The sequence below is a fragment of the Oryctolagus cuniculus genome, chromosome 13 (assembly GCF_051225735.1).
Source record: "Oryctolagus cuniculus isolate XC-2025 breed Fujian yellow rabbit chromosome 13, ASM5122573v1, whole genome shotgun sequence".
In the NCBI taxonomy this organism is placed as follows: domain Eukaryota; kingdom Metazoa; phylum Chordata; class Mammalia; order Lagomorpha; family Leporidae; genus Oryctolagus; species Oryctolagus cuniculus.
Genome location: NC_142879.1, coordinates 48,805,003 through 49,093,360, shown reverse-complemented (window position 1 = coordinate 49,093,360; position 288,358 = coordinate 48,805,003). Strand labels below are relative to the sequence as shown.

The following is a 288,358-nucleotide window of genomic DNA, read 5'->3' as shown; positions in this document are numbered from 1 at the left end:
CACCTTGGGGAGCAGCAGGTGACGGCTTACGTGGCTGGGTCCCTGGCAGCCACCTGGGATACCCAGACTGAGTTTCCAGCTCCTAGCTCCAGCTTGGACATTTGGGGAGTAAAGCAGCAGGTGGGAGATCTCTCCCTTTCTTTCTCTGCCTTTCAAATAAATCAAACAAACAGATAAAAACATTTTAACAATAAAACACAAAGGAGGAGTGTGGAGAGGTTGTATTGATCCCAAAATACAGTCTGACTGCCATGGTCCTCAGACACAATTTTAACCTACCTACTGCCAGGTGAGTGAGGTGCTGTTGGTCACTTGCCCAAACCTGTGTCCAGAGGGATGGGCCTTTCGAAGGAGGTGGAGAGATAAGAGGCTTAGGCATAGCCTGGGGTAGGCTCATGAGCTGGGGAATCACCTGTCTCCATCACCTGATACCCAAATGTTGCAAATTGTTCAAGTTCCCTGAGCTCATTTTAGCATCTACCCTTGCTTGGTGGGAAGGTGTAGCTGTCTTGGTTGTTAATAGCATTTTGTAATAATTAATGGATCAGGCTCTTCCTGCCAGGATTAGTTTTAACTACAAACAGCTGGTCAGGAGGAAAACACAAACCTCTCAGCACTAGGTTAAAGGCGGTGCGTCACCTGACAAGACCATTGGTGGACACACCGGAAAACGTCATTTTAAAATATGATGTAAAATCTATTAAGCGTTCCACAAACTGGAGTCAGCCAGTTTCGACGGAACAGCTACTCAGATGTAAATGAAACCACGTCCCCAAGAGATCAGGCAGGAGCTATGAATCCTAATTAAAAACAGATTGGAAACTGGTACCACCATGATCAGTTTCTCCTGGCCAACAGGGTTACCTTTCAAATCCTGCTGTCACACGAGACCTAAGCTAAAAACAAAGCGGGTTTGGCTTAGTTTCTGACAAAGGTGACAGGTACTCTTCAAATTCAGGCTTGGTGACTGACTTCACACACTGCAAAGTGTTTATTTCAAATTGTTCTGAAAGACTGCAGATAAAATGTGATCATACGAATGGCATCTGATCCAGGCTACGGAATCCCTGTTATTTATCACCAACCCTCATAACCCGAACGAATCTCACCTACCTTAACCTGTGGTTGAAGAAACAAAAACCTTGCCTTTGGGAGCCCGCATTGCAGTGCAGTGGATTAAGCCACCACCTGCCATGCTGGCATCCCATATGGGTGCCGGTTTGAGTCCCGGCTGCTCCATTTCCAATCCAGCTCCCTGCTAATGCGGAGAGTAGAAGATGGCTGAAGTACTTAGCCCCTGCACCCATGTGGGAGACCGGATGGAGCTCCTGATTCCCGGCTTTGGCTTGACTCAGCCCCTGCCACTGCAGCCATTTTGGCAATAAGCCAGCAGATGAAAGTGTATACACGCTCTCTCTCTCTCTCTCTCTCTCTCTGTAACTCTGCCTTTCAAATGAATAAATAAAATCTTTATTAAAAAGTATATTAAAAGAACTCGCCTTTTACTAGTTCTCAGCAATTTTTATCTAAAACTAATCACAGTAGAAGAATCTGATCCATTAACCTGCACTAAATGTTATTAACAACGGAGATGGCTCAACCTGTTGACACACCCAGACTGTTAGTATTTTTTTAAAGATTTATTTATTTATTTGTAAGTCAGAGTTACACAGAGAGAAAGAGTAAATGTTAATGAGTGAAATTTCAGGTATCTGAGAGACAAGAGAGGAGAGAAGTGGGCCTGATGCAGCAGCCCAGCTTCACGGCCTAATAGGACAAAGAACACGCTTTGCACGCACTCAGACCTCAGCAAGTCCTGCTCTGATCTTCCCATCAGTGTGACTTCAGACAAGTCAGTTACTTAACTCTGATTCTGTTTTCTTACCCATGAAGCCTGAGTAAAAACAGTGCCTGATTCATAGGACTGTCATGAAATAATGCATGAAAAATGCTTAGGATAGCGCATAGCTTATAAAAATGTCACCATAAAATGGAAGTTGTTATATACAAGGTATTGCTAACCTACCTCAAAATCACAAAGGCCTGTTCTACAATAAACTTCCACATTTCACTCTTCCAATCACATTTAAAGAATATTTTACAGTTTCTAAGTCTACAAATCTAGTAACTTTGCATGGTCAATAGAAGTGGTTTGTTATTTGGGAATTAAAAGAAGGTGTTAAAAAGGGAGGTGGGTGGGGCCAGTACTGTGGTGTAGCAGGTAAAGCCACCACCTACCGCCTGCCCTGCCAGCATCCCATATGGACACCAGTTCAAGACCCTGTTGCTCCACCTCTGATCCAGCTCTCTGCTACAGCCTGGGAAAGCAGTAAAGATGGCTCAAGTGCTTGGGCCCCTGCACCCACATGGGAGACCCAGAGGAAGCTCCTGGCTTCCCCTGTTGCAGCCATTTGGGGAGTGAGTCTCAAATGGAAGACCTCTCTGCTTCTCTGTAACTCTGACTTTCAAATAAATAAATCTTTTAAAAAAAAAAAAATGGTGGGCTTTTGGCCCAGCAGTTAAACTGCCAGTAGAGACCCCTGCATCCCATACCAGAGTGCCTAGGTTCAAGTCCAGGCCCTGCTCCTCATCTCCCCATTCCAGCTTCCTGCTCAATGTGCATCCTGGGAGGAAGTGGCGATTGGCTCAGGGGGTTGGGACCCTGCCACCCCTGCAGAAACCTGGTTTGAGTCCTCAGCTCCTGGCTTCAGCCTTGCCCAGCCTCAGCTGCTGCTGAAATTTGTGGGATGAACCAGCAGATGAGAGCTCACTCACTCTCTCCCTCTCTCTCTCTCTCTCCCTCTCTCTCTCTGCCTCTCAATTAATAAATCAATAAATTCTTAAAAGATAAATAAAACTATGAGGGCGCTGGTGAACCCTGTCTACCAACTAGTTGCTAGAGGGTTCTATTCCTCTAAAGGTAAGTACAGAAGAACCTAGAGCTTTCTTACATTGAACTTTCATTCTCTGTCCTTCGACAAATATCATACGCAATAGCTGGACCTTGTTGCTCAAGAGCCAAGGCTGGGGGAAAGTTACAGAACTGGTACAACCACAAGGAGCATCTGGGGAACATCTTCAAAGCCAAACTGAAACATGGGGGAAATTATTTGTCTCTTTTCTAAAAGAAAAAAAAAATGGCATAGCTGGATCCATTCTTTTGTTTGTTAAAAAATCTGTATTGTGTGGTCCCGAGTCTGTGAGTACTAGAATACCTATGGAGGGAGACCTAGCAGAAAAAAAGCAGAACCAACACAGATGAAAAGATTTTAGAGGGGCAGCAGTGACAGCAGCAGTGTTCACATCTTACAGTTTGTGGCAAACAACTAACAAACCACTTTCACCACCACCCCAGCCTATACCCAAAGTTATCTAACCATGTTCTGTACATCTAAAAGGAGCAGGAATCTAAAGCTCTCTTTTGAAGTGTTACACCAAAATCAAGTTCTAAACTACAGGGAATTTGGCTAACTATCTTGAAAAACAGTAAAAATGTATCATTCAGCTTAAGAGTTTAATCAAGTGGTAACCATGCCAACTGTAATACATAACAATGCTATCTAGCCTCAAATCTATGAGACTTAATTCTTCGAGGATACAATATGAAATTTATTATTATAGAACAGTCATTGGAACTTAAGGAAGCAGGGTAGAGTGTTGTGGAACAGTGGATTAAGCCGCCGCTCAGACACACCCGTCCATATCAGAGTGCCTGCAATCAAGTCCTACCTCCCCTTGCAACCCAACTTGCTGTTACCACACTGGGAGGCAGTGGATAAGGGCCAGACACACAGGAGACCAGACTGGAGTTCCTGACTCCTGGTTTTACCAACTTGGCTCAGTCCCAGCTATTATGAGGAATGAATCAGCAGCTGAAAGATCTCTCTCCCTCTCTTTTTCTTTCTCTCTCTGTCACTCTGCCTTTCAAATAAATAAAACAAGGAAAAAAAAAAGAAAAGAATTAAATGAAACAAAGAGCCTTTCAGTTACTCTTGATTTTGATTTATTGCTTAAAATAATATTAAACATCTATAAATACTGCAGCACTATCTCCATTGTGTGTGTGTGTGTGCGTGTGTGTGTGTGTTTTAATTTATTTATTGGGGCCGGTGCTGTGGCATAGCAGGTAAAGTTGCTGCCTGCAGGGCCGGCATCCCAAAAGGGCGCTAGTTCAAGTTCTAGCTGCTCCACTTCCAATGCAACTTTCTGCTACAGCCTGGTAAAGCAATAGAGGACAGCCCAAGTCCTTGGGCCCCTGCACCTGCATGGGAGACCCAGAAGAAGCTCCTGGATCCTGGCTTCAGATTGGCCTACCTCTGGCCATAGCAGCCAAATGGGGAGTGAACCAGCAGATGGAAGACCTCTCTCTCTCTCTCTCTCTCTCTCTCTCTCTCCTTCTCTCTCTGTGTAACTCTGACTTTCAAATAAATAAATAAATCTTTAAAAAAATAAATAAATAACAGATTTATTTATTTGAAAGTCAGAGTTACACAGAGAGAGAAGGAGAGGCAGACAGAGAGAGAAAGGCCCTCCATCCATGGTTCACTCCCCAGTTGACCGAAATGGCTGGAGCTGCACCGATCTGGAGCCAGGAACCAAGAGCCAGGAGTCTCCTTTGGGTCTCCCACATGGGTGCAGGGGCCCAAGGACTTGGACCATCCTCTACTGCTTTCCCAGGCCATAGCAGAGAGCTGGATTGGAAGTGGAGCAGCCAGGACTCGAACAAGCGCCCATATGAGAAGCTGGTGCTACAGACAGTGGCTTTACCCGCCACGCCACAGCGCCTCTTCTACTTCTTACCCAGCTTCCTGCTAATGCATCCTGGGAATCAGCAAATGATAGTTCAAGTGCTTAGGTCCCTGTCACCCATATGGGGACCCAGATGGAGTCCCATACTCCTAGCTTCTGGCTGGCCCAGCCCTGGCTGTTGTAAGCATTTGGAGAGTAAACCCGCAGAGGGAAGGCCTCTCTCCTGTCTCTCTATTTCTCCTTCCTGCCCCCCCACTCCTCTCTCTTTCTCACTCTCTTCCTCTGTGCGTGTGTGTTTGTGTGTGTATTGGTCTGCCTTTCAAGTAAATGAAAGTAAATGAATGGATTTGAAAAACAAACAAAAAACACAAACAGGATGGCAATTCTGCTTGTTTCAGTCATCGAATCTTATGTGAATATATCAATTACTAAGGTAATTCAAGCAGACATTTGATATAATTAAATTCCAGAAGTGTGACTCTACCTTGGTTTCAATGCAATTACCTTCTAACTGAAAATATCCACTGCACTGTCGGATAAGCTTTCTGATTTCATCAGAGAAAAAGTTTTCCGGTTGCCTCATCACATGTTCAGAGACAACAGATCCTGGAGATTTAGATAACTTCTGAACTCACAGGCCGGCATTGCCTCTAAAACTGATCCAAATAAAACACTATCAGAAAGACAAAGAGCAGGAAGATGTTTGTATGAAATGCACACCCTGAGCGCCTTCCATTTGCTCTGACCTGTAAGATCGTAGAACTGATAGAATCTCCAGTATTCTTCAGCGGTGTCATCTGAAAAGGACATCCTGTCTGAACTCTCTGCACGATAGTTTCCATCCCATATCACAGCACTCGTGAACGGCCACCACTATCTCTCGCTCATTTCGGTAAACTGTACCAGCATCCTCTGAATAACCAGAAGGAACCCACAGTGTTGTGTGTTCTCCCTCCTGGGCCTGCATTCACTGTGCCATCCCCTGGAACTCTCCACCTGATTAACTGTCCACATTCTATGCATAGTCAATGGCCGATGGCCTGCTCAAATGTCAAATCCCCTTCTCTGAAATTTTAGTGCACTTGGTGTGTCTTTATCCCTCTCTACACTTACGACTACACTTGTTTTCTTTTCACTAGTGACTGTGGGAAACCTCCCTGCAGGATGGAGGAGCAAGTGAGATGGCACCTCCTCCAGGCAGTCCCAGGCAGACCCGGGAGGAGGGACAGCCTACAGTGCACTGCAGTCCACTGCTGGTGCTCCATATGCACTGTGCTTCTAGCACCGTGGTAGCATGGACAAACAGACTGTGCTGCCTTCCCCTCCCGGCCCCGAGTTAGAACCTGACCTGAACAAACCAGATTGACTTCTTGCTGTCAAAGATAAGAAAAAAGAAATGTTATGGACCAGAAAAGTTAGAAGTTGTTGACTGAAAATAGTAAAAAGTCAACAAGACACTGTGATCTCCTAGAAAAAAGATGTGGAAGGATATACACTAAGAATTTCATAGTGATAGTCAGTGGGTGATGGAAGGGGGACTTTCCACTACCTTGTTGTTGGCTTCTCTTCATTTTATAGTTCTCTACGATGCATGTATTCTGCTTTAGTTGTAACAGAAGGTTATGTTTTATGAGAGAGGAATCTCCCTATATTCATATTTCCTCTACCTCTGACACATATCTGCTCCCGCCCCCATAGGATGTGTTAACTTGCACCAAGAGCCATTCAGAAGGGCAGCCAGAGACCCAGAAGAAATCCCAGGTCTTGCACCTCCCCTGGTCCACCATGGAGTTGACCTCCTAAATATTTCTCCCATCCGGCCTCTCGCCCCTTCTTCTGTACCGCTGCTCTCCATCTGTGTCTTCTTCTGAGACAAAAGCGATTTCTTCCCAGCTCATCTTCTGTACCACCTCCAGAGCAAGCCATCTAACACACCCCTGTGGCCACGTCACCCTGCTGCACAGTCCCTCAGTGGCTTTGCACCTCCTGGGGTAGGATGAGTGGCGAGCTCTGCAGGACTGCCCCTCGGGGACGCCTCTCGTCACCCCTTGCTCACACCACCCTAAGCTCCCGCTTTCCCAAACCGCACAGTAAGCAATACGCTTTATGCCCCATTCTTTTTCGCAAGTGCTTTTCTCTGTGTGGAAAATCCTCCTCTCTCTCTCTCTCTCTCTCTCTCTCTCTCTCTCTCAAGGTTCCTCTCTTCACAGGAAACTCTTGCAATTCTTCACACACTGTTTCTCCTGCAGCCTTTCCCTGAGAGGCGCTGGCACTGAAGCTGACTTTGCATGCAGGGTGCTGTGCAGACTTGTGTTCTTGCTCTTGTCACCTACTCTGCGGTACAGAAATCATCTGGGGTGTCTGTGTCTCCCGCTGGAGGCACTGGGAACGTCTGGCTCACAGGCACCGCACATGCTCGGTACACAGCAGCTCACCAGCTGACCTGAATGGTGTGACTGTGAGCTCCGTCAGCAGAGGCTTGCTAGGGCTCCTGCTGGCACCGCCCCCCCCCCCCCCCCCGGAGCATACCCTAGCAGCAGCACCAGGATGGCAACGAGGAAGCCTGTCCTCAGAAAGGACTGTGCCCACTGTAGGACCTTCATGGTCACCTGTGTCACTCACTAGGTTGGGAAGCGACTGAAAGGCCACCAGTCACTGGGTCCCGCACACCTGCCTCAGCCAACCGTGGGATGTGGCGGTTTCCACCAGGCCTGCTCCCTGTGTCCTTCCTTTTGTTGTCCGTCCCACAGCTAGACACACATTCTCCATAGGTTCTCTTCTCCAGAAGTCAATCTACTTTATTCCTACTCCCTATGCTCTGGTTGCATCGCTAAAGGTGGGTTCCTGGGCAGGACAGAGCCCGCTGGCCAGCTGCTTTCCTTGTAGTTGTCTCAGCCTCACCAGGAGAGTAAGCCTTGTCTTTCCAGCCCCATCATGAGCTCCAGGGACTGAGCCCACGCTTTCCTGTGTCCTTGTCTTCCTCGTCACGCCTAACTCAGTACGTCACAGGTGGTAACCTCTCAGACCATCTTTGTACAGTCCCTTCCTTCCACTCATGATGTCACGCTCAATCTGTTAACACAACTTGTAACCTCTTAGGAAGAATCCTTATCCTAATCATTAGCATCAAACTATTGGGATGGTTTTAAAGTCCACTCCCAGTCCTTTTTGTCCACACAATCTCCATTAACCCATTGTTTTCCAACGATTACTCTCCTAGTGGTTGAAGCACATTTTAAAGCAATTTTTACAAAAATGACCCCAAGATCATCTGTATGCTGCAGATATGCATATCTGACTTTTTAAAATTGCCTTTCACTAGGTTATTAAAAGCTTTTTTTTTTTCCTGGCAAACCCTCTAGATGTTGCTCTGTTATCTCTTATGCTCCACTACTGGTGAGAAGAAGTCTTCAGTTAAGCTGGCTTTAGTTTTGTGTAAGATCCTCCTAAGCTTTTCCTCTCTCACCCTGTCTTAGCTTGTCTTCTGTTAGTATAAGAAAACACTGGAGGCCAGGTACTTTATAAAGAAAAGAGGATTATGTAGCTTGCCGTTTTGGAGGCTAAAAGTTCAGGCAGCCACATCTATTCATCCTCTGGGGAGGGAGCCCTTGACTGCATCGCAACATGGTAGACAGTATCAGAGCGGGAGCACATGTCAGAGGGACAGATCACCACCTGCTGTAGGAGAAGGCCAGAGGGATTCGGGGTCCAGGCTCCTTAGTTTAATGACAACGTCCTTTCATGAGAACTAACTCATAGTGAGAGCAGCACTAATCCCCCCACCCACCCAGGGCCATGCTCCCATATGGCAATGCCCTCCCAAAAGGCCCCACCTCTTAAAAGTTCCACCATCTTTCAGGATGTTCACAGTGGGGACCAAGCCTCCGGCACCTGAACCCTTGAGGAACACATACCAATCATGTCCAACCGTAACACATCCTGCAGAGGATGGGCTGAGGATCAGCCTCAGGGCCTGGATTTCTCAGGCTTGAGTCCTCGGAGGCCTGGGAGATCATTCCAGTGCTAGATAGAGACAGTGTGAGCACCTGGAGATGAAAGCAAGGGCCAAGGTCAGATTCAGGGAGCCAGACATCTCAGGGTCCAGAACAGGGGAAGTAGCCAAGCCGGGCAGAATCCGGTAGGGTCATGAAGGCACCTGAGTCCTTCCTTTCGGGAACCAGAAGGTGTGGGGCAGAGTGGATGAATCAGCTTAGACTCCGTCTGTCCAGATGCAATCCTTCCTAAACGTCAGCATTTGACTCCCATGTGCACTTTGCGTCTTCACTGCCTTTGAAACTTCATGCTGTGTTTTCTCTTTCTCTGCCCTACCTGCGATTACCCATCTCGTTCAAGCCTTCGTTCTTAGATTTGTTTTAGATTTAAAATTTCAACGTTTTAGATTTGTAAAAGGCTTTTCTCTCTGTTCATTTTTTAAATCTATTTGCTCTATTTACATTTTTTGATTATAATGGTTTATAGGCTGATAGCTTTCCATAATAAATTTTCAATATCTGCCTCTTTATTCAAAGAGTTTGCTACAGAAGGAAACATAAGAAAGTATCCTGTGGCTTTTGTTTGAGCAAAGATTTCTTAAATTGGGCTTACAAAGCACAAACCATAAAAGCAAGAAACTGAACTCCATTGAAATTAATGTTTGCTTCTTTAAAAACACCATTAAAAATGAAAAGGCAAACCACAGACTAGAAAAAATATATACACATAAACTATATCTGACAGGACTTGTATTCCAAATATAAAAGAATGCCTAAAACTCAATAAGAAAAAGACAAATAACCCAATTGGAAAAAATGAACAAAAAACATTTTGACAAGACATTTACAAAAAAAGACAACAAGTAGATGGAATTAATGCTTCATATCATTAGTCAACAGGGAGGTACAATGTAAATCCATAAAGCAATACCACCACATATTCACCAGAATGGCTAACGTGAACATGATGGGGTAGGTGTTTATCCTAGCAGTTAGATGCCAGTTAAGATACCCATATCCATACTGGAGTAGCTGGGTTCAATACCTGACTCTGCTTCCTAACTCCTGCTTCCTGCTAATGCAGATCCTAGGAAGCCACAGGTGATGGCTCAAGTTTTTGGATTCCTGCAACCCAGGTTAGAGACCTGGGTTGAGTTTCCAGCTCCCAGTTTCAGCCAGGCCAGACCTGTCCATTGCCAGTATTTGAGAAGTGAACCAGGAGGTGAGAGTGTATATGCTTACACACTCTCTCTCTGTCTCTCAAATAAATATTTAGAAAAGGAGTAAATAAATAAAATTCAAATGACTGACAATGCCAAGTATACATGAGGACTTGGTGCAGCTGGGACCCTAGTGCTGCGAGGACAGAGAACACTGCAGATCTTTTGAGAACACGGTTTGAGAGTGTCTTTAAAAGTTATAATATTCGAATGTTTTGTGTTTCATTTCTTCTTAGAACAGAAATGAAAGAAATTATAAATTAGTGTAGAAATTATATCTGTCTTATAAAGCCCAAAATATGCTTACTTTCAAAAAAAGGTTTCCTGTTTTAAACATTCAGTAAGAAAAAACACTATCATGGCTCTTTGCTTTGATCACCTGTACATAACTTGGATTAACTTGAATCCTGCTCATTTATGTAGTTTTAAATTGCAATGAAATAAAGTAAAAAAAAAAAAAGCTAAACATGCATTTATTCTGGGTATGTGCCAACATATTAATACAGCAACATTTTCTCCCCTGGGCTCTTCTGCAAAGGACATGAAAACATACGTCCCTGTGAAGATTCGCATGTGAATGCTCACAGCAGGAGCAGTCACAATAACCCCTAAATGGGAACAACCCAGATGTTCATCTGTGGATAAGGAAGATATGATCTATCCATAAAACGCACCCAGCAACATAAAGAAATGAACTACCGAAATGCTCAGCCCTCGAACGAATCTCAAAAACACCATATTAGGTTCAGGAAGCCAGACACAAAAGGGCACATTCTACTGAACATTTCTGCAAAAGCGAAACTATGGTGACACAGAGCAGGTCAGTGGTTTCCAAGGGCTGAGGGCTGCAGTGGGGGTGGGGATGGATTTTTACACACAGGGGAAGGCCTTGGGATAATGCAAGTGTTACAAAGCTTGCTGTGATTTGTGACTGCACAATGGTGTTCATTGACCAAAACTCATCAAATGGAATCCCTAAAACTGCCAACTGTCATTAAATTATACCATTAATGAAATTGCAAAAAAAAAATTTTTTTAAATCCTTCACATTGTAAATCATTCCCCTTACATGGTTCACTTTTCTACAGTGTTAGATCTGCTTCTTATTGTTTTCAATTAAAGTTTTATTTCAGTTTGTGTGCCTGTTATTCCAAGTATGTTCTTTTGTTGAGAACCGAGGAAATATTAACTACATTATTCTTCTGTTTTGGGAGCAGATCTCCTTCATCGGGGTGGGGGGAGGAATTTTCTCTATGCATTTCTAAATTTGCCAGTGAATATTTTCAGAGTCCCATTTGTTATCTTTTTTCTCATTCTGAGCATGATTTGCTGCTCTTTGATGACAGCTATTGTTTGAACAGGATTTGGTTCCTGAAATCATGAACTTTAAATTCCAAAGTCAAAAATGAATGGCATGAAGAGGGTGGAAATTGAATCCAATTACAGTGATCAGAGGTAGGGCCGAGTGAGACATCCTTAGGTTGCTGGTGGTGAGCCCAGTGTGGCTGGAATGCAGTTCTCGAGAGGGTAGGTTATTACAAAAGTCTGCGCCAGTCACAGCGGTTCTTTCCGCTTCCTGCCTCACCGTGTGATATACTTCCTCCACACATGCTCTGCCCCACGTCAGGACTCTGACAGCAAGAATGCACCACCAGATGGTAAACTAAAGGGGCTGCTTGATCATGGGCTGTGAAGTTTTAAAGTGGTGAGAAAAAAAAAAACACCTCTTTGCTTTGTAAGTAGCTTCTCTCCGGTATTTTGTTACAGTAACAAAAGCTGACTAATACCATGGCTATGTTGAGAGACTCTTTCCACAATCTCAAAGGCTGGCAAGGAAAACTCAGGGTGTGGGAAAGAGGGTTTGTGGAGTGAGAGATTAAGGGGCACAAAGCAAAAAGCAGGCTTAGGCTCCAGGTTTTGTTCCCCACTCCTCTGAACACGGACAGGATTCCAGAGGTTGGCCCAAGAGAAGCAAGGGAGTGCAGTGCTGCCCAAGCTCTGTCATCAGGCACAGAACAAAGATTGGAAGCTGGCTGAGGGGAGCTGGGGCCAGAGCGGAGAGAGAAAGAAAGAAGCCAGCTGCGGTGCCCAGGTGGAAGGAGCCACCTCTGATCTTCCCAGGTAGACACACAACTGGAGAAATGCATCTGGGGATGGTTTCAGTTCTTCTGATTCTTACAGTGGCTCTTGGACATTCTCTTCTTTGCAGATGCACATGTCTGGGAGGCTGGGAGAGGAGACTACAACAGCTTCTCTCTCCTCACCCCCCCACTAATCCAGACTTCCTGTTGGGGCTCCAGGAAGCCCTAATTAGGCAGGATGTGTCGCTTGATGAGTTTTCAAGGTGTACAATGAACTTACAGAGGTGTTTTTTTTTTGTTTTTTGTTTTTTGTTTTTGTTTTTTGACAGGCAGAGTGGACAGTGAGAGAGAGAGACAGAGAGAAAGGTCTTCCTTTACCGTTGGTTCACCCTCCAATGGCTGCCACAGCCGGCGCACTGTGGCTGGCACACTGCGCTGATCCGAAGCCAGGAGCCAGGTGCTTATCCTGGTCTCCCATGGGGTGCAGGGCCCAAGCACTTGGACCATCCTCCACTGCACTCCCGGGCCACAGCAGAGAGCTGGACTGGAAAAGGAGCAACCGGGACAGAATCCGGCCCCCCGAATGGGACTAGAACCCTGTGTGTGGCGATTTTTGTTTTATTTCTCCAAAGATGATTTATCCAAAAGGAAGAACAACAGAGAGATACAGACAGACAGAGACAGAGAGACAAACATTTTTCACTGATTCACTTCCCAAATGGCCACAACAGCCAGATTGGGCCAGGATGAAGCCAGGAGCCAGGAATTCCATCTGTGTCTTCCACATGGGTGGGAAGGAGCCCAGCCCTTGGACCACTTTCCCAGGCACATTGAGCAGGGAGATGGATCGGAAGCAGAATAGCTGGGACTCGGACCAGCACTCCGATATGGGATGCAGGTGTCACAAGCAACAGCTTAGCTCACTGTGCCGCACCACCCTCAGTGAGATTGGTTTTTCAAAGAAAAAAGAAACAAAACAAAGGAACAATGTGCCAGCTTCTTCAAGTCTCTGAAGAAGATTTTCCTTTGGTTCTCTTCGGGGAGGAAATATGTCCCTAACCAACAGGTAATGACATCACTGATTTTCTGAGTTGTGCTTCAGGTATATCTGCTAATAGTAAAGACTTGTTAAAATCGTATCCTCTCCCCTGCCTCCTTATTTCTTATATCAAGGACTTGCATGGTGCATCTCAGTGCATTCTACGGTTGAGATGCTCCTTCTCTGGAGGACAGGAACCCATTCAAAAGCATCGTTGTCTTTCCCAGCATTCTAGGAGTGAACAGGCTCCTGGTGATTGCTGCTGAGCTACTGGTTAGTTTCATGCGGTTGAGCTGAGCAGGGGCGTCAGTGAGACTGCGCAAGCCTCTCAAATGTAGGTGGAAAGGGAGAAAGTGGGAATGCATTGGAAGGTAATTCCAGAGAGTAGAGGGGAACAAAGGCCTTGAAGAACAAATAGGCTGTGAAGGGCCTTGGGAAATAAGCAGCATCCGCTGATGACTACAGAAAGGAAGAGGCGGTTATTATCTGAAGACTCCAAAAGTCTGGCACATTGTTCTGGCTCGGGGCCAGGCACACATGATGATCTGGCTAGGGTTACCAGCCCTCTGCTGTCAAAGCCCAGATCACACGTGTGCCGAAAATGTGTTCTTTCTGTGGTTTGAGGTGACAGACAGCCGTATCACGAGCCATACCCTTTTCCATCCTGGCCCCAGCTAAGCAATAAAGCAAATCATCACCCAGTCTGTCTCAACCATGTGGTTTTCCTAGCCAGCTGAACAAAATATTTTCAGAATGTGGAATGTAAACAAGGCTCCTACTGTTAGTAATTCTCTGTCATTTACTCGTGGTTTATTTTCTTTTACTTTAAGTCACATTTGAATTCTAAAGATTGCCAGCCTGCATGATGCATGTAAACAAATCAGAAATATGGATTAGAATTGCAACTGATTAGTTAGCTGTGAAAGTGTGTAAATGGAAGAAGGGGAGAAAAATCTATTATGCTCCTGGGATATTGCTTCTCCACAGGAAATTCAATTGTGCAAAGGGCTTTCAAAGCAACGACTTGAGTCATTTGTGTTTTCTACACACTGGTTATGGTAAATGCTAATAGAATACCTAGGCAGAGCCTCTGCCAGGGCCCACGTGATACAGCTTCACAGGGAGAAACTGGGAGTGATTCTGAGAGCAGAAAGTCCTACCCATACATGTTAGCGGACGATGATCACAAAATGTGTGCTTTTCAGGCTATTGAAGATGTCTTTCAAGAGAACACAATTTTCCAGGCCCATTATTTCCTTTTGTTTAAGTTTAGGTCTAAAGTACACAGAGCTAAGTGATAAAGGTTGTGTGAACCATCTGGGATTCACTGAGAATCCAAACCAAGACTCGCTTCCATTTATCAATTTCCTCTGAAACATGTTCTGCCTTCCCAATCAATAGGAAGCCAAATGAGGTATAACAATTTCATTATTTACCAATGAGCCTACATGGTAATATTTTCCCAGCACAAGTGCCATAAACTACATATTTTCTAAAATTTTGTTGGCAGCGTGGTTACACTGTCCATCTTTTTACTACTGTTTGGAAGATGGTGAGGTAATATTAAAATAAGCTAAATTGTGCATTTTTTAAAAGTTGTCCTGGTGTCTTCTGATTTATGGCTAAGCAGCACCCGAGACCCCGGAAGAATCCACAGCTGCAGGGGCACACCCACCTTCTGTTGCTACTTCCTCCTTCACTCAAAGGTGATTGGTTTCCTGCTCACCCAATTTGTCTCATCGTACCTTCTCAAGTGACACCACCTGTATCCAGAGTCACAGAAGAATCTTCCTTAGAAGAAAGCCTGCGGAATAAAGCTGTGTGCCTCACAAGGTTAGGCACCTGGGGGATCAGAAGAACAATCACCTTGAACCACAAGTTATTTGGATCATTCGGCGAAAGATGAAGCCACTTTCTCTCACAGGCGCGGTCTGAAAAGGTTTTCGCCTGAGAAGGAGAAATGGATAGCCTAAGAACTGAGACCAAAGGCGTGCTGGGAGATGCGGAAGGGGATAATCTGCATTGTGATTTGAGTGGCTCTAGGGATGGATTTTGGTTCCACACCTGAGCATTCTGACAAGGACGAGGGAAACTTCATCCTCAAGTAAAGCCCTGAAACCAAAGAGAACACTTGTCCAACAGAACAAATAGACACCTAGTCTGCCTATACGCTTCAGGTTTCTTTTACAAATGTAAACTTCAACTCAAACTCTCATTAACTTGTTTTGAGTACAAATCCCTTATGATCAGCCATGAAATACATTTATTATCAGTCTTGTCCGATCTTCATGCTACCTTTTGCTGTTTTCTGTGTCTGGAATTACCTCTTTTTCTATTGTATCTCCCTTTTGATTCCTTGCATGAAAATCTGACTCTATGGAGATCTGACTCTAATTAGGCAACCACTTGCAAACCACATCTTGAGCATTTCAGTGAGAATTGTTTTCACTGTGAATAATTCTTCCCAAGAAAAGAGGCTTTCGCAGATCTAGCTTGAGTCTCCTTGATCTAAATCAAAACCATACTTGCCTGTTTTACCATGAGGAAAAATATTTATACTTTCTACTCACAATTCCAGTCTGGCCCATGGAGGAAAGAGTGATCTACCTGCACCCCATCGAGGAGTGTTGGGGAGAAACATTGAGGAACTTCACGTCCTCCAGGCCACATTGCACACAAGGGAAACATCACTGCATTCTGTCTTGCCCAAATCCTCCATTCCTTGATGGATGAGAAGGAACAGTGTGCTTTACTGAATCCTGTCCCCAGAGCACTGTGAGATGTTTTAAAACCCACCCAGCACCCCTCTCCCCAGGGGCGTCCAAGGTCCTAGGGAATCTTCAAAGACAGGAGCCAGGAACCCTTCTTTGGTCCAAAGTTGAAATTACATTCTCTAACGGATTTCCTGCAGTTGTGGGGAGCTGTGAGAGAGGAGGGTCACTTACCAGGCAATTGTTAAAGGTTTGCCTATTGGATCCTACGAGACAGGCCTTCACTGAGAAGCACCTGCCCCAGGTTGGAGGCCATACAGCTCTCAAGCCCCAACACCTAACATCTCTACATTCTTAGAGAGATGATTGTTCTCATAATTGTTCCACTTGCCAGATAAGGCTGTCTGTAGTCACTGATCCTCCATGAAATCGTGCCTGTGTGTCCTCAGTGCTAGGTAAGGCGAAGGATCCAAAAGACAACAAGCCCTGCTTTCTCTCCTTGGGAGATGTTCAAGTTTATCTCTATTGGTTCCAGTGATTCAAGTAACCCTACTTTTCTTTGCAGCCTTATTTTTACAAGATATTCATAATTTTACAACTTCCCTTCTGGATGGTTCTAGTCTCTAAAATGTGATTCTGAGCCTGCAGAGAGTGTTTACTAGGGTCTCCTCAGAATGAAATACCACTTCCTGATCTTGCACAGGCAAAGCTTTCCATTTGTGTTAAACTTTAAAAATAGCTTCTTTGTCTAAACAACAGGCACCGCGTCGGCTGTTCATGCAGCATCTGCGAGTGCATCACACTTTCTGCACCCTCACACTTCTCGAGGAATCCAGCTGGAAGCCGGTTTCACTGGTTCAGGCCCATATGTGCTACGCATTTCACCCCCAGCGCCTTCTTCCTCAAAGAGCAGCATCGCTGGTCAGGGAGCCGAGCCCTGAGCAAGCTTAGATCAAACGTCATTGGCTGCTCAAATCTCAGCGCCACAAAGAATCTGGGGTGTTACCATATCTTGGATATCCCCAAAATCTTGGGATTTTTGTTCAATTTTTGGTAAAAAGGACTTGAAGCTGTACTGAACATGCATTGGGATGCTATCTTGTCTCCAAAATCCTGAAGCCTTTTTGTTTTTGCTTTTTTATTTCTTCTGTTAGTTCATCATTAGTGTTCTCTCAGTCTGAACTAATAGAGTATTTAGGATGGAATTGAGAAAAGCCTATTTTTCTCTCTCAAAGGCAATTGGAATTCCCCCAAGAAAACCTACCTAAAAGTCCATGTTTGATTTGAAAGAGACACATACTGTTCATAAAGTATTTAGAAAAAGGCAAGAGAATATAAAATTCTGTTCAATAAAAGCAATAATTAATAACAACATATAAGTTGGTTCTGTGTCATGGACTAACTTTAAGACCGATTGAATGAGGAAGATAGAAAGGGGAAACTACAGGGCTGGCATTGTGGCGTGGAGGATAAAGCTGCCGACTGGGACACCGACCGTGGGCACTGGTTTGTATCCCAGCTACTTCACTTCCAATCCAGCTGCTAGCTAATGGCCTGGGAAAAGCAGAAGATGACCCAGTTGTCTGGGCCCCTACCACCCACATGGGAGACCCAGATGAAGCTCCTGGCTCCTGGCTTTAGCCTGGCTATTGAGGCCATATAGGGAGTGAACCAGCAGATGGAAGATATTTCTCTCTCTCTCTCTCTCTCTGCTCCCATAATTCTGACTTTCAAATAAATAAATCTAAAAAAAATAAAGAAAAGAAAGGGAAAAATACAAGGGGTGATGAGAGGGAGACAGAGAAAAGCCGAGAGGGTAAACAGTAGGGTGGCAGCACCAGAGTGTGGCTCTTCAAGATGTTGTCACCAAGCAGGGAAACAGTCATCACAACGGAGGCACAGTGAAGAGTCATCCTTGGAGACTTTACTCTCAGGGAGATGGTTAAGGCAGAACGTGAGCAACAATGTCCTCCTGCTTCAAAGGAGGAAACAGTAGGAAAGAGAGCCACTGACTGTGCTGTATTGTGAGGGTGCTCATTTTAGGCACAGTGTCCAGTAGAAGTCTGGAAGGGAAAAGCATCAATCACAAGAAACAAAAAGGCACTGCCCGGAGCTGGTTTCCATATACCATGCAGGGAATCTTCAAAAAATCCAGGCAAAATGCATATTATGAAAATACTATAGGGGCCGGCGCTGTGGCACAGTGCCGGTTCGAGACCCGGCTTTTCCAATTCTGATCCAGCTCTCTGCTATGGCCTGGGAAAGCAGTAGAAGATGGCCCGAGTCCTTGGGCCCCTGCACTCGCGTGAGAGACCCAGAGGAAGCTCCTGGCTCCTGGCTTTGGATCAGCACAGCTCCGGTCGTTGCAGCCAGTTGGGGAGTGAACCATCAGATAGAAGACTCCTCCTCCCCCACCTCTCCTCTCTCTGTGTAATTCTGACTTTCAAATAAATAAATAAATCTTTAAAAAAAGAAAATACTATGCAAGGATTTCAATGGTTTTTGCACCTAATATAAACTTAACCTTTAATTCTATTTTTACAAACTTTTTCAAGTACAATCTGCATTTCCCATACCTGAACATACACAATCTATAAGAGGCAGGAAACCCTGCAATAAAAACCTGACTGTGACTCTAGTTGACCAGAGCCCTCCTGGTCCTGCCAGCTTGCTGCTGCCTTCACTCCGACCAGCAGCCCCAAGCCCTCATCGCTGTCCTTATGGCAAAGTGAGGTTTAGAAGGTGCTGGAGCCAATCCATCCTGAATTGTGATAACCAATCATTAAATTGACAGGAACTCTCTGAGCTAGCCATTATTAAACAGTAAATTATATAAACACGCAATTCAATGAATTATACTTACACCAGAGCTAACATATACTTAAACCCATCATTTCCTAGTTATTTTCCAGCCTTTAGTGGTCGCCTATGCTTCTGTGGTTGTTCATGTTATTGTTATTGGTTCAGTGCAAATATTATATAATGATAATTTTCCAACTCTGCATTGAGTGATATCACTCAAGAAGCTTGAAATCAGCCAAAGAGAAGTCCTTACGCCACCAAAATCAGCAAATGCGGTAAATCAGAGCTTTTTACTTTTCCAGAGAACTAGTTGTTAAACACTAAGCAACACACCACAGGCTGCAGAGGGGAAGGCACTGCCAGGGACAGATTTCCCAGAGAAAACTTAAGTTCTGCAACCAAGGGGATGCGATGGAATGGTACAAAGTACATTAAAATTGCCACGGACTGACGAGCACAGACGAGTTTCATTTGTTTTGTCACAAATGTAAAAGATAGAAAATAAAGAACCCAGAGGGAAAGAGGCAAGTTGCAGGCGTCCCTGGCATGCATTCGTGGTTCTCCCTCTTGGCACTGCATATTTGCCACCACCCAGTTCGTCCCCACCAGCCCAAAGTGAACAGAGGGACTTGTGCATACCCGGAGACCACTCCTGAAATCGACATGCGGCCTAACCAAACCAGAAGTACGAACATCTCAGTGTTTCCTCAATAACATTTCTGAACTCTCCTCCCATCTGTGGAATGGCACAGCTCTGAACTTGGAACAGGAAACCAACAATAAAAATCACTGCGGCGTGCATGTGTGTTTAGAGATAGTTTCTGAAAATAGGGGACTGCATGCACAACTAATTAACAATGTGTCCTACAGAATCAACAGGCCCGTTTGCCCAATTACACACATCAGCCGTTCCTTCTGGACGCACGCCACCCTAGCCTCCCACTTTCCCCCCTTATCAGTTATTCAGCACCTAATTACGTCTCTGTAAAGCTGCACTCAGCCAGATACACAGAGGTACCAAATACTTTCACTTCGTTCATCCAAATACAGTCTAAGCTCCAAAGGAGTATGTTCCTCTTTCTTTTTGCTCTCTCTTTAATAAAGTTCCATTTTAAAAAATAATTATTTTATTTATTTGAAAGGAAGAGTGACAGAGACCACCTGCTGGTTCATTTCTCAAATGGCTACAACCAGGGCTGCGCCAGGCCAAAGTCAGGAGCCTGAACTCCATCTGGGTCTCCCACGTGGATGGCAGGGTCCCAAGGTCTTGGGCCATCTTCTGCTGCTTTCCCAGGCGCATTAGAAGGGAGCTGGATTGGAAACAGAGGAGCCAGGACTTGAACCAGTGCTCCAATGTGGGATTCTAGTGTTGTAAGAGGCTTAACTCCCTGTACCCCAGTGCCAGTGCCCATTTCTCCTTTCTTAAAAACCCTGTGTCCAGATGTTCAGGTCCACATGCACCTCGTCAGCACTGGGCCTGTGAGAAACACAGGGTATGTTCTGAGAGCCACCAGAGAGACCCCTTAACTACCTGAATACTTCTTCATTTCTCCGAAGCAAGAATACAAGCTAATCATACTAATTGAACATTCGATCAAAGGGAGTTGTAGTAAATAATGTTTATCCTGGCTGACTTCAGGCCTAACAAAATACAATCTAGGTGCATAGGATGGCGGTGGGTGGGCGGTGGGAGACAGGAAGAGGATGAGGAGAGAGAAACATCAGTGAAAAGGGATGGGAAGAGGGTCTTTTTTCATGATAAACTTTGATCATTGAAAAATTCAGCTGAAGTTCATTTACAAATTAACGGAGAGTCTATTGACTGCTACACAGTTTCCTGGGGTGTACCTTGAGGTATCATGTTGGGGGTACCCTGCATGATGGGGCCCAGGCCTGTGTCTGGGCTCCCAGGCAGCTAAGTCAGCAGACACCGTTCTCACTTCTAACAGTCTCTTTGCACCCAGTTTGCACCCCGGCACCCAGTTCAAAATTCAGTAACAACGTGAGAACTAAATGAAGTTTTCCCCTTTTATAAATCTGCAGAATCTTGAATTTTCTTCTCATTTTTCAAAATGTGAAGTTAATGGCCCTACCCTATGCTTAGTGAATTTCCCAAATATCTATGGTTTAAAGGAAGCTAATCCCACTTCCTGCCCCACCACAAGAGAGAATGTAAACCCAGGTTTGAGATGCAAATAGCCTTTGTTTTTAAAGACTGGGGCTATAAAATCCCTCCTTTAAGACTGTCATCAACATCTTCCCATCCCCTAAGAAAAGAAAGAATACAATTTTCTGCGTCTTTTTTTTTTTTTACCACATTACTTCTGAATTCAAACTTAAGTAAAAAGTGAGCAGGAGTACAAAGACACATGGCTTAGCTAAGATAAGACTTGTCAGCAACTTTGAGACACTACGCTTGCTTACAATTAACGTAAAAATCATAAATACAACATTGATGGGAATATAAAATGATCTGGCCACTTTGGAAATAGTTTGGCAGTTTCTTAAAAAGTTCCACAGGATGTGGCCATTCAGCCTAGCAGTTAGGGTGCCTGCATCCCACATCAGAGTACCTGAGTTCCTTCCCCAGCTCTGGCTCCCGACTCCACTTTCCCGCTAATGCCGACCTTGGGAGGTGGCAGTGATGGCTCAAGTAATTGGGTGCCTGCCACTCTCCCAAGGAGACCTGGATTGCATTCCTGATTCATTGCTCTGGTCCCAGGAAGGCCCCAGCTGTTGTAGGCATTTGGGGAGTAACCAGCAGACAGGGAGATCTCATTCTGTGTGTGTGTGTGTGTCTGTGTGTGTTTGTGTGTGTATGCCTGTGTGTCTCGCTCTGCCTCTCAAATAAATAATTATTTCTTAAAAAGAATTTAACATACACTTACCATACGATGCAGCAATTCTACTCCTATGTATCTACCCCCAAAGAAATGAAAATATATGTCTATACAAAGACTTGCACACAAATGTTCATAGCAGCACTACACACGATCACAGAAAAACTGAAAACAATCCGCAACTCTCACACTGGTGAATGTTAAACAAATGGTGGTTTACCCATAAAAGCTATTCAGCAAGAGAATGAAGAAAACCACTGATGTACCCCACTTAAATGCATTATGCTACGTGAAAGAGGAAAAGCACTGTGCTACATGGAAGAACCAAATATCCAAGACCCCATATGGTATAATCCTATTTAAATGAAATTTCTAGAAAAAGTGTAGAGACAGTGACTGACTAAGGCGAGAGTTGAGATTGGAAGCATCTGCAAATGGGCATAAGGGAAGTTGCGGGGGGAACACGATTGTGTAAAACTGGATGGCGGTGAAGGTTGCACAACTATGCTACTTCACTAACATGTCTAGCTACACACTCACAACCAGTCAGTTTCATGCTATGTGAACTATACATCAAAAAGCTGTTTTTAAAAGAGCATGTATGGGGACCAGCGCAGTGACACAGAAGGTTAATCCTCCACCTGCGGTGCCAGCATCCCATATGGGTGCCGGTTCTAGTCCAGGTTGCTGCTCTTCCAATCCAGCTCTCTGCTATGGCCTGGGAAAGCAGTAGAACATAGTCCAAGTGCTTGGGCCCCTGCACCCACATGGGAGACCAGGAATAAGCTCCTGGCTCCTGGCTTTGGATCGGTGTAGATCCAGCTGTTGTGGCCATTTGGGGAGTGAACCAACAGAAGAAAGGCCTTTCTCTCTGTTTCTTCCTCTCACTGTCTGTAACTCTATGTCTCAAATAAAAAAATAAAAATCTTTTTTTTAAAGATTTATTTATTTATTTGAAAGTCAGAGTTACAGAGAGAGGAGAGGCAGAGAGAGAGAGAGAGAGAGAGAGAGAGAGAGAGAGATGTTCCATCCGATGGTTCATTCCCCAGATGGCCACAACGGCCGGAGCTGTGCCAATCCAAAGCCAGGAGCCAGGAACTTCTTCCAGGTCTCCCACATGGGTGCAGGGGCCCAAGGACTTGGGCCATCTTCTACTGCTTTCCCAGGCCATAGCAGAGAGCTGGGTTGAAAGAGGAGCAACCGGGACTAGAACCGGCGCCCATGTGGGATGCTGGTGCTTTAGGCCAGGGAGTTAACCCGCTGTGCCACAGTGCTGACCCCGAGTATGTATGGTATTCTACCTTTCCAGGAAGCAGAAGGAAAAATTAAAACCATGAATATCTAGGGATGTTTACAAAAAAGCACAGGAAGGATAAACCAGAACCATGAAGTTGGTGAGCTACAAGGGGAATGTGGCAGAAGGGACTGTGTACGGAATGGCATTTGTGTGGCTATAACTCTCCAGATTTTCTTTTGAAAATATTACGACTTTCTACACATACAAAGGATTAATCGAATTAGTAAGAATAGCATAAAAGAAATGAAATGGAAAAAAATACGAAAAAGTCAACCCAATTAGATTTTAAATAAACAGCATAACCACACAGAGAGAAAATGCAGAAAAATTAACCCTAGCAATGTCTGAATACAGTATTTAACTGTTCTCTCCAGTGGTTTTCATTACATTAACTAAAATACCTCAGAGGAGTCATTTAGCAAGGAAGGTTTATTTCCCCTTAACTTTTTTTTAAGATTTATTTATTTATTTATTTATTTGAAAGTCAGAATTACACAGAGAGACAAAGAGAGGGCTTCCATCTGCTGGTTTACTTCCCAACTGGCTGCAACGGCCAGAGCTGTGCCGATCCAAACCCAGGATCCAGAAGCTTCTTCCTGGTCTCCCACGTGGGTGCAGGGGCCCAAGGACTTGGGCCATCTTCTCCTGCTTTCCCAGGCCATAGCAGAGAGCTGGATTGGAAGTAGAGCAGCCGGGTCTTGAACCGGCACCCATATGGGATGCTGGTGCTTCAGGCCAGGGCGTTAATGCGCTGTGCCACAGTGCTGGCCCCTCCCTTTAACTTTTGTTAGCTCACAGTCCAAGATTAGGCAGTCAACTGCTAGAGCCATCTGGGGAGGCTGTAATTCACATGGTGATCTAGGAAGCAGGAAGCAGGAAAAGAAGTCCAAACTCAGCTCATGTAACCAACCTTCCCATGAGAACAACCCTCAGAGAGCAGGCTTCCATGACCCAGAGACCTCCCACTAGGCCCACCTCCCAGATGTGGGAACTGGATCAAGCCTCCACCCTTATTCTATCAACTATTAACATTAATCCATTAGGCATCAGCTAAGACTTTGGTGCTTAGATGACTACATGATTGTGAACACCCAAATTCTGTTCAAACCATAACAGGGTATGGTTTGAAAAGCTGAGGGTATCCTCAGCTCATGGTCAAGTAGTTGGGCAGGGAGAAACTTAAAAATAATTCCTGAACTCTTTTTGTTTGTTTCACATATGGAAAAATGATGTGATTCTGAAAATATTTTAGATATATTATACCACTGGGCAAATAAAAAATGGTTGTTTCAGGATCCCAGAGTTCTCACTGAAATAAAAAATAAAACATACAAACATGAAGGAGAAGGCAAGAAAAGACCTGTGCAGATGGGGAAAAAATTGAGATTTTGATTTTTTAAAAAAGATGTATTCATTTATTTGAAAGGCAGAGTTAGAGAGAGAGAGAGAGAGAGAGAGAAGGAAAGACAAAGAGATCTTCCATCCACTGGCTCATTTCCCAAATGACAACAACAGATGGGTCAGACCAAAGCCAGAAGCCAGAAGCTTCTTCTGAATCTCCCACTTGAGTCCAGGGGCCCAAGCACTTGGGCCATCCTCTGTTGTTTCCCCAGGTGCATTAGCAGGGAGCAGGATCAGAAGTGGACCAGACAGGACTTGAACAGCACCCATATGGGATGCTGGCATTGCATGTGGCAGCTTTAACCCACTGCACCACAACACTTGCCCCAAAGATGTAATTCTTGTTTTCACATATTTTCCACTGAAGGTTGGGTTAATCTAAGGATGTAGAACCTGCAGATAGAGAGGGTCAACTTCAGCTGAGGTACTGGAGCTAGGAGATACTGGTTTTGGAAGATCTATGTTTGCTGCTTAAAGTAAACATAAAAGATAGACTTGAAAAATATCCAAGTTATTTTTGAGACCTAAAAGCTTAGAAGCAAAGCTTTACATTTTCAGAATTCTATGGTAAGTTTAGTTTAAAAAGATAAAGTTGGTTTCTTTACGGCATTTAAGATGAACTCTTAATATTTCTCATTTCAGGCCTAAAATATAAAGAAAGAATTTCTCCTACAATAAAAAGACAGAAGAGAAGCTTTACAACATCTGAGTAGGAAAAGAATGTTCTTTTCTTTTCTTTTCTTTTTTTTTTTTTTTTTTTTTTTTGACAGACAGAGTTAGTGAGAGAGAGACAGAGAGAAAGGTCTTCCTTCCATTGGTTCACCCCCAAATGGCCGCCACAGCCACACACTGTGCCGATCCGAAGCCAGGAGCCAGGAGCTTCTCCTGGTCTCCCATGCGGGTGCAGGGTCCAAGCACTTGGTCCACCCTCCACTGCCTTCCCAGGCCACAGCAGAGAGCTGGACTGGAAGAGGAGCAACCAGGACAGAATCCGGCTCCCCAGCCAGGACAAGAACCCGGAGTGCCAGTGCCGCAAGCAGTAGATTAGCCAAGTGAGCCTCAGCACCGGCCAAAAAATGTTCTTTCAACACAATAAAGCTCCAAATAAAATACAATAAGTCCTTTATTCATTCAATATAAAAAAGTTCCAAATCAAATACAAAGACAAAAAAATAAAGATGTGAGAAGAGCTGCTATTTTTGAAAATACACCACCAGAAGGACCTTACTAAGAAATCTACAGGGGTGTTATTGAGGTGTAAAGCCCTCAATAACAATAAATAAAGCCACCACCTAGGATGCCAGTATCCAATATGGGCACAGGTTCATATCCCAGCTACTCCACTTCCAATCTAGTTCCCAGCTAATTTTGTGGGAAAAACAGTGGAAGATGGCCCCAGTGTTTTGGCTCCTGACACCCATGTGGGAGACCTGGATGAAGCTCCTGGCCCCTGGCTTCAGCCTGGCCCAGTGCTGACTCAGTGCTGGCCATTGCATCCATCTGGGGAGTGAACCAGCAAATGGAAGATCTCTCTCTCCTGTGTATGTGTGTGTGTCTTTACTTATATATAACTCTGACTTTCAAAATAAATAAATAAATCTTAAAAAAAGAAACCCAGAGATGTTTGCGTATCACATGTCCAATAAAGAACAGAACACCTAAATACAAAACAAATTCTAACAAATTTTAAGAAGCACTAGGGGCCAGTGCTGTGGTATAGTGGGTAAAGCTGCTGCCTGCAGTGCCGGCATCCCACATGGGCGCCGATTCTAGTCCTGGCTGCTCCTCTTCTGATCCAGCTCTCTACTATGCCTGGGAAAGCAGTAGAAGATGGCCCAAGTGCTTGGGCCCTGCACCCGCATGGGAGACCTGGTGGAAGCTCCTGGCTCCTGACTTTGGATCAGCTCAGCTCCAGCTGTTACAGCCATTTGGGGAGTAAACCAGCAGATGGAAGACTTCTCTCTCTCCTCCTCTCTCTCTCTCTCTCTGCTTCTGCCTCTTAGTAACTCTGCCTTTCAAATAAATAATCTTAAAAAAAAAAAAAAACCACTAAAAATCCATTGGAAGAATGAGTGAAAACCTTGAATGAGGATATCCAAATGGTCAATAAAAATATGAGAAGATGCTTACTCTCTTCCTTTCTATGAAGATAGTAATGAAAACCATGATGAAACACCATCCTACACTCTAAATGAAGAACCAATCTACAGTAAAAGAAAGAAGTGAAAAAGAAAGCAGTATCAAGTCCTGGCAAATCCATCAGATCATTCATATATGTATGGTGGAGTCTGAATTAGTCTAACCACTTTGGAGAAGAGTTTGGCAGAATTTACTAAAGCTGTAAATATAGTTACACTGTTCCCATCCAAACATACATCTACAACAGATATGTGCTCAGATGTCCTTGGCACTAGGAGTCATAATAACCCTGGGCAGGAAACCACCGAAATGCCTGTCAACAGGAAAACGGATAAACACTGTGGTATCCATACCCACTGACACACTACGCAGCAATAAGAATTCACAAGCCACAGCTGACACAATAATAACAAGGAACCACACCCACATAATGCCAAGCCACAGCCAAGGGAATCCATATTATGTGGTTCTATTTATACAAGACAAAACTGTTAAATGAATTTGTGGGGCTATGAAATAGTGGGTGCCCTTTTGAAAGGAAAACCTGAATGGCAACAAAAGCTACCCCTGGCATGTAGCTGACATTCTGTTTGTTGATTTCAGTGCTGGGCACAGGAGTGCACTCAACCTGTGAAAGTTCTTGGAGATGAGCATGTATGGGTTTTTCATTTTCTCTGTGTATGTGTTACTTCAATAACAATTTGGGAAGAAAAAGGAAAGAAGTAAAAATATAAACTTTGACATGCAAAAAGTATGAGTAAGCAGAAAGGATTATCAGAAAAATATAATATCATTTTTGTTAAAAACTGCATTTTGCATATTAAAAGAAAAGGTTACATACAAAAGCTAATTAAAATGTGGAAGGAAGTAGTGATGACAGATAAATAAAAAGATGATTTTTTATTCTATTTGCTTTTGTGAAATATAAGACTATATATATACAAATGTAAATGAACAAAATGTAGCAAAAATCTATATAATGTGCTGTCTCAAGTTAGTAAAATCTGAAATGCAGAAAGACAAAGTTCCAGATTGAAGGAGGTTAAAGGGACGTGACACTTAAATTTCATGTCTGGCCAAACCCTAGATCCTTTACATGACAGAGGGTTGTCATTAGGTCAACTGATAAAATTGACAGATAAATGGCAGATTAGACGGAAGTTTTATGTTACTATTAAATGTACTAATTGGGTAGTAGAGAAGAAATGAATAAATTCTTGGACACATATAACCTACCAAGGCTAAATTATGAAGAAATAGAAAATGTAAACAGACTAATAATTAGTAAGGGGACTGAATCAGTAGTAAAAATGTCCTATTAAAGGGCAGGCACGGTGGCACAGCGGGGATAAAGCCCTAGCCTGAAGCACCGGCATCCCATATGGGAGCTGATTCTATTCCTGACTGCTCCTCTTCCAATCCAGCTCTCTGCTGATGGCCTGGAAAAGCAGTAGAAGATGGCCCAAGTTCTTGGGCCCCTGCACCCATGTGGGAGACCCAGAAGAAGCTCCTGGCTCCTGGCTTCAGATTGGCGCAGCTCCAACTGTTGCAGCCATTTGGGGAGTGAACCAGCAGATGGAAGACCTCTTTCTCTGTCTCTGCCTCTCTCTATAACTCTGTTTTTCAAACAAATAAAATAATTCTTAAAAAAAAAAAAAAAAAAGCCCCATCAAAGAAAAACCCAAGAAGTGATGGCTTTCCTGCTGAATGCCATCAAACATTTAAACAGCTAATACTAACCTTCAAACTCTTCTAAAAAATTGAGAAGATGGAAACATTAACAAAAGAAATTGAAGAAGATACAAATAAATGAGGGGATATTCCATATTCGTGGATTAGAAGAACTAACATTTTAAACTGTCCATACCCAAAATGACCTACAAATTCAAAGTAACTGCTATCAAAAATCCAATGATATTTTTCAGAAACAAGAGATTACCCTAAAATTCATATGGAATTACAGATAAAATCAATAAATCAATAACCAAGACAATCTTCAACAGAAAAAACAAAGCTGAGACTGGCACCGCGGCTCACTAGGCTAATCCTCCGCCTTGCAGCGCTGGCACACCGGGTTCTAGTCCCGGTCAGGGCACTGGATTCTGTCCCAGTTGCTCCTCTTCCAGGCCAGCTCTCTGCTCTGGCCCGGGAGTGCAGTGGAGGATGACCCAAGTCCTTGGGCCCTGCACCCGCATGGGAGACCAGGAGAAGCACCTGGCTCCTGCCATCGGATCAGTGTGGTGCGCCGGCCACAGTGCGCTGACCACGGAGGCCATTGGAGGGTGAACCAATGGTAAAGGAAGACCTTTCTCTCTGCCTATCTCTCTCACTATCTATTCTGCCTGTCAAAAAAAAAAAAAAAAAAAAAAAAAAAAAAAAAAAAAAAAAGAACAAAGCTTGAGGCATCAGATAGCTATGTAGTAGGAGTAATAAACAAACGAATGAACAAACATATACACCAGTAGAACAAAACAGCCCATAAATAAACCCAAGCATTTATGGTCAATTCATTTTTTTAACCAAGTGAGAATTTTGAAAAATAAAGCTAAAAAACCCCAAAGTCACCCTGCACCCCCAGTGCCTCTTCCCAGGAGTAAATTCAGTCTGACTGCATTTATAATGAGGGAATATACACATTTACCATTGCACAAAATGGACTGGCATGACCCTTGCACAGGGATAACACACAAATTCCAGAAGAGATCCACATTTTTTGTACTTAATGCTCTGACTTGGGCATTTAGAGATGGTTAAAATTATAAAAAGTTATGTGTTTTTTGTCACAATAAGAGAAAGAAGGCCTAGGAATAAATTTAGAAATACACACAGAATGCTTAACATAAAAGGAGAAAAAGAAGGAGTGAAAAGACGACACTCCAAGAAACAAAAACAAAACTTTTGTCACCCATGGAACTGCGGATATGTCAAAGGAATCCTCTTCAGGCAGAAAGAAAATAACAGATGGAGATTTCAACTTCATGAGAAAATGACAAACTTTTCCAAAATGGCAGTACTATTTTTCTTTGCTGTCATTGGTGCTGAGAGTTCCATCAGCTTCACATCCTAGGCAATAGTTAATATTTACAGCTTAAAACATTTTATCCATTGTAGAGGCCATTACGGCCTTACTTGCATTTCCCTAATGACAGAGTTTTCTTATGTGTTTTTTTCGGCCATTATCATATCTTTGGTGAAATGTCTGCTCAAATCTTTTTCCCATTTAAAAATCAGGTTGTGTGTCTGCTTATTGAATTTTGAGAATCATTTACAAATTCTGGAAACAAGTCCTTTATCAGTTATGAGAATATATGTTGCAAATATTTTATCCCAATCTGTTTTACATTTTTGCTTTCTTAAAATGTGTTTTGAGGAGAAGGTTTAAATTTTGATGATTTCTTCAATGTATTAATTTTTTATTTGTGTCTTGTTGCATCCTAAGAAGTCTTTGTTACTCCAAAATCACAAAGAATTTTCCTCCTACTTTGCTATAGAAGTTTTATAGCTATTGATTTTCCATTTAGGTCCATAACACACTTTAAGTTAGCTTTCTTAGGTTGTATGAGATAAGGGATAAGAGTTTTTATGGGCTCTCAGCTCCATGGATCTATTTGTCTATCCTTAGGGTAAAGCCACACTGTCTGATTTTAGCTGTATAATAAGTTTGAAATCAAGTAGTAGTTGTTCTCTCGCAAGACTGTTTTGGCTACATAGGACTTCACATGTCTATGTGATCTCTATGCAAATATCCTGCCTGGATATTGATGATATTGATTGGGATTACATTAAATCAGTAGGTCAGTTTAGGGGAGATTTGACATCTTAACAACAATCAAGTCAAATGAACTCTGAATATGGCACTTTGCAGTATTTATTTTGATTTTTTTAAATATTGCTAAAGAAATCCTAAGAGTTTTCTAAGGGCATACCATCATTGCCTTGCAAAAAAAAATTTTAAGATTTATTTCTTTTATTTATTTGAAAGGCAGAACAATAGAGAGAGAGGGAAAGACAGAGAGAGAAGATTTTTCTATCTGCTGGTTCATTCCCCAAAAGGCTTCAACAGCCAGGTTTGGACCGGGCTGAAGCCAGGGGCCTAGAAGTTCATCCAGGTCTCCCACATGGGAAGCCAGCACCCATGCACTTGAGTCACCTTTCACTGCCTTCCCAGGCACAGCAGCAGGAAGCTGGGTTGGAAGTGGAGCATTGCTCTAAAATCCGGTGCGTGCTTTGCAGGCAGTGGATTGACTAGCTGTGCCACAAGGCAAGTTGCACTGTTTTGTTAAATTTTAAACCTAAGTAATTAATGTTTTGTGATGCCATTGTAAATTATGTATTTTAAAAATTTTACTTCCAATTGTTTGTTCCTTGCATACAGAAATACAATTGATTTCTGTTCGTTGACTTCATATTCTGTCACCTTGTTAAATTTGCTGCTGTTGTGGTTGCTTTTTAATAGATTCCTTAGGACTCCACATGTCACTATTACATAGTGACCATTTTATATATTGCTCTCCAAAATACATGATTGTTTTTTGGTTTCTTGACTTGTACCCTGAACTAAGAACTCTCATGTAACAGTAATGGCAGGAAAGGACATCATTGTCTTCCCAATCTGAGGGTAAAATAATTCAGTTTTGAATTATGATGTAGGTTTTTTGAAAATGTTCTCTTCTATTTCTAGTTTGTCAAGAGTTTACTTTTGAAATTGCAAATGCATATTGAAACCTGTTGAATGCTTTTCTGTACCATTTTTTTTAAAGATTTATTTTATTTACTTGAAACACAGTATGAGAGAGAGAGAGAGAGAGAGAGAGAGAGAGAGGAGAGACAGAGACAGCAATATCTTCCATCTGCGAGTTCATTCCCCGAATGGCCATGATGGCTAGGGCAGGGCCAGGTTGAAACCAGAAGCCAGGAGCCTGGAATCACATCTTGGTCTCCCATGTAGGCAGCAAGGGCCCACGTGCTTGGGCCATCATCCGTTGCCTTCCCAGGCACATTAGCAGAAAGCTGGATTAGAAGTAGAGTATCCAGAACTCAAACAGGTGCCCCAATGTAGGATGCTGGTGTCCTAAATGATGGCTTAACCCACTGTGATGCAGGCGCTCATGAGGTTCTTGTTTATGCCAAATCAGCTTGCATATGCTTGCGTGTCGGTGAGCCTTAGGAGAACACTGCCTGGGAGGAGCAACTTCAGGGCAAGGAGCTATAGACACATATTCCCCCACAGCACAGAGGTAAACGCCAGCATCAGTCCCCTCGGCGAGAAGAGACAGAGCAAGACCACAGGCGCTGAGGGGCCATTTGTAATGACCATCTCAGAAAGCAGCCAAGCACTCAGGGGCACTGGCAGAGCAGACGACATGGGGAGAGTTTCAGGATTCTGGTGTTTTTGCTGGTAGCGTGTAGAGCCGACACAGTTTTTGATTCTCACTGAGAATGTCAACCACTCTGCTAACTGGCTTTGATCTGTACAAGTTTGCTTACACCCAGCCAGTGCTGAAAGAAACATCTTTTTCCAAATACAAAAAAATATTTTACATATATGGGAACTGCCCTCTGCCCCGGGAGAGGCTCATTCATTTTTCAAAGTTGATTTTCCTAAGAGGTAAATTCCCACTGATTGTGAAAGACTACCACACAGCGACTTGGCAAACCAGGGAACTCCACTGTCGTTAAGGAGAGTACTCAGGGCACTCCAGTGTCTCAAGTACTCCACAGGAGAGCAGACAGAAACCCTGGCCCTAGAAGCTTTGGGACCTCACCACAGGCTCTCAGAGATGTCTCTGAAGTCTCTTGGTGCATTTTAAAATGTTATACTAAGCATGCATTGATTTTGGAAGCTATTGGAGATTGTTTTAACATGAAACCGTCTATTGCTTCTAAATCTTTGAATAGGTAAATTCCAGAAAAGTAAACAGGTTGCACACTCCAGATTGAGAAAACCCTTCTCACTGCTTGTCATGACACATTGTTATTTTTCAAACTATGAAAATAACCAACAAGTACATTATATTTATAGTAAAATAATTTTAAAAGCATTCTATAATTCAACAATTTTAAGGGAGTGAATAGTTATCCCAAATCTGAACCAGAAACCTATCTGGATGTCTTTGGATCTTTGCTTTTGCTTTATCTTAATCTGTAAAATGGTGATAGCAACATTTTCCATGTAAGGATACTATAAGGAATGAATTTAATTAATTATTTAAACTACTAGGCAATAGCAGATACTCCATAAGAATCTGTTCCCTTCCCATAGGTGCATTTCAGTGTGATTAAGACAAATGTGAAAGAAAATAGTCTTGTGAATCAAGAAAGAATTCTTCATAGAATTATCTGAAAGTCAAAGTAATTAAAATCAGTAATCAGGGTTGTAGAAGTTTATCTTCTTTCTTTTTTAAAAAAGATTTATTTATATATGTATTTGAAAGGCAGAGTTACAGAACAGAGAGAGAGAGAGACAGAAAGAGAGATCTTCCATCTGGTAGTTCACACCCTTAGTGGCTACAATGACCAGGGTTGGGCCAGGCCAAAGCCAGGATACTGGAACTGCATCCCAGTCTCCCATGTGGGTGCAGAGACTCAAGTACTTGGGCCAGCTTCTGCTGCTTTTCCAGGTGCATTAGTAGGTAGCTGGACTGGAAGTAGAGTAGCTGGGACTTGACCTGGTACCCATATGGGATGCACACTGTAGCCGCAGCTTAACCAGCTCCAGCACACCAGCAGCTCCTTAACTTAAACTTTCAACTCCCCTGCTTACTTTAGAAAATCACTTATTCTTTATGCTCAGAAGTTGAAAATAAATGAGATGGAAAGAAGATACTTTAAACATACATCAACTGGGGCCGGCATTGTGGCTTAGAAGGCTTCATCCCATATTGGTTCTGGTGCATGTCCCTGAGTGCTCCTCTTGTGATTCGGCTCTCTGCTCTAGTCTGAGAGAGCAGTGGAAGATGGCCCAAGTCCTTGGGCCCCTGCACCCATGTGGGAGATCTGAAAGAAGCTCCTGGCTCCGGGTCCTGGCTTCGGATTGGCCCAGCTCTGGTCATTGTGGCCATTTGGGGAGTGAACCAGCAGATGGAACACCCTTCTCTCTATCTCTCCCTCTCTGTAACTCTACCTCTCAAATAAATAAATAAAATCTTCTTAAAAATAAAAAATACATCAGCGATGTTCCGAGTGCCATCCTTGACCATGGGTTTCTAAGTGCATTTTTGAAGTGTGGTGAGCACCATTGTGTAGTATGAAAATTTCTCCCCTTATAGGAACAGATGATGGAAAGAGAAAAGCAGGCTTGCCCAAGGTGACCAGGTGATTAAAGAGCTGGCACATTTATGAATGCCAGTGTACCTGATGTCCACTCTTTGCAGACATGGCACACTTCAAAAGTCACCACACGGGTCCCATGTTAAGCGTGCCAGTTGTGAATGTATGATCAAAGACTTCCTGAATTTCTTCTTCATCGTGGCACAAGAAGACCACAGAAAGGGAAAGAGAAAATGCCTTGAAATCCATAACTCATTTTTTAAAAATCACAATGTGGAACTCTGTATCAACAAATGAAACTTAAATGGAGACTCATTGGTCATGTGCTGTTAAAATAGATAAATATTTATTCTATTTTTAAAACAGCAAAATGGGAACTAAAATAAGCTGTGTAATACAAATAAATGAATTCATTAGGAACACAAATGAAATAAATTGTCATGTTTTTGTGCAGTAAATTATAATTTGTCACTTTTTTTATACAACAGAAGAATTTTTAAATATTTGGTTATAAGCTACTAAGAATTGTTTTTGTAGCCAGATTCCTTTTAAAGTAAATTTGCTGGAAGAAAATAACACCCAATTACTAATGCAAAAAATGTTTTCTTTTTGTCTTGATAAAAAATACTACATAAATTACTATAATACCCTGAAGAGTTACTAAATTTCTTTGATAAACATGATGGATGGAAATGGCATAGGAAACAATAAGCTAGACAGAAAGGGTGGCATTTCACTATTCACATAGGCTTCTCATTAGTTATTTATTAGATGTGTTTATATGTTACAACTATCACTGACATTTTTCTTAATCTGCATTGTTCATCTACTGCCTCCATAATAACCCTGGTGCCCTGCAAGTAGGGTCTCATAAATTTAATCTTTTACCATGAGATTGCATTTTCATATTTACTAGGCTATTTGGAAAAAAGACCAGAGGAAAACCTGGATGCCAGATTGTCGCATGAAATTAAATCTATGTCCTTAAAAATGAAATGGTACACTTAGCACATGGCCATGCTCTTGCAGAATTAGATCTAGCATTGTTTCTGGTTTTTCATGTTGCTAAGAACTATTCCTACTCTCTGGAAAATTCCTTTCTGAAATTATCCGTGCAATATTTCATTTAAATTGCAAGACAGAATAACCTCCTGCATTTCACTGCCATTTCTAGAACTACTATGTAAATAGGCCCATCAGCCTAAAGACAGAACAGTAGCTTGTATCTGTGGTAAGAGAAACACAAAATTAAAAAAAAAACATATTTATGTTTAGTCGTCTGTTGCTGATGCTAATTATCGAGTATAATCTTTTGCCTGATTTGAGTCAACACTTGAAAATCTATTTCCTGAAGTTGGTTCTTTGCCATGAATATCAAAGCATGTGAATTTCAAATAAACCAGGAAGAAGCAAAACCATGTTAATTCCCTAAGAGTTATAATCAGATCTTTTCCAGAGATGTGTGTGTCTGTGTCTTGTTTGCTAACATTGATATAGAGGAATGTTGGTAATAACAATGACATCAATTTGTTGAGTGCCCTCCCTGTGCCAGGTAATATGCTAACACTTTACATGACTTCCCTCATTGGATCATCACAAAACTCTGTGAAGTAAAATCAGTTATCCTGTTTTGCAGGAGAGGAAACTGACATTAAATAATTTGTCCAAGGTTGGACAGTCAGTAATTAGTCAAACAGGGATGTGAAATAAGACTTTTTGACTCCGGATCTCACACTCTATTATTCTACTTCCAAGAGATTTGAGGTGACTCTGAAAGACTGTACTTTGTACCCAAAGAAAATAAACTAGGAGCCCACGAGAAAAAGAACAGAGAATAAGAATGTAAGTGGGGGCCAGGAATTAACTCAGTTTATGAAATGCACAGTAGTTGCTTAGGTTGATCTACAAGTATACTCTAAGCTTTCCAGGGGTCTTCACAGAGACCAGAACGTGGTGCCTATGTTGCCAAACTGAACCATTTAGTCAGGTGAAGCACAGCTCTTCCTTATCGCAGTCTCCTAAGAAACCTCATTAACACAACACCATGCAGAGTAGTGAAGCCCATTTTCAACAACATCCTTCCAGGTAATGCAACAGTGAATTTCACTGGGCTGTTTCTTACCGATCTGCGGACGCAGGCCAACAGCACAATTCAGTGCAAATCGCAGCACAGCAAGAAGCAGTTAGAGCACCTCTCCAGGAGGCAGCCACGACATGGTCAGACACACAAGCGTCATCAGCAAGAGCGAAGACATGCAGGAAGCACCGACGATCGCTTCAGAAATAGAAAGCCAGTCCAAAAACGAAATAAATTTGCTCCATGGTTTTCCCTCACTGGAGATAATGGATGACTTTTGCCTGCAGTCATGATCCATGCACAATATTTTTCTTTTTTTTAAAGATTTATTTATTTATTGGAAAGGCAGAATTACAGAGAGGCAGAGGCAGAGGCAGAGAGAGAGAGAGAGAGAGAGAGAGAGGTCTTCCATCTGCTGGTTCACTCCCCAAGTGGCCGCAATAGCCAGAGCTGGGCCAATCTGAAGCCAGGAGCCAGGAGCTTCATCCGGGACTCCCATGTGGGTGCAAAGGCCCAAACACTTGGACCATCTTCTACTGCTTTCCCAGGCCACAGCAGAGAGCTGGATCGGAAGTAGAGCAGCCAGGACTCAAACCGGCGCCCATATGGGATCCTGGCCCTGCAGGCGGCGGTCCCATCTACTATGCCACAGCGCCAGCCCCCAACAGAATATTTTTTTAAGAAGTAAAAGTAAGGAAACATTGAATTGTACTTCAAGAGTGTACATCTAAATAATGGATCATCCTGTGCTGTGGGTGGTTCACTGAAAGAGATACTATTTTACAGGTGACAGAATTGAAGGATTGACTCGCCCAAGGTCACACAGAGAGTAAGGGCCATCATCAACTTTCAAAGCTAGGTGGCAGGTTCTGAGTCCTGGCAGGCAGCTCCTGCACTTTTCTGCGTCCAATTCCTACCACTGGCACCTGCTACTTGTTTCTATTCTTTCTCATCCCTTTCTTCCAAAGGAAGTGTTGCCCTTCCCAGCCTTCTCCACTTCTCCATCTCCCATTCACTCCTCTACCAATCAGGACCTGGCCCTCGCCCCTGCACTCCACTGAAACTACATTCATAATAGTCACCAATGACCTCAGTTCTCAACTCAGATGTCTTTCTGTCTTTACTGTCTTCTCATTTGGAAAATTGTAGAAGCAATCCCTTCCCTTTGCTTTCCGGACCCTTCTGTTTGTGTGTGTGTGTGTGTGTCATTTTGGTTTGTTTTTCTGCATTGACTGCTGCTCCTTCCTAGTCTCTTTGGTTCATCCTTTGCTACCTATTCTTGCATGTTCATCCCCACCAAAATACCTCACTCCCAGTTTAATTCCTCACATCATTCCTTTGCCCTCAATACACTCTTCCATCCACCATTCCCAAGCCTTTCTTTTCGCCCAGAGCTTCCTCTTGAGCTCAACATCCCTTTGGCGAGTGCTCCCCCTCCCCTCAAATGCTTTGTTATGGAGACCTGTATCATGCACTGAACATCGCTTTCCTTGCTCTCTGCTTAGCACCTGGAACAGAGCAAATGCTCAATAAATTAAAAACAAACAAACAAACAAACAAAAAAAAACCAGAATGGGGCTGGTGCTGTGGCGCAGCAGGTTAAAGCCCTGGCATGAAGCACCAGCATCTCATATGGGAGCCGGTTCTATGCCCGGCTGCTCCACTTCTGATCTAGCTCTCTGCTATGGCCTAGGACAGCAGAAGATGGCCCAACTCCTTGGGCCCCTGCACCCACGTGGGAGACCCAGAAGAAGCTCCTGGCTTCGGATTGGCACAGTTCCGGCTGTTGCAGCCAACTGGGGAGTGAACCAGTGGATGGAAGACCTCTCTCTCTGTCTCTGCCTCTCCTCTCTTTGTGTAACTCTGATTTTCAAATAAATAAATAAATCTTAAAAAATAAAAAAAAAAAATAACAAAATGTAGGTAAACTGGATTAGAGGGTGCTGCAGTAAATCAGGTCAAACAGATGATGCGAGGATCTATAAAACCCTTGGGAGCAGAAAGTGAACTCAAGAGACAGCACAAGGGGCCGGTGCTGCGGCTCACTTGGCTAATCCTCCGCCTGTGGCGCTGGCACCCTGGGTTCTAGTCCCGGTCGGGGCACCGGATTCTGTCTCGGTTACTCCTCTTCCAGTCCAGCTCTCTGCTGTGGCCCGGGGAAAGCAGTGGAGGATGGCCCAGCTGCTTGGGTCCCTGCACCTGCGTGGAAGACCAGGAGGAAGCACCTGGCTCCTGGCTTCAGATCGGCACAGTTCCAGCCATAGCGGTCATTTCGGAGGTGAACCAAATATCTCTCTCTCTCTCTCTCTCTCTCTCACTGATTATAATTCTACCTGTCAAATAAATTTAAAGAAAAGGAAAAAAAAAAAAGACAGCACAAGTTGTCACTGGAGACTGGTGGAATACGGGGCTAAGAGCATCTGTCACAGGCACTGAGTTGTATGTGTGCAAGGAGAGAGGGCCTTGTGTTTCAGCCAACTTACCAGACAACTGCCAATAATGCATGGTATTTTGTTCTGTGCTGCTTAGGCACACTCTTCCGTGTAAACCAGAGCCACGGGAGGGGATGTTCTCCTTAAGGCACGAGTCAACGGTGCCAATTCTGCCAGCCTCAGCACGACGGGTACAGAGGTCCTGTTTGTTCTGCCCTAGTGCCCTGTCTACTGACAAGCACGTTGTAGGCACACAACACACGTGGGTCATCGTTCATGGTGCGCCAGCTTCTGTTCCTTGCAGCTCGCATATATTTTCTCCTTTAATACTCACCCCCAAAGAGAAGGGCGGCCCATGGTAGAGACGGCAACGACACTGGTGCTCAGAAACATTAAGTGGCTTGTTCAAGTTTATGCTGCAAGGGAAGTAGCTAAGGCAGGAGACAAACCAAGGTCAGTCTGATGCCAAGGGCTGCCCTTTAAGAAGAGGTTCCTTGGCTCTCCTCTGTGTGGTTAAATTTTCCAGGGAGAATCTCTACTAGTTAATGCAGATGATAGGGAGGCAGAACATGAGAGTACCTCCATAGCAGAATTATTTTCCTGTGTTTTATCGAAAGATTTTTTTTTCCAAGGCCGGTGCTGTGGTGCAGCGGGTTAAAGCTCTGACCTGAAGTGTTGGCATCCCAAATGGGCTCTGGTTGGAGTCCTGGCTGCTTCACTTCTGACCCACTTCCAATCCAGCTCTCTGCTATGGCCTGGGATAGCAGTAGAAGATGGCCCAGGTCCTTGGGCCCCTGCACCTGTGTGGGAGACCTGGAAGAAGCTCCTAGCTCCTGGCTCCTGGCTTTGGATCGGTGCAGCCCTGGCCGTTGCCATCATTTGGGAAGTAAACCAGCAGATGGAGGACCTCTCTATCCTCTCTACCTCTCTCTGTAACTCAAATAAATAAAATAAATCTTTTTTATAAAATATTTTTTTCTTTATAAATTGCTTTGCATATAAATGTGACTACTTAAAATTAGAATGCTCTCGTGTCCAAGTTCTTTCAGAATTCTTGGAATGTTATTAGGCATTTTAAAAATACACAGATGGGGGCCAGCGCTGTGGCACAGCATGTTAAAGCCTGGCCTGCAGCGCCGGCATCCCTGCTCCACTTCCGATCCAGCTCTCTGCTATGGCCTGGGAAAGCAGTAGAGGAGGGCCCAAGTCCTTGGGCCCCTGCACCCACGCGTGAGGCCCAGAGGAAGCTCCTGGCTCCTGGCTTCGGATCAGCTCAGCTTTGGTAGTTGCGGCCATCTGGGGAGTGAACCAGCAGATGGAAGACCTCTCTCTCTGTCTCTACCTCTCTCTGTAATTCTGTCTTTCAAATAAATAAAGTAAATCTTTAAAAAAATATATACAGAGATGGAGCTTTTTGACTCTGATTTTGTTTGTGGTGCCACCGTCGCTGTCGTTTGTTTGCTTCTCAGGCCAAAGAATTTGTCTTCATCAAAACTGCCACTTCCTTTCTTGGTGACACCCTAGAAGTGAAAGCATTTTCTTCGTGTGTTAGGAGCCCCTGGAGGAGGGGGAATTTGGAGGGCTTTCCTGCAACTCAAGAAGAAAGAGGGGCAGGCGTTGTGGTGCCACACACAGGGGAAAACTCTGCTTCAGAGCCATGTCAGAATGCTAGCTGGAGGCTTGGTCCCTTTACTTCTGATCCAGCTTCCTCTCAATGCTTCCTGCAAGGCAGCAGGTGATGGCTCGAGTACCTGGGTCCCTGGCACCCATGTGGGAAACCCGGATAAAGTTCCAGGCTCCTGCCTTCAGCCTGCCTCAGCATTGGCTGTTGTGAGCATTTGGGGAATGAACCAACAGGTAGAAGATCTCTCTCTCTCTCTCTCCTTTCAAGTAAATAAAGATAAATAAATAAACTGTTAAATAAAATTATCAGAAGAATGTGAAGCAAAATCAGAGATATGGAAAAATATTCAATTTTTGAGATTAAAAAATGTGAGCTTTTAACCCAAGAGGGAGAGGGTTGAGGGTAGGGAAGAAGCGGGCAGACAGAGAGCGTGCTACAGGCCGAGCGCAGTTGGCTGCGGCACACAGCCAGGTGAGAAGGCAGCCACGGTTCTCAGAAGCAGCGCTGCCTTCCAGGAGAACCTGCAGCTGATCTGTGATCTTGAGAGCTGAGCCTGAGGGAGAGGTGTGACAGTGAGCCCAGCCATGAGGACAGGGCCCAAGCCCAGCTGGGAGAAGAGGCTCCAGGAGCACAGTGTGTGCTTGCTCCTCCACCAACCGACAGTACAGCTTCCTCCCTCTGTCCAGTGCCTGGCCTCACCCAGCGATGACACCACCCAGGCACTGCAGTGTATCAGTTCCCGGGCCACGGCAGAGAGGCAGGAACCCTCAGTGCTCTCCTGTTGGTACTTTGTGTTTATTTTTTAATTTTTAACTTTTTAATGTATTTGATAAGCAGAGGAAGAGAGAGACAGACAGACAGACAGTTCTCCCATACATAGCTCATTCCACAAATGTCCAACAGCTGAGGCCGGGCCAAGCCGAAGCTGGGAGCCAGGAACTCCACCCAGGTCACTCATGTGGGTGGCAGGGACCCAGCCACTTGAGCTGTCTCCCAGGGTGGTGCAGTAGCAGGAAGCTGGAATTGGGACACACTCGGGCCTCGAACCCAGGCACTCTGATATGGAATCCAGGTGTCCAAGCAGCATCCTTACCACCTAATGCCCGCCCCTGTGCTGCTTATATATCCTGGGGCACAAACTAGAACAATTCGGAGAGCGACGTTAGGAATAAAGACACGACAGACAATTGTGTATCCTAACACAGTGAGACTGGAGGGCCTTCCAGGCTATTTCCTTTTAAAATGATTATTCCCCTTAAAACACACACACACACACACACACACACACAAACTTGTTTAAAGTCCCTGAAAGTTTCTTGAAGCAAGCGGTTTGGCCCGCTTTTCTCAGCACACGGTGCCGAAAATAGGAGCTGCTTGGCTTTCTTTCCAAGGCAGATCTGGGTAGGGCCTGGCCTGAGAAAATCCTCCCTGCCCATTAACTTCTGGGACTTGTCACCAGAATTCTAGGAACTGCGACATGCGTGTCTGCACGGCCCCTGCAAAGGGGAAACAAAGCTTGTCCTGGTTCTTCAGCACCATACCACCCCCTGACTCTGCTCCCTGAGAAGACGCCGAGGAGAAAAGAGCTTCCAACCAACACAGCTGCCATCTCTTAAACACTCTGGCAGCTTGAGTCACCAAAGGCAGGTGTCCGGTATGTGGGATAACCTGATATCACGGGTGTTTAGCCTCTTGACAGAGTTAAAATGCCGTTCTTATCAAAAGACACATGACTTAATAATAGCCAACCTTTACTGTGTGCTTCCGATGTGCCCGGCACACCTGCTAAGTGCTTTCCATGCCATCTCACCCAACCGTGTGAGAAAGAAACGTGACAAGCCCCATTTTACAGATGGCTAAGCTGAGGCTTCAAGAAGTTGAATACAATGGGGTGATGCAATTAGTAGAAGGAAGAGCCCAATATTAAACCCAAGGAAATGGAACCAGAACAAAGGCTCATAACGGCCTGGTTCTAAACCTGAAACTCAGACAGGAGCCTCCAAAAACATAACGACTCAAGTATGCAGGTACTTCCAACTGAAAGCATGGAAGAAGCCCCCACCCAGAGCATAGGGGAAGGATGCTTCCATGCAGCGGAGACCAGAAGCTAGGAGGCATGCCCAGGGAAGACGGGCACCTGGGCACCTCATAGAACAAATTTCACCTGGCCAGCGCCACAGCTCACTAGGCTAATCCTCCGCCTGCGGTGCCGGCACCCCGGGTTCTAGTCCCAGTTGGGGCGCCGGATTCTGTCCCAGTTGCTCCTCTTCCAGTCCAGCTCTCTGCTGTGGCCCCGGAAGGCAGTGGAGGATGGCCCAAGTGCTTGGGCCCTGCGCCCACGTGGGAGACCAGGAGGAAGCCCCTGGCTCCTGGCTTCGCATTGGCGCAGCGTGCTGGCCGTAGCAGCCATTTGGGTGGTGAACCAACGGAAGGAAGACCTTTCTCTCTCTCTCTCTCTCTCTCTCTCTCTCTCTAACTCTGCCTGTCAAAAAAAAAAAAAAAAAAAAGAATAGATTTCACCCATGGTTCCCTTGTGTGTCTCGGTGATGAAGCATTATAAACATCTTCGGCAATGGGAAAGGAAGTCATTTTTTACAAACACCTTAAGTTGCGATCTGCTGTGCAACCAGCTCTATGCACAAGTGTTTGGTCTCGGCAGATGTGCCCCTTAATGTGTTGGTTGCAACCTCGAACTCATCCCTTTCTGCCTCCTAGAGGGGTCAGCATCCTGGATTTCAAACCAGCTCCCACTAGGGCCCTGCACTGTGCAGGCTGCCAGTTCTTAGTGCGGGTAAACGCGGGCATTTGTGTGCCCTCACCTTGAACAGGAAGTGGGAAAGGACTTCCTCCCCACAAGCTCCGCTACCAATCGGCGCGCCCACCCTGCAGCTTCTGGCAGACTGCCAGGCACTATTAGGTTAGACTAAGCACTCAGAGGTCCTGATAACTTTCTGAGTTACAAACATCCAACATTTTACGATGCAACTCAAAAGCATTTAAATATTAATTCTGCTTATTTTAGCAAGACAGCAGCTGCTAGAGAATCAAAACTGAAAACAGTACATTTAAAAATGGAAGGATTTTTACAGGAGCTAAAGTGGCTACATGAGAGATTTAGTTAAATAGCCACAAAATGCCTTGCTGCACACAAAAGTTGACTTCAAGGAGGAGTCAAATATTTCAAAAATGTTTACCGCCTCTGCCCTGGCCGTCCACCTAGAAAGCAGGACTTACCATTCACCTGTTGGCTGAGGCTGAAGCCGGGTTTGCTACACAACCCAGGGACTGCGGTGGCCTGGGCTGCCAGGATGGGCTTCCTCTTTGGGTGCACACTTAGCCTGTCTTCTGAGGATAGATTCAGAACAAAAGAAAAGGAAGTAGAGACAACAATTTGACCTTCAAATGCAAGCAGCAAACAATGCGTAACCAAAGTGGGAATTTGAGGGGTTCTTGTCTGTGACACCATACGCTGCCTATTGCTCTTTGCGGCCTGGGTCACCTGTATGCAAAAGCAAGGAGCTGTCAGGACTAGACCTCACCGCGTGCCTATGCAAATTGGCCACTTCTCCTTAACCTCAGCGGTGACTGTCTACTTTGCAAGCCGCTAAGCTGTGACAAAACATGTACATTACTGGAACAACATGTAAGCATTTCATAAATGAGTTCCAAATACTCTAGAGCTATTTTCAGACACAGTATTTATGAAACCGCTCAAAGCTCGTTACGCTTGCCATTTCTTTTATAAGTTAAAGTAAACCCAGGTTATTTATATCCTTGCCCTAGAGACACTCGTCATGTTGGTCTAGGAGACATTCATGTTTCAGATACAGCATGCAACTGGCATCAGGTTCTCCTTTGAACATGGTGTTTATTCGCTCACCGATTGGTAGCAGTTCTAGCTAGTTGCCTAGAGGTTGTGCTGAGAAAATATGAGCATATATCATGTTTTTATTTGGTTGACATAGCTGAAGAAGCATCATTCTGAGTGAGAGTTGAAGCCATTTCTGGAGACGTCTAAGTGGATGTGTAGTCTCCCACGGAACTGGACTAGGAGGAAAACAGGACTTTACATCAAAACTACCCCGAACTCCCCCTTCTGAAAGCAACAGCTTCGGTTTCTGCTTTCACGTGGGACCGACGGGGAACATGTTAGGATTGACATAAACTTGTCAGAGAAAGAAAGATCATGTGCATCCAAGACCCCTGGATGTGAGAACCCCCACATCCAGCACCAGGTGACGCACAAGCATTGTTTTCTAGCTGTTAACTACAAAATCTACACCCTCTTTCCATATGCGGGGGCTTCAACAAGTCCATGGAAAACACACAGGATGAGGAAACCAAGGGTGGCTTGCAAAACTTTTTGCACCAAAATAAGCTTAGCTTGCAATTCCAGTTTTCCCATGAACGCTGTGCAGTCCCCTCATGCGTGTGTGCAGTGTGTGTTATATGAACATGGGTTGGCCTTGAGCAGGCTGGACATCCCCTAATTTCCTTTTGCGTAGAACTCTCAATTCCGTTTCTTTTGTAGGAGCTTGCTGTGTGTGTGTGTTGGGGGGTGGGGTCCTTTTGGAAGCTCCTTGCAGACTTGTAGGTTTCACACACCTGTGAGTTGACAGCCATCTTGGAGACAGTCCAAGGTGAATGCAAGTGTTTGGCAAATCGGTCAGATAGCCAGGGTTCCCCCTCCTGGCGCTTTTATGGCTTCACTGGATATCTGATCCCACGGATCCCTCCCTCTGGGATCGCTGACTAAACCTTGGACTTCCTCAGGTTGGGTCGGAAGTGGAGCAGCTGGGACTCGAACTGGCGTCCACGTGGGATGCTGGCACTGCAGGCGGCGGCTTTATCTGCTACGCCACAGCACCAACCCCGTTAGTTCCTTTGCCGCCATTTCTTCTGCTTTCCTTTCCCAGGCCATCATGTCCAGTTGACTACCGTGTTCTCCTGAGCGCCTGTGGAACTTGCCCTCAGGGCTGTATCCTGCCCACCCGAGGCCCTAGTGAGCCCCTCACCTGGGTAACTTGGCCACAGGGCCTCTCTGGCCTTCCCCTTCCGTCCCCTCTTCCAGCCCTTCCTCTCCAGAAGTCAAGCGGCACGCCTTAAAGCCAAACTGCTAAAGTAACTCTGGTACCTGGAGAGGAAGTGGGGCTCTTCCTGGTCCGCGTGGCATTTGGGGTGAAGTTCAAGCAGCTGCTGTACCCACCGGGTACACCTTTCTGGCTCATCTCATCTCTAAGCTTCTGATGACCACAAAGTAAGAATGTGTAAGAATTCCATTTTCTTTTTACACTGTCCTCAATCAAAACCCGGGTTTTATGGATATGGTTAGACCAAAAAAATTACAGCTTTAAGTGGCCAAAATGAATCCCAAATGGACAAACCTTTTTCCCCAGATACCCAAGTAATTGATATGCACACACTCAATCAGCTGAGACAGCACAGGAGAGGGAAGCGTGCGGCAGGGGCATTTTGCGGGCAAGCGCAGGGAAGCTGAGTGGGTGCCCTGGCTCTCCCAGCTCTCACCCTCTGAAGGATGTGGTTGCCATTTCTGCTCTGCCCTCCTCCCTCTCTCTCAGTGGAGATAGAAACAATGGGGAGATGGAAAGATCAAACAAAGAGAGCTTTGTGAAGCAACACAGAGGTACCTCACAGGCCTCTGTGGGAGGCAGGGTGGACACTGCCTCCAGCTTGCATCCCTGCTCAGAGGGGTGAGAGAGAGAGAGAGAGAGAGAGAGAGAGAGGAGACCAGATGTGGTAGCTCACAGGTGCTGGAGGACGGCCACTAACTCCCCCGAGCATCCCAAATTCCAGCCCGTGGTGAAGAGCTGGTCCCTGATCACAGGAGCCTTCTGCTTTAGGAATCTTCCGACGCTCTCACTGTTGGCCACGGCGACACTCTGGGAAGGGGGAAAGCAACAGAGATGAATAAAATGAAAGTCTCGTTCTTATTTTTTTTTCTTAAAAAAAAAGTAGGAGTGAAGTGAGAGAGAGAGATGCAAATAATTAAAAGTCTCATAACCGTGGGAAAGGATACCTCATTTAAATGAACGATGAGAGCAGATCCCTGTGAGAATAATTCATGCTGAGCCTTGTCCCAGGAAAAGTCACATACTCAGGACTGGCACTGTGGAGCAGCAGGTTAAGCCACCACCTGTGACACTGGCATCCTCTATGAGCTGCAGGTCAAGCCCTGGCTGTCCCCCCGCCCTTTTTTTTTAAGATTGATTTATTTATTTATTTATTTATTTATTTATTTTAAAGGCAGAGTTACGGAGAGAGAAGAAGAGACACAGAGAGAGGTCTTCCATCCCCTGGTTCATTCCCCAAATGGCCCCAACGACCAGGGCTGAGCCAGGCTGAAGCCAGGAGCCAGGAGCTTCATCCGGTCTCCCATGTGGGTGCAGGGGCCCAAGCACTTGGTCCAACCTCTGCTGCTTTCCCAGACCTGGATGGAGTTCAGGCTCCTGGCTTCATTGAAGCCATTTGGGGAGTAAACTGGCAGATGGAAGGTCTCTTTCTCTCCTTCTGTATCTCTGCTTTTCAAATCAATAAATCTTGAAACACACACACACACACACACACACACACACACACTGCAGCTGGACTGCCTAGCAGGGATCCTGGCACCCAGGTGACTCTGGTGGAGTTTCTTAACTCTCCTGTACCTCAGTTTTCTTGTCTTTAAAATGGGGCTGAAATCACATCAACCTCCCCGGATTGCTTTGAGGAGCATATGAGTTAAGCATAAGGTACCCGGGAGGCTAAACCCCAGAAATTCCAGCTATTATTGCACTAAGCGACTTACATAATTATTTTAGGCCTTGGGTTTTCAATCTGTACAACTGAATTTGTGTCACCAACTCCATAATACTTAGGAAACTTAGGAGGATGTCATGGAATATCTTAGAAAATATAACCAACATGTCAACTTGGGAGAAATACTTTGGAAGACTTCTTTGTCACCCAAGCGTCTACGAAACAAGAAAGGAATCATCCTGTCCACACTTAATCACCCTTTCTTCAGATGCATCCCCAAGGAGTAACATGAATTTCGACTACTCTAACACACCATCTGATCTGGAGAGATAGAAATGGCATTCCCAACAACCGCCCCAGTTCCTGTGAAAACCAAGCCCAGAAGACAGGGTGGGCTTGTTTATGTTCTTTGACCATACTGTCTAGAAAGTTTAGAAGCTAACAATTGGGGCTGGTGCTGTGGCACAGTAGGTTAATCCTCTACTTGTGGCGCCAGCATCTCATGTGGGTGCCGGGTTCGAGTCCCGGCTGCTCCTCTTCCAGTCCAGTTCTCTGCTATGGCCTGGGAAGGCAATGGAAGATGGCCTGAGTCCTTGGGCCCCTGCACCCATGTGGGAGACCAGGAAGAGGCCCCTAGCTCCTGGCTCCGTATCGGTGCAGCTCCGACCGTTGCGGCCATTTGGGGAGTGAACCAACAGAAGGAAGACCTTTTCTCTCTGTCTCTCACTGTCTGTAACTCTACCTCTCAAATAAATATATTAATTTAAAAAAAGAAGCTAACAATTAACTGCAATTTGTTAAGTCCGTGTTATAAGCCAATGTGTCTGGTATGTACATGCCTACTGGCAGGCACCTGTAATGGGCAGAACTGTTGTTATGCCATTTTATTTATTTATTTTTAAGATTTCTTTATTTTATTTGAAAGTCAGAGTTACACAGAGAGAGGAGAGGCCGAGAGAGAGAGAGAGAGAGAGAGAGAGGTCTTCCATCCGCTGATTCACTCCCCAGTTGGGTGCAACAGCCAGAGCTGCGCCTATCTGAAGCCAGGAGCCAGGAGCTTCTGGATCTCCCATACGGGTGAAGGGGCTCAAGGACTTGAGCCATCCTCCACTGCTTTACCAGGCCACAGCAGAGAGCTGGGTTGAAGTGGAGCAGCCGAGTCTCAAACCAGTGCCCATATGGGATGCCGGCGCTTCAGGCCAGGGCGTTAACCCACTGCACCACAGCACCAGACCCTGTTATGCCATTTCACAGAGGGGAAGATCGAGGTGCAGAAAGATGGACTGAGTAAACGTCTGGCTCCAGACTGCTGGTTGCAGGCAGACCGCGTGATGTGATTTTTCATCATATGACAGTACCATTTGATGTTACTGGTTTTAAAGTACTTCCAGCTGTCAAATTCATAACAAGAAACATTCCCATTGTCAGCCATTTTTTCCCTTTAATTGGTGGCCTCTGGGAACATTGTCTCACCCCTGGACAGTGTCTGCCAGCCACTGAGTCCGAGGCCCTCCACTCTCCGCCCTCCGCCCGGCACCGCTCCCAGGACTCATGGGAGCCGGCCAGTCGTCTGAGACATGTGTACATAATTCAGTTTGAAAAATGGGGAGAAGATAGCTCTAAAGCTGCGTGGGAGATGGTCAGCTAACTCATGTGATACTTGAATTATCATGAATTTATCAGGTATGACAATGGTATTTTTATTTTTCACACCCTTTTTTCTTTTCTTTTTAGAGATGGATACTGACTTTAATGGGGGCCAAACAATACACCTAGCCTTGACTTTAAAATACTTTAGCACATTCTTTTTTAAAGGGACAAGGAAACAGAGAGATCAAGCAAGCAAGTCAGTGTGGGTGACAGAGGAGGGCATATGCAACGTTGGAAATTGCTGGGGGTGTCACACCAAAGACACAGATGTGTGTGACCAGGGGTCACCTTCCAGTCCTGCTGCCCTTGTTCTCCTTGTTGACAGTGTATACTTGCGTGCTTTCCTCTCGTGTAAAAAGAGGCGAGAGTGTCTTTGCAAATTATGAGAATTAAACGAGGCATCCAGCTCCAAAGAGGTCCTCGTTCAGTGTTGGTGCCCTCCCCTCCTGCTGTGTGTCCCCCTTTCCCGTGTTGTATGCAAGTTCAGAATTGTGAGAGGATAGGGTAGGTAGCGGCTGTTCACATTTTACCACACGTGCTACTGTCGACTCTCAGAAAGAACAGCTTTCTCTAGTAGTTCCACAACATAACACAAACGCAACGCAGCTGGTGTGAAGTGAGAACCAGCAGTGGCAGGAAATGACGGTCACTGGATTAGTGGTCATGAAAATGTGGCTCTGCACTTACATTTCTCAGAAATTCTTCATCCTTTCAAAGTTCTACTGTAAGTTTTGATAATTATATTTCATTAAATGAAACTTTACAGCAACTATAATATGGCTCACAGAGCACTAGCAAAATCCTTCCGTTTATATCACAATTAAATTTCTTCTGAATGAAATAATTTTATGGAATTATTTTCTTAATATAAAGATTATTTATTTGAAAGGCAGAGTTTGAGAATAGACACACACACACACACACACACACACACAGATCTTCCATCTGCTGGTTCAGTCTCTAAATGGCCACAAAGCCAGGGTTGGTCCAGGCCAAAGCCAGGAGCCTGGAACTCCATTCAGGTCTCCCACATAGGTGGCAGGGGACTAAGTACTCAGGCCATCTTCTGCTTTCCCATGCACATTAGCAGGGAGCTGGATCAGAAGTGGTGTAGCCAGGATTCAAACTGACATTGATACAGGATGCTAGCATCACAGGCAGAGGCTTAACTGGCTCTACCACAACGCCGGCCTGGGGAATTTTTTTTTTTTAAGATTAATTAATTTATTTATTTGAGAGAGAGAGCAAGAGCTTGCTCTTCCATGCACTGGTTCACTCCACAAATGCCTGCAACACTCAGAGGTGGGCCAGGCCAAAGCCAAGAGCAAAGAACTGCCCTCTGGTCCCCACACAGGTGGCAGGGGCCCAGGTACTGCAGTCATCATGTACTGTTTCCCAGGTGAATGAGCAGGAAGCACAACCAGAAGCAGAGCGTCTGGGACTTGAATCAGCACTCCGCTGTGGGGTGCCTGTGTCACAAGTAGTGGTTTGACCTGCTGTGACACAGCACTGGCCCCTAGGAATCTGAAAATTGTAAGAGAGGCTGAAAATGGAGCAATGCTTTATTTGCCAAAACAAAAAATAGTTTTTTTCTATTAGTATGAAGATTGATAATTGTATAGATATATTCACTGTTTTTATTGGCATAATATGTTAGGGTTCACAATGAAATAACAAAGAATAATGTCCAAATTAGAGAAAGAGTCTTTGAAGAGTTTGAAGAATCACAGCTGCAAGGGGCACTTGAATACCCATCTAGGGGCCAGGCGTTGTGGCACACAGGGGAACCTGCTGTGTAGACACCTGCACACACGCGAGTGACTGCTTTGAGTCCTGGCTACTCTGCCTTTCTGATCCAGCATCCAACTAATGCATCTGGCCCCACTAATGCTGACGGTCCGAGTACTTGGGTTCCTTCCACCCACGTTAGAGTTCCTGGCTCCTAGCTTTAGTCTGGCCTAGCCAAGACTTTGGCGGCCACTTGAGGTGTGAAGCAGTGGATAGGAGTACTTTTGCTCTTTCGTTCGCTCACTCTCTCTCTCTCTCTTTCTCCCCATCTCGTGTCACTCTACCTTTCAAATAAATAAATCTTTAAACATTTTTAATATTGACCCAGAAGGCATATCCTCCCCTAGCTTATCTTGCAGTTCATCCTATTACAGCTTTTTGAGCATGAACTTGGTGGGATAGAAGGTACTCCTTTTCGAAGCTTTTACGAAACAGCGCATGTCATTCCTATGCTTTGCCACCTGGAGATTTTAAAAATTTCAATTAAGAACTACCATTCATCATGTGTCATGAGCATGCTCATATGCCCAGACCCTTTTAAAGAGCAGTGGAACAATTTAATAAGTTAAATCCTGTCGAAAATAACCTCTCAAGCAGATGACAAAAAGAACCCTTGCTTTGAAGCTTGAAAACATTGCATTTCACTATGAAAAATCATCTGTCTTTAGGATCTGTTTCATGTTTCTTCAAACATTTCATGTCAACCTTTCCCTAGGGCAAAATCCGAGATGAAGTTGTGTCATTTATTGTCACGCTTTAAAGTTATTGTATGTATTCCCCACTTTGATAGCCTTTTTTTTTTTCCTCTCAAAGTGAGACTGCTGTGGGTTGACTCTGCCTGCGGACAATGGAACAGGTGGTGGGGAGAGAGACGGTAACCGGAGTACAAGCAAGGAGATGGCGAACGGGGCTGAGTGAAGGAGAACGCGGTGCTGGGTGAAGGCTGGACTGGCTTCAGAGCTGCCCACAGGTAAACGTGACAAACGGGAAAGGGAGAGCAGTCCTCCAGGCTACCGTTACATCATCAAATCCAACCAAGTCCTGCAGTCTGCCTCATGCAAGGGAAAGGAGGAGAATTGTTATCTGTTGGGTGTCTCTTGGGTGCCATGAACAGCAGAGGGAAGGCCCTGTGTTACGTACCTATCGTATGCCATCCACAACTCCAGTACACAGATTGGGAAACTGAGACGCAAAGAAATCACAAAATAGATCTTCAGGGACCTCTGGGGCTGAACGGAGCTTCTCTGTGCATTCTAAAGTTCAGGATTTTCGGCAACACAAGGCATCATGCTCTAACATAACAGTTCTGTTCTCTCTATGGCCTGCCTCTTCCTCCATTGTGGTCGCAAATCAATCCAGAGCATAGAAAGGGACCTGATGTAAGAAGATCCTATCAATTTAAGTTTTTTAAGCCAAAAATTGAACAAATCAGTGGGGAAATGCATCCAAATAGGACTGAAATAAAAATGACTAACTTGGGGCCGGCGCCATGGCATAGTGGGTAACGCTGTCTCCTGCAGTGCCGGCATCCCGTATGGGTGCTGGTTTGAGTCCCAGCTGCTCCACTTCCAATCCAGGTCTCTGCTATGGGCCTAGGAAAGCAGTACAAGATGACCCAACTCCTTGGGCCCCTGCACCCACATGGGAGACCCGGAAGAAGCTCCTGGCTCCTGGCTTTGGATAGGCTCAGCTCTGGTCATTGCAGCCATCTGGGGAGTGAACCAGTGGATAGAAGACTTCTCTCTCTCTCTCTCTCTCTCTCTCCCTTCCTCCCTCCCTCCCTCCCTCTCAGCCTTTGCATTGGCCTCTGCCTCTCTGTAACTCTGCCTTTCAAATAAATAAATCTTTAAAAAATGACTAACTTGGGGGGAGGGCAATCGTTTAAGTGATGCATGCATCATCTGAAATTATGGGTTTTCGCTTTTGCTTGCATTGTTGGAGCCCTTGGTGGTTCTGAAGTCACTCATTGACACAATCTTTCAGAGGCTGAAGGGCTGACCACCTGTTAAGTTTATCTGGGTTAATAAGTCTCACTCCATATTATTCAGTCTGGAGTGCATTTAAATATGAAGATGTTTATGCATGTACATGAAGGATTTTTCAGATACCTACAAACACAAACTATCTGAGGCTTGACCAATGTGATGACATAAGTGAGGAATGGACAGATCCATGTCAAAGGCGCCTGCGGCCTTGGAACCTAGGTCCATCTTAAGGCAACTGCATCTGAAGGGAACCACATAACAAAGCTGTTGTTGGTATGTGAACCAGTGACAGTGTTCCACCCCTCAAAGGCCTGTGGGAATAGAACCTGCTGTGAGTGCAAATTCCATAGCTAATTTCATTTTCACCCACAGCCAGGCTGCAGGGCACAGGGCCAGGCAGCCTCTGGGTACAGGAGGAAGTTATAAGAATAGGAACTCAGGGAAGCCAGTGCTGTGGCATAGCGGGTAAAGCCATTGCCTCAGACATCAGCATCCCATATGAGCATAGGTTCGAGTCTCAACTGCTCGCTATTGGTGTGCCTGGGAAAGCAGCAGAGGATGGTCCAAGTACTTGGGCTCCTGTACCCATGTGGGAGACCCCAAAGAAGCTCCTGGCTCCTGGCTTCAGTCCCTTGGCATTGCAGCCATTTGGGGAGTGAACCAGCAGGTGGAATCCCTCTCTTTCTCTCTCTGTGTAACCCTGACTCTCAAATAAATAAAATAAAATAAAAGGAAAGGAAAGATAAATTGTGCTTTTAAAAAAAGAATAGGAACTCAGGGCTGGCATTGTGGCCCAGAGGGTTAAGTCTCTGCTCACACTGCCTACATCCCATATCAGAGGACCGGTTCTAGTCCCACCTGCTCCACTTTATGATCCAACTCCCTGCTAATGCACCTGGGAAAGCAGTAGATGATGGCTTAAGGACTACCCTTATGGAAGACCCAGATCAAGTTCCTGGCTCCTGGCTTCAGCCTGGCCCAACCCTGTCTGGGAGTGAACTGGCAGATGAAAGACCACTCTTTATCTTTCTCTCTGTTGTTCCACTTGGCAAACAAATAAACCGATCTTAAACAAAAGGGGGGGGGGCGGCGGCGCCGTGGCTCACTTGGTTAATCCTCCGCCTGTGGCGTCGGCATCCCATATGGGCGCTGGGTTCTAGTCCCGGTTGCTCCTCTTCCAGTCCAGCTCTCCGCTGTGGCCCGGGAAGGCAGTGGAGGATGGCCCAAGTGCTTGGGCCCTGCACCCACACGGGAGACCAGGAGAAGCACCTGGCTCCTGGCTTCAGATCAGCGCAGCGCCGGCTGTAGCGGCCGTTTGGGGGGTGAACCAAGGGAAGGAAGACCTTTCTCTCTGTCTCTGTCTCTGTCTCTCTCTCTCACTGTCTAACTCTACCTGTCAAATTAAAAAAATAAATAAATAAAGCAGGAACTTGACTGTCACTGTGACGTCCTTCCCCAAGAAAATGAGAAGTTGGGAGGACAGCGCAGGAGACAGGTGAAGCAGCAGGACAGCCACCACAGGAACCACAGTGGGACCAGCTCACCAGGTGCTGTGCACGTGCCGGGGAAGCTCTGCAGAGAAGCTAGTGTGAACCCCTCTCCTGGGGGAGCGACACCAGCAATGGAGATATTCACTTTTGCACATTGTCGTGACTTGGCATCCCTTATTTTTATCCACAATGTTTCCCAGTGAATGTTACAGACCCAGCAAGGCAGTTTCCGTCCCTGGTTCTGCCGCCAGTTTGCTCTGCCAACTCCAGTGCTCCCTGGGACCTGGCTCCCACATCAAGGGCTGGAGGACCCTTCCCACTTGTGCTGTGCTCAGTCTGCCATGCACGGCACATGAGGACTGGTCTGCGCCTCTCCCAGCCTGCAATGTCTGAGTAAGTGGCAGTTTGCCTGCCTGGGGGAAAAGAACTGGACGTTTGAATGGATCATTGTTTTTTCTTTTAAGCTAAAAATGAAAGCCTTGAGACGCAGCCAGATAGAGACGAATCGTCAAAGTAAGCAGCTGACTGCTGGCCCCACCCTCCCTCCCTCTCTGTCCGGCTCTTCCAACCCTGCATCCTCGTGTGCGGTGTCCTCTCCTCCAATCCTCTCCACCCCCGACAAAGCCTGGCCGCTGCTTTGCAGTCCCAGCACTCCCACTCCTTTCAGTGGCTTCACATCTCAAAATTCTTCCCCAACCCCAGCCAGACTGGCATTATTTCTCTTAGATGCTTTCAGAAAAATCTGCCTTGTTGAGCCATTTATACTAAGATGTGAATGACTGATAATCCTTGCACATCCCAAAGACATTTGCATTTCCTAATAACATCCTGCAAAGGGAGAGGTGGGGACTGGGGGGGGAGGGAGGGGGGAGAGGTGAAGGAGAAAAAGAGCTTTGTACCTACTAGGATGTTGGGGAAAGTAAAATCAAAATCAAAATTTGGAAAAAAAAAAAAAAAAAAGCTCTAGTTTGAGAGATAGCAAAGAGTACGGAGAGAGCAGATTTGCTGGAGTCGGAGTCCTGTACCTGTGTCTGCACATTTTCTTCCCTTCCTCCTTTTCTGAATCCAAGGGAACTCCTGGTCCTCCTGACCCCTCCTCCACAGCACGACGGTTTTTCTAGGGGAAGAGTGGAGACCCCAGCAGTTAAGAGATGAGCATCTATAATCATCTGGTATTTTTAAGTCAGGAACTGTTTTTGTTGGTGAAATGTCTAAAATTCCACCCCTAAAATGGTGATGAACAGCTTTTTCTCAGTTATTAAGCTCATGCTTATAAAAATCAAATCAAGAGATGGAAAGCGTCCTTCTTTGAACCACCTTGCCCTTCTGGTGTTTCTGCTCTGCGGAAGCAGTCAGTGCGGAGTAGGGGAAGGACACACAGAAAGTAACTGGAAAGTTTAATGCCTGCTAAGAATTGACAGGCACTCGCTTGGGAGATCACTCGAACTGCAGTGTTTCTATGGCCCTTTGATCTTCTAAAAATCCGATTTGGAAATAATGAAAACAAGACCTACAATTTTCCAAAAATTACTCAATATTGAAGAAAGGAGGTATATATGTGTGTGTGTGTGCATACCTACAACATATATAGATTTATGTACGTGTATGAATGTATGTATATATAAATACATGTGTGCATGCAGGTATAGGTATCTACATAGGTAGATATCATTGGATTTGTTCTGAATCTATATACTTTACCACCTAACTTACCCACTCATTAAGATTTAAGGCCATTTTGTCATATTTTGTTACAGTTACAATATCAACATTTTTATACTAATGGTCACAGGTGCTCAAAAAGCAAATATGGTTAACTCAGTGCTGAAATTGAAAGTTGCAGCTTTCGTCACGCACCGTACAGTTCAATCAACACCAAAACCTTTAAACTATTAGTAGATAACTGTCAAAAGAACTAAAATATGCCCTCACTATTCCTTATGACCTGAGCTGAGATCTGACTCAATGTGTGGTTTAACAAAGGTTATTTCTATTACGTGCCATAGCAACAACCACCAAAATGCCAAACACACGTTTTCCCACATAGAATTGTCCAATTCTGAACCACTAAACAGTTCTTCTCGACTAGATTGGCAAAAGATTGAGTCACCAGACAGGAAACTGTTCAGGTGGTAGAGACGGCTTCAGACACTTGAGAGAAAGTTGTGTGGTTGCGCCCCGATTGTCTATATTTTTGTAGGACTTCATCTTCGATGACACATGTTACAGGAAACAGATTTAGGAAATTGTAAGTAGCAGGCGAAAATGCAGAAAGGGGGAGCGGAAAACAGAATGCACCCCCATGCTTCACTTTGCCTGAGAAAGTCTGTGCTTTTCCGATGATGTGACCTTCTCCCCAAAATGCAGTGAAAATACATCCAGTCCTCTCCCGCCAAGAACCACACGCAATGTCAAGGGTGCTCTTACTCTTTCTACAGGACCCTCATTATTTCCTTAAACTGCTAGAAAGAAAATGAGTCATTTAAGAACTATGTGAAGTACAGCTTCCGATAAGGAGGGCAACGTTTCCCTTCAGATAAAATGCCCACTGATGCTGTCACCAGCATTTCATTAGAATGCCTATTTCCTTCTAGTATTTTAACTATTATAGATTTTTTATTAAATATTCATTGAAGCATACATAAAAGCTTAAGCAAACAAAAAATTCCTGTAACTCACTGCATTATTAACCATGGTTAACATTTTGTTGTGTATTTTATAATATTGGTATATATTTATGCTTTAATGTACATGTTATTTTTAAAAGCCTTTGATGATTATCTTTCTTAATGATTTGTAAAAGCCCTGTTATGAAATACCTGTTACAAACTGCTTGCTGTCTTTTCATTCTTTATATTTCATTCATGGCACATTTTGATGTACGTTTTTATTTTCATTACTCAAATCTATCTTTAAGACTTTCATCTTCTGTGTCATGCTTGAAAAGACCCTCTATAGCAGATAAAATTTTCTTTTCTGCGATTTTATTTTTACAGTTTGCCCCTTAATGCACCTGGAATCAATTTCCCATTTAGTGTGAGGCTGAGAATCCTTTTAGTTCTTAAATAGCTGGCCAATTTTCCTAAAACATTGATTTGAAAAAAAAAATTATTTTCATGCCTGGTGGGAAGGTCTTCGTTTTCCTTGGATTTTTACGCAGGTTTATTCTTTTTAACTTGTATCTCTGGCTAGTAATGTACCAGAACTACACTGGGTAGATGATTTTAGCGCCATCATAATGATGAACACATGGGAGCACAGCCAATTCTGCCTTGTTATTTCACCTCGGGGATTTTTCTTTGCTAGGATGCGCCTATTACCAACACAGTGATTGCATGCGGACTTCTTGTGACAGCATGTCAAGACCCTTAGCAGGCCATGCTAATGCAGTAGGTTTTCATCATTAGAAATGAGTGGGCCCTTGCTCCTCCCCTGTCCCCTGACCAGTGTCCTGTGCACCAGTGATTTTCTTTACAGAATTGGTTGGTGCCTGTGTCTCTACCAGACTGATCCTCTTAGGGGAGAGATTTGGTTTTGTTTCTGATTATAATTTCCCCAAAACCTGGCACTTATATTGTAGACTTTCAAAGAATGTTTTAAGGCCTGTAGAATAAATTAATGTCCAGATAATGATTCTCTAAGAGACCTAATGTTTTTAAAAGATTTACTTTATTTATTTGTAAGGTAGAGTGACACAGAGAGAGGAAGAGACAGAGAAAAAGAGAGATCTTCCATCCACTAGTTACACCCCCAAATAGCCACAATGGCCAGGGCTGTGCCAGGTTAGAGCCAGGAGCCCGGAATTCCATCCATCCTGGTCTCCCACAGGGGTGCAGGGGCCCAAGTACTTGAGCCATCTTACATTGCTTTCTCAGGTGCATTAGCAGAGAGCTGGATCAGAAGTGGAGCAGCAGGGACTCAAATACTCTGATATGGGATGCCAGGTTGGAGACAGTAGTTTAACCTGCCGTGCCACAATACTGGCCCTGATATCTAAATTTTTATTGTAAACTCTGCTTCTGTTTCCTTCTTTTTAAGGATAAATGTTGGGTCCAGTGTTGTGATGTAATGGATAAAACTGTCATCTGGGACACCACCATCCCTCATGGGTGCCAGTTCCTGTCCTAGCTGCTCCACTTCTAATCCAACTCCCTGCTAATGTGACTAGGAAGAGTAGTGGAAGATGACTCAAGTGTTTGGGCCCCTTCCACTCATGTGGGAGTCCAGAATGAAGCTCCTGGCTCCTGGCTTCAGCCCACATCTGGCTGATGTGACCATCTGGGGAGTGAACCAGCAGGTGGAAGATCTCTTTCCTTCTAAAGTTAATTATTATATATCTAATATCAACATACTGGAAAATTATGCAATTTATGCATGGATCCTGTTCACAGTTTGAAATCCTTAGAACAAGAGATGGATAATATTTTTAAAAATTGCCTTTAAAGTACAAAAGAGTTTCAACAACTCAAAAAGGTTCTAAAAGCTTTGCTATTTAGATTTTTATGTTTTAAATAAAACCAATACTTATATAGGGACTCTACATGCCAAGAGCTAGTCTGCTTTTTTTTTTCCATTTGATCCTCAAGATAAGTGCTGAAAAATGAACGCTAAAATTCCTGTACTATGGTTATCTCCCATTTTGAAAACCAGGACATTGAGGCACAGGGAGACTGAATGATCTGCCTAAGACATACAGCCAATAAGTACAGAACTGAGGCTCAACCAAGGCAGCCTCAGCCTAGCATCTGTGCACCTAACCAGTACACTGCTTGCTAACTCTGGCCTTAGACAAGATCCAGAAACCGTGAAAACAGTCAATCTTGTTTGAAATTACTTGAATGATGCTCTTAAAGGTCAACTGGTGATGAATCATATGTTTGGAAATCAGAATATTTAAAGCCAAAAATATTTTGTATTTTAAAATGACGTTTTCCTGTGTGTTCTGGTCTGTTTTGTGCTGCTATAACAAAATACTGGAGGCTTGATCGCTTCAAAAGATTAGAAATTTATTTTCTCACTGTTCTGGAGGCTGGGTTATATCCTGACAAAGTCATTATGAACTGAAAACATCTAACTCAAGTGCATGGATACACGTCACCTACCAAACATCACAGCTTAGCTGCGCCTCCATTAAATATGCTCAAAACACTTACATTAGCCTACTGCGGGCGAAACCACTTACTGCAAGGTCTATTGTATAATAAAGTGTTAACTGTCTCCAGCGGCTTATTGAATAAGTATCTGTCGCCAAGAAACACTGACAGCACGGCTCACTGTGGAGTACCTGTTGTTCTTCCTGGAGGCTGCAGAACTGACTGGAAGCAGTGGCTGCTGCTTGTGCCCAGCATCACCAGACATCCGCCAGCCGTGGAGGAGACTGAATTTCGCACTGAGAAGTTTGGTTTCTGCTGAATGAGTATCACTTCCGCACCATTGTGAAGCCAAAATATGGTAAACCCAGCCATCCGAAGTCAGGGATCACCTGTATTCACGTATTCCAGTGCTTGAGTTTTTGAAATAAAATATTCTGAATAGTAAATACAGAGATATTGCAGGGCCCCGTCGGTGAACTGGATGTTTTCAGGCTTATAAAAGAAATGCGATGAGCCAATGCTGGAGGAATGGGAGAACAGCTGTGGATCTGTTCAACACACACCCAGACAATGTCCCCAGCCACGGGCAGAAGGTGCCTCAAGAAGCCTCGGTCTTAGGGAGCTTTAACTCTTTTGCAGCGAATCAGACTTGATTTGAATCACAACAGTTGGCCAACTCAAAAACACCATGGAGGAAAAGGGAACATTTTGAGAGGTAGGCATAAAGAGAATAGCCTAGATTTTTAAATGAGCATTGTGGGGCCCATACTTTGGAGCCAAAGGTGACAAGGATTTGCAAGGATATTTAGATGGTTTCAATACTATCAATGTATCTACAATAATAGTTACCCACCTTCAAAGATAACTATATGTGGAATAAAGACATAAAATACCATCCAGGTTAGTGAAGCCACATTGGATACTATGCCATTATGTTTTATTCACTGTGGTTAAGGAGTTTCTGGGGATTATCAAGACACTGGGAGTTGTATCCCGCAGTTCTTCACCCGCTGTGCAGTGAATCCGGCATTTACTGGTAATTGCCATCCAGGCTTGGATTTATTTTTTTGTTTTTAAATTTTTACTACGTGTTAAATGTTCTAGAAATTCTTTCTGAAGACCTTCAAAGAGTAGCTAAAAATGCTTCGCCTTGCCTTCTGAACCTAAAGTGGGATTTTGTTGTTTACCATCTGAGAGAAATGACGATTAGTTTTAAACCATTTGGAACAGAATAGATGAATAATGCCAAATAATCTCGAGACGTTCCAAAGTGAAAAAAAAAAAACAAACATTCTTTTCAAAGGAGGCAAAAAATTCCAAGAAAAATAGATAATGGCTGTTTGTGTAAAAATATTTTCCCTACTTTATGACAGGAAATGAACTAAAATTAAAAGTTGTAGCTAAGAACTGGGTACTAGAGTATAGAATATAAATATATTTTAGAGAGCAATTATATCACCCTCAAATAAGATTCTCAATTTACTGCTTAAATGCAATTACCCATTAAATACAGCAGTAGCCAAATGTGTACACCACTTTGATAAGCATGAAGTCAATGTGATCCTAGAAGTTTAGTGTGAATGCAGCCACCAAAAGCGATTTTACTTGCTGTTTTTTTTAATCTCAGCAACCTGGATGTTTATTGAACATAATCTTTCTAGCTACGCTTTTGTGTCTGCTGAGAGCTACTACACAGTGCTTTGATTTAGCCAATTACTAAAGCAAGCTCAGGCTGTTTTGCATGCTTTTCTCCCCCTAAAAACCCACTTACAACTCCATGGTATAGGGAGGGACTGAGAGTCATTCTGAAAGGCTAGGAGCAGGGGTGTGCAGAGGCAGCTTTGAAACATCACACGGTGTTTTAATAATATAAAGACCTAAGGGTGGAAATATCCAAAGCTGTGAAACAAAAACAAACGAAAAAAAAGGTTTTGAAAGCCGTACTTCACTCTGAGACTACCTTAGGATAGTGATATGGTGACATTAACATTTTAGAAAAAGCACTACAGGTGCCAGCGTTGTCACCTAACCGATACAGCAACTGCCTGCAAAGCTGGCATCCCGAATGGGTGCCAGTTTGCCTCCAGGCTGCTCCACTTCCAGTCCAGCTCCCTGCTAATGGCCTGGGAAAGCAACAGGGGATGGCCCAAGTGCTTTGGCCCCTGCTACCCACGTGGAAGACCTGGAAGAAGCCCCTGGCTTCTGATTGGCTCAACTGTGACCATTGCAGCTATCTGGGGAGTGAACCAGCAGATGGAAGATCTCTCTCTCTAAGTCTGACTTTCAAATAAATAAATAAATCTCAAAACAAAACAAAACAGAAAAAGCAGTCTGTCAGCTGTCTAAAGAATGATTGGGGGAGAAAAAGACTGGAGGTAAAGGGGCAAATGAGACTTGGAAATAGCTAGGTATGAAGAACTGGGGAATTCTCAAGAGAGGTACAACCATGAGGTTCCATTATTGGATTGGAGACAGAAGCTCAAGGGAAGATCACACCCGAGATTTTGCTTATATCAGTGTAAGAAAAAGCACAAAAGGGGTTGTTTTGGTGTACCCCAGAATTCCTTTTAGATGAATGACATTCAGTCAGGAGACACCAAACCAAACAAACAAAAACCGAGCAAGCAAGCAAGCAAGCAAGCAAGCACTTTTACTGTTTTGGGGGGTTTCCCTAATTTCCAAAGGAGAGAACAGCTCACCATTTGGCGAGAAAGAAGGATGATGTGTGAGCCTCACATTTGGAATTAATTGCTGAGGAAAAGAAGTCCCGAGAGCTGAGGAACTCTCCCTGCAAGTATGAGGAGCACTGACCCAGGAACCCCAAACCTGGTGATCGTCTGCCTTCAAGACAGCACTTTCAGGTCTTCGTACCTCACATACACAGAGGATGAAAAATGTGTCTCCACCCAGACCTCTCTTCTGAGCTCCAGCCCCTCTGCCCACCTGCCAACATGGCTCTCTTCCCAGGAATCTCAGTCAACGTGTCTAAATCCAGACTTGAAACCATTCTTCCCCAGCTTGATCTCACTCCCTTGTTGGTATCATCCAGCCAGAGAGGCCCGGCAGGCACCCTTGCTGTGTACCTTGAAACCTGACTTCCCCAATATCCTGCCCACCCACACAACACCTAGAATCTGACTTTCCTATCTTTTTTGTTTTGTTTTATTTATTTGTTTTATTTTATTTATTTGAGAGGTAGAGTTTTGAAAGGAAGAGGGATAGACAATGAAAAGTCTCCCATCTGCAACGGCAGGAGCTGGGTTGATCTGAAGCCAGGAGCCAGGAGCTTCTTCCAGGTCTCCCATGTGGGTAGCAAGGGTTCAGGCACTGGGGCCGTCCTCCGCTGCTTTCCCAGGAACACTAGAAGAGAGTTGGATCAGAAGACAAGCAGCAGGGACTTGAACCAGTGCCCACATGCGATGCCGGCATCACATGCAGAGGCTTAGCCTACTATGCCACAGCACTGGCCCCACTTCCTATCTTAACTCTTGAGTCTATCTGGTTTTTTCCACTCCCAGGACACAAGAAGATGCCATGAGCAACTCAAAAATTGCCGTTCTCGCAAATGATCACTAAGTGGAGAGAGGAGCCTTCCGGAGTTGGGCAGACTGTGGTCCGGGCACTACCACCACCCAGCCAGTATTATTGCCTCCTGCTTGTCTATGGCCATGGCCTCCCAGCATTCACCCTGCTTCTCTTCTGGCCCCAGGGAGTCTGTGCTTCATGCTTCACGTGAATTTCAAAACTCAGATCTCACTACACGTCCTTCCCGACTGAGACCCTTGCATGGCCTCCCACTGCTCTTTGAATAAAGAAGTGAGTCTTTAACATGGTCTGTCAAGCTCGACATGGCCCTGTCCCTAGCCACCCAGACCCAGCTCCCGTGGTTTCCCCACGCTAGGATGCATCCGCCCAGGTCTTCTTTCAGTCCCACCTCACCCAAAGATTGCTACCTGCAGGCCTCTGTCTCTAAAACTCTCTGGTTAACCTGTTCTCATCTGTGTCAGCTAGTTTGCTGTGACTAATAACTCAGATGCTGACCAAAGTCCCAGATCCAAGGGCCAGCTGAGCGGGTCAGCCACTTGGGCCAGGTCCGGCTGCTCTCAGCTGGGCTTGCTTATCAGCCACTGCTCACTTAGCAGGCCAGGTGTGGTCTGGCTGGTCCAGGTTGGCCTTACTCACATGTCTGGCACCTAAAATGCCTGTTAGTTAAGGTCAGGAGCAACTGGACAATCTGTCTCTGCTCATCCAGTTGGGACAATTTTTATAAGCAACACAGCACGTCATTGTTCAGACACTGGCTCAAAATAAGATTCCTTGGGGAAGCCTTCCCCAAGCTTCCTTGCCCGAATGAAGTCACACTGTCACAGGGCCACTCCAGGAAGCACTTGTCACAGCACTTGTCAGAGCTGCAATTTCCCAGGTGGATGTATAAATATTTGTTTAAGGTCTATTCCCCCGGACCCCCAGACTCCTCTTGCCCCAAGACTTAGAGGGCAGTAGGTTTCCCTTTGTGCTCACCATGACATTCCCAGCACCTCGTACAGAGTGGGTACTCAGAAAATATTTGTTTACTGGATGATTTCACTTCCCCCGTTGTTTTATTTTCAGAATACATTGTCCTATAATAGAGTGCTCTTATTTTTTGACACAAATGACTGTTGCTTGTCTAGGGAAGGCAGCTCAGGGATATTTAGTTCTGTGCACAGCAGAATCCTCAAGAGATCAAGTGATTACTGTCCCCTCTCTGAGACCTGTGGCAACAAAAGGACTGCACAGGGAGCCACTGAGGCAGGGAACTGTCTGGAATTTAAAATATGGAGGCACATGTGCAGCTTTCTCATGGACTAAGTTTAACAAACACACACACACACACAGAGAGAAAAAGCAGCAGGTTACTGGGGGACAAGACCGTGGGTTTCAAGGCGGATTTGTGTCCAGAGAACATCTATGGGTCTAACACTTGGGAAAGAGCTCTGAGATCCCTAGATTTGGAAGTTAGTAATGTTACCGGTACCAATTTCAGCCACATGTAAATAAGTGAATGTGGGCAGACTACCAAGAGAAAAAGTGAAGACGGGCCCTAGAGAGACAATACTATTTAAAAGGCAGGAAGACAGAGCGAGACTAGGGGTAGTGGGAACAGCTCATGGAAATGAAAGCAGAAGCAGGAAAGAGCCACTCTCGGGAGTCAGAGGGGGAGACTGTTTCCAGAAAGAGGAAGGCACCAGAGCACCACATGCAGCTGAGAGAGCAGGAAGACTCACTCCAGATCAGCACATGCTGTTGCGAACGTTACGAGTTAATTTACCCCAAAGGATCACTTCCAGCAACGCACACAACCTCAAGTTCTTAAATAAAATGTTGTCTAACTTGCAAGAAGGGCAATTTACAGGCACCACCACTCAAATATCGTGTGTTTTGTAGAGAAATTTCTACTATGAATGCAAAGGAAGACCTATTCAAACTCCTGTCCCCTTCCTACTGTGCGGCCCAGCCTCTCATTTATACCCATACGTGAAATGAGTTATTTTGTTAATTTTCACTGCCACTGATGTTAGTAAAAAAAATACTGAGATAGCTTAAGTACGATTTACTCCACTTAACCTCAATTAAGTGGCATCATGTCAAAATGCATCTAAGAACAATAAAACAAAAAGCATCTAATAAACCCAATAGGATATTCTAGATCCCTACTACCAAGTGAGAATGCCCCTGCCAAACCTGGTATAAATTCATCCATGTGTCAGGTATCTGTTGACTGTGGAGCTGATCAACTGAAACTTGCAAAGACTTTACTGGATTTTATCTTTTTAGAGAATAATAGCACATAAAAGCAATCAAAAGGAAGGAAGAGTTAAGCAAACAAAAACAAACAAAAAAAACCTGAATAAACTGGGTTAAGAATACTAATTTTCTAGGGATTAAAACTCCAGTTACAATGCTCAGATCCAACATGTAGTGCCTGAGTCCAATTCCTGGCACTGGTTCCTGATTCTAATGCAGCCCCTGGGAGGCAGTGGCTTAAGTCATTGTGTTTCTACCACTCACCTGAGAGACCTGAGTTCTTGGCTCTCGACTTCTGCCCTGCCCAACTCCAGCTCTTTGGGCATTTGGGGAGTGAGCCAGCTGATAGGAGATCTCTGTGTGTGTGTGTGTGTGTGTGTGTCTGCCTCTCAAATAAATAAATAAACAGATCATATTTTTAAAAATGCCAACCTCTTTAAAAGTCATGTTCTAAGGATGATCTAATCATAATTTGCTTGGCAGTTGTTTTTTAATTATTTATTAAGAATTTTAATAAAAGGCTTTCAGATTCATTTGGTTGCATATTTTAACTCAAAGAGAAATAGTCTGATTTCTTCCAATAACCAAACAGCTACAGAGGTAACTTTTCTAATAATTTTTAAAAATATTTATTTATTTATTAGAAAGGCAGAGTTACAGAGAGGCAGAGGCAGAGAGAAAGAGAGAGGTCTTCTGCTAGTTCACTCCCCAGATGGCCACAACAGCCAGAGCTGCGCCTATCCAAAGCCAGGAGCCAGGAGCTTCTTCTGGGCCTCCCACTTGGGTGCAATCTTTCACTGCTTTCCCAGGCCATAGCAGAGAGCCAGATCGGAAGTGGAGTAGCCGGGACTCAAACCAGAGCCCATATGGGGTGCCGGCACTGCAGGTGGCGGCTTTACCCTACCCGCTATGCCACAGCACCAGCCCCTCTAATAATTTCTAATAATGGAGACTCTAGGTAAAGATATTTATAGTCTTATTATAGCTGATGTTTGCTATAAATGAATACTTGAAAAGAGACTCTATAATTTTATTGCTGAAATGCAACATAGACCTGCAACTCCTGGGCACACTTCCACCACTATGTGGGATTAGTCTACTGGAAAACAAGAGACTAGGTGATGCAGTCCCAGCTGAAAGGTAAGCTAGCCCGGCTGAGCCCCAACACCAAGTAGCTGACCCGAGTCCCCTAACCCAGCCGTAGCTGGTAGGAACTGCCCCGCTGAGCCGACTCCAGATTGCTCCTGATCCAGACTCAAGAGAGAAACAATGATCGTTTTCTCAAGTCACTAAGTTATGAGGTGGTTCATTATATAGCAAGAGCTGATGAGAGAGAAAGCAAAACACACACACACACATCTTCAGAGATATTAATGTGTGGTAAACAAGGATAAATTTTTAAGAAAAGTACTCTATATTTCTTATTTCTTATCTAAGACAGAAACTGAAACACATTAAAGTCCCACAACTTTCTCAAAAATCACTTTTTTAAAAAAAGATTTATTGAATGAATTTGAAAGGCAGAGTGACACACAAAGAAAGGGAAAGTCAAAGAGAGAGAGAGGAAGGGAGGGAGGGGGGAAGAGAGAGAGATCCTTCATCTGCTGGTTTACTCCCCAAATGGCTGCAATGGCCCAGAACCCCATGTGGGCCTCCCATGTGGGTGGGTATACTCGGGCCATCTTCCTCTGCTCTCTCAGACATATTAGCAGTCATCTGGATCAGAAGCAGACCAACTGGGACTTGAACCAGTGCTCTGATGTGGGATGCAGGTGTTGCAGGTGGCAGCTTGATCCACTGCGCAATAACACCGGCCAAAAGTGTCACATTTTAAAACTTAAAAAAAATTGTGACAAAAATCCAAATAGCTGAGGTACCAGGTATGTTCTTACTATTCCTGGAACTGCTCCAGATAACCTGAAATACTATAATTTTATCTGGTAACTAAAAGCAGATTTGGATTTTGGTGCTGATTGCTATTTTTTGTAACTAAAAAATCTGAATAATTTAGGCTATAGCCAGTTGGGTTGCAAAGCAGCCAAAGGGAATGCTTTGTTAATTGAGGGAGGATCTACTAGTACACTTAGAGTGATGAACTTAAGTCTTCATTGGTCTAAACTTAGAACGGGAATATAGAGAGTTTTGCTTACTGATATTTTGAGTATTCTGCGATCCAGGTACGGAAAGTCCCCAATTTAAAATGGCTTCACTTGTGATTTTTACTTTATGGTGGTACAAAAGCAACAAGCATTCAGTATAAGCCATTCTTCAAATTTTGAATTTGGACTTTTTCCTGCTGGCACTAAGGATGCGATCCTTTTCCACCATGCTGGGCAGTGGCTGTGAGTCACAGCATCCCACCAGGCCCATGGTCACATAGGGCAACCAACAGCTGACATTCCACAGTGTGCTGTGTGGCATGCTAGGATGTTCTATAGGCTGGATTTATTAAATGCATTCTTGGTTTGTGATATTTTCAATTTCCTATGGGTTTATTGGTACATAACACCATCATAAGCAGAGGAGCATCTGTGTATTTCATTTTTTTCTTTATGAGGCTTACTTTTGAGGAACCCATGAAAGTCCAAATGTCACTGATTTTTCAGTGCTTTTGCACAGAGTAAACATTATCAAGGTAATGAAAATGCAAATTACAAGAACTTAATTGCAGGGTATCTATCTGTGGCAATCACATCTTCTATTTGGAATGATTTCTGCATACTGAACTCTCATCTTCTATTTACCCCCGAGGGCCATACATCTGTTAAGTAACAATGCAAAATTCCTGGCTATCTCTGCAATTTGGTAGAGCAATTGTCTAATTCTTCTCTAAAATTACCACTTAACTGCACAAGCAGGTCTCATGGTAGGTTTAAATAAAATGTTTAGGGTGTGACACTCTCATACAGTTTTTTAAAATATTGAACATGGCAATAAAATACCTGGGTATAGGCAAACAGCATTGGATGGATACAAGCTTTGAGGCTGTTGTAATTGTTTTCCAGAGAGTCCTACAAAGAAAGTGCAAGAGAGTGGTCACTGGATGAGAAGTCAGATCTTTCCAGGTGAGAGTTCACATGGCATTAGATAGGAGGGTTCCAGAGAGCACCAAGCCAGAGGAAATGAATACAAGAAGCAAATGAATGGGAGTCCAGAGTATACGATCAGGATGATTAATTGGGGAATTACATCAGGACCCATCCTCACAATTGAGCTCCTCCCCTGTACTCTGGTTTTAGCAACGGGCAACATTATCTTTAAACCCAGATTACAGCAGAGAATGTGAGCACTTGGCCCAGGAGAAAATTAGCACCCAAGACAGATGCTAAGACTCAGAAGGAGCAGGAAGAGCCCATACCACACCGCAAGCTGCTGTCCCCTTTCACACAGCATCAGTGTCCCTTCCCACCATCACCAGAAAAGTCCTGCCAGTCACAACTGGAATCTGCAGGTGAACATGAATTGTCAATTCCAGAGGGAATGAGCTGGAGGAATTGATACTCCAAATCATCCCTTCCCTTCCTCTGATCGCCAGCCAAGGCTCCTCACTTGCCAAACCCATCATCAGTTAGAGAGCAAGGGAGGCACAGAGGGGCTCACATACACCAGCTCTCAGGAAGGGGTGGAGTGGATGAGGCTCAAGTGAGAGCATGCATGCAGTAAAGGAAAGAGGTCTAGACCAAATATGTAGGCTAAATTGTTCATCATAACATAAAGGACAGGCTGGCACCGTGGCTCAATAGGCTAATCCTCCGCCTTGCGGCTCTGGCACACCGGGTTCTAGTCCCGGTCGGGGCACCGGATTCTTTCCCGGTTGCCCCTCTTCCAGGCCAGCTCTCTGCTGTGGCCCCGGGAAGGCAGTGGAGGATGGCCCAAGTGCTTGGGCCCTGCACCCCATGGGAGACCAGGAGAAGCACCTGGCTCCTGGCTTCAGATCAGCAAGGTGCGCCGGCCACAGCGTGCCAGCTGTGGCAGCCATTGGAGGGTGAACCAAGGACAAAAAGGAAGACCTTTCTCTCTGTCTCTCTCTCTCACTATCCACTCTGACTGTCAAAAAAATAAAATAAAATAAAAACCATAAAGGACAGACATAATTTCAAAACCGCTTAGACAAAAAAATGGAGTAAAGCATACACTTGGTCAATCCAACAGTCTGATGGATTGCTTGCAATCATGGTGAGATAGATCTTCACAGCCCTGTATGCAAAAGCCTTTAAATGATACTTTTCCATGCCTCCCATTAAGCAGTAGAGTTTTCTTCTTCTTCCTTGTATTAGTCAGCTTTTCCTTATTCAGGTATTTCATAAAATACCCGAAAGAAGCTATTTAGGAAGGAGAAAGGTTCATTTCAGCTTATAGTTTTGGAAGTTCACAGTCCAAGATTGGGTGGGACCTTGGTTTATGCACCTAGTGCTGCTGAAGATGCCACAGGGGTGGTCACGTGGCAAGCCAGGAAGCAGAGACTCCTCATCCAGCCTTTGTACGGTCTCTCCTTCTTCAATCTTTGGACTCCATCCAAACAACCTGATCCGAAGCAAACACTTCCAAATGTCCCCACCTTCAGACACCATAATTGGATCAAGCCTCACCTTACTCCATCAGCCTTTAGCATTAATCCAGTAGCTGTCAACCTAAGACGCTGGGATTTAAATGTCTGCATGAGTTTGGGAAGCCAAATTGTGTTCAGACTGTAATATCCCTCCAGTTCAAACCTGGCCTTGTGACTCTCTTTGACCAGCAGAGTAATACAGGAGTGAAGTTTTAGTCCTTGCAAGCCCAGATCTCAAGACATTGGCAGTTTGCACCAGTACCTTCTTTGAATGCTGCTGTAGGGAAGAGGACCTGGCAAGACTCTCAGGATTTAAGAAACCATGCAGAGGGGTCCAGTGGGCAGCCGACACCAACAGCCAGCCGCAAGATCCCAGTCGTGATGCTGGCAGACTACACCTGCATGCATGGTCCCAAGCAGGACCAGAGGAGGAAATCCCTTGCTGATCCCAAAGAGCTGACACACTGAAATACTGGACAATAAATGGAGGGCCAGCTATCCTCTAAAAATGCTGAATATCCAGTGCTGTTTCTGCACTTTTATTAAATACATGTGTTTCTATAAGTATTATATAGATGTGTATTGTGCATTTTTAAGATTTATGCTATAGAGAAGGGAAAAAAAACTTTCTCTAACCTCCTAGGCTCTGCAAGTGGGCCTCAAGAAATTGAACTAATGAAAAACAGTTTAATAAGAGGAAAACTGAATTATTAACATGTACATACACACGGGAGAAATTCAGTATGAGTAACTCAAAGCAGTTGGTTAGAAATCAGGGCTTATATGGCATCTTAACAAAAACCAATAAACTTGTACAGAAATGAGAAGACAAACGAAAAGGCAAAGACAATGGTTTAGGTTCTTAGGTGTTGCAAACTGTGAGAAAGTAAGTAGATGGGGAGACTGATGGAGGAAAATGGTTGTTTCCAAGGTTTCTCATGCTGATTCCTCTCTGGGTAGGTTAGAGACTCTGTTGATTAAGAATTCTGGTGGTTGATAATTATTCTCCTCTCCCTTGTATGGAAGAGGGAACTGGAATGACACATAAAAATTTATGTCCTGCTTTTAACCAGATAGAGGGAGAACAAGGAGCTTTCTTCTTCTGATTTCTTTTTTAACATATCTGCTGCCTCCTAATTTCCTTAAGCTGAAGATAATCCTGATGCCAAAGAGGCATATTTTGGGTTAACTTATGCTGATCCCTTACCCCATAAAATTTTAAATTTACAACATTATGTATATTTCTGAAACATTTTTAATTCAATATAAAAGAGTCAAGCTGTTTCATTCAAATATGTAAGATCAAGCTCATTTATTTCAGCTGCTGTGAAATATTCAATTCAATGATCCATTCTCCTTCTGATGAGTATTTAGGTTGCCTCCATTTTTTGTTTTGCTTTTATGATAATTCTGCAGTATGCATGTTTATATAAATTTTCATGGGTATATGTAAAAGCATTTCCCAGGGAAATGAGATTGCTGTGTCATAGGTATTCCATGCCTTTAATTTCACTGAATACTGTCAAACTACTAAGCTGTACCAAGTTATACTCCACCAGTAGCAACTTAGAGTTTTGACTTCCCCAAGTCATGACTACCACTTTCTACCATTAAATCTGTGTTGATCTGGTGGGAGTGATATGGTGCGGCTCAGTCCAGAATAGAATCCTAGCTTGATAGTCAATTTCCATTTACTCTCTGGCATCAAATGTTGCAAATGAGAAATATATCATCTGTTTAACTGTCATTCTTTTTTCTGATTTGCTTCTTTATTTTTAATGATTTTTAAACTTTATGTTATGCCATTAATCGTACATGATTAAATATTTTTAAAATCCATATCTGTTATGGTTTGGATAATTATTTGTGTGTCCCCCAAAGGCCCATGTGTTTATGGGAATGGCTTGAGGCTGGAACTTAACTGAAAGGCAGAGACAGAAGGGGAGGCCTTGGAAAGCGATCAGCCTGGATTGGGTTCTTGGGGTGAGGTCTAGGATCCAATCACTGTGGCCCTAGAAAGAGAGACTCGGGGTTGTGAGGAGAGAACCTGCTCCGTGCCTCCCTGCTTCCTGGCTCCCCACGCGATCCTCCCTCTCTTCCGCCCCTGCCAGCCTCTTAGCATCTGGGCTGCTGACGTGGGGCTGTAAATCTCCAGACCAATGGGACAAAGGACAGCTCCTTCCTTCCTGGGTAGTTTCTCTCAGGTATCTTAGTAAAAGTAACAAAAAAACCGACTGACACAGTACACTTTTTACGTCAGAGCCGCTACAGTTTTCTAGAAAGTTCTCAATCATTATCTCTTAAAAGACTGTGTCACTTCCAGGAATTTGGTAAACGTGATGTGACCGTCCAAACACAGAATCATTAAAACAGGAAAACATATGTCTCAAAAATGTGTTTCTTAGGTCTCCGGAAAAGTAAAGGAAAACAACCGGAGGACGGAAGGCACTGGAAAGCCGGATTTCTCCATTTGCACTCCAGTCAGTATTTAACCTGAGGTCAGCATCAGGATCCTGACATCCCATCTAAAGGCAAAGGGCAGAAGAGTTGAACAGAGGCTGCCCACGGCAGCCGGGACCTCCTGCACAGCAGGGTGAACCAGAAAACGAGCACACTGAAAAAGGTGTTTGCCTCATTTGGCCTTTGCTCTGCATAACCAGAGGGGCAAAAAGTCTCCTGAGTTATGGTAGCCACAAACATGCACTCAGTCAACTTGAGGACCAAATTCACAATACTTGTGTGGCGCAAAGAGGCCCAAGTGGAAAAGTCTTTCCCAGAGGAACATCCTTTCATCATAGGCCTCAGAGAATCCCAACATAGAAAGTCCCAAGGAATCTATCACAGTCAAAATATCAGGAACCACGATGGAAGAACCACAATGGGTGAGCGTTTTGAGAAAGGACAAAATATAGAATCAGACCCACACGTGCAGATATTGAATATGGTTTACAGGAAAACTTATGCTAAAAGACAGAATTTGCTTAAGGGAGGTGAGGGTGTAAGCTGTGTTTTATCTGGGGGGAAACCTCATCTGAGAACTCAGAGTTTAACGAGTCAGCATGAACACAACTGAATGTTCCAGAAACAGCAAGAAGGACATTCTGGCCAAAGCAGAGAGAGGTCAGACGGCTAATGGGAGCCCGAGCCCAGAGGGACGTGCACACCATTGAGATGGACTTTGACTATAATCTTCAGGGACCAGGAAGCCTTCAAGGTTTTTGAGTAGGAGAGTGGTGGGTATGACCTGCGTTTTTAAATAGGTCTTTCTGGATGCTATGTTAAGAATCCAAGGAATCACATCCAAGGTCAGTCTGTCATCTGGACAAGGATGCTTCACAAAAAGAAAATTACGGGCCAGGGGCTGGGGCTGTGGTGTAGCCGGTTAATCCGCCACTTGCAACGCTGGTATCCCATAACAGAGTGCTTCTTCTTGAGTCCTGGCTGCTCCACCTCTGACCCAGCTTCCAGCTAATGAACCTGACAGGGCAGCAGAAGATGGCCCAAGTGCTTCAGCCTCTGCCACCCATGTGGGAGACCTGGATGGAGTTCCTGAGTCTTAGCTTTGGCCTGGCTCAGCTCTGGCTGTTGCAGCCATTTAGGGGGTAAACCAGCAGATGGAAGAAATCTCTCTCTCTTTCCCCCACCCCCTCTGATGCTCTAGCTTTCAAATAAATAAATAATCTTTTAAAAAATTCCATGCCAATATCCTGATGAACATATAAGCAAAATTATCTGGAGAATATTTTTTTTTGGAAAAGTAAACAAAACGGACCTAAGTATAGTTAGGCTTACAAGAAAAAAAGAGAGAAGACCCAAATAAATAAAATTATAAATGAAAGTGGAGACATTGCAATTGATATACAGAAATACAAAGGATCAGAAGAGCCAATAATAAATTTAGACATCAACAAATTTGAATATATAAGAAATATGGATAAATCTTTAAAAACATACATCTCGCCAATGATGAGGAAACAGAACATCTAAAGAAGCAAATAACGAGTAAGGACATTGAATTACTGCCTTAGTCCATTTTTTATTGTTGTTGCTATAAAGAAAGACCTGAGCCAGGGTAATTTGCAAGCGAACAAGGTGTATGTTGGCTCACAACTCTGGAGGCTGGAAGTCCAGGATCAGGCGGCTGCAGCTGGTGAGGGCCTCATGCTGCTTCTAACACAGTGGAAGTCAGACTGAAAAACAGGTGTCTGTGGAAGAGGCAAAACATGAGGGGCAACCTCACGCTGACTTTACAATAACTTACACTTGTAGTTACTGATCCAGTCCCACGAGAATTAACACAGTCCCCCAAGAAAGGCATCGGCCCCTCTTAAGAACCTAAGCACCCCTTAATGACCCCACCTCCTAACACCACCACAGTGGAAATCAAATTTCAACATGAGTTTCAGAGGAGACAAAACATAGCATTCAGTAATCAAAAACCTTCCAACAGGGCCGGCGCCATGGCTCACTAAGCTAATCCTCTGCCTGCGGTGCCAGCATCCTATATGGGCGCCAGTTCCAGTCCCAGTTGCTCCTCTTCCTGTCCAGCTCTCTGCTGTGGCCTGGGAAGGCAGTGGAGGATGGCCCAAGTGCTTGGGCTCTGCACCCACATGGGAGACCAGGAGAAGCACCAGGCTCCTGCCTTCGGATCAGTGCACCGGCCACAACGCGCAGGCCATAGCGGCCACTTGGGGGGTAAATCAGCGGGAAAAGGAAGACCTTTCTTTCTGTCTCTCTCTCTCTCTCTCACTGTCTAACTCTGCCTGTGAAAAAAAAATACAAAAAAAAAAACCAAACAAACAAACAAAAAAAAACCTTTCAACAGAAAAAAATCCAGGACCTGATGGCTTCACTGAGGTGAATTTGACCAAGTATTGAAAGAAAGATTAGGCCAGCGCCGGGGCTCACTAGGCTAATCCTCTGCCTTGCGGCGCCGGCACACTGGGTTCTAGTCCTGGTCAGGGCGCCGGATTCTGTCCCAGTTGCCCCTCTTCCAGGCCAGCTCTCTGCTGTGGCCAGGGAGTGCAGTGGAGGATGGCCCAAGTACTTGGGCCCTGCACCCCATGGGAGACCAGGAGAAGCACCTGGCTCCTGCCATCGGATCAGTGCGGTGCGCCGGCCGCGGCAGCCATTGGAGGGTGAACCAATGGCAAAAAGGAAGACCTTTCTTTCTGTCTCTCTCTCTCTCTCTCACTATCCACTCTGCCTGTCAAAAAAAAAAAAAAAAAAGAAAGAAAGAAAGAAAGAAAGATTAAAATCATTCCTTCTGAAATTACTCTGAAAAATTGAAGAGGAGTGAATACCTCCAAACTTACTTTAGACTCTGATGCCAAAGCCAGAAAAGGGTATTCAAAATAAAAGAGAAAGAGAGAGAGAGAGAGTAGGAGGGAAGGAGGGAGAAAAGAAAGAGAAACAGTGAGGGGGTTTCTCAAAAAATTTAACTACCATGTGATATCATAGTTACACTTGTGGCTATATTAGCATACCCAACGAAATAACCTCAGTGTCTCAAAGAGCTATCCACACTGTATTCACGGAGGCATTACTCAAATAGCCAAAATATGGAATCAACAAGGTGTCCATCAATGGATGAATGGACAAAGAACACATGATGTGTGTATACATACAAGCGTATACATACTCATACACACACACATGCATACACACACATAGGGATATTATTCGGCCCTAAAAAAGCAAGGAAATTCTACCATTAACAATGATAGGGATGCAACTTGACTCTCACTGGGATTAAACATGACAATAGGTCTGATCTGATTTCATCATCATTTAAAAAAAAATCATCTATTATTTTTCACTTTATGTTTCTGTGTGGGAACAAACTGTTGAAATCCTTACTTAAGGTATACTAAGCTGATCTTCTGTATATTAAGATAATTGAAAATGAATCTTGATGTGAATGGAAGGGGAGAGGGAGTGGGAAAGGGGAGGGTTGTGGGTGGGAGGGATGGTATGGGGGGGAAAGCCATTGTAACCCATGAGTCGTACTTTGGAAATTTATATTCATTAAATAAAAGATAAAAAAAAAAAACAATGATAGGGATGAACCTGGAGTACTATTATCCTAAGTGGAAGAGCAAGGAAAGAAAGACAAACTCTGCATGGTCTCACTTAATTTGGAACCCAAAAGAGTTGAACTCACAGAGGCAGAGAGAATGACTGTGATTGCTGGGGATCCGTGGGGTTATGCTGGTCAAAGGATGCAAAGTTTTAGTCATGTGAGATGAGTAAGTTCTGGAAAGCTAGTGTATAGCAGGGTTATCACACTTAATGATACTGTATTGTGTGCATTAAACGTACAAAGAAAGACCTTACATGTTTTCAACGGGTACAAAAAAGTAATACTTAACTATATGAGGTAATGAATATACAAACTAGCTTTCTTGTAGTAATCATTCCACAAAGGAGAATATCAAAACATCACATACAAGCTAAATTTTTGTCAATGATATCTCAATCAAGCAGTAAAATAAATGATGAAACTGAAAAATAAAAAGGCTAAAGACAAAAATATTGGAATGGATAAAAAATAAGACCCAACTATATTCTGTCTACAACAAACACAGGCTGAATATAAAGACATAGGTTAAAGTAAAGCAATGGAGAGAGATATACCATGCTAACATTAAGCTGCAGTAGCTCTAATAATATCAGACAAAACAGGCTTCAGAACAAGAAAAATTATCAGAAGTTAAATAAATTCAGATAACCTAGGTCTATACTTATTAAAACAATTAAATCCATAATAAAAATCTTACATAAAAAAAGCATCTGGCCCAGATGACTTCATTGGTAAATTAGACCAAAATTTAAGGAAGATATGATAATAATTCTCTGTGAGTTTTTCCAGGTAATAGAAGAAGGACTACTTCTTAACTTACTCTATGAGACTAATATTACTGTAATACCAAAATCACAAAAAGACTCTGAAAGAAAGAAAATTCATAGACTAATATCTCACATTAGCATAATCATGAAATTTCTCTCAGAAAATTAGGAAATTGATCCAACAATGTACAAAAAGAGTAATGAAGGAAGAGTGGCTTAGTGATTAAGAGTCTAAGACACCCACGTCCCACCTCAGAGTACTTGGTTCAACACCTGGCTCTGTCTCAGGCTTTCTACTAATGCAGACCTTAGAAAGCACTGGTGATGGCTCAAGCAACTGGGTTTGTCTACCCACAGGGGAGACCTGGATTGCATTCCTCTCTCCTAGCTTTGGCACTGGCCCAGCTCCAGTTATTATGAGCATTTGGGGACTGTACCAGCAGATGGAATCTCTCTCTCTCTCTCTCTCTCTCTCTCTTCTGTCTTTCAAATAAGTAGATTTAAAAAAAAAGAATCATACACACAGACAAGTGAGAGTTATTCCAGATATGTAATATTGGTTCAACTTCTGAAAATAAATTAACATAACCCATCACCTAAACAGGCCAAGGAAGAAAAACCATATGGTTGTATCAGTTGATGCAGAAAAAGCATTTGACAAAATCTAACATCCTTCCATGGCAAAAATGTTCAGCAAACTAGGAATAAAAGGAAACTTCCCCCATTTGACAGAGACCATTTGCCAAAAAGTCCTATAAATGAGATCACCTTAAAGCAGAGATTCCCTCTCTCATTATTCCTGTTCAACATTGTGCTGAAAACCCTGGCTGGTACAATTAAAAAAAAAAGGAAAGATAATAAAAGGTTTATAGATTATAAAGTAAAAAACAGACCTGTCTTCTTTCACAGATGGGATTTGTCTATGTAGAAACCCTAAAGAACAAAAAAATTAAAAACCAACTGCTGGAACTACACTACTTGATTGTTAACAAGTTTGTGGGATACAAGGTTGGCACACAAAAGTCATTGCTACACAATGGCAATAAACAACTGGAATCTGAAATTAAAAAGAAAATAACATTCATAATAGCACCCACAAAAGAATGAAATACTTATGTTTAAATCCAATAAGCTATGTGTCAGATTTTATGTAGGAAACTACAAAATTTGATGAAAGAAATCAAAGATCCAAATAAAGAGAGGAATATTTTAGAGTCATGGGTTAGAAGAGTCAATACTGTTGAGATGTCAGTGCCTCCCTACTTGATCTATAGATTCCCAGCAAGCTAATTATAGATATCCACACACTAATTCTAAAGTTTGCATAAGAAGGCAAAAGACTCAGAATAGCCAACACAATACTATAGAACAAAGTTGGAGGATTTTACTATAGAACTTCAAGACTTACTACAAATCTAGAGTAGCCAAGATAGCATGGTACTGGCAAAAGGACAGACACTTAGATCAATGGAATAAAGCAAGGAGCCCAGGAAAAGTCCCACACAAGGATGGTGAATTGATCTTTGAAAAAGAAGCAAAAGTGACTCAATAGAGGAAGAATATTTTTTGTAATCAGGTAGAAAACTTAAGGGTTCTTGTCTGGTATATATGCCAAAGGAAACATGTAGACAATAGATTGAGCTGTAAATAGAAAGGAATGCATTTGTGTTGATGAAACCAGGAGAAAGTTCGTCTTGTGACCAAAACTCAGGCTCTTCTAACAGTCAGCAGTTACAAGTTCTGTAGAGCGTGCTTCTAGGGAAGTTATACAAGTTTGCTAAGTTTTAGGAAAGCTCTGGGAGAGGTTATGCACATTCAGAAAAGAGCAGGTGCACATGCTCACTAAGTTACCATGTTCCATGTTCAGCTGGGGGTGGAGATTACAATGGAGGCGGGGGAGAGTGGCTTTCAGTGCCAGGAAGGTGAAGTCAAGGATGCTTCTGCGGCCTCTGCAGAATCCTTTACCCAGCTTCAGCCAGGTTTCTTATCAAGGGAAGTTCACTGCTGAAATGTGTCTTCCCACCATCAGTTGTGGCTTGCATTCACCTGCAAGGACCTGAAAGGACATCTGTTTGCTTTTAACTACGACCAAAACAAGAGTGAGTCATTTTCTGGGGGGAGGGAGTGTAGTGTTGTTTTCAACAAGTGGTGTTGGAACAATCCATATTTTTTAAAAAAGAAAAAGAGAGAGCAGAGGAGGAAGGGATGAAAGATGGAAGGAAAGAAAAAGAGAATCTAGACACAAAAGACTTTAACAAAAATTAACTCAAAACGGTCCTAGATCTAAACCTAAAATGCAATACTATAAAAATTCTAGAAGAAAAATCCATGCGATCTTGAGTTTGGTGATGAGGTTTGAGATATGAAAAACATGATCATGAAGGAAAAAACTGATAAACAAGACTTTATCAAAGCTAAAAACATCTACCCTGTAAAAGATACTGCTAAGAGGATGAAGAGACAAGCCACAGACTAGAAGAAAATACTAGCAAAACACACCTCCAGTAAAGGCCTTATGTCCAAAATATACAAGGAGCTCTTAAAACTCAGCCATAAGAAAACAAACAGCCCAGTATTTAAATGGCCAAAAGATCTGGGAAAAAAATGGGCATGGTATATGTGACTAAGTTAAGGATCTTGAGAGGGGAAATTTGTACTGGATTATTCAAGGGAGGCCAGCGCAACCACCAGGGTCTTGTAAGAGGGAGGCAGAAGTCAACGTCAGAGAAGCAATGTGAGCATGGATAGGAGCTGTGAGTGTGAAAGCACAGGTGTAGTCAGAGATTCAACACCACCAGGCAGCTGGCTTTGAAGGTGGAGGAAAGGGTCATGGGCCAAGAAACACAGTCAGCTACTACAGCAGGAAAGGACAGGGAAACGGGGTCTGCCCTAGAGCCTGCAGAAGGATCTCAGCTCTGCTAAGACCATGATGTCAGCCCAGTGACATCTATCCCATTCCTCTGACCTCCAGAACTGTTAACTAATAAACTTCTGCCATATTAAGCCATAACATATTGCATCTCCCAAAATCCTATCCCTTGGAAGACCCTTCGCATGGCCCAATTTAAGCGGAAAGCAGTCCCCTGACATGTCATGGTGTTGTGACAAATGTACCATAATTTGTTATAGCCACATAGGACATTAAACCACCTGGCAAGACACTTATATTTCTCGATGGACCTCGTAGGATTGCAGAAAGTATCCTGTCCAATCGCTGACTTAGATGAATGGCAAATGTCTTTGCTCTTTTCCCAGGCCAGCAAGTAGAGTTCTCTCTAGTCTTGCCTGGGTGAGATAGACTATTTTGTTTCTTTATTTATTTGAAAGACAGAGTTACAGAGAGGTAGGGGGAGAGACCTTCCATCTGCTCGTTCACTGCCCGAATAGCTGCAATGACCAGGGCTGGGCCAGCTGAAGCCAGAAGCCAAGAGCTTCATGTGAGCCTCCCACATGGGTGGCCAGGACCCCAGGCACTCGGACCATCTTCTGCTGCTTTCCCAGGGGCATTAGCTAGGGAGCTGGACTGGAAGTGGAGCAGCTGAGACACAACCAGGCACTCATATGGGATGCTGGCTTTGCAGGTGGCAGTTTAACCCTCTAGGCCACAACACCTGCCCCGGGATAGACTTCTGAAGTCAGGCTTTATGCACACAGCTCAGTAGCAGTTTTCTAAACATGCAAGCCCAAGGTCAGACTCCCAGGCTTGCAAACTTTAGCAGACTGCCTTCCAGCTGTCCCCATGAAAACACATAGCACTCTTTCCCCATAAACCATTTCTCTCTGACTTCTAGAGATTTCTTCTTCATTTCAGTAGGGCTATTTACTTTTTTTTGAAAGATTTATTTATTTGTTTGAAAGAGTTTCACAGAGAGAGAGAGAGAGAGAGAGAGAGAAAGAGAGAGAGAGAATCTTCCATCTGCTGGTTCACTCCCCAGATGGCCACAACGGCCAGAGCTGCACAGATCTGAAGCCAGGAGCCAGGAACTTCTTCTGGGTCTCCCACGTGGGTGCAGGGGCCCAAGGACTAGGGCCATCTTCTACTGATTTCCCAGGCCATAGCAGAGAGCTGGATCAGAAGTGGAGCTGCCAGGTATCAAACAGGTGCCCATATGGGATGCCGGCACTTCAGGCCAGGGTGTTAACCTGCTGCACCACAGCGCCGGCCCCTCCGTAGGGCTATTTATTTAAAATATTTTTTCCTTCATTTTCAAATACGTGTTAGGTTCAAAAGATTCTAAATGAAATTACCAACTATTTAGAGAAGAGTGAAAAATAAGAAAATACTAATGAATCATAAAGTGTGATGTAGGCAAAGCAGTACCCAAAGAAACATGCATTGACTTAAAGGGATATACCAGAAAAGAAAAACGGTCAAAAGCAAATTAAAAACACAGTTATTCAGCTCAAAAACTAGAAAAAGACTAATCTAAAAAAATGAATTAAGAAAAATAAAAGTTGAAATAGAAAAAGAAATTCAGAGAATTGATTTAATCAATAAAACATTTTTTTTCTTTTAAAAAAGAATAAAACATCGTGAATTTTAGCAAATAGGATCAAGAAACAAACTAGAAAATACAACACGAGGGGACAGCATGGTGACACAGCAGGTTAAGTCACCACCTGCATCCCATATGAATGCTTCTTTGAGTCCTGGCTGCTCCACTTCTGATCTAGCGCCCTACTAATGTGCCTGCAAAGCAGTGGAGGATACCTGAAGCTCTTGGGCCCCTGCCACCCACGTGGGAGACCCAGATGGAATTCCTGGTTCCTCACTTTGGCCTGGTCCAGCCCCAGCTGGACCACTGGGGGAGTGAACCAGTGGATGGAAGATGTCTTTCTCTCTCTGTCTCTCCCTCTCTCTCTTTCTATAATTCTGATTTTAATAAATATTTTAAAATATTTATTTATTTATTTAACAGGCAGATTTACAGAGAGGCAGAAGCAGAGAGAAACAGAGAAAGAGAGAGAGGTCTTCCATCCACTGGTTCACTCCCCAAATGGCCACAACAGTTGGAGCTGGACCGATCCGAAGCCAGGAGCCAAGAGCTGAGACAGAGAGAGAGAGAGACAGACAGACAGACAGAGAGAGAGCGAGCACTTCCATCCACTGGTTCTTTCCCCAAATGGCCTCAACAGCTGGAGCTGGGCCAAGGTGAAGCCAGGAGACTGGAATTCCATCCAGGTCTCCCATGTGGGTGGCAAGGGCTCAAGGACTTGGACAATCTTCTACTGCTTTCCCAGGCATATTAGCAGGGAGTTAGATCAGAAGTGGATCAGCCAGGACTCGAACCGATGCCCATATGGGATGCCAGCACTGCAGATGGTGGCTTGACCCACTGTGCCACAGCGCTGGCCCCAATAAATATTTTTTTAAAAAAATAAAATACAACTTGAAACATTAGCAATAGGAAATGATACCTAATTTGGGGCAAAAAAGATATTATTTTACAGAAGACTTTATAAAAATTTATATCAATGGCATGTAAAATCTAAGTTGTTAATTTTCTAGAAACATAGATTATCAAAATTGGCTCAAGAAGATAAAAGCTGAACAGATACATAATAATTCCCAAACCCTAAAACTGGCACTGTATCAAAGCGGTTTTATCAGTAGGTTCTGCTGTAACTTTAACAGATAACTCATGTCTTATTTAAATAGTTCTAAACAGAAACGTGTGATGTGTCCAACTTATCCGTTACCAAAACTGTGTCAGATTTATCAAAGAGCATGTCACTGTGAACTAATTTCACTTAGGACATGGATACAATAAAATGCTAGCACTTGGGGCCAGCGCTGCGGCTCACTTGGCTAATCCTCTGCCTGAGGCGCCGGCATCCCATATGCAGCCAGTTCTAGTCCTGGTTGCTTCTCTTCCAGTCCAGCTCTCTGCTATGGCCCGGGAAGACAGTGGAGGATGGCCCAGGTGCTTGGGCCCTGCACCTGCATGGGAGACCAGGAGGAAGCACCTGGCTCCTGGCTTCAGATCAGCGCAGCTCCGGCCATGGTGGCCATTTGGGGGGTGAACCAAGGGAAGGAAGACCTTTCTTTCTCTCTCACTGTCTATAACTCTACCTGTCAAATAAATAAATTTAAAAAATGCTAGCACTCAAAAACAGCAGATTGTTAAATGCATAATATGTCATTGGTAGAAAAAAAAGCTTCTATTGACAAAAGGGGGACAGAATACTTAGAACAAAACTTACAAAGCAACGTCTAAGTTCTATGTGAGGGAAAGCATAAAGCTTTACTGAAGGCCACCAAACTTTTTGTTTTTAGTTAGAGGGATAGCAGACACAGAGAGATAGGCAGACCTCCCGTTCACTCGTTCTCTCCCCAAATGCCTGCAATATTAGGAAAGGGCTGAACCAAATCTGGGAGGTGGGAGCTAAGAATGCAATCTGGGTCTACCACGTGTGGGGAGGGACCCAACTACTTGGGCCATCAGCTCCAGCTTCTCAGGATCTGAACTGTCAGGAAGCTTGAATGGCAAGCAGGAGCCAGGAATCTAACCCGGGCACTCTGATACGGGACAACTGCGTTTCAGCCAGGGTCTTAACTGCTAGGCCCAAAACCTACCACCTGAAGGTTACAGAGCGCTTTTAAAAAAGACAACCGGCCGGCGCTGCGGCTCAATAGGCTAATCCTCCGCCTTGCAGCGCTGGCACACGGGGTTCTAGTCCCGGTCGGGGCGCTGGATTCTGTCCCGGTTGCCCCCCTTCCAGGCCAGCTCTCTGCTGTGGCCAGGGAGTGCAGTGGAGGATGGCCCAAGTACTTGGGCCCTGCACCCCATGGGAGACCAGGAGAAGCACCTGGCTCCTGCCATCGGATCAGTGCGGTGCGCCAGCTGCAGTGTGCCGGCCGCGGCAGCCTTTGGAGGGTGAACCAACGGCAAAGGAAGACCTGTCTCTCTCTCTCTCTCTCTCTCACTGTCCACTCTGCCTGTCAAAAAAATAAATAAATAAAAAATAAAAAAAAAATTTAGTCTGCAAATCTGTGCAATCCCAGCAAGAGAAGCTCATCCTCAAGTCCATAAGAAAGAGAAAATGCTTAAGTGTCACCAACATTTTTTTGAAGAAATTAACTCCTGATAGAAGATTTGACCAATCAACTATGAAAATGTAACAATACAGTGACTTTAAAATGAGGTATGAAAAAAACCTAAATGAAAGATCTCCACGAGTGAGATCCCAGTGGAAAGAACGGGTCATCAAAGAAGGAGGTACCTTTCTCTGAAGGAAGGAGAGAACTTCTACTTTGACCATGGCCTTGTCTAAATATGATCAGAGTCAGTGAACTCAGGAGGCTTCCATAGCCTTGGCAGCTCATGACAAGAGCCTAGGGTGATTACTGAGGCCATAAACAAGAGTGTCAATTTGTTAAGTCAACAACAGGAGTCACTGTGCACTTACTCCTCATGTAGGATCTCTGTCCTTAGTGTGCTGTACATTGAGATTTAATGCTATAACTAGTACTCAAACAGTATTTTTCACTTTATGTTTCTGTGTGGAAGCAAACTGTTGAAATCTTTACTTAATGTATGCTCAACTGATCTTCTGTATATAAAGAGAATTGAAAATGAATCTTGATGTGAATGGAAGGGGAGAGGGAGTGGGAAAGGGGAGGGTAGCAGGTGGGAGGGACGTTATGGGGGGGAAGCCATTGTAATCCATATTCTGTACTTTGGAATTTATATTCATTAAATAAAAGTTAAAAAAATGAGGTATAAAGAGAATTGGAACTGGGGAGTAAAACAATATTCCCATCAAAATGAAAATTTAAAACATGGTAAAATGATCATTTATCCCAGTCTGTAAAGAATAATTTATTAAATATGTGATGCTGAAATATTTTTATATCATGAAGAAGAAATTAATTTCAAAGAAATTAAAGAGCTACACATAAAAAAAGCATAGAATTATTTTTTAAACTATAAAATATTTTATAATCTTGGAGAAAGGAGATGGCAAATATGACTATCTAGCAATATGATAGATCTTTTGAATAAATGGCCCTTTCGAGGATGTGGGGGAAAAGGTACCCTGGTACACTGTTGGTGGAAATGTAAACTGGTATAACCACTGTGGAAGACAGTATGCAGAGACTTCAGAAATCTGAATGTAGGCCTACCGTACGATACAGCCATCCCACTCTGGGAATTTACCCAAACCAAAAGAAATCAGTATATGAAAGAGTTATCTGTACCCCCATGTTCATTGCAGCATAATTCAGAATAGCTAAGATATGGAATCAAACCAGATGTCCATCAACTGATGACTAGATAAAGAAATTATGGTATATATACACTATGGAGTACTACACAGATGTAAAAAAAAAAAAAAAAAAAAGAAAGAAATCTTATCTTGCAACAAGTTGGTTGCAACTGGAAACCAGTATATTTAGTGAAATAAGCCATTACCCAAAAGGCAGATATCATATGTTTTCCCTGATTTGAGGTAACTAATAAGAGTACCTGATATATAATGTATTGGAGTGAAAGACATTTTAAGAATCAATGATTGTTTATAGCCCTTGTCTCTTTTATGGAGGACAAGTTTTTTTTTTTTTTCTCTTCATACTATTTGTTGAACTCTTTTACTTAGGATAGGGTTAACTATATGATCGTTAAGTGTAGAAAAAAGATCACTGTAAAAATTAAGAGTAGGAATCCGAGAGAGAAGGTGGGGAGGAGGGGTTGGAGTATGGGTGGGAGGGAGGGCGGTGGGGGGAGTGACACTATGTTCCTAAAACAGTTTAAAGTAAATATACAAAACTTGCATAATTTAAATAAAATACATAAATAAAAAATTAAAAAAAGAATAAATGGCCCTTTAGCAAAACAAGTGATAGATTGAGTCAACATATTTGCAATACATATAATGTATAAAGGATTAATATCCAGAGTACAGTCTCACTACAAATTATTAAGGACAAAGACTGAACAGGCAATTCACAAATTAATAAATGTGGTCAGCGTAACGCGTGCTGTGTTATGCTAGGCATGAAGGTTTTATTTCCAGTTTCTGCGAGTTGCTGGATGGCAGCCCTCTCTGGAAACTGCCCTCAGTGGAAGAGACCTGCCTTATCCAAGGCACCCCTTCCCAGTGCAACCTTCAGCCAGCTACAGGAGAACGCTGGGCTGTGCAGGCCTGGCCACTATGCAAAAGGACCATCCTCGCTTCAGAGATCACCAAGACATCACCTCTTTCCATCTCATTTAGAAACAAGACAGTAGGTCCATCAGTCACAACAGCTCCTGCCTGTCTCTGGCCCCCAGCAGCTCTGCACTTTCCTGGTCACAGCACTAAGGCCAAGACTGTGCACCTGATGCCAACAGGGCCGATCTCAGACTCCCCATGGAACTGAGAGATGGACACTGGTTTGGAGAAGCTCCCTCCACACAGCAGTGTGTAAGGCAGGGTTTCTCAGTGGCCATCCTCCCTGAAACACAAAGAGAAGCTCTCCGTGGAATGGAACCAGCGTTCACCGTGGCTGATCACAGCTAGGAAAATTGCTCTTTGAAGCAGTCAGTCAGTCTTTACAGCCAGCTGCGCCTGATTCTCCCACTTTGATAAGCCAGCAGTTCCTCCCCACCCCAGCTTTGCTTAAACTAATTCAAAAGCGTTTCTAAGTCTTGCAATCAAAAGAATATTAATGTAACTTGTTGCCCATTAGGAACCTAGTTGAAAACATGACAGTACCTGCACACAGGACTCAGCAAACGTTTTTCTCTAAGGAGCCAGTCATTATTTTAGGCTTTGTAGGCTTCAGCCATCCAACTCTGTACTGTTGTGGTGTGAAATCAGCCAGAGACAATAAAGAAATGATTGAGTGTTCCCATAAAGCTTTATTAACAAAAACAGGCAGTGGGCAGGATTGGACCCTCAGGAAATAGTTTGCTGACCTCTGCTATACCGTGGAACCATGGAGCAGTTAAAAAGGATGTCCTTCCATAAATAGTAATGTAGTGGGATAATATTCTGCTGCATAAACCCATGGTTTAAGCTTTCTGCTTCGGAGCCTTCACCTGGAGTAGGTACCTGTATGGCCTGGACAAGGTGCCTGCATGGCTGGCTCCATTCCTGCTTCAGGCCATTATCCAAACATTTCCTTCTCAATGAGGCTTTCTCTGATCATGCCGTCTGAACGTCATTCTTTCTTCTCTGTTATGGGTTTGTCCTTAGTTATTTTTCCAATCAAACATATTGCATATATATATATTATTTTCACTTTAACAGCTCCAATAGGACAGATATTTTCTTCTGTTTGATTTACTATGCCAGTGCTTAAAACAGTGTCTACCACATAGCAGGTGCTCAATAATTTGTTAAATGAATGAACAGTAAGGGCAACACCTATTGAGCACTTAATATATGCCAGGCACTGTCATAATTGCTCAAGGAATATTTTACTACGAACCTCACGACCAATGATTACCTCTACTTGATATATACCTAGGCAGTGACAATGCTGGTGCTACAGCCAGGAAGGACAAAGAGCAGAAGATATGGAGCTAACATCCTTGGTTTTTCCACAATGGGGTCTACTTTTAAAAATAAAACTGTAAAAAGTTTTTTATATGGTCAGAATACAAATACCCACTACATTACTATTTATGGAAGGACATCTCTTTTAACTGCTCCATTGTGACATAAAGCATACTCTTTATTTAACATTTTTTTTAATTTGAAAAGCCAAAACACACACACACACACACACACACAGTGAGAGAGAGTTTACCCATCCCCAAATAACTATGACAGACAAGGCTGGCAGAAGCTAAAACCAGGAGCCAAGAACTCCATCCAGGTTTCCCATGTGTGTGGCAGGAACCCAATTACTTGGACCATCTCCAATGCCTCCCAGCACCTGTACCAGCAGGGAGCTGGAGCCAGGAGCCCAAGCTGAGAATCAAACCCGGGCACTCCTATTTAGGACTTTAGGCATCTTAACTGACAGACCAAACATCAGCCCCACAAATGTGTAGCCATAAGTGATAGTTTGAGATGATCATTTCCAGTTGCACCCACTAGAAGAAGAGGAAGAATACTGCTGGTGCAGCTGCAAGGGTTCTCAGAACAGGAGAGCAGCAGACCCGTCACGGGGATCAGGAGGCAATAAGAGCAGGCAAGACAAGACCCAGGCCTCAATTATGAGGTGCGTCCCAGGAGAGCTGAGAGCATTACAGAGAAGAGCCAGGGCGAGACCAGAGCACACAATGGCGGGGACGATCGAGGTTCCAGAGGAAGAACCTGCAGGCAACTCAAAGCCCCTGTGCTCCTCTCAGAAGGGGGGACAGTAGCCCTGACGGGAATGTGAATTGGGCTGAGGAGTGTGCAGAGCATGGAGGCCAGAGTAAAAGAGACCCTGTTGTGCTGGAGGTCATCTTGGGACATTCCTGGAGACTAGGAGGCCAACATTCTGTGGGTGGTCTCCATCCTAAACTCACAACTCACAAGCCTCTCACCCCTACTTGGGGAGGGGGGAAGTGGAATTGACCTTCGCTGAGCATTTCCCTAATGGAGATTGTGAAAAGCTCAAAATTAGACTGAGATTATCACAAAGGGACTCGATCGAGTGCTCCACTATTCAGCTAACCACTGAGCTAAGAGCTAAGGGAAGTCAATGGCAGATGGAGGAAATTGCAACTTGATATACACAAGATTTGTGATAATGAGATTAGACCCCTTACTCCATTACGGAAAGACTGCCAAGGCAGAGTGATAAGTAGAAAGGAAGCAGGCCATGGACCAATATATACAGTACATTCCTGGTTATTGTCGCTCCCCCTCTTCGTGGAGGAACGACACAGGACCCTGCGCTGTTCTTTCGTCTGCTCGGCCCTCCCCGGGTTTGCTGCTGGTTCTTCCCGGGTTGGCTACTGTCCCTTCCACCTCTGTGGAAGGGCAGTTCCCCCTGCCACATTCCCCACTTCCGCAGGGGAGCGGCACACCGCCAGCCGGCTCTCTCGGGGGCTGCACAGGTGTTCCCTTAGATGTTCCCCTTAGCTGTTCCTGGTGCATGCCGTCTCTCTCCTCCTTTATAGTCCTCCTCCGCCAATCCTAACTCAGCTGCCCACACGCCGAGTACGCTGCTCTCCAATCAGGAGCAAGTCCTACAGTTTATTGGCTGAACTGGAGGCAGCTGTGTAGAAGCTGTTTTCTTCTCTCCCAGCCCCATATTGTGGGAGAGCAGATGCATAGAATAAGTCTTAATTCCAGTAACTTAGTCTAGTCCGAGTTGCTCCCCACAGTTATATAAAAAGCAAATGTATATTAATGTAAATGCATTAAAAACGACCTTGAAGGGGGCCAGTGTTGTGGCCTGGCAGCTTAAGTTGCCACTTGCAATGCCAGCATCCCATACTGGAGCATCAATCCAAGTTCCAGAGTGCTCTGTTTCCAATCTGGCTCCCTTCCAATGCTCCTAGGAAGGCAGTGGAAGATGGCTCAAATACTTGGATCTCTGCCACCCATGTAGGAGACCCAGATAGGGTTCCTGGCTCCTGGCTTCAGCCTGGCCCAGCTCTGACCATCACAGCCATCTGGGGAATGAAACAACATATGGAAGATCTCTTTCTCTCCCTCCTTCTCTGTCATTCTGCCTTTCAAATAAATAAGAATCCACTGAGATCATATAAAGAGGAGGGTAGTAGAGGGTGAGTGGGCGGGACAAAGTAGGGGTGGAGGAGTAGAAGGGAGAAGGAAACAGAGGTGGAAAAGGGACTTCCCTTTTCAGTCCATGCCCTTCTATACTGTTCGCGCTTTTTAAGCATTTTTATTTGTTTAGTTTTTATTTATTTGAGAAGCCGAAGGACAGAAACCAATAGAGAGCTCCCATCTGAAGGCTCAATCTCCAAGTGCCTGCAACAGCAAGGGTTGGGCCAGATCTATGCCAAAAGCCAGAACCCAATCCAGATCTCCCACATGCGTGAGAGGGGGCAACTACTTGAGCCATCACTGCTGCCTCCCAGGGTGCACGTTAGCAGGAAGCAGGCACCCCAGTATGGGATGTGGGTGTCCTAAGCAGTGTCCTACCTACCAGACCAAACACTTGCTGCTGCCTGCACTTTCTACAGGAGTGTATTGAACTGCTCTTTGTGTCAACACAACAATGAAATCAAAAGACGCTGTGCTTATGTTGTATAAAGTTTTTAACTCCAGCACCATCATTTCAAGATTGCCTTCGTCAGCTCCAATGGCCACCATTTTCCTTCCTTCCTTCCTTCCTTCCCTCACCTCCGCTGGCTGAGTGAGTGGGTCTTCCTCAGGGAAACCATCCTATGGTGTTGCATGGCGAGTCCCATACAGCATTGGAAGCATCTGGTTTGGTTTTTCTTCTCCACAAAACTAAGAGTTCCTCAAGAGCCTGGAATGTATCTCACTCATGTTTCTAGGACCTTACCTATATGTGAACAGTGAATGAGGAAAAACAATAAACCCATCTGCGATTTCAGGTTAGGCCCTGAGTTCTGTTTTAACAAGTTTTAAAATATCGATGTGATGATCTATGTAAAATTTGAATTTTGAAAGCTAAAACAGAAAAAAAAAATCCAACTTAATACAGGAAAATAGGATTCTTCATTGAAAATTAGCTTGATGACATCAATCAACTCCCTAAGAAAGAAACAAGTAATATTCAAGGACATGACTAATACAAATGATCAACAGTTTCACATTTATGAAATTCAGACCTAGAATTTTATGTAACAATAATTTCATCCACTGCTCTCAGATTTTAGCTGGCTCCATAAATACACAAGGGAATCAAAAGATGACTCTTTCTGAGAACTTGGTGAGGCCCAGCTCCGTCCCTTTAGGGATTTAAAGGGACTTGACAAAACGACTGGCGCATGTCTCGGGTGACCGATGGACAGCAGATTATTAATTGAAAGTCATCAGCACTTCGCAGTAGTCAGCCAAACAGACAACTGTGAGGTGACTCGGGTCTAGGATGTTGAGGTCTTTGTACAGGTGCCTGTGTAACTCTCTGAGGTAGAGTCAGGTAGGCTCCCCACGATTGGGAGGATGGCCCTGAGGGACACAGATGGGTCTAGAGATGCAAACACACTGCACCTCCTGAGTGTTCTGGGAGCTGCTTCTGCCTCTGCTTCTACAGAAGCTGCGACTGCAAATTTCAGGAACTGAGAGCAGTGAGCAGGAAGTGGAAACAGCCTGGGTAGCAAGGGAATCTCTTGGGGGCTCCTTGTTCCTCTTACCCATTTCAGTTCTTCTGTTCTTCTCCCTGGGTTGCTGGATGGCAACTGCAGGGGTTAACCCACACAGACCCTCACGCTACCTGGATGGCAAGGCCTTTGTCCTTTGCTGCCTCTCAAGGTCATTGTCTGAAGTCCTTCCTTCCATTTGTAAGGGCAGCAGAGGCCATGGGGACTGCCCTATTTCTGCCTGTTGTACGCAGCAGCAGGAAGCCGGCTGTGATCATTTTCCTCATGTTGGTCTCATTACATTTCTGTGTTTCAAATACGCACATCAATTATTTCTCCTTAGTGTTGCATTGTTACAGTTACATGAAGGACAAGGAATGTATCTCATCCCTTGTTTGCTACAATTCAGAACTCATACTTCCATTCAAGCAGACGGTGGGCAATTTTTTGCTTTAGGAGCAGTAGGTGGTCACATTAGTGTGTCCCCGGATTTCAGGAATGTTGAAAGTATAAACGAAGAAGTGACTGGTGACTTGGATCTTCAACTGTGAGCCCCGTTAAGGAGTGAGACCAGTTTGCACCTTCTCCTTCTCTGACTGCATGCAAACACTACTTGTAGACGAATTTGTCCATTTCTCCCCTTATCTTTAATGCCAAGACTAAACACCACCATCTTGTACCTCTTTTCTTGCAATAGTTTCCGTATCTCACTATTTTAATATTTGTGTCTCTTCAATCTCTTCTCCACATAGAAGCTACTGAGATCTTTTTATAAAACGAACCCTCTGCTTCAAAAGGGCTCCTATTGTACTTAGAACAAAATTTAAATCCCTTGTCAGCAAAGTCTCCTTTGAGTCCTGGAGCAGAAGCTGTCACTCGGGCCAGCCAGGGCCACTCTGTCCCAGTCACTCTTCACCCCATTCTTTACATGGCTGACTTCTTCTTTCAGGCGTGCATATTTCTTCCTTGGAGAAGTTTTCCCTCAACACTCTATTTTCTATTACTGTAGCAGCTTCCTGACCCTTGTCAACATCTATAAATATATGATTGTTTGTTAATTTGCTTAGAGTCTGTATACTCTCAGATTGTCAACTACAAGAGGGAGAGAGAAAAAAATACAGTACCTTCCAATCTGTTCAGCTGTGTGCAATCAACAAATATTAACTGCATGAATGCATTTTTTCTTAAATGCAAATGAAAAAACCATTAACTGAGGAAAATGTCAGCCTCCTAACAATAGTCAAACTTAACTCCTGCCTCAGTCAGGAGAAATGGAAGCAGCAAGTTCATGGACACTTGTGTGTCTTCCTCTCTTGCCAAACACCTGCTGGCAACCTCCACAGAGCTGGTGTCCCTTGTTCCTGCTTGTGGACATTGCGGACTTTTCCCTTGGCCAGGATAAACCTCCATTCCTCCCAGGGCATTTAAAAAATTACCTTTAGTGGAGGGCATTTGATTCAGTGGTTAAGACATATACTAGAGTAGCTGGGTTCGAGTCTCAGCTCCACCTTCAATTTTAGCTGACTGTGAATGCACACCCCTGGAGGCCACAGGTGATGGTTCAAGTACTTGGGTCCCTGCCATCCACATGGGAGGCCCAGACTGAGTTCCAGGTTCCTGGCTTCCACCTGCACCAGGACACCTGACTGTTGTGGGTTTTTGGGGAGTGAATCAGTGAATCAAAGTTCTCTCTCTCTCTCTTTCTCTTTCTGCCTTTCAATAAAAATAAGTAAACAAAAATTGCCTTTTGTGCTGGAAATTCTTAGTTTTGGAAGCTGCACTCCACTGTATCAAGCATATTAAAATGTATTCATATTCCACACTTAATACAACACTTTTGCTCTAAAATGCATTAGAAAAATTTTTATGATTTTGTTCTTTGGATTTGTAGCCATGACTAACAGTTTATTTTCTTAATTTAAAATCTTTTATTTAGTATGTAATACTTGTATATTTTTATGGGGGTACAGTGCAGAGTACAACTCCTGTATACAGTGCAAAAAGATCAAATCAGACAACAAGCTTTTTCATTTCCTAACCGTCTCTTTGTGTCTGGAGCCTACCAGCTCCTCTTCTGCAGTTTTTTTAAACAATGCAGTGCTGTGAACTACAGATGCTCCACTGTGCTTGGGAACACTAGAACCTATTTCTTCTGTTTAACTGTGTTTTGGTACCCATTATTCAAACGCCCTTTATTGTTCCTCCCTGACCACCTCCAGCCTCTAGTAATCACCATTCTAACTTCAGATACTATTTGTAGCTTTCACGTATGACAGAGAACATTTAGTATTTGTCTTTCTGTGTCTTGCTTATTTTACTTAACAGAATGATCTGCAGTTCCAACTACTTTTGCTGCAAATGTCAGGATTTCATTCATTTTCATGGTTGAATAATAATCCGTTGTGACTATGTGCCACATTCTTTATCTATTTATCCATTGATGGGCATCTAGATTGATTCCATATCTTGGTTACTGTGAGTAGTGCTAAAATAAATATGGGAATACAGAATATCTTTCACATGTGGGTTTTAGATCTATTTTTACTTTTCTGAGGAATCTCTATGCTGTTGTCTGTAATGACTATACTAATTTGCATTCTCACCAATAGAGTATAAGGACTCCCTTTTCTCTACCTCCTCACCAACTTGTCATTTTTTGCCTTTTTGCTGTCAGCCTTTCCAATGGCCATGAGATGATACACTGTGTGGTTTGGGTTTGCATTTTCATGATATGCAGTGATATTGAGAATTTCTTCACAAATTTGTTGGCTATTTGCATTTCTTCTTTTGTGAAATATTTACTCAGATCTTTGGCCTATTTCTTAACAGAGTTGTTTGTTGTTTGCTGAGTTTTTTGAGTTCATTATATATTCTGGATATTAATCCTTTCTTAGATGTAGAGTTTGCAACTGTTTCCTCCCATTCTTTGCTTCTCTCTTCACCATTTGCAGTGCAGAAGCATCTGGTTTGGTATAATCTTGTCTAGTTTTGCTTTTGTTACCTGTGCTTTGGGGTCGTGTCCAAAATTTCATTGCCTATACCAACTCTAAAAGTGTTTCTCCCATGTTTTCTTGCAGTAGTTTCATAGTTTCAGGTCTTTCATTTAGGGTTTGGAGTTGATTTTTGTATAGGTGGAGATGTAGGGGTAGGGGCAAGGTCAGCTTTCAGTCTTCTGTGAGTAACCTGTTTTCCTAGCACAACCTGATGAACAGACTTCCATTTTTCTAGCGTATGCTTTTGACACTGTTGGGGAGAATCAGTCTTTGCAGATGTGTGGATTCATATCTAGGATTTTCATTCCGTTTCACTGGCCTATGTGTCTGTTTTTGTGCTAATATCATGCTGTTTTGATTACAATGGCTATGTAGTGTGTCTTTTTTTTTTTTTTTTTTTGGACAGGCAGAGTGGACAGTGAGAGAGACAGGTCTTCCTTTGCCGTTGGTTCACCCTCCAATGGCCACTGTGGCCGGCGCGCTGCGGCCGGCGCACTGCGTTGATCCGATGGCAGGAGCCAGGTACTTATCCTGGTCTCCCATGGGGTGCAGGGCCCAAGTACTTGGACCATCCTCCACTGCACTCCCTGGCCACAGCAGAGAGCTGGCCTGGAAGAGGGGCAACCGGGACAGCATCCGGCGCCCCGACTGGGACTAGAACCCGGTGTGCCGGTGCCGCTAGGTGGAGGATTAGCCTAGAGAGCTGCGGCGCCGGCCCTGTAGTGTGTCTTGAACACAGATATTGTGATGCTTCTAGTTTTGTTCTTTTTGCTCAAAACTGTTTTGACTATTGAAAATCTTTTGTGCTACCATATGAACTTTAGGATTTTTTTTCTAGTCCTGTGAAGACTGTCTGTAGTATTTTTATGGGGATTGTGCTGAATCTGCAAATTGCTTTGTGTAGTATGGACATTTTAACATTAATTCTTCCAACCCACCAACATGAGAAGTCTTCCCATTTTTTTGAGTCTTCTTTAGTTTCTTTTTTTTTTTTTAAAGATTTATTTATTTAAAAGGCAGAGTTACAGACAGAGAGGGAGGCACACACACACACACACACACAGAGACAGAGAGACAGAGAGAATCGGTCTTCCATCCACTGGTTCACTCCCCAAATGGCTGCAATGGCCAGGGCTGGCCAGACCAAAGCCAGGAGCCAGGAGCTTCACAGGTATAGAGGCCCAGGTACTTGGGCCATCTTCCACTGCTTTCCCAGGCACATTAACAGGAAGCTGGATTAGAAGTGGAGCAGCCGGGACTCGAACCAGTGTCTCTATGGGATGCCAGTATTGCAGGTGGCAGTTTTACCTGCTATGCCACAATGCTGGCCCCTCAATCTCTTTCACTGGTGTTTTTACATTTTTACTGTAGGTCTTTTACATCCTTGTTAAATCTACTCTACAGTATTTTTTGCTTTGCTTTATTTTTTGTAGCTATTGTGAATGGCATTATTCTTATAATTTTTCCTGAGAGTTTATTATTCATGTATTAAAATGCTATTGGGGGGGGGGTGCTGGGCAGTGGTATAGTAGGCTAAGACTCTGCCTGTGGCCCCGACATACCATGTGGGTGCTGGTTAGTAACCTAGCTGCTCCTCTTCCTATCCAGCACTTTGCTATGGCCTGGGAAAGCAGTAGAAGTTGGCCCAAGTGCTTGGGCCCCTGCACCCGCATGGGAGATGTGGAAGAAGCTCTTGGCTCCTGACTTTGGATAGGCCCAGCTCCAGTCAAAGTGGCCATTTGGGGGGTGAACCAGTGGATGGAAGACCTTTCTCTCTGTCTCTGTCTCTCTCTCTCTCTCTCTCTCTCTCTGTAACTCTACCTCTCAAATAAATAAATAAAATCTTTTTTAAAAATGCCATTTTTGTGTATCAGTCCTGTAATCCTACAACTTTACTCAATTTGTTTATCAGTTCTTAGTCTTTTGGTGGAAAGGTTTTCCTATATATAGAAACATGTCATCTGCAAACAGGTATGATTTGATTTTATCATTTCCTGTTTGTTTATGCCTTTTATTTGTTTCTCTTGTCTAACTACTTTGGCTAAAATTTCCAGTACTATCTTGAATAACTACAATGAGAATGAACAGCCTTGTCTGGTTTCAGATCTTGGAGGAAATGCTTTCAACTTTTCTCCATTCAATGTGATGTTGACTATGGGTTTGTCATATGTATATCCTTCATTACATTGACGTATAGTCCTTCTAGACCTCATTTGTTCAGGATTTTGAGCATGGATGAAAGTTGACTTGTACCAAATGCATCTTCTGTGTCTATTGTGATAATCATGTCCTTTTTGTTCTTTATTCTGTTGATGTGATGTGCAGTGCTTAGTGATTGACATATGTTCAAGCACCCCTACATCCCTACAGTAAATCCCACTTGATCATGGTGAACGCTCTCTTTCATGTGCAGTTGAATTTCCTTACATTTTTTTCCCTTGGTTCTCAAAGATATTGGTCTACAGTATTGTTTTTTGTGTGTTCTTGTTTGGTTTTAGAACAAAGGTAATTTTGACTTAGTAGAGTGAGTTTGGGAGGGTTCCCCTTTTTCAATACTTTGGAATAGTTTGAGAAGAATTATTGTTAGTTTGTCCTCAAAGTTCAGTAGAATTCAGCAGTGAAGCCTTTAGGTCCTGCGCTTTTCATTGCTAGAAGAGTTTTTATTTTATTTTTAAAAAAGATTTATTTATTTATTTGAAAGTCAGAGTTAGAGAGAGAGAGAGAGAGAGAGAGAGAGAGAAAGTCTTCCATCTGCTGGTTCACTCCCCAGATAGCTGCAACAGCCAGAGCTGTACTTATCCGAAGCCAGGAACCAGGAGCTTGTTCCAGGTCTCCCATGCAAGTGCAGGGGCCCAAGGACTTGGACCATCTGCCACTGCTTTCCCAGGCCATAGTAGAGGGCTGGATTGGAAGTGGAGCAGCTGGGACTCAAACCAGCGCCCATATGGGATGCCGGCACTGCACTGCAGGTACTACACCACAGTACTGGCCCCTGGGAGACTTTTTATTACTAATTCAATTTCATTGCTTGCTATTGACCTGTTCAGGTTTTCTATGCCTTCAAATTTAATTTTGGTAAATTACATGTGTCCAGAAACTTATTTCTTTTAGCTTCTCCAATTTTTTGGTATACAGTATTTCACATTAGTCCCTAAAGATCTTTTCCATTTCTGTGTTATCAATTGTAATATCTCCTTTTTCATCTCTTATTTTATTTGCCTTCACTTTCTTTTGGTAAACTTATCTAATGGCTATTGGCAAGCATTATGGTGCAGCGGGTTACACTGCAGACTGCCACGCAGACATCCCACATGAACATATTTCAGCCCCGACTGCTCCACTTCTCATCCAGCTCCTCGCTAATGTCCCTGGGAAAGCAGCAGAAAATAGTCCAACTGCGTGGGACCCTGCCACCCACATGGGAGATCTGGATGGGGTTTCTGGCTCCTGGCTTCAACCTGGCCCAGCCCTGGCTATTGTGGCCATCTGGGGACTGAACCAGAGAATGGAAAATCTCTCTCTTTCTTTCTAACTCTGCCTATAAAATAAACAAATTAAATCTTTTAAAATAGATTATTAATTTTTCTAAAAAGGAAACAACTTCACTTCATTGATCTTTTCTATTGCTGTATGTAGTCTTATTTATATTCTAATGTTTGCTATTTTGTTCCTTTTACTAGCTTTCATTTTGGCTTGTTCGTGCATTTCTAGGTTCTTGAGTTGCATCTTACATTGTTTATTTGAGATAATTTTTTTAAAAGTGGACATCTATTACTATAAACATGTTTTTAATAAAGATAATAGCTTTTTTAAAAAATTATTTGAAAGGCAGAGTTACAGAGAGGCAGAGGCAGAGAGAGAGAAAGAGGTCTTCCATCCGCTGGTTCACTCCCCAAATGGGAGCTGCACTGATCCCAAGCCAGGAGCTTCTTCTGGGTCTCTCACATGGGTCTCTCACAAGTGCTTGTGCCATTTTATTTATTTTTAATTTTTAAATTTTTATTTAATGAATGCATTTTTTACATAGATACAACTTTGGGAATATAGCGGTTCTTTCCCCCATACCCCCCCCCCCACGCTCCCATCCCACCTCCCCTCCCTCTCCCATCTCCTTCTTTGCTATGGATCATTTTTAGTATGACTTTATATACAGAGGACCAACTCTATGTTAATCATAGACTTCAACAATTTGCCCCCACACCCACACACAACATACAGAGTACAGTTTGGGGAGAAAATTTGCTGTCGATTCTCACATTACAATTCAGTAGGGACAGAGGTCCTACCTGGGGAGCAAGTGCACAGTGACTACTGTTGTTCCTTTAACAATTAACACTCTTTTTTATGACGTCAGTGATCATCCGAGGCTCTTGTCATGGGCTGCCAAGGCTATAGAAGCCTTTTGTGACCACAGACTGTTGGTATTTGGACATGGCCATAAGCAAAGTGGATGTTCTCTTCTTCCTTCAGAGAAGAGTGTCTCCTTCTTTGATGACCCTTTCTTTCCTCTGAGGTCTCACAGAGATGCTCCGTGTAGGATTTTTTTTTGTCACAGAGTCTTGTCTTTCCATTTGGGCCATTTTCTACTCTTTTCCCAGGCCATAGCAGAGAGCCAGATCAGAAGTGGAGCAGCCAGGACTCGAACCATTGCCCATATGGATGCCAGCACTACAGGCGGTGGCCACATTGCCACCCTTGCTATAAACTTCTCTTTTTCACTTTTTCATTTTTTAAAGATTTATTTATTTATTTTGAAATCCAGAGTTATATATATATATATATGTGTGTGTGTGTGTGTATATATATATATATATATATATATATATATATATATGGGGAGAGGGAGGGAGAGAGAAATCTTTCATCTCCCCAAATGGCTGCAACAGCCAGAGCTGGTCTGATGTGAAGTCAGGAGCCAGGAGCTTCATCTGGGTCTCCCATGTGGGTGCAGGGGCCCAAACACTTGGGCCATCTTTTGCTGCTTTTCTCAAACCATTAGCAGGGAGCTGGATCGGAAGTGGAGCAGCCAGGATTCCAGAGACACAGTTGCCATGTTCACCAACTATGCTACAATGCTGGCCCGTCACATAATTTTTGGTATGTTGTGTTTAACATTTAATTTTTGATTATTATTTTTCTCAATCATTAGTCAAACTTATAAAATAAAAAACTCAAAAATTACTTGCAAATGTAATGACTTTTTAATAGTAAATTTAAATTTAATAAACTTGGTAGCAGAGGGCTGGCATGACTTGGCAGGTTAAGTCTGCCTGTGATGCCCGCATCCCACATGGGCACCAGTTCAAGTCCAGGCCACTCCACTTCCAATTTCTCTTCCCGTCTCTCACTCTGTAACTCTGCCTTTAATAAAAATAATAAAATAAAAATATAAATAATCTTGATAGAATTATGTTTTGCAAAGGTTTACTCAAATGTTTATTATTGAAATCATTTTCTAGTTCTCTGTTGTAGCAAAATTTTTTTTTTCACATTTTTTTCTAGACCCCTGAGAAGTCCATAGTCCTCATACATTGGGAAGATGTCACCCAATAGATGAAACAACACTGCTTCGGTTTTTCTCATATGCGTAGACTTCCTTTGTCCTAGGGACCCTGTGAACTCAGGGAGCTTCCCCCACTGCCTACATAGAGGAAAATGATCTGTTCTGCTACAAGCTTAGGCGAACGGTTCTGAAATTATGTAATAAATATAGTAAATGGCAGGAAATAACTGAAAAGGCTGTTCTTTATAGGAATTGGGTTAGTATGTTAAATGCCATTACATGTTACTTATTTAGCTAGTGCAGATGGTTGCATTTTAAAAAGTTATTAAAAAAGTAACACACATGTATATGATAAATCTAGAAAATGAAGAAATATATTTTGAAAACCATCCATCATCCAAACTGCCCCTGATACAGCAGTCAACAGTAGGATGTATTTTTCTTTTAGTGTTTTACATGCACACACACACACACACACACACACACTTTGTAATATTAAACCATGCCATATATACAATTTGTCTCCTATTTTCTCACCCATGTTCATGTTATAAATATTTTATGTCATCACATTTTGGAAAAATACTACTTTACTGGATGCACTATTGTCTGTCATGTGAATCTACTATAATTCATTTAACTGATCTTGTAATGTGGGAACTTTATTTTTATTATGAAAGTATACGAAATAAGAGTATAATGTCACTGGAGACTTAGTCCTAGCCCTACACAGGGCTAGTAAAAATTCTTACGCAGTGACTGGCAGGAAGGGATGAGGCAGCTTGGGAAATGGTTGGCCTGTGTGCCAGCCTTTCATACCCCATCTTCTCCCAGTCCCATCTCATCAAGTCAGGTCAAACAAGTTAAGTGCCAACTAACTGGGAGATTCCTGGAATTGCTGCCACCGTCTAGGAAGGAGCCAGAAGAACTACCATCAATATTTAAATCAGAGTGGAAAATTCTAACCAGTTGGTGCCAAACTATAGCCAGGCCAAGAAGAGCTTAGGAAGCATAGCTAGACCCTGGGAACTCTCAGATAGCAGGCTGTGTTGCATCATGTCAATAACTTCCCCTGGAAGTAAACTCTCGTGCTATAGGTGAATTTTTGGAAACAACCTATTGCATTTGGAGCCCATTTATTGCCCTTGGGTAGGTTTGACAGCACAGTGCATGTGCTTTAATAATGGCGTTCAAGGGGCTGCCGCTATGGCATAGCAGGTTAAGCCATCGTCCACAGTGCTGGCATCCCATATGGATGCTGATTAGAGTCTTGGATGCTCCCTTTCCCATCCAGCTTCCTGCTAATGCACCTGGGAGAGCAGTGGAGTGCCTGGGCCCCCACATCCACGTGGGAGATCTGGATGAAGCTTCTGGCTCCCGGCTTCAGTCTGGCCCAGCCCTAGATGTTGTAGCCATTTGGGGAGTGAACCAGTGGATGGAAGATTTGCCTGCCTCTGCCTCTCCTTCACTGTAACTCTGCCTTTCAGACAAATAAAAATATATCTTAAAAAAAAAAGATCTTCCAAAATAATAACTTTGAATGGCAGGGCTCTGGATGACATCACCAAAGACTGGGATTGTCCCACATCTTGCTCTGATCTTTTTCAGAAAACAATGAAAAGAAGATGAACTTTCTTAATAGTCCAACTCAAAGATGCTGCTGATTTGTTCTCTTCAAGGAAGAAGCCTATTTGGAATTAATTCAATTGAAGGAGTATTTTTCTTTTTTACAATTTTATTTATTTGACAAGCAAAGGGACAGAGAAGTGGCACAGAGATCTCCCACCTGCTGGTTCATTCCCCAAATGCCCTCAGTGATCAGTTGGAGCTGGGAGCTAGGAACTCAATCCAGGTTCCCATGTGGGTGGCAGGAACCCAATTACCTGGGCCATCACCACTGCCTCCCAGGGTCTGCACTGTGGGGAAGCTAGAGTCAGGTGCCAGAGCCAGGTATTCCAAAATGGCACACGGGTGTTAACTGCTACGCCAAACACCACTCCTTTCAAGAAATCGAGTAAGATATCAGGGCATCTGTGCTATTTCAACTTCTATTTCTGTATACTTTAGTCAATGTAACACTTTCATCATATTGTTTTAAGATAGTAAACAAAGTTGATTTTAGTACAACAAAACAAAGCAAAATGGCAACAAGATGCATAAATCAGTGGGTATCGGTAGCCTTTCAGTAATCTCCATATTTCCCGACTTCTTAGTGGGCTTGGCTGCCAGGGCGTTTCTTGGAGCTGTAATGACACTGGCACCAGATGAACACATGAACCAAACAAATGCAAAGGGGTGTGGCTGTTGGAGAGGCACTTACGGAAGGAGCTGGGGTCTCCTGACTGAAACAGCCACATGCCCTTCTTGAGGCCGAATTCCTTACTTCTTCTTTTCCTAGCCAAGCCTCGCTTCAAGACCCTTGGTGAATTCTTGAACCCTTGACAGCATAAGCTGTCTGAACTGGTGGCTTCCCCAAGGATGGGCAGAACACAGGCACTGATTCATTATCACATAGACTCCAGAGGAACACAGTGATCAATGTGTTAGGTTGCTAAGCCCTCAAGTTCCAGTAGTGTGTCTATCCCAGCCCAATGTCACAGTTAAGCACTTCTGAATGGAACCTTGCTCAAATGCTGCCTGGCTGTGGGAACTTCATATGGAAATGTGAGAGATGAGAATGTCCTCTTCGAAGTCATTAACACGTTGCCATGCTGCTAGGTGGAAGGGAGTGAGGTGGGGCTCTGAGTGGCTCCAGCAGCCTTGCAGGAGCTTCCAGTTCCCCATGACATCAGGAAATGGGCTACCTTTCTCTGGAGCCCAGAGGTCCACCTACTGTGCACAATTTGGCTACAGCACTGAGTGCCTGCCAAGGTCAGTTTTGATTTCAGAACTCCTGCATCTCACACAGCCTCCACGGAACACAATGTTACCGTGAACAGTCACTGGCAATCATTTCAAAATGTATTTGTGAACATGGCATGAAATGTTATTCAAAGCTAGTTAAATCATCAAAACTTTTCATTAAGAGATTATCGTTTTAAAAATTTCATTTCTGGGGCCGACACTGTGGCTCAGTGGGTTAAAGCCCTGGCCTGAAATGCGAGCATCCCATACGGGTGCCAGTTCGAGACCCGGCTGCTCCACTTCTGATCCAGCTCTCTGCTATGGCCTGGGAAAGCAGTAGAAGATGGCCCAAGTCCTTGGGCCCCTGCCCATGTGGGAGACCTGGAAGGAGCTCCTGGCTCCGGATTGGCACAGCTCTGGCAGTTGCGGCCAATTGGGGAGTGAACCAGCGGATGGAAGACCTCTCTCTCTCTGCCTCTCCTTCTCTCTCTGTGTAACTCTGACTTTCAAATAAATAAATAAATCTTTTTTAAAATTTTCATTTCTTTGAGAGCGGGTGTTGTGATGTAGTGGGTTAAAGCAGTGCTGGCATCCCTTATAGGTGTCAGTTGAAGTACTGGCTGCTCCACTTCTGATCCAGCTCCCTGCTAATGTGCCTGGGAAAGCATGGAAGATGGCCCAAGTCCTTGGGACCCTGCCACCCACATAGGAGACCTGGATGAAGCTCCTGGCTTCCGGTTGGACTAGCCCTGGCTTTTGCAGCCATTTGGGGGAGTAAACCAGTGGATGGAAGATATCTCCCTCTTTAGTTCTGCCTTTCAAATAAGTAAATTTTCAAAAATAAAAAAATAAAAAAAAACTTTGAAAGACAGAAAGAGACAAAGAGACAGAGAAGAAATCTTGCATTTGTTGGTTTATCCTCCAAGTGACCACAACAGCTGGAGCTGGGCCAAGTGAAAGCCAGGAGCCTGGAACTAAATTCAGGGCCCCACTTGACAGCAGAGACCCAAGAATCTGAGCCATCAACCTGCTGCCTCCCAGGATGTGCACCAGTAGGAAGCTGGACCAGAAGCAGAGTTGGGACTAAAACCCAAGGACTACCATATGGGACACAGGCATCTTAAGCAGTGAATTAACCACAGCACTAAGTACCTAGCACTGACCTCCTTTTGAAAGTTCTAGTCTCCTCTGATATCCAAACATTTCATGCAGATCTTCATCTCCATGCCTGTGTCCCTGTCTTTCTGTCACAAGGATGACACTGGTCTCTCAACTCATCCATAGCTTGCTGCTCTCCAGTGTGAAATCTCACGACAACGCCTTCCTCGAGGCTCATTCAGCACTTAATCATTACCGAGTTTAGCTTTTTAAGCACTTACAGCAAGCCCATTATCTTGCATTATTAATACCCTATTAAGTATAACGTACCTACTATGAAACCAATAAAATGCCATGAAGCACTGAGCTGGAAGGATTAATTTCAACAAGGAAAGACCACGAAAGCACCAGGGAAGAAACAATATTTTAGCATAATTGTTTTCAAGGGCAAAATCTGGTACAGGGCTTAGCAAGGAGTGGTGATGAGAAGGAATAATCAATGATAATGCTAAGCTTTCAAGCCTGAGTCAATGAAAATTTGTTAAATGAACTTCTAGCTGGGGTAACAGTGATATGAATGCCATTTCTTGTATTACAAAAAGCAACTTGTGGGCTGGGGGAAGATGTTGAAGTTGGTTTTAGGCTTTTAAAAGGTGCCTGTGAACAAGTGTAGGTGGGTTCAGTCGGGCATTTGTCTGAGGCGAGGGACGACTTGCAAGCCATCTGCGTTTTATCTTTGTTGTGTGGGGTACGGAGGGCTTCCATGGATGTTACCTAGTGTAGCTTTGATTCTAACAAACACCCTATAAAGTATGGTAGGGCAGGATTATATTACAGGTCCGGAGGAAGCCCTAACGTGACATTTTTGTCTGATTACACCAATCAGAGAAAACGAGGCTTAGAGAAAGGAATTTTTTTATTTATTCTTATTTTTTTATTTTATTTTATTTATTTTTTTGACAGGCAGAGTGGACAGTGAGAGAGAGAGACAGAGAGAAAGGTCTTCCTTTTTGCCGTTGGTTCACCCTCCAATGGCCGCCGCGGCCAGCGCGCTGCGGCCGGCGCACCACGCTGATCCTATGGCAGGAGCCAGGTGCTTCTCCTGGTCTCCCATGGGGTGCAGGGCCCAAGTACTTGGGCCATCCTCCACTGCACTCCCTGGCCACAGCAGAGAGCTGGCCGGAGAGAAAGGAATTTGATCAACTAAGCAAGTGAGCTACATACAGCTCAATCCCATGTCTTCTCACTACAAAATTGAGTTTGGTTTTCTTTTTGAAAGATTTATTTATTTTTAAAGTCAGAGTTCCAGAGAGAGGGGAAGTGATAGAGAGATCTTCCATTTGCTGGTCCACTCCCCTGGTGGCCACAATGGCCAATGCTGGGCCAGGCTGAAGCCAGGAGCCAGGAACTTCACCTCCCCGTCTCCCATATGGGTGCAGGGGCCCAAGCACTTGAGCCGTCTTCTGCTGCTTTCTCCAGGCTATTAGCAGGGAGCTGGATTGGAAGTGGAGCAGCAGGGACACAGATGATGCCCATCTGGGATGCAGGCACCGCGGGCTGCGGCTTAATCCCTCATGCCACAACACCTGCCCCTGTTTTGTTTTTTGTTTTTGTTTTTCTTTTTAACCACTAAAAGTGGCGATGGTTGATGCCGGGGGAGCAGGTATCATTTTTGATGGTAGTAAAAAGAAAGTGGAAAAGAACTAGAGAACTCTGGGCCGTCCCTCTGAAGAGCACATGAGGGTGATCCCAGGATCTGCCGCCCCACCCCACGGAAGCTCCTTAAGGAATCCCTCATCCTTTGTCTCCCAAACAGAACCAAGCAGGGTACACCAAGGGCACAGAGCACAGCCCTGTATTGGGGCAGGGTAAAACTGATAATTGGCGACAATGTCACCCCTGAGCTGAGTGAGAGCGAGTACCTGGCATGCGATGAGATGACTGGGGAAGTTACAAAACAGCAGGCTTTTAGATGTACTTGGTAGCCTCAGAGGTGGGCCAGGCACTCCTAGCATAACAGCTAAACGTAGGTACCCATGGAGATGGCGACCAGGTTTCCACGGAGGAAGGTGAGGATACTGTGGCGGGGGGGGGGGGGGGCGGGGGGGGGCGGGTAGGGATGGTGAGGAACACGCTGCGCTGACGGACTTCAAGAAGGAGGTGCAATTTAGGGGCCGTGTTTCTGGCTAAACCAAGGGCTCTGGAGAGCGATCCAGGGTCCTGCCTGGGGAGCAGCGAGGGCAGGGAATGACAGGGCAGAGTATTAGGTGCGATTCTCCCTCTCGAATGACTCAGGGAGTCTGGGAAAGAGCAAACCCAAAGGGCCAAAAAGGTGAAGGCGCATACGGATTAAGTTCGGTTCAGGGGCACTTTTCAAGGTGGACGTCCACGTGCCAAGATGCTCCGACTTGGCGCTTGGGGAGCCTGGCTCCGCATGCGGCGTTCAGGGTGCACCAGCTCTCCGGGACTCCCGGAACCGTTAAGCAGCGGCTCCCTGAGCCTCCTCGCTTCCCTGGCTCATGCCTCTGGGGGCTCCCCGCCACCTCCCCGCTCCCAGCGCCTCCCTTCCTCTCCGCTCTCTGGAGAGCAGAGGGGATGCCCAGCGGAGTGCTCACGCTCCCAGCAGCCAACGCTCACCCCGCGGCCTCTTCCGCGTGGCCTGGAGCTGCCTCCCCGAGCTCTCCTGCGCACCGGGGCGGCCGGGCCGCGGGAAGCAGGAGCCGCAGCCGGAGCCCGAGCCGGAGCGCGCAGCCTAACGGTCCGGCGGCCGCGCCCCGCGCCCCGCCTGGCGGCGCCGCAGCTGCTGCCCGCCCGCCCCCTGCGTCATGACGCCGGCGCCCAACGCGGAAGCCGCTCGCGGCGCGCCTGGTCCAGCCGCGGGCTGAGCGCGGAGCCGCGGCGGGCGCGGGAGCCGGGCCGGGGCGCGAGCCGGGCACAGCCTCCCGCCGCAGCTGGGCCGAGCGGGCGGAGCGAGCCGAGTGGGGCCGAGTGCGCCGGCGGCGGCGGCGGCGGCGGCGGCAGGCGGAAGCGGGCACGGCGCGCCGGGGCCGCCGCCGAGGGGATGCGGCTGCCTCCCCGGGCGGGTGTGTAGAGGGCGGGTCCCCGGCCTCGGGAGCGCGGCGGTGGAGGGGACGGAGGCGGCGGCCATGGCGACCCCCGGAAACCTGGGGTCTTCCGTGCTGGCGAGCAAGACCAAGACCAAGAAGAAGCACTTCGTAGCGCAGAAAGTGAAGCTGTTCCGGGCCAGCGACCCGCTGCTCAGCGTCCTGATGTGGGGGGTAAACCACTCGGTAAGGGCTCGGCTGCGGCGCGCGGTCCTCTTCCTCCTCGTTCCCCTCCTCCTCCGGCCGCGGCTGCTGCGGGGCGGGCAGCCGGAACCTGCTGGGTCTCACCTTCCACTTCGGCGCCCCCGGCCCCGGGGCGCGCGCTCTCCCCTCCCGACCACTTGCGCCCCCTTTGGACCTTCGGACCCGGAGCGGCACGAGGGGTCCGGTCTGCGTTTGAGCCCTGCGGCCGGTGCTGGTGCTGCCCGCGGTCCGCTCGCCCGCCCGCCCGCAGGGAGGTCCCCGCAGCTTGGGAAGTGGGAAGTTTGTGCGGGGCACGGCTCCGCCTCGCCTGTCAGCCTGGCAGGGGCTGCTGGGGGCCGAGTCCAGGCCACCGCTCCGGTACCCCCCGCCGCCAGGCAGGTGTACCTGTTCCAGGTTGGGGGCGTCCGGAACCTCCTGCGGGCGGTCGGGAGAGCACGATTTGGGGCAACAGCTTAAGAGCTTAGGTCTCCCCCCCTCCTCTTTAAAGGAAGTATTATTAGACACGAGGAGGCCTTTTGGCAAATTAGAAGCCAGTGCAAGTGTTGCACTGGTGTTCAGCATCTTGGGCCGCTCGTCTCCCGCATCGCGGGCGGAGGAGCCATTGGCGGGGAGTGCGCTCCGCTCACCTCCTCCCGCAGCCGGCCCTAAGCCGCCGCCTGCGGAGGGCGGTCCGGGCGGGGCCCGCTGGAGGGGTCCCGGCGGGCGCGGACGGGGGGTCTTGAGCTGACAGCCTCTGCGCAGGGGCTGTGTTTAAAAGGCTGCAGGAGAACGCCTGGGGAAGCTTCGCGTACGGCCACGGGCGGTGGAAGATGCGCCCCCGCGGGCTATGCGGTTTGCGGTGCGAGGGTCCGAAACAGCCTCCTGCAGATCTTACCGCGAGGAACTCCTGCAGTTTTAATCAACTCAGATGGGGATCAGGAAATGTGATAGGAGCTGTTGGCAGAGCTGCGGAAGTAGAAATAAGACAGCGAATTTTGACCGTGACCTTGCCCACTGCAGTCAGTGGGCATCCGAGAAAAGAGGCAAACTTGCTTTTCGTGCTTTTGATGTCCACGGGTGTCATTGTGTCCTTTTCACCGTGACGGAGAAGGCAGAAAACCACGTTGGTGTTTGAGAGAGCACTCTCGGTTTCACGAAGTTGTTTAAGATGTCTCAGAAGCATCATTGTCCGATTTCTATTCCCCGATGGTGTTGGGGGAAAAGGTGAAACAGTAACAGGGCTGATTGCGTGGAGTGGCTGTTTTTAACAAAGTTGAGAAATAATTGTTTCTACCAGCTTAATGCGTGATCCGCTTAAGTTCATTTTAACTGAAATACACTTTAAAAAAAAAAAAAAACAAAGCTATCAGAGTTGTAAGATGTTGCAACAGCATACATGCATGGCTGCACCAAAAACTCCCCCAAGTTTTATGGGGAAAATGAAACGAATGGTTTCCTATGTGATAAATCTGTAATTTAGAGCTATGTCTAATTTTGTTAAACACTTTTTAAAAAAATTTATGTTGTTAGTTTCTGGGATAGAAACCTGTAATTTACAGAATAGGATGTATGTCTCCTTGTGCTTACTCATATTTATGGGTGTTTTTATCTCTCAGAGTTCTGGTGTTTTGGCCAGGAGATTGTTTGTTTCAAGGTTTAATCTAGTAAAGTAGTGTCAACAGTGTGCTGCCGAAAAAGTGTGCTCCCCAGGAATCAGTCTGAATTCCAGTTTACTTTAGAAAATCTTGCAACTGTGCATGTGTTACTGGGACTGCTTATGTGTTACTGGATTTTATGGTTTGCTACATTTGTTTTATAGTTTCTTGCATTGGAAATATTTCAAAACTACTTAAGGCTTATAATGTATCATCTGTAGGTAGTAAGTTTGGTGTTACTTTTGTCTTCATGAGAAGTGAGTATACATAGCCAGCGGAGTGAGGTTTCCAGGTTTCCATAGGATACAAGCCTATTATTTATATTGGGCACAGGCAGTGCCAGCCACAGTGGGAAAGATTGCTAAAACCCCTCTCATATGTATGTCCAAATATCAGAGATATCTGCCTTCGTATTAAAAGCATCTTTTCCATGAGTTTCTTTTTCAAAATGTCTATTTGTTTTAAATATACTGGTTTTTGGGGGAAGAATACCAGAGTGTATGTAAGGATGAAATTTAAACTCTTAGATACCATGTACTTCTTGTTGATTTAATTTTAGGAGATAATATCTGATAGTAGATACATGTTTTATATGACTTGTGCCCCAAAGTTTACAGTTTAATGTGAGAATAAGGATGTCAGCAATATTAAGAATGAGCAAAAATAGTGCTGGATGTGAATGGGACCCTTGAGAAAGTATAGCTGAAAAGGAATAGATAATTTAAATGTCTTTTCCTACATCTCTAATGTGATCAGAATTAAGATTTGTCATGAATATAGTAGTTCCGTACTTTGAACAGTCATGTGAACTTATCACTGGATATTAGGAAATAACGACAGATTTGGAGCACTAAAGAGAAACTACACATTTATTTCATCATCTAGGCATCTTATAAGGGGATGGGGCATCTCACACATATTGTGGTAAAAAGCTCTTTGGATCTGTGTTCTAGTTCTTTAATTCCTACTGTTGACCTTGGGCATGTTAAGTAGTTTTTGCATTTTTGCATCTCTGAAGTAAGGTTGATAGACTGGATGATTTCCAAGTTTTTTCTCCTAACTAGCAAGATTCAACTGTTTTTACAGTTAAGTGGGTGTACAGTGTCATAGTAAGATGTGTAGAATGGTAATAGTATATGTAATAAAGGTTGCAATGCTATTATAATCTTGCAAATGCAGCAGCATTCAGGAAATCTTCAGGGCATTGACTAGAGGGTAGGGAAATTTATGGTGATTGTAAGAGATTGTGAAATAAGTGTTTGATTGTAGTTGAACTGCATTGCAGTCTATTACATAGTGTCCATTTAAGTGAAATGTAAAATCTTACAATTAAAGTGAACATTTTCAAGACCATTGCGGTGGGAATGAAGATCTTGATTTGGGCAATGCTCAGTGTCAGAATAAGCCTGCTATTGTGTGGTTAATTTGAAATGTTACTGCTTTCTAACATAAAATATCCATCAGTGAATGGATCAGTGCCAGTTTTTATTTTAAGTATTTCAAGCAGATATTATAATTGAATTTATAAAGAAAAAGATAACTTAAGACAGTTTTGTCTCATTAACATTTGGAATTAAACTAAAAACTCATCAGGCAGCTTACTTCTTAAAACGATATTTTAATAGTGTTAAGCATGTTGAATGATAAGAGCCAAGACTTGTTTTAAATAGATATGAAAAGATCCTTAGACATGCAAAATGTGAGCCTTTTAGAAATTAGTGTTTACAAACCTATCTAAATAATTGAAAGAAGACATTCATTACTGATATAGAGTGATTTTAAGGGATGTAACCCTTGTTTAACACAGAATACTTCAAAGTAGCCTGTGTTAGGAGTCTCCATTTCAAGCCCTAGACACCACATTTGGGCAAAGATTCAAATATCAGGAAGATTTGGGGGAGCTGCATAGTAGGAGGAAGAACTGGTAACTGGACCCCAAGAAGAACCAGGTGCTTGGGTACTCTTGGGACTTTTCTGTCCACTTGTCTTTATTCTGCTTCATAGCCAACTGGTTTACTCCACCGGGCAGGCAGTATCAGGCAGGGGCCTGTTCTCATAATAGAGCTGGAGTGTTTATCTTTGGGGATTACCCCTGGGGATCTGTGAAGGCCAACCCTTTTTAAAATATATATTTATTTTGCTTATTTGAAAGGTAGAGTGGCAGAGGGAGAGAGGGGCGCACACACACACACACACACACACTCACTCACTCACTCAGAGACACAGAAACTCAAAGATCCTCCTTCATTCCCCAAATAGCTGCAATGGCCAGACTGAAGTCAGGAGCCAGGAACTCTATCCAGGTCTTCCACAAGGTGACAATGCACAAGTACTTGGGCCATCATCCTACTTGCCCAGGCACATTAGCAGGGAGCTGGATTAAAGTGGAACAGCTGGGACCTGAACTGGCACTCTGACATGTGATGCCAGTGTCACAAGTGGTGGCTTGAAAGGACTAGCCTTAAAACAGGTGACGTGTTTTCTGTGCATTGGGGAATATGTGGCTTTCTGGAGGCCACATCCATAGCTTTTATCAAATCCTCAGCAACATCTAAGACTTGAAATAGATAAATGTTATTTTGGAGAAATAGTGATTCCTTTTAGGTTCATGGGTTTATATTTGGATATTTAAAAAAAGGTGAAAGAAGAAACCAGGTTTAAAAATGATATAAATGGGGCCAGCGCCGCGGCTCAATAGGCAAATCCTCCGCCTAGCAGCGCCGGCACACGGGGTTCTAGTCCCGGTCGGGGCACCGGATTCTGTCCCAGTTGCCCCTCTTCCAGGCCAGCTCTCTGCTGTGGCCCGGGAGTGCAGTGGAGGATGACCCAAGTGCTTGGGCCCTGCACCCGCATGGGAGACCAGGAGAAGCACCTGGCTCCTGGCTTCGGATCAGTGCGGTGCGCCAGCCATTGGAGGGTGAACCAATGGCAAAGGAAGACCTTTCTCTCTGTCTCTTTCCCATTGTCTACTCTGCCTGTCAAAAAAAAAAAAAAAAAAAAAAAAAGATGTAAATGTCTATGAAATTATTTTGACTGAGTAGAATATAAAAAGGCAATTAGATTAAAATAAAATGAAAATTAGCTAAACATTAAATGAAACTCATTGAATGGAACCCAACTAACCATTCATTCAAAAATTAATCTGATTTTTTTTGTCTCTTCATTTTTCAGAGAAAAGCAAAGTTCATTATTAGGGAAGTGGTTTTATACTCCCTAATTTAGTGAATATATTCTGAGAATAAAGAACATCTTTTCCATTTATTAGATACCTTTGAGAGATCTTTAGTATTCTGAATGCTGCCCCATGCAGGACAGTGCCTTCTCTTTTCCAAACAGGGTGGTCCGCAGTACCTTCCAAGACACTGGCGGCAAGGCGCGTGATAAACCAGCAGAACCTACCCCTGTGTTGGTTAGGAAATGCAGTGCCCGAGGCAGTTGATCCTGCCAGCAGACTCTTGGAAATACCTGTTTTGGAATTGAATGGAATTGGTGCAATTGGTATGATATAGTATGAGGTCAAATCCTGATTCCATCATTCATGGGCTCTGTGAGCAGGTGATTGTAGCCAGTTGAGCCTGAATTTATGCAGTCTTGAAGTGGAGATAATGGTGATAGCCTCCCATGTCATTTTGAGGGTTCAATGAGATAATGTATTTAAAGGCCCATCACAGTAATTGGCACATAATAAGGATTCAGTAAATGATGCTTAAAAGTGAGAAAATTCAGATGCAGTTAGGTTGGTGGCATATTAGTAAGTACTAGACTCATGCTTCTCAGAATTTAACTTGCATATGAATCATTTGGGAACTTTTAAAAAATGCAGATTCTGGTGCAGCAGGTCTGATGGAGGTGAGGCCTGAGGCTGCTGGTCCCTGGGTTACACTTTGAGTAGAGAGGCTGTGAAAGAGAGCTGTAAAAAGGAAGAGACAAGGTCAGATTTTGTCTCCTGAGTGTACGAGAGGAGTCCTTGGAAGAATCGTAACCCTTTGATGGAGTTAGAAGAATTAGGAGAAACAATTTGTGTTGGATAAAGATAGAAAAAATTTTGTTACAAGGAACTTTTAAAATCATTTTTAATTTATTTATTTTCATTTTACTTAAAAAGCAGAGAGGCAAAGACAAATGGAAATTCCACCTGCTGATTCATTCCCTAAAAGGTTGGGTGAGGACAAAGCCAGGAGCTTGGAGCATTATCTGGGTGTCCCATGTGGTAGTGGGTACCCAAGCACTTGAGCCATCACCTGCTGCTTCCCAGGGTGTGCATTCGCAGGAAGCTGAATTGGAAGTGGGAGAGTTAGGGCTTGAAGCAGGATGTGGTGTTCTGCCAAACACCTGCCCCATGATTTAAGAAATGTTGAATTGCAGGTGGTGATGGGTAGATGTTTCAATGACAGTACATGTGGGATGCTGGGAAGGTTGGGCTGGTGACGAGGCCAAGGCAACTTCAGCTGCTGACAAGGTCACAGCAGAAGGTCTGTCTCAGCAAGGCATGAGAAGGACAGCTGCGGTCCTCTTGGTGGTTTTAGGTTTGATGGGAACTACAAGCTGGAGCTTCCTGGTGGTCCTGCTAATGATTGCTGTATTCCGAATTTTACGGAAGAGCACTTAGTCTCATAACCTCCAAAATGTCCATTGCCTTGTAGAATTTTAATCAAGCAGAATGTTAGTGTAGAAGAAAGGGTTAATGCCTTATGCAAGGTTGAGCTGTTTGTAGAAAAGAATTAAAAGGCAACAGGCTCTCTGGTATATACGTCCCACTGGAATAAAGATAGATGTTAATAAAGCTTTAATTCCCTATATGCTACAAATACTACAATGGTTAGGATGTCAAAACTGTAGAATAGAGCTAAGTGAATCTTTAAATATGTACAATAAAGAAATTAAATAATTACAGAAAAAATTGCAAAGAGGGGATACATTTTAAAAAGGGTCTGCTTTGAACTTGGGGCTTCTAGTAAAGATTAGATTAGGAAGGTACTATTCTAGCCTATGTAGCCAATTTCTGCGTAGTTCAGCAGCACTCGAGGCCTTGGCTTGTGTGGGCAGCCTGTTATCTTGCACCTGTCTGTGCTTGTAACCCATGCTCTGAGTATGCCCTTGAAAATCAAAAAAATTGTAATTAAAAAAAAAATGGACAACAGGCTTTTCATTGTAAGAAGAAAAAATCATTATGTGGCTTATAATATAAAAATAAAGTCTGGTGCTCAAAAGCCAGAGCCATGCCATCAGCCTTGCTGTGAGTGTCTCTCATTTCTTTGAGTGCTGACACCTCTCACACCTTGGGGCCCCTGGACTGGCTGGAGCTGGTCTCTGGCAGGCTGGAGCCCAGGAACAAAGTCAGGGCTGATGTAGGAACTGTCCTGGCAGAACTGGTCATTGCACATACGGGTAAGTTAGAGCTCTGTGTGCAGTAGGGACTCTTGACTTTCAGGGGAAGAATGGGTGAAGAAGAAACCAGAAGGAGGGGAAAAGGAAAACTCAGTAAGGAGGTGGCACCATTAGATGTTCTCAAGAGCTTGATACCCAGGGTTGTGCCTTTTGCTAGAGTGATTGACGCAGTATCTGAGTGAAAGCTGGAAGGTTTAGGAAGTAAATCAGTAGGAGAGGCAGCTTCCCTTTTTGGAATGTTAGAAGTAGGAGACAGTAGAGGATGTGGTTTTTCATGTGGAACACCTGAGTATGGCCTTGACCCTGTCTCTGCCTATCCATCTTTACTTATACCAGTCCTGCCCAGATTTATCTTCCATTCCTTCTTCCCTCCCTTCCTCCCTCCCTTCCTCCCCTCCTTCCTCCCTCCCTCCCTTCCTCCCTTCTTCCCTTCCTTGATTTATGTATTTATTTGAGGTACACAGAAAGAGAAGGAGAGGCAGAGAGAGGGGTAGGGGGAGATCTTCCATCTGCTGGTTTACTCCCTAAATGGCCACAACGGCCGGAGATGGGCTGATCCGAAGCCAGGAGCTTCTTCCAAGTCTCCCATGTGAGTGCAGGGGCCTAAGGACTTTGACCGTGTTCTATTGCTTTCCCAGGCCACAGCAGAGAGCTGCGTCAGAAGTGGAGCAGCCATATGGGCTGCCAGCATTGTAGGCAGGAGCTTACCCGCTACACAACGGTGCTGGCCCAATCTTCCTCTTTCTTAAACTGTTATCAGAAGCTCCTAGCTTATGTCCCCATGTCTACTTCTGTCCTCTTTTCCTTTCTTTTTTTGTGCCCCTGTGGCCCTCTTCTCAGAACAGTGCTTTCAAATAAATGAAAAGACAGAGGGGTCATCCTACCAAGTCCATGGAGTCCTTGAATTCTGTTCATGGACCACTTAGGCGTTGGTGTGATCCAGGTGAGGACTCTCATGAGAGTAAGGTGATGGTGGGTTGGGAACCCAGGGAGAACACGAGCAGCCAGAGCGAAGGCTGCTGGGGAGGCACCTGTGGAGTTGAATTCATGAGCCGTTGGGATTTCTGTGCTAGTAGGTGTTGGGTTCTAGCCAGTACCCCTAAACCCCAAGCTGTGCTGACTGTGTCAGGCCCCAACGTTACTTGTTTCTCTGAGATCTCTTCCTTCTAAGTCTTTGAGCTGTTTTTGCAAGGACAAAGTATTAACTATGAGGGAGTTCATGGAAATTATTATAAAAAAACAGATTTCAAAAATTTTCTTTGCACCAAAGTAAACCATTTTACCTTGTAATTCCATTTTTTCAAGAAGAATTTTTGAAGTACCCTTGTAATAATATGGGTTAAACTCTTTGAAAATATTTTTCCCTTTACAGAAAGAAAATAATTATTTATGTTCAGAGCATTTAGAGAAACAATGAGTATATAATTTACTCCTAAAAGGTGTTGAAAGGAACTTTAAAACAGCAACTTACCTGAAGATAAGCTTTTAAATTCTAAGTAAGTCTTTATAGTTTCCACTTGAGCACGGTGTTTAAGCTCTTGCACTCTGGAGTCACGGTGTTTCTTGGCTGTGGGACCTTGAGCAAGTTACGTAGCCTCTCTTGGTCCTGTATTTGTAAAAGGAGGTCATAACAGCACCTGCCACTGAAGTTCGTTATGTGGCTTAAATAAGCTAGTACTTGCAAGATGCCTAAATAACTGCTGGCACCTGAGAAGTTCTTCATAGGTGTCAGCTGTCATTATTTTTTAAAAATACATTTTAAATAGTGAAACGTGGCAAATTATTTTATGCTTAATTAATTGTTGCTTTATTCTGATTCATAGTATTATGTCACCATTGCATCTGGTGTCCCTGTGTATCTTTGAATGAAGAATTCTCATTTTAGAATTATCTTTGTGCCGTGGCTTTATTTTCTGCATCTATTTTGTTTTGTTGTGTGGGTGTGGGTGTTGGGGGGGTATAATATCCACTACTGATTAGATTGTTTGAGATGTCAAAAAACTAACTCACTTTCATTAGTTGCAAGTTATGGCAACCGTTGCTATTTCACATTTAACACAGAAAATACTGAAAGATGTTTCGGATGCAAAATGGATATATTGTGGACCCTGCCCTGGAATTGCTCTGTATAACTGCAGGGGAGACAGACCAGTGATAGATACATGCACAGTAACAGATCCGGTGGGGATGCAGCAGGGGAGGATTATAAATGGCGTGGACCGAGGATTGGCCTCAGCAAGAAGATGACATTGAGCAGAGGTACGAAGGAGGCGAAGGGTTTAGGCGTGAGGCTCTCTGGGGAAAGAGCTTGCCAGGCCAGGGATTGTCCTATGCAGAGGCCATGAGGCTGTGCTTGCTCAGCAGGTTCAGGGAATTGCAAGGAAGCTGGCATGGCTGGTGCAGGGTCAGAGAGGGTACAGTGGTAGGAGATGAAAAGAGGGGCTGAGTCATGATTACCTCTGCCTGGGGACTCCGAGAAAACGAAGAGCTGACAGAGCTGCCGTTGACTAGGACCATATTCAGCCAGGGTCTGTATGCAGCCAGGGACCGTATGCACCTGCTTACACCTGTTAGAAATGCAGAAATGGGGGCCGGTGCCAAGGCGTAGCAGGTTAAGCCACCACCTGCAGTGTCGGCATCCCATGTGGGCACCATTTCAAGTCCCGGCTGCCCCACTTCTGATCCAGCTCTCTGCTATGGCCTGGGAAAGCAGTGCAAGATAGCCCAAGTCCTTGGGCCCCCGCACCTACATGGGAGACCCAGAAAGAGTTCTGCTGGCTTTGGATCCGCCCAGCTCTGGCTGTTGCAGCCATTTGGGGAGTGAACCAGCAGATAGAAGATGTCTCTCTCTGTCTCTGCCTTTCACGTAAATAAATAAATTAAAAGAAAAGAAATGCAGAAGTGACAGGATGTCAGGAGCTGACTGCGGAGGGAGGCTGAGACCAGACTGGAAGGCCACAGAATTGATCTTTTCTTTTCTTTTTTTTTTTTTTTAATTAAAGATTTATTTATTTATCTGAAAGGCAGAATTACACACAGAGAGAAAGAGATCTTCTGTCTGCTGGTTCACTCCTGATATGGTCAGCAATGGCTGGGGCTGGGCCAGGCTGAGGCCAGGAGCCAGGAGCTCCATCCACGTTTCCCATGTGGCTGGCAGGGCCATCTTCTGCCGCCCTTTCAGGCACATTAGCCGGGAGCTGGATTGGAAGTGGTGCAGCTGGAGCTGGCGCACATACTAGATGCTGTTGTCGCAGGCGGCACCCCAGCCTGCTGAGCCACATTGCTGGCTCCCACAGAGGTGATCTTTGTCAGAGAAAAACTAACACCAGTTCTGGCAAGGGTCACTTTAAGTTTTAAGGCCTCCCCTGCTTATTCCCTGAGTTCATTTCACACCTGCCCTCCTCAGTAAGCTTCCTTCTCGTGTCTTGTCCCCTTGTAGCCTCCCTGCTTTCTCACCTAGAAAGCATTGAGCAAGCAGAGGCCTTCAACTTCCGCTCCTCCCTCTGTCCCATCTAGCAGCCTTTGGGCAGCCACATGCAGCAGTCCACAAACACACAGGAGGCCTGCACTGTCCGCCCTGGCAGCTGCGAGCCACATGCGGCTACTTCAATTCCAGTTCCCCTTCTGCTGTCAGCTGCTGTGCGTGGTGTCTGCTGGACTGCATGGTGAGGCTGTGGATGGTAGCCTTCACCACAGCGCCTTCTGTGTGGCAGCCTCTCTGCCACAGGACCTCCCTCCCCAAGACAAAGGGAACAGCGGCGGCGACAGCAACAGCTCTCCTTTGCCCTCACTGTGGCCGCTCAGCTTCTCTGTTCCTTTTTATAGCTGATACTGAAGAGTCTCCTGCTGCCTGCCCCCACCTGCCAGGTTCTCCTTTTTCCAGTGTAGCTTTTATCCCTACTGCTCCATAGGCACTGCTCTTGTTAACATCTCCAGTGATGCTTATGGCTTCCAATCCAGGGGCTTCTTTGTTTGGCTTTTCCTGTTTTCCTTCTGCCTTACCGGCCATGCCTCCTTAGCTGCCTTATCAAGCTCCTCCTCTTTCATTCAGTCCCAAACTGCTGCCAAGCCCCACGACTCTATCCAGGGTTGTCTTCACAACTGCGGATATTTTATTTTATTTATTTATTTATTTTTTTTTGGAGAGAGAAAGATAGACCCAGACAGACATAGGGCTCGATCTCCCGTTTTGCTGGTTCACTTTCCAAATGCCTTCAATAGCCTAACTAGACCAGGCAAGAGCCAGGAGCTAGGAATTCAATCTGGGTCTCCTATGTGGATGGCAGGGACCAACTACGTGAGCCATCGCCACTGCCTCCCAGAGTGCACGTGAGCAGGAATCTGGAATCGGGAGCCAGAGCTGGGACACGACCCCAGGCACTCTGAATGTCAGATGCATGTGTCCTAAGTGGTGTGTTATCCACTGTGCCAGGGCCCGCCCCTACTACATGATTGAATTTAGTGTCATGGCTTTTGCTACCATTTTATGCCAATTGATAAGGTTGGTGTCTTCAGTGTGCTGCCATCTCCCTCCAGCTCCATGTTTGGTTTCTTTTATTATTTATTTATTGAAGATTTATTTTATTTATTTGAAAGGCAGAGTTACAGAGAGAAGTGGAGACAGAGAGGTCTTCTATCTGCTGGTTCACTCCCCAGATGGCCACAATGGCCAGAGCTGAGCCAATCTGAAGCCAGGAGCCAGGAGCTTCTTCCGGGTCTCCCATGTGGGTGCAGCAGCCCAAACACTTGGGCCATCTGCTGCTGCTTTCCCAGGCCATAGCAGAGAGCTGGATTGGAAGAGGAGCAGCTGGGTCTCCAACTGGCACCCATATGGGATGCCGGTGCTTCAGGCCAGGGCTTTAATCCGCTGCAACACAGCGCCATCCCCCATGTTCAGTTTCTTACCAGGTATCTTCATGTAAATATCAGCATGAGATGCCCCAAATAAGATCTGATCCCCTGGCCCTGCTCTGCCCCACTCCTGTCATGCCGTAAACCAGTGTCTTCCTCCTGTCAGTAAATGGGCTGACATCTTCCTGTGCGCTGAAGCCCCAAGCCTAGGAGCTGATTGATTCATCATTTCCTTGCCACTCCTCCTCCATGTCCCACTTTTGAGTTGTGAATCTGCATCTTCCTTCCTATTTAAATCCTGTTTGTCTAGAACACTGACTACTAACTGGTCTCCCTGTTTTAATTCAAATTCTTTCCGAAATAGACAATATGATGCCACTTCCTCAGTCAGACCTTCCAAAAGCTGGCCCTTGCTTTTTGAGTGAAAGCTCCACTCTTTCCCATGGCTTCGGAGATCTCGATGGCCTGGCCCCTCTTCCCTCTTTGCCCTCATCCCTTGGCACTCCCCTTATTACTCCTGCAGTCCCTCACTCTGCTCCTTCCCTGTCGAGAGGAGCTCACTTTCAGCCCCCAGCTAAAGGGTTGCATCCTCTGCCCATCCGACCTCTTCATCTAAGGTAGTCCCCACCCTGTGGTGTTACCTTTTGGCTTCCTCCATGACACTTAACAAGAGCTGAAACTGAGTGGTTTGCATGTTTGTTATGGACCTCCCCCAAGTAGAAGGTTGAGTTCCGCAGTGGTTGAAACTTTGTCTTATTTACTGGCCACATCCCTTGAACCCACAACAGTGCTTTTATGTAGCAGGTGCTCAGTAAGTGTAGTTGAATGAGTGAGTAGAGCAGTTGGCCATTAGTGCTCAGTTGGTGCACCATGAACTCCTCCACATTAAATGTCCATCAAGCCTTAAATAGTTTTTTAAATGATTGAGCAAAAATATATAAAGTCTTTTGCTGAGCACGTTATGCAATGCATTAGAGAGTGGGGAAACTTGCTGCAAGTTGGAGATAAGAGGTATGGGGTGACCGCAAGCCCTTGCCATAGAGACCTTGTGTTGACAACACAAGAACTTTGCCTTGTGAACCCAGCAGGGAAGGTTCTGAGAGCAAAGTGCTTGTCTCCAATAGTGCCAGAATGTTGAAGGGCCACCAGGTGCATTGGGTGAAGAGCGCCAGTTTGTTTGCAGTCGTCTGAGACACAGCATGGTGCAGAGTACACAGCAGTGTGCACCACTGACACACTCCATTTAGTTTGGGACTTCTGATGGCCAGTATTCAGAAGTTTGCCATGAGTTAAATTTAAGAATCTCTACATTTGAAAAGTGATGATGATACCAGTATCTCAGATCTTCGTTGGATCTGTTTCTACTGGTTCTTCATGGCACCGATTGTTGTTGTGTTTGCCTCCTTTTGGCTTTGAGCTGCTCATTCTCACAGTCACATGGAGAGGATTCTTTGAGTGTTAGAGTGAAGTGAAAATGTGGTCCACTGGAAAAGATGGTTCATTTTTTTGTCAAGTGTCTAGGGATACTACAGAACAAGATTTTTTAAAAATATATTTATTTATTCCCACTCTTATATTTAACAGCGATCACTTTTCAGTTAAGTTTCAGCACTTAAGAATAATTGTGTATTGATTACAGTATTCAACCAAAAGTATTAAGTAGAACAAACAAAAAAAATACTAAGAGGGATAACATATTAAGCTGCTCATCAACAGTCAGGGTGAGGGCTGATCAAGTCACCGTTTCTCATAGTGTTCATTTCACTTTAACAGGTTTCCTTTTTGGTGCTCAGTTAGCTGTTACCTATCAGGGAGAACATGTGGTATTTGTCCCTTTGGGATTGGCTTATTTCACTCAACATAATGTTTTCCAAATTCCTAACAGGGATCACTTTTCAGTTATAATTTAAACACCTAAGAATAATTATGTGTTAATTACAGAGTTCAACCAATGGTACTAGAACAAAAAAAATACTAAAATGGATAAAGTATTACATTGTACATCAACCGTCAGGACAAGAGCTGATCAAGTCACTGTTTCTCATAGTGTCCATTTCACTTCAACAAGTTTCCCCTTTGGTGCTCAGTTAGTTGTCGCCAATCAGGGAGAACATATGATATTTGTCCCTTTGGGACTGGCTTAATTCACTCAGCATGATGTTTTCCAAATTCCTCCATCTTGTTGCAAATGACTGGGTTTAAGAGAGGGAAGAGATGTGCAATTCGGGACATGCTCAAGCTGACTTACCTCAAACAGTAGAGTTAGAAACATACCAGGGGATTCGAATTCAATCCCATCGAGGTGGCATGTACCAATGCCATCTCACTAGTCCCAGTGATCAATTTCTGTTCACAGTTGATTGTAATGATAGGACTAAGAACCAAAGGGATCACATAAACAAGAATAGTATCTGCAAATACTAGCTGATAGAATCAAAAAGGGAGAGAATGATCCAACATGGGAAGTGAGATACACAGCAGACCCATAGAATGGCAAATGTCCTAACAGCACTCTGGCTTCATAATCAGCCCTTAAGGCATGCGGATCCGACTGAAATGCCCATGAGAGTATTTCAGGCATGGAAAGCCAAGACCCTCTGGGGAAAAAAAAAACCTAAATGAAAGATCTCCACGAGTGAGATCCCAGAGGAAAGAATGGGTCATCAAAGAAGGAGGTACGTTTCTCTGAAGGAAGGAGAGAACTTCCACTTTGACCATGGCCTTGTCTAAATATGATCAGAGTCAGTGAACTCAGGGGGCTTCCATAGCCTTGGCAGCTCATGACAAGAGCCTAGGGTGATTACTGGTGCCATAAACAAGAGTGTCAATTTGTTAAGTCAACAACAGGAGTCACTGTGCACTTACTCCTCATGTAGGATCTTTGTCCTTAGTGTGCTGTACATTGAGATTTAATGCTATAACTAGTACTCAAACAGTGTTTTTCACTTTATGTTTCTGTGTGGAAGCAAACTGTTGAAGTCTTTACTTAATACATGCTAAACTGATCTTCTGTATATAAAGAGAATCGAAAATGAATCTTGATGTGAATGGAAGGGGAGAGGGAGTGGGAAAGGGGAGGGTTGCGGGTTGGAGGGACGTTATGGGGGGGAAGCCATTGTAATCCATATTCTGTACTTTGGAAATTTATATTCATTAAATAAAAGTTTAAAAAAAAGATTAAAAAAAAAAGAAGTTCAAAAAAATATATTTATTTATTTGGAAGGCAAAGAGAAAGCGAGAGATCTTCCACCCACTTCCTCGCTTCCCAAATGCCTTCCAAAGCCAGGATTGGGCCAGGTGGAAGCCAGGAGCCAGGAACTCAGTCCAGGTCTCCCATGTGAGTGGCAGAGACTGAGCAGTCACCTGCTGCCTCCCAGGGAGTGCGTTACCTGGAAGCTGGAGTCAGGAGATCCAGGACTTTACCCCAAGGCACTTTTCCAATACGGGGTGTGGGTGTCCTCAGTGGTTTCTTTTTTTAATCTATTTATTTATTTTTATTTGAAAGGCAGAGAGATGGAACAATAAAAAGAGAGAGAGAGAGAGAGATTTTTCCATTTGCTGGTTAACTCCCTAAGTGTCTCTAACAGCCTGGTCTGGGCCAGGAGCCAGGAACTCCATCCTGGTCTCCCACATAGATGGCAGGGGCCCAACTAATGGGGTCATCTTCTACTGCTTTCCCAGGGGCATTAGGAGGGAGCTGGTTCAGAAGCTGAGCAGCTAGGACTTGAACTGATGTAGGATGCTGGCCTTGGAAACAGCGGCGGGACTCACTATATCACAATGCCGGCCCCTTCAGTGGTGCCTTAATGGTTGTGTCAAATGCCCACCCTACACCTTTTCTTTTGTTTTTCCATGAATGATACTCAGGAATTGTTTTCTCCTCCATTAGAGATCCTTCATATGTCAAGAAGAGCATAAAGTCACCTTCTCCCTATAAATGGTATGGATAAAATTAATCTTGGATTCTTTAGATAGAATGCTTTATGTTTGTTTGTGTTTTATAGCTTTCTGCATGCTGTTTTTGCTGTTTTGTTTGAGAGGAGAGAGAGAGAAACACATCCCCATCTACTGGTTCACTCCTGCTCAAATGCCCACAAACAGTCCCCAACTTGGGCTGAAGCTGGAGCCAGGAACTTAGTCCAAGTCTCCCATGTGGGTGGCAGGAACCCAACTACTTGAGTCATCCCTTGCTGCCTCCTGTTATCTGCATTAGCAGGAAATTGGAATCAGGAGCCAGAGCAGGAAGTCAGTCCCAGGTGCTATGATGTGAGACTCTGGCCTACTAACTGGTATTTTAATCTCTTAAGTCAAATGCCTGCCCTATCTTCATGACAAAAGCCCTGTGCCTACCTGAAAAATCAACTTATTGCTTTATAGGGGAGTATGCTATAGTTTGATCATTTAAAAAAACTTTTGACATGTGGTATTATATGAAGTGTGTTTTGTATGTGCATGTGTGTATTTGTATGAAAATTCTTATAATCTGATGACTATAAATTGTCACAATTATTTATAACTAATTCTCTGTATTGAAAAGATTGAAATTACTTGAAAGCCTACTGGCAGACCTGAGGTGTGAGGCTTTTGTACATATATTTTGGTATATATTCCCTTGCATACTAAGAGGCCTCCCTTTGTCTTGTGGGCAGGTTGTTACAGGGAGAATCCTGTGCTTGGGTAAGTGCATCAGCAGCACTGGGCAGCCTGCCTACTGCACAGCTCTTCTCAAAATTGATTTTAAGCTTTGTATCACGTATCCAAAGAGAAGAATTCCTACCTTTCCAAAGAATGTTCTAAAACAGATCTTCTGAATAAGATCTTTTCACTATTTATTGACCATTTGCTAACTACTAGGAACTGATCAATGCCTCGGATAAAGAAAGACAAGAAAGTTGGTCTGTGGACGAGTTCACAGTCTCCCTGGGAAGGGGCTCATAAGCAGGTGGTGAATGGGGGCAATAAGAGGAGTGCCTTGTTCAGAATTTATTTGGTTGCACACGACAGTCACATAAATCAGATTAGCTAAAGAAGAGAGAGAAGGATTATTGGCTAGCTCCTGGAGCATAAGGGCAGCAACCTCCACTGAGCCCCACATAGTCCAGGGTCTAAAGAGGTCTCATCCCTCACTCTGTCTTGGGGCAGCAGGGTCTCTAATCTTTGCATCACTTTCCATGAACCCCTTCTCTAAGAATATTAGTTTTTCTCAGCATCTCTGCACTCATGTAGATGCCATATAGTTCCCTAATTTATTTGTCCTCAGATCTAGGCACATTCATATGATAATTAGATACTCTGAATCCTAATTTCAAGTTCATTAAGAATGAAACAAAGAGAGTTGGACACTATCCAAATCCAACCAACTGTGGCTTCAGGAGCAGTGTCTCCTGTGGTGCCTGCTTGGCTGCTAGTCACCACTGAGTGGAGGGGCACTCAGAATCCTCGTGGGCAGTGCCCTTCAGGCCCACTACCCCCACCCACTGCGCCAAGGGTTTGTATGCTTAGATGCCATGAGATGTACAGGACTAAGAAGCTGCCTGAAAGAGTTAGTGGTGTGTGAGTTGGACCTTAAAATTCTTCAAGAGTTGATTGGAATTAGCCTGGTGAAGAAACTGGAAAAAATGGATTGTAAACAAAGCCAGTAAGATAGACAAAAACGTGAAAGGCATGTGGCATTTTCAAGGAATTGCCATTCTACTGCCCATTTATACAGTGCAATGCATGTCCATTCTTGTGGATGTGTTCCTATTTAAGTTGCCTCTGTACGCATTCATTTCTTTAGGCCGGGATATGAGGTCATTTAGGAGTAGAATCATACCTGTAAGTTGCTAGACAGTCTACCATTCATTTAGGAGTTACTGACTTGTAACAAATGTGCTTTGTTTTTGTTTTTACTTTGAAAAGATTTATTTTATTTATTTGAGAGTTGTAGAGACAGACAGGGAGAGAGGTCTTCCATTTGCTGGTTCACCCCTCAAATGGCCGCAGTGGCTGGAGCTGAGCTGATCCAAAGCCAGGAACCAGGAGCTTCTTCTGGGTCTCCCATCTGTGTGCAGGGGCCAAAGCACTTGGGCAATCCTCCGCTGCTTTCCCAGGCCATAGCAGAAAGCTGGATCAGAAGTGGAGCAGCCAGGACTTGAACTGGTGCCCATATGGGGTGCTGGCTTGCACTGGGGCTTTAACCTGCCACAGAGTCGACCCCTGTTCTTGTTTTTTCCACCTGGACTCTGAGGAAGATGTTTGGTGTTAGTCAATCCTTGAATGGCCTCTGTTGCACTTACTGGGTACCGAGGCTCCTGGCCCTGGGATTGGGATGGGGCAGAAGTCAGCATCATCACCTGCACACCATGGGAAGAGGCTGCACTCGCCAGAGGCAGGCACCCTGCACAGAGGAGGTCGGCTTTCTGGTAGGCGCCGAGGTCCCATGAGCTAGCAGCTGCCATGTTCTTCTTGGACCATGTGTCCGCGGTCTCTCATGCTGTCTCCCCATGTGTTGGGATCTCTGAGTATATAGGCTGCACAGAAGTAAGGTTTGGATCTGCTTTGGAAAACGGGAAGTTGTGCAGTCTTTTCTGCCACACGCATGTTTCCATAATGCAGCTCTCCCTATACAAGATGAGTAAATGAGGAATGCACCGTGCGATGCAGGAGTTGTTCCTGTGCAATTTTCCTTGAGTCCTGCCCTCACTGTGTAGTGCCTCCAGGTAACAGCAGCCGATAGATAGGTGAGCAAAGCCAAAGGTGGCAAACCCCGTCAGAGAGCATGACAGTGAGCCTTGCTCCTTCACCCGTTCTTCCTCTTGCTCCAAGTGGCCAGGTGCTCTATCTGGGAAGGACTAATTATAGGGTTTCTCTCATTTTTGGACATTTTGTCCTAATAGGTGTAATTTAGAAACTCAGTTATTCCTTCCATTTAGTGATCCTCACTTTTATATTTGTTAAGTCCATTCTGTATTAGAAAATCAGCAGTTTTGCAAACCAGCCTGGCCATCTTGCTCCCCTACTCTCTCCCACTCCAAGGTGTGTTGAAGCACCTTTCACAGGTGCACTCTGACCCTTAGATCTTGAGGCTCCAAAATGGCCCTTCTCTCTGTGCTGCCAGGCAGCTCCTTTCCCATAGTTGGCTCTTGCTTGCAGCTGTGCCCAGCAAAGTGAAAAGAAACTTTTCAGCTGGCTCCTCTTCTCTCAGAACCAAAGCCTCAGGCTTTTAGACAAGATTAGGGCTTGCTTGGAACAAACGCACAGCCAACCTCCATGTGATCATCTGGAACAGAACCTGTTCATACGTTAGATTCTGCTTGCACCCAGATGAAAAGTTCAGATGTCTGGGCCTAGAAAGAACTGTTTTGAAACAGTTATGATCAACACATATGGCACTTTTTTTTTTTTTTTTTTTTTTTTTTTTTTTTTTTTGGCACATTAAGCCAAAGTAGTAGGACAGGAACAAGTTCAAGAGACGTTGTAAAGGAGGAAAAATAGATGAGGAGACGCCCCTATTAGTATATCCCTTGCTCTTATTTACTCTTCTCTTGCAGCTTTGGCAGCAGATAGTCACAAGTTTAAAACATGCCAGTGAACATTTGACCCAGTAAATACACAACAGTGAATATTTTTACAATGTGTTAAATAAAACTCCTTTCTTCTTGTTTATTTAGGTGAACTAGGACACTCATAGTTTCAGTAGAATTTAAGTTAGGTTAAGTTCTGATAACAACAGATATATGTGTGTATATATATTTAATTTATTTCATTTATTTGAAAGACAGTTACACAGAGAGAGGTTTGCCATCTGCTGGTTCACTATGCAGATGGCTACAGTAGCTGGGGCTGGGCCAGATTAAAGCCAAAAGCCTGGAATTCCATCCGGGTCTCCCATGTAGGTGGCAGGAGTTCGAGTACTTGGGCTGTTTTCTGCTGCCGCCCCAGGCATGTTAGCAGGGAGCTGGATTGGAAGCAGAGCAACTGGGACTTGAGCCAGTGCCCATATGGGATGCTCAACCCACTGAGCCATGACACTGGCCCCAGTACATGTTTCCTGAAAACTTCAAAGATAACACACAAATATGTGGAACAGATAGCTTACCCATTCCATTCAGAAGCAACCAGTGTTACAGTTGTATGTCTCTAATATACATATGGTTGTATATACTAATATCTTTTTAAAGATCTTATTGAGATTATGCTTTCTTTATATTTCCTCATATTATTTATTCATCATAAGGCTGTTTTAAATTTTTTTTTTAGATTTATTTATTTTGAGAGGTAGAGTTACAGACAGTGTGAGGGAGAGACAGAAAAAGGTCTTCCTTCCATTGGTTCACTCCCTAGATGGCCGCAACAGCTGGAGCTGTGCCGATCGGAAGCTAGGAGCCAGGTGCTTCTTCCCGGTCTCCCACATGGGTGCAGGGGCCCACAGTTTTGGGCCATCTTCTACTACTTTCCCAGGCCATAGCAGAGAGCTGGATCTGAAGAGGAGCAGTCGGGACTCAAACCGGTGCCCATGTGGGATGCTGGTGCCACAGATGGAGGCTTAGCCCACTATGCCACAGTGCTGGCCCCTTGGGTGTGAATGTTTTAAGGCTCTTCTACATTGCCGTGCTGTTTTCTGAATGGGTTTTGCCAGTTTTCGACCCCAGTAATGTGATCACTTTTTTTTTTTTAATCGCATCTCTGGTTTTGAACAGCAAAGATTAGAAATAGAAGATGCCTTTTTTTGTACAGATGCTCCTCACCAGTTAAAATCTCTGTTCATAGGGATTTGAGGCAGTTGAACAAGAGAGGTACACACATGAGAATGTGGAGAGTCAGGCTCCCCTGTGGGGAGCAGCTTCCACCTGGCCCACTACTCACAACTTCTTTTTGCATTCTGCTTTAGAATCCTCCAGTTCTCTGAAATGTAAAGTGTGTTGTTTCTGGTTTGCTTAAATAAAGGCAGCGAGGTTAAATCTGTGCTTTCTTACATGTTCAGGGTCCCTTTGGGGTGGCCATGCAGTTGAATAAGGGAGTGTGGGGCAACTTGAAATTGGTTATTTGTGAGGCCCAGGGTGCTGGGACCCCACAGGCAGGTGGGTGCCCACTGTTTGCAGTTTGCCACTTCTGCCGACCATATGGTCTGTGACTCAGACACAGTTTGGTGGCATTTAAAGATTGGTTTATTTATTTGAAAGATAGTGTGACACAGAGGGAGACAGAGAGAGAGGCAGATTCAGAGATCTTCCATGTTCTGGTTCATTCCCCCAAAATGGTTGCAATGGCTGGGGCTGGGCCAAGCCAAAGCCTGGAGCCAGGAACTCCGGATGGGTCTCCTGCATGGGTGGTAGGAGTCCAAGCATTTAGGCCATCTCCTGCTGCTTTCCCAGGTGCATTAGCAGGGAGCTGGATTGGAAGTAAAGCATCAGGGACTCAAACTGGCATTCTGATATGGGATGCTAGTTTCACAAGCAGTGGCTTAGCCTGCTTTGCCACTACCCTGGAGCCAGGTGCCTCTTCCTGGTCTCCCATGTGGGTGCAGGGGCCCAAGCACTTGGGCCATCCTCCACTGCTTTCCCAGGCCACAGCAGAGAGCTGGTCTGGAAGAGGAGCAACCGGGACTAGAACCGGGGCCCATATGGGATGCCAGCACCACAGGCGGAGGATTAACCTAGTGCGCCATGGTGCCAGCCCAAGTAACATTTTCTTAAAATTAGAATATATATATATATATATATATATATATATATATATATATATAGTTTGAGAAGGAAAGAGAGATGAGAGACACAGAGAACACCCGTTTGCTGGCTCATTTCCCACAGGCCAGCAGTGGCTGGGGCAGGGCTGGGTATTCAATCTAAGTCTCTCACATGGGCAGTAGGAACCCAGTCACTTGAGCCATCACTGCTTTCTGCTAGTTAAAATTTAACTGAATTTTTTTAAAGATTTCTTTTACTTATATGAAAGAGTTATAGAGAAAGAGATGGAGAGTGAGAGAGAGAGTGTCCATCCACTGATTCACTCCCCAAATGGCCACAATGGCTGTGACTAGGCCAGGCTGAATGCAGGAACCAGAAGCTCCCATGTGGGTTCAGGGGTCTCCCATGTAGGTTCAGGGGCCCAAGCACTTGGGCTGTCTTCTGCTTTTCCCAGGCGCATTAGCAGGGAGCTGGATGGGAAGTGGAGCAGTAGGGATTCAAACCACAACCCCAGCCCCTATCAGTAATTTCTGTTGTCCTACTTATCATTAAGTTTTCAGAAAATGTGTTGCAGGTTTTAATAATAAGGATGTGGAGGTGTTAAAAATAAAACTCCTTTTTCATTCACCGAAAAGTTTCAAGTAGGTTAGTAAAGTGTTACTAAGTTCTCTGTAAGTTACACACACACAGCTTTTCTTCAGATGCTTTCTCCCTGGTATGAATTTCTTTCTCAATAGGCCAGTTATTTTCTTGCACTTGATTAAGTCAGCTTGTTTTGAAAAGTGGCTGCCAGGTAGCATATTACCAACAGCCACCTGCAGTCCTAAGGTAGGTCAGGAAATCTGGAATGCATTATGTTCATGTGAAAGAGGAATGTGGTAAACATCCCTAAAACAATTCTGTGTGTTTCGTCATGAGGAAACCAGAGCAGCAGTGTGTGCAGAATGTTGCTGTGGTCACTCCCCACCTCGTCACCTGAAGGTTTTGTTTTTCATGCCATGTAGATTGTATACTGCTGTAGGTGAGCTGAACAGATGGCCGAGGGGCCCAGTAATTCTTCCTGAGATTATGGGGCAGGAGGAATTCCTCCCTACTCCAGAGGATCTGCTCTTTTAAGTCTGCTGAGATAAACTGGCAGCAGACAGAGGAACAGGAGCGAAAGCACACGCATCTGTTAAGGTGTAGGGGTCAGAAAGTCAGTGAGCGCCCCACACCTGGTGAGGTTCAGAAACTCACAGAGGCCTCTCCACAGCGGAGAGGCAGTGGGGATATGCAGGTAGAGGGGCAGCTCTTGATTTTTAGGGGATGCAAATGCACCCAAAGAACAGACGCTGCTCCTGCGACAAAATTCTCAGGACTCTCAATGTAGAGTATGACTTTCAGTCTCTTCCTCTGTGATGGGTTTAATCTAATCTTCTTTGGTTAACAGCATTTCAGTAAGGGGATTGGAGGTAATCGTGTTCCTTGTTGGTAGATCCCTTCTTTAGTTCCATCAGGGCACTTCAGAAAAAGAGCCTCTCCCTGCACTTGAAGGGCAATGAAGGGAAGGCCAGGGGGCCTTGGTTCGTGGGCAGCTTCTCGGGCTGTGGGGTTCCCTGTGTTCAGGGTGCTCAGCATGCCCCAATGCCACACATAGTCTTGGGGTCTTGTTTTCTGACTTTAGGCCAGCAGCACGGCCATCTCACATATGAACTGCTGGTGTAAGAATTGCTGGTGTTCATGAAAGCTGCATTTCTTACCTTTAGAGGTAAAATTTACTGTGAGTCAGGGTTCTGCTAGTTTCCTCTGGCACCCAGGAGAGTGTGTTGCTTTACCCTGCCCCGCTGTGTACCCCTTAGGAGATTCTAAAGTACAGGGTGTAAACAAAGGGGAGAGTGACTCCGGATTTGCACCTCTTTCATCACATTCTCCCCATTTTTATGGTTCCATTTTTAAAAATCATAAAATATTAGAACCAGATGGTACTTGTGATCCCCCCTCCCATAATCCCTTCATTTTATACAGAGAGAAATGAAGAGCCAGCACTCAGTGGTAGAGTCAGGGCTAGAATCACATCTCTCTAGTGAGCAGTGGGCTCCTGGCTGCGTGAAGCTCCTCTGTGGATTCCGTGGGTGACCAGCAGCTCCCCAGATGCAGACCTGTGGGGGTCTGGTGCTCTCTGACTGCCTAGAGGCTGATTTCCTTCTCAAACCTCTTGGCCCCCATTCTCTCATTTCCCAAACATATGGCCTTGAAATCATCTTTGGTTTTCATTTTTTGCTTCCTTATCATAGACACATGCTTCATCTAGCCATTATTGAAACGTGCAGAATACTCATAAATACATTCTCATTTCCTGAGCAGTAGCCTTCTAAGTGAATCAGGAAGCAACGGCGAGTCACTGTTGAACTGTCCATGATAAAGGTGCAATCCTTATCATGTGTCCACTCTCCAAGAGCCTCCAAGGCACTGAAATCCCAGCACAGTTTCAAAAAATAACCAAAAAGCAAACAGTAAAAACATAAAGTTGTTTAAAAAAAAAAAGAAGAAAGAAATGGAATGGAAATATATGTTTGTTGTAACATTTTGCACAGTCCTGGCTAATGAAACTGACTTGAACTTGATGTTTAATTCTGAACTTTTTTTTTTAGAATTATTTTTATTATTTATTTGAAAGACAGAGTTACAGAAAGAGAGGTAGAGCCAGAGGGAGAGAGGTCTTCCATTCCACTGGTTCACTCCCCAAAATGACCGCAACGGCCAGAGCTGAGCTGATCCAAAGCCAGGAGCCAGGAGCTTCCTCCAGGTCTCCCATGTGGGTGCAGGGGCCCCCTTGGGCCATCTTCTACAGCTTTCCCAGGCCATAGCAGAGAGCTGTATCAGAAGAGGAGCATGCAGGACTTGAACTGGTGCCCATATGGGATGCCAGCACTGCAGGTGGAGGCTTAGCCCACTACGTCACAGTGCTGGCCTGGAAAGCAGAATCTTACAGCAACCAATGGGGTTAATGATTTCCAAGGAGGGGAAACCGTAGTGATTTAAATGTGGCCCTGATACTCTACCTAGAGGAGAGAGTTGAGCTTGGAGCCTAGGAGTTCAGACTCAGGAGTTTCTTTAGTCCATTTTGCCTTGCTATAACACAAATGCTGGAAACAGTGTACTTTGTAAAGAAAAGAAGTCTAGTTCACAGTTTTGGAGGCTGAAACTCCAGGATCAGGGACCCCATCTGGTAGCATCCAGCAGAAGGTGTTCCTTGGCAGGCATGTGCCACAGTGGCACATGAGGAAGACAGAGCACAGTGGAGGAGTTTGACAAATACTTACCTCATCCTCTGAGAGCCAGAATACCTGCTAGATAGCCTCTGTCCTGTTGCTGGGAATTCAGGACCCAGTCATCTCCCACTGGACCCCACCTCTCAGAGGTTCCACCACCCTTCTTGGACAGTCCCGATGAGGGCCAAGTCTTTGGGGGCAAACCACAAACAAACCATAGCATGGACTGACCCAGCTCAGTCCTGGTCCCAGCACTTACTAGCTTTGTGACTTTGATCAAACTGACTAACCTCTGTGTGCCTCAGTGTTCTCATTTGTATAGAATGGAAAATGTTAGCGTGGAGTCATTCCTCCTACCCCCAAAATTTTTGTTATGCTGCTGCTGTAATGCTGTTAAGGGGCATGATTAATACAAGTTTGAAGAAATAATTAGAATAAAGTGTTTTCTTGGGATAAACAATTAAAAGACTTTAAAATATTTATTTATTCATTCATTCATTCATTCATTCAGTTTATTTGAAAAGCAGAGACAGACAACACAGGTGGAATGAGACAGAGCGTTCCCATCCACTGGTTCACTCCTCAGGTGCCCACAACAGCTGGGACTGTGCTAGGCTGAAGCCAGGAGGCAGTAACTCAGTCTGGGTTTCCCAAGTGGTTGGTAGGATCCAGCACTTGAGCCATCACCTGCTGCTTCCCAGGGTGCACATTACAAGGAAGCTGGAGTTGGGAGCAGAACCAGGACTGGAACCCAGACGCTCTGATGGGATGTGTGCCTCCCAAGCACTGCACCAGATTCCACCCCAAGACTCTTCCCCCGCCCTCCTTTCTGCAGAGCTCAAGTGCTTGGAGAGAGAAAAGGAAGTCTGCAGGGATGTGCTTACAGTGATCCTGCTTTTGTGTCTCAGTTCCTTGAGCCGATGAAAAGTTAGAGCAGTTAGGGGAGAGGCTGCAGGGTATCAGAGCAACAGCCCTCAGTTTGCAGTGGCCGTATTCTGTTAGGTTGCTGTCATAGGGCTCCACTCTTTCCCAGGTAAAAGAAGTAGTTGATTTCTCTTCTGCGGTGCACATTGATATGTGTTAGGGGATACATATAGATAATAACATGGTTACTATAGTGAAGCAAATTAACATATGTATCATCTCACGTAGGTTTTTTTTTTTTTCTGACAAAGGTAGTTAAAATCTACTTATTTAACAAAAATCCCAGATGCCATAAATTTTGTTAACTGTGCATTGGCTCTCTAGACTTGTTTACCCTGCGCATCTGCTCCTCTCAACCTACACCCCCTCTGCTCCCACCTTGTGGTTGTAAAGCCACTTTTATTCTTTCTCTGTAGATTTGACATGGAAAAAAAAAAAAGTCCAGATATCAGTGAGGTCGTGCAATCTTTTGTTCTTTGTGCCTGGCTTATTTCGTTTGGCATAGGGTCTTCCAACTCCCTCCATGTCACAGCAACTGGCTAGGTAGGGACTAGTTTTTCTTTAAGTCTGGAGTTGATTTTCCCTTCATCCCTTTAAAAATAATCTTACTTATTCTTGCTTACTGGGAGCTTAAATTAGTATAGTGTCACATGGAGTGTCACAGCATAAGCATATCAGATCATCACACTTAATTTACAAGAATTTAATGCAAGTAAAACAAATACGATTCCAACTGCTGCTCCGTGAGCGAGCCCGCATGTGCTGGGTTAAATAATTGCGAAGGGAAGCAGCATGTGTGTGCGCCTCGGGGGTTGTGTGCTTCTCACAACATAAGGCCCTGGATGTGATTCTGGTGTTTGAAGACATGTCAGATTCAAAGGGACTGACCGAGCTGAGCCAGCCTGAGGAGTTTTAAAATACTGAAATGTTACCTAGTCTTCCACGTACTCCATTAATAAGTGGAAGAAGCAACTAGAGCCTGTTTTCCGCAGTTGTTGATTGGCTCCTCAGCTTAGGATAACTGACAGAGAGAAAGCGGTCTTTCTGGTATCTCCTGAGACCGCTTTTCTGAACTCTGCAAAGAATCCAGGGATTTAAAGTCTTCTCTCCCAGTTCATCTGTGGCGTTAATTAAGATGTGATTTGTGGAAAATTATTGGGAGGTTAGATTTCCTTCATCAAACAAGAACATCTAGGAGTTCAAGGTGTCCGAGGAGGCAGTCAGCTGCCCTTAGGAATAATGAGTTTCTTGTTTCTGAAATTGTCCAGGTGTGTGCTGCTCCAGTGCGCTTTGGAGTGGTTTTCCACGGTGATGGGCAAGAAGGGTGCGTATTGACAAGTAGGGACTTCACTGTCGGCAGGCTTGGGTTTGTACCACATACCTGTCTTGGCAGCCGTAACTCCATCCCCAAACCCTCACTCAAGAGGGAACATTGGAATGAGAAGGAAAGTGATACTATGCTCAAATATAAAAAGTGAATGATTAGAAAGTTGTAATAATTATTGGTATCAAATTACAGATTGAGTGCCCCCTTATCTGAAGTGTGCCCCCTTATGCTGAAGTGCCAGAAATGTTTCAAGATTTTTTTTTCTTTTGGATTTTTAAATATTTTCATAAGCACAATGAGATATCTCGGGGGATAGGAGCTGGGTTGAAACCTAGAATTTATGTTTCATGTACACGTTTGCATAGAGCCTAATGGTAATTTTATACAGTGCACCTGCATTTTGTCTGTCACCAGTGTCATATTGGTGCTCAGAGAGTTTTGGATTTTTGGATGTTCAGATTAGGAGTGTACCAATACCAGAGTAGAGGACAGCACGGTATTTGTGTGTGTGACTGGAGTTGCCATCTGCTGGCCTTCTAGCCTGCTGCTGTTTGGACAGCACCAGCACCAGGTGGGTGGTAGGATGAGGAAGCTTTTCACTCTCTCAGCCCTAAGCCTTTGATTCTGTTGTGACCAAGATTGCATAAGAAGTTCTCTTTTTAATGATTTATCTTTCTTCTGAAATTTACTGCCGTTTATACTATAGCTCAGAGAAGCAGAAACTTTGGTATCTTTTTTGCCTGTGAAAGTAAGTACTTGAGCTGATACTAAATGTCAGAAACACTGGTTGGGGGCCGGCGCTGTGGTGCAGTAGGTTAATCCTCTGCCTGCGGCACCGGCATCCCACATGGACACTGTTCTAGTCCTGGATGCTTCTCTTCAGACCCAGCTCTCTACTGTGGCCTAGGAAAGCAGTGGAAGATGTCCCAAGTGCTTGGGCCCCTGCAGAAAAATCTGCTAAAGCATCTACATTAATACTTTATGTTAAACTACTCTGAAAAATTATGAGTACATTCTCTCATGTTACGGGACTCTAAGTTCAAGTTTGCATTTCATGACTCTAAGCAGTCTCAAAACGGTATTTTGCATCAACATTCTATTGAAAATATAAACATAAGAACTTTTTAAATACATGTGTATTTTCATGGCAGATCTGTCAGAGTTGATGTTAGATGACAAGATTGTCACCACTAATGAGGTTTTGTCATTCATCTGTTTCACTAGCAGAGATGCTTGCTGAATTGGCCAGCAGCACAGCCACTAGGCAGCTGCGCGTGGTGTGCTGCGGTGGCACAGCTGTGGGCGGAGTGAGCCATGCTGTGTAAGGACGCTGTGGAGCCCACCTGCGGGTGACTCCGCGGGGCAGGAAATGCTGAGTCGCAGGAGGGCGTTTCCCGGAAGTGCTCAAGGAGCTCAAGGCTGCGCTACAAATGGTCGCTCTGCTGCGTGCCTGCGACACCTGCATGCTTGCATAGAGGGCACGCAGATTCTGGCGTCCTGCAGGCCGGGCATCTTCTAGCAATGGGGAGCTTGAGCTGACAGTGTCTGTCGGGAGGGAGTTCAGGTTGCTGACAGACGTATGTTTCACTAATGCCATCGTTTGTTAGGTAGGAAATGTTCCAGAGGACAAGGCAAGCCAGGAACAAGTTATCGTGAACACATGTGTGAGAAGGCACATAGTGAAGCAAACGAGTACAGCTGAGAGAATGGTAAAATACACTGGATATAAGCTTCAGGGGAGGGCGGATTAGCTTCAATCTTTTTAAAGCAATTTCCCTTGGCAAGAGAAGTAAAGGGGGCGGAGGATTGATATCAAGGGCACTTATTACTGCTACTATTACCACAAATGTCAGTGCTGGTATTTAATACAAAAGATTCAATCAGTAGTATCTTTAGGCATGCCTAAATTTACATTTTGATAAAGAATGTAGAGCTAGTAAGACAACAAACCAACAGGGAAGATAAAGTTAAAAGGTGGTTTGCCACAGACATGAAATGGTGAGTGGGAAACTTAACACACCACACTGTGTTCATTTTAGAAAAATGAAAATGACTCCGTGATGCATGTGGTTCGAGGCTGCTGCTTGGGGGTTCAGGTGGGGATTCTGGTAGAGGCTAACAATCATTTGGCTGCCCCGAGTAGCCGGTGGTGGTGAGGCGGTGGCTGCACAATGCCAGCAGAAGCAGGAAGAGAATATTTCAAGGTCTTGCACTTTCAACTTTGAAGCACATGTGTGTGTGTGTGTGTGTGTGTATGTGTCTGTGTGTTCCCTGTTGTGGTAGGAAATGTATGAGAGAACTGGGAAAGGTTAAGACAGGAGCCACTAAAAGAGGGACCAAACCATGAGAAGAAATTCCAGTTGAAAGGAATCGCGGTCCTGAAAGATGAGGCTGTGGTTAGAAAGCAATACAAAGCATCTGCTAAACAGACATCTTTGTTAAGCCCTGCAGGAACAGAGAAAAGGTAGCTGTTGTTGCCCAAGGAGGAAAGCTCACAGGAAAACGACTTCTGTGTCCTGACTGACAAAGCAGTTTCACCTTTGTCATTTGACCTTTACACCAGCCTGAGAGGAAGAGAGGGGGCGTGCTGACAGGCGAGGAAACCGGTCACAGATGGTAACTGACATGGCTAAGTTGACCCTACAGGGTCTTCAGAAAGTTCATGAAAAATGAGTATTAAAAAAAAAAAGCTGCATGGATTTAATTTTTTTTTCTTTGCACCATAATGAACTTTACTTGCATTTTTTTCTGTGAACTTTTCAAAGGACCCTTGTATATGTGGCAGGGTCAGGGTGACACCAGCTCTCCCTGCTCCCCTGTGCATTGTCCAACTTCCGTGCCTCACAAAGTTGGGTGGAAGACTCAGGATCACAAAGCCACGCACTGTGAGTCTGTCTCCAGGGGCAAGCTGTGTGGAGCAAAGTGAGGACTGTTAAGACTCTAAAAGAAAGCCATAACTCTCACCGCAGTGGCTGTGAGAGCTGAGTCAGCAAGCCGTCATCCCAGAAAGCTCCCCTTATGAGAGGCTGATGGTTGACTGGGTAGTGCAAGGTGATCCTTTTTTTTTTTTATTATTAAATGAAGTCACTTTATTTTTTAAAAAAATATTTAATTAATTAATTTATTTGAAAGAGTTGCAGAGAGACAGGGAGAAACAGAGAAATGTCCTCCAACCACTGGTTCACTCCCCAGAGAGCTGCAATGGCCGGGGCTTGGCCAGGGCAAAGCCAGGAGCCAGGAGCTTCATCAGAGTCTCCCACGTGGGTGCAGGGGCCCAAGGATTTGGGCCATCTGCTGCTGCTTTCCCAGGCCATAGCAGAGAGCTGGATCAGAAGAGGAGCAGCCAGGACCCGAACCGGCACCCATATGGGATGCCGGCACTGCAGGCCAGGGCTTTAACTCGCTGTGCCACAGCACCGGCCCCCCAAAAGGTCGTTCTAATGGGAAGAAGACCCCAGGTAACAGGGTGGGTTGGTGCTGCCTGAAGTTTCAGATGCAGGTAGAGTGTATTTTAAGATTGTGGGGGCCATCTGGATATCGTCAGATGCTAGGTGAGAATACTACGTGTTACACAAAAGGGACAATGTGATGCCCGTTAACCCTAACTAACTCCGCATTGCGGTTACCCTCCCTGAGTGGAGTCTTCAGGAGCCAGATTCAGATCTGGCAGACCCACATCTGAGGCGGGTTTATGTGAGAGCAGACACTCAGTATTTCAGAGGTCTGAAGCACTTCAGCTGGTCCCTGGTTCTGCCACCACCACCAGCAGGGTTAACAGTAAGTGTCACATTGTCAGCGCTTTTTTTTTTTTAGGTTCATGGACACTGTTGATAACATAGTCACCAGTAATTTGTTTTGTCAGTAAACTAAAACAGTCCCTAAGGAAAGAAATGATCAAAGTGGCAGTTGCCTAGTCTTTAGGTTGCTGACGCTTTGTGGAGAAGAGAAAGTGGACCTCCATGAGTTGTGAGAGTCGGCACAGCCTCCTGGCAAAGGCGGTGAACAGTGACGACACAGGTTAAGTGAAGCCAAGAACTGAAGTACTGAGAAAAGTTTGGTAGCAAGTCAAAGCGATTCTTAAGGAGTAGTTTGAGGACAGTGAGAAATTTGTAGCTAAGAATTGTTTTATCCTACACCTGGAGTATATGGAGACTTCAAAAAGTTCCCAGAAAATGAAGTGAAAAGGCATTTATTTTGATGCAAAAAAATTTTCAAGTCCACGCATAGTTTTTCCCTACTATCCACTTTCAATAAGCCTTGAAGGCCCCTCTGAGTGCTTCCTCTTTCGACCTTGTTACCGTGTCTTTCAGATGGATTCGAGTGGAGGAGCTGGTCCGTGAGCCAGATATGGCCTGCTGCCTGTTTTTGTGTGGTGGGCCATGAGCTAATGGTTTTTACATCTGTAAATAAAAACAGCAAAAATATTTTTTAAGAAAATCAAAGGAAGAAAATTTCATGACACATGAAAATTACATGAAATTCAAATTTCCATGTCCATAAATAAGTTTTATTGGAACTCAGCCACCCTGGTTTCTTTGCCTATTTATAGCAGCTTTGGCGCTGCAGCAGCAGAGCTGAGAAGTCGTGACAGACTGTAGGGCCCACAGAGCCTAGGATATTTTTGTATGACCCTTTGCAGGAAAAGTTTGCCTGTCCCTACTAACGCAAAGGAGTACCAATATTTGCATTTTTTTTAAATAGTAAAGTCTTTAGCAAATTGAGTCCAGTTCATCAAATAAAAGGGCCAACATCTTTTCAGGAGAGTGACTTGATTAATTCTTCAGGACATTGGAAAACAGGGGCTGTGTAGCAGGCTCGCTGTAGCACACGACTTTTCTAATAAATGTGTGTTAACAGCCAGGGGTTCACCCTGTTGGAAATTGTTTTCTGCTGGGTGCCCAGGCTGCTTGCCAGTAGGTTCACCAGCTGTTCCCGATCTCCTGTGTCCTTCTCCGCACCTGGAGTCTGTTTCTCCCTCCTGTGTGTAGGCTGGCCCTCTGACTGACTGTGACCAATAGGATGTGGTGATGGTGATGCTGCAGCATTGCCAGGCCAAGCCTGTAGAACCCTGCAGCTTCTGTCTTGGCCTTTCAAAAACCAGCCGCTGCATAAAAGAAGCTTGGTCCAGGTGGCCACATGAGGGGAAGCCACATGGCCAAAATGAAGGCACCCCAGTCAACAGCCACCCCCAAGACCCAGATATAGGGAGAGGTGTGTGTGGTGGGGAGGGGGTCAGGGAGTGCCAGCCCATCTGAGCTGGCACAGGAGCGCCATGTGGCTGAGCAGCACTCTCATCCCTGACCATTTGTTAGGAGCCATTGAAGGGGTGGCAGCTGTACCATTTTAAGCAGTGTTCCCTAAGTAGCAAAGTCTGGAGAGAGATGCCTGAAAGGGGAAGATGACCCTCTAGGAGAGGCTGCCGGTGAGGAGCTGTAGTGACCACTGTAACTTGCATGCCTCATTTCCCAGTGCCTGTGGGACACCTGAAAAGCTACTTATTTTTATGATGATACAAATAATGCTCACCTGTTGAGGGAGAGCTATAAAAGAATAGAAATTTATGATGCATAATATTTAAATTTATAATTCTGCCATCTAAAGGCAGTCACTATTCCAACCTTTTCTTCAAAAGTACATTCCTATTTTATAAAATCACAAAGTTTTATACTATTTTTCATATCATCATTAAGTATATTTCAGGAACAGTTTTTCATGACCACAGCAACCTGTTTTAATGAAGTTCAGAAAAACTCACAAAATGCAAAAGTATTACATGCTTTTTATTTTCTGTATTTCTAGGTTTCCTAATTAGAGAACTTTTTAAAGCAATTTTTATGGCTGTCCTGGGATGTAGTTCATATGTTGTAAAGTATACAATTTAAGCAGTACTTAAAGTATGTAACTCAGTTTTTTTAGTACAGAGTTGCATAACCATTATCATCTAATTTTAGTGTGTTTTTGTACCCCCACTCCCACCCCAACCTTAGGCAACCATTAATCCACTTCCTGCCTCTGTAGCTGTGTGTGTGGTCCTTTGTGACTGGCTTTGGTCACAGAGCATCCTGCTTCTCAGGTTCATCCATGCTATGGCATGTCACCACACACTGTTCCTTCTTATGATCGGTAATAAGTGCTCCAGTGTAGGGATAGGTCAGGTTTTGTTTGTCCAGTCCCAATCGATGGGCATTTGAGTTGTTTCTACTTTTTTTGGCTATTGTGAATAATGCTGCTTAGAACATGTGTGTGCAAGTTTGTGTGTGGACATGTGTTTTTGTTTATCTTGGGTGTGTATATCTAAGAGCAAAATTGTTTAATTCTATGATAACTCTGGGTTTAACTTTCTGAGGAACTGCCAAACTGTTTCCCCAAGTATCTGTATTATCACATCATTACCAGCAGTGTGTGAGGGTTCCAGCTTCACTACATCCCTGCCAACACTTGGTACTCTTTTATTATAGTCATCCTATTGTGTTTCAAGGTGGTATCCCATTGTGGTGTTGATTTACATTTTCCAAATGGCTAGCAATGTTCAGTATCTTTTCATATGCTTATTGGCCATCTTTGCTGCTTCTTTGGAGAAGTATCTATTTGAATATTTTGCGTGTTTAAAGCTGGGTTCCTTAATACTATTTTTTCCCAATTTTTATTTATTTGTGAGGCTACCTCTGTGGGTTCAGGAGTAAGGAACTCAGTTCAGGTCTTCCATGTGGGTGGCAGAGACCACACTACTTGAGTCACCACCACCTGCCGCCTCCCAGGATTTTTTATTAGTGGTAAACTGGAATCAGGAGCTGATTCAGTCAGGACTTGAACTGAAGCGCCTTAACCATTAGACCAAGCACCTGCCCTGTCTTTATCAAGGAGCTGTATGAATTTTTCATGTATTCTGGGTACAGATCCATTACCAGATATGTAATTTGCAAATATTTTCTCTAATTTTGTTGGTTTTCTTTTCCCTTTTTTGATAGTATTGTTTATATAATTAAAGTTTTAAATGGTGCAGTGTAGTTTATCTTTTAGTTGTTGCTTCTGCCCTCACTGTCTTATTTCAGAAACCATTGCCCAACCCAAAGTCACAGAGATTTTACAGAATTTTAAAAGCAGGTTGTTTTATTCATTTATTCTGAACCCTACCTATTACTGTGCCGTTAGTACAGCCAGGTGTTTTAAATAATGCAGATCCCTTGAGGACAGTGTTTTCTGTTTACTAGCTGCATTATACTCTGTAATAATACACCCTAAAGTATTCAGCCACGACCTGGATGGGCGTAAAGGCTGAGAGCTCCTTGCACATTTATTGTTATGCTTTGGAACTGTTGTTATTGAAGGCTGCTTTGTTTAGGGTGGCATGGGAAGCCTCTTCCAAAGTTGGAGTTGTTAAACATTTGGCATCAGAAATTGAACAGTCTAGGCAGCTGATTGGAGGAAGGAACATGGATCTGCTGTAGAAGAAGCTCTTGTCTTAGCAAATTCATCTCACAGAGCTGAGTGGCCTTCACAACCCGTTGCTGTTTCTCTACTTTCTTTAAGGTAGGAGAAGAAACCGTTTCTGCAGAATTTAGGGACCATGTGAGGCTAGGCACACTTGAGAGCTGTGTGTGTTCATGCGTAACCTGCGGGGGAACCTCTCGGGGAAGGTGGAACTGTGCTGACTCTTCGCTGTGGTCCTTGGTATTTAATTTCTTATGTATTCTTGAAGGGGAGTGGAAGGGCTAAAACTGGGGCAACTGATACTTTTCACGCAGTTGTGACAAAAATGAAGACATGTAAAAAAAGAGTTCAGCCATTAAAATTGAGTGTAGTTTTTATATCATTGGTTAGAAATGGTTTAAAAGCCCTGAAAAAATGCAGAGGAGCTTCAAGTGATGTCTTGACCCTGTAAAATCTGTGTTAATATAATTAGTGGTCAGCCTCTTATTTGGAAGAGCCACACAGCAGATGAGTGTTTTTAGATTCTTTTAATATCCCTTGGTGGCCTTTCCTGTCGACTGTTCGCTAGAGCACGCTCAGGCTTCTTTTAGTAAGCCATCAACCTCTTGCCGTTAATTAGACTTTGGCAACGAGGCTTCTTGGGTGCCTTCACCACTGGCTGAGATGCTGTTATACTTTAGCTTCATTTTTTAAAACAGTTGCTGGTAGTTTAGGGTGTTTAACGTGATCCAACCTAAGCAAATAATTTGCAGGAAACTGTCAACTATAGATAGTTTTGAGGACATTTTTTTTTTGCTTTTGCTTTTCTATTAATGGAAACTATAAATCCTTTCAACATAGAATAAGTACAGATCTCCCCATGAACGTGTAACTCAGCTTCAGCGTTTGTCATCTCAGAGCCCATTTTGCTTTATCATTCTGCACGTTCCCTCATAGCAGCTCCTGGCCACTGTGCGGCTGTGTGGGAGCCCCTGCATGTGGCCAGTCCAGCTGAGATGGCCTGGCCGTTCCACAGCCCACATGCCCTCCTTGTAGGCACCTCACAGAGTGCTTCCCTGACCCTCCCACCTAAATACCCCTTCCCCCAACCCTGCCTCTGGATAAGCCCTTGAGTGTTTCCTCTAAAATTTTTTTATTTGTATTTATTTGAGAGATTGATTGATTTCCCATCCACTTGTAACTCCCCAGATGGCCCCAACAGCCCAGAGCCTAGAATTCCATCCAGGTCTCCCATGTGGATTGCAGGGCCCAAGCACTTGGGCCATTCTCATCTGTTTTCCAAGGAGCTGGATCAGAAGTGGAACAGCTGGGACTGAAACTGGCACTCATATGGGATGCTGGCATTGCTGGCGGCTTCTTAACTTGCTGTTCCATAAAGCCTGCTGGTCCTATGTGTTTCCTTTATAACACTTTTACAACTTGTAATTATTTATTTGACATGCCTCTGAAGTTCCTGCAATAATTTCTTCCCAAGGAATAAATGCTAGTACCCACTTGATGAATGAATACGACACAAGAAGAATGGATCCTCAACCCAGGCAGACCCGGTGTCTCCTCTTTCACAACACATGTCAAGTTTTCTCCTCCCTGTCTTGATGTGAAGTTCACTGATTATAGTTTTTTTTTTTTTTTTTTAATGAATATAATGCCCTAACTATAGCAGAGAAATACAAGGAAATTATTTGCAATGAAACAATGTTTTTCTAGTGTTGGCAGCGTAGCTTGTATCAGATTAATGCACCAGCAGTAACACTTCTTAAGCTTGAGCTAACATCTGCGTGTGTGTGTGTGTGTGTGTGTGTGACACACAGAAATGAAGTCTTTGCCAAAAGGTTTCCAGAGAGAACTTTCTGGACTGAGCCCCTTGGACAAAACAGCAACCCCCTAGTAAGACTGACTCAAGTTCTTGACTCACTTATTACAGAACTTACCCAGTGTTCAGCAGTCAAACCAGACAAGGTTTACTGGGGGCAGGAATACAAAGGAGACGGCAAGGCAGGAAGAGTTTCCACCAATGGGCTTTCCAGTGGAAGCCGGACAGGAGTTTCTGTTGGGTTAGGGAGGCATTGCTCAGCCTTCCTGGTCTCTGGCTCAGCCCCCTCAGAAGTCCCTAATGAGACTGTAGGGGTCTGTGGTGGTTAGAGTGTGGGATGCACCTTGCCTCTGGTTGGTTTGGAGCTGGAGATGGATATAAGTCAAGTTGGAAAGGGCTTGTTGTTGTTTGTTTGTTTTGAGTGTTGTTTCTGTCCTGTCTCACTGACACCCACTTCCTACCCCTTGTCACGAAGCTCTCCTCTCCATCAGTGAATAACCCTGGCTCCTCTGGGTTTTCTTTGTCCGTTTCTTCCCCTAAGGAGCTCCATGAAGGCAAGGAATTCTATTTTTTTCACCATGGCATCCTCGGCACTCAGAAGAGTGCTGGAAGTTAGCAGGGACACAATTGAACACATGAATTTTCTCCTTCTTGCTCTGTGATTCCTTAGGAAGGAGGGCCTATGAAGAGCTGGATTGTGGTCAACTGTCAAAAAATGTCTCCCTCCTCAGCCTATTGCTGAGTCCAGATGCTCCCCAGGGTTGGGCTGTTACCATTGCCACTCTGTGCTGGGGAGGCAAAATGAAGTGAAGTGATGCGTTAGAGGATACTTCCTGTCTAATTCAGGTTTTTAGACTACCCACCTCGATCTGGCAGTATGTAACATGAAATGCTATTTTGCTCAAACAGTAAGGCTGACTGAGGCTTGATCAATCTGAAAACTGAATTTAAGGATCTGATTATAGCAGCTCAATTCACAGTAGCTAAGATAGGACATCAACCCAGGTGTCCATCAACTTATGACTGGGTAAAGAGAATGTGCCATACTCGGCCATAAAAAGGAATGACATTCTGTCCCTTGCAACAAAATGGTGGAGCTGGAGACCAGTATGCTTAGTGAACTAAGTCAGGCCCCCAAAAAACAAATATGTGTTCTGTGAATTGTGGTAACTCCTATATAAAGTACAAAAAAAAGTAACCTAGGTGAGTGAAATTGATGTCTTGAGATTTGATTATTGTTTATAGCCCCTGTCTGCATGCCTCAGGAACAGTGGTATACTTTGCACTTGTTGAATTCTTTATTGAGTGGAGGATTAGGCCTGTGATTATAAAGTAAATTGAAAGTATGTTATTAAAAAATTAAAAGAAGAAAAGAAGGAGGAGGGGGGAAAGTATTGATTTTTTTCTTAGAATTGTATATGAAATAAGTGAAATTTGTTCCCTTTAGTAATATATTAAGATTCTGGTGGAAGACTGGTTAGTTGGCACTTCAGAGGAGAGTCGCAGTGGCAGCTGGGAGTCATGTGTTGTCACTGTAAAGTTCTATTGGTGTAGCTTATTGATTTTTTTTTAACTTAATGTTTTTTTTCCTCAACAGTATCATAAGAGTTAAAGCAAAGGTGTCAGGTAATGTTCCATGGTCATGGTGCCTATGATAGAAGAATGCCCAGGACATGCCTTGTTGCTTGTCGCTCTCCCCACTCTTGTGTTTTTTTCATTCATTTCAATACTCAACCAGTGTGCCCGTCAACATTGTGTGAGTGATTAACAATGCGGATAGTCAGGATAGAGGTACAGAAAGATGTACGTTCCAGTGGTGACCATTCTCAGCTGTGTTTCCTTTGGACAAGTAAGTTCTCTCTGACTGGTGGTAACATAGCCTACCGGTTAACTGCCTGTGAAGAGTTTAGTTGGACACTTCTTAATCAGATTCACTTTTAATGTTATAAAGCACCTGTAATTATAAAATCCAGCTTTCGGAAAATATTTCCATCTACTGTCAGCCGAGGCCAGGGGTTTAAAACTGTACTTAGCATAGCGCCTGCCGTGAAGTCCACACACAGCAGTAATCGCTGGATGCACGTGTGGGTGACTGAAGGAACAAACTTGCACTCAGGCAAGCAGCTGGACTTTCTCGCCTTTGCTCCCAAGTCTCTTCCCCCCTCCCTCTCTACCCACTACAGCATGGCTCTGAGGAGTTGAGGTGTCTGATGAGCCTGGGGACATGGCTTTGGAAGGGAGACCTCACTAAAAGAAAGTGACGTCACATGGAAGGGGCTGTTACAGGGGAGTAGCCCAGATGCCAGCATAAAGGCCTGTAGTGCTCTGAGAACACCCACCGTGTGTACGTGCCCTCCGCTTGCGCTAAGTCTAAGCTGTTAAGGACAGTAGAAGGCTGTGTCTCTGTGGTTACATGTTCCGTGTGAGCAGGCACAGAAACGGGCACCAAATTAGAAACAGGAAGAAGCACGAGAAGCAAAGCAAAAGTTCTGTGTATAATCAAGAGGGTGGGGCTCAAAAAGTCTTTCTCGCATAGCAAGTTGCTGAAGAAAAGAAGTCGGCCCTTTCAGCTGGTGCGACGACTTTTCGTTTGGCTGTAATATTCCCCTGGTTTCATTGAACAAAGCTGTTCTGTCTGAGGGAGTACATAATTAACCCATAGAAATTAGTGCATCCAGTATTTTACTAGGAAAACGGATTAAATACTGGTATGTGTAAAAATAGTACCTGTTATTGTTCTCCCTGGGATAAAATTACCGGGACTGTCAGTCACCCTGCTGAAGGGTCTGGTTTATTGTCGGCTGGGTTGGAAACTGCTTCCCGTCTCCCTGTTACATAAGAGTCCATAGTTACATGAAAGTGGGATATTTTTTCTCTTCTAAAAAAGGTCTGGGCTGAGGTGCTTCAGGAACAGAAAATGAAGATTTGGTTGTTTCGGAATTGAGTTTGTTTACATTGTGTCAATTTTAAATAACTCTTGTACCCCTTAACATTTCTTTCTGGATATTGCATGCTGTTTTGAATTTAATATGCCCTGGATTTGGAAGAAGACTGTTGTGGTTCTTTAAATTCATTCATTCACAGCGCAAGTGGCAGGCACTGTCGTACACACGATGGGTGTTCTCGGAGCACTACAGGCCTTTATTTGTTGTATTTTCCTTCATTAAGTTCTGGACTCACAAAAATGAAAACTTGGTTCTTGCCCTTAAGGGATCAGTTTAGTAGTAGGAGGGTAGAGATGAGCACAATTGTGGTACAGCATCCATAGAGGTGTGCATGGTCTGTTTCGTAGCACACAGGAAAGAACCCAGAGCATCCTTGGTGGGGAGCAGCGGAGAAGACTTCCCGGAAGAGGTGATACCTGAGTTTGATGACATAGTCACACATGGGGATCAGGAGCCTTGTATAATGTTCACATCAGAGGCAATTATATAACAAGTCACATGGTATCCAGATGTGTTCAGAGGCAAATGAGGCTGGAGGAATGAGATGTGGGGAGCAACTCGGACTAGACTAAGTTACTGGAATTAAGACTTATTCTATGCATCTGCTCTCCCACAATATGGCACTGGGAGAGGAGGCAACAGCTTCTACCCAGCTGCCTCTCATCAACTTGACAAGCTGCAGGAGCTGCTCCTGATTGGAGGAGAGCAGCGTACTCGGCGTGTGGGTAGCAGAGTTGGGATTGGTGGAAGAGGACTATAAAGGAGGAGAGAGACAACATGCACCAGGAACATCTAAGAGGAACATCTAAGGGGAACACCTGTGCAGCCCCCGAGAGAGCTGGCCGGCGGTGTGCCGCTCCCCCGCGGAAGTGGGGAAAGTGGCCAGGGGGAACCCTTCCCTCCGTGGAAGGGTCGGTAGCCAACCCGGGAAGAACCAGCAGCAAACCCGGGGAGGGCCGAGCAGACGAAGGAACAGCGCAGGGTCCTGTGTCGTTCCTCCACGAAGACGGGGAGCGACATAATGGTGCTGTGACTCGGATATGAAGCCTAGGCAGGGTTCTGTGTCGTTCCCCCATGAAGACGGGGAGCGACAATGAGATCCCCAGGTCCAGTGTTTTAGTTTGTTTTTAAACCTGAAAATGAGGCTGTGTTGATCCTAGGAGGCTTCTAAGGAATTAATTTCCTTGAAAGCTTTTTATGTTGTTGCTTCTTGGTGAGTAACCACACTCACCTCTCAGCCCCTGCCTTTGTAGAGTGTTGAGGGTTGAGTATTTGCTGTCTGGAGTTTGGCAACATTTTGAACAAGGACATCCCAAGTGGGCTCACCTTTGATTCGCAAAGTATGGCTTTTTTCCATTTTGTGACTATTATACTTCATGTCCAGGTCTGTCTTGCCTAGGCCTCTGTTTTTCTGCCCTTCTGGAATCTGTCTCTATCTCCATCTCCTCTAGGCTCAACTGCTCCTTTCTATTTTCTCTCCTTTCTATTTTCTCTCCTTTCTATTTTCTCTAGCCTTTCCCCAGTTCCCAGCCCTGCGCATGTGTGTGTAGGTGACCCACAGACTTAACTCCCTTCTTGTTAAATGAGAGAGATCTTCCGTCTGCTTGTTCATGGGGTTGGACCAGGCAGAAACCAGGATCCAGGAGCTTCATTTGGGTCTCTCACATGAGTGGCAGAAGAACTTGGGGCAGCCGGAACTTGATGCCAGCTCAAGGGCAGCGGCTTTACCTGTTATGCTATAATGCTGGCCCCAAAATAAATCTTTAATAAAAAATTAATCAGCTGTACAGTCTCCACCGAGAGATCAGTAATGAAGGCTCACTAGGTCTTTCTTGCTCCTTCTTTTGCTGCATTTTTATTTGTTTATATATTTTTAAGATTGATTTATTTATTTGAAAGTCAGAGTGACACAGAGAGAGGAGAGGCAGAGAGAGAGAGAGAGAGAGAGAGAGAGAGAGATCTTCCATCTGATGGTTCACTCCCCAATTGGCCGCAATGGCCGGAGCTGTGTCGATCCAAAGCTGGGAGCCAGGAGCTTCTTCCAGGTCTCCCACATGGTTGCAGGGGCCCAAGGACTTGGGCCATCTTCTACTGCTTTCCAAGGCCATAGCAGAGAGCTGGATGGGAAGTGGAGCAGCAGGGACTTGAACCGGTACCCATATGGGATGCTGGTGCTTCAGGCCAGGGTGTTGACCCACTGCGCACAGTGCTGGCCCCTATTTGTTTATATTAAACAATTGTTTATTGCCAAAGATATTTAATAGTTTATTGAATTAGCTATTTTAGGTTAATATTTTTTGTTTCCTCTGTGTGTGTGTATGTGTATGTATGAAGGTACTTCAGAAAGTTCATGGACAAATTAAAATTAAAAGAACAGTTTAGGGGCAGACATTTGGCATAGCAAGGTACTGCTTGTATTGCCCGCATCCCATGTGAGAGTACGTGGGTTCCACTACTGGCTCTCCTGCTAATGTGCACACTGGAAGGCAGCAGGTAATGGCTCAAGTAGTTGGGTCCCTACCATTCACTTGGGAGACTTGGATTAAGTACCTGATTTTAGCAGCCCTAGCTATTGTGAGCATTTGGGGAATGAATCAGTGGATGGGAAGATGGATCCCTCCTCCCCCTTTTCAAATGAATTCAACAAATAACTTTTTTAAAGATAAGTTATTTTGACATTAAAATTTTTGAAATCCATGCAATTTTTTCATAATTCATATTTTCCATAACTTTTTGAATACTGTTATATAAAAAAGGGTGTGTGTGTGTGTGTAGTTTTCTCCCCAGACCTTTGCTAAGAAATGACCTCAAACAGTAGCATTCACAGTGTTAGTATAGCAAAGAAGCAAACTCAAAAGTAACTTTCCCCTGTTCTCTTGAGACAGGCTTCTAAGACCAGGTGTGTACTGGGGGAGGGGCGGAGGGTCCCCACCCCGCAAGCAGGTAGTGCTGCAGCAGCAGCTGGCGTCCTCAGATTCGGTTCTGCGCTGACACCATCTTGTAGAGCCAGGGTCACATCCTACAGGTTGAGGGCTCAGTGCCCACAATTGCACCCCCACCCTCACTTCAGATACCAGGAGCTCCCACAACCCTCCTCTGATTAGTTTAATTTGCTAGAGCAACTCTCAGCACTCAGGGAAACCTGTACTGGTTGACTATTTAAAAAAAGTATGAAGGACACCCACAAACACCAGATGAAGAGATGTCGAGGGCAGGGTGGGGGGCTAGGGGCACAGAGTCCCCCAGCCTGCTCCATGTGTGGACCCTGTGCCTGTTCAGCTCTCCAGAAACTCTCCAGACAGTCACTGAATCCTTGGCCATTGCTGATTAGCTGTCCTGGTCTGTCTGGTGAGTAGCTCCCATCCTGAGACTGCATGGAGGCTTCCAGCCTTTAGTCCCCTCATTCGCTAAGCCACTGTCAGTTCGGAGTTTCCAAGGAGTTTAGGAGTTCTATGCCAGGAAAAGAAAGGGAGACCAAATGTACTGCCACGTTTTTAAAATTAGACCAAAATTATGGGACTGTTCTAAATTTTTGGTGGAGAAAGCCAAGAATTTTAATATTAATGACAAATAAGATTCCTGTTGTAACATTGTCAAATAGTTAACAGTAGGTTTTCAGATTTCTATGGTGTGCTAAGAACTGTTTTATAATAATGAGTTATTGTTACTAACTTAGCTTTCAAATTATATAAACCATATATTCTCATCATGGAAAGTGCAGAAAATGTAGATAAAAAAATGTAAAAATCATAGCCATTCCTAATGGCTTAACCTCCGCTTAACCACTAGAATGGATTCTGTCTGGCACACAGTACGTGTGCGATAAACAGCTCTTGGATGAGTGGATGAGTAAGTGGACCTGTGGGCTTTGTAGTGGACACTCTGCAGAAGGGCACAGCTGTTCATATCTGGAAGAGTGGGTGTGCAGTCCTACTTTTTAGTTGTCAAAGTGAATTTTAAATTACATATGTTATGATTAATTTATTAAAAGACAGTAATTAATGAAAGTACTAAGAAGTGCTAAATGTCAAGGAGGCATTTGGGAAAGCAGTGAAATTTTAAGATGCTGCTTGGGACACTAAATTGGAGTGCCTGGATTTGAGTCTGGGTTCCTCTTTTGATTCTAGCTTATTGGATTAGCCATTTTGGTAATAAGTTAGGCCAATATTTTTATTTCATATGTGTGTGTGTGTGTGTGTGTGTATGTGAGCATACTTCAAAAAGTTCGTGGAAAATGGAATTAAAAATTGAAGAGTGGACATTTGGCATAGCAATTAAGATATTGCTTGTGCTGCCTGCATCCCGTATGGGGGTGCCTGGGTTCTGCTTCTGGCCACCTTCATACTAAGGTGCACCTGGGAGGCAGCAGGTGATGGCCCAAGTGCTTGGGTACCTAGAGTGTGTTCTAAGCTCCTGACTTCAGTTTGGCTCAGCCCCAGCTGTTTTGGGTCATTTGGGGAGTAAACCAGAGGATGGGTGATCTGTCTCTGCCTTTAAACTAAGGAAACAAAAATTTTTTAAAATCTGCAGGTTGTTGTAAAGTCGGGCTGTAATTTATATCTGAATGCTGACACGACCTCATTAAGTAACATTGGGATGAGACCCTCTGCTTCTGGGGGCCAGCACAGCCCCCTGTCTGTAGCAGTGGTCAGCAGAGTTCACTCTCACTGCACTTCTGCAAATAAACAAGTGTGCAGACTAGAAATCAGAAAACCATTAATATCTTTTACTAGTAAAGACTATTTGGTAAAAATTTCACAAGTGGATGTGCTGAATCTCATAGGCCTGCTTCTTACCCCAATGGACTTTCTCCAGTTAGATATGCTTTTCTTTAACACATTAAGCTAATTGTTGATGAACTAGTGATGGTATAGTTTTACCAAAAGAATAGGTATTAAAACCAGGAATGTTTTATTTAAAATGAAATACGTAAAGACAGATAATTGACTTAATAAAAGTGAGACATGCAGAAACAGCCTGAAAGTTTGTTATTAAATTATTCCATTTGTGCTTTTTTCTTCCTTCCTTCGTTTCTTTTTCTTTTTTTATAAAAACCATGTTTTGCTTCAAGCACTGTACTTCATGAGAAGTTAATGTTTGTTTATGTAATTTCCTTTAGTGTTTTGTTTAGTGTCTAATGTTGCTGATAGAATGTATATTGCACAGGAAATTATTTTCTAACTTTTGTATTGGTACACTCATAATATTTCATACATGTTATGGGTCATAAAGAACTTTGTGGACTGGTTCAGACATACTGAGTTTCAAACAATAAGCTTAGAAATTCACTTTTGAAACACAGCTCAGTTTTATATCAGGAGTTGCCTATTTTGTAATAAAACAAAGAGCTTTTACACTGTACTATTTTGAAATATGATCAAGAAGCATCTAGTTCATATAACTTTTTGCTAATTAGGAAAGGTCTTAGTTTGGCTTCGAAATCTATCCATTGTCTCTCTAGTTGGCGATAGTCTGATGAAAAAGCCTACTGAGAAACTTCTAGACTATAAATTTCTATGCAGGGTCTTTTAAACACCAATTTAAAAAACAATAATACTTAGGGGCCGGTGATGTAGCATAGTGGGTAAAGCTGCCGCCTGTAGTGCTGGCATCCCATATGGGCACTGGTTCGAGTCCCAGCTGCTCCACTTCTGATCCAGCTATCTGCCATGGCCTGGGAAAGCAGTGGAAGATGGCCCAAGTGCTTGGGCCCCTTCACCCATGTGGGAGACCCAGAAGAAGATCCTGGCTCCTGGCTTCAGATTGGCACAGCTCTGGCTGTCACGGCCATTTAGGGAATGAACCAACAGATGGAAGACCTCTCTCTATGCCTCTCCTTCTCTCTGTGTAACTCTGACTTTCATATAAATAAATAAATAAATATTTTTTAAAAATAATAATAATAGTACTTAGAAATCCACCGAAAACTTGAGAATTTTCTATGGTTAAGAGTCATTATCAGTCATGAAAGTATGAACTACTTCTGAAACATTTTTGGGGGATTTAAAAGTTGCTGCTCAAAGTTTTTTCAAATGTTCATTTTTACAAGAATGAGTGTTAGTCTCAAGGGAGAGCTGTTTGGAAGAAATTCATTTTCTAGTTAAGAAGAAGTAAAGACAAAGTGTTCACTTTCTAAAAAATTTTGATTTGATAACCTCCTCTAATAATATTTTAATGTGAAAATGGGTCTTGTGACATGTGACTTTGAACATACTTCATTTGCTAGATATTTTTTTAAGATTGATTTATTTATTTGAAAGGCAGAATTATAGAGAGGCACAGGCAGAGAGAGAGAGAGAGAGAGGTCTTCCAACCTCTGGTTCACTTCCCAAATGGCTGCAACAGCCAGAGCTACGCTCAGCTGGAGCTATGCTGATTTGAAGCCAGGAGCCAGGAGGTTCTTCTGGGTCTCCCATGCTGGTGCAGGAGCCCAAGGACTTGTGCCATCTTCCACTGCTTTCCTAGGCCATAGCAGAGAGCTGGATTGGAAGTGGAGCAGTTGGGTCTCAAGCCAGCGCCCCTAGGATGCCGACACTGCGAGCGGCAGCTTTACTTGCTACGACACAGCGCCGTCCCCAGGTGTTGTTTTTTAATGACCATTGTATTTTATAAGTAACCCTATTTGTAGAAGAATGAGGAAAAACACAGAGGTGTGACCTTCCCACTTTAATCCTTTGAAAGAACACAACCCACTCAAAACCATGAGGTTGGGGGTGGGAGTTGGGGTGTAGTAGGTTAAGCTGCCACCTGTGATGCTGGTATCCTTTATGAGCACTGGTTTGAGTCCTGGCTGCTCTGCTTCTGATCCAGTTCCCTGCTAATGCGCCTGGGAAAGCAGCAGAGGATGGCTCAAATGCTTGGGCCACGCCATCTGTGTGGAAGACCTGGATGGAGTTCCATGCTCCTGGCTTCTGCCTAGCCCAGCCCCAGCTATTGTAGCCATTTCAGGAGTGAACCGGCAGATGGGAGATCTCTTTCTCTATCTTTCCATCTCTCTGAAACTCTGCCTTTCAAACAAATAAATTTTTTTTAATTTATTTTATTTTTTTTGATAGGCAGAGTTACAGAGAGGTAGAGGCAGAGAGATGAGAGAGAGAGAGAGAGAACCATCCACTGGTTCACTCCCCAATTGGCTGCAATGGCCAAAGTTGAGCCAATGCAAAGTCAGGAGCCAGGAGCTTCTTCTGGGTCTCCCACGAGGGTGTAGGGGCCAGGGGGTTGGGCCATCTTCCACTGTTTCCTAGCTGCATTTAGCAAAGAGCTGAATCAGAAGTGGAACAGCCAGGACTCAAATTGGCACCCATATGGGACGTTGGCCCCATAAATAAATCTTAAGGGGAGGCTGTATTTATAATGGATTTTTAAGGTATTTGCTACCATAATTACAATTTGGTATTGGATGATATATAATTATACAGTGTTTCAAGAGTAGGGTGCTGTACTTGATTCCATATGTCAAAACTTGCTGGTTTCTTTCTTTTTCCCCCATGAGAAATTAAATTAAGGAAATGTAATTAAACACTAGTTATTTTAATTTCCGTGCTGTTTTATCAAGATCTTGCTCTCGCTGGAGTCATGAATACTGGTGGCATACACTGTTACCTGGTATAACGAGTTGGAGGCTATTGTTCTGAATCTGGTGAGGGAGTTCTGTGCCAGTCAACACAAAGTTATGTTCTGTGGTCAGAAGCATGAAAATTTTTCTTCTCATTTTGTGTGGTGTAACTATTAGTATTGTCAGTGTATTTGCCTAAAAAGTAAGCTTTGCTGAAACAGTGAATGGATTTACCTGCAGATTTTACATGCGCCCTGGTCGATTGGCATCAGCCACTGATTAAGTTTCTGGCAGAGAACTAAGCCTTGGTTATTCAGATGCTTTATTGGCACACGGTTCCTGTCAGCATAGGACTGTTTAAAACTCTTGACACATATTAGCTGGCGCCGCGGCTCACTAGGTTAATCCTCCGCCTGCGGTGCCGGCACACCGGGTTCTAGTCCGCCGGATTCTGTCCCGGTTGCCCCTCTTCCAGGCCAGCTCTCTGCTGTGGCCAGGGAGTGCAGTGGAGGATGGCCCAAGTGTTTGGGCCCTGTACCCCATGGGAGACCAGGATAAGTACCTGGCTCCTGGCTTCGGATCAGCGTGGTGCGCCGGCCGCGGTGGCCATTGGAGGGTGAACCAATGGCAAAGGAAGACCTTTCTCTCTGTCTCTCTCTCTCTCTCTCACCGTCCACTCTGCCTGTCAAAAAAAAAAAAAAAAAAACAACACACTCTTGACACATGCAAGGGTCTCCTTATAAGAGCCATGTTTCAGATTATGCTATAGAAAAACAACAAGAAGAGAAAGCAGGTGCCCAGACACGGTGCAGGGAGTATTTTATTTTATTTATTTATTTTTTTAAATTTTTATTTATTTATTTATTTATTTTGACAGGCAGAGTGGACAGTGAGAGAGAGAGAGACAGAGAGAAAGGTCTTCCTTTTGCCATTGGTTCACCCTCCAATGGCCGCCACGGCCGGCGCTGCAGCTGGCGCACTGCGCTGATCCGATGGCAGGAGCCAGGTACTTCTCCTGGTCTCCCATGGGGTGCAGGGCCCAAGCACTTGGGCCATCCTCCACTGCACTCCCTGGCCACAGCAGAGAGCTGGCCTGGAAGAGGGGCAACCGGGACAGAATCCGGTGCCCCGACCGGGGCTAGAACCTGGTGTGCCGGAGCTAGAACCTGGTGTGCCGGCGCCGCAAGGCGGAGGATTAGCCTAGTGAGCTGCGGCGCCGGCCCGCAGGGAGTATTTTAGAAGAGCCGCGGTTGGGTTTGCAAGTTTGCAAGTTTGCAAGTTGAAGGAAGCGTCTGATGATGAGCCAACTGCTAGCTGTTGACAGAAGTGCTCTTGGTGTTGGGGAATGCCTTCAGAGCAGAATCAAAGAATGGCTCTTTGGTTCTGCCTTTGTATTTGGCTGTATCCTTTTTTTCAAAGCAGGCTTCCTAAATTAATGCCTTCCTGCTGCACAAAAACCTGATCATTTCTTCGGTGAACTAGGGAAAGAGGCATTCAGAGGTCACTGTTGCTCTTGTGACTTTTGTACATAGGTAGCTTCCCCTGCTGTGGTTTAAATGCCCAATCTAAAAACTGTGGTTGATAACCAATAGGTTGTTCAATATATTTCAGAGTCATTGTGGCTCTCACCATTGTTCAGATGTTTGCTTTGAAGCTCATGGTTAAAAAAAAATAGGTAACAGGGCAGCTTTTACTTGGTCAAATTTATTAGAGACCTATCTCAAATGTTAGAGGGAATGTTAACAAGTCTATGTAATATTTCTGGAAGGCCATTTGGAACTAGCTATCAAAACTAAAAACTATCTATAGACTTTGATCACTCAGTTCCATACCTGACCATCTATCCTATAGATGATTATCCAGATTTTGTTTATCACATCATCGGGTATGGCATCAAAACATTGGGAAGAGATTCAATGACCTTCTTAGTGGAATGGTCAATATGTTGTTGTGCATTCCTCCTCTGGAATAACTAAAAGTGAGTTAGGGCAATTGAGTAGCAAGGGTCTGTGTGAAGTGATTTAGGAAAAAGGAAGTTCACAGAACTGCGTGAAAGTTTCTCCTAGTAAAAAGCACACAAAGCATTTCTCTGAATTGCTTTTGTTGTCTTACATATGAACCAGGCTGCCAGCACTGGCTGTGAGCTTTGTTGATGACAGGAAAAGTGAGGTGATAAAGACAGATATCTTAAAGCCAGTTTTTCTTTCTTAAATGTAGAAGTATATGTATGTCTATATAAATGTATTGAATATATACAAAAAGATATATATGCAAAAATGAACAAAATGTTAGTGGTGGTTCCTAGATACTAGAGCTACAGCAATTTTTTTTCATGTTTCTCTACTAGAATTTCTTTTCAAGAATCCCATGTTTATATAATATGAAAGAAAAATCAAACTTTTCTTGGAGTGGGGAACATAAGAACAATTGCATCTAATTTTCAACATTGTATTATTAGCATTCTGATTTAGCCTCAAACTTTCAATGCAATGTGCCACGTACACTTAGTTCTCAATTTACAAATGTGATATGTTTTAAGACCTAGAAATATTTGCGCCTCTGAAGTAGTAATTTGTATTAAAATTATAAAGCAGAATTTTTATTTTGTCTCCAAAGCATTAGTATTAAAAAGTAAAAAGCAAAACATTCCACAGGCATAAAATTTCTGTTTAAAAGCACATGGATGGCCGGTGCCACGGCTCACTAGGCTAATCCTCTGCTTGCGGCGCTGGCACACCAGGTTCTAGTCCCGGTCGGGGCGCTGGATTCTGTCCCAGTTGCTCCTCTTCCAGTCCAGCTTTCTGCTGTGGCCCGGGAAGGCAGTGGAGGATGGCCCAAGTGCTTGGGCCCTGCACCCCATGGGAGACCAGGAGAAGCACCTGGCTCCTGGCTTTGGATCGGCACAGCGTGCCGGCCGTAACAGCCGTTTGGGGGATGAACCAACGGAAGGAAGACCTTTCTCTCTGTCTCTCTCTCTCTCACTGTCTAACTCTGCCTGTCCAAAAACAAAACAAAACAAAACAAAAGACCAAAAAGCACATGGGTACTAAACTGAAGACAAAAGGGGAAAGATTGGTAGATCTAACTGCATAAGAAGGAAAAATTCTCATTATCAGTGCTTCCAAAAATTGGTAGCCATAAGGTGTACTTTTGTGTGTGTGATCAACAAGAAAAGAATACTTCTATAGAAAATGGGTGGAAAGCATAAATAGGAGAAATTACAGATAAAGAAATATGAATAGCCAGTAAACAAGAATATATCCAAGCACAGTAGTAATCCAAATTGCTGATGAGAATTATGATAATATATTTTAGTAAAATTTCTCTGAACAATACTTTGGTTTATTTGAGATCAAAATAAGTGCCAACCCTGACCCCGGTGATTAAAGGCCTAACACTTTATAATGATTTAGCTAATTAGGACTACCTTTTTACAAAACAGATGTATGGTTATATTAATTATTCAACTCTGTGTATTTTTTTAAAGATTGATTTGTTCATTGGAAAAGCAGAGTGACAGAAAGATCTTCCATCTGCTGGTTCACTGCCCAGATGGATGCAGTGGAGGAAATTTGAGCTTGGCCAAAGCCAAGAGCCAGGAACTCCATGTAGGTCTCCTGTGTGGGATCCAGGGATCCAGGTGCTTGGGCCATCATCCACTGATTTCCCAGGTGCATTAGCAGGAAGCTGCTTGTTTGAAGTAGAGTAGCCGAAACTCAGACTGGCACTTTGATATGGGATAAGAGCATTGCAAACCATAGCTTAACCTACTGTGCCACAGCTGTAGCCCCATCCAACTGTTTATAATGACCAAAATGAAGGGAAAAATCATAAATACACAATGGTAAAATTATATTATGGTTATGTTATACAGTTGAGTCCTATGTCATTAAAAATCATGTAACATTATATGGAAAATTAGTGAAGAATTAATTTGTAAAATAATACAATATGACATTCTCTTTTTGTAAAATTGTAAACCTTAGTATATAAAAGGGTCTAGAGGAATGTACCATTACATCAAAACACTCAAAGTGACTCTCCCTGGATAATTGAGTGATTTTTTTTTCCTCTTCTCTTTGCATTCTTTAAATCTTCTGACATAAATTGCAAACTTTCAATGAAATACTTAACTTACAAGTTATTTCTCAGTTTATAAATATAATACGTAATTTATTCGCCTCCTAAGGTGAACATGTATTTCTTTTATAGTCAAAAAAAATTCACCTTGTTCATATGATACATTAAAGAAGAGCCAAACAGACAACATGGAAACTAGACACAGAAGAATGCTCACAGACAGTAAGAGGAAAGTCGAGGTAATGAACATTTATTAGGCACTAATTGTGTGCCAGTTTCTTACATGTTGTTTCAACTAAGCATTTATTTACTAATTTAGCAAATACACATTGAACACCTGTTACTAAGTTGTAGTCACAACAAATAGTCCTTCTTACAGAAAATTAGTCTCCGAAAAATACCACTCGTGATCATACAGCTAGTTAAGCAGCAAGCCAAGTGTTTAAATGTGGCCAAAATTGCCAGGATCATCCCATGAGTTTCCCGCCAACACGAAGCTCAGACAGCCCGTCTACCAGGACTCACCAGACTGTCAGGAAGAGCGTGCATCCTGATTCTGGGCTGCCGCCAGCACTGCCTCCTCCCTTCCCGTGTCCTGAGCCAGCGTGCCCCGTGGGTCTCAGAAGGGCACCGGGCCCCCGCAGGCTTGTGCTTCCACTCCAAGCCCAGGCTTCGTTTCCTGGATTTCCCCTGGCATGGCTTTTCTGGGAAGAGAAAACTTGTGTGAGTCTTTGGGTGTCTCTGCCATTGGCTTTTCGTCATTTCCAGCTATGCTTGGCTAACATAACCGTCTCCATTTCCTGGTAAGTGCTGGTGAGTTTTTAGCCATTCAAGTGGTCATCCTTCTAACAACCCCTTTTATGTTACTGAACTCCACATCTTCACAAGTGAGCTTTTAAGCCAGTTCAAGAGCACATTTTTCTGCCATGTGAACAGTGACATATCCAGCGTCTTAAAGGGAAGAGCTGAACACGGCAGGCAAGAACCCATAATTATGTGCAAGAGGGTTGCAGTTGCCTCTGTTGTCATACACACAGAAACCAAATAGAGGCTAAATGCAGAAGTCTTCAGCACTCAGCAGAGTCTTCCCTGAAATGTTAAACCCAAACCAGAGAGAAAACGCTTGTGACCTTGGAGAAGACTCTCGGTTCTGTGAATTGTTTAGGAAACGAAGAGGACTTGGAAGATGGGAAGGTAGATACAACTAATGGAAAAATGCAATCTGAGAAAGCACTACAGACTCCTCAGTGAAGCCATTGAGAGTTTCTGAGAATGAAAGTGTAGTGGACCACACAAGTGGAGACTTAGGAGAGGCTGGTAAAGCTTGGGGCTGGCACTGTGGCATAGCGGGTGAAGCTGCCGCCTGTAGTGCCGGCATCCCATATGGCCGCTGGTTTGAGTCCCAGCTGCTCCACTTCCAATCCAGCTCTCTGCTATGTCCTGGGAAAGCAGTAGAAGATGGCTCAAGTGCTTGGGCCCCTGCACCCCATGGGAGACCTGGAAGAAGCTCCTGGCTTTGGATCACTGCAGCTCCAGCCATTTTGGCCATTTGGGGAGTGAACCAGCGGATGGAAGACCTCTCTGTCTGTCTCTCTCTCCCTCTCTTCCTCTCCCCCCTTTCTCCCTCCCTCCCTCCCTCCCTCTCCCTCTCTCTCCCTCTCTGCCTCTCTATGTGTAACTCTGACTTTCAAATAAATAAATAAATCTTAAAAAAAAATATGGCAAGCTTTTCTCTTTGCTTGCTCCAGCATAGGTAGCAGATGCTTATTTTTGTTTTTATCTGGTTATCCCTTGCATGCATCTTTTCTGAGTTGGATTTAAAATAAACCATCAAGGTTATTGTTTCTGCTGGTTCAGTTCTCCCAAATTGTGAGATCCATTTTCATATCTGACTCATTTTCACATCACCTTCCCTTACTCTTCATGGTGTTAGTCTTTGCTTTTCATACCGAAGCTCATCTTCTAGTTGTCAGTCTCTTCTCCGTGGCTCCTGCAGTGTGTGCTCTGGAACATGAAGCTAATCTCCTCCTCTGTGAACTCAGTGGTTCAAACAGTGCTTGTAGGGTGTGCACTACCCACCCAGTATTGCACTATAAAAAGCAAGTCCCTTGGCCTCGGGGAGCTTGCTTATAGTTTAGAACTAGAGTACACCTCCCAAGACCTGCCAGTAGCATTAGGGGATGAAGAAAGGGCCACAGAACGAGAAGGGCAGTGGGAACTGTGCTTGCAGGGGAGCCAGGGAGCCGTTGAGGGAGGGAAGAGGTTGGGAGGGCCTAGTGGTGAGAGGAGAAGCCTGGGGGCTGCCCCAGCCTCCATCCCTTTCCCGGGGAGGGAGGATTGCTCGTATCGGAACTTCTACCTTTTTCCATCCCTCATGTCCAACTTCCCTGCTTCCTCCCTTATTATAAGTATTTCAGAAAGTTCATGATAAAAGGAAATTCAAAGGTAAGCTTATTTTGATGCAGAAAATGTTGACATGTATTTATTTTATAGTGTGCGTTTCCATGAATTTTTTAAGTGCCCTAGTATTCTATTATTAACACCCCTCCCCTGCACTGTGTGCCCCTCTTCCTTCTTCAAACTCAATTTAAAACAGCCCCTCCTTTGAAGCCTTCTTCTGATTCCGTGGCTTGCTTTCAGAATAGGTGGCATTTCCTGTCTTGTTCTCCTATATAAACAGCATTTGTGCACATAGGCATAGCCTTGTATATATAAGGCTGAATTGAAAACAAGATGAATCTTGAGGATAAATACGTATCTTTCATGGGAAAGCTCCATATGATACATTTTCAGGCACTTGCAAAAATGATTTTGTTATATTGTAGCTTGCAACCACAAGGGTGAATAAATGGTTTACCTTAAACCATGCAGGTCCTTACCAGTGTGGATTCACTGAAGTGGAGTTCAGGTTCCCTGACACTTTTTTTTTTTTTTTAATCAACTTTATTTTTTAAAGCCATTTTAGATTCAGAGCAAAATTGAGCAGATGGTAAGTAGAGGTGCTATAGCCTGTCACCACTCTCACAGCCTCCCTGCTGGTGACATCCCACACCTCAGTGGGTATGTTTTAGGATCAGTGAACCTAAGTTGACATGTCATTATTACCCGGGGTGCAGTGTTTATTTTACTCTCAGCATTGTACATTCTATGTGTTGTGAGCAATGTATGAATGGAATGGCAGGCGTACATCATTGCAATATACTACATCCATTTTTGTGCTTTAAAGACCTGTAAGTTTTCTTGAGTTACAGAGATGCAAGGTACTAAAGCATTTATTGATATCAGGAGGTAGAGGGATGAGCAGATTATTAAAGAAAAATGGAAGGAGATGCTACATTTGGAATTAAGGTAAGATTCTCAAAAATTATTAGCAAGATGAATCAATTTATGAATCTTCTTACCTTTTAGAAATGCATGCAAAATGAAAGAGGCCTGTAGTTGGTATTTGTTTCGTGGGCTCCTGAGTGTCAACGCCTGTCAGTCACCTGCATTCTTTCTTCTCATCTTCTTTTCTGCTCACCTTTTAAAAAAAAGAAAACGCGGGACTCAGGGAACACCTACTGAACACCAGTTGTGTGCCAGGCATTGTAGCAAGGAGTGGGTAGGTGCTGGGGATGCAGGCATACTTGAGATGGTGTTGATGCCTTCTGGGAACAGTCATCTAGCAGGGGAGGGAGTCCTGGCAACAATCACCAAAGGCTGTGTAGGGTGTTCAGGACCCGGTGTCTGTTCCGGAGGCCTGGAAGGACCAAGAGTTCTGTTGGGGAGGGGAAGCAGGAGGGCTGGTCAGGAAGTCTCCCAGGATGTGAGGCTGCAGCTGAACCAAGAGATCCAACCGTGGACCACAGCCCCCAGCCATGTCCCCGTGGAAACAGCCTGAGGGAGAGCTCAGTTGTAGGTCTGCCTTTGTGGCTATTAAATAAGAGCCTTTCGTCTTATTAGCCCTCAAAGTGCTTGAGTCATTTTGTGGCCACACATGTATCATGAGTATTGTGAGTGGTGTATGCATAAGCAAAGAAACATAAAACCATTGAAGAATGGGTAAAGCCCAACTGTTACAGCCAGAAGGAGCCACAGCCCATGCTTTCCAGCCTCTTCCCAGGGTAGAGAGGGAGGGGAGGCCAAGTGAGTGGCCAGCAGAGCCGGGGCAGACTGCAGAGTGCTTCAGTTCTGCTGGGTGTGCATTTCTCAGTAGTGAGCTGGCCTGGGCAGCCTTGAGGAGCCTGGAGACGTACTTAGGTGCACTGCAGACTCCTTATCAAAAGGGTATGAAAAGCCATGAGCTTGGTTTTCCAGTATTCTGGGATTAAATATAACCTGTAACCTCAGATGACTCCAACTTCCTGAACTCTGTTTTTCCTTCTTAAAATGGAGATTTGGGGCCGGCGCCATGGCTCACTTGGTTAATCCTCTGCATGTGGCACCAGCATCCATATGGGGGCTGGGTTCTAGTGCAGGTTGCACCTCTTCCAGTCCAGCTCTCTGCTATGGCCTGGGAGGGCAGTGGAGGATGGCCCAAGTGGTTGATCGCTGCACCCACATGGGAGACCAGGAGGAAACACCTGGTTCCTGGCTTCAGGTTGGCACAGCACTGGCTGTGGCAGCCATTTGGGGAGTGAACCAACAGAAGGAAGACCTTTCTCTCTGTCTCTCTCTCTCACTGTCTATAACTCTACCTGTCAAATAAACAGAAAGAAAGAAAGAGAGAGAGAGAGAGAGGAAGAGGAAGAGGAAGAGGAAGAGAGAAGAGAAGAGAAGAGAAGAGAAGAGAAGAGAAGAGCAGGAAAAGGAAAAGGAAAGGAAAGGAAAGGAAAGGAAAGAAAAGAAAAGAAAAGAAAAGAAAAGAAAAGAAAAGAAAAGAAAAGAAAAGAAAAGAAAAGAAAAGAAAAAGGAAAAGCCAACGTTTAAAAAAATCGAGATTTAAAAACCCATATCTAAGGGCAGGTGACTTGGTAGAGCAGTTAGGACACCCATGTCCCATATCAGAGTATCTTGGTTCAAGTCCTGTCTCTGTTTCACATTCCAGCTTCCTGCTAATGCAGACCCTAAAAGAAAGCAATGATGGCTAAAGTGGTTGAGTGCCTGCCACCCAAGTGGGAGACCTGGACCTAGTTTCAGGCTCCCAGCATTGGCACTGGCCCATACCCAGCTGTTGCAGGCATTTAAGGAATAAACCAATAGATGGGAATTCTCTGTGCGTGTGTCTGTCATTTGCTTTCTCTGTCTCTCTCTGTTCCTTTGTCTCTCAAGTAATAAATAAGTCATGCATATCTAATGAAATTACTCTAGACTTTATGAGATAATATGTGTAAAATGCCTGTGACACTACTAGGCTTAAGGTGACTGCTTAGAGTTAATTAAAAAGGAGGGATGTCCTCATCCTCATTCCTATGAGAGCTTTCGCAGCATAGCAACTATATAACTCCAGTGGGTTGATGAAATAGAAGAGATTTGCTAAAAATCTAGTCAAAAACACTATTTATTTTATTTTAAAAAAGTGGATCTGTAGTTCTTGAATTCGTAGTCTTCTTGTATTTTAGTCTTGGTAATTTAAATCTGTTGTCCTTCTTGTTTTTATTTTTAACTGATTTGCATCAATTTAACATGTTTTCTTTTAAGTTCTTGGATTCCTATATGTTTCTAAAATATTAATTTACCATGGTTGGCTTCTATACCAGTACAAAGCTTCTTTAAAAAGTCCATGAACAAATGGAACTAAAAGTGAAGGTTTAGGAGCTGATCTTGCAGCACAACGAATAAAGACACTGCTGTGATGCCAGCACTTCGTATTGGAGCACTGGTTCAAGTCCCAGTCCAGGCTGCCCCACTTCCTATCCAGCTCCCTGCTGATGTGCCAGGGAAGGCAGTGGAGGTTGGCCCAAGTGTGGGGGCCCCCGCCACTCATGTGGGAGATACAGGATGTCCAGTCTCTGGCTTGTTCTGGCCCAGACTTGAATGCTGAGGCTATCTGGGGAGTAAGCCAGTAGATAGAGGATCTCTCTCTCTCTCTGTCTCTCTCTGTCTCTCTCTCTCTCTCTCTCTCTCTCTGTGTCTCCTTTCTCTCCATCATTCTGCTTTTCAATTAAATTAATTAAATTAATAAAAAATTATGAGTTTCTTTTGGTACATTGTGCATGTCATAGATTTTTTGCGCCAAAATAAACTTTGATTTTTTTCATGAACTTTTTAAAGTATCCCTTTCCCATGTAGTACAAGTGTTAGAGATAGTATTATTCCACAGCATGTTTCCTTCTTCCTTCTCCGTTTAGATCACATTCAGCAGGTTTAGTCTTTTGCGGGGGGCGGGGGGGAGGGTAACTGTTACATTTTCTGATTAGCAGTGTTTTTCCTACATGACTTATTTATGGCATAACATGACACTTTCTCGCCACCTACTTAAAGTACAGCAAGCCTTCAGACATCTAATTCTGAAAAAGTCCACAAAGGAAATTTTTAGGAAGCGTTTTTCCTGTGGTGTGAGTAAAGAACTTTCGTGTTGTAATCATAGGCGACTGCTTAGGAAAAAAAAATTACATGTTTCTCTTCCTGGCTTTTCTGCAGGCACACGTACTTCTGTAGTAGTGACCTCGGGAAGGCTTGTAGCCCCCAGAATAGGTGGACGCCATTTGCTAAGTCCAGCTGGAAATGCTTTCACACCAGCACTCACTTACGTCCATCAAAACAAAGCAACAGAAGCTGCTGGATCTGAAATTTAGCTTGATTGTAACCCCTTTTAAAAACTAGTAGTGTTGATAACAGCACTCCCGCGCATTGTCTCTCATCCCAGGTCTGGCAGGGTAGACAGTCCAACCACACTTCTGCGTTTCCCAGGATCGCGTGTGTTAGCACACACATTTCTGACATTCCAGCTATGTCGTCAGGTCCTTGCTTTCTTTGGTGGGGGCATATTCTTTGAGAAGATACTTATATTAGGGTTAAAGACACTTAGGCTTCCAGTGTGGACTCTACAGTGATTTTAGGCTATTTTTATCTTGGTAAAGCAGTCTTTTCCTTTGCTTTGGATGAGGGAGATTAAAAGCGACTTTTGGGGGATCCTGCAGGTGAACAGAAACAAATGAAGTTGTTCTTGGAGGGATTGTGCTAGACCCACAGAAGTGAAAAATAACATTCAGAAGTTCCTTGAAAAGGCACCTATTACTGGATGTGCTGATGGAAGGCTTGTGCCTTGTTTCCAGGGAGCCATCCATTGCCCTCCGTGGTTTGGGGTTGTTCCCAGCTTCTCTTTGTGGGTGCCTGGAGGTGAAGGTGTGCCGCTTCATGGGCAGTTGTCTGTGCCCCTGGACCACAGCGCAGCTGATGAGTGTGAGAGTTTTGTTCACAGAAGCAAGGTGCGGCAGGCACAGAAAGCATAACCCTGGACCCAAGGTGTACACATGGTACAGGGGACTGTTCTTGGCACTGTTTGGAACCATGGGACACTTAGTCTAGCCCAGGGAGTTTAAAATCTAGTCGGCAAGTCACTAAGGGCTTGAGTTTTTAAGTCTGTTTTTTTTATGTGAGTGAGCATAACCAAACTGGCTTACATCAGAAATTACTGGGTTGTACATAAAACTCCGAGCATAGTTGCATCACAGTTTGCCCCTGCCTGGTTCTTTCTTTTTTCTTTACATTTGCTTTATCTTTACCCTGTGATCACCAGGGCCTCCACAGCCCAAGCCCTACCTTTTTTTCATCACTGGGCCCAGAAGGACTGTGTCTCTTCCTTCCCCTAACAATGTGAATGGAAATCTCGGACCCACCTGTCACTGGCCCAGAATGGGTCATGAGTCTGGCCTCGAAGCTGTCCTCATGTGCAGTGAGCACAAAATGCTTATTTCTCGGGCACAGTCCACGTGTTCCATTTCTGGAGCCAGGCTGGGAATCGGGGCAACGGGCACCTCGGGTGAGAGCACAAGAAACAGCTACCAGCGGGCACCGAGGTGCTGAGCGGCTGAAAGACCAGGGTTCCTTCAGGGGAGACAGGGCTGAGCCAGGAGGAGGAAGTGACGTGACACTCACCGGTGAGTCATCACAAATGGGTTCCTTAAGTGTGGTCTGGGCGTTGAGAGAACACGAGCGGGGAGGGCTCTGGGTGTCACTGAGGCACTGACACTTCCCAGAAGCCCTGGAGAGGTAGGAGGCTTGCTCTTTGACCTTCCCTAGATGCAAATTAGGGAAGGCCTGGCGTCAGAACTGATGATGCCAACTCCCAGCTCTTGGTAACTTCTCCATGAAACAACACGGCACTGTGTAGTACACTCACCCCCAGGAACAGAAAAATGAAACTCTTCACTTGAAGAAGCCAGGGATGACCTGAAAAGCTGAGGACTGTTGCCACAACAGTAAAGAAATCAATGGGGGCCGGCGCTGTGGCGTAGCAGGTAAGCCGCCACCTGCAGTGCTGGCATCCCACATGGACACCAGTTGAGACCTGGCTGCTCCACTTCCAATCTAGCTACCTGCTATGGCCTGGAAAAGCAGTAGAAGGCTCACGTCCTCCCGCCCCCAGTGTGGTCAGGCTTTCCGCCCTCTGTAGAGGCGCTGTACCCTTAGTCCACTCATTTCTGTCCTCTGCACTTTCCTCAGCCAAAACTGCAGGCCCCTTTGGCCGTAACCTTCCTCTTTGGCTTCAATTTGCAATACCACAGGCATCACCCTTTGTAGTTTGCAATGCACTCTCATATCATTTGCCACCTCCTTATAAATGGGTGATATTACAACTTACAAGTATGAGGAGAGGGCTCTGAGGTTTTCACTTGCCTGGAATCCATAGCTCGTGTCTCCCCACTCCACATGGGGTCTCCCATCCATGATGCCACAGTGCTTCTCGCCTGTGGGAGCTTTCAGCCTGCTGGAAGCAGCTTGAGAACCAGGTGCTTTTTTGGGAGTTACATACAGGACCACCCTTACATCGCTTTAAAACGTGGTGCTGGCCTTTGACCTAATGACAGAGACACCTGTGTGTTGGAGGTTCGATTCCTGGCTCTGGCTCCGATTCCAGCTTTCTGCCAATGAAAGAGACAGCAGATGCTACTCAAGTATTTGAGTCCCTGCCAGTTGCATGAGAGACCTGGATTGAGTTCCTGGTTCCTGGCTTTAGCCTGGTCCTGCCCTAGCTGTTGTAGGCCACTGGGGAGTAAAACAGCAGATGAGAGCTGTCTCCCTCTCTGTCTCTGTCTCTTGAATAAATAAAAAGTAAAACTAGTAAAAAAAAAATCATTCTTTGAAGATAGCTAGTAATGGCTAGTTAACCAGCTTCTGTCCTGCTGCCTTTAACTTAGCCTATGTTAAGAACACAGATAAGGTTGTTAATAGGATTCTCTGACTGTTAACTTTTTATCCTTTGTGATTTGGGTTACTTGTGCCCTCTGAATGCCTACTTTTGCACATTTTCCCCTCCTCACACGGTGAACTCTGGGAAAGTAAAAGTTGTGTTTTCCATTTCCTGAGCCATTGGTTGTTCCCCTGGGGGGAAGTTCGGTGAGTGCTGAATGACCAAAATGATGCATCTCGAGGGACATTTTCATAGCAGTTTCAGAAATATTTATGAGATTAAATTTTCCTGAAAAAATGACTGAAGCATCTGTTTTTCAAAACTAAACTGGAAATATTGATGGCCTGGGGCACCTGTGCCCAGCAAGGTTGGATCCCCCTCCAGAACCTCAGCTGCGGGGCTTCCTTTCTCCCGTGCTGTTGAATCTGTGCCTCGTAGCGAGCAGGGACACAGCTTGGTCCCCCAGAAGGCACTGTTTTTGTCATCTGTCTTGGCGTCGACACTGACCTACAGATGTCTGCTCCTGCAAAAGCACGCCTTACCAGTCTTCCCTGGCCGGGAGTGGGTGGGGTGGCTGGAGCAACTGTGGAAGTCCCGGAGCTCAGTTCAGAGCAGGGTTACACCCAGCCGTTCTTCAGCCCTGTTGTCTACCAGCTGCTCAGGGCTGCCACCCTCCTTCCTCTTTTTGGTTTCTCTCTACCCCAGGGTTCTCAGTGTCTTGTCTGCTGTCCCCAGCCATTAAGAGGATTCAGATGGGTGGCTGGTGAGCCTGTTGTTGCTAGAGTTCCCTTCCCCCAGCAAAACAGGGGTGCGTGGAGAGACTGAGGGGGTTAGAACTTTGAGAAGAAGCCGTTTCCTCACTGCGCAGGGTCGTAGGGGACTCTGAGGGTGACCAGTGGCAGAGGGGTGGGGAGGACGGGAAGGAAGTGGCCCGGCTTCGCAGTGGAACAAACTCTGCGCCAGTCATTTCCTGGTCTCCCACGCCCCCATCACCGAGGCGACAGGGGAGGACTTGCCTCCTTTTCCTTCTGTCCTTCCTAGTCTGCTCTTTCAAACTGCCTTTCCTTCTCAGTTATCCTCCAGGGGCCCTGGGCTTTTGCAGTGTGATCAGAGCCCCCCGGAGGCCCTTGCTCACAGGGTGGAGCAAGGAGCAGCTCTTTCAGCGGGAATTATTTGTGTATTATTCACTGAGTAAATGTCATTTTCCATTTCCCTGTGTCGCACACGGCAAACATGACCTGAGTCTGCGGTGTGAGACTATGGATTTATCACACAGTGAGACTTTTTTGAGTTTTAGTTTTCATGCACATTTGACTACTTCCAAAGCAAATGCTGCCTTCAAGCCATGACACACAATGCTTGATACTGTGTGGTGTGGTGCTAGGGACCCCCAAATTATGTTATGGGGATTGAGAGACCCCTGGCTTTACTTAGTCCAGGTACTTGTCTTCCTGAGTATATGAATACAACTGAGAAACAGAGGTGAGCCAAAAAAGCAGGATTTATTGAAAGGCAAATGGATAGTATACACTCAGACGTGAAAGTAGGCAACCTTGGGGGTGGTGCTGTGGTGCAGCGGGTGAAAGCCCTGACCTGAAGCATCTCATATGGTGCCGGTTCTAGTCTTGGCTGCTCCTCTTCAGATCTAGCTCTCTGCTATGGTCTGAGATAGCAGTGGAAGATAGCCCAGGTCCTTGGGCCCCTGTACCCACATGGGAGACCCCGAGGAGGCTCCTGGCTTTGGATCGGCACAGCTCCGGCCATTGCGGCCATTTGGGGAATGAACCAGCAGATGGAAGACCCCTCGGTCGGAGCCGTGGCTCACTAGGCTAATCCTCTGCCTGCAGTGCCAGCACCCCGGGTTCTAGTCCCGGTTAGGGCGCTGGATTCTGTCCCGGTTGCTCTTCTTCCAGTCCAGCTCTCTGCTGTGGCCCGAGAAGGCAGTGGAGGATGGCCCAAGTGCTTGGACCTTGCACCCGCATGGGAGACCAGGAAGAAGCACCTGGCTCCTGGCTTCGGATCGGTCCAGTGCGCCGGCCATAATGGCCATCTGGGGGGTGAACCAATGGAAGGAAGACCTTTGTCTCTCTCTCACTGTCTAACTCTGCCTGTCCAAAAAAAAAAAAAAAAAAAAAAGATGGAAGACCTCGCATTCTCTGTCTTTACCTCTCTCTGTAATTCTGTCTTTCAAATCATTAAAATCTTAAAAAAAAAAAAAAAAAAAAAAGGCAGCCTCACGAGGGAGTGGTTGGCAGTCCTCAGCTGCCCGCCTCTACCCGCCGACCCAGGTCATAACCTGTGTTGATTGATTACCACGAAGACTACTCAAAGGGGTTCATTCCCCAAAAATTAGGGGTTTAATATAGCCTATTTGCTAAAGTGGAGAGTTCAAAATTGTCATGTGTGTAGTTTATAAATTCAGTCATGTATAGTAATTAGTGGTCATTCAGCACTTACTGAATGTTATCAGTGACAGTCTGGCTCTAGAAAACAGATCTATTGGTGCTGATGTAGATAGTAAAGAGTTAAATGCATCAGCATGTATTCACGGTGGCTCAGAGAATCTTGGTGAACGCTAAAGAAGCAGCTGGAGGGAGGGAATTGTGATCTCTGTACGCAGAACCCTGTGGCAGGGATGTTTGAGAAATGGGCTCTTTTGCCCTCCATCCCGAGCAGTGCGGGCAGGACAAGAGGAGGAAGCACATCTGCCCTCACCACTGCCAGGCCCCGCATTTGCTCTCCCTAGGAAGTCAGATACGTCACACGAGGACCCCCAGTGTCAGTGTATGAAGCTCAAGGGGACAGGTACAGGATGCTTGGAGACAAATCTGAGAAGTTAATCCAAACCAGAAGTGAACTGGGGTGCTGGGAACACCCTTGGGGGACAGTGAATTTAAGCAGGGACATGGGGTTTGCCAGCTGAAGCCAACGTGGGTGGATGAGAGCGTTGCAGGCAGAACTGGGCCTGGGGCTCACTGAGGGGACAGGGAAGGCCGGATGACCCGGGAGAAGTGAGGGGGTGCAGAGCTGAGGATGGGGCTGCTCAGCTGGGGCTCAGTCTTTTCAGAGCAGGAATGATAGCAGATGAGTGGTTTTAAAATTTTTTTTTTTTTTTTTAAGATTTATTTACTTATTTGAAAGTCAGAGTTACACAGAGGAGAGGTAGAGAGAGAGAGGTAGAGAGAGATCTTCCATGCCCTTCTTCACTCCCCAGTTGGCTGCAACGGCCGGAGCTGTGCCGATCCAAAGCCAGGAGCCAAGAGCTTCCTCCAGGTCTCCCATGCAGGTGCAGAGGCCCAAGGACTTAGGACATCTTCTCCTGCTTTTCCAGGCCATAGCAGAGAGCTGGATTGGAAGAGGAGCAGCCGGGCCTCAAACCGGTGCCCATATGGGATGCCGGCGCTTAAGGCCAGGGCATTAACCCACTGTGCCACAGCGCCGGCCCCAAGAGAAGAGTTTTAAAACGATCACAGCAGCTGTAGTTTGGAGAATGGCTTGGAGGAGGGACAGAATGCGGTTCAGCATCTGCTGTGGCAGACAGAACAGGGGTGCATGGATGGGTACTGGTGGCTTAGACAATGGTGGTGGCCAAGGAGCGGACTTAGGGAGAGATCAGGTATGGGAGAAGAATGAAAATCCTATGTTTCTGGAATAATCAGGCAGTGAGAGTGCCTCTGAGCTCTCTACATGGAGAGGGGGTGGGACAGCCCTTGGACACAGAGCCCTCAGGAAGGCGTGGGCTGGGGAGACACATCTGGGAGGCAGCACACGGAGGTGAGGCTCAGAGCCAGGCGTGGAAGAGGGAACCTTGGGGGAGGGGTGGGGAGCGGCTCCAGCCTGTAGAGCTGCAAAAGGCAGGAGAAAAAATTGCAAGTAGAGCGAGTGTATCTCCTAAAAGAGAGCTGTGTCTAATTTAGCAAGGAATATCTTTATTTTTGGAAACAGGCCATTTCTAGAAAGTACAGAGGTTGATTCATGTATCTAGTCCTGTTGGCAGCCAGGCTATCCTGGGAAGATTCATTTAAAATAAACAATGAGTTTATCTCCGTTAAGATTATTAACTGTCCTGACGTACGCTGAGTGACACCTAAGTGAGAGAGTGTGCATCTGAGGCCAGAAATGCAGTATGTTAGCAATAAAGTGGAGCAAACATATGTCCTCTCGCGTTTCCACAGTGCTGTTATAGCATGCGCTGGTACTTCACTTCCAGTACGTAGGGCAAATGTTTCTTTTTCTGTTTTATAGTTAAGGAAACTGAGACTGGAAAGAGGGACATGACAGCAAAAACATGTACACCCACTCCTAAATTCCTCGGAGGGATTGTGAGATCACCTCCCCCGGGAAGTCCCTCGGGGAGTGGGACACAGCCTACCTATAGTGGGGGAAGAGCCTAGACAAGTTTTGAGTACCATCTGGCAGCATTTGGGTTTAGTTTTAATATCTGTTGAGCCTAGTCCTGTTGGTGGGTTCTGGGGTGAAACTAGTCTGTGTCCCCAAAGAGTACATGGCCGGATGGGGGAAGGCAGGTAATACAGAAACAGACAAGGTCTGAATACAAGGTAAGACCTCCTCCCTCCTGCAGGGACTACCTGGCACACTGTGTTACCAGAAGGGAGGAGAGGGGCCTATCAGTGGCCACAAGGGAAATACAGAAAGTAAATACGGCTGGTGGTAGTTTGCTCAAGAATTGTTCAACTTACACATTTTTCCAGGGCCATTCCTTCTGGATGCACTCTGCAAGTCACCAGGGAGCCTGCCCGGGCCATGGTTTAGTCCTGTTTAAGTCAAGTTGTCTATTGCCTCGCTGTCTGTGTATCCTATCCTGGTATCATGATGACTCAGGGAGCATGCTCGCACCGTGGAGGTGAGCTAGGTCAGTCTGTTCAGGTTAACTATTAGCCCAGTGCCTGTGCTTTCCTTCTTCCTCTTTGTGTGTGCACTGCTCCTCTCTGGTAACTTTATTAGCTCCCCAAGGGCTGGGAGTGTGTTTCCTTGCAATGCTATTTGGCCACCTGCACTGTATTGGGTGGGTGCAGCATGGCCCTTCCAAAGGAAAAAGATGGCAATTTGTTTCAAATGCCAACCACTCTGCCCTCTTACGTGCAAGATAATTCACTTGACAACCAAATTAATATTTAAAAATGTGAACTTAAAACAGTAAAGAAACTTCTCTTTGAGTGGAAAAATTGCAGTTGAAGGAGAAAGAAATGTAGAGACATTTTAGACCTATCTGATAGTGGAATACAGGAAAATGTTAAATTATTCATAAGTTCCTTGATAACTGGTAAATAAATGCATGATGGAACACTGAGAATTTGGCAGTCCCTTTCAGAGAAACCATTAAACAAAGAGCAATGGCAAGAATTTTTGGTGAAATTTTTATTCTGATACATTGGATGACACAGTTAAATTCACAGAACCATGAATGAAAATATCCTTGTGCCCAGAGGAGTGAATTATTTTCTCTGGGGATTTCTGTGTTGTAAAAATTTTATTTTGCTCTCAGAGGATTGATTTTTTTTCTAAGCATTTAGTATTTTCTTTCTTTTTTTTTTTTAAATTTCTATTTTATTTACTTGAAAGAGAGTTACAGGAAGAGAGAGGTCTTCCATCTGCTGGTTCTCTCCCCAACTGGCCACAATGGCTGGAGATGAACCAATCAGGAGCCAGGAGCTTTTTCCAGGTCTCCCACGTGAGTGCAGGGACCCAAGAACTTGGGCCATCTTCACTGCTTTTCCGGGCACATTAGCAAGGAGCTGGATCAGAAGTGGGGCATCTGAGACTCAATCCGGTGCCCATATGGGATGCCAGCACTGCAGGCGAGAGCTTTAACCCGTTGCGCCACAGTGTCAGCCCCAGGACTGATTCCTGAAAGTCAGATCCTATGTGGCAGAGCATGTTTACAGCCCCCAAGCAAATAATGTGTCTTTGGGTCAAGATCTGATGATCACAAGGTGCTTTGCTGAGTTGCTTTTCTGCTTCAGGAATGTTTATATTCTGTAGCCTCTTGGCCAAATGCGTGTCTCAAAGACATTGTGGCCTGGCAGAGCAGCTTCTGGCTCATTAGTCTGCGACTACATTTTAAATAGTTACATTCAATTACATTTGTTGCCTTGGAGCATGTGAAGAAAATGTGCTTGTTTCAGACCACAAGAGCAGGAGAGTTTTTTCATATTTGATTGCGGTTAATCTGCTTTGGGTTCTTCCTGGGGGACAAACTGCCTAAGAAATGTTGACTGTTTTATGGTTCCCTCCCATGAAGTCAGAAATATTCACAAAGTGACAGGAGACAGTCAGATATTAAGGACCATTTTTCCAGGATGAAAGAAAATACTTGGGGAAAGGCAAAATGTTCATTGTCTGCAGAGACATCCATGAGGAAGAGGAATCATGAAAAGAAACTGTCCCTTGGCAGAGATTCCCTTCACATTGCTTTTCTTTTCTTTTCTTTCTTTCTTTTTTTTTTTTTTTTTTTTTGAGACACTAATTACCGGAGGACCATTTAATGCCCTCTTGTAGTATGAGCAAAATGTCTGTGCTGTGCATATGTGTACAAAATCATCCCCCCTTTTTAATTAAAGAAAAATACCAAAACTGAGGGCTAGTATTTTAGTTCTGTAATTATTTCCTATACTTAATCTCATTCCTTGTTTGGCACTGAATTTGCTTTCTTTGTATTTAGTCTGTTTTAAGATCCAGCCTTTGCAGAAAAGAGGACAGCCGGCTATGCACATCAACCCTCTGAACTGTGCTAAGTAACCCTGGCGGGACGGAGACTGGAAGGAAGATCATTCAGGGCCACAGTATTCCAGGAAGGCTTTGAGGTGGAAGGAAATCAAATCTGGACAGCCTTGAAGGATGAGCAGGTTTAGGAAAGTATTCAGGGGCATTTTTAGATAAGGCTGTGAGTAGAGAGAAGGCTGCCATGCTCTCCTTAACGGCTTGTTCTGATCTTCCACACGGGTCTCTCGGAGCAGAGTCCTTGTTTTCTTCACACACTGGTGTTCTTTTTCTCGGTGTCTGTGTCCAGCGCTAATGCTGAATCCTCCCGCAACTGCAACTCGCTGGACATTTTGTCGTGTAAAAACCCCAAAGAGTCACATGCACGTGCCTGTTGTCCCAGCAGGTTTTCATGGGGTCATTTACTGAGGCTTGATTGCCAGTGACCCTCAGGGCATTTCCCACGTTACCTGGAACATAGTTAAGGGGGCTGCTTGTGGGAAGAAGTGTCAGCAGCCCGTCTGTTGTCCTGAATGTACACTGAATTCTTGTCAAGCTTTTTTCTTTATGCTGTTGTCTTCCGCACCGTGTAGATCCTGTGACGTCAGATGGGGCTGAAGATGGGATGCCTCAACCAGCACCTCCCAGGAGAGCCTCACGGTCCTCATTCATGCCTCCTCATGCTCCTGTCATTTTCCTGTCTGTGTCTCTGCTTACACCTCCATCCCCAAAGCCTTTCCCTGAATAATGACACATTTCCGTGGAGAGTGTGCATTTGGGCACGCTGCTCGCTCTCTCGCGCTCTCTCTCTCTCTCTCACACACACACACACACGCTGCCACAGCCCTGTGCTGTGCTATAGAAACTGGCATGTGGGCACACAGGCACATCAAAATGGGCTTCCCAGCTCCAAGGAAGTGAGGGAGAGTGAAAAGAGTCGTCATGAACTCCTGCATTTCCTATTCTACTTTAGCCCGCCAGCATTTATTTATTTATTTTTTTTTTGGAAAGCAGATTCCCATCCTTTGAGAAAACCTTGTACTATAAATAAACAGTCCTGTTTGTTTATTTTAATGAGAGAAACCCCCAGGAGCCGGGCCGTGGAGGGCCTGTAGCTTGCATCCTGCCTGCTGATTGTTTTCTGTAAGTCCAGTTCTACTTAATCTACAAACAGTAGAAGGCAGTAATTAAAGAGAAAAGTGTTTTCTGCCAGCCTGTCCCAAGCGTGATGTAACTACACGGCCCTCATCTTCAGTGAGTGTGTTTTGGCCTTTGCCTAACCCTCACACGGGGCACCTGCCCCTCGCTGGCCATCCCTGGAGGACCACCCTGGCTCCCCACCCCTGGGTGGCTTCAAGGCCTCCCAAGCTAAAACAGTGAGTATGTCCTGAAGCTTGGACTCTGATAAACAAATCGGCCATCTGGATTATTATTCTCAGCAGAAGCAAGGGTGGTCTTGATTTTGTTGTTGTTGTCATTCAAACCAGTCTGTTTCTTGCCTCTCAGAACTCAAGGCTGTTTTTTAGAAAAATATGTGGGTTGAAAACCCCACCTTTCCCTTGTTAGTCTAGTGCAGGAGAACTAGAAACAAAACAGAATGAGTTGCTGGAGCCGTTGTTAAGCTGTCTTGTGTAAGAGCAATCAAAACTCAATGGAAGGCTATCTGAATTTTTTTTTAAAGTAAGGTATAAAAGTGCGTGGAAACCTTCTCCCTCTCCTCCATCCTCTTGGCTCGGTCTCCAGTCATATTTGGCAGCAGCCATTGTCTTCCTTGCCGGGCAGGGGGGTCCTTCAAGACCGAAGTGCTGGCCTCCAGACACTTTCTTCCTTGCGTCCTCAGGAAAGCTGGCTCTCAGAGGCAGTCCTCTGTTGATCTGCATGAGTGCCCCACCCAGCTCACCAGTGTTTTTCAGGGAAATTGATCACAGAATTAAAAGTAGTTTTTTTGGATTAATTAAATAACTAAATAATATGTCACCTGGGCTCATTTTTTTTTTCAAGATATTTTCCACTCATTACCTCCAGCAAAGTTCATATTATTGTCTTCCATTTGTTTATCTTTACCAACTCACAAAGTACAGCTGCAAGGTCCTAGGCACTAATATTTGTAATCCTCACTCATTTCCTAATGAAACATTGCATTTTTGTATGTCAGCTTTTTGATACTATAACAAACTACCTGTGGAAGCCCAACCTTATAAAGGGCGAAGATTTCTTTAGCCCATAGTTGGAGGTAGGAGTACATGGTCAGGGTGGCCCCACTGGGTGTAGCATCTGATGAGTGGGCGGCTGGCCGATAGCAGGCAGGGGCAGGCTCACATGGTGAGGCAGAAGCAGAGAGAGGCGGGCCCTACACGGGCTTCTGTAGCAGCCCTCTTGCAAGAATGACTGTCCCCAGACAGGCCCCCAGTGACCTTAGGACCCCCCAGTTGGATTAATTTTCCTCATTCTTAGAACTACTGATTTAGGACTTTGTGGTTTAAACATCTGCCTGAGTCTGGGGCCAAATCATTTCTTCTACCTACTGTGGAGACAGTGTAATACAAAGGAATTTAATAGCTAGCTCTATTTGGGGTATTTGATATATAGAAGTAAATTCTAAATAGTTGTAGTGACTTTTATTTAACCTAATGGTTTGATTTTTTCCCCCTTTCAGAGGAGAAATAGGTAGGCAGTAAGCCCTTGAAAACAAGATTGTGTGAAACTTGCTTGGATCTTACAGATTTGAAATTTGTAGGAATATCTGGAAATTAATAGAAGCAGTTTTTTAACTCCTCCTGTTAGGGGAAGCTGGCACTTAATATATACAGTGGTGACTTGGTTGGTTTATTGAATTTATTCATCAAATACTTATGGCCTATCTAAGTCTGGCACTAATCTGGTCCTGGGAGATACACACTGGTGGAGGAACCAGACCACCTAGACCCCCCCTCCCGACTCAGTCATAACTTATATTTAGTGGGGGGGGGCTTAAAAAAATAAAGAACAGATCCAGTTACAATATAAGATGGTGACAAGTGCTGTGCAGGAAATTCAGGCTGGGGGAGGGGCATGGAGGTACCGAGTGCGGTCAGGGGCATCCTCTCTGCTAAGGGGATGTCTGAGCAGAGATCCAAGGGGCGAGACTGGCAGGGTCGGGGAGGGGGACTGTCCCTGATGCAGGAGCCATCAGGTGGGAAGGTGGGAAGGAGGAGCACAGTGGAGCCACTGGAGGCTGGAGAGGGGGTAGAGTTGTGGAGATGGAGGCCCCAGATTACATTGGTAAAGGATGACCTGGAGTGACTGACTGATGGGTGCTAAGGCAGTCTGGGGAAGATGTGCCCGTGGATTAGAGCAAACAGGCAGCGGTGGTGAGAAGCACTTGACCTGCCGAAGGCCTGGGCGCAGGGTGCACTCTGTGCACGGGGGTGCCTGGCACCGCAACAGAGAAGCATGAGATCCGGATGAGTCGTTTGTTTCTTGAGATGCTCGTCCGGTCCGGAGTGCTGATCAGGCAGGCAGGATATTTGAGTTCAGAGGAGAGATTAGGGCCATAAATTAAAATGTGAGCGCCATTGCGCTGTGGATGCTGGGACAGGCTGGGTCCTCTAGAGTGATAAACCCCAAAGGGAAGAGGGAGGCGGCCAGGAACTCTGCCGAGGCCAAGAGTGGTAGAGTCTGAGGGCAGGTGCTTCAGAGGAAGTGGTTCAGGCACGAGGGAGGTCTGGATGGGCAAGGGGTCCCCAGAGCTCCTAGCCCTCCTGCTGGCCTAGTGGTCCCTTGACATGAAAGGAAAGAGAGGCTATAAAGGGAAGCATGGCCATTGGATATAATCAGAATTTGGTCAGTGGGAAAAGATTGGAGAAGGCCCAGTGGAGAGATGAATTCCTGCTCGGGACCGATCATGACTTCTGGGAGCCCCATGCAAGAATCTGGGGGCCTGGGTTGAGGGGTCAACTGGGTCAGGTTAGGAGACCTTTGGAGTGCAGCGAGGCGATGGCTGGGACTCTTGTGACAACTGGATTAAGCAGGAAGCCCTGATAGGATTAACTCTCTGAGGCCAACACGTGCGTGAGCCAACGTATTCTGTGAAGAAGACTGTATTCTAGGCACTGTAGGCCACACAATCTCTCAGTTACTTAACCCTGCCATCATGGCACAAAACACAGCAGCAGATAACACGGGGAACGAAGGAGCACAACTCTGATCCAGTAAAACTGTATTTACAGAAGCAGGAGACAGCCAGATTGTCCAAAAGGCATAGTTTGCCAGCTGCTAGGCAAAGAGTTTGTGTTTGGTGAGAAAGGGGTGTGGAGGGGGTTGGGACTAGGTCACTGGGGACTCTCAGTGGCCCGGCCCCATTCTGATTTCCCACTCCCATCCTCCTCACCAGCGCCAGGGCCTAGGGAACACTGCTGTGCAAGAGAGGCGGGCGATATTCAGGGGGTGGTGAGCAGTCCCTCCCCTCCACAACAGACAAGAGGAAATGGACTCCCAACATCGTAGTGGACATTTAAGCTACACAAGAAAACTTGGCGGCGATTAACTGTCTGGGAAGACTGGAAAGTGGTCAGGTGTTTGTGAGCAAGATTCAGCTCCTCCTCACTGTGGGGCACAGAAGTCTCTGTCATTCTAACTCCTGGATGTTTTCCTGTAAATGTGCAATGTTAACTCTGTAAGAGGCAGATCTCTCAAGCAACATTATAAATGCTGTCGCTTTGAGAATATAAAACCGTATATTTAAAATTTATCAAGTTAAAAGTGATCAAGTTTTTTAAAAAGAGATTAATTTATTTGAAAGGCAGAGAAAAGGCGGTGGGGTGGGGGGGATTGTCCATCTGCTGTTTCCCTCTACAAGTGCTTGCAGCTGGGCCAGGCTGAAGCCAGGAGCCAGGAACTACATCCAGCTCTCCCACATGTATGGCATGGACCCAAGGACCTGGGCCATCATCGACTACCTCCCAGGTGCATTAGCAGGAAGCCAGATTGGAAGCACGGTGTAGCTAGGACTCAAACCAGGTACTCCAGTATGGGATGTGGGCATTCCAAGCAATGGCTTAACCACTGTGCCCCCAGTGCCTGCCACAATAATTGCTATTTACCTTTTTTTTTTTTTGGACAGGCAGAGTGGACAGTAAGAGACAGAGAGAAAGGTCTTCCTTTGCTGTTGGTTCACCCTCCAATGGCCGCCGCGGCCGGCGCACTGCGGCTGGTGCACCGTGCTGATCCGAAGCCAGGAGCCACGGTGCTTCTCCTGGTCTCCCATGGGGTGCAGGGCCCAAGCACTTGGGCCATCCTCCACTGCACTCCCTGGCCACAGCAGAGAGCTGGCCTGGAAGAGGGGCACCGGGACAGAATCCAGCACCCCGACCGGGACTAGAACCCGGTGTGCCAGCGCCACAGGCGGAGGATTAGCATATTGAGCCATGGCGCCAGCCGCTATTTACCTTAATAAATTGTACACTGAGATTTGAGTGTCAAAGTTGATTTTGCCAGCCTATTCTGTTTTTATTAATGTGATTTTATTTGCCAAAATAAACTGTTTTGTAGCAAACCATACACTAGGTATTAAATGATCTCAAAGCAAAATCAGTGAAACCTGGGGATGCTAATGGACCATGGTTGTAAGTGATAGAAACCCAGTCCCAGATAAGCCAAAAGATGGGCTTTGTCTCCAAGATGCTGGCAATGTGGCTGAGCCTGCTCCATGGCTGGAACCTGCAGTGCCGATGCTGCCAGGACCACTCTGCTTCTCAGCTCTGCATCTCTACTTCCTCCAGGCCAACCTGTGGTAGATACTGGCCACCTCCATTCTCTGTGTCTCGTCACTCAGTGGTGGAGAGAGGCCAGCAAGAAGATCCCAAGCCCAGACCCTAGAAAGAAGACACCCTGTGCCTGCTTGAGGCTAGAGCTGGCCCTGGACCAGGGAGCAGGGAGCTCTGTGATGAATGGGGAGGGAGAGGGTCACAGTCACATCCTGTGGTAACCCCAGGGGTTTGGCATTCAGGGAGGAATCCGATGTGAGTGGTGAGCAGGGCATTCCAAAGAGAATGCTGAGGGCTAATCACAGCACTGCCCCTTAACTGCCATGGATATCCTAAACGCCCTAGCTAGTACCAAACTCCAAGTATATAACATGTTTTCTTATACGTACATACCTGTGATAAAGTTTAATTTGCAAAGTTAGTCATAAAGACTAAAAAAAAGCATAATACATAGAATAATTACAACAGCACACCAGAGAGGTTATGTGAGCAAGGTCTCTGTTTATTTTCAGAACTTTCCATTTCGTCTTTTTGTGCTGCAGTTGAACTTGGAGAACTAAAATCACAGAAAGCAAAATGGCAGATAAGGGGAACTACTGTCAATAAGGCATTGTGAAGTCTCTTAAATAGAACAGAAATCCGATCTGTCAAAGTCACACCTCAGTATGTACACTGAGAATGTTTTCTTTCTTTTTGTTTTTCTTCTTTACAATTCATTTTCACTTTATTTGCAGGGCAGGGACCCAAACAAAGAGAAAGATCTTCCATCTGCTGGTTCTCTTCCCAAACACCTGCAACAGCCAGGGCTGGGTCAGGCTGAAGCCAGAAGCCTAGACTCAGTCTTGGGTTGCAGAGACCTAAGTGCCTGAGCCATCACCTGCCGCCTCCCAGGATGTGCGCTGGCAGGAAGCTGGAATCAGGAGTGGAGCTGGACTGCAACAGGGGATGTGGACATCCCAAGTGGCATCTCAGTCATGTGCCAGACTCCTGCCCCGAGGCTCTGTTTCTGAGGCAGACTATGTTGTGGGTAGCCGGGGTAAGCTCAGGACCATCTCACACAGGCTGTGGATAAAGACAGAGACCCCTAGCAATGCACTCGCCAGAGTTGCACCCAGCTTCCCTGTGAATGACATTGAACCTCAGTGTCTTCGTGTGAAAAACAAAAGCTTGGACTAGATGGTCTCCTGAGTACCCTCTGTCTGCACAGCCTGCACCGTGGACTGTAATAGAATTTCCAAGAAATTGATAAGTCTTAGAAACAGTGCAGCTGCAGGCATATATTGCTTTTTGTCTGAATTGGTGAGGCTTAATCACATGAGATATTTAGAGGCATTAAGATATTTTTTCAAAACGAAACACAAATCATATTCTTTCCCCTGTCTTTATGAGCTCTTAGAATTGTTTATTCCTGGGGCTGGCACTGTGGCATGGCAGGTAAAGCCACTGCCTCCACTGCCAGCATCCCATATGGGCACCAGTTCAAGTCCCAGCTACTCCACTTCCAATCCAGCTCTCTGCTATGGCCTGGGAAAGCAGTAGAAGATGGCCCAGGTGCTTGGGCCCCTGCATGGGAGACCCGGAAGAAGCTTCTGGCTTTGAATCGGCTCAGCTCCAGCCATTACAGCCATCTGGGGAGTGAACCAGCAGATGGGAGACACTCTCTCTCTCTCTCTCTCTCTCTCTCTCTCTGCCTCCACTTCTCTGTTACTCTGCCTTTCAAATAAATAAATAAATCTTAAAAAAAAAAAGAATTATTTATTCCTTTCTTTTTTTCCTGATGCTTTTCCCCTGGATCTCATTGGGCTTCATGTCCTTTCTGTCTGTTCCCATGGTATATTTTTTTTAATTAATTAATTAATTAATTAATTTTTTTTGACAGGCAGAGTGGACAGTGAGAGAGAGAGACAGAGAGAAAGGTCTTCCTTTGCCGTTGGTTCACCCTCCAATGGCCGCCGTGGCCGGCGCGCTGCAGCCGGCGCACCGCGCTGATCCAGTGGCAGGAGCCAGGAGCCAGGTGCTTCTCCTGGTCTCCCATGGGGTGCAGGGCCCAAGCACTTGGGCCATCCTCCACTGCACTCCCTGGCCACAGCAGAGAGCTGGCCTGGAAGAGGGGCAACCGGGACAGAATCCGGCGCCCCGACCGGGACTAGAACCCGGTGTGCCGGCGCCGCCTAGTGAGCCGCGGCGCCGGCCCTTTCTGTCTGTTCCCATGGTATATTAAACATTGTTCTCCATGACTTCAGCTGCACTTGACCTGTGTGTTTGGGAATGCAGAACTGAGTCATGTTTAAGCAGCCTAGTGTCAATCAGAGAGTCCAGATTCCATTCTCCCAGGCCAGGGAAGAGGTGAATAAACTGGATGTAGAGAGAAGTCTATTAGGATGTGCTCGTCGCTGTCTCTCAGCAGAACTCCACGAAGAAGGCAGGCAGTCCCTGAGGCTCTGCATGGCTCACTGGCCACACAGCAACAGCATAATCCACTTCCTGGGTCCTTAGTGGGGCACTGGGTCTTGACCAGCCTATTTGCCTGCCACAGCTGCTGTCCTTGCAGCCAGTTCTGCTGCTGTTTAGGCTCTTTCATGCTTCCTTCCCATTAAAAGCACCTGGGGTTGGTAAAGAAGCCTGAGTTTCCAAGGGATGAATCTCATTTCACAGTCCTGCTCAGCCTGCCCCTTGACTGTCTGTCAGAAGACCCTCTAATTGTTGCCAGAGTTTCTTTCCATACTGCACTACCTGGTGCTCAGTCTCCCGGATGCAGTACTGACACCATTCTTCCGTGATTTATGAGTCCATGTTCTTTTAAATCAAACATTTTCTTTCCAATATTCTAGAATTAATAATAACTCAGCTTCATCTAAATGATTGTGTTTTAATAAAAGTTCAAAACACCAGCTTATCTCGTGGCTTTCAGTTCTAATAAAATGCTGTTAATCCTTTTCTTAGGCCATCCTGATTTTTCTTTTGCTTTTTCTTAAAAAAAAAAAAAAAAAAAAAAAAAAAAGACAACATACCCATTTGATTGAAATTTGATTCTTCTTGGTCAAACAGCCAGTTTTAATCAAGTTTGAACATTGAAATACAGCTGGGTGTTGGGTGAAACTCAGCATAGTAATTTCCTTCATGTTCTGAAGCAGGGACAGTGAATTCATGCAGGCGGAGACACTGCAGGACTTGAATTGTGCCACTTATGAATGAAATCCAGCTTTTCGGTGTTGCCAGTGTTCATAAAAATCCCTGAAGGGAGAAGAGAACACTAACAAAAATGTTCAGTTCCACACTGTGGCCTCTTCTCATTGGCCACAAGCAAGCAATTAGTCCACTTGGGTTTTAGTGAGTTTTTGTTTTTTAATTGACAAATAATGTATATACTTCTGGGGAATTAGGTAATGATGTGTTGATACTCATATACATTTTGGAAAGATCAGATCAGCTTAATTAGCATATCTGTCAACTCAGATATTTGTCATTTCTTTGTGGTAAGAACATTGAAACTCCTGTCTTTTATAGCTCCTGGAATACTTAGTACAGTTTTACTCATTAGTTCCCCTGCTGTGTGATGGAGCACCAGAGCTTACTCCCCCTACCTAACTGAAACTGTGTGCTTGTTGACCAGCGGTCACCCCTACACCTGTCTGAGGGTTCCACTTAGGAAACCTAAAGACATTTTGTGCTGTGATTTTAAGGAAGTTATAGACCAGGATGCACTTAACCATCCACCTTTTCCCTGCTCATTCCCAAGCCAGTTTGACCTAGTAAAGGTTGGGCATACTCATGCCTTTTCTGTTTTAAGCTCTTAACTCTTGGAAGGAGAAATGAAGAGAAACCCATTTGTTTCCATCTCTAAGAAGTAATCAAAACGCTCATTCTTTGTTAACTCCCTTTGATTTCTGTTAAGCGTGGAGTGAAGGGATATTTTTGGCAAGCTCAGCTAGCGTTTCTCTGAGTACTTTTTGGTTTTATTACATGTGTGGGCAAGACTGACCATTACCTAAATGTGCTTGTGGTAGTCCTTCTTGGCTTCCTTGGACTTCATCTATATCTTATTGCTCAACTGACGCGCTCTAAGCTTTTCTTCAGTGTCTTTGGTTTGTCTGAAGGTTTGTACTGAGGGTTCCTTTCACAAACACCGCCCCCTACGTGTCTGGCTACGAGGCTCATTTTTCCTTCAGGATAATCGAGTTGCTTGGATTTTGCCACCCCAGGTTGAAGGTAGGGGCTGGTGCTATGGTTGTGGACTCCGAATATTCCTTTTGCCTTCACTGTGGCCCTGTTAAGCCAACCTCAGGGCCGTGCTGACAAAAATACTTAAAAACATTTTGCAAAAAACAAGTCCTGGAGATCTGTGATGCTGAAAAAACATGGTTACTAGAAAGAGTCTTATGTATTTTATTTCACAATCTTTCAGAGAAACTATTAAATATTCCAAGGTACCATGATTTTTAGACTTTGTCCTCCATTGTGTTTCTAGGTCCCACCTAACTTCTTGTAACACAAAAACCAAAAAGCCCCCTCAAAAAGTGTCAGAGAATTCCTTTCAATTGAACATAGAAGTAAAATAGAGAAGTGGTTTTTTTTCTCTCTCCCTTTTAAAATTAATCCCTGTTTCCTAGAGGAATGGTAATAATTTCCAATTATTTTGAAAACTGTCTAGATGGGCTCAAGAGAAAGTAGGCTTCCCAGAGAGGGAGGAACTTGAGTCGGTGTGGTGCCCTCTTCAGTCCCTTCCTATACATTTCATCCTTGATTTACGTAGAAACACTGTAAGGCGTACGTGATGAATAATTGAAAGCAGGAAGTTGGCAAGACTGATTCTGTGGAGAGGGGAGGAGAAGAGTCATTGAGAGAGGCCATAAATTTAGGTCAAATTAATCAAAGGATATGGCCATCTGTACATAGAAACCTAACAGGGAGACGTCAAGAAGAGATTGTTCAAAGAAAGGGGACAGCGTGGTAGCGAGGAGTGGAGTTCATTTAATGTGATGTGCTTTTAATGTCCCTAATTTTAATTTTATATTACGTAGGGTGTTTTTTAATCAAAACCTAATGCTTTCTATTTTAATTATAGTCATTCATTCTTAGCAAGTATAGTCAACGAGGAAGATGAAACCTGCTTCAAATTGCAGATTATCATCCAGAATGCGACCTTCCTGGAGCCCCGTTGGGAATCATTAGTGCAAATTCCTCTGTAGTTTTTGGTCCTGGGGGACCATTCAAAAAGGGGGGTGATGGGAGAATAAGCCGATCAGATTACAGGGTGGGGGATCTCCAAAGGGCAGATTTTACCAAGATGTGATTCATTTATGGATCCATTACAGGATCAAATTATCCATCCAAAATTATTCTGAGTCAGAAAATGCCTGTTTCAGAGTATACTTGTGAGGTCCTTTTAGTAAGCGAGAACTGTACGATCTGCAGCACGCCGAGCAGCAAGACTAAAGGTAGATCAAGCATGTTTTGTGGGATTCGACGGCAGCACGCCCTTTGTGCCCCAAGCTTCTTGGGTGGTGATGGGTGTGAGTCCTGGTTTTGTCTGGAAAGTATAGCTTCTGTGACCTTTTAACCAGTGCACCTCACACTCCTGGTCCTGCTCTGGTGGCTTCCCCACCTGGGTGATTCCACCCAGCTGTTGAGCCTCACTGCGCAGACAACAAAAGAACAAATTCCCAGGTGCACCAGGGCATAAGGGCTGGCTCTCTGGAGAGGAGTGGGTCTATGAATAGAGTCGTGCATGGCTGTGGGCAGACAGGTTCATGGCACCTGGAGCACGCTGGGCTGAACAGTGGCCAGCCTGGACTGGGTACTTGATGCTGAAAGCCATTATTTGTGTAACTTCAGGATGAGCCAGTTCTTTGGTTTTAACCTAGTTTCCTCATTTCTGGTCATCTCTAGGTCCTTTCTGCATTTAAATCCTAGAATCTGGATCTGTAGGTCATTGTGGGTACAATCGACAAGTGAGGATATGACAACAGTTTAAAAACAACCAACTGGAAAAGGTACTTAGAACCAGAGATTCCAACCCAGGTTTCAAGGCACAGACCAGTTTCAGTCTTCTGTAGCTTTTTAAATCTCACCATATGCTCTATGGATATACAAGCATATAGCAATGTTTTGGTTAGTGATGACGGTGTTGCCATAACATTATAATAGAGCTAAAAAAGATCCCAATCACCTAGTGACATCACGGCACAGTGGATGACTCACATGTCTGATGATGCTGCTGTAAACAGACCCCCTGAACTGCCAGTCATATAAAAGTACAGCACATACAGTTGGGAGCAGTAGATAATCCTTGATACCAAAGTGACTGTTTTACTGGTTTGCGCATGTACTTACTGCATTGTACTTTGTTTTATAATTTTAGAGTGTGCTTAACTCCTTCTACTTGCAAATGAAACGAAGTGTGCTTATGCTGTGTTACACCATCGGCAGCTTCGTGCAGTGCCTGTTTGCCGAGTCTCTTGATTGCATCAAAAGTCTACCTTGAGTGAGAGGCTCACACATAGCGACAAAATTCTCAGAACGTATCCCTTAAGTGACACGTGCTTGTTGTAATCCACCCCAAACCTACTACTTCCATCCCAATTTACCTGTTTTCCGCCCATATATGTATACTTTGCTCCCCACCTTCAAAATGTCCTATGGCAGCTATTTAATTGCTGTCTAATAAATAACCCTTAAACCTAGTGGCTTTAAAACAACTCTTTATTTGCTGACGCTCCTGCAGTTTGGGGTAGGCTCTGGGCAGTACTTCTGGTCTCACTCATGTGGCTGCAGTCACCTGAGGGATCCACTGGAGCTGTGTGACCCAGAGTGCTCCCCTCACACGTCTTGTGGGTCAGCTGAGGCGACGGTAGCAGCATTCCAGAAGGACAAGGCCAGGGTCACCTGCTTGTCAAGCTTGTGCTTACCGTGTAGTCTGCTGATGTCCCTGTGGACAAGAGTTAGGTTTCATGGCCAAGACAGAGTCTGCATGGTTGGGGGCTCCGTAGCGTTGTAGACACCAGGAGGCGGGATTCACTGCACTGTTAATAGGCAAGCAACCACGTACTTCAGACTTCAAAGTACATGTCTGTATTTCCTGACCTAGGTTATAAACTTTCAGATAGGTAAGAGTGTGGTTTTTGCTTAACAGTGTCTGTGTCTCTGCACTGAGAGGTGGGGAGCAGAGAAGGGGTCCCAGAATCAATGACTTGTGATGGTGAAGGTAGTTGTCTGTACTTCCCTGAGCTGGATCAGGAAAGAACCTTTCCTCTTCCTATTGGTTCTTCTTCCTCTAGGAGCTCCTTTGCAGACTTCTCTGTGGAGTCGTCTTCCTGAACATGATGGCATTGTCCGTTTCCACGGTGAATCCTCTGTGATGCTGTCAGTTCCTTGGCTGCAGCTCCTCTGGAAGCTTAAACTAAAATCTGTTTGCTGGTTTCTTCTCAATGAATTTTTAGCCTCAGAACGGTCCTTGTAATTGCCTGTTAGGCATCTCTACATGAGAAATCGTGCACCTTCCAAAGTAATGCCTCTTCTACACACTAGAAGACCTCTCTGCATTTCCTGTTTTAGGTAATGTTCTCCCAGTCTCAAAGGCTCAAACCCCTTCTCTCCCCTTTCCTTCCTCTCTTCTGAGCCCCTCCCCCAAGCCCTGCACATCCTGTGCCTGGTGGCACTTGGGCCAGCATTCTGATTTCCTGCCTACGGTCCTCATCCTTGCCCCAACTCCATTCCACACACTGTGAGCTGAACTCCTTATAGGTCCTCATCCTGTGACTTCATAGAACCCTCTGGCTCAAAACCCACCACTCCTTGACACCCACAGATCGGGCATCCCCCCCAGCCTTCCCGGCCTGAACCCCCCGGCTGTGAGTTCCTATGGTCAATGACTTGTTCTCTAAACCCTGCAACCCAAGCTCTTCTCCGCAATTCTCAGGTGTGGCTCTTGCATTTCCTCCTCAGACAAACTCAGTAACAGCCTCTTTCTTCTCAATGCCATTTTGGCGTTTCACCCTCCTAGCCCTTTTCCTTTTCCTGTAATAGATTTTAATTTTTAGTAAAGTTTTAGGTTCCCCCTGCCCTTGCCAACCCACACTCAGCCTGCCGTGTCCTACCAGTGACTTGCCCGGCCATGCCAGTGTGGAGACAGTGGTTTCTTCGGAGGATTGGCATTGATGTGTCACAGCGACCAAAACCCACAATTTCCTTTTGATTCTCTCCGTGTTACACATGCTAGGGGTTTTGATAAATGTGTTGTGACTCATACCCTGTGGTATACTCATACTCAGAGTATACTCGTACTTTGTGGTGGCGCAGAGAGTAGCTTCACTAGCTGAATCCCCTGTGCCCGGCCTGCTCAGCCCTGCCTGCCTAAAACCACACCTTCTCCCCTTACTGTTTCTGCCACTCAGTCATGCCTCCCCTCATCACCGTCCCCCCCGCAACATAGATCTCTGAAGAATGTGGGCACATAGATGATTATATCTGTACAGTCCCAGTTAAAGAGCAGTAATTATTTCCTGAGCAGTCCCAGATTACACAAATTGGGAGATTCTCTTTGGGGACCTAAACCATGAAATGTTTGTAAAAAGATGAAACTGGACTCTTAAGGAGAACGTTTTCCAGCTGAGTAGAAGGTCAGTGAATATTTGGTGACATTGGAGATGAATTTTTGTTGCGGGCAGGTGTTGCGTGCGCTGCCTTGTAAGTGGCTTTCCCATGTATCAGGAGAACGTGTGCTCTTGGAACACCTTTCACCTCTGCAGCAGAAGACAGAGTGCAAGGTGGATCTTGGAAAGGAGTCCTTAGGTGGATCCTTTCTTGAAAGCAATCTCCTTTTATAATCACCTTTTAATCGATTTTCTGAATGGGTTAAGTGTCACCTGAGATGCCGTACTGTGTTCTGGTTTCTCCGTTTATCATCTAGCTCCCTGCTACTGTGCCTTGGATAGCAGAAGATGGCCTGAGTACTTGGGCCCCTGCCACCCATGTGGGAGACCTGGATGGAGTTCTAGGATTCTGGCTTCAGCTTGGCCCGGCCCCAGTCATGGCAGCCATTTGGGGAGTGAACCAGTGGATAGAAGATCTCTTTCTCTCTCTCTCTCTGTCTCACTACCTTTCAAATAAATTACTAACTCATTAAAAATGAATAAATGCATATGGACATTAAAAAGTTGCTACTTGATTACAATAAACAAATGAGGTTAGCAGTAACCTCAGGCAAGTTAGAAATAATATGTATGTGCAGAATGTGGTATACTATTGCTCCAAAGAGCTTAAAAAAAAAAAAAGGATACAACATTCTAAAGTTGTTTGAACAACATTGCCAGCAAGTGTCTAAATGTTCCCCCAAACCTGTAACCACTAAGGAAATGAACTTGAAACCAGTACTGTAGGAAAGGAAGGCGCTACACCAGATGAAGACACGTTTCCTGTGGCAGAACCTGTGTCACATGGGAGGTGTTGACTTGCCAGCAGTAATGAAAGGGACCAGACAGAGCCACTCCTGGATGTGTCCCGTTGCTGTGCAGCCTCCCTGGCCAAGCCCCTGGATCTGTGCTCTGATTTTACAGGTGCTGGGGTGGTAGGGCATCTGCTCTGAGGAGTATCAGCTGCGGCTTTTGAGTTTAGCGGCATGCTCAAAATGACGCCGGATCACATAGTCACATTTTGATTTAACCACATTTCGTTTTCCATAAAAGTCAGCATGGATTTATCAGGTGTCTGTCTACTCCAGAGCAGCACCAGGGGGCAGTGACGGCAGTGACAGCATGGCGCAGTCGCCATGCACCAGGCACTGTTGTGGGCTTGGGAGACCATGCTTCGGGCACCGCTTCTGAGATGCCATGAAAAGACCCCAGTCAGCGTCTCTGCACGTGGACTCCCACTTGCCTGGTCTTTCGTTTGCTTGGGCCCAGTTGTCCCCACACCGGGGCAAAGGTCTGAGAGAACAATGCCACACTGAAGTGGTTAGCACTTGTTGTCTCTCTCCCGCGGCTACCAGTCACGGGAAGTATTTTCAGAGAGCGTGACCAACAGCTTGCGAGTGCAGCATTAGGGAGCATTGGTCCACTTGGGAAGGACTCCATGCTGACCCCTGTGCTGGTTCTGCCGCCTGGTACCTCCTCCCTGCTGGTGGACTCACATCCAGCTCCAGGCAGCGCTCAAAGCCCCAGCCTTTCCTAAGTGATGAGCACAGTATCCTATCTTCCCCTTTTCTAGCAACTGAGGCTAAGCCAAGACTCGTCTCACTGAGGAATTTTTGCTGTGGGTGAGTGGGTGAAATAAAAGAGGCAGAGAATTGTGTCCAGACTCCCAAGGCAGATAAGCGCATTTTTACCTTGACTCTTTTATCTGGATGCCATCTAGCCTTCAGGCAGTTTTCCTCTGGCTGCTTTAAGTCGCTGAGCAGGTTCTTTTTTCTTTTTAAAATTGATGTCCTTTTCATTTATTTATGTGTATATAAAACAAGAGGCAGTTTAGAGCCGTGGCTGAGAGCCCAGGTTCTGGAGTTGCACTGATCAGCCCTGGACCCAGCCTGTACCACAGGCAGCTCGCTACGACCTTGAACCACGCTCTCAGCCCAAGTTCTCTTTGACTGTGAAGGGGTGGGGTATACGGCTTGTCCTTGTCCCAGGGTTGTTCAGATGATTACCTAAGAGAGACTGTAAAGCAATTAGCAGATTGCCTGATGCGTAGTAAACCCTAAATCAATGTTAGCTTTGGTGGTGTGCTGTGACTATCCGTTTTTAGAATTGGCGAGTGCTGGCTGAGGATGGAAAGGTGCCTCACAAATAGAAAAGCCAAGAGGATATAAAACAAAGTTTTGAAACTGTATTTTCCAAAAGTAAGGCTAGTTTTTGTTTGTTTGTTTCCCCTCCTAGCAGAAAACTATTCCTGAAACTTGATAAGGTAGCACAATCAAGAATATTTTATGTCCTATGCCCCATGCCTTTATCCCGTAGTTTTTATTTCAAAATAAGCCCCTGGGATTCCTTGGGTCACTGAGCACTGAGCTGGGCACAGAGCTCCGTGCTGAGGGTGCCGGTGTGGCTCCTCCACATGAGCCACGTGCTGTTTGCTCATGGGGTGGGACAGATGATCACTGCTATTCCCTGTGGGGCGTGAGAGCAGGATTCTAGGGGCCTGTATGTGAGATGCATTCGGTGGTGTGAGAACTGCAAATCCAGCCCAGGTCGGGTTGTTAACTTTAGTAAGCACGGTGCAGATTGTTCGGGGCAGAAATGGTGGTGTAGGTACTGTACTAAAAATCCCATTTCAGTGTTTGTTTTCTCTCTTCACCTTGAAATAATCTGGGGCCTATAAAAGTGTTGCAAAAAAAAATTGTAGAAAAAGCTTGGTATACCCTTCCCCCAGATATTAACTTCTTCCATAACCTTACATAACGTGCAGTTACACTACTATTACATAATCTGCAGCTCGTATTTAACGATTCCCCGATTGTCCCACTGTTGTCTCCTCTCTGGTCCGGGATCACATGTGCGTTGGTCGTCCCCTTCGTCTCCTTTAGTCTAGAACACTGCCTGTCTTTGTCACTCACGACCTTCACATCTTTCATGAAACAAGACAAGTTGTTTGGTAGACTAGGTTTCAACCAGGATCTGCTTCTTAATGATTGCATTCTGGTCCTCCGTGCATCACAGTGGAAGGCACAGATGCCCAGGGCCCGCTACTGATACCGCTAACTTTGGTCACTTCTTATGGTAATATCAGTTTTTTCCAACGTAAAGCAGCTATTTTTCCCTTTGTTCTTAAGTGCCTTTTGGGGCTCTGCTTGGGGATTATGTAAATATCCTATTTCTCACCATACTTTTGCTCACTAATTTTAGCATCCAGTGCTGATGCTTAAACAGAAAGTTATCACTGTGGTATTTGTACATCACTGCTTTACCAAATTTTATAATTCCTGATCCATTTATTAGTTGGAATTCCACAGTCAGGAAGAGCCTGCTCGTCTCTATGTACATATTTGTATTTTTGGAAATTGAACTGATTTTTTGTTACTCCGTGGGTTACTGTATTAGTTAGCTACAGCTGCCATAACAAACTACCATAAGCTAGGCAGCTTAACAACAGAAATTTATTCTCTTACAGAATTAAAAAAAAAAGTCCCAAGACCCCAGCCAGGTTTGGCTTCTGGTAAGGGCTGTCTCACATTGTGAGGGGACAGTGGTGAGAGAACGAGCTCTCTAATGTCCCTTCTTAGAGGGGCACTAGCTTGGCAGGAGCGAGGACCCCTCTCCGTCCCCGCCATGACCTCATATAACCGTGGTTATATCCTAACTGCCCTATGTTAAGCATATTCCTATTTGAGGGTCATGACTTCAAAATACAACCTAGGGGTCACAAACAACCCAGTAACGGTTATAACCCGTTATTATCTTCATTTCCAGAAAGGTTATTCTTTAAAAGCTTAATTTGGAAGAGAGATAATTGTTAAAGTACAGAAACTTACTGTAGCATAGCCAGTTAAGCCGCCAGTGATTGCCATCATCCCACACAGGAGCCGCTTGAGTCCCTGCTGCTCCACTTCCCATACAGCTCCCTGCTAACGTGCCTGGGAAAGCAGCGGAAGATGGCCCAGGTCTTAGGGCCCCTCAGCCCATGCAGGAGACCTGGATAGAGTCCCAGGTTCCTGGCTTCAGCCTGGCCTGGCCCTGGCTGTTGTAACCATTTGGGGAGCAAACCAACAGATAGAAGATCTTTCTCTGTTTCTCTGCTTTTCACATAAATAAATAAATCTTTAAAAAAAGAAAAAGAAACTTTATTGATTGTCAATACAAAGTGCAGCTGACCATCACGTCTGCTGTGGTCTTAACTCTGCTGCTGTCTGGGCACTGGATGTGACTTGGCTCCTGATGTGTGATAAGAAGCTGTCATTTAGGCTCCTGCCCAGCTGTCTCACGCTGGTGTGGGTGTTGCTGTCCATTAGTATTTACTCTCCTGAGTAGGAGAAGTAGCATGTCACACCTTGCCTGCATCTGCTGGCTTGGTTGGGAGGACTTGGGTACAATGTAGCTGTTGGTAGTGGTGGGTCAGACCTCAGATGTGCATATTTTTCCTCAGCATTAGTTAGATGTTGGAGTTCCTGAAACCATGGCTTGTGGAACATGAGTTTTTTTGGTTACTGTCTTCGAGATTTTTGTTGTTGTTGTTATCCTCTGTGGTCCTTTCTAGTGTTTTGTTGATAATCCTATATTTGCTAATGTCCAAAACCAGAACGGTAGGGTCTTTGCTGTAAAGTGAACAAACACGACAGTTCTAGAAGCTGCTGACTTGGTAGATTCACATCTACAAGACAAAGCAGTTTCTGTTGCCAAATCACCATTGCGTATGTTGTAAAGATGACTTCTATGCAGTCATATTTTTAGCAGTCGTTATATATCTGAGTAGCTACAAAGTAGGGCATTTAAAACAGTCTGTATAGCCTCACCAAATGTAGTAAACGTGGCCAGTGTTCTATGTCATAGGGTCAGAGGAAAGAATATAAACCACATAAACTGTTAAGGCGTTAAAGGGGATACTCGGCAGTGTTTAAATCACTGTTAAAATCAGAACCTGAGCAGAGGAAGTGCCCCAGTATCACTGACAGGTTCGCATCAAACAAGAAAACCCCTGCTCCCCCTGCCACTTGTAAGGAAAGAGGGGCAGAACAGGGCAGAGAAGGATACGAACTCAGTGCCAAAACGAATTTATTCAAGGGAAAGCCAGTTCGCAGAGGCAGCTGACTGCCAGTGTGCACACAGGTCGCACCACAGGGCAGAGAGCCAGAATTCAGGTACAGGCTGGGTTTACATAGCATAAGCCAGGTAAGGGCCACGAGGCAGGCAGAGCTGAGCCGGCTTTTGGCGGGCTCTTCAAACTCAGGAGGCCTTCCGCTCTGTAGGCTGGTTAGCTGAGAAAGAACACAAAGGGTGGGGTGGGGAAGAATACAGGGCGAGGGACCCAGCCAGCCTAAGAATATGAGGGCTAGGGAGTCCCCTGGGGAGGTGGGGGGACCAGATCTGCTCTCAGGCAAGGAGCCGACACGGGGCACTGAGACCTGCGTCCTGGCTCCTCACTCAGGCCGCCCATGCTGGGGAGCCGGCTCCTGGAGGCCGGTGGCGTCTTCCACCCAGATAGCACGGACGGTGAGGGCAGCTGCAGGGTCACACTTTTTGGGGTAACATTTCTTACTTAGTTTTCCTTCCACGTAATAAAGGTAAATTTTTTTTCTTAGTCCCATTTTGAAAGAAATGTCTCAGGAGATGTGCCTAATCAGCAAACAAGGGCCACGACAATTCCCTAAGCCGTGGCTTAGAGAGCCCCATCTCATCAGAAGTGGCAGATCACTTGAAAGCTCACATGTAGGGTCTGTTGTTTGTATTTTAAATTTCTCGCCAGTGTTGTTTATATGGTATTTAAAAGTCACTCCGCTTTTTGAAATATAGTGTACTGTTTTTCTAAAAAAGGACGACCTATTATATAATTAAATCAGTCAATAAGATTATTTTCCTCAGAACACAAATGGTGATCCCGTCCCAGCATGCTGGGCCAGTGGAGATATCATTGCAGTCGTCTTAGAGTAATCATAGGCCTGGGAGCTGCGGGCGTCTCATTTGTAACCAATCCAAGGAGGTAAACATTTTTAACCGCATGCAAGTAAAATAATAGGAAAAGTGTGATTGTAATAGCTGGCTGTTGAGGTTTTTTTTTTCCTTCAATTTCCAGTGTTTCAGTAACATATCTTTAGAGATGTCAAGTTTAAAGTGCTTGTATGTTAAAGCTGAATGCACCCTCAAATCACTAACTTAAGTCTAATAAATGTTCTGTTCTGTTTGTCAGCAGATTGGGTGGGCACTGCTGTTGGTTTGCTGGGGCGAGTTACTGTTACTCCACACAGGTACACTTATGGCATTCTGGGTACTGGTTTTCTGTGATTTCTGGGCCTTTGGGTGATCATAAAGGCTCCTAATATTATAAAGGTGATTTAAATAATGGGTGTGAACCTTCTTTTTAAGCTTGAAATGTTATGGAATGTACAAAATAGACATTATCTTCCTCAAGAGTGGAGCAAGTAGTGTTTGGAGAATACTTCATTTATTTACACCAATAAAGTAATCTTTAAGTAAGTCATTTTGCATTTAATCAGTCCAAATTTTAGTAATTTGGTAAATAGGAGTTTAATCATTGGTATGGCTTATTGGTTTTCTGAAAGAGCAGTGTAAATTATTAGCATTTGTTTTTTGCTCAGCATAATAGTAAAGTCACTTTGAAAGCTTAAAAGTGAAGGAATTGGGGCTGACACTCTGGCGTAGTGGGTAAAGCTGCTGCCTGCAGTGCCGGCATCCCATATGGGCGCTGGTTCGAGTCCGGGCTGCTCCACTTCTCCACTTCTGATCCAGCTCTCTACCACGGCCTGAGAAAACAGTAGAAAGTGGCCCAATTCCTTGGGCCCCTGTACCTGCCTGGGAGACCCAGAAGAAGCTCCTGGTGCCTGACTTCAAATCAGCTCAGCTCCAATTGTTGTGGCCAATTGGGGAATGAACCAGTGGATGGAAGACCTCGTTCTCTTTCTTTCTCTCTGCCTCTCTTTCTCTCTGTGTGTAACTCTGACTTTCAAATGAATAAATAAATCTTTTTTTAAAAAAATAAAGTATATGAATTAAAGTTTATTCAACAGCTCCTTCTTAGAGTTGGTCTTAGGGAATGGGCAGGAGTATCCAGAGACGCATGGGCCCAGTTCCCTTCTTAAGGTGCTTACCAGTTTGTAGGAGGAGAAACAGCTACAGGCCAGCTGCTGTCTCATGAGAAACTGTGCTTTAGTTGCCTATCACAGCTAATGCCCATGCTCCTAACATTCCCCTTGCACCGGCGTTCCATAAGGAGTGAGGGTCCTCACACAGTTGCTCTCGCTGACAATCGTGGAGGTTCTTAAATTTAGCAATAAGGGGCCTCGCACACAGGCAAACCCCTCACGCAGTGGAGAGCCTAATTGGTCATGGACCACAGCAAGCATCGATGAGGCCACATCAGGCCACTTTCCTTAGATTTTGGTTTAACAAATGTAAGTTTATATCAAGTCTGTATTAGATTTCATCTGCTTGATAAGCAGGCGAAGGCTATACAATATGTCTTGGTTGCTTAGAGTTTATGTCAGAGAGATGCTTAGGAGAAAATGTGGAATAAGTGAATGCACTGTTTAAAATCTGCAGAGCCCGTGAGAGCCCACACAGGACGATGGCATGCTGTCCCTAGGGATGTGTTTAGGATGCCGAGTGGGCAGGGAGGAGAGAGCGGTCAAATGCCCACATTCTGATCTTTAACTCGATGAAAACTGTCAGCCTCAAACAATTCATAAGAAGTAACAAAAGAGGCAGTAGAACAGCAAAAAGAAGAATGTGGATCTTTTGTTACAGCGGAGAGCGGGAGTCCCTGCCTGGACTTTCAGAAGTTTCCAGGTTTCAAGTCCAGTGGGAGCTGCCTGGATTAAATCAGGGTGGACTGCGTCCTAATGCGTGTCATGGCAGGTGGAGGATGTGAAAATAATGTTCATTGACTCAATTAGGAGTTAAAATTCTGTCATCTAATTCTTTGGTTCATTTGCTCTTCTATTTTTTTTTTTTTTTAAGATTTTACTTATTTATTTGAGAAGTAGAGTTAAGGACAGAGAGGGAGAGACAGAAAGGTCTTCCATCTACTGGTTCACTCCCCAATTGGCCACAACAGCCAGAGCCGAAGCCAGGAGCTTCCTCTGGGTCTCCCCCGTGGGTGCACGGGCCCAAGAACTTGGGCCATCTTCCACTGCTTTCCCAGGTACACTAGCAGAGAGCTGTATTGGAAGAGGAGCAGCCAGGATACGAACTGGTGCCAGACATGGGATGTCACAGGCAGAGGCTTAGCCTACTACGCCACAGTGCTGGCCCCTGCACATCTATTTTTAGAGTCTATGGAATACACAGAATTGTGGGAGGAAGCAGAGAAAGGAGAGAATTATTTATGTAAAGCCCATGTGATAGCAACTGTTCTTTTCTCCCAAAATAATGAAAAGAAGCAGTAGCAATTTTGTTCTTTTGACAGTTTGTGAATAGAAATATTTGCGGGTAGGAAATATATGTTAATTGGTATGACATGTTTTTTAAAATGAATTAATCATGTAACTGAAAGTTTTTTGGTTTTTTTTTTTTTAGCCAGAATAAAAAGGGTGCTTGTTATTTTTGTTATTTGTAGAGCATGTAAGAACTTGTACTGGTGAGTATACATGCATCTCAGTAAAGGGTTAAAAATGTCCTAGCCTTGAAAAAGAAATTGGCTGAGCCAATAATTATCTTTAAGCCACATCACTTTCTTAACATCAGAATGTAAATTTGCACGTATATGAAAAAGTGACTTTTTGCAGTTTGGTATAATGACAGAAGTATAGGGGTGCTAAACCCCAAACTGAAAAGTCTTTGTATGGTGATTTGCTGAACAGGATAACTTGTCCTCAGCTTTCAGAAACATGCTCAGTGACAGAAGAAAATTATGTAAGAAATGTAGTCTGGTATGCCTTATAAACAGTATCCTCTTGTGGTAAACGACAATAACTTTGGAATATTGTTTGCTAAACAATTGTTTCTTGTTTAGACAAGACTTGAGCGGCCTCTCGGCTTTCATTTTCGAGAGGCATGCATTCGCACATGCTTGAAATAATCTTTGAGACTAAAGAACCTAACTTACCAGGAAAATGACTAATTCAGCGTGTCAGATCAAGAAACCTCTGAGCTCAGAAGCAAGGTGTACGGAGTATATTTTAGAAATGGGAGGAAGGGCAGATTGAGACTTAGATGGCAGCCCTGTGCTGTCATCTGATGTCAGTTTTTATCCCAGACTCTGTAGGTTTTGTGAGCTCCTGGAAGGCGTCCTCCCATTAGCCCACTGAAGAGCTCCACTTGCTTCCTTGTAAAGCACCACGGGGCTGGCCGCAGCAGTGGTGTTGTCTCTGTCCGTGTGGGGGCCACTGTAGGAGCCCAGGGTCCAGAGTGGACGAGGCTGGCCCAGCATGGGCTTATCAGAAAGGAGGCTGCTTGTGCCACTGACTGCACTGCTGAGTGAGCCGCCTGTGTTTCTCATCTGTTTGTGAGAGTCTGACTTCAGAGGTCTGTGGGGAAGGTTCTGCTGACCATTCTGGCAGTGTCTCACTTGTGTGGCTGTGGCAGTGCTGCGGATGGGATGGGCTCCCATCACTCGCTCACTGACTGCCTGGAGCACTCACAGGGTGCACCAGCTGACTGGGAGAAAGTGGTGTGAGAGATACCCGGAGACCTTTCTCATTCCCCAAAGCCCTCGGCCAGAGGCCCTGTTCTCCACTAGGTGCGTTTTTCAAAATCTTGCTTTGAACGATAGACTTCAGTTTTTTTTCGACCACATGGTTGTGTGTCTGTGTGTGACATTGGAGCATGGTAGCATATATTGTGAATCGTACCTTGGAATCATGTGACAGAGTCTTCAAAAAGAAGAAACTGCACACATGCCACAGAGTTTTGTGCCAACATAAATTTATCTCTTAAATCCATTTTCCACAAACATTTGAAAGTGCCATCATATACAAATATAATGTCTTTGCATATTTTACAGCATATCTGAAAACTAAGAAGGTAAGATTAAGTATTTTTACCACAAAAAATCTCTTGTTCTCATCAAAGATTCATATTTTTCTTGAATTTTTTGAGAATTTTGTCTTACTAGTGATTTTCTTTTAAGTGTAGCTCTAAATTCTGCATATTTTGATAATTGATTTTAATGGCTTTCATTGCTAAAAAAAAGTACACCTCACAAAAATCTGTAAATGCAAATGGAAGAAACTATCTCTGACCATTTTTAGTAAATCATCATACTGCTTTCTCTCAGTCAACCCCAGCTGTTATACAAAGCTTTTAGTTGACTGTCAGCAGCAAATTTTCCCTGAAAACTTCAAAATTTATTAGAAGTTGATTGCATTTCTCAACCTCTAACAGTGGACTCAAAATCTATTAAGATATGGATCCAAAACTGGCAAGATATCTCATGCCTAGAACATTCTATCTCCAAGTTTTTGAGTGTGCTGATAACAAGAGTTTTCATAGGTGACACAGTTAAATTGCTTCTGGCAATAGGATGACAAAACAGTGGAAACATTTCCAAACATCTGTTTTTAGACTTCTCTGTTTTCAAAACTTTGGTTTGTCTTGAAAAGCAGTTACTTTCTTACTCAACAGTGAGTCTCACCTTCACTGGGAAAGGAACCTTGGGATGTGTTTGTATTTTTTTGCTGCTAGGTAGCATGCTACCAAGAGGTACCTTAGACCCCTGGGAAGGCCCACCAGTTTGTAAAGGGTAAGTATGGACTCATCTTTTAAATCCCAAGGCTGCTTTAGGCTCATAGTCTGCTTCCCTGTAAACCGCACGCAGCAGCTCTTAGCATACAGGAGAGTGCAGCAGCTATCAGGGGAAGGTGTGACCACCATCTGCACTTTGGCAGAACAGTAACACAGCGGATTCTCACCCTCAGGCTTCCAGGAACGACCAGTGTGCTCTGTGCTTCTGCCAACAGTATTTGAATTTGGTGCCCCTTTGGTTTTCATGTGCTTCCTGCTATTTGCACTGTGGTAGAAATATCAAATGTTTCCCCCAGTGGCCTGTTCAAGCAACCTAGAAAGAATCGTGTCTCCATCAATCATTGAATTAATAAAATTTCATGAAGGGAAGGGATGAATTTCGTCGTGCCGTGCTGCGTGGCGTGAAACACCAGTGGGAAGACTGCCAGTATCTGTCCACAGTGACTTGCCTATTCTGATAGCTCCGTCGTTAGCTAATATCTCAAAGCACTGTGGACGCTTGGGAAGCTTTGCCAAGAGCAAAAGTGGATGGAAATCCACATTCGTCCTAAGGTCTTTCTAATTATTTCAATTGTTTTAAAATAATTCTAGTTAAATCCAATTAAAGCATCAACTCTTTGACCTCACAGTGTGACGGCTTGAGAGGGAATGCACTAGGAATCCAGCCATGTTCTTGTTAAGTGGCGCTTGTGTTTTTAGCATTATCTTAAGCCCACGGTTTCTTTTCTTTGAAGCAGTTGTCTGTCTTGTGAGGGTTATTTAGCTCAGTGAAGGTCTGTGCATCTATTTAGCTGGGCACACACAACTGCAGTCGGAGGCGAAGGTGTGATGTTCCCGTGGCCAGCCCCTCCCACTGTGGGATTCCGACTCTTTCTTTGGGATAGCTTCCTTACGACGTGCAGCTCATGACTGTTCCCCATGTGTGATTCATTTTAGAAAGATTGCTCTGCAAGATATCGAATAAATAGCAATTCCATCCCCTGCCCAGGGAGACCGCTGCCTTAGAGTCATATTACTGCCCCAAGTTGGGGGCTTCATGCTTTGGGTTCCTCTCATCATTATGGAGAAAATAACAAGAGGTAAAGAATTTAAACTGTGCAGAAGTACCCAACCCAGACCTCCAAGTGCACTCTCAGAGTTGGCCTTTAGTAAGTTTCACTGACAAGTGCGTGAATGTGTAAGCTTTGTAGAACAACAGAAATGGGGGCATATTAAACATGTCTATATCTTGCCTCTTCACACTGTCTCTTACAGACTGTGTGTGTGTGTGTGTGTTTCACAGAGAAAGGACTCCTATCCACTGGTTCATCCCTCAAATGCCTACAGTAGGCCCTGGAAGCCAGGAGCTGGTGTTTCAGTCCAGGTCTCCCCCATGAGTGGCAGGAACCCAATCACTTGAGACACACTGCTGCCTCCCAGGGTCTGCATTAGCAGGAAGCTGGAGTCTGGAGTACAACCTGGTATCTGACTCGGGCACAGACATGGGATGTGGGCGTCTCAGTCGCCAGGCCTGAGAACGCTCCGTGTTAGTTCGCACAGATGCATCGTTGTTTGCCCTGATGTTCACTTCTGCACCTCTGGGTGCTGTGCCCGTGCTGCTGTCGGTGCGTTTGTCAGTGTCAGGCATTGTTATCTGTTGACTCTACTGTGATGGACGGTGCTGCAGATCTCCCACACCTTGTCCTCCCTCCTCTCATCCTTCATTTCAGTTAAAATAATATCTAACTAGCACTCACTTTACCTTGACTACCTTTGGTGATTCAGAATTGCCTGATGTTAAACAGCACTGAAGAAATCAGACTTGTTTACTGCCTTTTCACCCCAGAGGCGTTCCTCAGGTGTCTTTGCCACTGTCCATTCACGCCCGGTGGGAGCAGTGCGGGTGGCTGGTGGCTGGGGGCAGGCCAGCAGCTGGAGTGTTCTCTCCAGGGAGGGGTCTTCCAGTCTGCCCTGAGGGAGGGACCCAGTAGGCTGCAGGTGTGACTGTGACAGAGCAGAGGGAGGAGACTTTGGGTCCCAGGGGTTGGAGCACAGATTTCCACCAGGCCCTGTGCCCAGCTGTGCCCCACCAGCCCTGCTGTGTGCTTGGCCTCCACACACCTGAGGCCTCTTGGGTTCTGTCTCTGGGGAGCTAGTCCGCTGTCTCCTAGGGGGTGGGTTGCAACAGGCAAGTCACCCTCTTTGTGCTACCCGAGCTCCCGCTGTGGAGGCCCTGATGTGTGGGAGAGCATAGCATTGGGTGGCCCTGGCACTTGGCTGGCAGCAGCTTCTGGTAGTTAACAATCCTCTACTTATTTTCTGACTCTTAAAATGTTCCTTGGAGTTTTGCCTTTTCTATTGTCTGCCTTCAATTGTCCTTGTTATGGCTGCCCACCCCCCAATCTGATCTTTAGCAGAGTCTCTGGAAGGGAAGGAGATAGAAGTCCACGGGCAGCCCACCACGTGAGCGGGGACCCTGGAGAGCTATGTGAACTCCCTGATGGTGGCCATCCTCACCCTGTTCTTGCAGCATAGCTTTGGGCAGCAGGTGGGACTACCTGCCCCTCTGCTCTGCTCATGGGAAGAAAAACCAAAGTTCCACCCTGCCAGAGTTGGGAATCCAGCTCTTCCCTTCTCAAATCTTAATATTAACCCTCGATGGCAAAGTCTGCTCAAAAAATCCTCAAAAACCCCTAAACCGGGCGTGCCCCTCCCCACCTTCATCATTGTGCAGGTTTTATTAATGATGTGCACATGCAGTTGGTTGTCTGAATGCATGGGGCCATCTCTTCATTGTCTGTTTATCTGCAGATGTGGCTCTCTGGAACACGGGTTGCACCCCACAGGGCTCCTGCACGTCTTGGGCACAGCTGTGCTGACCTTGCAGCGTCCACTGCCTTTCAAAGCCTGTCCCTCTGCAGTCACCAGGGCACTGCTGTGTCAGGGTGTCCTCATCTCAAGATGAGTATACAGACGTGCACCAGGAAGTGTCTGATTATATTGGCCTGTTAGGTAGCTGATCTAAAAAGTCAGATCTGTTCACTTGAAACTTTCAAGGTCAGATTTTTTTCAGAGTATGGTGTAATTGCTAGTATTCACACCAACCAGACAAGTGAAGTTCCTGTTCACTTGACATCTGCCAAGTATTCTGAGTAAGGCATTTGGATGTCTTCAGTTACAAGTGGCAGAAACCTCACTTCCACTGGCATAACAGGTGCTTTTGTGTAGCTGGGAAGGATGGCAGGGGTGGCCTCAGGATTCAGCTGGTGCAGCAATTCAGCTGATGTCATCTCCATAGTCCATCTTTCCTTTTTTTAAAATTCTAACATACTTGCTTATTTTTATTTGAAAGGCAGAGAGAGAGAGAGAGAGAGAGACACCTCCTATCCACTGGTTCACTTCCGAAATGCTTGCAACAGCCAGGACTGGCCCAGGACAAAGCCAGGAGCCCAGAGCTCTGTCTGGGTCCAAGAAGTAGGGCCATCATTTGCTGCCTCCCATGATGAGCATTAGCAGGAAGCTGGCATCAGAAACAGAGGCAGAACTTGAACCTAGGCATTTGGATATGGGATGCAGGCATCCAAAGCAGCGTCTCGAACTCTGCACGAAACATCTGCCACTTTCCCCATCTTCTCTGGGTGTCTGTCCTGCATGGCTGAGGTGGTGGTTACAGGCAGCTGCAAGTGTGTTCACCTAGCATTTCTTTCATGTCTTTCTGTTGATTTCAAAGAAAGGCCAGGGTCCTGCAGTATCCTTCATTGGAATCTCACAGCTCTGGCTTCTCTTCCTGCCCTTGTCCCTGCCCTGTCACATCCATGGGAGGTCATCTGTGTCTTCTAGGAGCTAGGAACGCGGCGGAGGGTCAGTCTGGGATGCGTGTGTATTTGTAGGGGTGCCTCCCAAGAGTTGGCCCTTGGGGTGCACTGGCAGCTGAAGCCCTGGGATGAGCAAAGCCGTCAAGGCAGAAGGCTGCAGAGAATGATGGGAACCATGTCTGACGAGGGTGTCCATCCCCGCAGCTGCTCAGGGATGCCAGGCACATGCCAGATCTCTCCTCTGTTTTTAACAGAAGTCGGAATTCCAAATTTGTATGTAAATTTTCTCAAAGTCTGAAAAGATTAGCAATTAGTTAAGCATTTTCTAAATCACTATCTAGGCCAAACAACACATCGTTTGCCAATTTCTTTTCAAATTCATTTTTTGGAAAGCATTATGCAGTGGGCAGGTGTTGTGTTGCAGTGGGTTAAGTTGTCACTTGGGAAGCCAGCATCCCATATCAGAATGCTTGGGTTCAGGGCTGGCGCTGTGGCATAGTGGGTAAAGCTGCCACCTGCAGTGCCAGCATCCCATGTGGGCGCCGGTTTGAATCCCGACTGCTCCACTTCCGATACAGCTCTCTGCTATGGCCTGGGAAGGCAGTAGAGGTTGGCTCAAGTGCTTGGACCCCTGTACTCACGTGGGAGACCTGGAAGGAGCTCCAGGCTCCTGGCATCGGATATGACCAGCTCCAGGTGTTGCAGCCAATTTGGGAGTGAACCAGCGGATGGAAGATCTCTCGCTCTCGCTCCCCCCCGCCCCATCTCCTTCTCTCCCTCTGTTAACTCTGACTTTCATATAAATAAATCAGTCTTTTGGGGAAAAAAAAAAAACACGGAGTGCCTGGGTTCAAGTCCTGCTCCACTTCCAATACAGCTTCCTGCTAATGGTCCTGGGAGGCAGTAGATGATACCCAGTTACTTTTGTTTCTGCCACCCACATGGGAGACCCCCATGGAGTTCCTGGCTCGTGGCTTTGTCCAGGTACAGCTGCCAGCTGTTGCTGGGATTTGGGATGTGAACCAAGATGGAAGATCTCTTTCTCTCTCTCTCTTTCTCTCTCTCTGTGTGTGTGTGTGTTTCTTACTCTGCCTCTCTGCCGTTCAAATAAGTTAATTTTTAGGAAGTATAAAGTGAGATCAGGTTAGGCAAGTGGCAGGACCGGAGCCTGAGTGAACCACGTTGTAAGCTCTTGTTTTCATTGGCAAGGTCTTTCCTGAATTTCTAAAAAGCCAGTATTACCTCTGTAATAGCTTATAGATTTTTGGCCTTAATTCAGTAATTTCATGTCAGATTCTGTGGTTCACAGGAGGTAAAATTTTAACATGACTGCATTTGTTTGGATGAAGTTGGCAGCAGGCCAGCCAGCGAGGCCTGGCCACCGAAAGCTTCTGATTGATCTTGCAGAACCAAGTTGACAGATGGCAGAGTATGCGTCTATGTTATAAATTAAAGTGAAATTCTAAGCAAGAGTTCAAATATTTCTGATGACATTTGAATTTCAGTCAAGTAGCCATTAATCAAAAGACTGCCTTAATGAGCCTTGTTCAACATAAACCTCCCCTGGAGTGTGTTAACGCAGACTTCGGAGTTCCCAGACGCTGAAGTGGCCGAGCTCTCTGCCTTCACCCACATCTCCACTCGCTTGGCGACCAGAATAGGGCATTTATGTTCTAGGTATGGGAAGGGAGCTCGCGTTTCAGAAGAAGATTTGAATTCAAATACATTTGGGTCTGTGATTTCATCTCACCTGCAAATGCAAAGCATTAACTATTAAGAAACAGCCTTCGAAAATGAATGTGGATGGAGCAGCCTTCCAAACTGACCTCTTGCCCCAAGACGAATAAAAACACGTTTCACCAGCGTTTCAGCGGCTTGTTTTCTGGCTACCTCTGTAATTAGCTCTAATTTGCTCTACCTGTCCCTCTGAAACCTCAGAACTTTCCAACTGGTCTTCCGCTTGCAATGTAAGCTGTAACAGGAGCCACGTTGCTCCAAGGGCAGGCTCTTTGCCTGAGTCATCCTGGGACTTGAGTTTCTGAAGTTCCTAATTATTTCAAACTGCATTCATTAAAAGAATAAAAAAAGTTATTTCCAAAGGAGAGCTGATGTTAGACTTCATGTTGTCTTTTTTCTCCTCATATATAATTAGAAATTATGAATGGGTTTCAAAAAAAATAGTGAAAACAATTTTAAGTACCCCACCACCACTGCCAAACTTGCTAGTAAGAAAGTTAGTAGAAAAAAAGCAAGAGAAAATAGTGCCTTATGATGGTCTTCGTTCTCAAGGATGTTGTGATTGCTACTGCATAGCCGCAAAAACCATGAACTTTGATCTGTAAGCGGGATTTGTGTACCACAGATGGGACACCAGAACTTGTTAGAAGTCTACTCGCAGATATTGGAAGGGCCACTCATAAGTACCCTACTTGATGGGAGTAGTTCTCTGCCAATCTGGAAGGCCGCTGACTGGTTGATGTTTATTGTTAGAGTCCTCAGAGCACCTGTCCAGAGACCAGGGGTGCAGCTCTAGGTGGGAGGGAGGGGCGAGTCCCGTGGTGTTTTCCAGGTCACACGATGGAAAATATTTTCTTTGAAATGCACCTGAGGTCACTTTGTGGGCCTTTGGGGAGGAGCAGCATGAGTGGTGATTGCCATGTGCACAGGCCCGCTGCTGAGACAGAACCTGCCAGAACTTCCAGCCATGGTTCATTCCAGCAGTTCTGGGAATACCCTCACCGCTTATCTCTCAGTAGTGGTAACTTTAGCTTTTTTAAAATTCATTTGCTAAAGCGAATGAACCTCAGGGCAGAAAGTGTTTAAAGTAAATTATTTGCTGGGGAGAATCTTTGCATGCTTTGTCAGCTGTGGAGTCACAGAGGAATTTTGTTGTTTTTTTTTTTTTTTTTTTTTTTTTTTTTTTAGTATGAGCCCCAGTAAGTGAAATGTGTCTGTTTCCAGAGACCAGTAAGAAAAGGGTGGTGATGATGGGGATTTTTAATAATAATGGTGAACTTATTTTTAAGGCATATTTTATTTGTTTGAAAGGCAGAGTTAGAGAGTGAGAGTGAGAGAGAGCTTCCATCCATTGGTTCACTCCCCAGATAGTTGTGTGGGAATATCCAGGAACCTGGAACTCCATCCATTTCTCCACATGGGTGGCAGAGGCCCAAGTCCTTAAGCTATCTTCTGCTATATTCCTAGGCACATTAGCAAGGAGCTGGATCAGAAGTGGAGCAGCAAGGTCTTGACCCCATACTCCCATGTGTGCCACTGGCTTTGTTACAAGCATCGACTTAACCCGCTATGCTACAAACATTGGCCCCTATGTTACATTTTTTGAGTATGCACCTAGGATCCTCTTGTAGAAGCCAGATGCAACTGAAAACAGGTGAAGTCCATAGAATCTGCTAGCATGTATTTATTATTTGATCTCCCTAAGAAATTAATGGAAGTTAAAACAGTATACAGAACAACAGTCATGTTGAGTTGTGCACTACATTCTCTTTCCCCCCACTGGGTCCTTCCTGACCTTAAATCCTTTGGGCTTTTCTTGCCCTACTTTCTCACTGTGCAATCTCTCATTTTATTTTTATTATTGAATTATGTTATCTTATTTTTTGTACAAAGAAATATCAATTTTATTTTTTAACTGAGGAACAAACAGGAAATAAATTCTATATAAAACATTTATAATAGGATCACATGTATCAGATGACTAGTAATAAATCTGAAAACTATAAGCAAGACCTTTAGGGGTTTTTTCTGTTTGTTTGCCTTTTTTTTTTAATTTATTTATTTTACTTGAAAGATCTAAAGAGAAGCAGAGGCAGAGAGAGATAGATGTCTTCCATCCACTGGTTTACTCCCCAAATGGCCACAACAGCTTGAGCTGCAACCGATCCGAAGCCAGGAGCCAGGAGCCTCTTCAGGGTCTCCCATGTGGGTGCAGGGACCCAAGGACTTGGGCCATCTTCTGCTGCTTTCCCAGGCCATAGCAGAGAGCTGGATTGGAAGAGGAGCAGCCAGGATTTGAACTGGCGCCCATATGGGATGCTACGATTGCAGGCAGCAGCTTTACCTGCTACATCACAGTGCCGGCCCCTTGTTTGCCTTTAAATAAAATGTTTTAAATAGTACACAGAAGTATAAAGAAAGGTTGAGCTGTTTTAAAATATGTAGTCACATAGTCACATCAAGTGGTAGGAGTGTTGATCTGCAGATAAAGTGAGCTGTTTCCTATCTCAGTCTTGAGACTGGGTGAATGGTCCTTTCAGGCTAACTCCCGTTCCACCATTACCATCTGCGGCCTTCCCCGATGGTGGAGCAACTGGCCGCTGTAGAAACAAGGCTGGTCCACCATGCCCGCCGACGCCTCACCTGCCACCTGCCCCCTATTTCATCTCAGTCTGCCGTAATTTGTACGGGATTGTCTTCATTATAATCAGATTAAGTCAGTGGCTGCTGTCTGGCTTTTTGGGGTGGGGGTGCTCTGTGTATTCTTGCTTGAATGCAAAGCAGTTGCTAATTATGTATGAGTCTGAGAACATAGTGTTAAGGGTGACTATATCTGAATTAATTGTCATTAGTAATGTCTCATAGTTTATGAACATATTCTCTGCTTGACTAAAAAATCATAAATAGTGAGTTTTTATTTTAAGATCTCAGTGTGAAATAGCTTTGAGAGGACACCTTCGTGTGTCTTAATTTCAGACCTATTACCAGCTGGGTCTCATTCATGCATTGCTTGTCCAGTAGCTAATTATTATTCACATTTTTGCAGCTTAATTGCAACCTCTGTTCTCTCACCAGTGTGAATCCAGTCTTGAATCTGCAGGAGTGATACTGCAGTCAGCAGATCTAGCCCACAACAAAGCAGACCTGTGTTTTGGGCACTGGGGGTAGCTGATGTGGAAGTACATGTTAGTGCCTTTTAGGCGAGAGCAATCAAGATGCCTTTTCTGAGTTGGACTTTCTTGTGTTGTAAAAGGAAAGGCTCATACAAATTTTACTATGCTTGTGTTAGTCGTCGTCTTCATAAAGGAAAACTTAGGCAGTTGGCTTTAATAAACAATTACCTCGATCATTGATTTCACATCGTTCAAGAATACTGTTCATGAAAGTCATGAAGATTTAGTGGAATTTGGAAGAATATTTATTTTCCCTGTTTTGAAGTTGACAATGTCAGAGAAATGATGACTTTTTGGTGACACAAGTCTTTCCAAATTTAAATTGCACTGTGGAAATCATAACTGGAGTAAGTGTAGTAGATCATGGCACATACTCAATTAAATGTGCATTTGCTCAGTTTTTTTCAACAGCTGTTTTGTTACCACTTATTTTTTAAATAAGGACTCCTGTAGAAGTGTGTAACACAATAAAGAGTAGTTTCCGGAGCTGTGTGAAGAGTTTGCTGTGACTCTTGCCATAGGCTGTGAAGGATTTGGAAGGCTCTTAGGCTCAGCCAGTCCAGCTCCCTGAATTTTATGTTTGTGGCAACTCAGGTGAGTTAACCATGACTGAAGAATAAGCTTAGGCGGGGCTCCAGGTACAGCACTGCCATTTAGTAGCTAGTAATTTACCTAATCTCACTAAGCCTCCATTTCCTTGTCTGTGAAATGGGGACAATAATGGGACTTACTCCCGTGGTTGCAAAGATCAGATAAGATTCTACCCCTGGAGCGCTTACTAATGTGGTGCTTGGCACATGTCCACCAGTCTTAGCAGTAAGGTTAGCACCAAGTCTTCAAGTGAATTGAAGGCCAGGCTGGGTGCAACCTCAGCTGCTCTCCCCGGCTCCCCTCTGGCCAGCTCCTGAATTATAGTACAATAAGGAACATTTCAGCACTTTGTACTGGCCGCCACCCCCACCCCACCCCCGTTCTGGTGACAACAAAGCTGCTTTATTTTATGTCCTCTGTTGGGCCCCAGCACCGCCAGCAGTGATGCCCAGTGGCCAGGAAGACAGGCAGTACCCATCTCCACACCTGTGTTTGGGGGTGACTGGCACAGCATAATTAGGAACAAGAGGTTCCTTCCCAAGACACAGGGAGACCCCTGCCCCCAGCCTCTCTGGGTAGGACAGTACCCACAGGCAGGTTTGTGTGTTCCTAGTGTAAGTCCACACACCTATAAAGACCAAAGGAAAGGGTAAACACTTTGTTTTAAAAGTTACTGATGATAAGTATCAACTGGTGGTAAACGGTGGTTAGTTTTGCTGCCAGTTTTAGGGTGGGCCACATAGAATGGTTGGGCTAGGTAATTGCTAAACTAACAAATTTAAATGTCCACCTACTCAAGACTTTGGAATCCAAGAATCGTATCTTGCAATCTGGAAGTTCACAGCCTAGAGCACCCTGTGAAATATAGACATTAACAAGATTAGCATGACCTTATTCAAAGTGATGGCTGATTGTCATTGCCTGTGCCAGCTCGGGGATTTGAACCAGAGATAAACAATGTATTTTAGCTGGCATCATGGCACAGTAATAGGCTAAAGGAGAGAATTATCCAAGAAGTTATGTGGCTTGTCCATGACCAAGCAGTGCTGTGATTAATACATCTCAGTGAAACCGGTGAGCATCTATTGAGGCTCATATGCAGCAAAGTGTTGGCTCACAGGTCATTAAATCTGGCCACTCACTTGACCAAGAAGTTTGGGGGATTTAAGGGAGAGACCCATGGAAATGCAAAGCTATTGTGAAAGAAAGATAGCCTGGAAGAACAGCGGAGTGGCTGTGAAATCGCTGTCTGGTGTAGCTCAGTGTCAGGCGACCACTCAGCGACAGTGGTACAGGGAAAGCTATAGCAGGAGGTAGGATAATCTGAAAAATTAGAGGAAAGACCACAGGGCTGCTAAGACTCTCTCACAGTTGTAGCATCTTGCAAATCTGGGAGAACCCAAGTCTCTTCTCATCTCTTTTTCTCCCCTAAAAAGGAGGACCAACCATTCCCTTCACTTCAGGGGAAGTCTGATTTATAAAGAAGAGGCTTACAGAAATAATGAAAAGTTCGTGTTTCACATACGGTCAAATGACATAGCAGTGACAGCTCTCCAGCCCTCCGGAGCCCCAGGGGCTTCCCTGCGTCCAAGCAGCCGTGCCCCTGTGCCTGCAACAGTGCACAACTCTGTCCGAACCCCTGCAGCGCTTCTCGTCTAGACGCCAGCGTGCCTTCCCTGCCGCTCTGTGTATGTGCTTGTCAATGTCCCACGCCATCGACTGCAGCGGGCAGCGCCATGCCCTCCAGGATCCTGTTGTGCGCAGACTTGCTGTCTCCAGAGTGATGGTCCCCAAACTCCCTCACTCCTTTACCTCTCCCCTCAAACCTGAAGGGCGCCAGCTGTCCTCTGCCTGTGCTGCTGCCACAGGCCCAGCTCTGCCAGGGTACGAATCCACAAAGCTTACTCGACTCACCGTAAATCAACCACTGACTGCACATGGGCTCTCAGCCCTGCCCCAAAGCCCAGCCTCATTTCTCTCCAACCTTGTTTCTCCACATGCTGCATTCACTTCACTAAGCCTCTGAACCCATCAGTCTGTGTCTCTCTCCCTCTCTGTCTCCCCCCATTTGGTCCTGGCACCTGCTTCCAAGACAAAATGGGAGCCCGTGGACAAGAACTGCCCGTCGTTCCCCCAGGACCCTCTCCTGTCCTCCTTGTTAATAGGGGGGCCAGAGGGAGGCCTGCCCACCCTGGCCTTTCCTTCCTATGTTCTTCTTTTAAATGTTTTCCTTTTTTTCAAAAAGCAGAAAGCAAGAGTGACTGAGACAAAGAGATCATGTACCCACCATTCGCCCCCCAAATACCCACAACAGTTAGGGCTGGGACAGGCTGAAGCCAGAGTCTCAGAACTCCATCTGGGTCTCCCACATGGGTGGTAGGGACCCAACTCTTGGAGGGATCACCTTCCTCCCAAGGTGCACAATAGCAGGACACTGGAATTGGAAGTGGATGTGGGACTCCAACCCAGACAGGAGGCAGGTGTCCCAGGTGACACCTTTGTGTCTCTCGGCCTCCCCTTGTCCCTCATCCCCCATCACCTCTGTCCTCTCCCTGCCTCCCAGACTTTGTAGAAGCTAGCCATATGCAGTGCCTGCCTTTGCTTACCTTTCTCACTCCAGACTGGGTCTTTTGCTGGCCTCCAGGAAAGCACCTCCGGCCACCAGAGACTGCCTTGTGTCGTTCAGCCCTCTGGCATCCCCCAGTCCTCACTGTGCCTGACTTCCCAGAGGCATTCCATGCTGCTGTTCCCACTTCCTTCCCCGTGCCTGCTTGTGACTTGTCTTTCTCTCTCACTGCCGGTGCTTCCTTCCTTCAGCCTGAAGCCTTCCCGTCCTCCTCCAGGCTCTTACATGTTGAGGCTCTGCAGAATTGCCCCTGGGCTCTCATTCTGCCTGCTCCCCAGGTCCGTGCCCTCACTCCTGTGGGGAGCTGGTGTCGCACGCACAGACACACAAATTCTTGCCTCCTGCCCCTGCTTCCCCAGGACTTCAGCCCCGTACCCCTACCCTCACCTACCTGACAGCAGCTCAAAACTGAGCTCTTCTAAAATACCAGACTTACCATCTGCCCTGGCATGCCAGCCAGAGCGTTGCCTGCAATGCTTCTGTGTCTTGCCTTGCCTCTCTGGTCCTGTTGATTTTGCTGCGTCAGTATTGCTGGAGTCTGCCGCCTGTTCCCCATGCCCAGTGGCCATGCTCTGTCCCATGGGGCTCCCCAGTACCTTCTCTGCACTTGTCCTGAGCATGCCTTCTTCCTGGAACCCCTCTGCCTCACCTTCTCCTCCCTCCTCCTGCACTCCCTGTGCAGGGAAGCTTCGCCTGTCCCTGCACCTGGTCCCTGCCATGAACATGCTGGCTCACAGGCTGTGGGCGTCTCCCTCCTGACTCTCGCCATTGCTGTAATGCTACCTTCACCCAAGTCTTCTGTTAATATGTCCACCCCTCCAACCTGTAAGCACTATGAGCGTGAAGACTGGCATTTGAGCCACGCTCAGCATGGAGCAGACTGGCAAATACTGCACTGAGGAGGGGATGGCTGGGGAGAATATCCATGATGGAAGCCCTCAGATTGTGCATTCCATTTTGGCTCATTTCTGCTTACTTTCTTTTTAAAGATGTATTTATTTGAAAGGTAGAGCCACCCAGAGAGATCTTGCATCCACTGTTTCCCTCCCACCACTGGTTCCCTCCACCAAAATGGGCACAACAGCCAGGACTAGACCAAGCTGAATCCAGGAACCCTGTCTTGGTCTCCCACATGGGTGCAGGGGCCCAAGCACTTGGGTCATCTTCCACTGCTTCCCAGGCGCATCAGCAGGGGGCTGGATCAGAAGTGGAGCAGCTGGGACTCGAACCTGCACTTTGATAAAAGTTGCTGGTGTATGTAGCACCCACTGCTTGCTTTCTAAAGGAGATACTGTTAAGCAGCAGGTTTGAGCAGCCTGAGAGAGAATCATGGATGTTTAAATAGTCAGTGTTTGATCCTCTTCCACATTGGGTGTGGCTTCCGGTGGCCCCTGAAGCCCAGATGTGACAGTGAGGAATCATTTGGGATGTGCTCTGCAGCCTCTCCCTGTAGGGAACGCAGCAGGTACCTGATTGCTCCTACCTTTTCCTCCCAACCTGCGCTGTCTCTGTTCTCAGTTCAGGTCTCACAAGTGATTCAAGTGCCTGCTTTTCGCTAATCGTGCTTACCGTCAAACGACTTGGGTGTCTGTCCTGAGTCGCCTTTCTGTCTTGCAAACATTGGGTGTTTCAGGTTGACTTTTTCCCGAGGGTGCTCAGGCTCCCTCCCAGCCTGAGCTGGGCACTATCTACCGCTGAGGCGATAGAACGGGGGACCCCACATGATCCTCCAGCACTGCAGCCTCTGCGAGGCGGCAGCTCGACGCGTGCCTGTCCGAGAGAGGCTGCTGTCTGTCTGTTGCCCCCTGGCGTTCTGTCTTTCCTCTCCGGCCACCTTTCTTTTTGCTTTTGACATTCTGTAGCTTCACTACAGCATATCTAAGTAAGCTTTGAATGCTCCGCAGCCGCATTACACTGCTGTGTCAGCCCACCTGCTCATGCCATATCCATCTCACTGCTAGTTTTTGTTTTAGTAGGGTGAAGTCTTGGAAGTAGTCCTTTCTGTCCTGTCCGGGCGCTCGTATTTGGTGGGCGTGAGTCTGTGGGAATGCTGGAGGCCTGGTCCAGGGCAGTTTCCTACAAAGGCCAGCTGCATGTACCTCCACCCGGTGCCGGGGCCACTTTGCAGAGGCTCCTTGGGCTCTGAGTTTCCTGGGGAGCTTTTGGGTGCGCTGCCCGGCCTGCCTCTGGCCCTGGCAGATGTTGCAGTTGGCATCTGTCTCTCAGGCCTGCTTGGTGCTCACTGCATTCCCTGTGGATTAAATGCACTTTGGGGGAAAGGAAGTTGCCTTGGAGATTTGCTTTGTTGTCTGCTAGCCCAGCGATGTGTTTATAACTCGGCTCCATCAAGGCACTCGTTTCTCCAGCTTGTTTGTTGGCTTGTTTTGTTTCTGTGACTCGAGGCTCCTTCAGCGTCCCTTCCACTCTGCTGGAAGTGTGGATCTTTGAAGCGGTTTTCACTGCCAGCAACCAGGGGAGGTGGACTAGCTTAGGGAAGCAAGATGCAAAACTAATGAGCCCAAAAAGAAAGAGCGAGTTGTTCAGGGTCACGTGTCAGAAGCTGTCCCCGCCACTCCCCAGGATGTCAGTGGGACTTGGTTCTGCCTGTGGTCCTCCAGGGCATGTCTTTGTTGCTGTTCTTGGTCGCTGTCGGCCCGTGGCCCTGCTCGTTTAGTCCCAGAGCCCGTGTCTCCCTCCCTAATTGCGCGTGCCCGTCCTGTTAAATTCATGCTCCACCCCAGTGTTCGTTCTTAAGCTTAGCTCCTGGTAGAGACCACATGAACGACAGTGTTATTCTCCGGGTAACCAAAGGTGCGTACTCGCATGGCGTCCATCCATCAACAAATCGCGTCAGTTACTCCAACACGCATTTACCAAATTTCTAAAGCCATCTTTCTCAGGTGGAATTTTCTCCACCGAGGGAAGATATCCTGGACATGTGATCAAAGGGTTTGGGGTTGAGGTTCCCAAGGGGCAGTGAGGAGAGTAGATGGGGGAAGGCAGGGGCAGCTGGTCCCGAGGGGCCATCCTCTGGGGTTCACCCTTTGCTACTGCCACCTGGTGGCCACCGCAGGCCCAGCCTGAGAAGAGAGGGGAGGCAGTGGTGAAAGCTAAGGCAAGAGTGAGGGGGCGGGAAGGTGAGCAGGGAAGCTCCTCTTTCTTCACAGGTTTGAGTCAAGCCCTTCCCACCTAGGTAGTAACAACCCGCGCCATTTATTTTCTGCTTTTCCAGATCAATGAACTGAGCCATGTTCAGATCCCAGTTATGTTGATGCCAGATGACTTCAAAGCCTATTCAAAGATCAAAGTGGACAATCACCTGTTTAACAAGTAAGTGCAAGTGGGACCTGTCCCAGCCATGGCTGCCAGGAGTGTGACTTTTGTGAATTTCAGAACTCGTAATTTTTCTATGGGTGGGAGTAAAGTTTTGCTGATGAAGTTAATCCTGTGATAAACACAACCATCTGTGATTTTCGGAGAAGCAGCAGCAGGTCCTCTGGGATAATATCTCTTTGCCATATGGCATATTGTTCTCTATGAATATCTCATACATTAAAAGTGATATTCTCATTACCATTTAAATTTTTTGAAGCCATAAATGGCTTGGATATTTTAAGCAGTTAGGATCCTCTACTGTCTTATGGAAAACTTTGAAAATGATGACGTTACAAACAGAAGTGACCGCGTCAAGGAATTAGGACCACATCAGAGAATTATGATACATTTTTGTGCAACATAATTGGATGCCACGTTGGCACCAAGCCGCTTTCTCTGTCGTTGGAGTGCTGTTTACAGCGTCATTGGTGGGCGCTTGTTAGGTATGAGGCAGCCCACTAGCAGCCAGAGATGCAGTGCTATAGGGGACCTGGCCCTGCCTTCAGTGAGCTCCCCGTCTGTCTGATGGCTGAAAACTGACAGGTGTGTGGACAGCTGTGCTTCAGTGTGCAGGGTGCACGCATGCGTGCCATCTCCATGTGTGCTTCCACGGGGGAACCGAGGAGGGAGCAGCTCTGAGCCAGCTGAGGGAGCCTCAGAGAAATCCCTCCCACGTGAGGATCAGTGATGAAGTTTCCGAGTGGGGCCCTCATTCTGCCGTAAAGCCAATGTCTTGATTTCTCTCATAATGCTGTTTGGAGGGTGACTTTGAGGGAATTTTCCCCATCCAAATTTGAAATGTGGTATTTATATACAATAGGCTGTGCAAGGCGTGCGGGCGAGCCTTGCTGCGTCAGCTTCACTCAGCAGTAACAGAGTGCACGTGGGGCCTGCTCTGCTGCCCCTGGCCTCTCCCCTCCCTGCACCTTTCCTCTGCCCAGCCTCTTCCCTTCCCGCACTTCTTCCTTGGGCAGTGGCCACTGCATGTGGGCGGGACAAAGAGCCCATACCGTCCCAGCGTGCCTGGGACAGGGAAGACGATGTCACCAATGCCTTCCCAAGTCTCCCAGATCTTACTGGCTCTGTGAAACACCAGGGATCTTCAGAAAGTTCATGGAAAATGTGTTACTATGAAGAAACTGCACATGGATTTCATAAAAGTATTTTGTACCAAAATGAACTTACCTTTCAGTTCCCTTTTTCCATGAACTCTCTCAAGTCCCCTTGTGCACCTGTGGCTTCGGTGGCTCCTGAGCGCCAAGCACGGCTTTGGCAGTGGGACACGAGTCTGGGTAACTCCTTGTCTCCCTGAGCTGTCCTCCACCCTGTGGTCGTTTCAGAGAAAACATGCCGAGCCATTTCAAGTTTAAGGAATACTGCCCCATGGTTTTCCGTAATCTGCGGGAGAGATTCGGAATCGATGACCAGGATTTCCAGGTGAGTTCCCTCTGTGACATTTGCTTCAAACGGGACGTGGCTCTCACCTGCCTCTTGCTCTGTGAAATAGGATGTATACCCATAACAACACAAGCAATTATGCAATAGCCACCCCCCGCTCCCCCCGCCGCACGTAGGAAGTTTGGGTGTTATTTGTGAAGGGGAAAGGGTTCTCCCAGGGACCCTCTGTGCCATGCAGTGTCCACGCACACCTCGGTCCTCTGCCCAGAGAGCGAGCAGGTGAGTCTCACTGGATACTCTCATTGCCAAGCGGAAGCATTCGCCCAGCGCAGCCGCCTCTTGGTTTCTGTGATCAGATGGGTCAGCAGTGTGTGTGAAAAAGTCCCATTTCCTGTCTTTGCACGGGCCACTGAGGAATCTCAGGAGGTGTTTTCTTGCTGCGTTGCTGCTCTTCAAGTTGGCCACCTCTGACTCTCACTGCAGCACTTGGGAAAGGCCAGGGCCCTGCTGTGGCTGTCAGGAACCCCCGTCCTCGGCACAGGCTGTGGAGCATCTTTCTCTTGCCTCCCACGCCTGCCACGTACAAATGCGAGCTGTCGCTTTCCACCCCTACCTGCCTGGTCCTCAGCCCTAACTTCTGAGCATCTGTTTCCGTTTTTAAAATCATTATTCCTAAGAAAGCTCCTGACATGGGTTAGTTACCTGAATTCTTTATCACCAGCCAAGTTTTTTTTTTTTTTTCTTTAAGATTTATTTATTTATTTGAAAGGCAGAGTTACAGAGAGAGGGAGAGAGACTGGGAAGGAGAGGTCTTCCATTCCCTGGCTCACTCCCCAAATGGCTGCAACAGCTGGTGCTGGGCTGGTCCAAAGCCAGAACCGGGAGCTTCTTCCAGGTCTTCCACGTGGGTGCAGAGGCCCAAGCACTTGGGCCATTTTCCAGTGTTTTCCCAGGCGTCTCAGCAAGGATCTGGATTGGAAGTGGAGCAGCCAGGACTCGAACCAGCGCCCATACGGGATGTTCACTTCGCAGACAGAGGCTTTACCTGCCACGCCACAATGCTGGCCCCCCAGATTTTTTTTCAACACCATGGAAATTTTTCAGAACCTAAGTACTAACATCTTTTTAAATCTCATCAAATGCAGCACACATATTCACTAGTTAGCCCTGTACTGGAAATCCTAGTTTATCATGTGTTAATTGCCACGTTGCCACCCTGGGTGACCTTACAAGTTGAGTCCAGGGACAGCTTATCCCCACCCTGATGGAATAGGGTCCCAGAAGCAAACCACATTTAGTACGCGTTCCTGAGGATTTGTGCTCCCACTCCCCAGCCGCCCCCTTGTTGAAAATTTCCAAGAATTTCTCCCATGCTTACTCAGCCATGAGAAGCTGCCGTGTTTGGAAAAGCATTGCTGCCCAGGCTGTGGGGTGACATTCACCCATCGTGGGCTGGGCTGTGGCTTTCACAGAGGTCCAGATCCTGAGCCAGGCTCCCCATGTGTGCCAGAGCCCACCAGGAGGAGTGCAGCAGGCAGGATGTGGGCACCTGCTTTGTTCTGAGATCCATGCCGGAGCCAACACTCAGGTTGGGGCTTAATTTTCAAGAGAGGACTTAGCTCACAATTATGGGCTTGAAATTTACTGCTGAAAAAATAAGTAACTTTTAAAGAAGAATCGTTGGAATAGTAAAAAAGGTTTCTATGAAGTAAAAGTGAATAATCACATATAATTTAAGAACTGTTACCACAGTTGAAGAGACCATATGAAAATGGATTAGACACTGTAAAGGAATTAACAGCAGATAGCTTTGACATTTTAAAATCTCCCCTGTCTGACTCTGATGCCAAACAGGATGTCCTCCCTCTGTCCCTATCTATTTTTTTTTTTTTTAATGAAATGACAGCATTGGGCCAGCGCCGCAGCTCAACAGGCTAATCCTTCACCTTGCGGCGCTGGCACACCGGGTTCTAGTCCCTGTCGGGGTGCCAGAGTCTGTCCCGGTTGCTCTTCTTCCTGTCCAGCTCTCTGCTGTGGCCCAGAAGTGCAGTGGAGGATGGCCCAAGTGCTTGGGCCCTGCACCCCATGGGAGACCAGGAGAAGCACCTGGCTTCTGGCTTCGGATCAGCGCGGTGCGCCAGCCGCAGCACGTCGGCCGCAGCGGCCATTGGAGGGTGAACCAACAGCAAAGGAAGACCTTTCTCTCTGTCTCTCTCACTGTCCACTCTGTCAAAAAAAAAAAAGAAAGAAAGAAAAGAAATGACAGCATTGATGTTTCCCAGAAACTGACCCTCGAGGGCTTGTGCCGTGGTCCCTTGTCAGTGTCCTCAATTCATTACCGAAATGAAGTGCCTCATACTTCCTCTCATCCCCGGTTCTGTTAAAGAGATCCACCGTGATGCCATTGCGTTCCCAGTTGTGCACTGCAGCAGGTGAAAGTGGTTTTCAGCGTTTCCTGAAATGACCAGTTCATTGGCTAAAATTCTAATACGTGAGCCCGTTTTCCTTCCTTGTTTTCCCTCTAAAAACACAACCATGTCATTTGAAAGTTAAGTTCGTGCAAATTGCTGAGTACAGACTTTGAGGAGAAATTAGGCAAGTGGAGGATGACTCACAAGTAACTAATTGGCAAGTCTGTTAACCGCTTAGCCCGAGCGATCGGCACAGAGGAGCGTGTGAGTGTAATTAATCATTCTGCCGCACTCCTCCTCTCAGCGCTGCCTGGTGCTCTTGGCATTTTAATTGCTGCTTTCTCTCTGGCAACTGTATTTTTATTGAAAAAAAAAAAAAAAAAAAAAGTCGGCTTTCAGAGTAACTTCAGTAAACTAGAGGTATCCTTTTCTTCTCTCCCTAGTCTCATATTCCTGATTTCTTTCTCTCCCAAGAGGGCATGGGGCTCCCCAAGTTTCACTGAAAGCAGGCTTGTAAATGCAGGGCTGAACCCCATCTGTTGACTGCTCAGCTCAGAAAAAAGGTGGTGACAGCAGCTTGGGCTGTGGGGCGGTGCTGGGGTGGAGGCCGGAGGTGGGCAGGGCCAGGACCAGAGAGGCCATCACCTCACCTGTCGAGCAACTGACGCTTGCCCACCCAGCCTTGTTTTCCTGTCCCAGGTCTCCCTACTGGAAGCTTGCTACAGGGAGCCCCAGCCCCCACCCCTTTGGGTACTGGCAGCTGAATACTGTGTGTTTAAAAGGCAAGGTCTGGGGCTGGCATTCTGGTGTAGTGGGTAAAGCCAATGCCTGTAGTGCCAGCATCCCATATGGGCACCAGTTCAAGTCCTGGCTGCTCCACTTCCGATCCAACTCTCTGCTGTGGCATGGAAAAACAGTAGAAGATGGCCCAAGTCCTTGGACTCCTGTACCCACGTGGGAGACCCAGAAGAAGTTCCTGGTTCCTGGCTTCAGATCAGCTCAGCTCAGCTCTGGCCATTGGGGTCATTTGGGGAGTGAACCAGCGGATGGAAGATTTCTCTCTCTGTCTCTACCTCTCTCTCTCTGTAACTCTTTCAAGTAAAGAAAATAAATCTTTAAAAAACAAAAGGCAACGTCTTTTCCCCGGTCCATGCCTGTGAGCGGCTTTGGCTACACTTCCCAGCCTGTTGTGAGAAGCAGGCTCGGTGACCCAGGCTCTCAGCTTTGGGAGGCCACTGCTTGGTGAGGGGCCCCAGGCGCTGCCTTTCTGTGTTTATTTTCCTGTTGTGCTCACATTTTGAACAACTTTAAGTCAGTGTGGCAAGGAGAAGCTCCACTGTCTGGTTCAGACTTTCCCTCGAGTTTAGTGGAGAAAGATCTCAGCTGGTCTTCTTTGTGTGAATGCCTTTTTGCAGCACTGGAAAAAGCTGGTACTGACCAACGTTGACCACTCCGATCAAAGCAGAATGCAGTAATTAACCTGTGTCACTGACCTCTGTGAACTTAAACTTCCTAAAAGGAGATGAAAAACGTGTAAACATTTGTATCTTTTCTGTAATTTTTTTTAAGATTCATGTTATTTATTTGAAAGGCAGAATGACAGAGAGATCTTCCATCTGCTGATATGCCCCTCAGATGGCCATAATAGCCAGGGCTGGGCAGGAAAAGCTAGGAGCCTGGCACTCCATCTGTGCCTCCTAAATGGGAGCCAGGGGCCCCAGTACTTGGTCTGTCCTCTAGTGCCTTTGCATGCACATCTCTGGTAGCTGGACCAGAAGTGGAGCAACTAGGACTTGAATCATACTGCAATATGGGATGCTGGTATCGCAAGCGGAGTTTAACGCTCTGTGCCACAATGCCAGCCCCTGTCTCTCTCTCTAGGTTTGATTTCTTGAGTATCTTTTTTTAAAGATTTATTTTTTTCTTTGCAAGCAGAGTTACAGGGAGAGGGAGGGAGGGAAGGAGGGGTAGGAAGAGAATCCTCCAACAGACTCTGTCTAGCTCTGCAGCTGGCTGGCAGCCCTGTGGGTTTGCATGGGGGGTGGGGTTATGATGTCATGAAGTCTGTATTTTTTTGTTATTGTTTGAGAGGTGCAGAGAGAGGAAGATACAGAGCTCCCATCTGCTTAGCTAGTTCACTTCTCAAATGGCTGCAGCAGTCGGGGCTGGGCCAGACTGAAGCCAGGAGCCAAGAGCTTCATCTGGGTCTCCCACGTGGGTCGCAGGGGCCCAAACACCTGGGTTATCCTCTGCTGTTTTTCCTAGGCCATTAACAGGGAGTTGTATCAGAAGTGGAGCAGCTGGGACTTGGACAGATGCCCATATGGGATGCCGGCGCTGCAGGCTGCAGCTTTACCCATGGTGGCTTTACCCTCTTAAGTATCTTTTTAAAATAAAACTTCTTTTCCTTGCTGTTAAATACATATTAAAGTGTGTGTGTGTGTGTGTGTGTACACCCAGCGCTTCCAGATTCAGAATGTAGCCTGTTAGTGTTTTTGAAGTGTTTGTACGGTGCTGAGCTGAATCCCGTTCTCCTGCTAGTTGTTTGTCCCGTGGGACTCCCCACTGCCACACCCTCAAGGCGTGTGTCCAGGTGCGCACTGCCCTGGGGACCGCCACCGTTCCTGTTGCCACAGTTGCATTTCTCCCATCGCCGCTGCCATCCTAAGCCTGGCGCCCCTTGGGTCTGTGATTTCACGTGTGATTGCCAGCTCAGTGTGTGTCGGCTCACACCTACTGCGCGCCAGGCTCAGTGTGAGACATGCCGTCCCATGCAGGAGAGGAGTCGGAGTGGAACAGTCCCTTTTTTTCTCAACTATTTTATGCCAGACGCTGAGCCAGGTGCTGGCAAGATTCGCAGAAACCCAGACACCATGACACTTTCTTGATGACCCTCCACACTCCTCTGTCCAGTCTCCCAGGCCAGTGGGAAGTCAGGCGGGGGCTACGTTCAAGTTTCTGAACTACCAGGCAGGGTTGCTCCCCAGAAACCGAAACGTCACGCAGGATAGAGCTGCTGCTGTCGGGTCTGAATAACGGGCGTCACTGAAACCCAGCCCTCTTGTTCCTCCTTCGGATAATACCAGGTTTACTTTCCCCTACTGCCTCTCCTGAATTAGAATCCCTCATTAATCACGTCTGATGCACTCTCTTCTTTGTATCTGTAGCAGAGACTTCTAATTTTAAAATAATTAACTTTAAAAGCGAACATCGTAAACTTTTGATGTTCTTGTTTCAAGTTTAAAAATAAAATTCTGAAGCATTAAGGCCTTCAGAGTATACTAAACTTGAGGGAATAAAAAACATTCTTCCAGGCCAGCTCTCTGCTGTGGCCCGGGAGTGCAGTGGAGGATGGCCCAGGTTCTTGGGCCCTGCACCTGCATGGGAGACCAGGAGAAGCACCTGGCACCTGGCTCCTGGCTTCGGATCAGCGCGGTGCGCCGGCCGCAGCGGCCATTGGAGGGTGAACCAACGGCAAAAGGAGGACTTTTCTCTCTGTCTCTCTCTCTCACTGTCCACTCTGCCTGTTTAAAAAAAAAAAAAAATTCTTCCAGTATCTCTAGAATATCAAGTCTATCAAATGAAAACATTTTTTCAAACGTAGAATGCCCACATGGACTTAAACTGCAGGAGAGAAGCGACTGTGTCTGGCTTGTGTGCCAGCTGCCCAGTTTTTAGCACAATACCTGGCTCCCGGCATGCCCTGAAGACATGTGCATGGAAGGAAGGGAAGGAGGGCGGGGCGGGGGGGGGGGGGAGGACGGCGTACCAAGAGGCAGCAGCCTTCTGGTCGGAAGCACAGGGGCAGGAGACCTCACGTGACCCTGGCAGAATTGTGGGAGGTAATTGTGGGACAACAGCCAGGACACGCAGAGAATATAGAGATGGAGCAGAAGGCCTCAGCCCAGCTCTGCAGCCGGCATGCAGTCCTGCGGGTTTTGCATGGAGAGGTAGTGATGTCACACAGTCTGTGTTACTGTTTGAGAGGCACAGGGAGAGACAGCTCCCGTATGCTGCTTGATTCACTCCCCAAATGACCACAATTGCCAGAGCTGGGCTGGAGCCAGGTGGGAACTGGGAACACAACCCAGGTCTCCCACATGGGTGGTGACCCAAGTACTTGAGCCATCACCTGCAGCCTCCCAGGGTACACAGTAGCAGGAAGCTGGAATCGAGAGCCGAGCAGCGACTCAAACCCTGGCACTCTGATTCGGGATTTGGACGTCCCAAGTAGCATCTTAACCGCCACACCAAACATCTGCCCAGCTTCTGGCATTTTAATCTCTGTAGTCTAGCACCAACCCGAGATCTTAAAAGGCGATCTTGCAGCACTCTGTGAAGTTCCAGCGACTCTGCGGCTCTCCCCGTTGGTCAGCCCCTTCCATTTTTATGTTCTTTTCTTATAAATTGCTTCATTATTGATGAGCATGGAATTGCACCGTGGCTCACTCCCCACTATAATGAAAGCCATTCTGTGCTTGGGATCACAGTGCAGAACATCTCTGAGATTCCCCAGGAGCTTAACACAGGGCTTTGAACTCAGTGGGCATTTAATAAACCCTTGATGCCAGTGCTCAAGTGAGCACATAGGCCTTTAACTCTCCGAGAAGGCCAGAGGACCATCTGGGCCCACTCAGACGGGTCAAATGTGAACCCGCCTTCTCTGGGCAGCCGCTGCTGTCTCCTGGGCCATCAGACTTGAGGCCTATAATCCTAATCCCAAATTGTCAGCAGAGCAACAATCGGTTTCCAGGTTTTAGGTTCATGAAACAGCCAGCGTAGGAGCTGGCAAGCCTGGTTTCAGTCTTGGGTCTTCAGTGAGTGATGCTGTGACCACAAACCGCTCAATTAGCCCTGATGGGTCTCAGTTTCTGCATCTGTAAAGTGGGGCCCACCCAGCCGTCAGATCCCCGAATCTATTGCTAAATCTGTGAGTAGGTGACTGTCACTTAGATTCTTCTCTGTAAGGGAACATGCCCCCTTGGTAAAATAAGGGCTTTTACACATGTGTGCGTGCCGGAACTGACTTCACATGGCCTTTCCTTTGACTGAAAATTAAAGCTTTGCACTTTAGCAGAATGTACAAATGAGTGTTTAAAAGGAAAGCATGAAGATTGTGTACAGGACTTCATGATTAGTTCAAGAGGATTAAATGGGCGGAATGCTTTTTATTTTTTATTTTTGTAAATAAGTCTGGGAGAAAGTAACGGTTGCTAAGTCAGGCTGTTTCTAAAGCGCGTCCAGGATTGGTGGTGAGAACGAGCTAATTAAATTGACTTTCGTGTTTCCTCCACGCTTCTGGGGGCTCTGCCCTCCTGGACTTCCCGGTTCAGAAACGCACATCTCCAGCACAGACCTGGAGAAGGGGGTGGGAAGGCCGGTGCAATAAATCCCTTCTTCAAGGGAAGAGACAATCAGTGTCTCCAGTTATAAATGTAAGAAGGCGGTTGGAGAGTAAGCATCAGCTCTCACTATCTTCCTTTATTTCCTGTTTCTGTTAGCGTGGCCCCATGGCTTCAGAGTTTGAGATGGGATATCACAGGGCCAAAAATGCATCTGGCTAAGAGACGGATGCTTGCTCGCCAAGTTGCAAGATAAACAAGAAAAAAACCTAAACAGACCTAATGTCATTTTCTGACCTGCCCTGCTTCTGACAGCTTTGCCTTAGATCTTGAATTTTGGTCTAAAAGTTAATTTCATCTTAGCTAGGGTCCCCAGCAAACCCAGGAGCATCCTCAGAAGCTACATTGCCAGGCTGTGGCACAGCCAGTGCCGGCTCCCACAGCGTCCCCTTGCTCATGTGGAGTAAGCTGGCACGGTGGGTCAGCTCGTTGGGGCTGGTGTGTTTAGTTCCACCTGCCAGAAGAATGTTTGGTCCAATCCCAAGCACCTGTGTACTCTATGATTACACTGATACGAGATATCCAGGATGGGGAAATTTACAGGCAGGAAATAGATGAGTGGCCTCCAGGTTGAGAGGGGTACGAGAAAGCATGGGAGTGACTGCAAACCAGTGTGTGGTATTTCTTTTTAGAGTGCTGAAAAACCTTTTTAAATTGGTTGTGGTGATGGTTGCAGCACTTTGTGAATACTAAAAACCACTGAACTGTATACTTTAAATAGGCGAATTGCAGAATATGTGAGTTCTATCTTACTAAAGCCATTATAAAAGGAGACTGCTTGCAGTTTGAAGTTAGTTTATCTGCAATAAGAGACATTTTTTGCCCCCCAACATTTATTTTTGGCAACTTTTTTTTCCTTAGGACACGTTATGATAAGTGTTTTCATTTAGAGCAAGTGGGTTTAAGGAGTTACCTAGTTTATAATTTGAAACTATGAATGCATAGAAGAACAGAGTAGCCAGTGACTAGAGCATGTTTTCTGTAGTTTCTTCATATTTATTTATTTTTTATTTATTTGACAGATAGACAGTGAGACAGAGAGAGAGAGAGGTCTTCCTTCCGCTGGTTCACCCCCCAAATGGCCACTACAGCCAGCGCTGCACCGATCCGAAGCCAGGAGCCAGGTGCTTCCTCCTGGTTTCCCACGCCGGTGCAGGCGCCCACTGCAGTTTATCATTTGCCCCCCATAAGCTAATAGGAGATCATGTGCGTTTCCTGAGTCTCTGCCCCCCACTGACAGCAGCGATAATATGCAGCGATCATTGGGGAGCAAGTCGGAAGACCGTTCAGTCCAGTTGTGGTTGCTGATAGCAGGTGACAGAGTAAGGGGTTTGTGCAGGAGGAATTGGTGGGGCCTCAGAGTCCCTGCCTTCAGGTAACCAAAGTTCCTGTGTTGACGTCTCCTGTCCCTTTTGTCCTTTGCCTGCTACTCCATTTGCCTATCCCCCTCTCTCTTCTTGTTGGTCTGAGAGGATGCTGGGAGTGAGCAGAAGTCAAGGATAGAAGGGAGACCTTGTGGACTGGGAATTTCCAACTTGAAGCTCCTTTGCAAAGTGTTTTAAATCCTCTTTTAAAAATACAAGTTGGGGGCCAGCACTGTGGCATAGCAGGTAAAGCTGCCACCTGCAGTGCCGGCATCCCATATGGACTCCAGTCCTAGATGCTCTATTTCTGACCCAGCTCCCTGCTAAGGGCCTGAGAAAGCGGCAGAGAATGGTCCAAGTGTTTGGGCTCCTACATCCACGTGGGAGACCCAGAAGAAGCTCCTAGCTCCTGGCTTCAGATCAGCCTAGCTCCAGCCATTGTGTCCATTTGGGGAGTGAACCAGCTGATGGAAGCTCTCACTCCCTGTCTCTGTCTCTCTGTCTCTGTCTCTGTCTCTCTCTTTCTCTCTGTCCTCAAATAAATAAACAAATCTTTTTAAAAAAAAATAAAGATACAAGTTGTTATATAATCAGAGCCGTAGGAAATAACCTAGCACTTCTGAGCAGATGGTTTCAGGACCTGGGGGAGGAGGGGTGGAAGGGGGTTTGAATTTAAGAAGTGTCACCTTGTTACAGAGCATACAAGTGCCTGAGCTCTGTCCAGGGCAGAGAATTTGTTTTCTAATGAGAGTCGATGTCTCCAAGCCCTGGGTGGCTTTCTTTGGGTAATCCTGCCTGACAGCTTTCTCATAAAGACAGGTGGAAAAGGGAGACATCCCCCAAGTCAGGGCATCACCTGGCGACTAGGAGGTGCCTTGGTGTCAGCCACACCAACCCTGTCAGTGGTGCTTCTTAGGCCTTGAGGTGGGTCTCATCTGCATCTCAGGCTGGCCTCTGTCCCGGGCTTACTTGGCATCACTTTTTTTTTTAAGATTTTATTTAATTATTTGAGAGGTAGGTATAGACAGTGAGAGGGAGAGACAGAGGTCTTCCATCCGATGGTTCACTCCCCAAATGGTCGCAACGGCTGGAGCTGCGCAGATCCGAAGCCAGGAGCTTCTTCCAGGTCTCCCATGCAAGTGCGGGGACCCAAAGACGTGGGCCATCTTCTGCTGCTTTCCCAGGCCACAGCAGAGAGCTGGATTGGAAGAGGAGCAGCCAGGACTAGAACCTGGCGCCCATATGGGATGCTGGCACCACAGGTGGAGGATTAACTTACTGCACCATGTCGCTGGCCCCACTCTTCATCACTTTTTTTTATGTTCACAGGGACAGGAAAGTTACATCCTACATTTGGCAAACCAAGAACTTTCCCAACAGTTTAGGTTACGGGGGGCTGTGGTGCTGGCTCCAGTAACTGATTCCTGCCACCCACAGAGAGACCTGGCTTGTGTTCCCAAGTCCTAGCTCCAGCCTCAGCCAATGAGAACATTTGGAGAGTGAATCAGTGGATGACCTAGCTCTTTCTCCCTCTCTCTGCCTCTCTAAAATAATATAATAATAATAATAATAATAATAATAAATTTTTTCACACACTGGAGACAGATATTGTGGATTGGGACCACACATGTAACCATTAATAAAGTGGATTAAGACAGAATCGAGATTAGAATTCATGAGATCTTATAACCCAGGGCTAATACTTGTATATGAGTAGTTATGCAAAGTCTATAGTAAATGATTATAAAAATGTCTTTGAACATTAAAGAAAGGCAAAGAATTTGGGAAAGGGTAACATCTGAGCTAATGAATTTTTGCATTTCTTGATTAGTCATTCCTAGCCCTTCATAAGCTCATATATTGCCTTGTCAGGAGTCAGTGTTACTAAAGGTCCCTTTAATACAGTGATTAATTAATTAATACAGTGTTTAATTAATTAATACATAATTAATTAATACAGTTCATCTATAACTATAAAATTTCCCATTTTAACCAAACTGGGGGTGGAGAGGATATAACGGGGAAAGCACTAATGCAAGAAAGCCTGCAGTGACCACGCAGGAAGCACCTTAGAAGCACCAGCCAGTGACTCTGGGCTCTCACGTGTGACTGCAGAGCAGCCCCATCAGCAGCATCTACGTCTTAAAATGCTACCTAACCCTGCCCTGGGCGAGGAGACCCCAGACTGTGCACTCCTCTTCCCCGCAGTGGCTCAGGTGCTTGTTAGGTTCAGGAAGCACTGATGGCACAGTTTTCAGCCATGTTCTCCCCCAGTGGCCTGAAAGCGAACGTTGTTCCCTCCCACACAAAACGCACTGTGAACATGGGCCACTTTTACCCCATCCTTCGCAGAATGTGGTTCTCGTCTACTCTTCCTTGTCACCCCCTCCCAAAGGTATTTTACCTCTGTTGTCAGTTTTACAAAGCTTATGGTCTGTTCCACCTGGCTGTCATGAAGTTGATTGTTCCTGCTTTAATTTTATGCCTGAAAATTATTTGCAGTCCTAATCCTAGAGTTCTTGTTTTATTTGAAATAACTATCCTTTTGCAGATTAATGTTTAGGAGAAAAAAGTTAGCCAATTATAATAATTGATTTTTTCCCCACTAGTATTTAAAACCCCAAAATAGTTCATTTACTTTGAATTTCTTCCTTTTTATTCTAAGTAAGAAATAGTGTAAAGACTTATTGGGTTTTATTATTGTATTTGTTTGAGAAACAGCAATGTCATTGAGAATTAAACCGTGTTTTACTATAGTCACGTAAAAAATTTTTTAAATGTATTTTCATTTTATTTGAAAGGCAGAGCGACAGAGAGCTCCAGTCTGCTGGTTCACTCCCCGAAACGTCCCCAACAACAGGGCGCGGCAGTCTGATGACACTGGCTTAGAGCTCAATCCAGGTCCCCTACATGGGTTGCAGGGACCCAACTACTCGAGCCATCACCTGCTACCCAACCACCCCCACAAAGGGTACCCATTAGCAGGAAACTTGAGCGGAAGTGGAGTTGCCAGGCCTGAAACCAGGCACTCTGATATCGGATGTGGGTGTCCCAAGCTGCCACTCAGCCACTGTGCCAAATGCCTGTCCCTCATAATAGTCATTTCAGCATGAAAATCATTTCATCATTCTCAGTCTATCCAGCGAATTTCATTTATCTTAAGAATAACTGAACACTGCCAGATTCTGCTATTTGAAGTCACTGGGAGTTGCACTGATTTTTTTCTTCACTTGGATTTTCTGATAAGCTAGGGAAGACAGATGCCGTTCTCCGGCCATCTTGGCTCTGCTTACATTTGGATGCCCACAGGCTAACTCAGAATGTGAGAATCTGTTGCCACAGTGGAAACAAGGACCCCCGGAAGTATGGGGCTTCCTTGCCCAGCTGCACCTCTGTGACTCGATTCTGCCTCATCCCTGTTCAGTCCTCTGGGGTTTCATCTAGAGAGAAAGGGCAAGACGGGGAGCCTTGGAGATGCTGGGAGGAAGGGGACTTTTCCATGGAAAATGCCTGGGGCAGAAACAGCACCTTCCCCTGAAGACCTCTCTGTTCCGTGACCCAGACCACCTTTGGCCCACTGCAGTCTTCGATTGCCCATTAAGGAGAGGAAGTGGTGGGGCGAGGTCTGTGTGGTCCCTTTGGGTAGTAACCATGACCATGGCCTGGGGGTGTTAGCAGAGCAGGAGAACCACTGCACCTCTGGAGCCAACTCAAGGGCAGTTAGCAGGGATGGCTTCTAGGGGCAGGGCTGTGCCAAGCCAGGGTCTGAGGGCCAGGGCAAGGAAGGTGGGGCATGGGCAAGAGGCTTCCAGACGCTGTAAGGGGGAGAGACAATGGAAGAGCCTGCGTGAGAGGAGGGTAGGCTTGTTGTGGGCTAGGCTGGACTTAAATTAAATTTCCAGACTCTTGTCCTTTACTTAGAAAAGAATTCTAAGTATAGGCATAAACATGGCATGCAGTATGATACACTTTATTTACAAAGTGAGAAAAATACACAGGCCCAGGGCCAGCACTTTGGCATAGCAAGTAAAGCTTCCACCTACAGTGCTGACATCCCATATATGGGCACGGGTTCAAGTCCTGGCTGCCCCACTTCCTATTCAGCTCTCTGCTGTGGCCTGGGAAAGCAAGGGAGGATGGCCCAACTCCTTGGGCCCCTGCACCTGCTTGCGAGACCCAGAAGAGGCTCCTGGCTCCTGGCTTCAGATCAGCTCAGCTTCCATTCATTGCAGCCATTTGGGGAGTGAACCAGCAGATGGAAGACCTCTTTCTCTCTGCCTCTGCCTCTGCCTCTCTGTAACTCTAACTTCCAAATAAATAAATCTTAAAAAAAAAAAAAAAGGAAAGAAAAATACACAGGCCCATTAGGGCTTTATTTAGGGAGAGTTGGCCAGGGAAAGGGAATTACTATACCCTGCTCTGCCCATCCTGAGTCCACGAGGGGGAGAGCCCAAGCTTCTGTGCTACCTGGCTTTTTATGAGCTTAGAAAAACAGAAGTGTTTATGTGGTACCACTCTCACATCCCGGGTAAGAGGAGGTACTTTCTAGGGAGGGGTCCCCGATTGACAGGTAGGTGAACATGGCAACTCAGAGCGAAGGAGGTGCGGCTTCCAGCCCCTGAACTTAGAATTATCCGTCTAAGCTTTCCCACACCAGGCTTACCTGGCGGCTACGTACACAGCATGAGCCAGACGCTGCACTAAGAGACGCCAGAAAAGCCCCTGCTCAGAGCCTCTGCTCCCAGCTCCTCCTCGTCTGCCCCGCAGGGAGCCACGAGTGCTCAGACTCGGTGGAGTGGAGGCTGGACCAGAGCAGGCTTCAGAATGCTGAGGCCCGGGCCCCTGCCTCCCTCCTCTGGGGCATAGCCCAGGAGGCCGCAGTCCCTGGTCAACGACTTGTTCTGAGCCGACCATGCCTGAGTTGGAACTCCAGCTGTTCCCTTACTGGCGCTGTGGCCTTGGCCTGTTTATTCCACCCCTTTTTCCCCAGCATGCATCACGCATAGAGTGATGAGGACAATGACCGTGAACGTAGCGTAGGGATGTTACCAGAGCCAGGGGAATGGCCTAGCCGAGGTCTTGGCCCAGCGCCTGTCACACACAGAGATAGCAGGGGACGGTCGACCTTGGTTTCATAACTGGCTCCTAACTTTATTCAGAAGAAAAATTGGAGCTCCTGTCCAGCTCTGAAAAGAAGAACCAGGTGAATAAAGTAACTCTGATCACAATTCTAGCCCCCAGCCCACCTTAAGAGCGTGGTGTAATAGTCAAGCTGATGCCCTTTCATCTGCGAGGCTGGCCACCTGAGCTCTGAGAGCCGCAAGATGTTGTCATCCTGCTGATCGGTTCATTCCCAACACAGATGCTCTTGAACACTTGCTATGACGACAGCTCATCTGGGCATCAGAAAAGCCACCCCTTTAACCGATTCTCTTCCCTCCCCTCCCACCCGTCCACCCCTGTCCCGCTCCGGGAAGAATTCCTTGACCAGAAGCGCACCCCTTCCCAACGACTCGCAGGCCCGCAGCGGGGCACGGTTCCACACGTCCTACGACAAGAGATACGTCATCAAGACCATCACCAGCGAAGACGTGGCCGAGATGCACAACATCCTGAAGAAATACCACCAGGTAACGTCTTTGTTTTCGTTTGGGACCCTGAGGGGGTTAGCGTTCATGACGCGTCATGATCAAGGCCAAAGGCTTGGACGCACAGTTGGGAAATGATAACACGCCCAGCATTGTCACCTCTGGCCCGGCTCTCAGATCGCTGTGTCCAGACTACTGACAGCATTCGGGACTGCTTATGCCGTAAAGATCACTAGCGCTTTTATGCTAAGCACCCTTCTGTGCGGTGGGTTCAGTGACCACCACCTAAGACTTGGTAACTTCTAGAATCCTCTCTGCCTGCCCCAGAAATGAGTCACTGAGCTCTGAGTGTTTATCCGTTTAGACCCCCAAATCCCACCTGCTCTCCCTGTCACGGCTCCTCCTGGCTCACCGACAGCTGTTGGGAAAATTCTCTGCTTTCCAAAGGTGAGTGCCGGGCTGCACTCGGGTTTCTCCGAGCATCATCCCTTCCTGATCGCCCTGGGGGTAAAATGGACTGCCCTGGGCACCAGCGGGCTCTGGCTCGTGCAGTCTGTTCCAGGGCTGGTTTGCCCATGTTCACAGATCCCAGCCTCGTTGCTAGAGGCCTCACTGTGCAGTACCAAGAGCGTGACGTCCAAAGTCAGAGGGTTCCGGGTTCAGATCCAGTACTGTCGTTTGCTAACCACATGCTGTCTTGACTCTGAGGCCTTTTTTGTTCATTTGTGTGCTGGGGATGCTAATAACACATAGCTCTGGAGGCCTGAGGATTAACTGGGAAATGTGGGGCAAGTACCTAGCGCAGCGTTTGCCTCACATGCCGTGTGGTATGGGTGGTGGTGGTAGCATCATGGTAAGATCATACCTATCTTTTAACAGTAGTTCGTAGCAGTGAGGTCATTCTGAGAAGGTGTAGTCTTGTGACACAGATAGGACTGCCGGTGCAACGTCGCAGCAGTCACTTTGGCACCGATCCCTGCCTGGAGCACACACTCACTGTTGCCTCTGCAGCCTTCGCCTCCTCAGGCTGTCGCAACAAAGCACCGCAGACCTGGTGACTTTCTGAAAGGGCTGCCATCTGCTGGTCCACTCTGCAAATGCCCACAGTGGGTCAGGCTGGCCCAGAGCCAGTAGCAAAAAAACCACGCAGTCCACATCCCCCACGTGGGTGGCAGGAATCCAGTCACTTGAGGCCGCTAGTAGGAAGCTGGAATCAGGAGCCAGGGCCAAGAATGGTACCCAGGCACTGCAGGCATGGGACATGGGTGTCCCAACCAGTGGCTTCACCACGAGGCCAGATGCCCAGTTCTAGACCAGAGGTCGGCTGGCAGGGTGCTAGCGTGAGCAGGTCCCAGTGAGGGCAGTCCCCCTGGCCTTGCTCACAAGGGGAGAGAGAGAAAGGGAATCAGCCCCTCTAGTAAGGGCGCTAATCCCATTCGGAGGGCCCCAGCCTCCTTGACCTAATTAATTGCCTCCCTGAAGCCCCACCTGCAGATGCCATGGTGTTGGGCGTTGGGGATTTTGGAGGACACAGGCATTCAGTCCACAGCAGAGTCATGCTTTGCTTTCTTACCTAAATAAGCCCCAAATCTCTTAAAGATAAAAATCAGCTGTCACAAAATAAAGTGCCCTGGGCCCTAGTGCCTGGATGGAAGGATTTGGGGAGTTTCAGCAAGCACATTTATTAGGTGTCGCCTCTCGGAGTGCTGCCTTGAAGGCAGTGCCCGTTTGGATCTGTGAGCACTGAGCTATCTGTTCAAAGGGCTTTCAAAGCACTGCTGTGGTGGCGGCTTATGCTCTGACATCATGCATTATTTCCTGGCCTAGCTTATTCTTCCAGTCTTTGCAAATGCGATCAATTGTGTTCTGCTCACAGTAAAACCTATAGAAAATATTCGGACCACATTCTGTTTCTGGAAACATAGCACTGCCTATAATTTATTTTCTAAAAGCCTTAGCCAAAATCTAAATTCATTTGTCATCTAATAAATATTTTATAACATCTGTTCCTTCTGCAATTTGTTCTACAGTGCTCGTGCTGTTGCCGTTCATAAAGGAAATTTCTAAGTGGCAGAGTAGAGGCAGGCATTTAGCATTAAAGACACCCGCTTCCCATGCTGGAGTGCTTGGATTCGTTCCCTGGCTCTGGCCCCTAGCTCCAGTTTCCTGCTAATGTAGACCCTTGGAGGCAGCAGTGATGGCCTAAGTAACTGGGTTCCTGCCACTCATGTGGGAGACCTGGATTGAGTTCCTTACTCCTGACTTTGGCCTCAGCCCAGCCCCACCCCCAGCCATTGTGGGCATTTGGAGTATGGAACAGTAGATGAAGAAGCTCTCTTCTGTCTCTCTTCCTCCTCCTCCCTACCCCTCCTTCCCAAATTAAGAAAACAGTAGGGGCCGGCGCCGTGGCTCACTTGGTTAATCCTCCACCTGTGGCGCCGGCATCCCATATGGGCGCCGGGTTCTGGTCCCGGCTGCTGCTCTTCCAGTCCAGCTCTCTGCTGTGGCCCGGGAAGACAGTGAAGGATGTCCCAAGTGCTTAGGCCCCTGTACCCACATTAGAGACCAGGAGGAAGCACCTGGCTCCTGGCTTTGGATTGGCACAGTGCCGGCAAAGCAAATGTTGGCTCTTATATTACCTGGTGAGTGGCTAGGATACTGTTCTAATAAAGCATGACTCTGGCCGGAGCTGTGGTGTAGCAGGTAAAGCTGCTGCCTACAGTGCCAGCATCCCATATTGGTGCTGGTTCAAGTCCCAGCTGCTCCACTTCCAATCCAACTCTCTGCTATGGCCTGGGAAAGCAGTGGAAGATGGCTCAAGTCCTTGGGCCCCTGCACGTGTGTAGGAGACCTGGAAGAAGCTCCTGGCTCCTGGCTTCGGATCAGCCCAGCTCTAGCCACTGTTGCAGCCATTTGGGGAGTGAACCAGCGGATGGAAGAGCTCTCTCTCTCTCTCTCTGTCTCTGCCTCTCTGTAACTCTGACTTTCAAATAAATAAATAAATCTTTCAAAAAATAAAGTGTGACCCTGAATTCAGCTGTCAACCTCGGGATGACAACTCTGAATTCAGAACCCTTTGACTCTGCAGGGATCATAACTTGAAACATTTTCCCTAAGTAGTTACTGTAACCTAACATACAGGGGTTTGACATGTCCAGATAGTACATAAAATATGCTGAGGATCTAAATAAGTCTAGGACGCACTGCAGGAGCTTGAACAGTGCTGCAGAGTTCCCTTCTTTCTACTTCTACAAAATCGGTCTTTTCCTGGTGTGCTGTTTATTTGGGAGAGTCTCATTGTTTTCTTAAAGATTTATTTTATCTATTTGAAAGAGTTAGAGAGGTAGAGACATAGAGAGTGCTGTTTATTTGGGAGAGTCTCATTGTTTTCTTAAAGATTTATTTTATCTATTTGAAAGAGTTACAGAGAGAGGTAGAGACATAGAGAGAAAGGCCTTCCATCCACTGGTTCACTCCCGAAATGGCCGCAATGGCTAGAGCTGAGCTAATCAGAAGCCAGGAGCAATGGGCTTCTTTCGGGTCTTCCACATGCTTACAGGGCCCCAAGGGCTTGGGCCATCCTCCGCTGCTTTCCCAGGCACATTAGCAGTGAGCTGGATCGGAAGTGGAGCAGCTGGACCTCAAACCGGCACCCATATGGGATGCCGACGCTGCAGGCCTGGGCGCCAAAGTACCAGCCCCTGAGAGCATCTCATTTAGCCAGCACCTATGTTTTTCTTTCTTCTTAGAAACAGAATATTCTAAGTACAATTTAAAGGGTCCCAAAGATTGAGAATAGCCAGTATTACCACAGCTGACTGTAAGGACACAGAGACAAAGGTCCTTGGTTGTTGGGGCTGGTTACTTAGGCAGAGTCCGCCTCAGTTTCCCCACACAGCTTTCTTATTCCGTTCATTCATCCCGGCAGATTTAAGGTGGTCTTCAAAGAAATGTGAAATACAAGATAGAATAAGGTAGGAGAAGCGGTGAAAGGCACAAAATGGAGCCTGGAGTGAGCCTGAAGTTTCGTTCGGCAACACACTTGCTGTTTTGAGGACCACCGGTTTGACCTGAGCTTCCCAGCAGCCAGAGTAGAAAGGGCAACCAGAGCAGTGGTGCCCGAAGATGCAAAGGAAAGCAAGACTCAGGAGGAAAACAGTAACTGATACTGATGGCAGGTCTGATCCGGCTGTCTCCAGGGTGTTCCCCATAGAGAGGACTCAGACACCTGACTCGCTGTGCAACAGCAACCGTGCGACAGCCCTGGAACACACATGGAAGCTGCAGACCTTTTTTTTATTTTTAAGATTTTTATTTATTTGAGAGGTAGAATTACAAACAGAGGGACCTCCATCAACTGGTTCACTCCCCAAATGGCCACAACAGCTGGAGCTGGGCAGATCCAAAGCCAGGAGCCAGGAGCTTCTTCTTCTGGGTCTCCCACATGGGTGCAGGGACCCAAGCACCTGAGCCATCCTCTACTGCTTTCCCAAGCACATTAGCAGGGAGCTGGATCGGAAGTGGAGCAGCCAGGACTCGAACTGGTGCCCATATGGGATGTCGGCACTGCAGGCAGAGGCTTAGCCTACTGTACCACAGTGCCAGCCCCAGACCTTTTAAAAAGGTGTCCTTCCAGGCCGCTGTACCACACAGGCTGTACCGCAGGGACAGGTGCAGTGCACACAGCCTCTGGGCCCTCACTAGTGCTGTCCACCGTGGGAATGTCCTCACACGCCTCTCTTGACCTTGAGTGGACCAAGGTCACAGCATGGTACATGGTCCCAGGGAGAGCCTCTGCCGTGCCGTGGTTCCCGTGCTGTTCCAGCTCACCTTCAGGAGTCAGAGCCTAGGACCAGTCCCCCACCCCAACTCTACAGAGGCCTAGACCCCTTCCAGGGGCTGTGTCTAGTCTCAGACAGTCCTGTCTCCTGTTGCGCGGTGACTGCCACTCCTGTCGCTTTGGGTTGCAGTTTTGCTGCTCGTGGGCTGTGCTCCTGAGCTGCCCAAGTCAGGGCGGTAGCTGAGCTCTGTCCAGCTGCAGCACCACACCTGCCGTGGGCTCTCTGAGGCCCCTCCTGGGGATACACTGGCTGCTCTTTCTAATAGCGTTCACTTCTTGGGTGCCCTTTTTTCTTCCTTTCTTCTTTGTGTCCATGAAATAACGCCCACCCACACTTGCTGCCTTGTCGTGGCAGCCCTTAGAGACGTGGCACCTGCTGGCTGTTTGAATGAGTGCTGCTCACTGGGACTGATTTTCCAACACAGCGCACCTGCCAGCAGCGTGCTACGTGTGGCAGATGATGGGGAGCAGGGGTTCGGAGCCAGCCAGTGGCCTTCAAGTCTCAGCTCTGCCCCTGACCTTGGACAAGTTGCCTAACCTCTGCACACTTACTTCCTTGTCCATATGCTTGGATAGGAGCACCTGCTTCATTGCCATTGCACTAATTAAGTGGACTCGTGTTTACAACATGCTCAGAACAGGGTCTGCCGCCTAAGGGTAATTACAGGCCATTCTTGTATTCATGCCATTTCCTCCCTCCCCAGTGGAGGGTGGGAGTCCCTCCGCCCGGAATCCAGTCACTGGCTGTTCCGTCCACTAGGGGGCCTGCTTTCTGACAGAGTGTAGCACTGGTGCAGAGTTACCAGGATGTGAACCCTCAGAAGTTGGATTTCTTTTGTCCGGGCTCTGGTATCATGCCCTATTCTTTCTATGCTGCCTAAATCCTGCCTTAATTTCCACCGTGTGCTGAGAGGGCAGCGCCCTCTCTCAGACCAGTGGAAGACTGCCCACTAAGTGCAGCAAACTCCAGTAAGACTCCTTCCCCTCATTGGGTTTTCTGTTTCACATGGGTGGGAAAGTCATGTTTTGGTGTAAGTATCCTTTTCTTCACATTCTTGCTAGGCTACCACAAACTCAAGTCCTAGAAATAGTGTTTATCACCTGACTTGCCAAACCATGTTGGAAGAACACTTAAAAAGGAAAAAAAAAAAAAAAATGATGAAGAGCCTCTTGAATGTCTCATTTCTCCTAAATTGACTGGTATCCCCCCCCCCCCGACCTGAATTCATTGTGAGTTTTGGAATGAGGCAGCTTCAGTTTTAATTAAAACAAAGAGGCACTGTCTGTAACATTTTAGAAGCTGTAACTTTAGGGAACTGGGCTTTAACAAGCTGTGTCACAGCACCAGACCCTGGGAGAGTCTCACTTAGCCAGCACCTGTGTAGATGACCAGAAAATACTTGATGAAAATATTCATACTATGAACACCTAACTTCAAGCTTTTGAAATACAAGGTTGAAATTCATTTATGTTTTATTTCGAAGTAGTCAGTAGGTTGAAAACTTAATAAAGTAACCTGAAATCTCCTCTCATCTTTTATATTTGGGAAATAATTATTAACTTTAGCTGAATCCACAAGTTATGCTCCCAAAATCTGAACTCTGTGCCAGGTGAGCCAGTTAGTAGCTCAAACTCCAGTGCAGGGTTTGAGCGTGAACTCCTGATTCTGGGGGAGCCTCCTTAGAGTGCATCTGTGTATGCTTCCCTGGGGGACAGTAGCCCTGTGGTCCCATTCACAGGAAGAGGCCTCAGCAGAGTGGACTCCTCCCCCTCTTGGTGGGGGGGCAGGGGGTGGTCGGCCCTGGAAGGCTGCCACAAACCACACCAAACACTGGAGTAAGGGAAAGGGTTTATTGGTGGGGAAACCTGACAGACTGGAGGGAAGGGACGAAGGAGAGAGAGGAGAGCAGAAGAGAGAGAGACACGCACGCGCACACACACACGTACAAGATCAGGTCCTGTTAAACCTTTGCCAGAGAGGGGGCAGGGAAGTAGGAACAGCGAATCCCATTAGGGTGGGGGTGGAGCTGACACCTGTGGTTGGGCCGTGTGGTCACCTGGCTTCCAGCAATGGTGGCAGGGGTGTAGATCGCGCCACAGATAAGACTGCACCATTTTACTAACACACACACGCGTGGTGCGCCTGTGTTCCTGGGCCTTTCCCTGTGCACAGACCCAAGAATCCCGCAGGTCTGACTGTACTTGACATCCCACCAAGCCCCTGGTGAGGGACAGGGCGGTGCCTGCTGTCTGGACATCCCATGGCCTCCTGGGCGTATTCTGGAGGGACGGTCAGTGGAAGCTTGCAGGCCCGCTCGAGTGTCCAGCCCGTGGGTACTGGAAGACTGTGAGGCTCGGGTGAGCCCCCTCCTTCCCCCTGCTGCCAGCAGGGCTTCTCTCTTTCAGGAATGTCGGGACAGCGTTGGCCATCTGTGGCCTTCCTGTGGGCCAAAACATGCCCTGTAGCTTGCCAGCGGGCCACTTGTAGCCTGCTGTTTGCATGTGAAACATCCCTGTCTCCTCCTGACCCTCCCACAGCTGTGTGTGTGTGACGCTGTCACCCTAGCCTCGCACGCCGAGGTAGGGGCTTTTGCACTGGGCACCCCCAGACCTTTGCCCGGCTCTGGCCACGTGCCCTAGAGGCACCGTCCAGCCCTGCTCCTCTCCTCGGCCATTGCACCTGCCCAGGGATGCTTCCTCTCAGTGCTTCTGTGTCTCCGTCCACAGCGCCCAAGCTCATGTCTGAGGTCACACTGTATTTCTTCCAGCATTGTATGCATCCCTGTTGATGCGTTTCTCATCGTGCCGAGTTCTGCAGGTCCTGGGATCCTGAATTTGCAGTTTCTGGGTCTGCTGACTGTCAGGCCAAGTGGAGGGAGGAGGAAGAAGCAGGGGTGGGCAAAGGGAGACATGAGCCCAGGTCCTGACAGGCCTCAGCCCAGCTGCAGGGCACCGTGTAGCATGCCCCCCGGGCTGCAGTGCGGTGGAGGTGCTGACCGCACTCCCCCAGCAGGGGCGGCAAGGCCTTCCCAGGAGGGCATCGAGCCTGGCTCCCGAGCCATCATGCCTGCAGCACCTGCCTTCCCTTCCTGGATGGTCTCACTCAGATCGCTTAGCCTTAATCGGGGAAGGCCTCAGCAGGCTGTTTTCCAGAGACTTTGGGTTGGGTGGGGGCTGCTACTCCAGGACTCTGCAGCTCCTTGCGAGGGTTTTGCCATGAGTGGGAGCCCCCAGGCTTACTTCCCCTACCTGACTGGGGTCTCTGTCCCTCCACAGGTGGGCTTCTGCCAGCATCATCTGGCTGTGTGCCGCCCCTCCTCCCCAGGCCCCTGCTACCCCTCAACTCCTCACCTGCTTGGATGTTTGCCCCCTGACCCCAGGCACAGGTCACTGAGGGGCCAGCTCCTCATGAGAGAGTAGGGAGCTGGTTCAGGGGCCCTCCTGTCTTTGATACACCTGGACTCCCCAGTGGTGACACCTGGAGCAGCCACTGTGCACTTACTGCAGTGGACGCCATAAAGAGCGTCACCGTGTGCTTGACAGCATCGCTGCATGTGATGAAACAGTGACGGGCCTCCCGGGTCTGGGTGGTGGTGTGCAGGGAGTGGCAGTGGCGCGTCAGCACTGGCACTTGGGTATATCCTGCAGCATCCCAGTTCTGGGAGTGCTTGAAAGCGCTGCAGAGGATCCTGTCCCTTTTAAGCCTTTTCCTGAGATGTACGAAAGGCAGTGAAGTTTAGTTTCCATATTCGTTTAAATGTAGTCATCCTTACATTGTTTTTTTACTTTAAAGCTATTTGAAATCAAAATGAAAATTCTATTAATGGAGCCTCATAGCCATTATCCTAAAACATAGCAAGACACCAATTCAAGGAAAATTTGGATGATCTATTTGTTTGGCCATTCTAAAACAACGCAATCCATAATTTCAGGCTGGCTTGTTTTTTTATTCCCCCTCCCTCTCTCTTCGCGCTCCCTCCCTCCCACCTTTCTGTGTTGCTGGAGTGAGCTGTAAACATAGCCAGAGGCACAATACGGATTACAGATAATTCAACCTTTCAAAAACATTCAATGAAACAAGACTTTGCATTGAAGTATTAATTTGACACTATATTAAATTGTCACTTCCAGCCTTGGGAAAAAAAAATGAGTGAAACACGATAATAACAGCAATTTCCGCAAGCCGGAGCCCAGGTTCACCCTGTCATGCGGAGGTATAAATATTTATCCCTTGCAGAGCCTCACTTAGGACCAGGCTGCTGAAACCTCAGTCAGCTGTGAACGATCTCGTGCGATGCATTTTGCATGAGAAGAGCAACAGATCGGGATTCACAACGCACCTTCTTCTTGGTGGGAGCCTCAGAGGGGAGGAACGAAGGCAGGAGGAGCTGTGGCTGCTGCATTTCCAGTTCATCACTGCACTGCGGTCCTAACAGGCCTGCAGCCGCCCAGGAAAAACTTCTAAGGGAGGCTTGGGAACAGGGGACATTTGTTTGCCTTTAATTGTCACCTTGGCATCATTTCTAAAATTTTTTTTAAAGGGCAGAAAAGTGTTAGTGTTAGAAATGGAGGCTACAGGCTAAACCTTACCAACCAATATAAAAATTTCTGAGAGCAGTCTTAGAAAAAACAGAAGGCACTGCACGATAAATAATGAAGGGCGATGACATGTGTCACACAGCTGTGAGAATGCAGGAATGTGCACCGTTTAATGACACGCAGCGAGTTTAACACCGAGAGTGTCAGAACCAGTGTCCTTACACAGGAGGTGCAGCAAGAGCTGATGGTGCTCACATTCGCCTGTTCCAACATCGGGAGTGCATGTTCAGCCTGTGTTCAGATGCAGGCTGTGCGCATGGCTGCACTGAGCACCTGTGGGCCGGGGCTGCCGCCTCTGGTGCCAGGCGGAGCGTCTAGGTTTGGGATGAGGGAAACAGGTGAGCTGGAGAGCCCCAGGAGGTGGAAATAACAGAGGGTGGGGCGGGTAGTGTGTGGTGAGGAGCCTTCCAAAGGAGAGATGCTGTGCTGTGGCTCTGCCAGGATGAGAATCTCTGGTCTGATGTATGCTCCGCATTTGTGAGCCACACATGGAGTGGCCAGGGTTGAGGCGTGTTTGGTGCATATTCAGCCTTGTCTCCCTGGGGATCTCAGAGCGGCCATGGACAGGAACCGGCCAGGCTCCTGCCGAGTGTGTAAATCCGTGGCAGGTTTGTGCTTATACCAGTGGGGAAGGCGTGCCCGGTGGCCACATCCAGACCCTGTGGCTGAAAGTGGAAGGCGTGTTTGTTCCTCTCTTAGAGAGGCCCTGAGGTCGAAGCTGTCACTTTTCGGTTCTCGTAACCTGGAAGTGAAACAGATCCCTCAGACCGCCTTGTGGTTGCATCCACAGCGCTAACAAGAAGCTTGTAGCTGCCGAGGGCGTTTGTGACCATTGAAGACGAGAGGATGCTCATGCGGAATAACAGACAGTTAACAAACACGAAGCATGCATCGTGGGGCCCCCGGGACCCCCTCTCCTTTGTGAAGCGTTCATTGGCAAGTTATTCTGCTAATTTGTGTATGATGTTGGTGTTTTGCAGGAAAGGTGCTCAGAGTTGTGTCCTAAAAGCAGTGCAGGACAGAAATAACTTTTTAGCCTCTCTAATATTTATAAAACATTGTCCCACTTTATAAACACACACGTGCACACACACACTCACACACACACACAGTTACTCATTTTTGGCAAGTTTTTATCCTATGGAGAGTCCCTGACATTGGGAATTCCTATTCTCATTTAAAATGTAGTCATTCCCTGGAAAGCTCCTTAGGGACGCATCAGGTGCTGGTGGTGGTGGGCTCCCTCCCTCCCTCCCTCTCCGCGGCACCTGGGCCTGCTTGTGTCATCGCAGGCCTTGTCTCCCTTATCTGTACTTCTGCAGCTTTCTCCCTGGGTTGGACCAGGGAGGCCCCGTGTGCCACTGCAGTCGCTGCGCACGTGGCCCTGAGGTTACAGGGGCCAATGGGACCAATTCTCTGAGTCCATGTTCGCTTCAGGAAGCTGGGAGACTTTTGAGTGGGAATTCCGTGTAAATCCGAGAACAGAATTCTTCACCCACTTTCGGCAACAGCTTGGTCATCACTAGCGTCGCGATTCCTCTCTGCCTCCTTCCCCAGAGCCCCGGGTCAGGGTCGCCACGCACGCATGTGCAGTAACCGCTTGTGTCGGCGCTCTCCCCGCCCACCCCAGAGTCGCTCCCGGCACCGCAGCACTTACCAGATTAACATCCTTAAGCAATTACTTGGCGGCTACTCCTTGTTCTCCTCGTGGCTGACACATGCCATCTTTTTTCCTGCCTTTCTTCTCGTGTAATGTCCTTCATTTATCACGGCCATCATGAGAAAAAGCCTGGGCTCCCCTTTCACCATAAATCACCCTGGATTGTCTTCCTGCCTTCAGAATCCAGAATTTTCATATTTACAACACCTGGAGGTGAGAGTCATGGTGTTAATTATAAAGATAGGCAATACGCATCTGTTAAAAAAAAAACGTTGGGGGCTGGCACTTTGGCATAATGGGTAAAGCTGCCGCCTGCAGTGCCAGCATCCCATATGGCACTGGTTCAAGACCCAGCTGCTCCACTTCAGATCCGGCTCTCTGCTGTGGCCTGGGAAAGCAGTGGAAGATGACCCAAGTCCTTGGGCCCCTGCACCCATGTGGGAGACCCAGAAGAAGCTCCTGGCTCCTGGCTTTGGATCAGCCCAGCTCCAGCTGTTGGGGCCATTTGAGGAGTGAACCAGCAATTGGAAGACCTCTCTCTCCCTCTCTCTCTCTCTCTGCCTCTGCTTCTACTTCTCTGTAATTCTTCCCTTCAAATAAATTAATAAATCTTTTTCTAAAAATCTTGGATTTTTTAATTGCCCCGTTCATTTATTTATTCAACAGTAATTAATGAAGTTAAGCTTTTACATGCTAGGTCTTGCTGAGTTCTGGGGCGTTCACATAGAACAAAATGGGTCCAGTGACCCCTTCATAGAGCTGACGTCGGGCAGGGAAGCCGTATGAACTGGCTGAATCCTGTGTTGATATGCACCTCACAGGAAAGGCTGTTGACTGGAAATGAGCTGGAGGGCTACTGGGTGCAGACAGAAGCAGAAACACAGCGCTGGCTGAGGTGGCCTACAATCTGCAGAACGAGACGGTCCCAGGCCCCCTGGGTTGAAGCCCTGAGCAAATCCGTGTTTAATGGGCACAGAGAGGAGGAAGAATCGGCCAAGAGTGGAAGGAGAGAAGCGAGGAGCACACAGTGTTTACACAGCCACAGGAAGAGCACCGGCCAGGAAGGGCCAAGCAAGAGAAAGGCGACAAGCATCGTCGCCTTTAGCCTCTCCGGGGTCACTGATGGCCTTAGTGGGAGAGGTGCGCTGAGGAGGTGAGAGGCAGAGTGAGTTACAGAATGGGTGGGGAGTAGGGCGGAACCAGAAATAAGTGCTGTCACGTCAGTGTAGACAGCATTGTAAGGTTGATCAAGAGAGAGCCCATGGGTAGAAAAGGAGGCAGGACCAACCAAAGAGGCTTTGTTTTTACTTTTTGGTATAAAAACTTTCAAACATAAAAAGGATTGATAGCTTATTCCCATTACTTGGATTGAAGAGTTATTAATGTTTTTACCATATTTACATCCTTTTTTTTAAAGTATCTCAAATTACACAGAATTTTCTTCTCCAAGAACTTGAACGTGCTCCTCTGAAACAGAAGGGCTCACACACTAACACCTGGCGAGTGGGTGTCCCGATGAGCCCGGTGCCCTGGCGCTGCCCCCGGCCACCATGTCTCTACTGTGGAGGGAGCGTTTCTCCTTTTGGTTTGGTTTTGTTATGTTTGTTTTCCAGGAGAAACTGTAGCACCTTTGATGACAGTCGGGGTTAGGGGAGGAGGTGGGTAAAGCATGAGAAGCCAACAACATGGGGCGCAGGGGGACTGCAGAGCTGCATCTCGCGAGCGCCACCCTCCGGCCTCCCACTGGAGCTGCCCAGCAGATTGTGGGAGATTCGGCAACAGGAAGAGGAAGCCAAGGCCCTCACTGCCAGAGGGTTCCGTCGTCCCTTTGGTGGAGGATCAGTCTCTCCTGTGTGGTCAGCACAGTGCTGGGCATTATATGGATGCATAATAAGTATTTTTTAAATGAATGTATGAATGGATGTTAAGAGAGGGATTTTGAGGCCTGAAGAAAATGGAAAAGGTTCAGATGACAGAAACCATTTCTGTAGAAGACATTTTTGTATAGTTCATGGAAAATGCACATTGTTGAGGGGGGAGATATGCACAGATTTCAGAAATGTTTTACACCAAAGCAAGCTCCTGCTAGCTACAGACACTAAAAGAACAAGGCATCAGTCTGAAAAGAGCCCCCAACACAGCAACATGACATCTGATAAAACTGAAGCAAGGGGAGGCAATGCTGTAGTTCAGTAGGTTAAGCCACAGCCTGCAGCGTTGGCATACTGTGTGGGCATGGGTTCAAGTCCCAGCTGCTCTGCTTCCAATCTGCCTCCCTGCTAATGCACCTGGGAAACAGCAAAAGATGGTCCAAGTGCTCGGGCCCCTGTACCCACGAGGGAGATTCAGAAGAAGCTCCTGGCTCTTGGCTTCAGCCTGACCCAGTCCTGACTATTGTCGGCCATTTGTTGAGTGAGCTGTAAGACTGCCTTTGAAATCAATCAATCAATCTTTAAAAATAACTGAAACAAGGACAAACATCAAATTTATGATTACAGCTTGGGTGGAGGAATGGTAAGATTGTTGGTGCTTCGCAGAAAGTTGGAGGGGACGACACCCCCAAGAAATCAGCAGTTTACAAGTGGAGAGCTCATTTTAAGAAGAGACAGACAGTGCTGGTGTTGAAGGCTGCAGTAGCAGACCATATGCATCAGTTTACAGGGGACAGAGTTATCCCATTCATGCCTTGATGGAAGAGACTGACGATCAGCGGTAGAAGCAGCAGCCAACACCATCGATCTTCCAACGGGTCCAGCTCATGCAATTCTGACTGAAAAATTAAAGTGGAGCCAACTCTGCTCAATGGGTGCCAAAATTGCTACAGCCAGATCAGCTGCAGGCAGGAGCAGAGCTTTCCAGAAACCCTGGAACACATGAGATCCAGATCATGAAGCGTCCCATTGAAGGATCGGAACAGGAGATGAAACATGGCGTTACCAGCACAGTCCTGCAGAGAAAGCACCATCAAAGCAGTGGCTACCAAGAGGAAGGCATGGTCCAGTCAAAAGCAAAGCAGAGCCGGCGCCGTGGCTCAATAGGCTAATCCTCCACCTAGCGGCGCCGGCACACCGGGTTCTAGTCCCGGTTGGGGCGCCGGATTCTGTCCCGGTTGCCCCTCTTCCAGGCCAGCTCTCTGCTATGGCCAGGGAGTGCAGTGGAGGATGGCCCAGGTGCTTGGGCCCTGCACCCCATGGGAGACCAGGAAAAGCACCTGGCTCCTGGCTCCTGCCAGGATCAGCGCGGTGCGCCGGCTGCAGCGGCGGCCATTGGAGGGTGAACCAACGGCAAAGGAAGACCTTTCTCTCTCTGTCTCTCTCTCTCACTGTCCACTCTGCCTGTCAAAAAAAAAAAAAAAAAAAAAAAAAAAAAAAAAAAAAAAAAGCAAAGCAGACTGCTTAAGAGCAAAAGGCATGGGGTCGGCACCATGGTGTAGTGGGTAAAGTCGCCACCTGCAGTGCCGGCATTCCATATAGGCAAGGTTCCAGGCCTGGCTGCCCACTTCTGATCCAGCTTTCTGCTATGGCCTGGGAAAGCAGTAGAGGATGGCCCAAGTGCTTGGGTCCCTGCACCTGTGTGGGAGACCTGGAAGAAGCTCCTGGCTCCTGGCTTTGGATTGGCCCAGCTCCGGCCGTTGCAGCCATTTAGGGAGTGAACCAGCAGATAGAAGACCTCTCTCGCTCGCTCTCTCTCTCTCTCTCTCTCTCTCTGCTTCTCTTTAACTCAGCCTTTCAAATAAATAAATAAATCTTTTTTTTTTTGACAGAGTGGACAGTGAGAGAGAGAAAGGTCTTCCTTTTCCTTTGGTTCACCCCCCAATGGCTACTGTGGCTGGCGCGGCGCACCGCACCGATCCAAAGCCAGGAGCCAGGTGCTTCTCCTGGTCTCCCATGCGGGTGCAGGGCCCAAGCACTTGGGCCATCCTCCACTGCACTCCCGGGTCACAGCAGAGAGCTGGCCTGGAATAGGAGTAACTGGGACAGAATCCGGCGCCCCGACCAGGACTAGAACCTAGTGAGCCGCAGCACCAGCCAAATAAATAAATCTTAAAAAAAAAAAAAAGAAGGTAACAGCATCAGTTTTTTGTGGGGATGCTCGAAGCATTTTGCTGTTGACTTTTGGGAGGGCCAAGGGCTGGTAACATCTGCTTATTAGTAGAGTATCTTTAGAGCGGGAGCGAGAGTCTCCACATGAAGACTCCCAGAGAGGCCTCCCCGTGACTGCTCCTGCTCCTCTCGTCTAACGGGCAGTTCTGTGAGAGTCTTGGTGGGAGATGATTGAGCATCTGCCTATGAGAGAGTCCTCATCTGGCTCCCTATTTCTCTCTGTTTCAAAAAGCTCTGTAAGGGACACCCCTTTCTCTCCAGGTAATAATGTTAAAAGTTGGCATTACTGTGGTTCAATTCCCTGGACCCTCAGCTCTTTAGGGGTGAACTAAATGACTGCTGTCAATTCTTATAATAGTGTCTTGACTTTGATGGAGCTTAAGTTGAGTGATAAAAATCTATGTTCTTAAATTCTGTCTGAACTTCATTTTTCCTTGAACTTCTTGAAGTCCTCTTGTTTCACGACAACCTGCAATAGGCTCTGTCCTAAGAACTTATAATTTGCTGATTTATTTATTTACTTGAAAGGCAGAGTTACACAGAGATAGGCAAGGCAGAGAGAGAGAGAGAGGTCTTCCATCCGATGGTTCACTCCCCAATTGGCCGCAAGGGCCGGAGCTGTGCCAATCCGAAACCAGGAGCCAGGAGCTTCTTCCAGGTCTCCCACATAGGTGCAGGGGTCCAAGGACTTGGGCCATCTTCCACTGCTTTCCCAGGCCACAGCAGAGAGCTGGATCAGAAGTGGAGCAGCCAGGTCTTGAACCGGCACCCATATGGGATGCCTGCACTTTAGGCCAGGGCATTAACCCACTGCGCCACAGCGCCAGCCCCAATCGTTTGCTAATTTAATCATCACAAAAACCCTGTGGGTTAGGAGCTGCTGTTACTCCTGGTCTCTAAATCAGGAGCCTCGGCAAGGTTGAGTGACTCACCCGAGGTCACACAGTTAGTGAAGGCAACGGCTGGACCCACAGCACCAGGAGTGGCTGAGTTGCGCCAAGAGCCCCAGCTAAAGCTATGGCCGTGAATTCACAAACCCCTAGGTATTGAGATCTCCTCTTGTAATTTGTGTGCGTAGGGGTCCTTATAGATAAGCCCGCGGGTGCTAAGACTTTAGCGTACTCTGGGTCAGCTGGTGAAGAGGCTGAAAGGATTACCTGCAGGCCCCTTGGTGTTGGTGGCTGCATGGTGGTACTGGAGGACCGTGGCCTCCTCCAGCCCTGGAGTTCCTTTATGAACAAGTGAGTGGATCCTTTGCCCCGGGCCCACAGCCAGAAACTCACTCCTTGGATAGAACGTTCTCTTCTGCAAAATGTTGGGTCATAAATGCTTCCCATGCTCTTGGCACCCTCTGCTGTTTGGTAGTGCTGGGATCTCCTAGATAGACTTAAATGTGATGAGTTGTGGTGTTGTATATGTTTATGTATTCAAGGATTTTTAAGCAGACTCATAATCTGTAATTTTCATCTGAGAGCTCCTAGGTGAGCCATCAGTACATGTAGACACTGAGGAAGTAGTTCGGATTTTTCAAAATTTTTCATTTACTTGCTTGAGAGGCAGAGAGAGTGCTCCCCATCTACTGATTGACTCCCCAAATCCTGGTAACAGCTGGGGTTGGGCTAATGCGAGAGCTCGGAGCTGTGAACTCCATCCAGGTCTCCCAGGTCTTCCACATGGATGCCAGGAACCCAAGCACTTGACCATCACCTCTGCCTCCCAGGCTCTGCATTAGCAGGAAGCTGGAATCGGGAGCTGGTGCCAATTATTGAACACAAGGCACACTGCTGTGGGATCCTGGCATCTCAACCACCGGGCTGAACACCCATCCACTAGATCCAATTTGATCTGTTTTATTCTGTGTAGTGATAGATCTAGTGTTGCTTAAAAAAATGTTTTAAAGATTTTATCCTTATTTATTAGAAGGAGAAAGTGGCAGAGAGGCGGTCACTTTCATCTGCAGATTCTCTCCCCAAATGGCCATGGCTGGGCCAGGCGGGAGCCAGGAGCCAGAAACTCCATCTGGGTCTCCCACATGGGTGTCAGGGACCCAAGTTCTTGGCCATCTTCCACTGCTTTCCCAAGTGCATCAGCAGGGAGCTGGATTGGAAGGAGGGCAGCCAGGACTCTGACTTGGGATGCTGGCGTGGCAGGCATTGGTTTAACCTGCTGCACAGCACTGGCCCCAGCAGATCTAGCCTTAGATTAGGTGTGGGGGATTGTCACAGAATATAACCTGTGGGTATTTTTCCCTGATAAAAAGAAAACTCAGAAGAGCTTCTCTGAGTAATATTCACGAAGTTTCTTGGGCAGAGTCAGCAACGTGAATGCCGATCCTGACCAAGGAGAGCCTGTCTCAGCAGGGCGTCTAACAGGGAGCCCATGACGAGAACCATCTGAGCGGAGTGGCACAGAGACGCAGTGACAGCCGCACTGACACTGGCAGGTGCTGGGGGCCCAGGGTCGTGTGTTGTGGGCCTGGAAAGTTCCCACCGCAGAGTGCATCCCAGACACAGCCAGGGCGTCGCTGCGAGCTGGTTTCACGCACCACACGGACGGTGCCAGAGCTGCGAATAGAAGCCCCATCACCGCCATCTTGAGCGCGGGGCTCGGCTCCAGCGTGAAGTGCCGCGATAGCCTTGTTGTCTGTCATCCGCCCAGCAGCCTTCGGGGCAGGAACCAGGCGCGCATTTTCTGGAAGGGGACACTAACACGCACTGGGATGAGGAACTTGCCCGAGCCTCCACCGCCCGTAACACGGAGGCACCGACGGGGGCGCACAGCTGCTCGCCTTCGGCTGTGCTGGCCCGGCAGAACCCAGCGGTCCGGTCCCCGTGCCTCAGGCCCATGCACCCGCCTGTCTGCAAAGGCAGCCGACAACTGCCCTTTTTATGTCTACAGTTCCGATGTGAAAAGTTTTCTTTTCAGCCAAGGGCTACTTCTGACCTGTTTTGCATTAGCAAAATTCCAAGTTAATTGATTATACTTTGAAAGGAGAGAAATAGAAAATGATACACTCATCCGATTTCAAATACTAAGCTGAGGTAAAACCACTCAGAAAATACATCAAATTAAAGGGACTAGTGTCATGGCACAGATCAAGACATTGCCTGCAGTGCCCACGTCCCATAAAAATGAAAAGCTTTTAATACCGAAGGTGGTTAAATATTATCAGTTGATTTAACAGTGCATACCACTAAAAAGTCTGAAAGGACAGCATTCTAATTACTTTTATTTTTTATGAAATTCCCATTGGGGAAAAAAGAAAAATCCAAGTAGGATAGACAAAAAAATAAATAAATAAATAAAAATCACCCTAAATTCCACTGCTAGCATCTGGCGAAGTTCTCCCAGGCATCTGTGTAAATGTGCACAGGGTTTACCGTATTCAGCTCACGCTATTCATGCTGGCCACTAGCCTGGAGACTTCAAATATGTCATAGGCATACTTTTTTTCTGAAAATTTTTTCCTCTGCTTTTAAGGAAAGGAAAACTTTAAACTTGCTCTGGACCCTGTTTATATTATGTCTGCCAGTCAGGAGACAGCGCCATCTGGTGGGCCCTTGGAGCCGTTTGGAGAAAGGTCATTAAAGACTGAGGGCCGTGTTGTGTTTTTGCAACTCACTTTGGAAATGATGTCAGCCCTGGGGTTCATCCAACAGATTTGGTGAATAACAACCCGGAGCCAGAGAATCCCCGTCTGTGTATAGAGCAGGAGCAAATGATCCATGGTAGCAAGGAGACCCGTTCTTGCCCCTGCTTAGCTCTAGATGTTAAAGTCTCTGGGAAACGAACGCCAGAGCTCAGCCCTGCTAACTCCTGAGACCCAGCGCGGTACGGTTTCCTCCTCCATTGTGGCTTCAGTGCTGTTAAGGAAGCTAGCATCCCCCACGAGAGTTCCTGGGTTCAATACCCAGCTCCGGCCCCTGACTCCAGCACCCTTCTGGTGCTGACTCTAGAAGGCCGCAATGGTGGCTCAACTCATTGTGTTCCTGCCACTCATGCGGGAGACCTGGATTGAGTTCCTGGCTCCCACCTTTGGCCCCAACCAAGCCCTGGCTGTGGCAGGCATTTGAAAAATGGAAGCTATGTATGTGTGTCTGTCTGTCTGTCTCTGTCCTTTAAATAAATGTTTAAAAAAGAAATAGCAGCAGCAGCCAGTCTTGATGGTCAAGTTGCCCAGCCTTCCCCTTGTAAAGTCATGGTCAGGGATTCTGGAGTAGATGATAGAAGGCCTGGATGGAGTGTGACCTCACCTCAAAAGAATTTCAGGAAGGACCAACCACTTGTCCTGTTGCTTCGCACTGTTATATCCAAGTTATAACTTTACAAACGAGTTTAAAGTGTTAGGAAAAGGATCTCTTCGGAGATAAAATGGAATTTTCTTAGTATCTGTGTACAAGTGGCAAGCACAGATCTGATCAGTAAACAGTGCAAGTGTGGTGATCCCGTGTAAACAGGACCTCGCTGGCTGAAGGGTTTTCCTTTGCGTGAATGTCATCGGCAGGAGAGTTGTGCTTTACGTCTCTAGAGCGTGTTCTGATTGGACCTTCACCATTTTCTTTGTCTTCCCTGCAGTACATAGTGGAATGTCACGGGATCACTCTTCTCCCCCAGTTCCTGGGCATGTACCGGCTTAATGTCGACGGCGTGGAAATATACGTGATTGTTACCAGGAATGTGTTCAGCCACCGTCTGTCTGTATATAGGAAATACGACTTAAAGGTGAGATTACTTCTGGTAATGTTTGTGCAGGGCCTCAAGCTCACTCATCCATCCAGTCCGTGTCATAGCCGACGATACAAAGTGCCTGGGCATCGCTCACAGCCTCCGGCTCACCAGCTGATGGCACAGTTAGCTGCCCTGTGAGCTGTCGGTGCTTCCATGCTTTGGAGACGCCGTGTCTGTTCACTCTGCACCAGCTGTGCACCAGCCCCTGTTCCAGGTGCCAGGATAGTGAGGGGTGCTAGGCAGAGCTGATGCTGCAGGGGCAGCGACGGGCACTGAGTGGACATCCTCAGGGTGCAGCATGTTGGGGGCGGTCAGCGCTGCGGATAGAAGCACACAGGCTGTCGGGAGGAGTCACTGCAGCCAACTTGAGGAAAGAATGTTCCTGGCAGAGGGAACGGTTGGCACACGGGGCCCAAGACCAGTCACTTTTCGGCACTTGGAGTGAGGGGAGCCCTGGGAATTCTATAGAGGAGCACGATCTGACTGCCAGCATCACCAACACGGGGAAGCGTCCAAGTTAGGGGCTGGTGAACTCCGACCTTCCCTGCTCTGGGGAGGGGGCCGTGTTTGTAATAAAGTTTTATTGGCACACTGCCATGCACATTGCTTCTGGAGTGTCTGCGGCGGCTGTTGCACGGACGCAGAGGTGAGCAGTCACACAGGAGACGGTCCTGGACCACCAGGCCTCAAAGTTGACCCTGTGACCTTTCTTAGGAAGTCTGCCAACCTCAGGTCTGCATCAGTTGGTTCTCAGGTTGATTTCTTTTTTAATTTCAGGTTCTTTTTGTTCATGTTCTTAAAAGAGCTGTGTTTATGAATAATTTGCAGTATTAGAACTTAAAGTGAGAACTGTGAAGATAGGTAGTTTATTGATAAGAGTGGAGAAGCCATTAGTGAGACAGGCAGCATCGCTCGGCCTTTCCGCCGGCCTCGGTGACGGCCGGCTTACCGCGAGGCGGCTGCAGCGTCCCAGCTGACTCCGCTGTAGGTGTCATGGAGAGCACTCTGACCTCTCTGAAGCTGTGCACTTGGGAAAGGAGGTTGGGAGTGCCACGGTCACTTCTTCTAGATAACTGTGCGTATTCTTCTTTGATACTACACCAAAACTTGACGAGAGGTTATTCCTCAAAGTTTAATTATCGCATGCAGTCTGGAAACCCATCAGCAAGCTCTGTGTATTCCTATGACGAAGACCTGTCCGTCTGGCGCACGCATCAGTCTGAACGTGTGATGTTAAGAGTCACCCATGTGGGACGTCTGGTTCCCTGCAGTTCGCGGCTCTTCCAGTCACTGACCTGTTTCATTCTGCAGTGTTAAAAAGTATTGCAGCCACCACCGCTGTTAGCAGAAAGGTCTTCCGCGAGTGAGGAAGCTGTCAAGCTCAGAGGGATAGATACACGTTTCTCAAAATTCTGGTTTTCAGTTGAAAGTTCAGATTGAATCATGGGCCAGAAGGGCTGTCCGTGGGTTTCTGTGATGCGACAGCACACGCACCCCCGACACACACAGACACACAAGCCATCGTGGCTTCGTTTGGTGTTGAGCAGACATCTGCCACAAGCCCAGATCTGAGTAAACCTAGATTATAAATTCTTGCAAGTAAAAATGCCGTTTGGTGAAAAAGGTGGCTAGTTCAGCTTGTAACTCAGACTATCCCAGAGAGGGGTCTTGAGAAACTGTTCCTTTACAAACACAAGTGCCTTGTGCGTATGTGGTGCTCAGAACAGTGGCGGGGGGGGGGGGGGGGGTCCTCCAGCATCACTGCTTGATTAAGTGAATTGTGTTGCTCCTCATGCTTGCTCGGTGCCTGACCTTGGAGGATCGGGGGCTCACATACAACCAACAAGTCGCGATGCCAACGTGTGTGGCTTCAGCGGCCGCTCTGCAGTGATGGGAGACCTCCGCAGTGATGCCAGTCCATTCCATTTGTCAGTCGCAGTCAGTGCTGGCACCCTTGGTGCTTGTTTTCTGCTACGCTACCAACAGTGTTACAAAGCCATCATTATTCTTAACAGTACCCAAGGGAGCAGCAAGACAGTGGAAAGAGAAAGTCATGTCCCAGTCATATTATAAAAGTAGTTGTATCTCTGCAGACTCCTGAAGGGTCTTGGCACCCACCCACCCTCTGGGATTCTTGGGATCATGCTTTGAGAAATGCTAGTGCCAGTAAAGAACGTGCTCTGGGCTTGTCCGCAGCCTCTGACGTCCTTGTAAACTGGATCAGCTTCTGAAAGGCGGCCTTGCTCTGGCCTGTCTCCACGGCTTGGCCCCTGGGGAGATCCCAGCCAGCGCTCAGAACTGCTTCTCGAAGCTTTGTGGTGCCGCCGAGGGCAGCCTGCCTCTGTGCGGGGAGCCAGAGGAGCCTCTGGAGCTGCGTGCGCTGGTTTTATGACTTGTTAACTGAGTGCAAGTTGCTTACCCTCTGATCCAGTTTCTTCATCCGTTAAAACAGGGATACTGTTACCCCCATGTGCAGCACGGTGAAGGTTTGCTGTCGTGTTCAGCGTAAGGCGTAGCGTGTGGGAATTGGTCGGCGGGTCTTAGCTGCCTCATGCATTCCACTGGGTGTCGAGGTGCTTGAGGGCAGGTGTTCTGTCCAGTGTTTTTTTTTAATCAGCCTCCAGCGCCTGAGCATACAAGGAATTACACGTCTGGGAACCACATCTTGATGTCAGTTATGCATGGAGGTTGGAGGTTATTGTTTTAATTTGCCTTGCACGTCACGCTTTCTCTCTTTCACTTGTAGAATAAGAAATCCTCTTCTTGCCAGGACTTGGCATTGTAATGGAATCTGCACGTTTCCCATCATTTCAGGGCCCAAACTCTCAGCCTTAACTTATTAGGCTAGCTTTCCTATTTTTGTCTCAGTTGTGGTGAGGGGTGGGGGGGATTTAAACTGGGGTGGGTGTACGTCCAGGCTGATGGCCCCTGCATTTACACAGAGATCATTCCCCGGGAGTCAGAAGCAGAGGGACTCACTGGAGGGAAGACACGCGCAGACCAACTTCCTGGTTAAGATCACAAAGTGGCCTGAACAGTTTGCCCCCAGCCAGCAACACAGGCAGTGCTCACATGTTAACAGATGGCCCCGTCTGTGGCTTTGTTTTTCTAATCTGGGGATATCCTTCGTTGGAAACCAGTGTGTAAAGGAAGGTATTTGTGGCCCACATTCAGGAAGCCCTCGGGGAAGGAAAGGAGACCACCGCAGATGACCAAGTGGCAGCTGTTGGCAGTGCCCCTCGGTTGCCTGCTGCGCTGCTGCTGGGTGGTCCCCGGGTTTCCCTCGTGAGGTTCTGACATCACCCATCGTTGGGGAGTCGTCCCCAAGAAACGTGGAGCCTTTCCCTGGGCTGGCGCAGGGTCTCGCAGATCCCCCGACCCCGGCCTAGGCCGTGGAGGATTGATCTTGGGGAGGCTGGCCGTCTGGCCGTGGCTCCCCTCCCCTCCAGCATCTCTCCTGGGGCTGTGAATTACCCAGGGCCTGAGCTGCCTTGTGAAGCTAGCCCTGGAGTTGAAGGTTCAGCTCCCTGGGGGCCAGTGGGACCACTTTCACTTTTCCCAGGCCACCTCATGCATCCCAAGGCACTAGGCAAGAGTCAGGCAGACAGGTGGCTCTGCCGACCTCGTGGCAGCGTGTGTGTCCAGTGCTGTGGGGAGACCAGCCCCAGCCACTTCCCAGTGACACCAGCACCTGCTGCAGGTGAGATGCCCGGACTGCCGCTGGGAGCACACAGCACACACAGCCCTCATCGGGCGGCACACCGAGGCCTCCCCACCCCCGGCCACTTGTGTCCCAGCTTGTCCTCTGAATTAAAATCTGCACACACAAAGGCAAGCTTCCCTGCCTGCCTCCTACCCCAGCTCACCTGCAATGACCCAGAGCTCTGAGGCATGGCACCAAAAACCAGCACCGTGGAGTAGACAGTGCTGAGGGCAAGGCCCATGTTTTCTGCCACCCTTTCCCTCCGCGCTCCGCATAGGGCCTGGCACAAATGAGGAGCCAGCAAACGTGGGTCTCTGAAGGAACCTCTAAAGCACCAGGAAAGTCAGACAGTGCCCATGGGGACTTATGGTGCAGGAGAGAAGGCGCGGCCGCCAGAACCTGCCATCAGGGGAGAGAGCAGAGTTTCGGAGACAGTCAAGGGCATCTCACCGGGGAGGGGAGCCCGAGGCCCCGCGGTTCTGGAGCCAGACGATGGCCTGCTGCCCCTTCTGAGGGTAGGAAGATACTGTGTCTGGCAGGGGATTCAAGATGTGGGTTTAGCAGATGATTGCTCTCGTGCTGGTCAGGCTTGTGGGTTTCCAGCCGGTAGGCAGGGACTAGAGAGAAGGCAGGGCGGAGGGGGGTGGGCAAGGGACAAGACGCCTGCAGAGGGCAGGACGTGCCCCAGAGCCGGGCAGCCCATGGACCGACCCCGCCATGACCGATTTCCTGTTTCACAGTGCGCGGGACAGCACGGTGCTTGGCGTGGCCATGTTTTCATTGTCTCTTTGTGTTTCAGGGCTCAACAGTGGCTCGAGAAGCTAGTGACAAAGAAAAGGTAAGCACGTGGATACCTCCCTCGCCGCAGCCCCGGGGGCCTGGGGAGCTGCGCATCTGTTCTTCCAGGCCGGCATGGTTCTTGGCGTTTCCCGGCCACTGGGGCCGGCGGGAAATGCCTTGTCGGTGGGGGCTGAGGCGCATGCTCTTTCCTGAATAGTGACTTAGCTGTTAGTTGTCGGTGTGGTTGAGAGGAACGTTTCACGCGCACCGTGCTCGAGTAGACACAGCCCCTGTGCAGTAAGCTTGAGGTCAGGGCTCGGCTCCCCAGCTGCCCTCCCTGCCACCTAACCAGCCGTGACCCTCAGGAGGCCTCCACACGTCCCTAAGCCTGTTTGCCCCCCTGCGGAAGCCTTGGCTTGGATGAGCTGCACACACTTCTCCAACGACACAAAATAAAATGCAAATAGAGTACTTTTTTACTTGAAAATTAGGGGTGAAGGAGCTACCTCTTTTTACCTTTTCCTGACTTGTTGAGCATTAGGTAATATTTGTACCACGTTAGTTTATTATATGAGAGTCTAGACAGAGTCACCTTGAAAGATCTGTTTCGATGAGAAATTGGGGTATAGCTTCCTGTATGTGAACCTCACTTGGCCCAAACCCTCCTGTGCCGATGTGAAAAGTGAGCCTCGACTCCGTCGTTCCCGCTTGTCGCCCGGAAGCGCCTTTCCTTGACCATTCCGTTGGAAAGCTGGCTCCAGGTGCTGGCTGTCCGTTTTGTAAATTACATTCTTTTAGAGCGATATCATGCATTTTTATACTAATTTTACAAATTTGTAGATCTGTGGGGCCGGGGCTGTGGTGTGGAGTGTTGGGCCACTGCGTGCAGTGCCAGCTTCCCATATGAGAACCAGTTTGAGTCCCGTCTGCTCCACTTCCAATCCAGATTCTGGCTAATACTCCTGGGAGAGCAGCGAAAGATGACCCAAGTCCTTGGGTCCCTGCACCCATGTGGGAGACCAGAAAGAAGCTGCTGGCTCCTGGCTTTGGCCTGGCCCAGCTCTGGCAATTGCGGCCATTTGGGGAGCAAGCCAGCAAATGAAAGATCTTTCTCTTTCTCTCCCCCTCCCTCTCTCCCTCCTTCTCTGTGTCTCTGCCTTTCATATAAATAAGTGAACAAACCTTAAAAAAATTTGTAAATTTGCTTTCACTTATTCATGCTGAGGTTTTTGTAACTATCTTTATGGTTGCTCTTCTAGCTGCAGGGTTAAAATAATGAGCCAGGTGGACACATCTGGCAAGGGATGCAGGTGTCAAACAGGAGCTAGAGATATTACCTGATGAATACTCTGCTGGGACACCCAGAGTGCTCTCGAGCTCATAGCAAGAGTGCCTGACTTGGGCTGGACAGCATCAGGAAAAGTCTTCTGGGAGGAGATGTTTGGAAACCAAAAGATAAGTAGGTGTCAGTCAGAACAGCAGGTGCAAGTTCCCCCTCCCTGGAAGGAGAGATGAGGCCACAGCAGAAGACCAGGCCAGTTGGAGAGTGTAGTAGGTGTGGATAGATCAGAGAGAGTTTGGAAGAAGAATTAGAGCCCGTGTTGTGGTACAAGAGGTTAAGCTGCTGCCTGTGATGCTGGCATCCCATATCAGAGCACAGGTTGGAGTCCTGGCTGCTCTGCTTCTGATCTGGCTCCTTGCTGGTGCAGCTGGGAGGCAGCAAAGAAAGACCCAAGTGCACTTGGCCCCCTGCCACCCAGACCTGGATGGGTCTGGGCCCCCGGCTTCAGCCTGGCTAGCCCTGGTTGTTGCAGACATTTGGGGAGTGAACCATTGAATGGAAGATCTCTCTCCTCCTTTCTCTTTTTCACTCTGCCTTTCAAATAAATAAATCTTAAAAAAAAAAAAGAAGAAGAAGAAGAGGAGGAGGAGGAAGAATCAACAGAACTCAGAATTCAGAGATGGAATGTAGGAGGGGACTGGTACCCAGGAGAGAAGTGGGTTAAGGATGACTCCCAGGTTTCTGATTTGGACAGTTTGGTGAGTGTTCATGCCACTCACTGAAACAGGAAGCAGGGCAGATGAGCTGGGGAGAGTTGTGTTTGTTTATTTGAGAGGCAGAGACAAAGAGCTGCCAACTGCTAGTTCACTCCCCAGACATCTGCAACAGCCAGAGTTGGAGCAGACCAGAGCCTGGAATGCAGTCCAGGACTGGAGAAGCAGCCTGCAATGTTAGCATGGCGTCAGAGCAGGCCGGTCTTGGCTGGAAAAGAGAACTTGGAATCTTCCCGGGACAGGGAAGCACATGAAGTCACCAGGAGAGTGTGGAGCGGAAGAAAAGCATGTCAAGAACCAGCCCAGAAGAATGTCATCGCTTAAGGAGAGGCCTGCGAAGGCTCAGCCAGAGATGGGAGAGGAGCCAGAAAGCTCTGGCTCATTCATGGAAGTCTTCCTTGGGTGTGGGTTATGAGCAAGCACCTGCCAAGCTTCGTGAGAATGCTCTGGGGAACAACTGCTCAGTCCCTACCCTTACCACACTTGCAGTCTCCTATGGCCCAGAAACCACAGAGAACTTCCAGTATCGGCGATTCCACAAAGCCAGGGAGATTGTAGACCGGGAGTTATCCATGGGACCCAACGGGAAAACCACTGGGGAGCTGGCCGGTGAGCACAGCTGTGTAAGTTGGCACCAGATGGCAGTGGGAGGCGAAGTGAAGAAGAGAGAAGGAAGCTTAACAGAGCAACCTGCTTCGCCTGTTGTGTTCTGCCTGCGCATTAATGGATGTGTCCCTGCTGTCGAAGCCCCCATCACAAAACAAGGACCTGCAGTGGTCGTGTGCAAAGTGGTAAAGAGGCTGTGCAGAGTGGCCACATTCCCCATCAGAGTTCCTGTGTTCACAGCTCGGTTCAGCTTCTGATTCTGCTTTCTGCTGAGGTGCACCCTGGGAGGCAGCAGGTAATAACTGGGTCTCCACTGTCCACCAGGGAGACCTGGATTAAGTTCTGGGCTCCTGGCCCAGCCCAGCTGTTTATGGACATTTGGGGAGTGAGCCAGCAGATGAGGAATCTCTCACTCTGCCTCCAACTCTGGTTCTAGTTGTAGCTGCAGCTCAGCCTTTCTAATAAGCAAAAAGAGAAGACAAGGGTGAGGCTGAAGGGAAGGCACAAGCATTTGATGTTGTCTTGGCTGTAGCGTTTCCTCAGGCACAGAACGTTGAGTTCCCAGTCTTGCTCCCCACTGTTCTGCATGTTCCAGAAACCAGGGCATTAACCACAATCCACTGCCCTGCCCACCAGAAATGGCTCGCTCCTTTATTGGTGTAGGTTTTTCCTGGAAGAAAATGAGAATGTAGAATTTGTTAAATCAGCTGAGTCCACTAACACACTTTGATCCTGCTCCTAATATGAATGCAAGTATGTAGTAGTTGTTTCTCCAAGCATCTCCCTTGGGAGTGGGCTTAGAGAAAGGACACAGCTGGGGCTGGTGTAGGCATAATAGGTTAAGCTGCCACCTGTGACTCCACAATCCCATGGTGGTGCCCGGTCACTCCACTTCTGATCCAGCTCCCTGCTAATGTGCCTGGGAAAGCAGCAGGAGACGGCCCAAGTGCTTGGGCCCCTGCACTCATGTAGGAGACCCAGAAGAAGCTCCTGGCTCCTGGCTTCAGCCTGGCCCAGCCCTAGCCTTTGTGGCCAGTTAGAGAGTGAACCAACAGATGGAAGATCTCTGTCTCTCCCTCTCTCTGTAACTCTGCCTTTCAAATAAAAGAAACTTTTTTTAAAGAATTATTTTATTGATTTCAAAGACAGAGTTACAGAGAGAGAGAGAGAGAGAGAATCTTCCATTCTGCTGATTCACTCCCCAAATGACTCCAATGGCCAGAGCTGAGCTGATCCGAAGCTAGGAGCCAGGAGCTTCCTCTGGTTCTCCCACGCAAGTACAGGGGCCCAAGGATTTGGGCCATCTTCCACTGCTTTCCCAGGCCACAGCAGAGAGCTGGATTGGAAAAGGAACAGCTGGGACTCGAACAGGCACCCACTTGGGATGCCAGCGCTGCAGGCTGGGGCTTTAACCCACTGTGCCACAGTGCTGGCCCCAAAACCTTTTTTTTTTAAAAGTGCATTTTGCACATGCAGTCTCGGTGAACGTTACACCGTGCAAACATGGTGGTTTACAGCAGTGTCCCAAGGAGGAATACAGGAAACTAGACTTCTGTTGGGGCCTGGGTGTGTGACAGCTCTTGTTGTAGAAGGCCACCCTTCCTCCCCTCCTGTTGCAGATGCTCACAGGGAAGGAGGAAGGGAAAAGCAGTCAAACTGGGTACCGCCAAAGGGGAGTGCACCTGTCTGAGAGCTTGCACCTGACACAGCAGCTTGTTTGTAAACTACAGATATTTATTGAATTGTAATAGCTTAAATGAATTAATGAAGCTCAACCGTTAAGAATGTTGTGTTTTTTTTTTTATTTTTAAGTTTTATAAAAAAGGGATTTGTTCTTTGTTTTCTACCAACTTCTGGATTTTCTTTCCATGGTCAATCAGGTGTTTTTTACTCATCTAAAAACCTTACCATTCTTTGTCCTCACAGATCAAACCGTCAGTGCCACCAAGGGATTACTCGTCCCTCTGTTTTTTTGATATTTGGGGAAGGCTAAAAATATTTCACTTCTATATTTAATAGCCTTTTCTAAATGAAATCAAATTGTTTGCAAGAAGGTTCTTTTCATTGCTATCAATGTGTAACTATTTCCCCTTAAAATGATTGTTATGGTACGAAGAACAGTTTTCAGAGACATGCTCCATTGACATGGCTTAATTAGTAATCGCAGTTCTTACTCCTCTCAGATTTTCTTTCATTTGAGTCATTATGACTGTTTTAATTTCGCATACTTTTCACTTGTTGGTGACAAGTTTTGAAACTGTCATTTCAAATATTTAGTGATATAGGTGCAGACAAGTCCCATCCCTTAGTGTTCAGCTTGACACATAATTAGTGTGATTTGTATTAGCATAATAATGCAGATGGAACTGAAGGAAATAAAGAAGTAATATTCTAGCAATAATGGAATCACTTTCATGGCAACAAGTATCAGAACACGCATGTACAGATGTCTTGGATTTTTTTTTTAAGAGCAGAACAGTGCTTCCCACCACCCCCACCCCCCTTTAGCCGTTGTCACATTCTGACAGCTGCTATGACTTGTTTTATTCTTTAATTCTTTCCTTTTTAATGGAAGGGCATCTTCCATTCATGGCTCCAGCAGTTTTGCCTCCTCTAAATGAGACAGAGAAACGCAAATCTCCCTGGTGGTCGATCTTTTCACAGCTGCGCTGCAATTCCAGTGTGACATCAAATTAGTAATTACAGCTGAGCGGACTGCGTCTTACAAATGACAGTCTTAGCATGCTGCCAGCTAGCAAGCTGCTCAGCAGGGCGTCCAGGGAAGTAAAAGAAAACATAACTGGACTCACTTGATTTCTGGGGGATTTGACCTGACTCTTTAAAAAAGCCCGTGTTCTGGAGAGAGAGGGAGGGAGAGAGAGAGGGAGTCGGGGATTCACAGATAGGCATTTTGTTCATCCTTCTGCAGCTCTTCTCGAAACTCCTGTCTGATTTTATTAGGTAAAGGAAAGCCTGTGCAACGGAGTCAGGGGTTGCACTAAGAAGACTCCTTTTAACACACAGCATTCCCCCTGGAACTCATCTGAAAGAAAACAGCTGCCCTGCAATCGGCATTTGTAGAACTGTATTGGCAATAATCATTGTTGACACTTTGATAATGGGCTACAAAAAGCCGCCTTGTCGATTCTTTTGCATTGTGAATTGCACTAGCAATTAAGAGATGTCACCATCTCTGACATTTTATCTATTACTGAGTGAAGGTGCGGGGAGAATTAATCATTAACGCCCTGACATCTAAAAATGCTCTCCTAAACCAGTTTTCAGCATTTCCTTTGTGATCTTTAAATTGTAACCAATTATAATTAATTACTCCCTCCATATCTGGTCCTTTGGGCTACGGTTAAAGGCAAGGTAACAGCCAAGAAGGCACAAGAGCACAGCAGTGCGTCCTTTCCAAAATCTGTCCTTGCCTCTCAGCTTAAAAAAAAAAAAAAAAAAAAAAAAAAAAATGCCTCTTTGCCCACTGTGGGCAGAGAATCTGTTCAGGGAGATTGTTGAGGTTTGCAGGCCCTCTGCTCAGCCAACTTAACCTTCTTTGGTATGATTCATTTTCTTCCGAGGTAACATCTGCCTGTGGACCAGAGAAAGCTCTTTTTAAAAAAAAAAAAAATTTATTTATTTGAGAGGTAAAATGAGGGAGAGAGAGAGAGAGAGAAGATCTTCCATCCGCTGGTTCACTCCTCAAATGGCCACAAAGGCCGGAGCTGTGCCAATCCAAAGCCAGGAGCCAGGAGCTTCTTCTGGATCTCCCATGCAGGTGCAGGGGCCCTAAGCACTTGGGCCATCTTCTACTGCTTTCCCAGGCCACAAGCAGAGAGCTGGATCAGAAGAGGAGCAGCTGGGATTTGAACTGACACCCATGTGAGATGCAGGTTGAGGCTTAACCTGCTATGCTGCAGCACTGACCTCCAGAGAGTTCTTAAAAGAGAGCTTCTGGAGGAGACCTAATAGAGGGTTAGGGGTGTTGCTGAGGGTTGACATATGACTTTATCCTCGTTGGTAAAACTGAAGGACTTGCATTCTCGTGAACCTTTCCTGGACCCTTGTCCAGAGATCCCAGTGCAGCCATAGACCTCACCTGGAGAAGCCATGGGCTTGACAGCGCCGAAATCCCATCTGCTTTAGGAATAGCTTATGGTGATTGTTGAGATTGGCAGAAAGAAATATCCTAACTCTTTGTATCTATAGATGCCTAAGCAAGTCTTAAGAACCCTGCACATAAACCAAGAGGGGTCTTCTGGGAAGCAGAGTTTTTAAGCTTCAATTCATTTGGAATGTTTCTTTCCTGGCTATTAGGTGTGACTGTGTGTGCGTGTAAGAGAGGGAGAGGAAGAGAGAGAGGGAGAGAGGAGCTCATGCAATGACTCTTATGCGCATTTTGAATCCTCCTTCCTGACTTGTCGCTCCCCGTCTTCGTGGAGGAACGACACAGGACCCTGCGCTGTTCTTTTGTCTGCTCGGCCCTCCCCGGGTTTGCTGCTGGTTCTTCCCGGGTTGGCTACCGACCCTTCCACCTCCGTGGAAGGGCGGTTCCCCCTAGCCACTTTCCCCACTTCCGCGGGGGAGCGGCACACCGCCGGCCGGCTCTCTCGGGGGCTGCACAGGTGTTCCTTCAGATAGATGTTCCTTCAGATGTTCCCTGGTGCATGTTGTCTCTCTCCTCCTTTATAGTCCTCTTCCACCAATCCCAACTCTGCTATCCACACGCCGAGTACGCTGCTCTCCTCCAATCAGGAGTAAGTCCTACAGTTTATTGGTTGAACTGGAGGCAGCTGTGTAGAAGCTGTTTCTCCCTTCTCAGCGCCATATTGTGGGAGAGCAGATGCATAGAATAAGTCTTAATTCCAGTAACTTAGTCTAGTCCGAGTTGCTCCCCACACTGACTCACTGGCAGATGGTGGTGTATAAACTCTCAGTTGCATTAGATTAGTTTTCACTGGAATGACATGAACACAGAGTATCACAAGCCCGCGTGGAGCAGTGCCGTTAGATAAGGGAATCTTTTTAAACCAGCAACTCTTACTCAGTTAGTTCTAGAAGGAGTTGGGAGTAGAGAGATGTCTAAAATTCAGAGTGTGGCTTGAGTTTAAGCCAAACTGCTGCAGGCATATAATTTTTGAGATAATAAAATACTGATCTTCACAAGGTTAGGATTAAACCAGAAATGATAGCACTTAGCAAAACTTGTTGCATGTTCTGCCCTTGACACTTCTTAGATTATCACCAGGGACAGGCAGGCATGCAGCAGATCTGCAGACTGCTCCCAACCTGACTTGCAGGTCCTGCTACGGATCTCGCGTGCAGCTGAACTGGCACGCCACAGCCAGTGGAGGAGGAACCAGACTGTCACCTTTGACAAGGCCACTTCCAGCGTTCAGGAAAGCATCACAGTGCTTGAAAAGGAGTTCCCCTCACTGTTTACATTTCAGGTTGGGAACTGCAGGGGACGCGCCAACAGCTGCGGCTCATCAGCCTCAACTGCAGGCTGACCGTAGGCTCCCCCCAGTTTCATGCTTCTCCGTTGCAGCACAGACCCGCCTGTCGAGGTACATTCTCTTTGCACATTTACACTCAGGCGAGCAGGTTCATCGTAAAAGTTAGGATTCACATGTGAATGCTGGTCGCTGATGTATACTTTCTCACTGTTTTACTGTGAATCTGAGAAGTTAGTAGTAGCCTGTTGGGTCATTTCCCAAGCCATGCACTGGCATAGACATTCTACGTATATGGTGAGGAAAGACTGTGGCGTGTACTTTCCGTGAGAGAACACCTGTTATCTGTGCTGCTTCAGTGTGAACTTTATCCATATTCTCCAGTTTGCCTTTCCATGTATCAGATTTGTGGTTTGGATGTTTTGAGAAGCAGAACGGATTTTACTATAAATCTCTAGCATCTCTTCTTACCCCCAAATCCATACCGCATACATGATGTTATTCCATCGAATTATCTTTATCCAAGCTCCACTGTAAGGATTACCTAAAATTCCCTCCCTTATGGAAATGTTTCTGGAGTGTATTTTCAACTCCAGAGACTCTGATTTTTATGAAGTTTTTTGGCAAGCCAGTGAAAGAGATTTTATTTTTTGCAAGTTTATTTTCATTTAGGTGAGCTTCGAATAACAAGCAAATCACAAACATAAGCAGTCCCTAACATCAGACAATAATTAGTGTACTTTGTATGTTGTGCATTCAACTCCAAGTGTCACAGTAACCGCCCATCAAAGAGACACCAGGCAGCAATCTTTGACATTAAGGCTCACAATTAGACTTTTTTTTTTTTTTTTTTTGACATGGGTTGCCAAATGAGCACATTGAACAAAAATTCATTTCGTTGTGAAATACAAGTCCTTTAATCACAGAGTGCTATGATATTATCCTTTGCATTGAAACCTTCTGGTGCCAAAATCCTGTTTGCATTAAATACTCAAGTGTGACCGGGTGCATTTCTGCTTCCCGGCAAGGTTTCCAGCCAGCCTAAAATAACAACTTGGCTTTGTCTTACAGATTTGGGCCCTGTGCGTTTTAAATGCATGTATTTGTATCCTCCTGTTGTTATTGGCAATATATAATGCAGTTGGCTCTTTTTGTATAGTTAAATAACAGAATGATAATTGAATCCAGTGTTATTTTAAATTTAATTCTGTATATTTAAAGTTACATTTCCAACTGTAAGCACACATTTAAAAGTTGTTTTTTTTTAATTTTGCCACCTAAAAGGTAACTAGATTTTTTAAAATCTCACTAAAACAAAATTTCGTTACTAAATTCCATACAAATGACTACACTTCTGCATCGCATCACAAAACCTAATAAAATAAGAATATACTTGTATATTCTTAGACAAACGGATTACCTCCCACCTGAAATACGTAAAAAATTTAAATCTTTTTGGTAAGCACACACACACTTTTTTTTTTTTTTTTTGGTCCTTGTTTTGTCTTCAGAGATTTTGCAAAAGTTCTTAGTAATCTGAAATTTCTAAGTATAAAAATGTTAGGTCATAAATACTTGGGTAATGCCCAGAACTCTTTGAGGCCTCGCTTTTTATCTTCTGTGTACTACTTCTGGGAAGCAGGCAGCCCTGTGTCTCCTTTGCCCCTGGGGATTCTGTGGTTTCTCTCTGGCATGACTGTCCACAGAGCCCTGTGCTTGCAGCTTGGTAGCTGTTTTGAACACCCTTTTCCTTTATTAATCACAAATCCCTGACCAAATCCGCCCTTAGAGATCATCTGTAGCTTCTGTGGCACCCCAGGGAGTAGCATTTATGTTCAGAGGCTTGTGTACGAGTAGAAACTCGCCACATGCCAGCAGTTCAGATGTTGACCTCTGTCACCTTCCACGTTCACGTGTGTCTCTGCCACCTGACACTGTTGTTAACTGCGATCAGGATGGTGACATAGTGCTTCTCACTGCTGAAGAATACAGACTCACTGAGGTACCGCTTCTAACACTGCTTTAAAAGAGACCAGAGGCGGGCATTTGGCCTAGCAATTAAGGGGCCACTTGGGATGCCCACATTCCAGATTGGAGGGCCTGGGGCTGCTCTCCACTCCCGGGTCCAGCTTCCTGCTAACGTGGACCCTAGAAGGTAGCAGACAGGGGCCCGAGTGATGGTTGAGTTCATCTCAGCTCATGATTCATCAGGCTGTGAAACGTTAGTTAAATTGCACAGTCTCTGTTTCCTTGCCTGTAAAATAGGGTAATAATAAGGTTAAGGTTAAGGTTAAAGTTAAGGTTGTTGCAAAGAGTTAATGAGAGGATTCGTGTGAAATAAAACGATACGCCTAAAGTGTGTTAGTACAGCCCATGCAGCTGCTGCAGGTGGTGGTGGTCCCCTCGTTGTCGAATTAAGAAAGAACTTTGAGGGGTAGGCGTTTGGCAAAGCACAGCGGATATGCCCACATCTTGTATTGGAAAGCCTGGATTCAAGTCCCACCTCCACTCCCGATTTCCAGCTTCCTGCTAAAGCACACCCTAGGAGGCAGCAGATGATGGCTCTAATGGTTGGGTGCCTGCCAACCACATGTCCTGGCTTCTGGCTTCACCCTGACCCAACTTTGGCTATTGTGGGCATCCAGGGAGTGAACCAGCAATGGGAGTGTGTCTGTCTGTCTGTCTCTCTCTCTTTGTATGCCTTTCAAATAAATAAATATAAATTTCTCAAAAATGAAGGCACAGCTCAGAAAAGTCCGAGAACTGGCCCCGAGTCCCCGACAGGTACGGGATGGGAACCTTGGGACCCGGGACTGGGGAACCCTGCCCTGGGAGACGAGTGTGCACTGCCCAGAGTTGGATTTGCTCTCGCAGCTGCCTGCTGAGGACCTGCCTTTGCCTCTTGATCCTTTCTATAAGCCCTTAAGTCTTTTAACCAATCTGGTTGCCCTTTTTTGAACTTGATCCAATATAAATGTGTCCCTAGCGCCTGTGACATTCACAAGTAAGCTGAGTCGTGGAGGCTCAGCGGTCCAGGTTTTATGAGGCAGGATTATACTTTTGCTGTCACATGAGGTAATTCTGCAGGGGTGAACGTGAAATGGCATTCGTCTTCATTAATGTGACTTGTGTTACAAACACATATCTAATGTGTAATTTACTGCCTTGCCTGGGGCCTGTCATCTCAGCCCGCAGGTTTCTCGCATTTACACAAAACCAAAAAAAAAAAAAAAAAAATCCTCTCCTCTCCTTTTCTCACACGCAGAAAAATGAGTTGTGGAATCCAGGCAAATATCTGAACCCTTAACACCCCCAAGACATAGCTACACTGCCCAAGATGTCTGCTCGAAGAAGCAGGGTCCTCCTCTCTCCTCGGCATGAGCCCGCGGGGCTCGCTGCGGCCCTGGGCTCCGAGACGTTGTATTTGGGCCATCCTCTGAAACGCGCCAGTGGGGAGTGTCCTCTTTGTTTTGGGTTTGGTCTTTTTCTTATACTTACATTATTTTTAACTTATGAATGACAGACTTAAGGTGTTAACCTGCTGGGCTCATCTTTAACTTTGGTGAAGAATGGCACTGCATTTCTATTTCTTCAACACTCTGTGACTCGGCATAAAGGTGTTTAAAATAGATAAATCTTTCCGCAGAATCTTATTATTTATCTGGGGATCTTGCGTCCTCCTGTCTTATTTGCTACCTATTTGCGACTGTGTCTTTCTCCTTACAAGATGAAAAACTCCTTGAGAATAGAAATTTTAACCTATTCGTGTTTGTATCCCCGTGCCTGACAGCAGTTCAGTAACTGCCTACTGAATGAATCGTTGGATCTCTGAGCTTTGTTTTACCCGCTTGGTAAGGATAATTATTTTGGTAGTACTTTATATCTAATTTACAGTTGTGGGGCTGGTGTGGCGTATCAGGTTAAGCTACCACCTGGGATGCCAACATCCCATTTGAGCAGGAGTTCAAGTCCTAGCTGCTCCAGTTCCGATCAGCTCCCTGCTAATGCACCTGGGAAAGCGGCAGAGGATGGCTTACTTTCTTGGGCTCCTCCTGAACCCACATGGGAGAACTGGATAAAGCTCCTCGCTTCAGCCTGCCATAGCTCTGGCCATTGTGGCCATTTGGGGTATGAGCCAGCAGATGGAAACTCTCTCTCTCTCTCTCTCTCTTTTTTTCTTATTTGACAGGTAGAGTTAGACAGTGAGAGCAGTGAGAGAGACAGGGAGAAAGGTCTTCCTTCCATTGGTTCATCCCCCAAATGGCTGCTATGGCCAGCGCTGTGCCAATCTGAAGCCAGGAGCCAGGTGCTTGCTGCCTCCTGGTCTCCCATGTGGGTGCAGGTGCCCAAGCACTTGGGCCATCCTCCACTGCCTTCCCAGGCCACAGCAGAGAGCTGGACTGGAAGAGGAGCAACCGGGACTAGAACCCGGCGCCCATATGGGATGCCGGCGCTGCAGGCAGAGGATTAACCAAGTGAGACACGGCACTGGTCCCCGGAAGCTCTCTTTGTAACTCTGTTTTTCAAATAAATAAAAACAAACCTGTAAAAAAAAAAAAAAAAACTGCAAAACTATTCAGAGTCCCTTCTCAAAACAAAATCGGTAGCCAAAGCTACTAATTTAGAAATGCTGCATGCTTATATGTGTCTGTGTGTGAGAGTGAGCAGGTCAACTTGAATGCCTACATCAGGTGCATTCTTTGTAAAATGAGAGGGGAACATGAGCAGCTTACGCATTCCAAGGATGGATCAGTAGATAGGAACCCAGTGAGTTTTCTCTAGGGAGGGGGAGACAGTCAGTGGAAGAGCCAGGCCAGGAAGGAAAGCATGTTGTTGTTTACTTGGTTTGTTTTTTACATTTGGTTCACCCTTATTGGAGAAGAGGACGATTCGGGGTTTCTTAATACACAGAGAAAGGGGGTACTAACCTGGGCTTCTTTTCAACTGAAGGCAAAAAGCCATGGTTGGGAGAGTGGGGATGATTGGTGTTGAGAGGTAACTAGGATAACCCGCGCTACGTTAACACCGCAATGCCTCCATTACTCTCTATGCTGCTGCCCGAGCCGCAGCCCTGTCTGCTCATCGCTTGTGTTTTGACAGCTGTATGTTGATTGGTGCATCAGCGTGGCTGGCTTGCCAACCCACCCTCTTGTTTATTTGGAAAAAGTGGACTTTCTCATCTTAATATGTTTTACATGAAGATATTTTTTCCTGGACATCGCCCAGATGAGAACAGCATTTCCTCCTTGGCGGCGTGGTGACCAGGGAGATCAGGAAGGGCGGCTGCCTCACCTCCAGCTGCAGGTTCTCCCTGACGCGGAAAGCAGGCGTGATTGTGGACGGGGTTTTTGTCAGACAAGACGGGAGCCCAGCAAAGGCCACCCCGAGGTGGTGGACGAGTGGAGTTGGGTTGTGCAGGGAAGAAAGTCAAAGTCTCCTCACAGTCTTCCAAGAACACAAATTCTAGTTGTAGAAGACTCCTTATAAGACAGTAAATCTAGGGGCCAGCGCTATGACGCAGTGGGTTAACACCCTGGCCTGAAGCGCCGGCATCCCATATGAGCACCAGTTCGAGACCCAGCTGCTCTACTTCCCATCCAGCTCTCTGCTGTGGCCTAGGAAAGCAGTACAAGATGGCCCAAGTCCTTGGGCCCCTGCACCCGTGTGAGAGACCCAGAAGAAGCTCCTGGCTCCTGGCTTCAGATCGGCGCAGCTCCAGCTGTTGCGGCCAATTGGGGAGTGAACCAGCAGATGGAAGACCTCTCTCTCTCTCTCTCTCTCTCTCTCTCTCTCTCTCTTTCTCTGCGTAATTCTTTCAAATAAATTTTTTTAAAATCTTTAAAAAAAAAAAAAAAAAGTGAACCTAAGAAAGCAATTAGGAAGGCCAGCCCTGTGGCTTACCAGGTAAAGCCACTGTCTGCAGTGCTAGCATTCCATATTTGACCGGTTCAAGTCCCGGCTGCTCCACTTCTGATCCTGCTGTCTGCTATGGCCTGGGAAAGCAGTAGATGTAGATGATGGCCCAAGTCCTTGGGTCCCTGCAGCTGCGTGGGAAGACCTGGAGAAACATCCTGGCTCTTGGGGAGTGAACCAGCAGACGGAAAACTCTCTCTGTCTCTGCCTCTGCCTCTGCCTCACCTTCTCTCTGTAACTCTTTCAAATAAATAAATAGATATTTAAAAAAAAAAAAAAAAAGCAGTTAGTTCCATTCCCATGAGAAACATGAAATGCACTACAGAAAGCCTTATCCTATGGCCGGTGTCTAACCCTCGCTCCCTAGCGGGAATGCTTCCTGTGGTCTTAGCTCACTGGTGCCCCCTTGTGGTACTCAAGCTCCCTCACAGCTCGTTGCCTCTGTAAGACCCCAGTGGTGAACAGGGCAAGCTTCAATTTCCAGGATTGGAAGGTGTATGTATTTTTAGATTTCATTAAAGCTTCTTTCTCATTTGTTTTAGGCCAAAGAACTGCCAACTTTAAAGGATAATGATTTCATTAATGAAGGCCAAAAGATTTATATTGATGACAACAACAAAAAGGTGTTCCTGGAAAAACTCAAAAAGGATGTTGAGGTAAGAAAAAATCAATATAAAGGTCAGCTCCACTATGTAAGTGTCAGCACTGTTGGTTTTTAGGAGATTTTTTAAACCTCTCTACTTAAGTCTGCAACCAAAGCAAATACACACACACACACACACACATATATTTGTAAGTATGTATATGTATGTATGTATATATATAGTACATGTATGTATGTATATATATGGTATATATATATGGTACTGTATTGAACTCAGGTGTCAACACCATCTCTGATCTAGTTTAAAAGAACAGTGTGCCCATTCAGCAGCACTCTCCTTCAGATGGCAAATGCCAGAGTACCTGCTGTCATCTGCTGGGTGTCCCCACCCTCAGTTCCCTCGTTCTTGTGTCCGTGAGTGGGTCCCACCGGGGAGGCTGGCCAGTTCACAGCAGGCAGAGTGGGATATGGCAGGATGGGGACTGGCTGTGTCAGTTACCAAACGTTTGGTAACTCGGTGGTAAATTCAGTTTTGGCATTCCTACCTCTAAACCACATCTCCATGCCAGGGAACACAGCCCTGGCTTGCTTAGTGCTTTAGTATTTCCGCCAGCTACCATGTGCCGTGTTGGCACATCAAACCAGCCTTGCTGCATCGTGGGCACGGCCCAGGGGCAGTGTGGGGCTCTAGGGTCATGGTGGGGTGGGCAGGGGGCAAGAAATAAAACACTGCTTTCTGGAATGAAGGAGATTTCTTTGTAAACACTGTTTCAAGAATTTAAAAGAATGCCTTTTCCTATAATTTTATCACACAGGCATTGCAGCTTTCCCATCGGAATTCCTTACTTAATGCTTCTAGAAATAAATTTATCTTCTTGGAGTTTGTTGAGTTATGAGACAGTGCAAAGAGAATTCTCACTGGCTATTACTAAACTAGATTTTTCTTAGCTGTTGCTTGCATTTATGCATGTACCTTTTTTTTTTTTTTTGGCTCCTTTGAAATACTGTGCCTCACAGACCAGTACAGAGATAGGATTGGTGGAAATCTCTCCCTGTCTGTGTCATTAAACAAAAACAATTAAAATAACTAGAGCCAAAAAATGGATGTCATACATATGATTGTATTCCCCACAAAGGCAGAAGTGGAAGCAGGATTTTAATCTTTAATCTTTTTAACCTCCCAACAGTTCTTTTCATTGCAAGACACACCAACCAAGTTAGTTCCTAGTTATTTTTAGATCATAAATTATTTTAATAAAAATGTTTTATATTATTTTCACCTCCATAGTATCCATGCTTGGATTAAGCATAAACATTGGTTATTTGCAAAGTATATAAATGTCTACGTTTAAAATGTAGGTACCAGTTGTTGCTTTTATCATGTAGCATTTTTCTCACCAGCTTTTTATTAATGAACATTTATTTTTCCTCAGTTGTCAGTGGTTCTTACTGAAATGCATATCAGGCATTTCCTCTTTACTTTGAGGTCAACTTGATCTAACTGATGACTGGGTTCAGTACCACAGGTAAACATACTCTCTTTTGGATCTATATTGATATTAATCAGCGAATTTTTGATCCTGACAATAATATTGTTTTAGCAATTATGATAAATAGCCCTCAGGGTTATGTATGATGTGCCAAAAAAATGTGCTTTTTTTCCTCTCTGTTGGCTGTATGTCACTATGACATTTAGACTCCAGAAATAATTTAACTCAAGCAGCTCAAATTTACAGTTGAATTACATGAGGATCCTCTTAGCCCTTTTGTTGTCTCTAATAATGTCGTTGATTAAAGGATTGGATAGTTTAATCCCATACATGGCTCTCGCACTTAGCTGTTTTGTTGAAACAGAGGCAGGGCATAAAGTGTTCTTTCATTAAAAAATTTTCTCAATAGCTGATAACAGTGTCTTTAGTTTTGAAATTCATGCAGAAGCATCATTAAATTTTTAAGCGGGTAATTATGGTGAAGGAGCTTGACATCTGATCTTGATAATGAGACTAGAATTTAATCTAGTTTTCTTTTTTCATCAGCTCCATGCCTTCTAATTTGGCTCCCTGGCCTAACTGCTAAAGTTTGAATACAGTTTTTTTTTCCTTTTTTTTTTTTTTTGTCTCCTTAATGATTAAAGTAGAATGCGTTTATTACAGCTCAATAAATGATGTATTTTTTTTCCTTTTTAGAGAACAGAATTGTCATTTGAGAACCTAGCTGCTGCTTTTCTACAGTTGAAATCCTGTCCTAGTCACATGCCACACTGAGTACTTCAGTCTACACAGCTTCGCACATAACCCAACACACAGGAGCTCTTTCCTGCTTAAAAATATATATACCAAAAGAAGGTGCTCCGTGGCGAGTCGGAGCGCCTTGGCCTGCTGCTGTGCTTGCTGTCGGCTCCGATCGTGACCCCGGGTAGTCACCTGACCTCCCCTGTCGTTGAGATCCACGTGTCACGTGATGCAAAACTGTGCCTTTCCTGTGAGCGCTCTCATCGCAGGGCTTCTCAGCTTTCCCTTAGCATGGAAATAAGTAGGAGGGGACCAGGTGGGGAGCAGGGACCGATGCGGGGGGCCTCCAGCATTTATAGCACATGCAGCTTAAGCCCTTCCTGTATAATTGTCTGTTTTCCTTCTTAAAATTCTTGAGGGTAGGCCGGCGCCGCGGCTCACTAGGCTAATCCTCCGCCTTGCGGCACCGGCACACCGGGTTCTAGTCCCGGTCGGGGCGCCAGATTCTGTCCCGGTTGCCCCTCTTCCAGGCCAGCTCTCTGCTGTGGCCAGGGAGTGCAGTGGAGGATGGCCCAAGTGCTTGGGCCCTGCACCCCATGGGAGACCAGGAGAAGTACCTGGCTCCTGCCATCGGATCAGTGCAGTGCGCCGACCACGGCGGCCATTGAGGGTGAACCAACGGCAAAAAGGAAGACCTTTCTCTCTGTCTCTCTCTCACTGTCCACTCTGCCTGTCAAAAATAAATAAATAAAATAAAATAAAGTATATGAAATAAGAGCTCATGAAGCCACAGGCGTTTCCCCACCATTCTCCTCATGGCTCATCAACTTGAACTTGTCTCCCCATTTTACAAATTGATGGGGGGAAAAGGCCTTCTGCCATAATGAAAACAACATTGGCAATCATGCTACGGCTTCCACTGTTCGTGCAAGGCACCATGTTTTTCCCCTTAGCTGCCTTTTCTCCTTTCATCCTTTCCACACCCCTCTGAGGTGAGTGGTGTTGTCCCATTTTATAAGTCAGAGAGGTAAAGTAATCCACATATAAAGCTAGTGAGTAAAACAAATAAGACAATTTTCACATCTGACTTCAAAACCTAGCCACTTTATCTGATGCTTTAATAACACCTACACTTTAAAAAAAAAAAAAGATTTATTTATTTACTTGAAAGGCAGAGTTACAGAGAGGCAGAGGCAGAGAGGAGGAGAGAGAAAGATTTTTCATTTGCTGATTCGCTCCCCAAATGACTACAATGGCCAGAGCTGTGCCGATCCAAAGCAGGAGCCTGGAGCTGCTTCCAGGTCTCACAGGTGGGTGCAGGGGTCCAAGCACTTGGGCCACCTTCCACTGCTTTCCCAGGCCATAGCAGAGAGCTGGATCAGAAGTGGAGCAGCCAGGACTCAAACCAGTGCCCATATGGGATGCTGGCACTGCAGGTGGTGGCTTTACTTGCTACGCCACAAAACCAGCCCCACACCTATACTCTTAACCACTCTTACTTAACTTACTCTTGTCAGTAAAACCTATACTCAGTCACAGTGCAGAACTTGTCTTTTTCCGTTTCTCCCTGGATGCAGATTCTCCTCAACTTAGGATGGTGTTATATGTGGGAAAACCCATCATAAGTTAAAAATAGCATTAAGTCAGGGCTGCCGCCTTTAGTGCCAGCATCCCATGTAGACGCTAGTTCGAGTCCCAGCTGCTCCACTTCTGATCTAGCTCTCTGCTATGGGCTGAGAAAACGGTGGAAGATGGCCCAAGTCGTTGGGCCCCTGCACCCACATGAGAGACTGGAAGAAGCTCCTGGCTCCTGGCTTCGGATTGGCACATCCAGCCAGCGGATGGAAAACCTCTCTCTCTCTCTCTCTCTCTCTCTCTCTCTCTCTCTCTCTCTCTGCATCTTCTTCTCTGTATAACTCTTTCAATAAATAAATCTTTTTAAAAAAAATAGCATTAAGTCAAAACTGCATTTAATATGCCTAGCCTATCCAGCATCAAGTCTTAGGCTAGCCCATCTCAGACATGCTCAGAACACTTAAATTAGCCTGCAGTCCTGCAACCCGAGAGTACTGAGCCAGATATCGGTACCCCAAGAAAAGATCAAAATTCAAAGTACAGTTTCTACTGCATTTGTGTTGCTTTAGCCCACCATCAGGAAGTTGAATAAATCTTTGAAGTCCAGCCATTGTAAATTGGGGACTGTCTGTCTACCCACCCGTTGGGACCACAATCGTTCTCACTTTTCTCGGGCACATCAGAGCAGCTTCCACTCGCAATGAATTGTTCGTTTCACTGGCGGTGGAACACCCCAGCAGCTACCTGTAGCTCTATCATTTCCTTACTGGAACAGGACTTCTGACCCTGTGGCGTGAGGTCAGGAAGGCTGATCCAAGCTGCCCAGCATGTACAGTAGCGTGAGTGGGAGGGACGACAGCCTGGAGGCACACCGGGGGTCCCCTCAGCTGACTCCTGGAGTGGCTCCCAGGATGAGTGAGGAGGAGCTGGGAGAGGGGGAGCATAGATAACGGGACCCAGCCTCATCCTAGACGAGGGTGGGGGGTAGTGGAGGAGATGGAAAGAAACCCACACGGACGTGGTTCCCCAGGAACCCAGGGTCTAAGCGCAGACTCCTGGAGGCCTTGGAACCGCAGCTGGGGCAGTAGTGGGGCGCTCTGCCAGCTGTATTGGCCGAGGGTCAGAGGCTGTGACTGGACACTTGTGCGCTCCCCAAACAGGAGGCCCACGGGCTATCCTGGAGGGAAAACCGGCTTCCCGACTATATCAGTGTCCGTGCCCCTGGAGCTGGAGGCCAGCCGAGCCTGTCCAGGCGGGCAAGGCCTTTTGTTCAGGTCCTCCTCAGAAACCAGTTGTTTAACCCATCATCTTCCTACTAAGGTTGCAAAGAACAAGAACCAGAAAAAAAAAAAAAAGCCGTTTTAACGGAGTCCAGTCACGTGACTGGGTACAAGGAACACAGGCTCCGGCATTCACTCGCTCTCGGCTTTGAATCATTGAGAACTCGTCCGTCTTCCACACAAGGACGTGAGGGCCTTGCCCGGGCCCAGTCACTGCCACTGCACCTGCACACTGAGTTCTCTTCTGTGCCGGTGTGCAGCACAGCTGGGGGCTCTCCGCTCCCTGGCCCAGCGACAGGGCCTGCATTGGTCAAGGGCTGGGACAAGCAGCCTCCCACCATAAGCCACGCACGCACATACGTACATACGTACGCGCGAGCCCAAGGACGCACACAAGCACGCCTAGCTGGCTGACGGTGAGCCCCGACCACCGGAAGGAAGGCTGGCTAGAGAGGTGGCCGCAGGGAGTTGGTGTCTGCGCTCCCTGTGGAGGCAGAGTTGCCCGAATGCCACGGGGCAGCCACTTCTGCCCCCCGAGGGGGCCCAGAAAACTGGAAGCATGGGGGTGAGCGCGAGCTCAGCGCTCAGATGTAACTGGAAATTTGCGTCTATTTCTCAGGAAACGGGCTTCCCCTACCTTGCTTGCTGGTCTGAGCGGAAGATTTGTGCAGTTTTGCTGAGTTCATAACAGGGAGGATTCAGGTGTCCCCAGCAGACTCGTGGTGGTGGGCCAGTGAGTGGAAGTCTGAGAAGGGGTAGCGGACAGAGCGGCACGCGCCGGCCAGGGCAGAAGTGGCTCGGCACACCTGTGCCCCGGGGTGCCCGGCCTTGTCTGTCAAGAACCTGCTTCTCCCCGGCTCCGAGAGCAAGCTGCCCTCCGGCAGGCTCAGCCAAAAAGAAAGGGCTCTGCAGGTCTTGGCAAATGGATTTCATTTCATTTTCAGCCAGAACTTCTAAGACCTATAATTTCACATGCCTGCCCTTCGTGTAAGGAAGTTTGTTTCCTAAATTCTACCCGAGGGGCCCAGGGGCCAGTCAACTGCTCTGCATCGGCGAGCGAGGGTGGGGACCACGCACCCTGTGCAGAGCCAGCCAGCCCCGGCTGGGGTCAGGAAGCTGATTAGTTCCAGCCTGTCTTTGGCCTCCGCATTGTGCACGCAGTAACACCGCCCCCACGTTAATGGGTCGGTTAGAACACTGCATTTAAGGTCAGGTATCTGGGTGCATCCGCTTAAACAAAAAAGGAAAAAAAAAAATCTTGCCCTGAAGAGCCAGAAAAGAACTTGGCAGACAGGAGTAGGCAAACCCACAGAGCTAGCTAGCTCTTGCCCCACCGTCGAGTGTAATCATGGCCTGCCCAGGAGAGGAAGGGCTAACTTGCTTCTGCTTAGGTCCGAAGAAAGCTGAACGGAGACAGAAGGACCGCATTACTCGCCAGAGCCTTGGCACGATGCGTTTGCTGGTTGATTGGGATATTCGGGCGTTTACGTATTTGTGATGGACAGCATAATAGTCTCCTCCACGGAGTGCGCAGAATTTCAAAGTACTCCCAATCCCTCCTGAGCCTGCTGCAAGCTTCTTGGGAGGTCCCTGGTTTTTCCCATTAGCCAAGTCTTAATTGTTGGGGGAAACTCCCCCCTCCCACCCCCGCCCTACTACCACTGCTCTCCATGGCTCTGTGTTGCCAGTCACGCTCTCCACTCTTTGGTATAATCCAGCCTGGGCCTCAGCACCCAGTTTTGCATTCCAGGGATGACTACGCCAGCCGCGGACCGACCCGAAGTGTGAGACTGTGTGTGTAGCCAGAAACACTGCCCATCACCAAGGCTCCTGGCCGCCTCTCAGAGGGGCCCTCTGTGTGCCTCTGTGTGCCTCTGCAGCCAGCTCCCACACATCCTTCCCCTGTGTGTCCGCCTGAGCTTGCAAATCTCCTTTTTTGTGTAAGGTGTAACTGATCATGTCGCCTCCCCCTCCAGTTTCTTGCCCAGTTGAAGCTCATGGACTACAGCTTACTGGTGGGAATTCACGATGTGGAGAGAGCCGAGCAAGAAGAGGTGGAGTGTGAGGAGAATGACGGGGAGGAGGAGGGGGAGAGCGACGGCACCCACCCAGTCGGGACCCCTCCGGATAGCCCCGGAAACACGTTGAACAGCTCACCGCCCTTGGCTCCGGGGGAGTTTGATCCGAACATTGATGTTTATGGAATTAAATGCCATGAAAGTAAGCTTAGTTACCATTGCCTCTTGTTTACATCTGAAGCAGTTTGGTTTTTGCATTGTCGTCTACCAGTAATGAACCCTAGTACAGGTGTGTTGTCCTGCAAGACTCATTCTCCGGAGTCCAGGTAAACGCACAGGGTCAGAGCGGGTTCAAGGTAACTATAAGCTCGGGTTTTAAATGTAATGGGAGCAGGTCCTTGGGTAGGGGGCTGTTGAGGGACTGGAGCAAAACCACGAGTCATCTTGTGTATCCCACATATACCTATAGATGCACCTCTATAGAGAACATATATAAGAACTGGTTTAAGTATTTTTTCCTTAGCTGTCTTCTTTCTTATCTAAGGCTAAAGCACCACACATCTGTCCTGAGGTAGGCACGGGTGTGTGGTCTACTGTGACCCTCAGGGAGGCATATCATCACCAAACACCCCTCCTTCTCTGTGCCAAGGCCAGCCTGTGGACGGGGCGAGAGCCCTAAAGGGGGCTCTGAGCTTCTCTAGGGTCAGAACCATTGTTCTTAGTCCTCAACACAATATAAAAATGACCGGGCATTTGAAGGAATATCCCATTCTACCTTAGCTACTTACCCATAAAAAAATATTTTAGTGATTTGATAAATGCAGCCTCTCATTTTCTGAATAATAGTGTGGTTCATTGATTTTTTTTTCTTAAAAAAAAAAAACACAGATGGCATCTCACCCAAATGGGTTTGAGTTATGTTTTGTTCTATTCTTATTTTGCTCACCAAAATTGTTTCTTTAACACAGAAAACTAGATGTAGTCAAATGTGCTGTCCTTTCTATTCAGAATTGAAGCAACATCATATTTTTGGGACTAAGTAGATATTGGGGTGCTCTGTGCCTTTATCCAGTTCTGATACTGCATCCAGTGAGAACTGCTTACCAACACTGCAGCTTATGGTAAAGAAAGGATTAATGAACACAGTTAGTTACACTTGTTTCCTAAGTATTTTTAAGATAGCATTCCTCTTTACACAGTCATTCAAGAAAATGCAGATTATCAAAAAGTAAAAATAAAAGCATTCAGTTGCACCCTTGGAGCTCCAGTGTTCATATCCTGGGGTTATGGTAGGTTTTTTCACTTGTTATTTTGAAAGCACATTGGGTAGAGTCCCCAGGGCTGGGAGGAGCACGCAGGAGTCCCTTGGAGTTTGTCCCCAGGCTGCTTCAGCCCCAGGCTCCTCTCCTTCCCTGCACAGTGCTTGTGTCTCCCTCCCGGTGACGTCATTCACTTGCTCTCATCCCTTTGCAGACTCGCCTAGGAAGGAGGTGTACTTCATGGCAATTATTGACATTCTCACTCATTATGATGCAAAAAAGAAAGCTGCCCACGCTGCAAAAACTGTGAAGCATGGCGTAAGTACGCACTCCACAATTCTCCCTCGGGGTCCTCGGCGTGGCCGGGGAGCCGAGACCACTCCTTTCTCCTGCGGGCTACTCCTCTCTGCGGGCGCTGTTCAGAGCCCTTTAGTGGAGCGCGCTGCCTGTGGGGGGCCGTGTTCTCATGCAAATGCCAGCGGCTAAAGCCCGGCCCTCCCAGGGACTTGGTAGGGCTCCTGGCAAGTCCGCGCCTCTTCTGACACACAGAGGACGTGTACAGCCACAGGCCTCCCTAGGAACTGACAAATTCTTTTGTGTTTGGAAAGTGTTCTGAAGATTAAAGTGCTGAAGTTGGTGGTTTTAATGCAGAGTGCTCCGAATTGAAGCACAGTTCTCTGCTTAAGGCGCTTCCAAAGTATGCAAGATTAGATTTCTTCTCTCGTGGTGGGCTGTATTTTTTCTGTCACAGCAGCCATGTGAGTGCAGGGTCCAAGTTTCCCCATGGTCATTCTTGGCCTTTATTGTGCCTGCTCAGAATTGGCACGGTGCTGGGCAGCAGGTACCCTGCTGACCCCTTGCGAGGGGATGCTAGTGGGTCCCCTCTGTCAGCTGAAGGAACGGAAGCAGACAGCTTCAGGGGTGACAACAAGAGCCCCTCGCTAGGCAGGGGCACAGCAGGGCTTCCTCTGCAGAGTCTAGCAGGGTCACCCGCCCTGTGTTCCTGCCCTGCCCTGCCCTGCCCATGCAGCCCCACTGCCTGGCTACACGCCATTCTGGCTTGTAGCGTGGGGCTCCACTTGTGGCTCTCCAAGTGGACTGAAAAGCCACAGAGCCCCATCCCTCGCAGTCGGACTTGTGCTGCCTGTGCCCGCTGGCAGGTGCCTCCCACAGAGCGCTGGCCAGAGCTAACCAACTCAGCTAAAGGCTCTTTTTCTCTATTTGAAACTCAAACGGGCTGCCATCCCGGAAGTGGATTCAGCCTGAAACCATATTCTGTTTGCCAAAGAAACAGCTCAGCCACAGGCTCCTGCTGTGCGCAGAGCACAGCCGCAGACCCTGCCTGGCCCAGAGAGCGCCTCAGCAAGACAAGGTCACAGGGGCAGCGTCCTAGCGCCATTCCTAAGTGCACCTGCGCCACAGGCACAGCCACTCTCCCTGCTTAGAGTCCCGCTCAGGGGAGTGAGGCAGGGGACTCCAGAGGCCCCATGGGTTGAAAGCCATGGGGGAGACTGCACACACAGACCTGGGGCGGAGTCTCCGCCTCCTTCCTGCTTGTGTGAACTAAAGGAAATACTTTTTGAGGTTGCTCTAACAGCCCAGGCCTGGAAATAACGAGAGCCCCCATGAATGTGGGCATCCAAAAATAGCCCCTGGCGACTTAGTAAAAATCTAGTCTTTGCCCCTTGCAGCTTAGGACACTGCAGAAACTGCAGAGCACCGGCCAGCACTGTGCAGGTAATAACAGCACCCCCCACTGGGCCTCTGCAGAGCCCCGTCCGTGCTCCGTGCAGGTCTCTGCGGAGGAGCGGTGGCACCAAGGGCCCTCAGCTCTCGGGAGGTGCAGCAGCATCTTAAGTCCTGAAGTCACATCATGGAAGGTCTTGCTTTCACCAGAACTTACGTGTGTGTCACCCTCAAGTGTCCACGGTCTGCTGCCTTGAAATGCAAAGCTGTTGTCCCATGGCTTTAGAATGTAAACCCCACAGATCCTCCTGGTTGGTAGGAATGTCCCAAACAGGGATGATGGGATTTTTTTAAAGATTTATGTATTTGAAAAGCAGAGGTACAGAGAGAGAGAGAGAGAATCCATCTTCATCCGCTGGTTCACTCCCCAAATGACTGCAATGGCTGGGGCTGGGCGAGTCTGAAGCCAGGAGCTTCTTCTGGGTCTCCCACATGGGTGCAGGGGCCCAAGGACTTGGGCCATCTTCTGCTTTCCCAGGCACATTAGTAGGGAAGTGGACCAGAAGTGAAGCAGCCGGGACTTGAACCCGCACCCATATGGGATGCCGGCGCTGCAGGCAGAAGCTTACCCTTCTGTGCCACAGCGCCAGCCCCAAGCTGATGGGATTTTAAGTCACAGCTGTCATGGCGCTCCTGCCACCCTTGGCCTCATTTTCAGACTCATAAGCCCTTTCAGCCAAAATAGCCAAGATGTCAGGAGCTGGGTTAGAGCCGAGGCTGTAGAGACCTGAAAATTATTAGCATTATATTCAGCCACGGTTGGACATGGAGTAGTGATTCTGGGGAGTCATAAACGTCGTGTCAATACTCCTCTCTAACACTGCACAGGCTGGCGCGGAGATCTCGACCGTGAACCCAGAGCAGTATTCAAAGCGCTTTTTGGACTTTATCGGCCACATCTTGACGTAACCTCCCGCGCGGCCTCGGACAGACCTGAGCGTGGCAAGGGCAGAGGCGGCTTCAGCGCAGGAGAGAGGAAACCCAGCTCGGTGCAGTGCTCATCTTGCAGGAAGCAAACCTCCTTGTTTACATCTTCAGGCCGAGTTGACTGCTTTGGGGACGACCCGCTTTCACAGCCACCTGACATGTCCCAGCGTCGTGCTAGCTATTCCTGACTGTGCGCATGTGTGAGTGCGTGCGCTTTGCGTGGGGGTGTGTGTGTGTGTGTGCACATTTTACAATAATTAATTAAATAAAACCCATCAGCTGGAGTCAGAACCTGTTACAACAGAAACCCTCTGGTTCCAGCTGCAGCCGAAGGAATGCACAAGCAAATGAGCTAGCAGCTGTTTGGGGGGAGGGGAGCAGAAAATGCATGCGGAGGAACCGTGTGGGCATCGCACGACAAACTGTGGACCAGTTTTTTTTTTTTTTGAGTTGAAAGATGTGAGAGTGTTCATAATAATAATGAAGATAATAATAATGATGATGATGATTAAAAAGAAAAAAAAAACTTACTGCAAATGTTACACTTCCACCCCGCACGTAGACACTCCTCTTCATCGTTGTCACCTGCGCCCCCGGCCCTGGACAGAAGAGTGCCAGCATCCCCGTGTGTTCTGGTTCAGGGTCTGTCCCCACACAGTGTCGGGACTCCTGGTGTCCCAGAGCAACTGTCCCTCGTGCGCCGAGAAGCTGATGCCGCAATGACTCTGGACGCCGACACCTCCAGAAACGCGCCCAGGAAAACAGCTTACTTCTCTTTACACCCTTATGTTGCAGTGTAGGAATTAATGCTATGACATGCAAACAGAGCTGACCTGAAAAGTGCATAGTTTGGGGCAATGGTAGCTGCATCTCCCACCGTGGGAAGATAAGCAAAGCACTAAAACTCTCAATTCTGTTACCAAAAGCAAATCTGATTTATAAGACGTTTATGTTTGGCCTTTGTTTAAACAGCGGGTGTTTTGTTATTATGAATTGTCCCTTTAACTGAGACCCTCAGTTGTACTGTTTACATTATTAGGAAAACAGGGATATATTTGAATCTAAAAATTTAATGTACAGCATGTGGTTGTTGAAGTTTACATGTAAAGTCGTTTTGCAGTGTAGGTGAAATCATGTTTGTCCTATTGAGATGTGTCCTGCAGTCACGTGTTTAGGTGAATGTTGTATTCAAAGTACACAGTAGTCGGTCTTTGACAATAAAAGGAAAAGGATTGTTTTGTTTCCTCCAGATGTAAATGTATCAACTTAATGATTTAAAAAAAAAAAATTTAACCCAAATCTGGTTAAATAACTTCATTGCCCTAAACTGTGCTGACTGTGTTTAATCAGGTTGTAAATTTCCAACATTGATCGCGTATCTACCAACTTTCCTGCATTTTCTGGAAGGCATCAAGCTAAAATATTAGACTTGCTTAGAGTAGCTTATCAATTTATACGCTGTGCTAACGCTGTGCCTTTGATATTCTTGTTTAAAACATGAGATGGTTTGGGTAGGCAGTTTCAGGAAAGGGGGGGAAATCCACCCTTCAGTGATTGCTGAACAGCTCATCCAGGTCCCGTGCTGCCTTCTCCCGTAACTTGACTTCAGGGCTGTCCAGGTTGCAGCTGTCCCCGGTGTATGTGGGTTGATGTCACATTATCTTTGGAAGCCAGCAGCAACGCCACCCCTTCCCCCCAACACCCCCGGAGCCCTGCCCTACCATCCACTGACTGTATGTAGATCTGTTAGCTCCTACAGATGATGTTAACACCACTGAACCCAGCTGTACAAGTCTGCGTTTTATGTATTTAATTGATTCTGTGACTTGAGCCCCTCATACACATGCCATTAATTCTGGCATCGAAGTTCTGTGGTTCCTTTGACCCTGAAGTAAAGATAAGGTACCATCTGCATTATTTGAGTAACCATTTCGTTTGGTGGCCAATCTGTGTATGCCTTTAGAAGTTTACAAAATGCTTTCTTTTCCTCTGTAATGGTCTTTGTCATTCATTTCTGTTGATAAACTATTGGACAGAGTGAGGAAGTTTGCCTTGTATTTCCTAGTGCTAACAGTACACTCCCGTCATGAGCCGGGCTTCACGGAATAAAGCACTTTGAAGACTCACAAGGTGCATCCTTTATTCCTGTCTCAGTTGTGTTTCTCTCGGCTGCAGACACATTCTAAATCCCCGAGGAAGTACGAGTGGAATTGAATGTTTTCAGTTGCCAGAGCCTTGCCCATAGTCTGCACTGTTTTTTCAGTAAATATTGGTAACTTCCTCAACAAAATTGACTTACTGCAAGATGAACAGGCAGGAGAAGATGTCAATGAGTTCTCTGTAAAATCATAGAGTTTCATTTTTAGTGTTAATCAGCCTGAGTCCTGTTTGTCAGCATTTTTTTTGAAAACCTCACTTGGGTAACATGGATGGATGGGACATTGCACTTTGATTGGCACCAGGTTAGAAAGAGGCCTGGTTGTTCTAATGTGATTGATAGGTTTGGGAGGGACTGGGGCGAAAGGCGTGCTTCTTGTTGCTGCTATGCAGTTGGGTCCACAAGCAGCTTTAGGTACAGAAAACTGTGGCCAGGTGACCCAGCTCCGTAGGAATACATGAGGCACACACACCTGGGACGGCTGCTAGCACGCCAGTTCACTGTGTGGTGCTGCACAGGGGCCCATATCTGCAATTTCGCCTTTGCCCGACATCAGGTTACCATATTTCCTCCACTTGACAGTAAGCCAAGAGCTGCAGCCCTCCTGACACCCACTGCCATGGGCAGGAAGCCTTCTGAACGGCCCTCCTGTATGTGGCGTCATTGCGTGCTGACCGTGGCCAGCAGGGAGCTTTCATTCCATTTTCTTTGTGGCTGGTTTGAATGTGAACACTCATATTCACTTTTTTTATTTTTTGAAAGATTTATTTATTTACTTGAAAGGGTTACACAGAAAGAAGCAGAGGGAGAGAGGGAGAGAGAGGGCTTCTATCTGCTGGTTTACTCCCCAGTTGACTGCAATGCCCAGAACTGCGCTGATCCGAAGCCAGGAGCTTCCTCCGGGTTTTCCATGCAAGGGCAGGGGCCCAAAGACTTGGGCCATCTTCTACTGCTTTCCCAGGCCATAGCAGAGAGCTGGATCGGAAGCAGAACAGCCAGGACTCGAACCGGCGCCCATATGAGATGCCAGCACTGCAGGCAGCGGCTTTACCCGCTTCGCCACAGCGCAGGCCTCTCATACTCACTTTAATTTAGTTTTGTAAGTTCATGGATTGAAAATTTTTCTAGTCCCAGGAAATTATTTCTAATTCAGCAAAGGAGAAAAGTTAGCATGAAGCATTATTCCTTAATGGAACACTTTTTTTTTTTTTAAAGATTTATTTATATTTGAAAGGCAGAGTTACAGAGAGGCAGAGAGAAAGAGAGGTCTTCCATCCGCTGATTCACTCCTCAAATGGCTGCAATGGCGGGAGCTGAGCCGATCCAAAGCCAGGAACCAGGAGCTTCTTCTGGGTCTCCCATGCGGGTGCAGGGGCCCCAGGATTTGGGCCCTCCTCTACTGCTTTCCCAGGCCATAGCAGAGAGCTAGATGGAAAGTGGAGCAATTGGGTCTCAAACGGGCACCCATATGGGATGCCGGCACTGCAGGCGGCAGCTCTACCCGCTATGCCACAGCACCAGCCCCAGGAACACTCTTTTTTTTTTTTTTTTTTTCCCTGACAGGCAGAGTTAGACAGTGAGAGAGAGAGAAACAGAGAAAGGTCCTCCTTTTTCCATTGGTTCACCCACCAATGGCCACTGCGGCCAGCGCACCACACTGATCAGGAGCCAGGTGCTTCTCCTGGTCTCCCATGCGGGTGCAGGGCCCCAGTGCTTGGACCATCCTCCACTGCCTTCCCGGGCCACAGCAGAGAGCTGGACTGGAAGAGGAGCAACTGGGACAGAACCCGGTGTGCCGGCGCCGCAGGCAGAGGATTAGCCAAGTGAGCCGCAGCACCGGCCTAGGAACACTCTTGACAAGGGAAGGTTAGGAGTGAAGTGGGAGAGATGAGAGGCTGGGTAAGGGGTGAGGTACAGGGTGTGTGTGCACGCATGCAGCGAGGTTCACGGATCAAACATGGGGTCAGCTCTTGGGAAGTCTGGACGTCTGTGCCGTCTGTGCCAGCTGACAGCTCCAGCACCCCTGCACACAACCTTCCTAGGAATTTCTAGTACAAGGTTAGTGATCATAGTAACAATCTTGCATATGCCTCCTTCCAGATCTCAAAATAACTGGCCCCCATGTCTTTCTCTATCCCCATCTGCTATTTTTTTTTTTAATTATTTGAAAGGCAGAGTTACAGAGAGGTCAGAATAGAGAAAAGATTTACCATTTCACTCCTTAATTGCCTGCAACAGGTAGGGACTGGGCCAGGGCAAAACAGAATTCTATCCAGGTGTCCCACATGAGTGAAACCAACATGAGTGAAACCCACATGAGGAACCCAAGAACTTGAGCCCACCATCTGCTGCCCAGCAGGAAGTCAGATCAGAAGCAGAGTAGGGGCTGGCACTGTGGCATAGTGTGTAAAGCCACCTCCTGCAGTTCCGGCATCCCGTATGGACAACAGTTCGAGTCCCGGCTGCTCCACTTTCCATCCAGCTCTCTGCTATGGCCTGGGAAAGCAGTAGAAGATGGCCCAAGTCCTTGGGCCCCTACGCTCATGTAGGAGGCCCGGAAGAAGCTCCTAGCTCCTGGCTTCGGATCGATGTAGCTCCGGCCATTGAGGCCAATTGGGGAGTGAACCAGCAGATGGAAGACCTCTCTCTCTGCCTCTCCTTTTTGTGTAACACTGACTTTCAAATAAATAAATAAATATTTATTTAAAAAAAGTAGAGGAGGGGCCGGCACTGTGGCACAGCGGATTAAAGCCCTGGCCTGGAGTGCCAGCATCCCATATGGGTGCCAGTTCTAGTCCTGGCTGCTCCATTTCCGATCCAGCTCTCTGCTGTTGTCTGGGATAGCAGTAGAAGATGGCCCAACTCCTTGGGCCCCTGCACCCATGAGGGAGATCCGGAAGAAGCTCCCAGCTCCTGGCTTAGGATCAGCACAGCTCCGGCCGTTGTGGCCATCTGGGGAGTGAACCAGTGGATGGAAGACCTCTCTCTGTGTCTCTACTTCTCTTCGTAACTCTGTCTTTCAAATAAATAAAATAAATCTTAAAAAAAGTAGAGGAGCCAAACCTCAAACCAGTGCTCCAATATGGGATGTAGATATCCCAAATGATAGCTTTAACAGCTTCTGCGCAATGCCCACCCCCCCCCCGCCCTCTTCTGAAATGACATATTTAACCTCAGTACATAATGAGGAGATTGCTATACCAAAGACACAAGGAAGGCATTGGGTATAGCAGTCTTGGAGTGCCTGGTTCAAGGCCTGGCTCTGCTGCCCATCCCAGTTTCCTGCTTATGCACATCCCAAGAGGCAGCAGGTGATGGCTCAAGTGGTTGGGTCGTTGCCACCCAAGTGGAAGACCACTGTGGAGTTCTCCAGCCTGCAGCTTTGGCCCCAGCCAAGGACAACTGTGGCAGGCATCTGGAGAGTAAACAGCAGATGGCAGCTCACTCTCTTTTTCTTTCTTTCTTTTTTATTTTTTTTTTTTTTTTTACAGGCAGAGTGGACAGTGAGAGAGAGGGACAGAGAGAAAGGTCTTCCTTTGCCATTGGTTCACCCTCCAATGGCCGCCACGGCTGGCACACTGCTGCTGGCGCACCGTGCTGATCTGAAGCCAGGAGCCAGGTGCTTCTCCTGGTCTCCCATGGGGTGCAGGGCCCAAGCACCTGGGCCATCCTCCACTGCACTCCCTGGCCACAGCAGAGAGTTGGCCTGGAAGAGGGGCAACCGGGACAGAATCCGGCGCCCCAACCGGGACTAGAACCCAGTGTGCCAGCGCCGCAAGGTGGAGGATTAGCCTAGTGAGCCGTGGCACCGGCCTGAATTTTTTTTTTTTTTGTCTTTCAAATAAGAAAAATTTTAAATAATAAAATGAAGACAATAAAAATCATCCTCCCTCCAGGGCAGAAACCGCGGTACCTTTTGGATCGCTATGCTCAGGAGTCACCTGCCCCGACCAATAGTCAGCGCATGGTCATATGGCACAGAAGGCCAAGCCAGTGTCCCAAGAACATGAGACTTGCTAGCTTCACCCAGATTGCTTACTGAAAGTTCTTAAAAGTCCTTAAGCATCGAGCATTTATCCAAACTGAATGCCCTTCAGAAGTTTGGTTCTGTTTTTGTGATTCTGTGAAAATCCTGGCAAGGCGCAGTTAAATGCCATAGGCTGTAATTTTGTCTCACTCTTAAACACTGTGTTTAGTTTGATTTCATAAGAGAAGGGACAAAAGATTACAATTTCCCAGAATCAACTGCGATAGATTCATGTGTTGCTGGAAGAGGTGTCACAGAAGAGGCACCTGTCAACTTAAACAACCACAGGGAGAGGGGGCCTCGAAGATTTGACACTATTTCCCTTGGAAACGAACATAAGGTTGTAACCTGGAATGTGTGTGCTGTAACCTGGGTGGGCTTAAGTGGACAGCAAAGGAAACCAAGGGTTTGTGAAGGTACAATGAGAAATGGGAATTGTTTTGAGACAACTATCCTTGGCTCCAAGCACCAACCATCAGTCCCAGTCTGGGCAGTGGCTGGGCGGCCAGCTCACAGAAATGTCCTCTGTGGAAGGTTGCAGTGGCCTTTGTCCAAATTCATGGCTCGTAGAGAGCCCTTGTCACAGCCCTTGTCACAGGCACATATGAGACTGTCCCTCCTGCAGGATCTCTCCACTCATTTCAGCAGGGGATGACGTGTAAGTGGCTGCGTTTTGGTACCCGCACCTCCCACAAAGGCTTGACCCTGGGAAGCAGGGTGGCTTGTCCAGGGTCCTGTAATTATTGGTGGCAGAGCCAGGGTCAGAACTCAGCTGTCTGCTCCAACTCAAGAGGGGAACCTGACCGCGTAAGTGAAGGCCTGGGCACTCCAAGACCTCACCGCCACCCCCAGATTATGCTAACCTGTTTTATGCCATTTTCTTTTCCCATCTTCCAACCGTTTTTTTTTTTTTTTTTTACTGTCACTTGATTTTTTTTTTCCCCTAAATCAGAGAGCTCACTGGGAAATGGGAAAATATTCTAGACCTATTGAATGGCAGTCTCAGAAAGTGGAATCTGGGAATTCATCATCTTAATACCCTTCCTCAGTGCTACGGATGAGTGGCAGTTTGGAGCCACTGTCTTAAATGGCTAACCCCGCCCACTGGCCTTTCAAGCAAACTGAAGCTTTGCAAGAAAAGAAATTCTGCCTGTGGACAGCAATTGAGTGCAGCTGCCTGAGAGTGCCAGCTCTCGCTGGGTTTGTCTAATCAGCTCCTCACTCATTTAAGCTGATCCCTTGATGCAAAACTAATATGGGGGGAAAGATGGAATTTTAAAATAAATTTATTTATTTATTAAGATTTATTTTATTGATTTGAGAGAGTTACAGAGCAATGTAGAGACACAGAGACAGTTTTTCCAACCACTGGTTCACTCCCCAAATGGTCACAACGGCCGGAGCTGAGCTGATCCGAAGCCAGGAGCCAGGAGCTTCTTCCGGGGCTCCCACTTGGGTGCCCGGACTCAAGGACCTGGGCCATCCTCCACTGCTTTCCCAGGCACATTAGCAGGGAGCTGGATTGGAAGTGAAGCAGCTGGGACTCGAACTGTTGCTCATATGGGGTACCAGCACTGCAGGCGGTGGCTTCACCCGCTAAGCCACGATGCCAGCCCCTCAATTTCTTTTTAACATTTACCATGTGCAGTGACTATTCATTGTGCTTATTTCCAGTTGAAGCTCACTGGCAGGTGTGATGATTTTATAATATCTGGACCCTGGACAGATCCTGGCACAGGAGCCTAACAACAAATTGAAAAATGCATGACTCACAAACAGGCTAATGTTGAGTCAGGTAGCACTGTAGGTAATAAGACTACTGAGATTTGGGTAAAAGGCATTCCCCCTGGCTCATGATCCAAAACTCACAACAGCCAAGAAGTACTGTAGTCAGATCTGCTGAAGTGTCCCTGTCTCCTATATCCTATCCATCTGTTCCGAGTTGGTATTTTTATTGTTCAATAGTCATGCTATCAGAGTTATTTACTGATTCAATCCAATCCCTATCAAAATACCAATGACATTTCCACCAGAAGTAGGAAAAAAAAAAAAAGAAAGGAAAAAACACTAGTCAAATTTGCCTGGCACCACAAAGCCTGGATAGCCAAAGCGACTCTGAGAAAAAGGGCAAAGCAGGAAGCCTTTCTCTATTTGACCTTAATTATGCTCCAAACGGCCAGCACTGCTGTATAGTGAGCAAATCCGTCTCTCATGCAGGTGCAGGGGCCCAAGCACTTGGCCATCTCCTAGTGCTTTCCCAGGCCATCAGCAGAGAGCTGGATCAGAAGTGGAGCAGCCGGGACTCGAACCAGTGCCCACATGGGATGTCAGCACTGCAGGCGTGGCTTTAACCTGCTGTGCCACAATGATGGCCCCAAGAAGTTTACTTTTAGGTGAAATAAATTGAAACCCATGGATAATTTTTCATAATATGCATTTTCCGTGAGCTTTTTGAAGATCCCTCATATGCATGAATTTTAAAACGTTTAAACCAAAATGTTTATTTTTTTTTTTTTAAATAAAGTTTCGGGCAGTAGCGGCCATTTGGGGTGTATACCAATGGAAGGAAGACCTTTCTCTCTGTCTCTCTCTCTCACTGTCTATAACTCTGTCAAAATAAAAAATAAAAAAAGAGTTATTTATTTATTTCAAAGTCAGAGTTACACAAAGAAAGGAGAGACAGAGAGAGAAAGAGAGAGGTTTTCACTCCCCAGATGGCCACAATGCCTAGAGCTCTGTGGATCCAAAGCCAGGAGCCAGGAGCTTCTTCCAGGTCTCCCACATAGGTGCAGGGACCCAAGAACTTGGGCCGTCTTCCACTGCTTTCCCAGGCCATAGCAGAGAGCTGGATCGGGAGTGGAACAGCCAGGACTCGAACCGGCATCCATATAGGATGTCAGCACTGCAACTGGAGGCAGAGCCCACTATGCCACAGTACTGGCTCTAGAGCTGTCTTAACAGCAAAAGGAAAAAAGTGTTTCTGGAATCCTGGGATAAAGACCCGAGCTTTCCCACGGGAGGCCTGCCTGTCACTGCTGCTGCTACCACCATAATCTCTAGTGATTCCTGAAAATTTCTGGTGTATTCTATGAGTACTCAACACTAACACTGTTGACTGGCAACACTAACACTGTTGCCATCATTGCCATAATAGGTGTGGG

The 288,358-nt window shown here is 46.1% G+C and overlaps 1 protein-coding gene across 1 annotated transcript; it reads left to right on the top strand.

The window, feature by feature from the left end:
* Positions 1-105,075: 105,075 nt before the first annotated feature.
* Positions 105,076-281,138, top strand: PIP4K2A (phosphatidylinositol-5-phosphate 4-kinase type 2 alpha). The gene is made up of 10 exons (XM_002717397.5): positions 105,076-105,513; positions 212,627-212,724; positions 214,110-214,206; positions 228,822-228,974; positions 248,710-248,856; positions 253,365-253,403; positions 267,915-268,028; positions 275,039-275,282; positions 276,554-276,657; positions 278,914-281,138. Exons 1-10 carry the CDS (start codon positions 105,370-105,372, stop codon positions 278,992-278,994), a joined length of 1,221 nt encoding a protein of 406 aa, XP_002717443.3. The 5' UTR covers positions 105,076-105,369; the 3' UTR covers positions 278,995-281,138.
* Positions 281,139-288,358: the final 7,220 nt, after the last annotated feature.

Excerpts from the sequence above, each read along its gene's own strand:
- PIP4K2A (XM_002717397.5), top strand. The coding sequence starts at position 105,370 with ATGGCGACCCCCGGAAACCTGGGGTCTTCCGTGCTGGCGAGCAAGACC. Across the intron at positions 214,207-228,821 it reads TCGATGACCAGGATTTCCAG|AATTCCTTGACCAGAAGCGC; the intron begins GTGAGTTCCCTC and ends CGCTCCGGGAAG. Across the intron at positions 248,857-253,364 it reads ATAGGAAATACGACTTAAAG|GGCTCAACAGTGGCTCGAGA; the intron begins GTGAGATTACTT and ends TTTGTGTTTCAG.